Genomic DNA, 288,045 nt, shown 5'->3' on the forward strand with positions numbered 1-288,045 from the left:
GCTGTGCCTATCCCGGGCTGTGCCTATCCCAGGGCTGTGCCTATCCCAGGGCTGTGCCCATCCCGGTCTGTCCCCATCCCGGTCTGTGCCCATCCCGGTCTATGCCCATCCCGGGCTGTCCCCATCCCGGTCTGTGCCCATCCCGGTCTGTGCCTATCCCGGTCTGTGCCCATCCCGGTCTGTGCCCATCCTGGTCTATGCCCATCCTGGTCTGTGCCCATCCCGGTCTGTCCCCATCCCGGTCTATGCCCATCCCGGTCTGTGCCCATCCCAGTGTGTCCCCATCCCGGTCTGTGCCCATCCCGGTCTGTGCCCATCCCGGTCTATGCCTATCCCGGTCTATGCCCATCCCAGTCTGTCCCCATCCCGCTCTGTCCCCATCCCGCTCTGTCCCCATCCCGCTCTGTGCCCATCCCGGTCTGTGCCGTTCCCGGTCTGTCCCCATCCCAGTCTGTCCCCATCCCGCTCTGTCCCCATCCCGCTCTGTGCCGTTCCCGCCGCTCTCCTCCGTTCCCGCTCCCCTGGGGCAGCAGCGCCCCCTGGCGGCGAGGCGCGGAGGGTCCCTCGGGCCCTGTGCGGCCTCAGAGCCGAGGTGGGGACCTGGGTCGGGACCTGGGTCGGGACCTGGGTCGGGACCTGGGTCGGGGCCGGGGTCGGACCCACCTTTCCCCCTCTAAACCGCCCCGGTATAAGCGTAGCAAAATGGCACTGAGCAACCCCCGGATGGTGCACCCGGCCTGGCTCCGGAGACACCGGGATGGGAGAGGGGGCTGCAGCTGCCCCCTCGCAGGTGGGGTGGCTCCGGGGATGTGCCCGCTTTTGGGACGTGAGTCACACCGCGAGGGAAGATTTCCTCATCCCCTGTAAGGCGAGTCCAGCACAGGGAGCAGGCACTCCCGTGTCTTTTTCCCAAGGCTTGGAACTATCCAAACTAGTAGGGCAAATACTGGGTCAACTGCCCTAAAGACACTCTGCTTTGTCAAAAGATAAATACGTCCTTAAAATGTCAGACATATTCCATGCACACAAATAAATACAGCATTTACCTCGATGAAAACAAGCTAGACATCTCCTACCCTCCACCTGAGGGAAGACTGCAGATAAAATTGCCCTCAAATAGCTTCCAAATGCTGTTTTCTAGAAGGGGAAAATGGCATTGGGATGGGCTAGGAAGATCCTTAATTTCAAAATGGGAATCTAGTAGCATTTCTCCTGCCTTCATCCTAGGCAAGCTATTTCCAAATAGTCTGCATACTTTTCCTTATAAGGAATATCTCCCCTGGATCTATATGTGGTTCCTTTGAACAAGTTAAACAAACGTCCTGCTAGGGAGCTGCCTCCCCTCTATGGCAGCCGTGCACAGAACACAGACATCTGATCCACATTAGACAGAACCCCTCTCCCCCGTTCCTAGGCACGCTTCTGTTTGCTCAGCTCCTGAGTTCTCTTTCAAAGCTATACAACTTAATTGCCAATACTGAAGCTAAATTTTGTTTCTATCCTTTCCTCCTTTTAAAAGTAAAATGAGACAAAAGGATGCTGCCTTTCATGCCAAGTTGTTGCTTGCAACATTTCCCTTTCTGAAAGTATCCTTCCTCCCCCTGAAATACTTTGCTTGCTTCATCTGTGGCAATTCCTTTTTATTATGGCTTTGAGGTTGATTTTTAAAGCTGAGCTATAGGAGGAGAAGTGTCATTGCTTTGGATATACTGTAGTTTCACCTATTCCTGTAACTCAGACCTGAGATTTACTCTGACAGAATCAAGCTGTCCAACAGCAGCAACAGAGACCAGGACCTTAACTGCAGAGAAATATACTCTTGTGGCTCCATGCATGCACTACATTAAATGCATGTCAGGGGCAGACAGGTGGGTGGGATGAGGGCCTGGGAGAGGCACAAGCTCTTGCCTTATTACCATATAAAGTGCTGAGCTATATATATCTCCCAGCTTGCTCCTAGGATTGCTGTCCTCTGAACTGCAAAACTACCAAGTGTCATCTTCCAGACAATTTTCTGTCACACAAGACTGAACTTTTCTTTAACAAGTGAAACAGTTCCACTGATTTCCAGGAAAGAAAAACAACAAGGAAAGGACCTTTCATCTCAGGGATGAGTGAGCCAAACTAGTATCTAGCAGCAGTTCTAACACATGCATGCCTAGGAACAGCTCTCTTTAAGACAGAACTAGCAGTCCTTGCTCTTCTGGATCTCCCTCTCCTGAATCTACTTGCTATTAACTCTCTGATTCTGTTTCACTATCAAGACAGTGTCATTCCAGCCTGAGCCATTTTCCCATCACCTGAACAGATAAACCACCCTTTCTTTACTTTCACGTCTACAGCAGCAAGAACACATGAAAAGCACATGTCAAGTGAGCAGTAACCCAATCAAATGCCTCTGATAGTGTGCAAACCTCATGCAAGGAGGCAGTGCTGTGTTTCCCACCCCCCTGCCCAGGAGGTGCCCAGACCCTACCATCAGCAAAGCTTTGGAGTGCTGCAGGCAGGAGTCCTGGCTGTCCTGTGCAGAGGGAGTGTGTGGGTTCTCTGCTGGGCTTGTGGTGAAAGGGATGGGGGTAACTTACATCTGTGGCCTTTTTGTCAGCCAGTTCCAACTTTTCCTGGGCATCTTTAAGGGACTCGGAGTATTTGTCCAGCTCGTCCTCAGTGCCCTTCAGCTTCTTTTGTAGAGCCACCAGCTCGTCCTCCAGCTGTGATACGGGTGAAGGTGGTGCAGAGGGGAGGGCGGGCAGGAAAAGGTGCAGCAGGCAACGTGATCGTGCAAAGGGAGAAGTGAGGGTGCAGAAGGGACAGAAAAGGACAGACGGACAGAGAGAGAGAGAGAAGGAGAGACAGTTATTCTCTTTGCTTGTGGTAAGGGCACGATACCTTGGCAGCATTCTCCTCTGCGGAGAGGAGGCTGTCCTCAGACTTGTGCAGCTCTTCCAGCACTTGGTCCCTTGAATCCTCCGTCACACGCAATTGCTTTTCCAATTGCACAATGTCATCCTCTAACTAGGTGCACAAGAGGAAATACAACGCACAAATATGTTTCTCCCTGGGCTTAGGAAAGTGGGAAATTAATTTATAATCTCCGTCCCTTCCTCCCTCCTCCTTCAGGATCTTCCAAAAACGTGCAAACAACGTGTCTCCCTCCCCCAGTCGAATAAAGCCCCAGGTGTAAAGGAGGGGGGTTGGGGAAGGACAGGAAAATGGGACGTGCATCCGGAGGAGGGTGGGGGGCAGCTGGAATCGGACAAGTCTGCTGGGTGGTGCTGTAGTGGGTGAACACAACTTTAAACGTCCTTTGCCAAGTGGCAACCCGTCTGTCCGCTGCTAACGAGGTGCCCGAGGTAGCCTCTCCACACCGTGCCCCGGTGACAAAGGCACGGAGGCCACGCGGCTGCCCCAAGGCCCCGCTCCCCAGCGGGAATGGTGGGGACAGGGGGGACCAACTCCCACCGGGTACCCGGGGACCTCCAGCCAGGAGCTGCCAGGCTGAAGCTCTGCCTTAGGGAAAGTTCAACCAGTTCTGCAGGGGCGCGGGGGTGGAATACAATAAGGTACGGGGAGTGGGGGGGGAAGAGGAGGAGGGGAAAAAAAAAAGAGAGGAGTCCGGAAAAACTTGCGACCCGGCGCTGGCTGCACCCAGGCCCCCGGTGCAGACCTGCTTGCTTCTCTCCTCTGCTGCCTTCTTGTCCGCCTCGGCTTGCTCGGCTCTGTCCAAGGCGTTCTCCTTGTCCAGCTTCAGCATCTGCATCTTCTTCTTGATGGCATCCATGGTGGCGGTGGGTTAGGGCGCGAACACGCGCGAACTGCTCCCGAAAGTCAAACTTGTAAAGCTGCGGGACAGCCCCGATCCGGACGCGGGCGCGGCCCCCGGGGGAGCGGAGCGGAGCTGCGGGGCTGGTCCGTGCGGGACGGGGCGCCGGCCGAGTGCAAGCGGCGGGCACGGAGCGCCTCACAGATATGTACTTTCCCAGGGGGCTGACTGCATTCCTCAAGACATCCAATACTTTTTTGGAAAGGGCTTCTTTTTTTTTTTCTTCTTCCCTCCCTCCCTCCTCCGTTCGTCCCTACCCCTTTCCCTCTCTCACTGCCCCCCGGCTTTTTTTGGGAAGCGCAGCCCTCCCATTCGCTGCCGCCTGCCATTTGACCGTAGATATGACTATATATGGGATGCGATGGGCGAGGTGAGGCGGAGGAGCAATTTGTTCCCATTTCCAAATAGGCAGGACGGGACGCTTCGCTGCTACTCCTGGGAGAGAAAAAAAAAACAAGAAAGGCAGCAAGCGGGAGCGCGGGGAGCGGAGGAGACGGGCCGCAGGGTGGGGGACACCAGCCCCGTGCTGGAGCCGTCCCCACCCCTGAAAATCAATGTTTTACAGCACCAGGGTGGCGGAGCCGACGGGGGAACGCGCGGTGCTGCGGGGCAGGGGGGCAGCAGAAGGGCAGGAAGGGGTTAACCGCATGCACGTACGGAATGAACGCGTTCGGAGACCTTCCCCCGGCAGCTGGAGGAGGAGGAGGAGAGGAGGAGGAGGAGGGGGCACCTCAGCCGTCCGGCTGCGGCGGGTGCTGGGCCGGCCCCACCGCGCCGAGCACGGAGCCCAGACTTCGCGGCGAGACCCCGGCGGGGCTGGGCAGGGGTTCGGCCGGGACCCCCAGCGAGGGGAGGGTGCCGAGGTGCGATCCTGACCCCCGGGCCAGGTGACCATCGAGGGCACAGCAGCGCTCTCCACTCCTGCCCCGGGGAGGGCAGAGCTGCCAGCAGCTCCCAGTGCTTCCCCAGCGCACCGCTGGCTCTGCAGGGAGAGATGCCTCGGTGCTGCCCATGGAAGGGTCGCCATCAGCGGACCGAAAGGAAAAGGCAGAGAACTACTGCAAGGCTCAACCGGGCCAGCGGCGGGGCGGCCGCGCTCCCGGGGGTAGCCAGAGCTGCGAGGGATGGAGCCCAGGAACGGCTGGGGCACAGAAACTGGCTGCAGAGGTGACTTGCACCCTTCTGTAATGCCAGCGAGAGACAGGCAGCAGAGACAATTAACAAAATAACATATAATTAAGTAGAGACCTATTTAATTCACTTCTGGCGGGTCTCTCACAGGCTCATCAGCAGAGCGAGCAAGACACAACACGCTGTCCTCAGGACACACGCTCCCTTGTGTGGGGTGGGGAGTACATGGATGTGCACAAGTCCCACAGGATCTGGGTTGCACAAAGTGAAAATTAAGCAGCCTCTTTGTCTATGCTTGGTACTTGCAGCAGGGAATTCCTCCCTGGTGCTGTCACTGGATCAGCTGAACTGATGTTACTTTGCAGGAGGAGGGAATGTCCCGCAGCTTCTGGCCCATGGTACGTGCCAGGGCAGTAAGGGCTGGATTTGCAAAGCAGGCCTTGGAGACCAGCTCCTGGAGAGCTTAAACAAACTGCACCAGGAAGATTCAGCTCTACAAGATTGCAAAGCCCCCTGAACAGAGTTCAGACCTTCCCCTAAACTCCCGAGGAAGGTCATGCTCTGAATCCAGCTATGAACTATCCCAAGTCCAGAGAGGCTCACAACCAGGCTCGGGGATTCACGTGCTACCAGAGAGCACTGCTAACCTTATGCCTCCTTAAAGAAAAGATGCTTTCTCACTGCATTCCTTTCTCATTGCTTTGGTTTAATAACCAAACTACTATAACAATAATAGTAAAATAATAGAAAAAGTAGTCAAAGTTATTAAGTGGAACATGGCACTGTCACAGAATGTTTTAAAACACCAAAGAACAGAATACGGAAAGAGTCTGCAGATTTAGTCACAACCAACCCCAAAGTGTAGTTTTTCTCTTTGTACTTACCTTACTTTGACATTTTAGTCAATTAAAACAGATTAGGGCCTTCCTGAGGTTATAGTGAATATTTAAAAGATGCCTAGTTACATATTGTTCAACAACCCGACTGCACTGTTAAACATATCAGTAGGTTTTGTTCCTAGTTTAGGAGAACTTACTCCTCTCTCACAAAAAATTCCTTAAAAAGCATGGAGTATCATGGCTGGGATTTCACTGAGGTAGCTCTTCTCACTTTGGGGAAAGTAAAGACTTGCGAAATTAAACAAACAGTATCCTGTCTGGCTAATTTGGGAGTGGTGCTGATAGGCTCTTAAAATATTCCTGTGCAGCTCCATTTTTCTAAAAGAATGTTAGCCTTGACATGGGAGCCTCTGGGATACGTGAGAAAGTATGAGATACGGGCAGAAGGAAAGGAACTCCAAGTTTTTTATAAAAAATACCTGGAGGATGCAATCACCTCCACAGAAAAACAAAATCTTGAGGTTCTACTTCCATGAAAATGTCTAGTTAATAAGCTTTGTTTATAGCAAGATGACCCTGTACCCATGGGGCTGAGCTGGCTGATGGTGATTTAATTTTTCTTTTCCTCAGAGAGAGAATATGAAAAATACAGACACGTGTAAACATGCCTGCTATATGTTTCATTAACAATTTCAATTACTTGGAAACTTCTGTTCCAGCTGGCTAAGAAAGATAGGCTTGGAAATCTAATAGCTTGTGTAGTCTCTCCCTCTTTAATTGACATGTGAAGACAGACTATACAAATTATTTTTTGCATACTGAAAAATGAAGGTAGCACAAACTTTGTTTTTCTGACATAATATCAATTCTCTACTGGTACTTGTTACCTTTCGTTGTTTTTCACCACAATGGCTAATCTCATCTCATCTCCATCTCATATCATCTCAATCTCATCTCATCTCCATCTCATATCATCTCAATCTCATCTCATCTCAATCTCATCTCATCTCTCTCACTGAAAATGGTGCAGGAACTCCCTAACAGCAGATTCACTTGTTTCTGGGGAGTACCTACTGCACTCATCTTGAATTCTGTTAATTTAATCAGGCTCTTTAGAAAATCCAGACAGCCAACACAAAGAACTGGAGTGGGATATCTGGTTTTGAAGTTCACAGCTCCTCCTAAGAGTAGGTGATGTTGCCCTTCAGGCTTACTGACAACACAGCACATTTTCCCAGAGTAAGGCTGGAACCTGTTTATGTCATGGTGTTTCTGCCATGTCATGTATCCCTTGACAAAGGCAGAAATTTGCCTTAAGGAGGATCTGGTTTTGGGCACAGATTGGGCTGGTCAAAGGGGGTTCACACTGTTCATTCTTGGAACAGACAGAAGGGTAGGTGGACATCATCACTTGGAAAACTTCTAAGATGCACCTGGAGTTGCTTTTTCTTCTCCTTGGTCTCTTTTTTTCTTTTTTCTTTTTTTTTTTTTTAAGGAATATACAGGAAATGACACCTAACTTTATACTACAACTGGTTCTGCCAGTTCTATAAAAACCTGTCTCTTAAAAGATTATTAAGGATTCAAATTAGGTCAGTTAGAGTGAACTCGTAGGCCTGTATGTGCCATTTCAGAAGTGGAGTGTTCCCTCATAGGAAGGCAAATATAAATGAAAGACAAACTAAATTCTCAAAGGTCTCTCAGCTTCTGCAGCCTTTGTAAAACAGGAAGGTTCATTTTGGACAAAGGGAGCAGCAACAAGACTGTAGCATATCATCCAAAAATAGGAAATTGAAAACATCTGTATTCACCTAGAGAAAAACCAAAAAGCCCAATAGATACTGAGGAAATTAGGCAGCTTTTACTACTACAGTGAGTGTATTTTAGCCTGTAAGGCTCTCCAAGAACTTTGCACTAAAGAAATTGAGGGACAATATTTCTAAAAGAAGCATAAAAGTAGCAAAACTTGCCCTGAGGGAATGGGTCATGTATTCTCCAGCCATAAGGCAGGAGAAGGCCCTAAAATAGAAGGTAGGAATCCTGACAGTTCTCTGCACAGCTCAGGAGGCAGCAAACAAGTGCAGAAATACTCCTGAACATGCCAGTCATGCTCAACACATGCTGTAACTCTATAAAGGGTTTGCTGTAACGTTTCCTAGGTAATGTGAAGAGCAGTTCAGCTTTTGCAATTAAGAACTATGGGATGATTTATTGGAAAATAAAGATTTAACTTCTTTTTAAATTATTTTGATAGTTTTCCTCTTCAGAACTTATGTTTCTGTCTGGTTTGTCATTCAAGAAATTAGCGAACTCCTTAAGGATAAAAGTATTTTTAGCACAGTCTTCTGCACCTGCCCTGATCTATAATCCAAGGGTCTACTCGGATACCACACCAAATGCTAAGAAGCTCATGACCTAACTCATGACCTAAGATCTTAAAATAGCTCTGAGGTATTTTTTTGTCCTAAGACTCCTTTCACTCTAATTGCACTACTGTTATTCACTAGTTTTCAGCTGAGCAAACATGTCTCCCAAGGTTTTACACTATGCTTCCTTTTAAAATCAGATTTGCTTCAGCTCGTAGTTATGAATTACTAATGTAATTCTCTGAAAAAAATAAATAAACCCCAAAGATCACTCTTGGTAAGATACTTTCCTACATCCTTCTCTTTATAGCTTTGGAGAGTTTTAGACCAAAAAAGATTAATAGATCATTTAAAACTGTTTGCCTGTATTGATGGATTTACGTTCCACTCAGTGAAGTCTCTATTCAAGTCACTTACTTAAATTTAACTTAAATCTAGTGTTTTAAAAAGCAGTGTTTAAAAAAATCAGTCTTGAAAAAAAATACCCAGTTCCCTTTGATTCAAAGTATGGCATTGTGCAAGAGAAAAGAAGAACCATGAAGAGGACAAGTAACAGAAAAGGGCAAGTAGTATGTAATGAGGGGGAAAGAAAAAAGACTAAAATCAACTGTACCCAAACACCAAACTAAAGGAACTGTGAATCAACAAATCCAAAAAGAAGTGACTCTCTCCTGGTGAGAGTCCAGTAACCTTACACTGGTGCAGAAATTTCATTAAATTTTGTGATCTCCTCCTATGCCAAATGATATCAGACCCAGTTCTACTGAAAACAAGTTGAGAAAATGTTGTAGAAAGACCCCCTGTCCTGTACAGGACCTTCAGAAAACAGAGTTCCATCCTTGTGAAGCAGCTCCTTTGCCAGTGCTTTGAGTTGTATATAGATAAACACTTTGTCACTGTAACATCTCCTGCCACATCTGCAAGACCAGGAGGTGTCCTGCAGTTTAACTCTGCGGTGTTGTTGGGGATTTTTTCCCCTGGCAGAACAAAGAACAATTACCATTACAAACCCCTAACAGATTTGTGTCACTGATCCTATTGGTACAGCAAGGTATGATGACAGTAAATAGTGGAACAGAGCAGGAATGGAAAACAGGAGATGAGAAACCCAATGGTATTTCTGAAGTCCACTCCTTCATCCAGCAGCAGAGAGGGAGATGCTATAGAGAAATATCAGGGCAGACAGCTATTTCCCTTCTCTTGGCTGCAGCTGGGAAACATTCAAGTGTTTCAGGAATGTCCTGAAATCATATCTCAGAGTTCAGAGCAGTTCATCCAGCAGCAGCACCTCCTGCAGCACACGGGGCCAGGAAAAACCAAAGCTGCTCCAGTAAGTGAATCAGCAGAAGCTGCTGGGCTGTGCATGTGAGGGCTCCTCTCCTGACAGGACTTAGTTTGTGTCTTGGGGAGGTTCTCAACTGTCACACACCCATCTGAATTTAGACAGGATGTAGGAAAATACATCCACATTCATGCAACCTTAATATAACCTTTCTGCCTGTGACTGATGACCCAGGAATCTGGGCAGAAGTCTTAAGAGATTCCTAACCAAGAAGAAATAGCAGCATGGGGATTTTCTGCTGTGTGAATCTGGCTCTCGGAAAAGCAAATTTTCTGATAGCAAATAGATCCCACATTACACTTTATCTCCTGCAATTACTCCACTTCAATCAAACTGGGGGTAGACCTCAAGAAAATAAGCAAGTAATTAATTTGTGAAGATGTAAGACTAGAAGATAAAGAGATTACTTTTGGAAGACAGAAAACTTCTTACTTCATCTGAATATTTACCTTTCTGGTGGGAAGATCCTGAGAACCTAACTGACAGCGTAAATTTTTGTCAACAGCCAACCCTGCCAGGTCTGGCCAAAGTTTTCCTATTGGCATAAAAAATACACCCACTGGGGAACAACAAAAAACCCCTAAACAAACAACAACCTAAAAAGAACAGAAAAAATTATCTACTGAAACCCAGATAAGTTTTTTTCCTCTGATCTGAGTCTTTTTTTTTGAGAGGGGAGAAAGGGAAGAAAGATGTGTGCAGCTGTATTTTATAAACAATCATTAATCATGCATCAGAACAAATAATACTTCATCCCCTTCACTTCAGACCTTATATTTGTACAGCCTGAAACCTGCTGCCACAGCAAGAGAACTGTGTAAGTGTTTAGTCTCAGTTCCTGAAATAAGAGTGTAGCCCAGGTGCTGATTCTGTCCTTCTGACCTCTCTCTCTCCACGTATCCCACAACCTTATCTTGGTCTTTCCTACCCTCCCTGACAGCAAACATGCATTTCATATCACTGACATCTTTGCAACTTGGCATGTTATTAGCATGATGGATGAGATGCAGCAATGGTAAACACAGTAAATCCAATCCACTGGAATAACAAATACATATTCATCTGTCCTCTCACTAGTTCCTTTTCCTGTCTCTGAAACATTTCACTAATTACTTGGCAGTTAATGTTTTTTATTGTTAAAGAAATTGGTGTTCCCACTAGTCTGCATGCTATTTTTGCTATGGAAAGCTGCTTGGACCAAACTCATGGGTCTGTACAATTTATGTTTATATACTGCTCCCTGCCCCAATGAAACGGAAAAAATAAATTCCCAGATTGTTCTGCTGGAATTAATCCTGATTTGAATGTAACTTCTTCAAAACACATATCTTTTATGTTCCAATGTAAGAACCAAATTGCCAGATGCAAGGGAGGATAGGAAGCTGACAAACTTGATGAAGAATACTATTTTTCTTTAGAGAAAATGATCTTTGAGTTAGTTAAAATTATCTCACATACCACGATGCCAAAATTAATGGTTTTCCATTTGCTTGGGAAGATACTCAAGAAGATGCAAGACTGCCAAGGGATTGCCCTACACCAGCCCTTGGGTGAGAGCAGAGACAAGAGCACATCCATCACAAATGTCCCATAATGGTTAATCAGTGTATCACAACATACGTATTTCAGCATGCAGATGGCAGTTTCAAGCACTAAGATAATTTCAGATAATTAGAGCTCACAGCTCCTTTTCATTCTGAAGGTAAAATGGCCTCTGTACTCCGAATTTCCTGATCAGTTTTTCTGAGCAGCATATGGGCCTGAAATCTGTGCAGAACCTGCTGTCCTGGCTCTCCCAGCCCATCACCGGCACAGGAACAGTGGGAGCAAAGCAGCAGTTTGCAAGTGTCAGCAATGAAATTCCCCCTTGGAAGTGGTAATCCTCTGTGTGTCAGTGTGTTTAGCATCCATCTCAGCCCTGCCGTGGGCTGCAGGAATTGTTAATCAACCACAATTGAGAGCTGGCACTGGAGTGGCCCGGCTGCTACAGCTGGATGGCAGGCTGGGAGCCAGCCAGGAGCTAAAGTTTCATTAGGAGCTATTCTAACATTCATTTGTCTACAGGAACAACAAGCTTAGCAAACAATTGTCTGTAACTGGAGCCCTCTGCCAGAGGGACTGGAGAGCTCGTGGAGAGGTTCCCGTGTTACAGAGAACCAACAGCACACTGCCCAGGGCAGCCAGCAGGGACCTTGGCCAGAGGCACAACTCCCCAGTGGCCTTTCTGCAAAGGTTTTACTTTGCTGATTACAATTTCAGTTCAGCAGTTTATGAGAGAGGATGATGATTTCTAACAGAGGCTTCACGTTCTGCCTCTGACACCGGCACATGACACACAGATCCTGAGGAAACTGCTCACAACGTTTCTCCTTCAGCACACAGCTCTAGAGTAAGGGCTTGGAAAAGACAACTGCTGAGAGTTAGTGAGGTTTAGCTCTTCTGGACTTGTTTATCCAGGCTCCAGAGGTGAGTGGGTCTGCACATTCTGACTCATTTCATCACCGACAGGACAAGGTTCTGCCAACAGCTACTCCTGCTGCAGACCTTGTTAAAGCTGACAACTACTGCAAGTCCAGGCTGTGTAAAACAGAGGCAGTCTTTGCATCCCTGACAAGTTGCCAGTTCAACTTTTGCACAGGCAGCTTTTAGTTCTTGTTATTACCCCTGATGATAGACTGAAAGATTTTCAGGGCAAGATCCGGCAGCGTTCGCTGATTTTTTCCTGCTTTGATTACTAAAGCCAGTCCCATTCAGCACACATGGAACGTGCACACTGAGGACAAGGGAACTCTGAGGAAAACAGGGTGACTTTTTAACCATTTTGCCAACGTATTTGAACCTGAGTGTCTAACAGGCAAGTTGCATTTTAAGATCTGTTGGTTTTCTGAAATAAATCCTGAGTCAGAAGGTGGGGTTGGTGTAGCACTTAAACCTGAAGCAGAATTAGAAAAGCAATACACAGGTTTTTGTCAGGGCTATTCTTTTGTGTCTTATTTTCCTTGCAAAAGCAGAGCACTGGTTTCATTCTGCTGTCCACAACTACTCAAATCAGCAAAGTATATTGTACACTTCACACTTGAGCCCTTCTTGTTCACACCAAGTACTTCCCAAATCACTTTGATGTAAAGCAAGATACAGATGCCTGTTTCTGTAATACTCCAGGGTATAATTGCATTTCCTGCCCTCAAGACAATGATCTATTTAAAACTTCCTGGTATGGTTATTATTTATTTTTTCTCCTTCCCACAGCATCAGTTATTCCCAGGTTCACTTCACAGATCCTTTGGGCATTTATGTATCATAGAATGAGCACCATGTAAAAATCCCCAAGGAGTGTCAGACAAGTCAGTGCCAGAACTGAAGCAAGTTCTGCTGCCTCAGTACACAAAGGTAGAAACTCTAATTAGCACTGCCAGGACCAAATTCTGCTCAGGGTGTATAGACAAAATACCTGTTGAGTGCTCAGCATACAGGGAGGATGATATACTCCTGCACCAAAAGTTAAAAAAGAAATAATAAAAGATAACTTGGTCTGAAATGTTAAGTTTTTATGGGCTTTTTAGTGAAAAATCAATTTTAAAACAAAAAGAATGGGATTTTTTCTTCCTCCTATCTTAGGTGAATCAACTCTCAGTATTAGTGTAGGGGCTTGGTGTTGAGAATAAGTTCTTTACATTTCTTTTTATCCTTTTTGAATGTTGTCTGACATAAAATTTCACTCCTTCCTGCATGCAATTTATCATAACAACTGGTTTTCCAAGCATGAAGACCTTAAGCTCTCAAGAATTCTGAAAAAAAATGGTTGGGGGAGAATGTTTTTGGTTTTTTTTCACCTAAATAAATAATTTGTTCAATAAATGACAATGCCAACCTTCATAAGATCTCTGAAACATATTCTTTAAATTTAAATACAGTAAACAAAGGACAAATTGAACTATTTCAATGGATTGGACACTAAAAATATTCCATGATTTTTTTAATTTAAAGAGAAGTTTTATAAAAACTCCTGTAACATTGTAGGGATCAGATGAAAGGAAGGAAGCCTGTTCTAAATGAGGGCTTATCACTGATTGCCAGTTAATGCCTTTGCCACAAGCTGCTTTGTGCCCTGGTTCTGTGGACTGTGAAAAACATTAAAACAGGGATTACAGCACCACTCTTCTTCCCCTTTTGTGTTTCAGATACGAGCACTCAACCCTCTTTTCTCAGATTTTGTCCCATTTTACACAGACAGCATCAAGTAATAAGTAATACTCAAAGTTCATAGGCAAGGTATGAAGCAAAACTCAGATGCAGAACAGTGGATGCTTTGTTACCTCATGGCATATTTCTTGGTTGAACTTAGAAAAAACCCCTCAGGGTTTGTGTTACTCAGCACTGGAATTCAGCATAGAACCCACACTGCTTATTTTTAAAGCAAAACTAGACACTCAAGATAAAAAGAAAAATGAACAAGTCACTGAGGGATTTTCCCTGCCAGCTGAGCATTGAGCAATTCACAGTCTTGAGTGAACCCTGCATTCAGGAGTTCTTAATTGATAAGCAAGAAAATGTCCTAATTTTCTTTTTCTTAATCTCTCTCTGAATTAAAAAGATGGTTTTTAACATTCTAAACGTTCTTCCTCTTCTGAGTTCCTTTATTATTTTAAATTAAGATGAAGTATTTGCTATGTTAAAGCTAAATTTTTCTCCCCAGAACAGCAGAAATTTGGCAGTAGAAATGTGATACAAGAGAGCTGGGACTAGAGCAATTTCTGCTCTATTGTCCTCACAATAAGTCATTTACTCCAGAAACAGCTGAAAACCTTTCTGTTGGGAGACAATTATGATGACTGAGGAAAGATGACAACTTTCAGGACATTATGGGGTGCTTAATTTATTTATATTACATGTGGGCATATGAAACAGTCACTGAGTACAGAATATATAACCAAGATGTAATTTTCCAGAAGCTCCCAAAGAAGCCCTCAGCTGCTGTCAAGAGTCAATAGGTGTAACCAGTCACAGGTTTTTACTGAATGAAAGAGAAAAATGAGGAGAATAAAACTAAAACTGCGCTTTTATCTGTCCCTGTCACAGGCTGTGATAAAGTGGAGAAGCATAAAACAAAATAGGTTTGCTGAAGAGAGGTAGAATTGGGGCAAGAGAGAAAGCAGAGTCCCATGGCCCCTGTTAGTTCCCTAAATATTCCCTGTGAAACCAGAACTATGCCAGGAATCTCTACTTTCAAAAACATAAAGAATTTTCTTACTTAAAAATGGCCCAACTCAAATTTAAGGGGAAAAAAAAAAAGTCCTGGACTGCATCTTTTTAATGCCAAGTGTCTGCCTGGAATAAATTTTTGTGGTTGCATATTAATCCCCTAAGAACAGCATAGAAATGTTGACAGCTGTAACAGTTATTCATACTGGTCCTTTACTTCTACAAAGTTGCTGAAATCTTGTATTTAATTATCCATGCCTAATTATCATTTAAAAAAAAAACCACAAAAAAACCCGAAAATAAAATAAAAAACCAACCAACCAACCAACCAACCAACAAACCCCCAGTCCATTAATTTTCCAGAAAAAGGTGCAGTTTGTGTCTGTAACACAACTGGGGGGATCTGTGGCCACAGAGCCCAGAGCTCTTCATAAGGAAAAGTGCAGGACTGGGTGAAAACCTTTTGGGTTCAGGGACACTGGTGGCACAGAGACATCAGGTTTTCCTGGGAGTCAGCTGCTCCCAGGGCAGAGGGGGTCTCACTGCTCTGTTTGTGCCTTTGAAATCCTGCACCTGACCTAATCCATGTCTTTCCAGGTGGTGCCTCAATCTCCCACAGAAGGTCGTGATGTGTGAACCAGCCAAAAATGCTGCTGAGAAAACAGGTTTAGCAGAATAAAGGATTCAAAGACACTGCAGGCTTTTAGTTTGAAAAACCCAATGTAAGTCAATTTGAGTCTTTACCTGGTGGGGTCAGATGGCATTTGATTATCAGCAGGGAATTCTCCAAGGTTGGGAACAGTTTCCTTAAGAACAGCTGACTAGGAGTCCCTTTTGAGATGAGGTTCTGGTGTACAACACTTGAACTACTTTGATAAATACAATTTATCTACTATGTTTTAACTACACTTACTGGTAAAATAAGGTATTTCTTTACTTATATGTGGCCTAAGGTTGAAAACAGGAGCAGTGCTAAAGCTGTCACACCAGCAAGGTTAATAAAATGATCTGGAGGGCCAGGAGTGTTTGGTTCCTTATTTTTGCCTACTTTCTAAGCCCATCCAAAGGAGCAGGGGATGCAAAGCTGGCAGGGAGGAGCTGCATCAGTGTCCATTAGTCATGGGACAGGAATTTCCAGGTTTCAGGTTGAGCTGATACGAGAAAGCAGGAGAAGGATGGAGTAGGGATACACCAAAGGCAGCTTGTAGCTGAGATGCTAAGGGAGGGTTTCACAAAAGCAAATTAAATTAAACAGCTTCCAGCACAAACCCAATAAGGGCAAGCTAATTTTTTTCTGAACACAAGCTGCAGGTTATGTCCTGAGGGTTAAAGATTCAATATTTGAGATGTTGTAATTCCTAATTGTAGAGTACAATAGAACACACACTATTTGAACTTGTCTTGGGTAACACAGAGCACTTTGGGGAAAGCAAAACCACACCAAAAATTTAGCAGCTGTCTCTTGGTGAAATGGGCACTAAACTTTTTACAGAAGAATTTACCTCAGGGTAATGCAATTGAAATCTGAAACATCTGCAGTAATATACATGTTATCACAATGTAAAACTGTTTTCTTCTTCTTTTCCATTGTTATTTTAATACCATCAATATTCTACAATATCATGAAAGATACTTGATATTTTTTTCATTATGCTGAAAATTTCAAAATCTGTATTTGTTTTTTTTCTCATTTGATTTTTTTTTTTTTTTTTTGCTCTGAAACATTTCTATTGAACCAAAACTTCTGTAACAGTGTTTCTGTTGGCAAACAGGCTAAGAATGATGACATGCTCTGGGAAGAGAGAAATCGTATCAACACAGAATGTTAGGAAACCAATTAAAAATTAGGAAGCTCACCAAAGAATACTGATTCTAGAAAAACATGACATTATTCTGATTCATAATCCTAAATTCAGAATTAAAAGCCCACAGATCAAAAGCCCTTAGATTCAGCTATTTCAACAGTCACAACTTATTCACAGGAATCATCTGAAAGTGTTAAAGATTTCACAGTTAAATGTTCTCTCCTGTAATTTTAACTGGGTAGAAATGAAAAAAAGTAGACAAACATCAGCCAAGTTCTTTACTTTACACAGAGAATTAATGTATTTTGGAAAAAATGTTCTGCATTTCACCTACTAATAACTGAGCAAAACTGCTCAGGGGCTACTTGGTGACAGTTCTGTTGAAATCTCTGTTCATTGGGCTGGTGAGGTTAGAAAGGTTAATATTCAAATGGAAAAGAAAATAATTACAATATTAAAAAGCTATTTGAAAGTGAAAGGGATACTTCCCCTGTATTAGTGGCTTCAGTTCAGGTGAACAACTGGCAAAAGCAAAGCTGAGGAGAAGGGCTGGTGAGGGAATTAGATGAAGGAAAGACTTCTCTGAAAAAAAAATGGAAGAAAGGAACTTAAGTGTTTATTTTACAAAGAAGACTAACAACAATTAGGCTGTATAAAAATAATCAATGGTGCAGGGAAAGATAATCAGGAATTTCTTTTTGGCTACGCTCACATTAGAAATAAAACGAGATAGTAAGGAGCTGGAGGACAAAACATTTAAAATGGATGAAAACTTGGATAAAATGTGGTTAATCCGTGCAAATTCCTGCTGCAGATAAAACTGAGGTTGATAGTTCAGCAGATAAAACTTAGGACCAGTTAGGAGATGATCAGGAATCCAAACACCATGGGAATTCTGCACAGCAGTTTTTTAGCCTTTCATGCCACCCCTTGTCCCCCTCCAGAGAAACAAAATCCAACCAAAGACACAAAGAGAATATAAAGGGCCACGTTTCAGAGAGGCAAATCAAGAAAGAAAAAGAAATCTAAACCAAGGCAGGTTATGTGAGAATTGTACTTTACAGATTTGGGGTGTTCCCTTTGGAACATCTGGCCCTGGCCACAGAGACAAATGTGTGGACCACATTCCTCTGAGCTACCACAGCAGGTTTGGCTTTGGCCTTTATATTGTGTGTATTTTACTTTTCTGTCTCCCTATCTGTTAGAGACACAGTCAAAGCTTCCTGTGTTTATGGAATGTCTGCAAAAACCACTAGTTTTTTGGGCAGGGAAAACTGACCACAAGTGCTGAATGTTCAGAGGTTTTCTCAAAATTCATCTGATGATTGAAAACAGGCTTTGGGAATAGAAATCTCTCTTCCTTCTCCAAAATCAGTGTGCTGATTTAAACACATGCATTTTAAAAGGAAGATGAGGGATGGTGGTGGTGTTTGTAGGGGTTTCTGTTGTTTGGTTTTGGGGAGGGGGGTTCTTTTTTTTTTAATAAAGGAAAAATGGAGGAGCCTTTCCCCCCCAGGAGCAAGAACTTGGATTGTGTCAACTTTGAACTTTGTGAGTTCTGTTTCATTTGTGTTTGGATCTCAGCTGGGCACCTTCCCCCACTGTGCACACACATGCAAAGAATCTTCAGCATTTTCTGTGGAGAAGGAGAAATAGCAAGCAAAAAAGCCCACTTTGCCCAAAGTACAGACTCTTGCACCAGTCCTTTGAAAAACAGGCACCACGCTGGCCTGGGTCTCTCCCTTTCTTATCCTCTCTGACTAGAGAAGTGAGAATTGAGTAAAGTCTGGGATAGCATTTTCCTAGAACCACAGGCAAACATTCTCAGCAAAAAGAGAGAAGGTGCAGAAAGTGAGACCATTTATGTGCTCTAGAAACACTGCAGAGAGAGGGTACTTACACTCAGCTCTCCTAAACAGGAAAGTAGTGAAGCAGTTGCTGGAAATCTCTTCTGGAAGTTCTATTCACTCCCTACACTTTGCTTTCATGACTTCTTTATTTAGTTGAAGGCTTCACTCAGATATAGAAAAACATAATGTAATATTGAAAAAATAACCATTCCTTTTTTTTCTTTGTACCTCTTTTGGATGTAGCTGAAAGAAAAAAAAACCCAAAGAATGAAAAAGGAGAGAGGCCATTTTTCTTTATAAGGGCTTACAAACAGAAATAGGGACAATACAAAGCTCAGCACAGAAAAAGGACAAATTCTGATGAGACTGTGAGTCCACCAGCTTTCTTTCCTCATGACAACTGATCACATACTCAACCTCAACTGGATGCTTCCCACTGGATTCCTTTCTCATTGCAATGAAGTTGTGTGCTGGGCTTTATGAAGGGCCATAGGGAACAGTACCACCAACTAAATTTACAGGGACAAATTTCCTCTTTCTCAGGGAGTTTCCTCATCTAAAACAGAGCTGAGAGTTGGCACTTCCCACTTGGCAGTTCAACTCAGGAAGTTGAGAACATATTCAAATGAATCTGTAGAGCAATTTTAGGTACAAAGAATCTGGTTACACAAACTGGACTAGAAAGCAGGATTTATCAGCATCAGCAAGAAGTAGTAGTTACCTTATATTATAAGAGATATTGGGCAAGACATGAAACATAAGTCTCTCAGAGCCTTCAGCAAGGATATGCCAAGGAAGGAAGACATGGGACTTTCTGCTTCATATTTGCTGTTGGTTCCATTTTCAGACCATTGTTATTACTGTCTTTGTTTCTAAAAGAACAGAAAAACATTAAAGGTGGAACTGGGGGAGCAAAGCAGTCCAGTGCTGCTTCAATTGCTCAAAATCAGAAGAGGACTTTAGCACACAGGTCATACCCTGAGGATAAAGTCACTTGTATAGGGCCCTTCTGCTACAATGGTCCCATATCCCTTTAACAGTCTTGCAAAAAAAGGCTGCAGAAGCCAAAAGTATAATTTGTTGGAGGCTTGGGTGAAAGCAAACTTGACTGTAAAGGGGGAGGAGATTAGAATAAAATAACAATCTGTCCTGTTTTTCATGTAGTGCTTTTTAAAAAGTCAGTTTTCCTACACTCCAGCTATTGCTCCCTCAGCAGCCTGCCTGTGGAGACACTCACTGACCAAGGGTATTTTGGAGCAGTTGGTTTCCTTTAATACTTGCATATAAGAAATTGGTGTTGCTCCCTCCCTTTCTCACTGTGACTCGCCTTCGAGTTGGTCTCAAGTGCCTTGGCCAACTTAATTAGTCCAGTCATGGCCAGACTCATTTCTCTGGCACCAGGATTTACCAGCTCTGGTCAGCAGGCAGATATTTGGGGGTAGGTTTCATGTGGTTTAATTCTGAAATAATGAGACAGCAGGAAATTTAAAAATGAAGGGAATAGAAAACAGGAAGGCAGGCCTGTGGAGGTGGTGCCATCCACCCATCCATCCATCCATCCACCCATCCATCCATCCATCCATCCATCCATCCATCCATCCATCCACCCATCCATCCATGATATAGTAGGGTGCAGGTTGACTTGATCCCACACTTCACACTTTCACTTCTGCAGTGCCAGAGCTCCTGTGGCAGCTCCCAGCAGGGAGGGCTGTGTTTTCTGCAATAACAACCTGCAGAGCAGCAATTTCATTGGAGATGTGGAAAGAAACAACATTTATGGTATGTATCCTTGGACCAAGTCATGCCAGGAGATGCAGTGCTTTTCTTTTAAAAGGCAAGAGCCCAACACAATAATTCTAAAACTGCAGAAGCTGTTACATTAATTTTATTTCCCATTTATAATTATGTGAAAGGATGAGACAGAACACACCCTGAAGATCACAGATACTCCACAATGGCCTTGCTATTTTCCATGGAATATGTTCACATTCTGCAGGGATGGGGAGCAGCACAGGCCTCTAATAACTGAATCTGTTTTAACACCTTTCAGCCCTCATTCTTACTACCTTTTTTTTTTTAAATATGGGTATTCTTTCAAATACTTGTGTTTCTGGAAAGCATAAGACAAGAATAAGAGAATTATATCTTTAAAGTAATAGGCCTTCACAATAGGAAGACAAAAATAATGAAAGATTTTTCTTCTGGAACAATCATCAGGGGTAAGAGAGAGAAACTCATAAAAGAAGTACTAATGGAGAAGGGCCAGAAGACCAACTATAGGATGCATTCCAGATGATGAATTTTTGAGAGACTTCAATTAGATTATTCCCAAAGAAAAACTGTCTGCTAAAAAAAAATCATAATTAGATTATCTCATGATAAGTTCCTGTGGAAAGAAACCAGTTCTGTAACACAATCAACAATGAAAAGACAAGAAAGACCCTCCCACCTGTGAACTTCACAGGTTCCACTCTGTGTGTCTTCTGAACACACACCTGTTTCCTTTGGGTTGTTCTGAGGGTGATACCATGTTTTCAAGCAGTACAATTAATTTCTTGGAATATCAATGGGATTTTGTGCCGAACAGTTTTTAGGAACTTATGGCTTGAGCAATACAAGATGCAAAATCATGAAGTCACAATATGCTGAAGGCCAAATCAGAACCTTTCTCTTCACCAAATATTCAAGTGCAAAGTTCTCTTTGGGGATTCAGGGATTTTTGTGCCGTACTGTTGTTGTTCCTAGTGACAGAATTTAGTAGGCAGAATGAATTCAGAGGGTTTCTGGTTATACTGAGGGTGTGTTAGTACAGTGCAGAGCAAGCACAAGGAAGAGCTCTTTGCTGTGACACTGACTGCAGAACTGCCAGTGACTGGAGACATTCCAGGTAAGTCAAGCACAAGGGAGATGACAAAGGAGACAACAATGGGGAATCTCACTAATAATCTCAAAGCACTTGGAGACCTTCAGGCACAGAGGCCTCTGTAAAATAACAGGGGGTTGTATTCAAAGCAGAAGCTACAAAAATGTATGTGTTTAAAATGCTGATAGAATTGTTCAAAGGTTTAACCTCTAGTGTCTCTTGGCTGTGGACTGTGCAATACAGGGTTTTATCAAAACAAAAGCCAGTTCAGATCTTGGAAGTGGAAAAACTTGCATTGTCCTGAACCACACCAGCTCATAAACTCAGCACCTCTAACGCCCCGGGAGGAGTGCAGCCTTCCCGGGCCACATTGCATCACTGCGTGGGTGCATCCCCTGCCTGGGACAGGCTGGAATTATGAAAGAGGGATCGGGAGGTTTCCACCCAGATGACAATGCAAAGCCAGCAGTGCCAGAGCTGGGACTCTGAGCTTGCCAGAAGAGAATCTCCCGTTTCCGCTGCTCTGATTTCCCTCAAGCCAAACCCGCACTTTGACACCACTTTTTAACACCAGGCTGAGTAGGTGATAAGTAGGTGTAGGTTGAGTAAAGTGACTTTTAAGCATATGAATGCATGAGCTAGTCAATTAAGGTGGGTTTGGAGACAAATAAGCAAATTCTAAGGCAAACTACTTTTCCTCTAAGTATTGTGATGCAAATAGCTATAAGTTAAATTTCACAAGAGCAAAAACAACAAGAGAAAGACTCTGGACAAAATGCTTAACTTTTTTCCTCGACCCTTAAACTAAATTAAAGATTATAGGGGAAATCAAAAAGCTGTAAAACAGCATCTCCTGCAGAAATGTCACAGCTAGATAAGAAAGATATATCTTGCCTTAGGCTCTTTATTGCTTAAGACTCTCTAGAAATCCCAGCACTTGCTGCAGTGATCCCATGAATTTCCCACAGCAGGCAGCGGGAATGACAAACATTCTTTTCAAGGCTATCCCCAGCAGTGGACCCCTCACACAGACTGCTAAGAATCCCTTAATCCCCTGCACTCAGTGCTGACCTAAAGGAACAGAGGATCAAAACACAACCTCTAGAGTGACCTCTGCAACACCTCACAGAGGGTCAGGGCTGTCAAACAGCTCCCGATGGGCCCGTGTTGCTCCCTAAGGAATGTGCTATTTATCACATCAACAAGAAAGCTCCCTTGGAAATATGCAACACATACATGAGGACTGCTGGCCATCTTCCTCATGAGATCTGCATGCAAAGCAGAAGGCCAAACTCTTATGTGCACAATCAAGACACCAAAACAAAACCTGCCCAAATCCAGAGCTGAAAAAATAAAACCTCTCAAGACTGCAGCATCAACAGACTGATTCCATGTACTGTTCTCCATTTCTAAGTCCTAGAGACGTCGAGTGAGGCCTAGGGCAGAGGACTCAAGACCACTGCCCTGGCACATCCTGCTCTATTCCAAGTATGGATACATTTGCACAACAAGAAGTCAAGGAATGCTAACCCAGATTCTGGAAAACTTTCAAGGCTAACAGAGTAGCTGATTTTTTAATCAGTTTGGTGTCAGGAGGAATTTAAAAACAGATCACCATGCCCACTGGACTTGGGGTTTCCATTGGCAGAGTAGCAAACAGCATAGTCTACCTCCAAAAATCAGCTTCTGGATAAGCTGACAGAATGCCAAAGGGAGCTGCTGCTTTGGACACTGTTGCTTCTGGAGATGCTGCAAGGTCCTGCAAGCAGGCCAGACCTGCATACCTGAAGTGCTTGGTAAGATCAAAGTCCAGAAGAGTAAGGTAAAGGAAGTTCTAAGTGCAGTATCAACTAATCACAGAACTCAGCAATCTGAGATGAATTCTGACTGCTGATCACGAGCCACTGGAATAAAGATTTTTATGTTTCTCTTTCCTACCTGGTTATATGCTTGTCTAAATTTACTGGAAGTCCTAAATTAAGATCATATTTGCATCCCAGCATTTATCACAAGTCACATTACTGGTTTCCCAAAGAGGCAGATGCCACTAGATTGAGCTTTCTGCACTGAGTCACCCTGACTCTCAACAAACAGAAATTAAAATCTAGATCTTCCTCAACAGCTCCCACATGCCAAACCTTTCTGATGTTCATCTGAGTTCAAAACCAGATGGTTTATCCCCTCACCAACTGTGTTTTAAGGTGCTGAGGAACCTCAGAAATTATCTGGCCATTTCCTGGGATGTCTTGTTTGAGGCACAGAAAGAACACTCCCTCTCTGGCAGAGAGGAAGACTCTGGGCTGTGCTGCCATCATCCCTATGGCATCAGTTCCCACAAACATCTGAGCTGGCTTGGCAGCACTGCTGCCACAGTGGTACAAAGATAGCTCAAGACCACAGCTTAGGTATTTAGGCAGCTTCTTAAATGGATTTTACAGCCTATTTTGCCTTAGCTATACCACTCCCAGTGCTAAAATAGCCTGTTTAAGGACAGATGTATTCAACCTTCAGTCAGTGCCTTCCATTCTAATTATATTTTCTCTAGTACAGTCTCTGAAGGCAAATGTCTCCAGGAAATCCATTTTCTTGCGATTTTCTTTCTAAAATACAAAAAGCAGAGATGGAGAAGCAGAATCATGTTTAAAGCAGCTTAAAAGGAAATGCTGGGATCCCCAGAGGGGCTGGGAAACATGTGGGTTTGGGATGAAAAGAACCAAGCCAAGAGCTAGCTGGCTACTTCCAGCTTTCACACCGTAAATCCTTATATTCCTTAATGTCCAGTCGTGTTTCACATGTAGAAAGAAATGAATACAGAAGGATGTAGCAGATAAGACAGAGCTTAGGCAAGGGCACACAGTGTCAGGGACCTTTAGGACTCTGCTGGCAATGCAAAGGAAAAGCTGGCCCAAGGCCCAGCATCTGTGTAAATCAATACAGCTGTTTATTTAAACCAAATGGCTGGCAACCACAGCAAGCTTTGATTGTTGGAGACATTTCCAAGAGGAAATTAATAACATTTCAGGAGATGACAGCAAACCCATGTAAGAACAAAAGAATTCTTTCCAACTAAGCTTTTATTCATTATAGGGCATGCTTTCAGTTCACTGCTTGAAGCCAAATAATAGGCAGTACCCAGCAGAATTACCATAAACCCACCAGACAACCAGACAGATATTTCTCCCCAAGTGCTCCTGACTGCAGAAAGTTCCTAAATATACTTGTAGTCATGAATGGTATGGGCTTAAGCTCCTTGGTAATGTGTGAGAATCCAATCCCTAGATTTAACTGCCAAGTGTTAAAGACTGGCATGGCCATGTGCAGTGACACAGAATCCATGGGGTGAGAAGCCAGACCTGGCATGACTCTGGCCCCAGGTTCTGTCTGTGCACAGGGGCAACTGCAACAGGAACGCTCATTTTCTGCAATGTGATATCTTCCTCTAATCCATTTTTTCCCTTTGTGGCCACGGCAGCAGATACATAAATCTCTCTGTCACAAAAAGGTAGGAAAAAACCAAGAGAGAAGGAGAATTTGCACCTTTTTTACTTCCCTTCCCACCCTATCCTAAATCACACAAATGCCAGTGGGTTTTGTTTGTTTATGGTTTTGCAGAGATTGCTTTTGTACAGGTGCTCCCTTTCTATCTGTTTTCAAGGTTATTATCTATCTTTTTAATAACCTCCTAAGAGATGAAAACAGATACTCTTGAAAAAAGCTACAACCTTTGACATTTTTAAGCTATGCTGTCACACCTCATTGGAAAGAATTTAAGATGACAGGGCAGGATAAATTTGACAACTTCAAGTGAGCTCTGGGAACATGAGACCGAAGTCTCTTCTTTTTACACTGGGTAAGAAAACTGCCTGACTGTGGGTCAGACTCACAGCTGGTGCAAGAGCATAACACAGACATCACTTTGGCCCACTGTCAGTAAAATAACATGAACCTCTCCTTGAGCATTCATAATTGGGTGCTGGGGGACTTCTGGTTTGAGCAGCACAGATCAACAGTGAGAAAGTGGTAGGTTGAGCAAGTGTAAATTATTCTGTAGCCTGCATTTTGTCATAGGTGCTGCAGAAGTCAAAGATTCCAAAACATTCATATATTTTTTAAAAAATCTGTGATTCCTGACACAGAGCAGGCTTTGCCTATGAATAAGGTAGCAGAATTGACATATTTTCACAAGAGGCCTCCTGAGTTGAAAGCAGGCAATGTTAGGAAGATAAGAACAATTACTAAGATAGCAAGGGCCAATAACCTGCACTACAGAGACAGGACTCCTTTCATGCAGTGTCAACCCATTTGATTAAGAAGCATCTTGCTATTTTTAAGTCTAGTTTTTCAAAGAAATAAAGCCTATGTGGCTGAGGATTGCTGACTGCTAAAAGGTGGAAGAAAAGGTCTTTGTCACTGTGTAGTGGAGACCTGTAGGGCACAACAGCCAACAGGCAGAAGTGTTTGGTACTTCTGTCATTCACTCCTGCACTTTCACATGTGGTTGGAGCCTCTAGCACACAGTGATGATGCTAAAATTGGTCCTTTGATTCTCAGTAAAAGATGCCTACACTTCAGGTACAACTCAGAGGCTCACAGTGAGAGGTGCCACAGAAACAGCAATCTGTCCTGCATTCTTTTCTGTTACTGTAATGCCACGGGTAGAAATTGTGGACAATTAGTACAAACATTTTTCTTTGGCACTTTAAGCCTGATTATAGCCATGGTAACACAGAAGAGAAGGAGCAGTGCAGACTTGCCCACAGGTAAGGGCTGCAGGACTCTCTGTAACCCATCCCTGTCCTGAGCAGGAGCTCCTGCACCCATGGTGATGGGTGTGCACCCTATTGCACCTGAGCACAGCCAAGAACCTGGAACCATCAACCTCTGCCTCACACAGGCAGAACTGAGGGCTGAATTCCATCAGCAACTGATTGTTCTGCCCTACATAACACAGAGTTGGCAAACAAATGCACTCCATACCACAAACAATCTCATGTTACCTTTTGTCTTCTCTTCTAATGCTTCAGTCGTGGATGGGTCTTTGTTTCAAGAAAAGAAGATGGAACAGGAAATCAGTCCTATATTGTTTCAAGCACTACCTGAGCTTGGGCTCAAAATCATAGCACTTAAGTAAAGCCAAAGCTGTATCAACAAACAGAAAAGGGATTAGAACATGAAGCGATTAAGAACAGAGATTCAGAATCTGATTTCAGATACCACCACATCAATCTGGAAAGGAATGAGATTACTCCCTTCCTTGGGTCAAAATAATTGTAATGTTAGTCCACATAAACCTTGTCAAGCTCCATGACAGAGAATGTAATATCTTCCCTGCCCAATACAGTAATGCATAATTAAGTACAGTAATGCATAATTAGGTCTGGTATTAGAGGCAGGAAAGCAGTCTGTACCTCTTCTGGGATAGAAGTTATGTCCTGAAGAATCTAACTGCTGCTTTCAGAAGTCTACTCCCTCAGGAAAAATGTGCTTGTTCTGGTCTTTGGTGAGGCTGTTGCAATATTCCTAACCCTGTAATCAGCCATGAAGTACAGCTGTAACCTTACTGCTGCTCTGGAGATATGGACTTCATCATATTGCACATATGATCAAGCACATGCAAAAATCTGCTTCCCAATAGCCTGAAAAGTATTTAAAATCAACAGGAGCAGAAAATATGTAAATGGTATCAAGGAAGACTGAGTGATCTTAGCCACTAAACCACAGAGTAGGTCCTCACATTTAAATTTTCAGCTCCTCTCCTGACACTGATTTTCAGAATACACGCAGCTCCTACCACAGAAGGTACTCAGGGAAAAATCACATCACTCCAACCACTGCAGTCTCTGAAGCACAAAGCTCAGGATCCCACTATCGTGGTCAAAACCAGAGTGTGATCACAAAGAACAGCACAGGGGTAATTCACAGACCAAGGACATTTCTATTTCAGTGTTTAGACTGTGCAGGGGGACACATGGCAGGAAATGTGTTACCTGCTCACCTGCACATCAAAGCAAGCACGTTGCTTCCATTTAAACAAACAGGAGAGAAAGAAACCTGGCACATTTTAAACACACATTCTTTAATCAAAGGACCACAGGAAATTTTAGCCTGACTCTTCAGAAATGCAGTTCTAGAAGTAGCACAGGTACATCCACCTTGCTCTACATGTGTGTCCTACACTCAGATTTCTCTTGATGTTCATGCTGAGAATATGCTACAATCCCTGCAAGACATGTAAGGACTGTCACAAAAATAAGAGCAGAGTTCAATTCTAACATGTTTTCAATGGAAACAAGCTCATTCTCACATCAGTTGGGCAGCTGAAGTTAAGCACAGGAGCCAAGAGCAAAAGGACACTATTGGCTTTCCAACTGTGCAAAATGCTGCAGGGTTTGGCAAGGGTTTGGCAAGCTCTCTGTTCCCATTTCTGTCACACCTCTGAGTGCTTTCTCAGCCTTTCATCACTTCAAAGCTGGATGCCAACAGTTACAACGTGAAATTCAAAAGTCAACAAACATGGGAGTTCTGAGGACTAGCTGTGCACACTATTTCCCTAAGATTACAAATTACTATTTCCCTAAGAACCATCAGGTAGGGCCCCTGCCTCCTTTCCCAGGCAAAACCAAAAGGGCATTTTAAAAGGCAACAGGTGGAAACCTGTTTTTTGACAGCACAACTTTTCCACGTTGTGGAAAAGTAATGGAACATGTGGAAGACTTGCAATGGGCTATAATGCTGCTGTGCCTTCAGGAAATCCCACCAGTGCTGAAGGGCACATTGATTCGAGGAGAGGAGGGGAGGAGTTAAAAAAGAACAGAGAGAGAGAGAGAGAAAAAATAAAAGACCAGGAGTTGGCTTAACAAAATATTATTTCTGGATTCTATGCTAACAGATACATTAGAACTGCACAGCTTGCAGAGCAGAAGTACTGGAAACATGAACATCCAGATACTCTCCAGCTTGAGAGACAATCCATGGGAATTGTACAGAAGTTGGAAAGATTGATTTTGAAAAAAATCAAAAACCAGCTCCCATCACATTTACATAGTGTACAAAATAATAATGTCTGATATCACCATTTATGTAGAAGGTTGCTAAATTTTCTAAACTTTAATAAGAAATGACAAAGTGGAAGACCGGTTGTAATTATGAAGAGCACACTTCCATGCTTATGAAACCAGTATTTCTCAACAGGAAGACTTTCAAATCTGGAGTTAGTTCTTGCACTGGCAACTGTGCTTTCTTTTTATATTTCCTGTAGCTGAAAAAAGAAAGCAGACTTCTGTGGCCCAGGGCACTTCTACTCCCAATTGTCACACACTATTGTGTTAGGGCAACGTTTCTTGCAAAACGTTGATTTTATTTTGTTCAAATTATTAAACATTTTCATGGTTCTTTTTTTTAAAAAACCCTGTTGATAAAAAACCCAACCAAACAAAACCCAAACCACCCCAAAACTACCCCAAACCCACCACTATGTATAATCTACTACCCCTTTATCTCCTCCCCAGCCCCTTTTACAAAGGGCTACTTCCTGGGCCATTTACTCGTAGTTCCCTTCATAAACCAAGGAAAAAGAATCACGTTGAGCTAATGATCAACTAAAACTACTCCTTGTCCCCCAGACTGCCTAGAATTGGATCAATGATCAATACAAATTGTTGTATGGTTGCCCAGTTGGTAATAATAGTAATTAGTAATAACCCTACACTTACTTTATTAGTAATAACACTGCAGTGTCTGGCTGTACATCCATCTGGTCACTGTTGGAGAGCAGTAAAGACAGATACCAGCAAAGGGCAAGGGGAATGACAGGAGTTGGTCAATTTATTTTGCATCAATACATTTTAGAATCTGTGGACACAGCAGCAGTAGAGGTGATGATGGTGAAAGGTTTTTCCTACCACTTCATAAGAATTCTGAGCCCTTATTGCAGATCTAAAGTCCAATACCTACACAGAGGAGAGATCCCTTACATGGAATGACATTCTGCCTCTTCCACTCCTCTGACTGGATATAATACTATCATCTTTCCAGCCTTTGCAAAATTGTAACCAAATACCTGTAAAGAAGCCTTTTGTGTAAAAAAAACCTGCTCAATTTATCATATTGATCATTCCAGAAAGTGGATTCGATTCCTTAGGGACATGCCAGCACAGGAAGGACATGGACTTGTTGGAGCCAGTCCAGAGGAGGCCACAAAAACGACCAGAGGACTGAAACACCTCTCCTGTGAGGAAGGGCTGAGAGAGTGGAGGTTGCTCAGCCTGGAGAAGAGAAGGCTCCAGGAAGGCCTTATTGATGCTTTTCAATACTTAAAGGGGCTGATTTTTAGCAGGGCCTGTTAGGACAGGACAAGGGGGAATGGTTTTAAATGAAAAGATTTAGACCAGACATAAGGAAGAAGGTTTTTACAACAAGGGTGATGAAACACTGGAACAGGTTGCCCAGAGAGGTGGTAGATGCTCCATCCCTGGGAACATTCAAGGTCAGGTTGGACAGGGCTCTGAGCAAACTGGACCTAATTGAAGATGTCCCTGCTCATTGCAGGAGGGTTGGACTAGATGACCTTTAAAGGTCCCTTCCAACTCAAACCAGTCAATGATTCTACACTGAAATATGGAGCTTAAAATGTTGATATATAATGTATTATTTTATAATATCATATAAATATAAAGAATTAAAGACAGGTTCTTTGCTGAGGTGGTATCCAAATTATCTTGATAAAAACTGGAGGGAAGACACAATGGGTAAAAGACAGGTACTTAAGTCTGTTGTGTCCTTCTTTCCCTGGACACACCCACCCTTCCTTCAGAGGTAGGGGGTGACCCCGGACCAGCCTTTTGTTTCTGACAGAACAGTCATATTGGCTGGCACTCTGCATATGGAACTTGGAGTCTCCCAAGTGAACACAGGAGCTACCACAAGCCAAACTCAGGAGCTGACACTTTCTGGCTGGGGCAACAGCTGACTGATAACATTTTGTGGGTTGGGCACAGAGGGAGGCTCACACCACAGTCCCACTGACAAGTTTCATTTGGGCCACTTTTGAGTTTACTGTTGGTGAATATACATGAAAAGAATGTGCTGTGGAAGATTTCTGCCAAGTTGCTGCCCACTTGGGTAAAACCAGAGGCCTTGCAATAAAACCTGGAGCTGGAGCAGGCAATGCATGTTCCAGTTTGAAAGCCCAGTGAATCTTCTCTTCTATCCTTCCAGCCCAGTCATACCACAGGCATTTACTTTAACAAGCAGTTTGAGATATGCATTTAAAGCACTGATTTGCCTCAATCAAAATTTGGGGATCGAGGCTTCTCATTTAATGTTGAGAATGACTCATTGTACCTTAAATGTTTGACCTGTCGAGGCATTATTTACTATAGATTTGTAACTAGTAAAACTACATAAGTACATATATCAATTATAAAAAGATGTTTGCTCTGTAAATGCAGGGAGGGGTCTCAGATTTCCAGTAATTCCCCTTTACCCAGTTTTTCATGTTCACCAGGTCTTTATTATTACAGCTCCAGGGATTCCACACATCCAGGCCCTGATAGCAAGAGGATGGGTTAGAGAAAAGACCAAAGGGAAGTGGAGGCCAGTGTTCCAACATGCTTCTCTGCTTGGGGCTAATTTAATTCTAAAGACTTGGTATCAGTTCAATCATGTCTTTAAACAGCATGGTTTTCAGCTAACTGTGCACCAGCATGCTCATGATTCCCCTCCAGAAAGCTCTTCTACAATGTGCCTGCTGGTCACAAAGGCATTTTGATCTCCTCTGGTGCTCCTTTCCTATGCTACTGGAGAACTCTAGGTCTAGGTGTAGGAATGGTGCACTGTGTGTGCATCAGCTGGAAGCTGCTCTCTTCTAATGGTTTGCTACATCTTCAGCTTAGTTCTAAATACCATCATTTTCGAGGGTTGAATCCACTGCTCAGGATTTGCCATGGGCTCTGTCAAAGCAGCATGGCAGGGATCCTGCTCTGGAAGCAGTCATGCCTTTTACTCTTTGGGAAGATCTCCAGCTGTCAGGGCTGTAGATAACAGCAGTGAGCTTTGAGACAGAGGCCTTCCCCTGGCTTATCAATCTGTGCTTACAGAAGGCCAGGATCAACCCGAAATAATTTACCTTGGTAGTCTGGCTATGTTTGCACAATGCCTGTTGACATTACACCTGCCTCATACCAGCACAATGAGCTACTCACTTTCATTATCACTAAATACATCACCAAGCTTGAAGGAATGTGGCTGTTAGAGATCTAGGAGGATCCCGTAGCACTCCTTTGTGGAGAGCAATAAATTTTCCTCTGCAAAGCACCTGTACTTTTCTAAACCTCAAAACCCAGAGCCAGACTGAGCAGAGATAGGAAAAAGGGGGTGTGCAACCTGAAACCACTCCACTTAGGTAAGAGCAAACACCACTCACACAGGCCTGAGGACTGGAAGACTGACACTCATTTTACCTGCCAACTCAGCTTCTTAGCTTGCTCTCACAAAACCTAAAACTCCTCTGCCAAAACCTACTGTGAGGGTTGTGTCACCTCCACCCCAATATCATCTGTTTCCCATAATAAGCTTGCAAAATACCACGAATATCTGAAAAGAAAAGTACTTATTTAAATGCAAGCAATTGATGAAAATACAGGTGCTAGACAAGTAATTTGTGAGCTAGGCATGCAATCTGCTTTGTGGTGTCTCCCCACCAACAAGTGTCCTAGAGTCGACTTGGCCTTCAATATATTTAAAGGTTTGTCACCCAAAAATCTTGAGTGAAGGCCAACATAACAGTGTGTGATGTGTTTTTAACAGATAGTTGTTTGTGATGAAGTCAGAAGGCATAGTTAACTCCTGAGCCTTTCTGTACAAGAGAAAAGACTATAGATGATACAGCATCTCTTGGATCTGGCACTGACCTGGGCTGCTGAAGATCTGGACTCCTTTCTTTACTTGACTGCATCACCTCAGTTCTTTTGACTATTAAATAAGTTAAGTTTACTGGTGTTTGCATAAACCCCTTGAAGCAAACCCTCTCTACTCAGTGCTTCTATAGCTCTGAAGGAAAGAAAGGGTTCTCTCCTTTGTACTGACTCCTCTGCAACCAAAGCAACAGATGACTAGAGATCTTGCAAAACCAAACCAAGGCAAGACTTGCAGGGTGTGGTTCTTTCTCTCACCTGTTTTTTGAATGACTTCACCCACCTGAAGGACAGATTCAGCGACAGACGGACATTCCAAGGCTTTCCAAAGAATGGAAGAAAGTGAACTCAGTTCTGATTTTCTAGATTTTGGACTAGCTAAGCACATGCACCCCTCCCTTCTACATTAGTCTCATGACAGACTTGTTTAGCTTAAAAAAAACCCAGATAATGCAAACCATAGAACCCATTTATGTGAACCTGTGCTATGTGCATACTAAATAAGAGTTGGCTGGATATATGGAGAAGTTATTGCATGAGATTGTAGGGATGTTGCTGATCTCCTACATCCTAAGTCAAACTCTCTCACAGAGGTGAACAGTCTAATATCCTAATTTCTACAACTTCATAGAAATAATAAATTGAAGTTGTTTTTCTTTCCAGATTTTGAATCTCCATGACCCTTCCAAGTTTTTTGCCACACACAGTAATTTAAACAAGCAACCTTCCCCTGCCAAATGTGAGATTCTGACACACTGGGGTTACCCCGGGAGCCAGGCCTTACACTGCTCTAGAGGCTGGATCTCACTGAAAATCCCCTGGAATGCACGAGCCAAGCTCACACTGAGCAGGCTGGCAGAGCTGGTACAATGGGGGGAAATGGGCTGTGTTTCAGCTGCACTTTTTATTGCTCACCAGGCACAGCAGACTATGAATCTCTCAATATTTATTTTATTACACACTGAAGAAACAGGAATGCTGCTGTTTCCACTGACTGTGGAACCTGGATGCCAAACTGGCCTCCCAGAAACAAGCAGATTGTACATTCCCACGTCAGAGAGGGGACAAATTCACAGCAGGCAGTGACAACTCTGCTTATTTCCTGCACTGTAATTGTTTGGGAGTTTTCAGTCATGGGAATTCTGCTGTCTGTCATTGCAGGCATGAAAGATATTAAACCAATCAACTGAAGGAGCTCAGGAATACAGGTTGCTTTATCATATGACAACCACGTCCTGCAGTTCTTCCCTCTCCCAGAAATAACAAATGTTTATCTGTGAACACTGCAGGTGAAACTGGTGGGGATTACCTTCCAGACATTCTTGGACAGTGATCTGAAACACTTATTGTTCATTTATTGTTTTCATTTGTTATTCAATCATTTTTGGGTTTTGGTTTATTTAAATAGAAGGTGCTATGAGGTGAGAAGGAAAATTTAAGCTCCCTAAATTCTTTCTGGATCTGGCTTCCAGCCTGAAAAGAACATCTAATATGGCTTTATTTTGCCTGTTTTCAAAGCTCTTTAAGCAGTGTTTCCATCACAATAGACCAAATAGATAGAAATTTCACAGCCCCAGCTCATCTTCTGTCAGGAAAGAAAGTCTCAAGACTATCTCTGATATTGTAGGACCATCAAATTTACCGTAACTGGCTCCCACCTTTGACCTCACCAACCACTCAGAAATTCCTGTCTGGACACTTTCTGTCTGGTTTCCACACGTACAACTCCATTTCCTGTCAGGTACAACTCAGAGTGCAACCCTCCCATTTCTGATTAGTCAGAGAGCTGCACACATGTTCACAAAATAAAACCCCCAAGCACAAGTGATGCTATTTAGTCTTGAACATGGTCTGTTCATTACTCCTAACCTGCAGCTGTGCTACTGTGTTTAGTTCCCTCCACTGTGAGATCTGGAAATATTTCTTTCCTTTGTCATTGTTTGTTTAAGGTTTGTCACTCTCTTCAATTCATAAATGCCATGTCAGGGGCCTCTTGCTTCTAACTTGCCCCTAGGCATTGAAATTTGCTCCTGAAACTTTTGGAGAGGGAAGTTCCCAAGAAGTCATTTAAGCCCAGGAAGGGTCTAATTTACCCCCTCCCTGTTCCCCATCTCAGAGAGCTGGTTCACGTGGCACTGCTCTGAGGGACGTGAGGAACCTGCTCCACCTGGTAGAGGGCCCTGTGGAGGCTTCTGCTCCCACTGACTTTCACACTCTTCTGGAACAGGCACTGAGAAGAATTGATTCTCTCCCTCTGTGCCTTGTTCCATCAGCCCTGGAACTGCCTCTTCTGCAGATCTTTAAAAAGCTGAGGTGTTGCTTTTGCACCACACTCCAGTGCAGAGTCACTGCGAGTCACGCTTCAGCACAGTGAAAAATTCTGTCCAAATTCAGTGCACACAGCAAAATAAAGAGCCCTGCACTGACTTCTTTTGGATGAAATGTTAATAATATTGAACTATTGAAATGAACTGCTTTGATATTTCTTGTTTCAGAACCAGCATTCTGCACCAGAGGTCAATGAAACTCACAACCTAAGAAAATCGAGACTGAACAAAGCGTAGCAATACACCAGAATCATCCTCCATCCTCTTCTCTCTCTGGCCCAGACACCTAGATATAAATGCATCTTCTTACTTCAAATGGTAAATAGACGGTCACAAACATATGAAAAAAAAAATCCTTGCCACTTCAACTACCTGTCAGCAGATGCAGGAATACATTGCCCATTTTCCATCCAGCAGTGTTTCAAGCATCCTCCAATAACATCACATTTGTTTTCTAACTCCTCCACGAGTTTGTTCTTTGCTTCATAATGCTCTGACTTCTAAATTGTGAACTATTCTGAAGCACAAATTACTCTCTGAGTTACTCCATCCTGATCAGGTTTTCTTAGCATGATTACAACAACAGTTCAGGAACCAAAATGTCAAAGCATATGGAAGATTTACTTCTAGAGAAGGAAGTGGCTACACCACAGTGATAAATGTTTCTTGTTGCATTCCTGGACATGAAGCTAATCTGCTGCTGAGCACTGGGGATACATTAAACACAACATGACTTGAAAAAATCCTGCCTTCAAAGCTGAAAAAAATGCAGGGACAAATTCTGGTAGATTGTATAAGACCATAAAATCTATCACAACATGGAACTTCCTGCATCTTCTTCAGGGGAAAGACAAGAATGCAGATCACTTCAAACTTTGAGTTACCTCTGTGTTTTGAGCCTGCCTAACTGCACTGATGCAGGAGCTGTAAAAAGGCATGATTTCTTCTGGGCACACGACATGTTGACACGAGCAGCTATAAATAGCTGTGAGCTGTATCAATAGCTATTTTCAGAATGGACAGAATCAGGCACAGTGGTGAGAGCAGGAAAGGGAGGCAGCATAAAGAGCTTAAAGGAAACATGAGAAACACGTAAGAAAGACTGGCCAATGTCTTGTAAGGAAGAGCTAAAAACCCCTGCAGCTTCTCCAAGTGAGGTAAGATCAACAACTGTCTGGAATCCCAGCTCTCTGACATCACCAGCTCTTCAAGTCACAGTGAGTTGAGGGAAAGGAAATGCTGGCAATGCTTTGATGCCATCACTGATGGCCTCCTCTTGTGATTTGCCTTCCTTAGAAGGTACAGAGGGTTCATTCCCTTTTAAAAGGAAGAATGGTACCTTACTACTCATGCTCTACATTTCTGTTTTGTCCCTTGAGAGCTGGCATATACAACTCCTCCTGCTTGAGGTGATACTGAAACAAACTCCCAAGCAGAGGTGCAGAAGCAGTTGGTATAAAGGCTGAAACTTAAGAGGAGGCCTTGAGCTTTTTCCTCACATTTCCTCTGCTTCCTGTTTTCCTTTAGGCTAGCAATACCTGATTATGGCTCTGTATCTCTTGGGCAGAACTTGGGAGCACAGAAGTGAAGGGTCCTGGAAGATGGAAGTTAACTGACTGTGACCAACTTGAGATTTAGCTGAAGAGTTTTTATTTCTGAAGAGTTTTTCTTTCGTAATTATACTCCAGTGTTTGTTGCACGGTGATGCCCTACACATGCCAGTTCAGAAATCAAAATCCTGCATTATAGTTGATACTGCCTCAGCATACGAAAGTGAGTTCCTGCTCCAAATACTGTTTTAGCTACAAATAAGAGGATCAAGTAGAGGTTTAGTGGCAGCAGTATGCAAACAGAAGCATTCTCATGCTGTTCTTCATATCTGCAGCAGCTGCAGCAAGACTGAAGGAGGTAATTAGGGAAGGTGAATCCAAAGGGCAAAGCACATCTGACATCCCACTGCTTCTGAAGCCTGAGAAACGTAAAACTAGTTTGGCACAACTGATGTGAAACCAACAGGCTGATGTTCTACCTCCCCCTTCTTTATTGGGAAGGACAATAGGATGGAGGTGGCAGGGGGCCAAGAGCACAGTCCCACTCCTAAAGCCAGATTTCCACCAGGCTCAGCAGCCCTGGGAGCAGCCTGGTGGTGCAAACTGCCCGAGGACTGCAGAGGCAGGGCAGTCAGGAGGGAGGGACTGTCTGCAGCCCTCTGCCTTTCTCCCCAGACAGGGCCAACTGTGCTGACACTACATCCACTAAACATCTCTGGCACGTGGTAAGTTTGTGCTTTCTGATGTTTCCAAAACAACACAGTGGAAACAGAGATGTGGTTTGCGTATTGCTGAAAGTGGTCTGTGTACCTTTTCTGCTGACAGATATTGGGCAGGAGGAATTCAAACTTGTTTACCCATCTACTTTAATAAATTTCCTACATTTTCTATAGATATATCTGTTTTTATATCCACCTTTCACGTTCTGCTTTACTCCAAGGTTGAACACTGAAAAAACTGTCCTGGAGCTCCCTGTGTATTCCAGCATTTAGCACTGTACAGAGGTTCTCTCTAACCCCCTCCATGCAAATCAATGAGCTGTAGGAGAGCTAAAAAATATGTAGGAGACTGCATTCTGTGCAATCTCTAGGCAGAAGGCAGATATAGTATTAATGAAATTTTCTGCACCTACCCAGCAAATCTACCAGAAGGTCACAACACAGTTGAAGGTTTCTACAAGGTATGACTTTTTCTGTGCATCTGTGACTATGTCCTGCTTTGGCAGTATTACTGTCAATGAACTCCTCAAAAGATAGGGACAGACAGAGCAAAAAAGCAGTGTAACAGATGGAAAAATCACCCCAGTAGCTCCTTTCATCATACTTTCAGGGATACTGTGAAAAATCAGCATTTCATAGCATCATCTAACATCAGCCTAAAAAGGAATCCCCGAACAAGTTGGCTGAGAGCAAAATGACAAGGGGCTCTGCAATTCAGACCTTTCAAACATCTTAGAGAACTATTTGACAGAAAACTGTTACCAGTGTCATTGCCACTGAGCTTGTCCACTCTTATGGTTATCACTGCAGTAAAGTGGAACTCCCAGTGAGTTCCTGAAGATTTGTGCTCTTCCTGGGATGATGTAGGCTACTTGCTGGAACTACTGAACTCAAATCCAAAAGCATCTTGTGCACTCCAGAAATGGCCAGGAAACAGGTGTGAACTGGGAATATCTGTGATGGTCCAGAGAAAATGGTTCAGTTTGTACCCCCAGTGGAGAACCAGAAAAAATCATACAAGACACTGAAAATTATTATTCTAATACCATTCACAGTCAATCTTACAGGACATTGTCTTTAGTCAAGTAACATGTCCTGTTTCCTATGTTTCCTTCCCTATTATTGCTTACTGTCTACATCTTATAGAAGTCAATGTCTTGATGCTGTTTGTGCTGATGAATAAATTCCAGGAGGTTCCTCTCTGCTGACCAATGTGTACACAGCAACAACATTTTGCCACATTTCAGAGACACAGAGTCACTGAAAAAAACTGTTAAGAGTCAAAACTGACTGTGAGGATGGAAGTCAATCCATATTATCCCTTGGATTTCATGTTATCCTTACCTACTTAGCTGTACCAAGGGCTCCTTTCACAGAAGTAAAGGAAAGGCAGAATAGCACTTACTATCTGGCTGAATTTACAGCTTAGTCACAGAAATCAGAAGCTTTATTCTATTCTAATACTCAGCACAGAAGATTCTATTCTCTACCATATTTTATGGCAGTGGTCTGGTGAAGCTCAGCTCTCTTCTCTTATGGTCATACAGCTGAAGGGAACCCTCCCTCATTTGCACATTCAGCCATGACTTTGAAAGATATACCAAGGAGGCCACTCAAAATGTTCACCACCCAGGGCAGGAAGGAGAAAAGTCCTAACTACAGACCACTGCCCAACCCTTTCCTCGGGTTCTGCTTCCAAACCCCATATTCAAATCTAAGACAAGCCAACTCAGAGGGCAGATCAACAAATTCCCTCGTCTGCCCTTCCTGCCTAGGGAGCAGGAAGGGAAGGGGAACACCCTTCTCCTGATAACCTCAGCCCCAGCTTCCCCTCTGGGCTCCAGCTGAGCCCACAGCAGCCAGGCCCTCAGCAGGACTGGTGGCTGCTTGCTTGGAGAACACCTCTAACTGGGCTGTAACAGGACACAGACCCTGCTGACTGTTCACTGGAAAGTCACTGAAAAGCAACACATAAATACCTCCTAGGATTTTTTGCTTAATCATCCAGCTATGCAGACACAGGATCCTCACAAGCAAACCATTCTGGACAGAGAAGAAAGAGAAGACTTCATAATGTTTTCTGAAAACACAACTAGAGATGTTTCCTCTAGAAAAACGAACAGTCTTGCCTCAAACTGGAAATTAATATAGTAGTTTTTATTTTTGAAATGAATCCATGTGGTCAATCTATAGCTTTGAAAGGAAACTTAATCTGTATAAAGCTAGGAAAAATGTGAAATATAATCTAAGACCTTCTTCCAAAGCAAAAGGTAGATCAAAAGAGAGATCCTCAAGGACAGAAAGGGCCTGTAAGGAATCAGTGGTAATCCATGAAGCAGCTCAATTTGCTTAATTATTCACAAACTAAACAAGAAATCCCTGGAAGGGGACTTGAGAGAGCTGCTTTGCTGGCCCCAGTGTCACATGGCTACCATGGGCTCTGCTTTGTTGACATTTCATATCAAATAATGCATTTGAGAAGAAAATGAAACTGTACCTGATGAAAAAAGGGAAGAAATGAGAGAACTGCTTAGTGAAAACAGAGGATGAAAAGAGTTCATTTTTCCTCTTACATGGCCATGAAGAAATTCCAGTATCATTGCTAGCTTATTTTACAGACAATGTCAGTATATGACCCCAAACTAACCATGAATAAGCAAACAAAACGTATTCCAAGCAAAAGACCTCGAAAACAACTCAAATTCTTACAGTCAAGGTACAGAAGTGTCTCTGGAATCTGAGCTTTAATTTATGAGTCTATTACCATGCTAAGAATTATTACTCATGTCTCCTGAAAAGAGGACAGACCTGTTACACCCCTAGTGACAGGATTTAGAGTTAGAGCAGATTAGTAATCATTCAAATAGAGACTTGTCATGAACTGCACAAACAGAGGCAGCTCATCCAACACTGACACACCTTAAGAAAAATCTGTTCTGTGATTCCCAGATGGGCTCTGATGCAACCTCTGCTGCCCTGCCCCCAGCTCACAGTGAGTGTCTCAGGTGCACCACACAAACAGAAAGTCTCATATCTTGTTCCACTGTTACTTTTTTCATTCACCAGGGTTAATAATGGTACTTCTGGAACAGCCTCAGGGCCCAAGAACAGGCTCTTACAGACGATGCTCTGTCAGTGACAGGCTTTCTAAGGGTTACCAGAATTTTGTCGTGTTTATCTGAGGAAATCAATTGGAATAGATATTTGGAGAGAGTAGTATCCTACACAGACATTAAAATAGTTCAATTTTCTTCTCCTAGGACCTGAAAGAAGAGTATCAGTCCAAGGAAGACCCTGGGGAGGCTGAGCAGGCATGAAGAATTGGCAGCACGAGGGCTAATAACTTGTCCCTGTGTAGTTTCATCCAACAATTTTCACTTAAGATTCTTTTTCCCAGGAAATCTGAATACACATACCATACCTCCTCTATAAGTGTCAGCAATTCCAGTTGCATGCATGATTTCTGAAAACCTGCCCATTTATCCTTGTCAAATTCCCCAATACAGAATTGATGTGGTTTGAACCTGACTTTCCTGATAGCATTTAAAATTCTCTTTGATGCAGTGCATGTCTTGCTGATTATACCTGAAAGACATCTTGTAATTTCTCTAAGTCAACATAATTGCATTTTTTATTCATCCATTTGTTTATTGGAGTTTTGATCTCTGCATGGAGTAATTGAACTAGTGAAGAGAGGAAACAAAAGAACATGCCTGTGAGGATTTAAAGGCACTGCCTTTCTTCACCTGTTTAACATTGTAATAAACTGTTAAGAACTGGTCTTCTACCTGTAAGCTAAATCAAGGCTCTGAAAAGAAATATTTGGGAGATCTGGAACCATTTCAGGCCCATGTCTGTCCATGTCTTGCTTTTCAGATGTGTCACAGATGTTAAGGTGTGATATTCTGGGTTCCCCTCCTTCCTCAGTGAGAGCCCTGTGAAGCTGCTGATGGACAAGTCCAGCAGCCAGGTCACCACCCTGAGCCAGGTCACCACCCTGAGCCAGGTCACCACCCTGAGCCAGGTCACCACCCAGTGCAGAGCTGTGTCCTCTCAACCAGCCCACCTGCTTTTATCAGGCTGGCTCAATTCCTGGGCAGGCAACAGTGCTGTTTACCCTGGAGATTTTTCTGCCTCAGTAAGACCTGCCTCCAGCTGGTAACCTTGTGCCAACACTATCCACCCTTCTTTCCTTGGGATATTTATCCTCTGCCATTGCTTGGAGAAGTAAATCACACTGCCCATAGGCTGAGGAAAACAGGCCCTAAATCACTACTCCCTGCTGGCAATTTTTGAAGGTGTTGCTCACCATAAAACAATCTGTACTAGTGACCTGTGCACAGTACCAAATCTCAACAACTGGCAATGGAGAAAAATTAATAGCTCATTATCTTATCATTTTCTTTGAATTTGAGCTATGTCAGAACTCAAAAAAAGAAAAAAGGGGGCTTCCTTCCTTGGAGAATAATCAAGTGACCTGCCTGACAGCAGATCCTGATTCTCCTCATTCCTATCTTGCTTGGGACAATACATTGGGAAGGACTTTATGGGGCTGAGCTAACACACAGCCACCAGTGTAGTGTTCTCAGGAGCACACACTTCAAGCTGTCATCCAGATCCTCACCTCCCAGGATGAGGGAAAAGTGCCTGGTCAAACTGTCGCTTGCTAAGGACAGTAATATAAAGTATTCAACAGCAATGAGGATCCACTTCCCTGCCACAGCTCTGGGAGTTTTTGGTGTGGTTTGGTTTTTAATAAGGGCTAAAGGAAGACCTACAACTGGGCACAGTCTCTCTGAATAGAGAGCAAATATCTGTGACAATGATACAGAGGAAGGTGATGAGTAGGATGGGTTTCTGTTCGGGTGATCAGACCTTTGCTTTTCAATTAATCATTTCTTAAGAAAGCTATTTTGTGCTATGACTCCACACACCTTCCATCAGTAATAAAATCTTTCACTTGCCCTCAGCAAACTGACTTAGAGGTTATAAGGAATTTAAACAACTCACAAAGAATGCAGTAAATCTCTTGTCCCTTCTCTGTTTGAGGCAACTGTTCTTTAATTGCTTAGCAGAACGATGCTAAATATCCTTTAAAAAATGCAGGAATTTCAGGCTCAAGCTACAACCTCATGTGTAACTAAGAATGGAAAATTCAGTTCCACTGTCTAGGAATTTTTCCAAAGTGTAATTTTTACAATGGTAAATAAAACTTTGCTTTGAAATAACAAAAGGACATGACAATTTTAATCAGGGATCCAGTAAAATGAAGTTACACAGCCTAAGTTTTGGCAGCACAGAGATGATCTTGAACATCACTGGGTTAATCTGTTTCTGGGAAATAGTAGGCTCAGAACAGCAAGATCAGGGGCTGCTCACTCCAGGGACTCTCCCAGGAAATCCCTGACCATGGGATAAATTTCTGCTAACAAATAGGGTCATCAGCAGACTAGATTTTTTAGTGTTTACCTTTGGCAATGGTGGGGCTATCCAGGAAACAAGCAGTCAAAGTGCAGGAGCTGGCTGGAGGCTGGTCGAACCCAGCAGAGGGACTTGGCAGAGGCACGTCCTGTCTGTTGCCAGGAAAGGGGATCCCATTTCACAGGTCTTTGCAGCAACACCCGTGACAGCCCAGTTGTATGAGCACACTCTGAAAAAAATTTGGGGCAGTCAACTTTACCCAGACATTGAAAGAAGAGTTTTGACTGCAAAAAGCCAAACCAAACAACTTTTTTTTTTTTTTTTTTTTTTTTTTTTTTTTTTTTTTTTAACTTTTTTCCCCCCTCCTCTCTATCAGGGAGAGCTTTTGCAATAGAGTGACCTTTAGGAGCTAAATTCATCAATGTCTCAGTAATCCTATACTCACCCAGAACAACTTCTGCCCCTCCTTCACTGATAAGAAGCACGTGGGGTAAACAAGGCTGATTTAAACTAAATACTAGGTCTTTTAGAAGGGCGTCTCACAGCACAGTTTGGACTGCACATTCATAAACAAACTAAAGATATAATCACACAAACCTTAGCTACCAGATTAAAACTTCCATATCAAAATAGGATGAAGCTGGAAGGAAAAAACCCCATGCATTTATGTTCCAGGATAAGAGATGCACTGTCTTGTACGACTGTGTTAAAGGGTATGACTGCTTGATCTGTAGATACAAAATTCCTAAAAATAACACCAGGCATAGGAGGAGTCTTTACAAACTCGTGAGAAAAACATCTGGCTAAGCCCTCCCCTTCCCAGCCCCTCCTCACAATTAGTCTTTCAAACTGAAGCTCACCTTTACACTTGGACCTGTCTATGAGACACTGCCCTGCTTTTCCCTGCCCTGCTGGGATGGGTATGTAGGATAATGCATCCTGCTTGGCAGGTCTGTGGGAGAGGGAGCTTGTTTTCCTCAGGAGACTGGACACACTTATTTCACACACAGCGTTCTCTGCAGCTCCAAGTTGTTCTGGAGAGGGGAGAAAATACTTCACCTCTTTGTGCAACTGTTTGCCCTCCAGGTAGATACCTGATAGGGGAAAACTGCTCAAACAGTGGATTGAAGGAATAAAGTCCAGGTTTTCTGGCGCTGCAGACCAGTTCTTTGGTTCTGCCTCTTGTTAAACAGGCACAGGATTTCAGTGCTCTGGCTTATACTTAAGGGACTACTCATACAGGAAAGGAAAGTTGAAGCTTGACAGAATTTGATTTCAAGACTCTCCCAAAGGAAACAGTTTATAAAGGATAAGACCCAGTGTAGAAAGATACTTAGTATTGACTCAGGAACAGTTTTCCTCTCCCCTCATCACATTCCAAGGAAATTGAAGGCACCCTGAGCAAGAGGGGGTGATGCAAACTAGAGATCTCAATCAGTCCAAATCATTTGGAGAGAGTTCAGGAACAGAGGCTGTGCAGTGAAGCTCTGCTGTGAGCTCTGTGTAATGTTAAATTTTTAACCTGCCAAAGCCCACCACTCACAGAAGCCCCAAAGCAATAAAACAGCTTAAACTACCACAGCAGCAGCAGGCAGAGCTCCAGAACACCACGACACAAGAAGGAAGCAGACAAACCAGCAAAGTACACTGAATATAGGGTAGAGATGGGCCAAAAAAATATAATTAAAAAATGGAACCTTCCAAAGATTTAAAAAGCTACTACAATAGCACAGATTTTTAGATTTCTAGATCCTTGGGCAAAAAGATCAATGTGGTTTGGGGGGCACTGTTCAGAGGTCAGCTCACATGCCTGTGTTGTCCAGCCAGTCTGATCTCACGAGGGCAGTTTGCAATCCTGTCCTTCAGAACTGTGCTTGCAAAGCAGAGGACGTGGAGCTGCAGCTCCCATTTCCCCAGCTCTCTGCAGGATGGGATCTCCAGGCCCAAGAACATCTCTGGCACGGCAAAGTGCCTGAGCACAGAAAGCCTTGCCTGGCTGGGCAGAGGGGGACACAGTGAGCCTCCAGACTCCTGGATACCACAGCTCTAACGGGAGGCTGGCTGGCCTCAGCTCTAATGTCACAGGCAGAACACCACCATGACAGCAGCAATGTTTTCTTCTCATGATTCTGAAACTGTAATTTTGAATTTGCTACTACACACGTTCAGAATCACAGTATTGAGAGGTGTTTGCACCACCACTGTTAAGCCAAGTAGAATCATGAGGAAGATCTCCAGCCTGAAATTTGCTCCACCCAATGGAATTACCCCTCACCTCCTCCTTAAAAAAGCCTGTTCCAAGGCCTGCTGAAATCTGCCAGTTTTTCCTGTGGCTTCCAAGGTTTCTTCAGCATTTCAAAGCCTCCCAGGAAACCCATATTAGAAATTTCTTAGCAGAAACGGAAGCTGAGGGTAAGCTCCAAAAGTTAAATCCAATTTTCAGAAAAAACTCTGCTGGGGAACATTAAGAACTGAAGGAATTGGTTGGGGTCTATTTGCATCAGAACACATGGCAAAGTAGAAAAGAGGTGAAGAAAAAGTAGTGGTATTCAGCTGAGATTTGGGGTTGGTTTAGGTGTACACCTGGTTTTCAGCACTTTTCTATTCCCCCCCTCAAAAAAGGAAATTAATGTATCAATCACAGGTCAGCACTCTGACAGAAATCACAGTTGAAGTATAGTACTGGTGGTGCTGCCACTGAACAATACATAACAAAAATGCCATTTCCACACACAAAGGCTGCCAGTGCAAGCTGCTGCTCTGAATTCAAACCAGAGACACTGTTTATTTGGCATGACATCACTGCTGAGGTTGTTTTCATTCCTTCATATGACTTCATTTTACTTGGAGTATGACAATTGGTGAATCACATGATTTTAATGGCATGAACTCTTTAATGGGGAGATGTCAGATCCACACTGAAACTGCACTCCAAAACCAGCCCTTACTGGATGGAAAGGCCACACATTTCAATGCTATTTACTAAAATGCTCTAAGTTAAGCAATGTGTATTTTCCTCAGTTTAGACTCCTCTCTTCCCACAGGTTTGGTACAACAACAAAGGAAGGTAATAAGAGAAAGAAAAATATCTTGAGTTTTTCTCTCCTAGGCTACTTATTTTCTGTGTTCAGAATGCCACTCATTTTTAACTTACATTACTGATGTGTACTAATTAAGGAGACACCTTCCTTGGTAGGAACCTGCCAAATGAATTGAACTATTCCTTTCTTAACTAGATCAACAACTTTTAAGAGAGTGGAGAATTTTGGGGAGCCATAGCCAGCCAGTTATAGCTTGTTATAGGTTGCTACGGGGACCATAATTGAAGAGCAATGAGTTTGTTTCTGTGAGAATTTCTGCTATGGTACAAGTCCTGCACTGCTCACTCCTGAATAATGCTTCTACTCTGGAAGTCTGAGGACAGTGCAGGTCAGTGCCCCTCCAGCACTTGCAGTGAGTGTGCCAAGAAACTGCTGTGGCATAGAAGTCAAAGAACAAGTCAGCACAAGGGAAAAAGTCTTCCACACAGCAATTCCAAGCAGAGACCAGAAGCTGGTGCACTGGGTAAGGATTTGTGGCAGAAAAGAACAATAGATATCTCATTTTCTCATGATAAACTAGGCAGCAGGATACAGCTCTGCATCTGAGAGATGATCTCACATTTTCCTTTTATTCTTACCTTCTGTGTTTTGCCAGTTCAGTGTCTGCTGTGCTCCTTCCTTAGGGGCCTATGTCTGCTCTACTGGGAGATCCAGCCAGACAGGAGAGCAGCAGCTTTTCCCTCTTGCAGCAGGCTCCTGAAGTAGCTTTTCTGAACACTGTGCTGCTCTTTCTTCATGCTCTTTGCTCTGTTAAACGACATAAAAAATAAAGGAAATCATGTATGAGTTACCTTCACAATAGTTCATCATGTGCCCAGCTTGTAGAATAAGGATCTGCCTACAGGTGGGCCTGGGCTTGGGAAAAACTCCAGCATGCTTTTAGTAAGTCAGCTCTGCCCCGGCAGCCCAGGACAGTGTTAACAGCACTTGCCACCGTGTACAAAAATCCCCGTATAGCATTTTATAACCCTAAGCCTACCCTGGTCCTGTCAGGCTGATGCATGTGAGCTGCTGGGCCAAACCCAGCTCTGTTCAGTGGTGGCCATGGCAGCTGTACAGCCTCCATGCAGCCAGCTGGTAGGACTTCCCCCATTTCTTCACAGGGACACCCCAAATGCCAGGGATGAAGAAGGAGGAGACAGGTCTGCCAGCTCGAAGGGCTCCCTCATGAACCGGAAAGCACCTTCTCCTCTTACTGCTGGGCAGCCACGCTGCAGCACTGAGGGGTCACCCTTGGTGAGGAGTGACCCACATGTGGTGAGGGGTGACCCACATGTGGTGAGGGGTGACCCACATGTGGTGAGGGGTGACCTACCCACACTGGGCACCTGTCCCTGGTGATGCGGCCCTGGGTCCCCGTGTGGTGCACTCACCTTTTTCTCCTGTGGTTTCTGCTTTGTCCCCCCCAAAAGGGAGGGAAAAGCCCCAAACCCCCTCATGCAGGGCTGCAAAGGGCAGGAGGAAATCACGGCCTAGAGAAGACTGCTTTCCACCTCAAAGAAGGGAGAAAAAGTCTGTGTGGAGAAAAGGCATTAGACTTGTTTTGACTGGAGCTTGAAAAGAGGTCAGAGGAAGGGAATACTGCTGCCAGAGCCCCTTCCTCACTCTTGCAGAGATGACCACTGTCTGCCTGAGGAGCTGGGAGGCTGAGGGTGCCCAGAGACTGAGAGTGAGTTGAGGCTGAGGGTGCCCAGATATTGAGGGTGCCCAGAGACTGGGGGTGCCCAGAGACTGAGGGTGCACAGAGACTGAGGGTGCCCCGAGGCTGAGGGTGCCCCAAGGCTGAGGGTGCCCTGAGGCTGAGGGTACCCAGATATTGAGGGTGCCCAGAGACTGAGGGTGTCCGGAGACTGAGAGTGCCCCAAGGCTGAGAGTGCCCGGATATTAAGGGTGCCCAGATATTAAGGGTACCTCGAGGCTGAGGGCTCCCTGCCTGTGGGCAGCCAGTCCTCACTGCCCAGAGCCCGCCAGAGCCAACCCTGGGCACACCTTGGGCTGCACGGGCTGCGAGCACCCACCAGGGTGTTCACACACCAGTCTGACAGTGGGGGTACAACAACATCGACACAGAGAGACCCATGTGCTGACACCCACCAAGGAAAGGGCAGTGAAAGCACCATTTTGCTCAGCAGCATGTGGGCTGAGTTACACAGCATCAGCCACAGAACCTTTATAATGTGTGTAGATAAAGCAGACTACTGCGCTGTTGGTAAAGAGAGCTCAGTGGCACAGGGAGGTTGTGAAATGGTCCCCAAACTCTGATTACACTCCAGTGTAATCCTCACCACAGTGGTTTGAAACAATATCAGTGTTATCCAAGGGCCCTGCCTCCATGCCAGTGCCAGCATTCCCCACAGCACAGAGACCAGGAGAGGTGTCCTTGCACTTTTCAGCAGCTCCAGGATGTAATCCAACATGGTTTACCACAAAAAAGAAAGTTGATGGAGCAAAGATACCAACCTGTGAAAACAACAGGCTGAAGCACAGCCTGTTCTTTCCTGTCATCTGTCACAAGGGCAGTAAGCTTTGGCAGACGGTCAGAGACGGCAGGACAAACAGAATTATGAGGCTTTAGTGAGGTGTGTCCTCACCTTGCTTTAGTGGGATGAATCAATGCTGGCCTGTCCAGGTCCCCAGTCAAGTAAAATACGCCAAGCATATTTAGGTGAGAGGTAATTATTATTCAGGCACAAATGTGCCAGAACCCTGCTCACCTGAAGTCACCTATGAGACACCTTCCCCCAGGGAAAGAGCAGGTGAGGTAGGATGTTGAATACTAGACACAGAATTCCCATTATTTGTTCTATATCAACTTGAGGCAGTGTCTATCAGTCCATCTTCTTTCTCTGCTCTGGTGTAACTTGATTTTTTCTGTTTCCTGTGAGGTAGGATAAATATCACTTAAAGGGTCCCAACCTTTCAGAGAGTTTTGATCAGGTATGGCAGCTCAAAAAGTTGTACTGAAATCACCTGCTCATATCAGAATGATATGACCCACAAGTTGATATTCACTCAGCTGGCTAGCTCAGGAAGAACAGCAACAGCTCCTCAGAATTGGTAGAATAGTCACTGAAACAGTATCAGGTATTTATAAAGCCTAATATTATCACCAACAAAACATAAAGCTTTTCTATATTATATTACGGTTACTAAAAGCAGTATTTGTGCAGAAAATCACTTTATGGTACCTGTAGAATTATGTAATACAAACCCCCCCTGCAAATGCAGGGTAGGCTAGAGTTTTGAAATGAAAATACAGAGATTTTTTTCATTATTAAGTACAATTTTACAGTCAAGCAGGGATGACAGACCAGGTGCCAGCAGGCAGCACTGGAATGTGTGAGGCACTGCCAAACACTTCCATGCAGGCTCCAACAAAACCAGTATGTTTCTAGACTGAACTCGTGCAAAGTGAAAAACAAGTGCTTTCAGTGTTTCACATCTTTCATCAGAGATCTAATTCCTGTCTCCAGTTCAGGAAATCTTTGTACGTGTGCTGCATGTGACAGAAGCACCACATAAAACAGTTATGCTTATCAGTAATGCAGAAAAAAACCTCAGCCCTGATCTAAATCCAGAAAGAGACTATGTCTTGTCTTTTTTTCTTTCCCCTTGCCTTGTCCTTGGCTCCTGGCAACTGAGTTAAGGAAATGGAACTGGAATGTTTATGGGTTAGGAGCTCTTTTTAAAGGAAAGCTTTGGCCTCCAGCCCCCTATTTTTTACTGAGATCATTGCAGTAGGTTACTCCTGCTGGTCTTAGGAAATGAGTCAATCATCTTCTACAGCTTGATTTTAATTAACAAGATAGATTGCTTCTGTCCCCTAGAATATTACTACTGGAGTCTAGGAAATGCTTGGAAGGAAAAATCAAGCTCTGCCTATTTATGTGGCTGAGATTAACCTTCCTCAGCTCTACCAGCTAACCTGCTTGCATGAGCTAGAGACTTTGGTTGATGTGAAGGATATAGTTATGTCTTAGAACAGAGACTTGAAGTAAGGAAGGGAGCCTTGTTGCTCCATAATTCATGGAGTTAGCCTCTCAGCTTGCTGACAAGAACTTTCTTCTATGATTTATACCTGGACTCTGGGGAATTTATTTTTTCCTACCTTCTTTTTCACACCAAAATTGAGTTGATTATATCCAACATTCTTATACTCTGGAGTTTTCAGAGTGCCTGAGTCATACTGGTCTAATATGGGCAGGTAAGAAAGAAGTCTGTCAATGCCAGCAGCATTTTCCAGAACTCTCCCTGTAAGGCTTCAGACTGAATATTAAAGTCTGGGCTAAAGTCCAGCATACTGAATCCACAGAGGATTCATAAGCTAAATGGAAGAATTAAACATTTCTGCAGTTTCAAGTGTATCCATAGCACTGGGGCTGAGTGTGGCATGTGAAGCTCTTTGAAAGGGTCATATTTATTTTCCAGTATAAATACAGTTGTAGGGTGGTTAATGACTTAGCATTTAAATTGTGTCTGCTGAAACCTTGGTATACAAGTTAACATGAGAGTCTCTCTTCTCTTTTGGTCTCAAAAAATGGTTTAAATTGGTAAAACCATTTCAAAATATTTTTGAGGTTTATTTTGTGGGGTTTTGTTTGTTTAATAGCCCATGAAAATAGGACTCAAATAGGAAGCTGTCACTTGCATACTGATCCATTTCTCTGTAAGAACGTCACAGAAGTGAGCTCTCCACACACACACAAACACAGCAGCTCTCACTTCCAGCCCACTGTGACATGAGCCTGCACAAAAAAATTTACTGCCTGTTTCCAGAGATTTCACATGCCACTCATGAATGTCTTAATTATTTGGATTTAATTACCACAGTTCTAGCTGGGATACACTTGTGGGTGGCTTTTCATCCAAACTGTGCAGCTGTCCTGACTGAGGGAACAGTTGTTCAAAAAAAAGGGACTGAACTAATTAAAATAAAAACACACAGTTGACAATGGCACATCTATGGTTATAGTGGCCTGGGAACACGTGCACTGAGATTCAACTCCAAATCCAGCTTTCTGCTCACCTTCCAACTTCTAGCAAGTCCTGGTGTTCTGAGTTTTCCCCATCTCAAGGTTTGGTGCTTCCTTCCCCTTAAGGGTGGGTCATCACAGCTGGAAATTCTAGTTAAACCAAACAGATTCACTAAAGGTATTCAAAAAGCTTTTAAGCTCTTGGCACTAGTTTGTGCAGTCAATAAGGTTGTACGGTGTGGCTCTAAAGCCCTCACAGTCAGACTGGGAGGTAACACATCCTGTGGCCTGAAGAGCTGCCCTCTCTTGGAGACAGCTGATCCCTGTGGAGCCTCTAGGACCCCTGGAATGCTAACACCAGTTTTGACTGTGTTTAGCAGAGTCATTCAGAAGGAAGTTTGAGGCCTCTGTTCATTTTTGTCTCCAGTACTTTTGAAGTCCTGACCTAATTTTTCTCTTAAAATTAAGGGCCTGGTTGAAGCAAAAGCAGTAGGTGAAACAGGAAATGGAGTGGGAAAGTAAAGAGAAAGCTAAGAAAGAGTGGAATCCCACTGGGCAGATGAAGACTGAAGAAATACTGGATAGACATTGAAACATAGATATACTCTGTAGCCATAAGAATGAAGTTCTAGGCCAGCAGTGAGCATGTACAGGACTCAAGTGGAGAATGGATCTATTCTGAAAATCAGAAGCATGTTAGGTTAGGATTGAAGGTAAGCTCTTCAGGCCTGTCATGTAGTCTGAGAAAAGATCAGACAAAAGAGGGGATGGTGTGAGATACAACCAGCACAACCAGAGACGCCAACTGGGCCAATTAAGAAGTATGGAGGATAAAGCTGAAGCAATAGAAAGCAAGCAGAGGGGACTGGGTACTGCACCTGAGAGGGAGACCATCTCTCAGAATGTAGAACAACCACAGTTGTTGCTACTGAAGGAATAAAAGCACCATTCTGAGAAAGAGTATAGAAGTTCAGCAAAAGCTCGGTGAAAAAAAGAATAAAAGGTTTTATAAGTCAGATTGGATTTTGTAGAAGAGTAACTATACATAGAAATGGAATGCAAGTTCTGTGCTGCGGAAGAGGAGACCTGCAAGAAAACTGTGCACGTTTTCCCAGATGCAAATGCCTTGCACAGTCAATAATCACGTTGGGCTATAGGGTGATCTTCAAGCATTCAGCCAAAAGGTCACGTGAGGCAAACGATCACTTGACTGGAACTCCTGGTGGAGAGGAGGGGTCCAACACTTGCATCAGAAGCTGACTCTCCCTCGTCTGCATTTGAAATAAGCTCATTCTTTCCTAAGGTAGAAAGAGAAATCCAAGCCTTTCAGACTGTTTGCTTGAGGCAGAGCTTTGCCCTTGTTTTTATTTCACTTCCCTTCTGATGAGAGGTAGCTCCAGTTAAAATGCCTTAATGACAGGGTGAAAGTCTTGGTTCTGATCTCGGGAGCCATTTCGTGCCAGGATGACTTATGCTGGAGACTTTAGAATTAGGCCCAGGCTGCCCATGACTCCACACTTCTCCAGGATCCTGAAGATGCACGTTTTTATAATTGACACAGGCATGTGCAGCAGTCGGAGCATTTCTGGAGATCACTCAAAACAATTGCTCTGGTGGAAAACTAGTTTACAAACAGCCACAGTTTATTGCACGGGTGGGTTCTCCCCTCTGTGAATGCTAAAAGTGTGCCTGCCCATATTAAAGCTGCTGCTGGCTGCATACATAATTCAGTGTTTACTTTAACACAAGTGAAACAGCTGCCACAAATGGCAACACACACGATCATCAAAGCCAGCGAACGGCAAACACGCACAGAAGGGAGAGAATCCTCTCATGGAATTCAGCCTTAAGGACACGGCCAAGAGTCTCACAGCCTGTAGGATACCAGAGTGAGCCATAGGTCTTGGCAGGCAGCTTCTGAAGAGAGGCAAAAGCATCAGAGTGAGCTCACAGCTGCAGCCAGCCCTGGCAGATAGGATTTCATAGCCATACTTGGGATTTCTCACTAGGTCGAACTTCTGGCTGCTGTTCTCACGCTGAATAAGGAAGTGTGAGTGAGCACTGGCTCACGTTGGCCTTCTCGTGCTGGAAGGATCTCATCCTGGACAATGACAGGACAAGTCAAAACTAGCAAAATACTGTGATAGCAATTTTCATGTTGACCACTTTCTGTCTCTTCCTGTCTGAAATGACTTTTTTGAAGGTATTTTTCCATAGTAGTCTGAGTGAAAAAAATGTAAGTCACTACATCTGAAATGAAACAGCTATCCTCAAAACCTGCTGTTGGGGAAAACTTCAGGGAAAGTAAGACTGTGGTCTTTTGTCATTAACCCTTTTTATAAATTGACTCTCACACCTTCCCACATTTCCTTATCCAATGTTAACTTGCCTTTTAAAGGACAGTGAAAATTCTCTTGTTCATTGTCACTAATGACAAATATTACCTCATCCATTTCCAACATCCCTATTTGTAAGCTTGATTTTTAACATGTCCCTTAATATGGAAATATTTTTATTCCTTCTGAAGGTTTATCTGGTATTCCTGTGACCAGGTTTAATCCTGACACTCATTTTTGCACTCAATTAATCCACTTAATGGGAGACTGAAGAAACATTATATCGAACTACTCAACTCAGTCCACACGAAGAGGTGGACATCTACACAATCTGCTGGTCATGTCAAGCTGGACTGCACAGAAGCAACCAGAACACACATTTCTCTGCCAACTATGTTATTTGAATTTAGGTTTCCTCAGCTTTGGGCTTGTGAATCCCACAGGTCCAGCTCTCTAACCCTGGGCTTGCTGCAACTCATATTTTAAAGAACATGGGACAGTAGCTGGTAAACTCACCTGACTATAAGGATACTGTTTAATATTTAGGAAACACTTTTTGCTGATATTGGCAGTTTTCAATAAAAGGGCACTGACTTGTGTTTGCTAGATATCAACCCAATAAATCTAAAAGCATGACTGAGGGAAGCTATTTATATACTTACATATTCATAAATGTGTGTGTAATGACAGTCCAGTACAATTGTATCTACAGTAGCAAGTAGAGTGCTGTAAAACCAACAGTTTGGGGCAACTAATCTGGTACTAAGCACCACAGCTGGCCCTATATACACTTCAAGCAGTTTTCTTTCAGATTTTCTCTGGTCTTGTGTGGACTGAAAGTTTCTCTGTGGTCTGATTGCACCTTCTGGTTTCATCTAGAAGGTACCCAGTTTGTGTGCCTCAAGGCACCCAGCTATACAAACAGAAGCACAGGAAGTGAGTGGGACAGAGAGAGCCACGTCAAAGCTACAGCCCTGATCTAAATTCAAATGCCCATGAAGACTGATGTTATGTCCCACTGGCAGTGCACAGTGCAAATGGGTGATGCAGTGCCATTCTTCCCATAACCACCTGCAGAGGAACCCTCAGGACCATCAGGCACCCATCACAGCTTGTCTACATCAGCCATTTCTCTTCCATACGTACAGCCTGACTTTTCCCTGCCATTCCAAATTTATTGCTTGCTAGCAGAGTTTTAAATTATGTTTAGCTTTCTTGTGGCACCTGAAGCTTGTCATGCCACACCATAAACACACTGTGCTGCCCATTGTCTGTAGAGCTGAGAAACTCTTTGCTTCCCAGTATTTTTCATGAGCAGTCTCTAAGTCATTAGTGAACTTGGCCAATCTCTATTTTCCACTGGCCTATAAACTAGAAGAGGAAAAATAAAATATGCTAAGTTGATGCTAAAATACCATGACATACTTCACTGATTTAGTAGGGAATAAACAAAGGGCAGATCTTGCCTTTTATAGATGCAAGCTTCTCTGTGCCAAAGTCATATAATCTGCCTTTGCCAAAGTTTAATTACACACAGTGTTTGTGGGCCTTTGGAATCACAACCTCAGTTAACTCCCATCAAAAAAATAAATCTGTGTCCAAATACCTCACCAGGAGAATTTTTTCATCATGGACAGGCTGTCATAAGGGAATGAACTGTAAAATGACATATGAATGTTGTTGCTCTGCCTCTTTCCGAGAGACAGTGTATGTATGTGGACATTCCTGATCCACCATGGCAACTGCCTTTTTCCATCAGTGCCAAGGACAGGAGGATAAATTCTGATGCCCAGGACTTGCCTGGATATTTAGAAAAGATCAGTGAAGTCCCAGATCTCAAAACTGCCTGAATGCTGGAGCAGCCAGGATCCACAGCAGTCAGGAGTGGGAAGAGAGGGATCACCTGAAGACACTACAAATGCAATGGCTTACTCTTGTCAGTGTTACTACCAAGCATCCTAATGCCACGTACTCAGGTAAAATTCACATTCCAGGATGTTTGGTGTATGTCAGAACACTGTAAACCCTATTTATTATTGCAGTAGTTCCTTGGAATAATTAAAAAAAAAAAAAGAAGGAAAAAAAAGGTGAAAAAACCCCAACTGATTCAATTACCTTTTGGCCAAAGTATGCAACGAAGAACAGATTAATCCTGCTGTCCATAGCCACTCAGAATTAAGGAGTTTTTGTTCCATTTGCCAAATACTTTACTTCAGATGCAGATAAACAGATGCTGTGTTTTAAATTCAACTATCCAAGCTTCTCAAGCACAACACAAGCATTGACAAAATCTTCAGCTGACAGAGTTTTCCAGGTCAGGCAGAGAATTTTTGGGCAATCTGAGTAGCTGTTTTTTCCAAATGCTTCCTTCCCAGCTCCCCATATGTTCATTTGGTGGCTCCCACCAGTTACTCCAGAGGACTGAGGTTTGGCTGTCCAAGAGGTAAGTGGCAACAGTAAGCAGGATCTGGCAGACAGCAAGATGATGTAAATCTTGTAGTGCTTCTTCCTGGCCCCTGGAATGAGCTAGAGAATGGAGCTTTAACCAAAATCCACTATTTTAAAGCTGCCTTGGCAGGTCACCTGGCAACAGCCTTACACATGTGCCTTATTATGGCAGAACATGTTATCCCACCGTGCACTGGTTGTACCCACAAAATTATGGTGTTAACTATCACTGCTGAGACAAGAACACAGCTGGAATGTTAGCTATGGAGGAGGTATTAATGAAAGCCAATCCATGGGTGTATGCTGTCTGAGCTATCAAAAGAGGATTATATGGTTTATAGAATTCCAAGATGCTCCCGCTTCTGGAACAATTAGTTCTGCAAACTATGGTTTTAAGATATATAGGCCCTGTTACTGAGCATGAAAATCCTGGCTGCATTGCTAGGAAAGCTGAACAGTAGTTTTTAACACATAGTTAACTTTCCACATCAGTCATGTGATTTCACCAACCTTGTGCTTACTGGTTATAGGAATTATACCCACTAAGAAGTTGCCTCCTGCCTTTGCTCACATCAATTCCAGTGGAGTTTAAGGTATTGGATTCCCACACTTGATAGAAGCCAAATTTTACAGGAACTTGTATAGCAGGAGAGGGTGGTACATGTTGGATGATTACAGACTCTGTCTGGCCCGTGGACACAGGCAAGGAAAAAGATGGTTTTGCCATTTATTTGACATTTCTTGCAAGATAACTCTGTGTTGCTGAGCTCATGGTTTATATTTACAGGCTTGTTCCTGAGATCAGACATCCCTACTTACCCAGGGCTAGCCACTGACCTCTGACACTGGAAACTCAAGTCCCTGCACTACTGGAATCAGCCAGGAATTTGAAACAATCCCATATCTGACCCAACTGCTCAAAATGCAGCACTGTTGACTGTAATATTTAATTGTAATTGCAATGTCAAAGTCGTTGCTAACCACAAAGAAAGAGTCCCAGCCTGGAAAACGAGGGGGAGCAGGGAAACTGGAGGAAGATGGCAATAAGCATAACTGTTATTACACAGTGTCAGAGCAAACCAGCTGCTCTCAGTAGCTCTCAATGCATTTCTGAAGGCACTGGCCAAGGGAGGGGTACATTTGAGCAGTGCATGAGGGCCCAAAGTGTGAATGTTGTGCTGTACCATGAGTTTGCATGGCTGTATTTTCTCTGTTGTTGAAACTGCTTCTGCCGGTCAAAGCAGGAGTTACCAAATCTGGCCAGTGGCCCTGCACTTTTCCTCTGAACCACAGTAATGACATGGGGGCTTGAGCAGAGCTCATCTTTAGGTTCTCCAAAATCTGCTTTGCATTTTCCTTTTGTCTTTCAAGAACAGGTACAGAGGGATTGATCCAGTGTGTCAGATCTCCAGGGTTGCATAAACCAGCATGACCTGTGTTAAGGTGATTCTAATGAAGCCAGTTCAGTTTACACCAAAAATCTGCCACCAAAATGGCCATTATTCCATTTTGGCACATTTGCACTCCTGTGCTCCACCAGATGACTAGTTTTGGTGTGAGGAGACAGGGAAAGGAAGAAAACCCATCTGACTATTTGCATTAAAAACCAGACATTACTGACTTACTTATGTTCTCAAACTATCCACTCTTGCAGGGGCAGGGAATTTTCCTCGCTTTAGATTCTTACCCTTGTGGTCCAGAACATACAATCTGAAAATCAAAAAGCAGGGAGCCAGGGGCTGACATGGTTTGTTCCATGTTGGTATTGGGCTACTTACACTCCCCAGTCCTGGCAGAAACACGTGTATCTCACCAGAGGAAAACATTTCCAAGCTGAAGCACTTGACACCAGTGAGTGCCAGACAAAGTGTGTTCCTGAGCTGTGTGTGATAAGTGTAACTCCAACAGCAACAACTGCTGTAACTTACCCAACACATTCCCATACCAATTAACATTTAACTGCACACGCACTGCCTAAAGGATCCAGGGAATTTGACAAGGGATTAGTTTGGATAACTTGGCATTATTTTTATCTCCGTCCTACCACTGTTGTGTCTTCCCTCTACAAAGATATGTTTAATGGCATTGTCTGGTAAGGAGCAAGCTTCAGTTTGGTACTGTTGCCTTCAGGCTGAGTTTTTAAATCTTGGTAAGTAGAAATAGGGACACTCCCGAGTAACAATAATGCAGCACTGACCTGGTAGACATCTAGTGTGCTGTAGAAATGCTTCCAGGATAGTTGCCTAGATAAGATGGCACTGGGTTGGGATGTCCTTTCTTAATCCTGTTTACCTGCAATAACCTGTAGTGATAAAAACATTAATATAAATTAGAGATTGCTTTGGCTCCTTCAGAAAATACAGACAAACATTAAACAGAAAGGCAAGTCAGCTGTCCAGCACTGGAATTCCTCTTCTGCAGGAAAACTGGTTGGTGTCATTCCAGGTTCGATGCATATTCACATCCCTGCAAAGCTCTCTAGGAACTAGAGTAGTGCAAGATCAAAGCACCTCTCAGCCTGTAGTGCATTTAATCTTGCCAAATATCTCTGTGAGGTTTGTGTGCAATTATCCGATTTTGCAGGTGGGGCAGAGGCTAAAAGACACGACTGAGGTCACCCAGGAAGCCCGCGGGAGGGTGAGGTGTGGCACTGGCTAAATCACCTCCTGGGTGAGGCACCAGCTCCAGTGGCACTGGAGGTTTGCCTTTATCACTGCAGCAGACTCTGAAAGGAGACAAGGAGAGCCCCTGCCAACAGTGAATGCAGGGAAAGAATGAAGGGAATTGTATGTGAGGGTTTACAGCTCTGATCCATTTGTTTATGGGGCTGGGATGTTAGTGTAGAAAAGCAGGTCTCCTTGGGAAACCTACAAAGAATACAGCTCCTCTCCCTGCCACGGTAGGCTCTGAAAGCCCTTGGAAGGAAAATTTTGGGTCAAGCTGCAGGATATTTATTAATTAAAAATATTATGATACTTTTTCAATGCCTTTGATTTTAACACACTTTGCACACTTAGAATTGTTGTGCTCAACGTGGCACTTCTGCCCTGCTGCCACTGGAAGAGCTCGGTGTAGGGCAGCAGTGTCACACCACTGGAGCTGAGGGGAAGAAATGTGGCGAGAGGGAAGAATGCAATTATTCAGTCTGGAATTTCACCAGAATACAAAGAACTACACCCAGCTTCTTACAACGAAAAGAAACTCATTAGATCTTTAGCTATGAAATATGGAAAGATTAAAAAACCTTAACACCACGAGCTTTTCACATGCTTCAAGGCAAGGACTGGGAATTCTCTCAGAATGCAGTAGCTGTTACCAAGACTCATTGGAATTATCACTGTAGTTTCAGAAGTGCTACCCTATGACACCCCTAGGCCAAGATACAGCACCTCCCTCAGTCGGAGGCACCATCCCTTTTTCCTTGCAAAGGCAGAGGAATAGCCAAGTCCTACACTCTGCTTCTCTTCTGCTCCCCTCCAAAGCCTGTAGGCACATCAGAGAGTCTCTTTGCAGAGCTACAGGGAGCTGTAGCCCACATCCCGGAGCGTCTGTATCAGACTGGGCACGGCCAGACCAGGCTGCTCACAGCTCTCACCAGCTCCACCTTCAGCCTGGGAAGTGTTTGGAATTGAGGACTTGTGCACTCGTGTACCATGGTACTGCAAATTTCCCAGCTCTGCTGGCATTTCTATGCAAAGAAGCATAACCTGCTTTCAGATCTATCCAGGTATCTAGCTAAATAATAAGGCAATCTTACAAATGGCTGTCTCACTGGAGTGGCAGGATAAAACCCACAGATGGCCACAAAACTGAACATTGCTCTGGGATGACAGGATAACTTGCATCACCTTTTCTATGGTGGAAAAACAATTCCTGTGTCTGCACTCAGCCTTTCGCTATGCCTGGAGAGACCACTCTGTAGTTTTTGTTTAGTTTGAAGAAAACCAAACTAACCAAATGATAAACCTCAGCCCTTCAGTGCTTTTGTAGCCCAGTGCATCTTTTTATCTGGTCTCTGAGGGTGCAGAATCTGGCACCCAAGCATCACACTGTATCATCTGCTCCTAGAACCAGGAGGCTTTCAGAACTGCTCTGGGGTAGAAAGGCAAAGACAGTCATTAGCCTTTCCAACTTCATGGTTCTCCTGAGGGTCAAAACTCTTCAGGTGTAATGCTGAAGCACCAGTGCCACTCTGTAGTTTTAACTCAGCCAAGGGAACTCCTTTTGCAGAAGATCAGCAGCGCAGATGTGAACAACGTTACATTGCTGTTCTCCTTCCTTGTGAATCACAGATGACAGCACAGAACCCACCCCAAAAGAAGGAAGGGCTCAAGTGTGCTTGACCATGTTTCAAGTGTGCTAAACATGTTTCGTCGTGTCCAGCTCATGGTGAAATCACCAAAGCATTCCTTTGTCCTTCCTGTGAAACATGGAATGGGCTGCTGGCTGAGGCAGGACATGGCCTGCATTGAGGAGACACCAGGCCTGACTGAGGTGGGCATTCCAGAGGACTGAGGAGGGTTTGCATCCTAATGGGGGCACAGTCACACACAGGGACTCCTTTCCCACCATCTGAAGCAAGTGAGTTGAGACACAACTTCACAGTCAAAGTCTCTCCCATTCTTTCAGGGAAATACTATCCTTGAAAAGCCAGCTGGGACCCCTGGGAACTACAGCAACCAGTAAATAGCAAACAGGCACTGGCAATGTGGCTGGGGTGAATATTGGCAAAGAGGTACTTATTTCCAAAGCTGAATGTGACTTTTTAAAAGAGACATCTCATAAAATTACTGAGGGAAATTACTTGGTCTGTTAAGCACAAAAAGTCTCTGAGGATTTTTTGGTCTCCACCTTTGTTTTCCATTAGATTTTAGAGGCAGATGAAAAGATTTATATACACTTGCTACTTACTTTTCTCTGCTCTTTCTCAGTCACTTGCCCTTCTCAGCAAGAAGAGCTTTAAGACTGCTGTGGTTAAATTCTGAATTTTCTCCTCTCTTTACTGAGCCTTTTATGCCCAAATATGATGCTCTGTTTCCCAGCACACATCCTAATTTCCTCAGGGATGTGGTGATCCCAGTGAGTTGCTAAAAATGTTTCCTCAAAACCATTCAACATGATGTACTGCTGCTCCAGGCCTTCCTGCATGAAAAGATGCTCTTCTTGACTGACTCCCTCTTTACCCACCAAATTTACTTGAGAAGGAAGTTTAAACACTCAAATCAATGATGGAAAAATCTACAACACTTAAGACGAGTTTAGCTGCACAAACTGCAAAGTATCTCGAGGCTCAGATAACTCAGAGATTACGAGGCACTACAGTCACTGGGAGCAGCCCCTGGAAATGTTATGTGTGGAATCAAATCTGATACAATCAAGCACAAAGCTGAAAACTGAGAGAACATATCTCTGACCTGAGCGGGAGGGAAGGGCACAGAGACTGACTTGGATTGTTTTGAAAGTCTGATTTTCTGTTTCTTTTTCAAAATGGTCAGCATCTCTTTAAAGCTGCTTTGACAAGGCTGAAGATGGAAAGCAGAGCTTTCTGATGCACATTTAGCAGCAGTCTGGGAATGCTACCAGGATGCAAAAGCCTTCTCTACAACCAGACAGGGCCTATGAAGAGAAGTGGCCAAATATGGTCCTGCTTCAGCATTCCAAAATGCTGATACCAAAATGCCTTTGCAGATGCACGTGCCTGAGGAGCAGCAAGTGTTCATCTCCATGCAGAAGAACAGCATTGCAACAGAGAACATCTGCAATGCTGCATTTTACTGCAAAAACCTACAGGTAGACACACACAACCCCCCTTTTTATAATTTTTTTTTTTTTTTTTACTTAAGGTAGTGGCTTGGAAAGTCCCAGTGTGGTGGCTGGAGGAGGCTTCTTCAGCACCAGTGCAACTGAGCCCTTGCCAGGGGCTCTGCGTGTTGGCACACAGAGCAGGAGCCAGCCTACACAGCCCTGCCTCTGGAAGGGTTTCACAGCTTGTGCAGAGCTCCCTGGGGACAACTGCTGGCACCCAATTTAGTGTTAAAGGCCATTTGGAATGGTCAGTGCTCCCTGTGGGCTCAGCAGGTAAGTTAGATAAGGACAGAGGAGGTGCATTGGGTGGAACTGCAGCGCTGGTGATTCTGACAACTGAGGAAAGAGTTAACAATTCTGTTAACAACTCCATTTTCGTGTACAAAGCAGATCTGTGCCTGCCTTATCACAGCAGTGATTTGTACCTCAAAGAAGAATTACCCTGACAACAGGGAATACATAGGCTTGGTGTTAGCTTCTTCCATTTGTAGGATTGGATTTCTCACAGAAACGCAGCATAGAGATACTCAAATCAGTCCTAAATGAGAGACTGGACACTGGAAGCAGTTATACGAACAAATATAATACTTCTGAGGAAGTCCTCCCCCTCCCTTTACAGTTAATGCTGCAGGTACCACAACTGAGAAATGTCTCCCATTTTATTTCCTTTTCCTGTTCAGAGAAGTTGATTCTGAGCCAAACATAGCAAGAATGAGAAAAACAGTAACAGTTTTGTTTGAATTTTGGGGAGGAGAAAAGGGAAGAACCTTTCTATGGCTTCACTTCCTGGGTCTCATACCTCTGTTCTGATTAGATTTGATTTCTTAAATAGGTCAAATAGAGCTGTCTACAACAATCTGAGAACTAAGTGAAGGGAAAATATTTTGTTGAAATCATTATTATTATTATTATTATTATGTAGTTCAGTGTTTTGTGCCAAAAGGAGTGGTTTTCCTTCCAAATCCTATTTCCTTTAGAAGAAGGATGCTTCTCTAACTTAAAACAACAAAAAAAATCCCAACTGTACAAACCTTTTCCCAGGTTTTTAGTTAAAAACAGTTTAGAAGTGATGCCAAATTAACTCTTTGCCCAAGTTAACCCTAAATACCTCTCTCTACTGGGAAAAATTAATGCCATTATCTCTGTTCACTAAGAGAACAGAGAGAAAACTGCCAAGAGCCATAAAACTCAATGGCAGAAGAAATTCAGCTCTCAGGCTTGAGGGTTGTAGATCACTAATGGAAGTTTTGCAGGGTGAAATAGTTAAAGTACAGTTTCTGCTTAGCAGTAGAGACAACAAGTATGGGGGAAACCTTGGCATATTAAAGCAGACACATAAATTCCACCCAGCTCTTTGTTCTTTTGTTTCCCAACATTGGTTGAATTCTTCCCACTTTCCACGGTTTATTTAGGAGCTCTTGCAGATGTTTTAGATTTCATCTAATCACAGCTAGGCACTGCTTACATTGTTTTTTTAAAAACAATATGAAATATATAATTTAGCATTAAGGTCCATTTTCCAAAGCCTCTGTTCCCCTGTGCCTTTCATTCTCATATGGTACCCATTATAAAAACGGACTTGCTAACTAGAGATTACTCCACTAATATACTCAAGCTTTGACCATTCTGTCTGTTTACAGACATTTCCCCTGTCCCTGCAGTACAGGAATGCTGGGTGGAACTGTGGTCACTGGTGTAGCTGCAGTTCCACACTTGGCCTGAGGAAAACCTGTGACACAGCTCAGCACTGGCTGCTGAAGAAGAGCTTGAACTGGAGTCGTGGGGTGGCATCAGGTGATGGAGCACAAGCAGCAGCTTTTCCAGGCATGGAACCAGTCAACATTGCCAGACACCAATGGGAGAAATCAGAGAGCTGTTCCTGGGGAATAACACCCTTCCTGCTTTCCCTGCACAGCTGGGCAGCACCAGCAGCGCCCGTGGCTGCGTTAGCTCTGCAGGAGCATCACACACCTCTGTGATCCCTGTCCAGCATGGAGCTCCCACTCTGTGCTCTGCTGCAGCCCAGCCCCTGCCTCGGAGACTCTGCCTTCGTGCCAGAGAGGTGCTAACAAATCAAACAGCTTGGAGAGGAGACAAGAAGCCTGGAGCAACATTAACGAAGCTAATTTTGATTGGGAGAATGAGTTTGACTGTGAGCAGCAGCTGAGGCAAAAATCCTTCAGATAGTCCACTGTAGGATGATGAAGTTTTCCTTCCTTCTTCCCTTCAGTCTCTCAGCTACTCCCAAGTAAACCCAAGTTAGGTGGTCCCAAACAGCTGGATACCAGGAACACCAGATAGGACTGATAGAGCTTTTCTCTTATGTTCAGTCCACAGGCAAGGAACAGATGGAAAAAGTGAAACTTCACCCAAAATCACTTCCTGAAACAATCACTTCCTCATTAACTCACCTCTCTCTGGTGTCCAAAGAGAGAGAGAGAAGAGAGCAATGTGAGCAGGAAATGCTTTCCAGTCCCAGACTGCAGTGCAGTGCAGCAGAAGTGGGTCACTCACTCGGGCACATGGGAAGTGTCGGCACCAGCAGCTGTGGCTGAGTGAGGAGGAGCCTGGGGAAAGCTCCAAGCTCTCAGTCAAATTATCACCAGAGCAAGTGGAGAGAGAGGCTGAGATTGCAGGGCACAGTGTATTTGAGTTCCCACAGGGACAACACTTCCTGCTGTCAGTAAGTTGACTCTTGTCTGTCATGGCATTTGTCCAATAGGTGGGAAGTTTCTTTAAATCCCAGGATCCCTGGGGAAATCCAACTGAAGAACAAAGCCATGGCATTGTCCTTTATGGTCTGGTACACAGTCCAGGTGCTGTTCTGTCCCTTAAAAGAAAAGAGTTACAGCCAGCACATACAGAGGATACATAGCACTGCATTTGCAGTCCTGTTTTGCACGAAGCTTCAGCTTTATCTGCACTCCAGGCTGGAGTTTGCCTGACATTCTGGAGGCAAGTAGGAGCAAAAAAATCCTGATACTGACCCTTCTCCATTTAGCTCAGGCCTATATGTTAAGAACTGTACCAAGCTCCAAGCAAAGTCATCTGGGCTCTCTCAGCTCTTCCCCTCCTTGGCTCCTGGAAGCAGCTGTTTGATGGTTACAGAGGGGCTGTGCTGCTAACTCATCCAAACAGTAGGCCTCCTGCAAACATCCCTAAGGCCTCTGCTTGCAGCAGGCATCATTTTCCAGATCTTATTAAATATTATTCTGGGCACCGGTCTGTACCCTTGAGGAGTTCCTTATGGAGCAGATTATAAGGGCAGGCAGCGACCCAATAACCTCCATTTTCCTGGGATGATGCAATGGGTGATTCAGGCTCAGGAAGCGCAGTGGGCTGAGCACAACGTGCAATGAGCTGCTGAAATTCCCAAGTCAGCGTTTTGTTTCCATGCCATTGAGAGTAGGATTTCAAAGAACGGTCCTTTAAGTTCTCTGTTTTATGAGGTCAGGCTTAATGCTTCCCTTTATATATGAAGAGAGGGTGATCTTTGCCAGAGTCTGCACTGGGTTTGCTCTTGTTTTGATTTTCTGCTTTGGTTGAGAGCTCAAAATGCATTTTCAACAGCAGTTCAGGTTCTGCTGGGAAGTGCCCCCTGCAAGAAACAGGGGGCTGCAGAAGCATCAAAGTAATTCAGCAGCAGAGACTCTCTCTGTCACTCAAATGCCCTTCCTTTCCACTCAGTCCCCAACTTCCAAGACTGTATTTGATCTGGGGCAGCAAATAACATGAATGAAGGAACAAAAGAATAAAGCTCTGAAGAGTTGGCCAGGCTGTGAGGGAAGCGTAAAGATTTCAACATAAAGCTGACTGGTGAAGGGCAGGTTATAAACAGCCAGGATTGCTGAGAGGAATGCTGTAACATTTCCATTCTTGTTTGTTTTTATCAATTACAGTTGTCTTGACAAGAAAAAAACCACTCAGCACAGGCTACAGGGATCTCCAGGAAAGCATTAGAGAGTATATTAAAACTGGTAGAATGGGTGAAAGCACCAGAAAACCTTCTCTACTGTAGCATTTGCAATAGCAGAGGAACTGCCTGGATGCAGTGACACACTTGCACATGGCTGGCCTGCACTGCAGTACTCTGGGCAATTGTTTACTTTAAACCCTTCAGCCTGATTAACCTGTAACCTTAGCACTGGGTTCCCACCACAAATTTCAGTAATGCTTTGTAAGGGACAGAGACAGAAAGGCCCTGAGGCCAAACACTTCCTGTGACTGTTTAAACCCATTTCTCATTCTTGAGGTCAAAAGCAGATCGATGTCTACTCTTAAAGGCTAGTACAGAATTTCCTTCCTACCTATCATATAGGACCAATACATATCAATTTTTCTTATGCCAGCAGTGTTGTGAATTGAAATAGTACCCTAGCTCCCAAACCTGCACTTACCTTCTCGCTGGTTTTATGCAGAGGAGCTGCATCTGCTCAGCCTCTTATGCTTAAAGATAACACTTCTCCCTGTGGTTCCCAGGACAGACTCTTGTTTCATTTTGATTTCAGAATTTCTGGCCTTTGAAATGCTTTGCTTCGACAGCTCAAGATTTCTGATCACGGAAGCTTCTGCAGGGGGAAAAAAAAGTCATCAGAGCATTCAAAACTGGTGCCTAGAATTGGTCCTGCAGGAACTGGCTTCTTCACAGAGCTCCTGGGGCTCCCTGGGAGCAGCTGGGCTGCAGAGCTGCCACGTGGGTTTTGTGCAAAGAGATGCATTTTTCTTCGAAAATCTGAATGAAACAACAGGAACTCACTGCTGGTGGAAGGAGCTGGACATGAGACTGGACAAATACTGCTAATACAGTAGAATTTCCCAGGGGCCATGTGTGGAAATAAAGCTGCAATGGGATGCAAGATTTCTCCTCAGGGCTGCAACATTAAGAAGAGTCTGTTCTTAGTCCAGAAAGAAACTAAATCAGATGAATTTGATCCCAAGTAGTGAACAAAAAAAACGCCAGGCATTTTCTGGATGTCTGTGTTATTACAGGGACCAGCCAGGGATGAGCTATTTGTCTTTGAGCAATACAGCTGTTAAAGTTCTAAGAAGTGAAGTCATGGCTTTCAACAAGCCCCAGTTATTGCATGGATTTCTGTTTGAACTCTACGGTGGCTTGGACTCTCAGAAATGCACAGATGTCTCAAAAGCCACCACCTGCTTCTCTGTAAGATCAAAAGGGACTAAAACAGCATCTGAGTTCACCTGATTTTAAACATCATTCTGTAATTCACCATCAGCAGTGTCACTGCAGGTCTGACTTACCCTTTCAACACTGATTTTTACTGGCAGGGAGCAACTACAGATGGTATAATCCTTGCTTGGAAGCAAGTACCTGAAACAAACCTCAAATGGTCTGTTTGCTGTCTCAATTTACGTATTTTTAGAGTTTTGCCAAACCATTCTACAAATTCAAAAGTAACACCTGTTACAAGAAAATCCAAGTATAGCCCCCTCAACCCTTATCCTGTTTCCCTTTTGCAACAGCGTAGATGCAGCAACATCTTCCATTATTCTATAAAAGGGTGGCTGTTACCTCACGTTTTGTCCCCCTGCCTTTGCTCACAGTGATTATTTTTTGTCTCCAGCACAGGATTTAGACTTGCCTGGGCTGTGGTGTTTGGGCAGCCCCATTTCCAGTCCATATTCCCTCATCTCCATCAACTGATATTATGAATCCACCCATCATGAATCTACGTGGGGATCAAACAGCACAAACTCTGCTGCAAGCAAATACTTTTGAAAAATGCCTAATTGGAAGGTTCTTGTTTAATGGGTGTTATCCTTAAGATAGGGAAGAAGATCTGAACAGGCTCTGACCTCTTCTGAGTGCACTGGGTTCACTGGCACCCTGTTCTGTTCTACAAAACATTTATTCTAGAGGATACTCAGCATATTTAGTTTTTCCAGTTCTAGGAGAGAAACAGGACACCCTTTGAAGAGAAATTTTTGCATCTAGCCTGTTTTCAAATGAGGACAAACCAAAATATGAGTGATCTGGTCATGTAATAAAGAGCCACTCCCATGATTTGGAAGAGATCTGGGATGAATCCTGAACAGTCAAAACTAACCAGATTTTCTCTGTGGCTTGAACTGCTGAGCTGCAGGAGCTGGAAGCATCACAGGCATGTCATAGAAGTGGTTTGGCTTGAGAATTACCCTAAATAGCCTTATTATCACCACCAAATGATAGAGTATTGCGACTGGAATGCAAACCAAACAATGGAATGACCGATGGAGCTGTTTTTCTGAGGTCATCTGTTTGAACTCAATATTTTTCCCCACAGTTTTCACATGTGAAATCCCAGTAACACAAGGTCCCAGATCAGAAGAGATCAGCAATATATATGAGACATCAGCAAAACCAGCAATGTGTTCTTACTAAAGTTCTCACTCACTTTCATTTTTCTAAAGCAAAGAGAAACATCCTCGAGGTTATGCTCGCACACAAATGTTTAGCTAAAATCACTACTGATTTCATAAAGCAAAAGTTCAGTCTGAAAAAACAATTAGGTGTTTAAACACCATCATCAGACTGGATCTTCAGAAACTGCCTCAGCCTTTTAGGTCTGCAGTGTCATCTCAACTCATTTATCATCAAAAAATGCAAACAAAAGATGATTATTTAGAAGAGAGAAAAGGCTCATGCTGGTGTAGCTGAAGGCAAAGAGTAAGTAACTGCAGCCAGACTGGAATCATCAGTGTGGTGTCTCTAATGGCCGAGTCTCCTGTAACTGCAGCTGACTAAAGGCACCTCTGAGTAAACTTCCAAACAGGTTCTGTGGCTAAAAGTGTCACACTAAAGGCTCCAGAGCCCCAGGAGTTTTGTGTTTTCCGGGAAGCTTTGGTGAAGCAGGAGGCTGATTTAAATAAGCTGCAGAGCTTTTGTCCAAAGGATTAAAGCTGCCACTTTGTAGAAAAAGTCAGAGCAAAAGGCTGCAGTAAGTCCCTACTTACTGGAAGGGAACTGAGGCTGGTGCCTTAACAGAAGCAGTTACAATATAAGGCAGAGCCAAGGCACTGAGTAGAGATTCTTGCAGATTAAATTCAGCTCTGGAAGACAGGATGTTTGTCTAAAACCTTGGCAGTGAAAGATGGTTGTTCTTGGCACCAAATCACAATCACTGTGTAAGTCCCTCTGCTATACAGTTACTAATAAAGAATGCATGTGATTGCTCTGGAACTGAGTGCACAAACAGTAATGCAAAAAATAATGTAGACCAGTCATGAACTAGATGGGAATATAAACATTAACCCTTTCCTAGACATGGCTACTACTCCTCTGTCTAATTCCATCTAGACCACAGCAATGGGATTGGCCATTGCATTCAGGGCAACCTCTCTATGGGTTTGAACAAATTCTCTCCCTTCCTGTAACATAATTTTGCCACCTGTAAAATAGGAGGGACTCATCTGTACTGCTTTATGAAGGACAAATAAGAAATGGTCTCTAAGAGCAGATTATTCTTGTTAATGCTTGAAATCCACTCTGGTGATCGTGGAATGGGTATGATGGGGAAAGTGGTTCTACCAGGATGCAGTGAAGCACAGGGGCCACGCACTGCCTGAGCATCTGAAACACTCTCATCTGGAAATCTCTTCAGCAGGGGCTCAATCCCATTTAGGCCAAGTTGAGGTAACTATTGCAGACAGAGTGTAAAGGATTTGGGTTTTTTAATGCTATAAGTAAGTACTTAAAGCATTTGGTGAACTGGGACATAAATACCTTGTCTGTTTTGGAAGCAAGGCTGATACACTATTATCTGGCAGTGCATCCTTCATACCTGGAATGTACTTACTGGCAAACTGGGAAATGTACAATACAATACAAACAGATCTTTATAATATATACCCACTGACCCAGAATCTGGCCACTCTTTCCAAGGCTTAGGTCAACGGTTCAGTGACTTACGTTCAATTAAATATCTCAATCAATAACCTGCAGCACAATGCAATTTGAATGCAAAGATCATCGACTACAGTGCTGGAAGAAACCTCTATATTAACCTTTTCAGTTGCACCTCACCAACTAGAAACAGCCACAAAGAGCACTGATTCTGAACCATATTGAGAGAAGATGGAGCATAGTACAGGCATTTATTCTCTAACAAAAGCATTCTACTGACACCCTCACAGTGGACATTTTAGGATGCTATGAAGTCTTCAGCCCTATTATTAATTTTTAAAATAAAGAAATATACTTCAGGAAAATAACTAGTAGGGAAATAAAATCATGGTAGATAAGCTTTACATCACCCAAATAAGGTTATATGTGATAAACCCCACATATTAGGACTTCTCCTGCTGCACTCAGCACAAGTGACTTGCACAGGTGGAAAACTGAGGTGTGTATACTGATAAAAGATGGTCCAGGAGGAAAGAATGCAGCTCTCAGAAATGCTCAGAACAAAAGAGAGAGAGGCAAAGTCAAACAAACCTGTACAGAAAGATAAAGTCAAAAGGGACCCAAGCACATCAAACACTGGGGTTCAGTTTTCAGTTCTTCAGGCACTACTGTGCAAGCAGAAAGCGTTAATTTTCCCAGTTTCTAAAGCAGTGCCTAGAATGTTTTAACACCAATTAAAGTGGTGCTGCACAGAAAATAAGACAGCAAACCTGCCAAATGCTTTTTTTTCCTAGTAGTTTAAAATATCTCTTTTCACAGACATTTTAAAACATTTTAGCCTAAAACATGCCTAGGGCCTCGATTGCCCCCAGTGAATTATTCAGCTAAGCGTCACTAAGAGAGGAGCTTCTTCAATTTTGTTTCTGTCAAAGAGAATAAGTGGAGTAAATCTACCACATCATCAGAGACATAATAACCCATCTGGGGAAGCACCTGATGAACACACAGGATATCCAGAAGCTCCCACTTGGACATGGATGTAGTTATGGCAGAAACAGCCCCTTCCGGTGGCAACACCACAGTCCTTATAATGCAGTGGCAAGGCTTCTGGCAGAGCTTTCATGTGGAGAACTGCAGTACCTACACACACAGTTATATCTGACACGGGAAAATGTTGAATGAAATGGAAATCAACAAATATAAAAGAAAAACTTGCCTCCCCCACAACAAACCTCAGCAACACGGAGTGTCCAACACCCTCAAATAACTGGTGTTTGATTTCCCTGTATAGTTATGTGTGGCTCACATGGACTTTATTTTAAGGATATTGAATGGTCACTGACAGATATCACAGAGTAAGCATTCACAGTTTTGTCTACACAGCAGAACTTTAAATAGAACATTTTCCTCTGTCACCTGGGAATTCTGACTTTCCTGGGGCTAAAACTTGAACAGGAAGGGAAAACAGTGAAGTGACAGCTCAAGCCCCTGAAACTGCAGCACATAAACTTCAAAATTGCCTCGAACAGAAGGTTCTTCCACTGTAACAAAGTGCATTGATTTGAGAAAAAACAGGACCCTTCACCGCTTTCTTAATTTCCAAAATGTTGGGTTTTTTTTAAAGTGACAAAAAGGCACTTATTTGTATCTCAGTAAATGACAGCAGTTGGACCTGTAACTCATGTGACCCAACAGTTTCTGCATTTGGCATCATAAACTTTGTGCCACAGAAATGTGTTGTTCCATCAACGTGACCAACCACAATATGATAATGTAAATAGTGGGAATATGGAAAAGCAGGTTGCAGGAATCATGACAATTATGGGCAGACAACTCTCTCCTTGTTGATCATGATGCAGTTACATAAGGACAAAACTTTTACAGTACAAGGCACCCCCCAAAAAAAAAATCCAAACCCCTCACCACAACCCCCAGAGAAAAATAAAACCCCCTAGAGGTTTAAAAATATGTAGGGAATACAAATGCCATTCTGCTGGGGTGAAAATCTTATCAGTTTGGACTGAGGGAAAGCAAAAATGTGCTCATGATCGAAATATATTTAGGTTGAGGAGGTTTCTAGATTATATATTCCTCCTTTCATTAGGAATTGAGTAATGAAGATGCAGAAAATCCAAGGGAAAGGCAGAGATGAAACAAGAGTCTAGAATTCAATTTTTGTTTCAAAACTTTTCTAACTTTGAGGCTTCTAATGTATAAAAGTTCAGACAAATGATAAAATGTTCAAACCATTTTCTGAATAGCTGTGGAAATGACATTGGACCATTTGTACACAAACAGCTTTGAGGCATTTTGTTTTTAATTTGCATACAATTCTTAAAGTGAATTCCACATGAAGAAGGGTGAGATACAACAGAGCTCATTTACCATTTCACAAGTTAACAGAACAAAGTAAACATCTGTCATTCTTATTAATTAGCATCGACCCCTTACTCCAGCTTGTCACTTCCTGCTGCAAGTCCCCATGCCAAAGAAATGCATGGACCAGTCCCAAACTCCACAGACATTCACACGTGGACTTCAATGATACTGAAAATCATAACAGCAAGAAAATAATTGAAATGGAAAGACTTTAGGTGACCTTATATTCTCTTTGTGGTTCACAAGTGAAGACCCAAAACTCTGAGTACAAAAATACTTCAGTTGTCCAGCTCAGTTACTCATCTGACTGTGGTTCCTTCGTGGAGCCCCAGCTAAGGAGAAAATACTTTCTGTCAAATAAGAGGGGGCATTAAATCAGACACAGAGAAGTCTCAAAAGAACTGTGCTAAAATGGACTTCCTGAACAATTTTCTCTGGAACACAATTCCAACATGCTCTTTCCTTCCACATACTGATAAAGTTTTCTAGCTATATAATTTCCATTCATAGTTGCATTTGACCAGGTTTTTGGCTTGTATCAAACTGGCAAATACCATCCTGACCAAAATATATTACAACAGTATTATAGTTACAATAAAACAGTGGCATGGTGCTATAAAGACAGCATCATCTTTCTTCATGCTTTGAGAAGATCAAAGAATAGTTAAACACAGGTTGAAAGGGAAGCAGTAACAAATCTGTCTGGCGGACCTTTCAGAAAAAGAGACGGGAATGTGAGGCCATCCAGGTAAAAAAAGAGAAAGGCATAAGCTGCAAAGCAGTTGAACCTACCAACAGCAGCAGAAAATCCCCATCACTAGAGCTGTCTTTATTTAGGTCTTACAGCAATAAATACCAGTTTAGCCTTCTGCCTAAAACTTTACAGGAAGCCTTTTTCTTGGTGTGGGAGTTGAGATCCTGTGACACTGTTCACAGTGAGATGAATGAAAACCAACCCAATTGATTGTGCTGAAGTGGCAAATCACAGAACTGGGAATTGCACGTGGTCTCTGATAGCTCAGGGTTTGATGTGCACACAACCCACATGTCACAGCACGTCTGGCAAGGCCTGGGATTCCAGTTGGGAAATGCCAATTTATTTCCTCTCATGATTGTGGATTCTCCAGCAACTCTACTGAGTCTGAAATACATCAGTACCAGAGAAGAGACTCTAACAATAAAAAACTTCGTACACTTGAATATTTATTAATGCTTTAGCAGTTTTTTCTATATATTTAACACTAGTGTGACAAAATTCCTGATAATTCTATCTCATGCAGGTAACTTAAATGAGGAGTTAGCACTACCTAAACTGATAAATCTACCACTACAGGGTTACTTGGAGTCTACAGGACAAGTGTTTTCTGCAACAATGACAACTAGGCAGGTGTGTCTCTAACAAACAGGCTCAGCTGAATGTTCCTGGCAGGGATCTAAAGGACAGCACAGCCTTCAGAAGGACTGGAGTGGCAACATCCTTTGACCCAAACAGACTTGCCATTATTGTTTGAAAGGGCTCGAGTGGAGTTGGAGACATGTTGGCCATTATTGTTGGTGTTTCTGCAGTCAGTCAAATAGTTCAGCTTTTCTAGTTGAAGTTGCTGTGATTTGTGTTCTCTCTTTGACAGAATAAGATGGGTTATTCTAGCCAAATTGCTATTGTTTAGGTCACAAAAGAGGTGTTGAGAGCATACTGTACCTTTCTGCAGCTGAAGACAAAGATTGCTGATAGATTGCTGCTGTTCCTTCTCTGCAATTCCTTGGTGAATGCATTTTCATCAATAGCAACTATGAAAACAAACTCCCTAGAGTCCAAATTTTTAAAAAATATATTACAGGAAAAGTCTACTTGTAATTCACTTATCCTTTTCTCCTACAATTCCCACAGGTTTCAAAACATAATAATTATAAATGTAATTATTAGAAGAATAACAAGAGTTGTGATAGTCTTCTGTTGTACTGGGCATTTTCCTTTTTTAACTGACATACATTCTAACAGAAATACCACAGTACGAACCAGATAATTTCAATTAAAAAACAAAATGCAAACTATTCAGTCCAATGTTTAGAGCATGTGTATGTGTGTATAATACTGTAAAAGTAGTCACACATCAGAGGTATATAATTGAAACAGCATTTTCTTTCATGAACCTGCTATTATTGAGGCAGTGACAAGGTTTCCATATCTTTGTTTTCTGAGCTCTTTAAAGAATGGCTATTGCCACGTTTTGTAAACCTAAATACTGTACAAGCAGAAGCTTGCTGGTATCAGGTGAGGAGCAATACTACTAGTGCAAACAGGTGCAGAGACAATCCCTCCAGTTTTGGGGTGAACCAGCTGTGTAACACTGACAGAGGACAGGCATCTTCTTCAAAGCCACCCCCGAGCGTGCTGCTCCACTCAGCCACACATCCTTCTCCATCCTGGGCTTCTTTTGACAGGGGGAGTTGGGGGAGAACCACCAGCTCACATGAGATTTGTCATATGAAAGGTTTCTTGACTGGTATCCCACTACTAGAGTGGATGTTTGACAAGTCAAGGAGCGAAAAATACCTCAAGCATCAGGCAAGTGACAATAATACTGACTTAGTATCTTTAGTAAAAAGCGAAACATTCTCTCCTGAGATATAAGTCAAGGAAGGAACAGGAATGATGAACCTAACACTGTACCATTATTTGATCATCATGCACCTCAGCTGAGCAGATGGGAAAGAACAAGTGTTTATTGCCCTCTGCTCCTCCAAAGCTATGACAGGCAGTTGTTTAGCTAAGTGCTTGGCATACCAGTATGCTGTCAGAGCAGTTCTCAATGTGCTGTCCCCCCTTTAGCTTATTTCTTTAAAAGAAAAAAAAAAAACAAAACAAAAAAAAAGGAAAAAAAAAAAGACAAAAAAAAGGAAGAAAATCTCAGCAGGTTAACCCTCATCTTCCCTCAGCTCTGTGGGCAGGAATTTGTATTGCTGTTGGCGGATCTGGGCCAGCTTTTTCCTCGCTTCTTCCAGCTCTCTCTCCTTCTTCAGCATTTCTTCTTGGGCTGCAATGATCTAGAAAACAGAGGCAGGAATTATGACAGCAAGGAATACTGTCTGTAAAATCAGATTTCTTCCTCCATGACACCAGTCTCAGGAAGCCCATGAGCATCCACCAGAGAAGCACCAAATTTCAATGACTTCATCGGGAATCCCTCAAGTTTTTCCAGGTCCCTGGACTGTGCCATCAAGAACAGTTTTGTATTCCCATGTGTTTCTTAGAGAGGACTTAAAAAAAAAAAAAAAAGAGAAAGAGAATCTACCAGCACAGTTTTCCCATGGATCCATGATGGATTTTATAGCTCTGTGCTCTCCCAGCATTCATCAGGGGGAGGGTTTAGCACATGTAGAATAAGCACCATGACTTAATGTTTGAGTGGCAGTAAAACTGAACACTCACCACTGTGGGTATCCACAGTATCTTCCTGCATCTCAGAATGCCAAACAAAAAATGACAGTAGTACAGATATGCAGAAATAATAAAAGTCCAATATCTTTTAAGCAACAACTATGGGATGTAGTGTACCCCCTTCATTTCAGGAAATCTAGAAGTTGGCACAATCTCCAAGCCTTGCAATCTATTTTTAAATATTATTATTATTTCCCAGTAATGATTATGCTTACAGTAAGCAAAGTTATTGTTTTTTATCTCTCACTCTCTCTTTCTTTGCTTATATACCTGCATAACTATTGTTCCATTAAGATCTGGGAACATTTAAAGTACCTAAGAGAAGTCTGAAACAAGCCATTTACTTAATCAGGAAAAAAAGTACAATACACTGGACAATGGTAACTGCTGTTACAGTAAATGCTCTGTGGAGAAGTGCAGACACCACCCAGCAAATCACTGCTGTTATGTCAGTGGTGACCCCACACTGAGGCATCAAGTGATTTATCAGAGGTCTCTAAACAGCTCTGAGCAGCCTGCAGGGCAGCAGATGGACACTGGAACACTGCTCACTTCTGGGCTGGTTTTTCTCTGCTTTATTTTTTGTACCAACCTGAGCAATGCCACCCACAAACTTGGTTTTGACCACGACGTCGTCATCCTCTGCTTTCCCAAAGGCTGCTTTTTGGGCTGCCCTCACGAGATTGTCTGATGCACGTTTGACAGCATTGCCTGCAGCCTTGGAACAAGACAGACCAGATTCAGTAACAGTGAAAATGCAGAACTAACATGGATTCATCTGAGCATCAGAATTAAAACATCTCTGCTTGACTGCACTGGAAAGATGTGCTTTGTTTTTCCCAGCGAAAAGCAAATTAATCTTTGAAAATTAATGGTACAGAAAGGAACACAATTCTTTTATTTAACAAGCTGGAAGTTGGAGAAGTCACAAATGGGATTTCCCCCCCCCCCCCCTTACAGCTTGAAATAAAACAGTGGATGAAATCACAAGTTACGTTATGCACAACACTGATCAGATTTTAATTTTTTTTTTTTTGAGAAAGAACAGAAACTGAAAACTAGTGTATAAACACATTTTATAAGACAATTAAGTTTTTAAATTAATGGACTCTCATCAGGGCAAGTTAGTAACTTACACAGCCATGGTTATCTTACATTTAAACCTATAAATTATGACTTAAAAATGTTCAGATTTCTAAAGAGAGACAGGCAAACATTTGTAATACATCTCTTGCAGTCTAAAGTGGGTGCTGCCAGCAGGCCAGGCCAGCCTGCTCCACATGCTGGAGACACAGCACTAGGAGGGGAAACACATGGCCCAGCTCTGAACCTTCCCCAGCCCTATCCCACATTTCCAGCTTCATCTCCCCTTCAACTCCTCCCCGCTGCAGTGACCCAAGGACAAATCATTGGAAATTTTCCCTGGAGTTCATCCAAACCGAATGGAAACATTTCCAATTGTCTCATTAGGTTTTGGAGGGCTCTGGAACAGTGCATTCCACACTTGCATTCATGGGAAAGGCAGTTCCAGCCGGGGTAGGAAGGAGAAAACTGATACACTCAGAGTCCTGAACCCCACCTATCCATCAAAGCCGTGTGAAAACATCTGTGCTGGGGGCAAGGCCAGCTCCAAAGGCTCAGTGGCTTTGGCAAGTCCACCAGTAAAAATACTTGAGAGACATCAACTCAAGGGTTTTGCTAAGATGAAGTACATGATTTCCAAAGTGCAAACTGCTTTTGCCTTCATTATTCATTTTGGGACTAAGATGCAGCTCGGTAAAATGGCAAAGTTCAATTGCAGTCCATGCTTGGGCTTGTTTCCTTTTCACATTCCCTTCCAATTCTCACATTCAATGTCTATTTAATAATATAAATTTATCAATAAAATGAATGAGAACCCTGAATTTCCTGTCAGAGCTGAGGAAACAACCCAGTCTCTAGTACTTAATTTTATTGGTGTTTTTATTGTTTGTTCTGCATTTAAAACTCCTTCAGACCCATCCTGACATTTGGATATTAAAGTGCAGGTGGCTTTGCAGACAGAACTATCCTCTAGTTACTAACACCTCCCCCACAGCCCTTTGACAATGGCAATCTATATAAATCCTGACAACATTAACATGCCACTGTTTTCTATAGAAACAAGTGGATTTTTCACACATTCGTACATTTATTTTGTCCTCCTAAATATTTAAGCCATTTTTCTACTTTAAAAAAAATGATGACATCGGTTCCTCTTGCTTGGACAGATACTTAATCTAATAATATTGCACCTAAACCAGGGCTTGGCATGGGGCAGTCACCATTTACATCTGTCAACACCTTTTAAAATGAAGAATAAAGCAAGCAGTGAAATGAGCTGTAGCTACTGGTGAATAACAACAAATGCACAGTCACTTCATCCAGGATTAATAAAACGTCCTGGAATTCTACAAGGAGGGAAAACAGAACCAAAATCCGAAAGTCCAAGAATCTATTCCTAAATTTAGGGGTTTGCTCATGCACTAAATACTGTGTAAACACTAAACCTGTGTTTACACAGCACCACTCTGGGTCTTCAGTAATGAAGAACACAAGTACCTGCAGCCTCCTCATGGCTTCAGAGTCATGATCAGCCTTTACTTTGCAAGCCACAAGCAGCTGTGCTGTAGAAGCTGCCACTTGTTTGGCAGAGGAGATGAGCTTCTCCTCGCTGGCGTGGCCCTGCACCGAGGCATTGGCTGCCTCACAGAGGTTGCTGGTTGCAGCTGCCACCATCCGGGCCTAGGAGACAGCAAAGAACAAATCACTGTGTATTCTCATCATTTCCCCAGAGAAGGTGCCAGTTTTGTCAAGAGAAGCAGTTACTCACAGCGGAAATAAGTCCCTGAGACCACTGTCCATCATCAGCTGCGTTGGCAGGGATTGCTCCAACCTGAAAAAACAGTTCAGAGGTGGCTTACAAGGAAACAGAAAATACAATTGCTGTGTCTCAGATTTAGGCAAGCAGTGACCCATGGAAAAAGGAAACACCTGTACCTGTGGCTGTGCCCAGCACATTGAGGAGCACAAGATCCAACTGGAAGTTACTTGTCAGAGTAAGTGTGTTTTGGCAGAGTGTGTTTCCAGCACACATCTGGCTGCTCATGTAGTGTCCAACTTGTTGCACTGCTTCAACTGACCCGTTCTTGGAACATGCAGAAGTAATTACCAGAGTAACCAGTAATTACCACAGTAACCAGTAATTCCCAGAGTACTGAAGGCTGAAGCCACAGCTTTGGCCCAAGAAACAGCTGAAGCAGTAGTTCCTAATGTCCTGGGCTTTGAAATAACTTATTTCTGCCTCCATAACACATTTGAATTTGCATCATTCTTGAATCTCTTCTGACTCTGGCACTATGGGAAGGTACAAATCAGAAAGCTTCCCATGGAAGATCCCTAATTGCCTTTGTGCTTAACAACAGCACTTGGGGAGAGCAGCCCACTTTTCTGCATGGCTTATCCACTGAAGAGCTCATGGATCAGCAGTGCCAGCAACAATCAGGAGACAGTTTTCTTCCCACGTTAGAGGAATTAATGAAACTAAATTCCACAGCTGGTTATCAGCCCTCACCCCCAGCTGCCTGGGTCTGGGTGTTTTTGGGAGAGAAACTGAAAGATGTGAAATGGAAACATGGTCCAGAAACTTGTTTTTTTGAAAGAAATGGAAGCAGGGATTCGTGCATAATGAGAATCTCAGGGAATGAAATTGAATCCTTATGCGTAGCATCAACATAAACAGAAGATGTGTTCTCTTATGGTGACACCTTTGCATAACTAAAAAATCAGTTATACAGAAGAAAACACTAAGTCCCAAATTATTTAGGTTTCAGGGTTTTCCTGCCTCATGATCCAGTGAAAACTTTGACCACGGATGAAGTGCTCTGTGCTCCTGCTAGAACTAAAAGCACAAGCTTCCCAGAATCCCTGCTGTAGTAGAGAGCACAACACTGTGGGGGGATTCATGACACAGTCTGCTCTGACTTTGGAATCGGATGAAAATGGAAACCATGATTATACAAAACCAGTGATCCCATAACAAATCGTTCTCAATGTATCTGGTTGATGTTCAGACTTTAATTTTCAAAGTACACTGACTGTGAAAAAAAGTGATGGATGTGGAATGGTTTAACAGACCTCAGTTCTGACCACACCAAAAGGGTGACACGTGTTCCAAGCCCCGTTCTATCAGTCCTAATAATAATTACAAGCACAGCCTCTTAAATACACTGAATTTGCAAGCAGGCCTGTGTCCCATTGAGTCAGACAAAACACTGAGGGCACAATTAGTGAGGCCTTTTACTCTTCTGGTCCAGAGGGAACTTGTACACTGTGACATTTGTTTTTGGATGCTGTCTTGTGGGACTGTACATTACCAGCTTGATCACAGACCTTCATGAAATGAAAAACCCTCCACAAACAGTAAAACCCCCCACGAATGAAACATTTGAAGAGCTAAACACTTGATTACACTTGTGAGGTTTAAATAAACAGAACTGTGGGGTTTTTTTAAACAGAACCAGGTCTGAGCCATGTATTGTGATGAGCAATGAAAAGATTTACATTTTCATCAGTCGTTCCCAAGCTTCTTTCCTACTGTTTTAATGGAGAGCAGTTAGGAGACCAGATTCCATTTCAATTTCCCCCACCACTGTTGCTACTTGTCCTGTTTACCCACCTTTCCCTGTGCCACCAGTTCCCTCTGGGCTGCTGAAGCTGACTTCACCAGGGCACTGGTAGCAGCTGCAATGGATTTAGCTGCTTCCAGGATCTGTTCTTCAAAATCCAGAGTCTCATCTGCTTGCTATAACCAAGAGAAAACACTGTTACACATTCACCCAGTTATTCTCAAGACTGAGGACATATACAAAGTAAGACAAGATGACTTTGGAACACATCAGTGAAATCTGTGAAGGAGCTTCATGTCGACTAAAGCTGTAAGTGAATTTAAATATTAGGTTGGCCTCGTGGCTGCTCACACTGAAATAAAGTACCACATGAGACAGTTAAAAGAATTGCCACCCACATTCTAATATATTATTCACACTAAGGCTGCTCTAAACTACATCCAGGAAAGTGCAGGTCTGAAAAGAAATTCTTGCTTTTCCTATCAAGGTTATCTCTGTAGTGCCACAATTCTGGCTTCCAGCACTGCTAAACCAGGCAAAGCATTTTCTAAATATTTAAAGACTTACAGCACTGAAAGAGAACAGTGCTACATGTGCATTGTCTCATTCACCTGCACTCAGAAATGTAAAGTAGGTGCCAAGCAAGAGCACGATTTAACAGCTTCTGGTAAGAGCTGTCATTTCCCAGAAAGCAGCTTTGTGAAGCAGTCCAGCTTAGTGATCCTGGAGATAGGAAGTTCCAGTGGTCTGCCCGGAACACTTCAGTCATCCAAACATGGCTTTCAACAAGCAAACAGAGAAATCAGCTGTTCCTAGTGAGCTTTCTTACTATTTAAAATGCAAAACTGTTGTTCCATAAAAACAACTTCCCTCAGTTTCTAATTATTTAAGCAAATACTGAAAACATTGATCTGTTTAAGCACATTTTTCTGGCTTCTGAACAGTTAACAAAATAGATAGAGATAAATGGTTATTGCTATTTTAAACAGAACCAGGCCTGGGCCATGTATTCTGATTGATTTTTATCCAAAATAATCCAACAGAATGTATTTTGTTTGTGATCCAATCACCAGCCTGCCAGAACCCAATGCAGGATCACAAGTAGGGCTGGTGGCTACAATATCAGAACAAGCCACCTTGTGAGATGAGCCAGTGGAAACTCTGTTTTATTCTAACTTAGGCAACCACAGCGTCCTTGTGTCAAATAACCAACTTCAGAAACACCAGCCAAGGGCACTGTGAGACAGAAAATTGGGCCCTTCATTTGCAAGTCTAAGGGCACCCATCTGCATTTAAGTCAGGTTTAGTGCCCCTCTTACTGCAGTCTGATGAAATAGTAGTCAACCATAAAATAATAAAAGATAACGAGTAATTACAAATAATTTCAAAATGGCCCATCCACCAGCACTTCACAAACTGCCCCGGGACTAAAAGTCCAGGAGATGAACCACAGGATCCACAGACACCAGAAAAACGGAGTGATCCCAAAATAAAATCTGATGTATAGATAAAGTTGTTGGCACTTTAAAGTTTTTCTTGTCCTTTAGGAAAAACCACTTAATCCATGGAAAGGTATTTATCTTGCCTTGCTATTGGGCTATTCCCATCAACTGAAGCACAGCTTTGCAATAAAGGAAATTGCTTTGCAAAGTGAGCAAGTCACAGGATGTTTTGGCAATGTAACATCATGACCCTTATTAATCCTAAGGGGTTCATCACATTGGTCCTGGCTTGATGCAAAGGCCTCAAGTCTTATTTATAAAACTCTTATTTCAATCACAACATAACCAAAGTGACTCAGTGGAATCCAGGAGAGCCACTATCAGAATTATACTCCTTATTAAAATAGATGCATTACTGATTTTGATTTGACTAAAGAGTCAAACTAAAATATCAGCAGAAGTACCACTGAATGTCAGTAAATGTAACAGACTGTCACTGCACTTTTAACAGACTGTTATTTCACTTTTCCTTTTGTCCAAGACTCTCTGTTATCACGAGGTTTTACGTTTTCATTTCCAACATAAAATATATTATGTGTATTATTCTTTATATGTCAGCATTGTCAGGAATTCAAACTGAAGTGAGAGAGCATTTCAGTATCAGCTTATTTATTATAAAGGAGGTGTCAATCCTTGTGGAAGTTTAATAAAACACTCATGGCCATGCTCTGATCTATTGGACAGCTGCATGTGCCCAGATGGAATTCAATTTGTGAAAAACACGCCACCAGAAAGAGGCTGAAGGAAAAGCAGTCGTTTGAACTCAGTTCAGGGTAGTGAGATGACTAAATATTGCACACAAGTGCTAAGGAAAAATTACTACTTTTCAAAGAGAATGCTGAGAAATCCAAGCTTGCATTACTGAGAATGCCACTGTACAATGGCTGGATTAACCTCCACCCTGGAGCAGCAGGTGAAGCTCAGCAGGAAAACAGGCACCTAAACCTTAGTATCTCATCAGGAAACAGATTTTTGCCCTGTGTACCAAATTAATTTCTTTCCAACTACATTGAAATTTGGGGGTTTGGAAGAACAAACCATAGGCCAAGTTTCTCAGGCTTCCAAACCTTGCATTCCCTGACATCTCCCAATTTCTTTCATTTTTGAAAAAAAAGAGAAAAAAAAAAAAAGGAAAACTAGTTGATCTCTCCTGTGGAGAAGTTATTTTAGAAGCAGCCTTACACAGCACTCGAACTGTTGAACTTCTGTTGGCTTTTCATCTTTTCTAACAAATCCTTCTTGTCTGGTCCTTCCCTGCAGTTTTCCCTGCAGCATTCCTGGATGTGACATCCAAGGGCTGGATACTCATGTTTGAAATGGGGAGAAGGCTCAGTCAGCACCTTCCCCTGCCTGGACTCTCCCAAGGCATTCCTTAGCAACAAGGACAGGGAGCAGCCCCAGACTGAACACAGCAAAACACCCTAAATGAGAAGTAATTATTCCCATTCCCATTATTAAAGAGTGTGTCCTGAGCTGTCTTAAGCTCACACTCATAAACAGCCCCCTCACAACACGTGTCAGTTCACAGCCTTCATGAAGAAAGAGCAGTGATGTGATACATGGCAGAAAATATCAACTTGTGAGATTTTAGAGAGGGCTTCTTGGGTTTCTTTAGAAAACCAGATGTCTGACACAAGTGATCAGCCTCTCCTTCCTCAAGTAGCCCCCTGAAGTTCAGCATCTCATCTTCCTGAAGCTTAAACTAATGTGCTGTTATTGACTATGGACAGGAATAAATGGATTGGGAAATGAAGTCACCAGAACAGACAAACCAAAACTATTAGGCTAGCTACAGAGTCTGTAACGTGAGATATCCTGAAAATGTTGATTATGCCATTAAAACAAAACAAACAAAAAAAGGAGATTTTTTTTTTTTGTGGTGTGTTTTAACCATTTTTCTATAGCATCTCCATTATTAGGGGTAGCATAAATAAAGTCAGGGTTGACAGGAAAACAAATGAGCCCCCAATCTCATTGTTAAAAAGTAGCAAAAATTACAAAAGACAAACCATTTTATTTTCAAGCAGCTCTCATCTTCTATTTCATGGAGAGGAGACCAATATGAGTAAGTCACTGCACTGAGCCATGGAAAACACAATAACCAGTGAAAGTCAGTTCTTGGCACAGCTGCTGCTCACTACCACTGAAAACCCTACACAACTTCCAAGTCCTTCCAAGAGAAGCTCTACTGCTAAAGGAGCCTTCCATGTATGGATTTTAAATCAGATTAGATTAGGAGTCTGCAGGAAGTCTTCTAAACCTGCTTGTGAGTGAATGTACTCCTCCTTATTGCCTTCTACTCTGTTACAACCCCCGGAGACAGGGCAGGACACTGTAGGAATATGTTTGATATATAGTTGGATTAAATAACAACCTAATATATCAAACATATCACACAGAGTCCTGCAGGAAAAGGCATCCAGGTTTGATTCATCTTGGGGGAAAAAAAAAAAAAAAAAAAAAAAGGACAAAATGCTGAAAGCTACCAGCAGGAAACTCCTGTGGACTTCTAAAGACACCTGTGCCTGAGGGCACAGGCCTGCACAGAAGCATGAAGAGCACCAACAGAACAGGGTAGGACAGCAATGCTCTCTGCTGTTGGACCTCACCTACCCTACCTTTTGCTTTTGAAGTATTTTTTCCCAGCATTAGCACAAAATATTTTCCTTCTTCTGAAAATTACTAGTTTTGGGAGTTACTAATTTACACCAGTAGCATGTTTGCACAGCAGGTGGAATATGTGTCTGCACTGCAAGACACCCAACCCTCCAAAATGAAAACAGAAAAACAGAGTCCGTACTCAGGAAAAATGTATTTAAAGGAAACCTGACAGGCAAATCCTGCTTGATAAATGATAAAGATCTCCTTGTTTCATAGATCATTTCCCACCTTGAACACTGCAAGAACTGAACAGGTCTGGTGTTACAGGGAGTAGTAACAACACCTGCTTGGGAGAGTCCTCCAAGTTCTTCCAAGAGTTAAGCTCAGAAGAAAGACAGGTATTAACAGGGACCAGTGGGGCAGTGGACTGAACATTGTGGGAGCACATTCACCTGCAGCCAAACAAGCAGGATTTAAAGCAAACAGAATAAGCATCACACAATAAAACATGGGCAGCACTTGGCAGGGCTGGGTGGGTCTTACTAGAAATTGTTCTCTGGGGTAAGATCACTCCCAGTAGTGGAAAATGGAGATGTCTCGTGCTACTGGTGTCAGTCTAAGACATAAAGGGGGGGTATGACAGGTTCAAAAATATGAAGAAACAAGGAAAGGAGAAATTAAAAAAATTAAATAGTGGAACAAATGAGAAAAAAACTCTACCTTTAACCACTGATTTGGGGTTTTTTTTAGAGGTAAAAGACAAACTGGAACACACTAAGATGAAAATTTCAAGCCTAAATCAAATTACTCCAATTCCATGCCCCAATAAAAAATAACTTTACCAAAAAAATAGAGGATCATCCACCAGCTAGTAATGATGATGATGATGATGGATTTCCTGCAGGCAGATATTCTAAAATTACCAACAAGGACTTTTCTGCAAGTTCATTGATGATAATTACTGACAACCAAAGCAGGATATTGATCTGGCTAGACCAGAGGTCTGTTCCATTGCAGAAGTTAACTATTATTCCTGCATTTCAGACTGAGCATAAAAGTTGTATCAACCCCTTCCCTACTCTAAGTGTTCCTGCTACAACCCTGTGTATGCTGTCAAAGATGAGCATCAGAAAGACAGAGCCTGTTCAACACAGAAAATCCTACTCTGGGAGGATACAAGCTACAAGTCTTCCTCAGAAAAAGTGGGTTTTGAGCCACTCTGTGATATTCCTAAGACCTTTTGATGTGTATTGCAATGTGAAAGAGCTTAAACGTCTGCAAAGGATGCAAAGGTGGCTGAAATCCCAAATCAAACAAACAGTTGGACACAAATTTTAGTTTCAGAACAGGACAAATAAACAGAGCAATAAATCACAGGCAGACTGGATACTCCAATTAACATGTTAAATGAGGAGCAGGTGTGAGCTCTGTATTCACTGGGAAATTACAATGCCCCTGGAGTGGCTGGGATGTTGGAAGGGAGCTGCTCCACAGTTACCAGGCAACACACATATGCCATTGTGCAGTGATTGTATAGAAAAGGTGGTGGAGGACTCTCCCATCCTCAGGCTCAGCCTGTGTCCTCTGCTCTGCAGAATCTCATTATAAAGGACCATTTTTCTTTGTAAACAAAATGGATGTACTTGTTAAAAAATGCAGGACAAAGAGCATTTCTTTTTCATGAGCTAATTTATTCCCATCATTAGATGGGGGGTGGGAAGTCCTCAAAGACTGAAGCTTCCAAGAACTATTTCCTCTGATGCTCCTGAATAACAAAATACCACCCTGCACCAAAACATCCAACACTGAATGTTCTTGAGGCCCTGCTTTTCAGGAAGACTTCTCATTAGCTTTACTCTGAAAACAGTTTTGCACCTACAAAGCAGCATGAACAGGAAAATAGAAGCACAGTCCTCTCCTGAAGTCAATTCCACAGCCAAGGCACGAATTTTCATTTTAAAGAGATGCAACATGGCAATTTCTTCTAAAACCTGCCTGTTATTCAACACCAGGCAAAAGGCAACAACTCTCCCAGTCCTGTGAGCTCTGCACACAGCCATTAGGAACAGCAGTTCCATACAGTCCCTCTGTACTGCACATGAAAATAGTTGGCTTAATTTTATAATATGTTCAGAGACACATTTGAAATGACCTGGCAACATGCAACACTACTTGCTGTCATGATGAGCTGTAATTTCATTTCCCTCAGGAAAATTAAATAGAAATAGTCATACCACAGATCTGATTTGACACTGTAGCAGCTACTCCTAGCATGGCATAAAATCCTATGGTTTTAGTCTTAGAAAATCCAGTAGGTCTTTTGCATTCTGTTGAATCCCTTCTGTGTTGCTGCTGCTTTCTCCTGCTATACTACACAAATTCAGATGAGAACAAAGGGCCTTCAAAGGAAAGCAAGTGAGAACAACTTTCCACATCAGTAAAATGCATTTGGAAACAGAAACGTAAATAATCAACAGTAATTTCTGCCATAACCCTTACAAGCATTTCTAACATTTGGCTTTTCTTCCTTTGCTTGCTCTTGACTGGTGCTTGACTCACTCCCTGAAAAGCATCTTTTTTACCCTGTGCCTTCAGGGTAAGAGCCCTCCAGGGCAGTGCCACTGAGGCTCAGGCAAGGTTGGATGGTTTATACCCTTGCTGTGGACAGAGCACAGCCCAACACATGGGCTCTGTGCACCCTCTGCTTTATTCACCTCAAAGGAACAAGGGGGAGGGACACTCACCTTGGGCTTGGCTCTTGGTTTCAGCTGCTCCAACTTCTTTGCTGCAGCCTCAATGGATGCTGCAGCCCCCAAGAGCTCTGTCTCTGCAATGACTGTGGGGTCTTCTGGATCCACCCACTCTGTCCCTGAAATTAATGGAGAGGAGACAATAAGTGCAGTGGCACTGGGAGCTGCCATTCAAACAGGGCACTAACAATCACTTGTCAGGTGTCAAACAGAATGTACATCACAGAAAGCTGATTTTATTACCACAATGGCCTAAAACCACTGCAGTTTATGCCACAGAGCGTGTAAAGCAGAGGGGGGAAAAGTATTTAGCAGGATTATTCTGACATGAAAGCAACTTCTTGAAGAATTGTTTAAGCAAAAAAGCTTCAAAAAGATAGACTGTCCATACTGAAAACAAAACTTGTGTGTATCAGGGTTCCTCCTAAGATGGTTCCTAACGTGAGCAAGTCCTTGGGTACTCAGAGGTCTGACAGGATGGTGGAGAGAACAGGACACAGATAACACAACCCCAGCCCACGTGCACAGTCTCTGTTTGGGAGTGGGTAGAGATGAATCAGGTTCTGGCTGAGGCAGTGAGAGCCTGAAGAATCCAAAGCACTTTCTGCAACATATCCAAAGGGCAATTTTTGGTTTTTTTTGTTGTTGTTGTTGTTGAATTTTTGGCATTTCCCTTGGCTCAATGAAATTTTATAGGCCCACAAAAGAAATGCTTGGCTGGAGGTGATCTCAGATTTTTGGAAGTTGTCAGTGCATTGTAGTTTTTGATTTCCTAACACCACTCTCTGAATTACAAGATTCAGAAAGCACCCACATTCTGAATGGAGGGAAACAATGAAACAGCCAAAAGAAGTTCATAACCTCTAAGGGCATGGTCTAGAGACCATTTCTCAGCTCAAATGGTGCACAGGATGAAGACATTGTATATTAAGCCCTAATATTGGCAGATACAAAGGGGAAAAAAGAAAAAAAAAGCTTCCAGAATGAATAAAAAAAAATGCTCTACAGGCAATAAATAATAATAATAAAAAAGAAATAAACCCTGATCTTTTTATTTTAATGAAATGAATTAAAATGCAAAAATTGTTGGAAATTAATGAATGTCTCCAAAGCTGAGGAGACAATATAAAGAATTTTAAAAAGCACTTAGGGAATAGAAAAATTCTGATATTGGCTTGGCTTGTTAAAGGAAGGAAGGCAGGAAGGTAATAACACATTCCCATATAGGAAAAGCACTTAGTTAAGGTTTATTTCCAAGGAACGTGTACTGATAATAGCAGGAAATAACTGAGGAAAACATGCACCAGAATATCAGAAAAATGAGTGTAGTGTTCTCTGGACTAGCTTAGGAAAGAATGATTGAACAAATATGGATTTCCTAGAAGCCTTTATGGGGGGGGGGGGGGGGACAATTTAAAAGAAAAAAAGAAAGTTTTAAAATAAAAATTTCTAATATAAAATGTAAAATATTTTCAAAATAAAACCCCAATGCTTTATTTAAAATATTCTATTACCTATGAGATTAAAATGCTCATACACCATTCTGATGGCTGTGAGATTTCTTTAGACTACAGTTCCCAGGAAATCTGTAGTGGATGTGCTTCAACAGCAGTGGTCTAATACTTAACACCACACCCTTAAACGTATTTATCTCATTTCAAATGCGTAATGTTAGAACTGTTATTATAAGAGTTCACATGCATTACTGGATAAAAATTTCACTAAGACAGTAACTCAGAAAAATATCATATATTATAAGAACAGTGAACTTGAAACAGTGTTATAAGAACAGTGGAATTCATTGCTTATTGGAGTGCTGGATCTATCTTTGTCCACAAGTTGTTCAATTGTAAGAGTTCAGGAAATCATCTAGACCACACTTTTCTGAAGTCTCCTTGTTTCATTAACATACTCTGCCAGGGCAGGACCCAGACACAGCACCTAAAACTGACAGCATTGCTAAAGGCTGAGTGGATCAAAAATCAAAGTGTGTAAGGTGAGGGTATCCCCTGTTACCTGAAGTTGGAAAGCAATTATCACTGCAAAGCAAAGGACTTATTTTGACTCAACAAATGGGAGCGTAAGGAAAAGAACCAGACATCCAACAGTTCAGCCACCAGCTCAAGAGGAGTGATAATATATTTTGTTTCCTGCAACTGTGCTCTGCTCCACGGCTCCACCTTGCAAGGCCCCATGACTGAGCCATGACCTCTGACGCGGCATATGAGAGGGTCAAACAGACCTGTTTGCCAACACTGAGCAAGTGAATGCCAGCAGAGAGACTCAAAGAATGGAAGGAGGTTGGTACCAGGACTCCTAGAACGTACTGGAAGGGGTTTTGTTGGGTTTGGGGTTTGTTTCAAATACAAAAGTGACAGATCATCCTCTCACTGCAGTGGGAGCCAGGCCTCCCAACTCACCCTTCATTGCCTCTGCTGACTGGATGAGCTCTGTCACGGCCCCGGCAACGCGCTTGGAGAAAGAGGCCAACTGGTGCTTCAGTTCTGGGGTTGGCTTCTGAAGGATCTACAGGGACAGATAAAATGTAATACTGCACATTAGTGAGGATTCCAGAGAATGCTGGAGGATTCCCAAGGCACACTAATGAAGGATTTATTTTATACAGAAATCATTGGAGAGAAAACACGAGCCCAAGTGAGAGAACTACAACTGTCAGTGGAGCTCCAGGAGCAAAGGCTGCAGTGTGGATGCACACCAGGCAAGTGGCACTGCCTGGCACTGCTGCAGGGACTGACAGCATTGCCTGGAAGTTCCCAATCCTAAACCTAGGGCAGAAGTATCCCAAACAGAGGCACACGTGTGAGTATGTGGGAGAAATATGCAACTTTAGCACTCCATGCTCAGGTATTACAGTCACTACACTTATGGATCATCCTTTCTAGACTGCTGGAGAGGAGCTGATTTTCTACTATTAACATACTGGTTGGTCACTATTTCTACAAGACAGAATTACAGAGTTCTGGAAGCCTGTTCTGGAAACAATTGCAGACTGTGAACACAATGGAAATGCCAATTCTGGGCAAGACCCTCAAACAGAAGGGAAAGACAGACATTTCTGAACTTAATTTGAATCAAATATTAAACTGGGTTTCTTCAAATGAAAAACAGTCAGACACTCAGTGAAGCTGAATTCTTCCCCTGAACAGGAACATTTTCATCTTTCATTATCTTATTTTTTTTGTAAGAAAAAATATTAAGTTCTGGAAATTCATGTATATTCAGAAGCTCCTTCTAAAAGAAGAGTGACAGATACACAGAGAGCTCCAAGAGCAAAACAAGAGGTTGAGTCTTGAAAAGTCACATTCAGGTGTGCATTTTCTTACTGTTTTCAAAAACTCCCCCACAAAGCCACTCCAGATGCACATGAAAAGAGATTGTATCCTTCTGCCAGCTTTCCCATTCTGCACTCAAATGCCTAACTCCTTTACTTTGACAGAATAAACTCAACTAAATTGTTTTCCTAGCTCTGCCTGCTGAAAACTCTGCCACGTGAGGAATCCTGTCTCTCTGGAAAGGCCGTGTCAATGTATGTGTGCACTGGTCTCCTGCTCCTTAAGGATGATCCTCAGCCAGATCATTTCCACAGGAATCAGAAGGACACGAATCCTTGGTGGATAAACAATCTGCAATGCTGACAAAACATAACACAGTTATAACTGAAGTTTATACACTGCATAAACCCTTATTATGGCAGAAACTGAGCACTGAGCATTGCAAGGGTTATCTTCTCACAAATGTTCAAAAATTACACAATTGTGGTCAGGACTATAAGAAAAAATGACATTGTGCCACTAGTACTACCTATGGGAGTAGGCTGGACAATGTTGGAATCGAAAAAACTGAGCAAATTTTAACACTAGGTGAGGTGGTTTATGAACTGCAATTTTAAAGCCAATTTAGAACTCTCAGCAGATTCTCATCCCCTGCAGAGTCTTGTACAACAACAAAGGCTCCAGACTTCCCCTCCACTCAGCATGATCAATGCTGACCAAGATGGAGCATATGAATATGCAGAAGGACAGGTCAGTCTTCAGCCTTGCTAATACAACTTACAAGATGTTTTACAAAGATGTACCAGTGCTACAGCTTGAATTAGTGTGTTTCTGCACCCAGGCCCTAGCCAGGGGGAATATTTGTGGAGCAAACAAGTCAGTTTTGTGCCTTTTTCCTGATGCAACCTCTGCACAAGTGAAGACAGTGGCTTAAAAAATTTTAGACATTGCATCTGACAACTCTTGCACCTAAAAATTATCATTTCCAAAGAAAGATGGCTGCTGGATTGTTCTTGGCACCCCTGTGTTGAGACACACAAGCTACTGAGGGAATAACCGAATTTACCAACAACTGTATCACAAGGTGCAGAGGGACTAATTTGAGATTTCTAATCTCCCATGGTCTGTGTTATGGAGGTTATAAATTAAATGAGATTGCAGATTTAGGGGTTGCTAAAGTACTAGTGCTTTCTAAGGCAGCAAACACTGGTGGAGGGAAAGCAAGGAGACAGAACTTTCTCAATGCTTTAGGGCCTGAAAGGAAAGAGGCATTTTACTGGAGGAGCAGGCCCTTCTTACCTTAAGCCTCTTCACTTAAGCAGAGAGAGAAAGAAATAAAACAAGGAAAAGTTGACTCCAGTCTTTGATCTGTTCTGGCGCAGAGTCTGACACAGGTACTGTGACAGAGTTCTACAGATCAAATCTGAAAAATTCCTCTAAGTATTGCTAAACTAAAAACAAATCAGAGATCTAATGCTGAATTACTTACTGCCATAGAGCTCTAGGAATTACATAACAAGTTCCAACTTTATTGAACTGTTTTCCATGATAGAGGCAAGCAGAACTGTGGCTGTACTGCTATGTTATACATACTACAACCAGCTGATGTAAATAATTAGACATGCCACGTTCTCAGCAGCAAAACTGCCTTGAATTTGCTAATCTGCAGTAAGTGGCTGCAAATTTCAGTTTCACAGACGTTCATATGTCAGCTGAAAGCCACCTAAAAGAAATCACTAATTTAAGTCTTCTCCAGAAACTTCAGTATCTCACAACTGTCGATTCAAACATGTTATTGCTTCCTACAAATGTAATAGCAACAGAAGAGCAAAATACTATGGGATAATTAATATATTATGTGATAATTCTGTAGGGTCAAGAAAAGCCAACTGACAGTAGGATTCATGAGCTTGGATTTGAGTGTAGGGGTTTTATGCCGAGCTTTGGGGGTGTCACGTCTGATGTGCTGGAGAGCTCTTTGTGAGGCAGTGCTGGCTGGGGATTTTGGGACGGCATTGAGCAAGTGTGACTGCAAAAGGCCTGGAACAGTGTCTTCATATATATTACATAACCCCTTTGGTCTGGGGGACAGGCCTGGGGCTAATATGTCCAGTGTTTATTGTGGTCTTAAAAGAATACTGAAATGTCTTAATTTATTTGTCAGGGACCTTTCTTAGGTCCAGATCTGATCCAAAATGCAGTTCCATTCAAGCACTCCAGTCTTCCTTCTGTCCCTCAGTTTGAGCTGCAGTACTGGGTTTCCTTGAGGTTGCTTTTCCTGAACAGCAAAACTGATCCTAATCTTACTACAAACTGACAAAAATGTGTCATTAGCATCACTGTAGAAAGAGGGCAGGGAGATTGCTCTCCTTGGGATTGATCCAGTACATGCATGCAGAGGACTCCTTACCAGGAGCACGTGTTCCAGGAGTTCCAAGTACCCCAGGGTACATTCTGTTCCAAAGCGCAGGGCTCTCTCCCGAACTTCTTCGCTCACGTCTGGGTGATATGATGCTTGCTGAGGAGGCAAAACAACATTAGTACCCAAAGCTGCTCCCACAAGAGGAGAGACAGGGGAAAGAGAAGGGAAGAGATTTTTTTATAGTCATTTGAGCTTGAGGGCCACCCGTTCCCGTTGTAAATTTGTAAGCAAACTGTGCTCGAGGAGCAGCAGAGTCCAGTTCTGATATAGCACTGGGAACACTTTTCCTTTTATCAGCACATTCTCCTGTCTGGGTGAGCATCTGCAACCTTTCTTAGTGTCCTTCCTTAGGCCTTGTCAGCAGTAGTCCTGCTTCTTGCTGCCAGTTCAGAACAAAGAGAGAAACTCTTGAAGAACCACCGGAAAATAGAGTTTTCTTCTCTATTATGATTTCTTCTCATGCAAATACTGAAAAGCATCTTGGGGCTCATTGGGCTCTTGCATTGTGTATACACACTGTTTGTTCTACACTGCAACGGTTTTATTATTGTGACTCTTCTTTTTTACTACTATCAACAAAAATAAAAATTGTAAGCACAGTTTTGCCACCCACAAAAGGCCATTTACATCACACAGGTTAGAAATATGCTAAACCCAGGTTTTTATTGTAAGTCTGGACAGCCCACCATCAAGGCATGGATGAAGAAATGGCCACCTTTGACAGCAAAGCTCTGGGCTGGCCTCAGAAGACCTTGGGCCAGTCACAGGTCAACCACCAGCCTTGTGCACGAGTCAAACGTGGGTGTCCCACTCTCCCTTCTCCATCCCACAAGATAAAGAGTTTGTTCCTTATAGAAACATTTGCAAATGGCAGATGAAAAGTGCTGTGGAAGTTCCAGGATATTGTTACTCTACGTGAGAGGGACAAAAACCAAACCAATCCATCCACCCAACCACCAAAAGAATCATTAGCTGCTTCTCATTGCCTGGTACCACTCTGTAAATAAAAGCTTATTAATGGCTTTAGCTTGACACAGCGATTTAACAAAGCAATAGCAGTGCTGGAGTATCTGTCTAAATACAGAGAGAAGCAGAGTCAGAGCTCTGACTTTGTAAGGACTTCCACTAATTATAATGTCTGACATCTGACAGAAGCCTGACTGACTTACCCAATTTATTTTTAATAAAAAGTGAAAACTGTGGCCTCTTTGAGCCTTGTATTTTCTACAGTAAACTTCTAGGGAATTCTTTTATTGAACAGAAGGACCAACTGTTGACAGGTGAAACTTCCCAAAAATTAAAAAATTTAGCGTTTCCTCCCACAGAGCAGCTCCTTCCACTCCTGCAGTCTCTTATCTTCCCTTAGGCCGGGGATTATATCATTGCTTGCTTATTTTAGGCCCTTTCCTGCAACCCCCAACATCCCAACCAGGGCTAGCAGCAGCTGAGCCCGGCGCTGGTCTCTGGGCTCCCTCTGCAGGGAAACTCAGGATCAGCAGAGCAGGAAAAGGGCTTTGCGAGCCTCCCTCATCTCCTCATCCTGCCAGCAAATAACATAAAGGGTGAGAAGATGGAAGGAGACAGCACAGGACTCTCCTTGTCTTCAGCCCACTTCAAATGAGCTCCAGAAGCCCAAAAAATACAGAACATTTTTTTAAATTTCTCAAATAGGGCAAAGGATCTCCCAGTATTTCTTATGAATATATTGTAAACCATCCTATAATGTCCCTTCACTTAATATTACTGTAATACAGGCAATTAGAGCAAGCACCTGTGGGAGAGAAATATCAAGTTCCTTCCATGTTTTGCATACATAACCAAGAGTGATACCTGAATATTTTGGCAGCATTTTTAAGACTTAATGAACCTTAAAAAAACCCCCATATACTTCACAGCAGCCTACAGAGGTGACAAAAGTCATTTCAGGAAGTCATTTTGCAACCCAGAAACATCCCGACAGACATCCCACTACTGCAGCTGGGACTTGGAACAGAAGTGCTTTCTCTTCCAGATTCAGGCAGAAAGTCTGAAGAAACATCTCAAGATGAACCAGAACACAGATTTGTTTCCTCATTCTGAGGCTTCTCTCCACTCCCAGCCCTCATTTTCTCTTCATGTGCTCTCAGAACACGAAGGCAGCAAACACTGCTTGGCTCTGGCAGCTCTTGTAGCCCTGAGGGATCACTGGTGCAGGAAGGTGTCTGAGGGCTGCTGAGGTCCCTCCAAAGCATTTCTTCTCCAGCTCATCAGTGTCTCCTCACAGGCCCTGTGCTCCAGCCCCACTGAGCTCACTCCAGTGCCGTCAGTGCCTTTACCTTGCAGGGAGCCCAAGTCTAGACTCAGCCTAACTAGTGCAGAGAAAACGTGAATAATTGCTTCCCTCAATCTCCTGGCTATGGAATGATCTAAATGAGTACTCACTGCAATTGTTTTCTATGGTTTTGATGGACCTTCTGTATCTGTTTCCTTTCCAACAGCAATCATTACAAGTACTGATATTACGCACAGGTTACTTACTGCATAGCCATTATTTTATACAAATAGGTAATAAAGAAAGTAATTGTTGTTATCTTGGGGCCTGCTCTACTCTTCAATAAATGTAATTACAGTGTTTCCACTGACTTTAATGAGAGTTGTCTTGGTTCATTACATCCCCCAGTAAGCAACCTCATTGTCTTTTGAAATAACATCTACTTATAAATACAGAATTAGTAATGAGCACTGTAAATTCATGTATAGCAGAAAAAGCACAAGCATTTATATAGCTGCTAATAATTCAAATCCCTAATACTTCTTGCCTAAGGCAACTGGCAGTGAAAGAGAACTTACATTTAAATTCCCGACACCAGGGAAGTCAGAGCTACGTTCTGTACAATTCTACCACGGATCATACAAACACTCTTTTGTCTTAGCCTAAAGGACATAAAAATCTGATGATTTATCAAGTGCTTATTCTACAGATTAGCTTAATAACACTAGAAATCTCTCCAGTATTTGTCAAACCTCACGAAACCCCAGTGGCACTGCATCACACAGCTCTGACAGCACAGTGGGGTGACTGCTGGTTCGTACTCCTAAAGTCAAGCAATGTGGCTTACCATGGAAATGCCACGTACAGTAATCCATTTGGAGAATTAATGGCATAAGATTTCTAAGTCTCTGAGCAGAATTTTCTAAATCAAGACCTAAACCAAGATTTTCTGAATCAAGTGTGGTTCAGACTGTGTATTTAAAAGCTTTTTTAAGTGACACGACTATTTTTCCTGCATTTTAGATAATGCATAAAATTAGTATTCCTGAAGACTTTTATTCCTGTTTGCCCAATAAATGCTCTTGACCTTAAGAAAGCTAGACAAGACAAAACTAGATCTGATGCCTTGGCACTGTATCATTACAGGTAATAAAATGATTCCCAGCCATTTTCCTTTGTCAAAGCAACTCCCTGGGAGATCAGAAATGCTTTTCCAGCATCCCAGACCTCCACTGTTCACTCTGCAGGAAGTTCCATCCTGCTGGACGCTTGCAAAGCATGAACCACTCAGAAGCCATTCACATTAACTGGGAGCAAACACAAATATAAAATATGAATGTGCATAAATCGACGTTCAAAAGCGAGCGTTGGGCTGTGTGTGCCTGTGAGTGTGTTTGTAATGTTATTAGAAGGAGAGGATTCTCTTCCTGAGAATTTGCTGCCTGTTTGGAGAGATGGAAAGCTAAAATGTGCCTGCACTGGTCACTTCAAAATGCCAGAGGATCTGTATTGATGTGCATCTGGATTGATGCCTGAATTGATCTGTCAGAATGTTGCACAATTATAAACTGTTCTGAGCTTCCCTTACTAGTTTCAATTAACTGGATTGTCTCTAACACTAATTAGGCTATGGTAGTTCTCATGTAAGTAGTACAGTTTAATTTTCCCATGCAAATTGGAGCTGCTTTGTTTTGCTGACCTTCTGAGGTTGTGGAGAGGACAGAATCAAAATTTGGGGAATGAAAAGTGGTCAAGAACTGTGAGATGCTAAAAAACCTGTTAGAAAACTAAGTCAAGATAAAAAGCTTTATTCGATGGTTTTGTAAAAATCCAGTTCTAAGTTATACTAGAACTTGCACTTTTGCACGAGGATCATTTTAAAAGCAAAATTAACCCTTCTGTTTGGGCAGTATTGGGCTAAAAATTAACCTGAGACTGACGTAGGCAGTTAGGATTTGACCAAATACTGAAGACAGACAGCACACAGAGAGCACCATTATTTCACTGTCACCTTCCACACATGGAAATGCAGAAGTAAATAACTATGATTTACAGGTAAAGGCACTTTACTACTACAGCTACTACTGAAGACCAAAAGGAATGAGATCTTTAGAATCCCGTTTTTTAATTCCTTATGCCTAGGTCTTTTTTGTCATCAGAACAAAGCCAAAAGGCTTCATACCCTTTATATGGCACACAGTTGCCCCCAGGTTTTGCGGGGCAGTTTTTCAAAGTTCTCTAGCTCAAGCAAGTGTAGAAAACAGGGCACCACTATTTTTAGTGCAAATGCAAAACATTTTGAAAAAGCACAGAAGAAATGGAGCAAACAGACAGGTTTGGTTAGGGGGGAAAGGAATAATAAAAACAGACCAGAGTGATTCCTTTCACCATTCCTTTCACTGTTCCTAGGAATACTGAAATGATATTTGTGACCATGAGATTACTTGTATATTCTACCACTTGCACAGATTATTTGTCTTCTGACTGGGAACGAGGAAATTTCAGCTCAAATAAAATTTCTCATTTTCACAAAAAGAAAACAGTCAATATTAATGCTGCTTTTTGTGTGTGCACAGCACACAAAATCCTTCTGAGGGACACGTGCCCTTAAAATTCTCTTAACTGTCAACTTCCCTCACGTGAAAAGCAGAGTATTAACACAAAGAAACCGAACAAAAAAATACAATGTTCCACGGATTTAGAGGCACAGACACGGACAAAAAGCTCAGTGTTAGGCAAGGAAGTGCATCTTTACCTTACAAGCTGTCAGCATGTCAGCGACTGCTTTGCGGCTCAGGTTCGCTGTAGCGATCACATCCTCCTGCCTGCATGAGTTCCCAGCTGCAACAGCTTTGGCAGTTGCCATGGTGATTCCCTTCGTCATCCGGATGGACTCTTCAGGTGATGAGGTCTTTTCTGGAACCTCGCTCGACTGGAACACCTAAAAGTGAAAGCAGAAGGAAAAGTCTGAGACCACTCACGTCGCGGCAGAACGACCGCGAGAAGGAGGCGGCAAAGGGAAGCAGCCCTTGAACACCAGGAAATTAGAAACATATTTGGAGTACTTGGATATCATTCTTGCTTGTCATAAGCCTGGATCAGATAAGCCTGCTCACCTCCAGAGGGAAACAATAAGCTGAGGGAAGGATAGCAATAAAAAGGGTTAACCCCTTCATCTCATCTGCCATGTAACCGCCTGGATCACAGTTGTTCCAGACAGCTCTTCAGAGCTTTACAGGATGATAAGAATTACAATTCCTTTAATTAAACTCTTTTTTCATCCTGTCTGCTGTTTAGGCTGGTCTGCTCACCTGAGGAGATCCTTCCCCTTGCAAAGGCTGGGCCCTCCCAAGCCCTCGTTGACAGCACAGAGCAGTACAGACCGAGAGCATCACTAAAACATTCAAATGTGTCTTAAAACAGCAGAGGTGGAACGTTGTCTCTTCGACTATATTTAGTTCCCCCTCAGAAACCTAAAGATATAATTTTGCAGGGTGAATTGTGTGAAAATAGTTCCAATTATCTGGCAGTGCACAGCACTCATGAATATTGGAACACAGGAACTGCAGTAACACGAACGTAAGAAGAGCTGGGTAACCTCACTTTGATCTTGTATTTTCTGTTCCCAAGCTTTAGGCTCTATTTACTTTCTTATGAAGTGCAGGGACAATTTGGAGAGCACAATTAATCAAGAGAGGTTTCTTGACTCCACACAGTGCAACCTAAGCAGGTTAGTGCCTTCAGAACACAAATGTCTGGACAAAAGTGAGCCAGGTCTATCCTGTGCTCTCAGTTCATCAGTTTTTCAGTTTCTCTTCAGAAATGGAAGTAATGTCCAAAAAATGAATTCTGGTTAAATATGTGAAGGATATTTGACGTTGTTCAGATTCAGTCCCTGGAATTTCAAATCAAACCTGATGCATTTTCTTGAGCACACACTTGAGCCATCCCCTGTTCCTCCTGACCCTTCCCTAGTACTCCACCTTTCCCCCCATGGAAGAGGTGGCAACACCACCAGAGATCCATTCCTTAGCAATGCTGGCAAAAGCAAAAGGAGGAACACTTCAAAGAGATACCAACCTAACTAAGAAAGCAGAAGTAACAGTGCACAATCCTCCAGTGACAGATCTGGACAGGCTTTAGCTCAGTTACAGGAAGGGATGTAAAGCCAGGCTTTCACGAGGATACATGACAATAACATGCACCAGACATTGTACAGAACATTCCTGCTCAGGTACCAAGTCAGGAGGTTTTACCACTGCCATAGGAATTCCCAATGACTATATACAGGTATTTGAAAGAAAATAATTTAAAATTAATTTCTCCATTACAACTGCTCACACAATGAAAACTGGTTGTTCTATGGAGGGCACTTGACAAGACAAAGCTGTGCCAGTGCCGTTACAGTCAAGAATTGCTAATCCACAGACTACACATCAAAGAATTTTCTGCTGAAGATTGTATCTATAGGGGTTTTTTAATAAAAATGACTGCAAGTAAAAGAAGGAAAAAAAAAATCAGGCTCCTCTGCAAATATGCAGGTATTATTTATGGCACTGACTACTGTGCTAGTTAAAAAAAATAACTGAAAGCTGCAGCTGGAGGCTGTATTTTTATATCTTAAAGAGGAAGGAAAACAATTGTCATGGTCTAACACCTTATTTGAGAGAGAATTCCATGCTATCATTAATTCCTGCTCACCCAGAATATCAGATAGCAGGCTGTGTATCCCTGGTAATATCACTTCATAATAAAGGAAAAATAGAAACAAGATTAAACTGCAGATGCAGTAGGGCAGTGATCCTGAGGAGACTCTCCCAAAGCCAGGATCAAAAAATAAAAGGAACAGCATTAGACTCAGAAAATAATATCTGTAGGGAAAGCTTAAGGTCTAGAGAAGAAGGAAGCAGTTGCTTCCAGTACTTGACAGGAGCATCTTCAGTCTCAAAGTGGGGAATGGAAATATGTGAAAGTCGAGAGGCTGAAGTGGACTGTAATTGTACTTTCAGAGATGATTTGCAGCAGGCAGAGAGACCCAAATTGCACCCAGTGCAGTGCAAGGCAGTAAAGCACAGCTTGAGGAGAAGCTGTGGGCAGGCCTGGTTTAGTGCAAGGACATACTCCCAAAAACCACTTCAAAGGGCTGTTCTGTTCTCACCGTGAGCTCCTGCTTGATGTACTCAATTGTGGCCTCGAGAGCTCTCGTCCCTCGAGTGGCTTCATCTTCCACTGCTTTAACAGTCTTCAAAAGGGATGTGACATTTGTTACCATCACCTGAAGAAGAGAAAAGGGAGGACAAAAATCCATGAATCCTCCCTCCCATTTTTTCAGAAACAGCAGGGTGTGAAGCAAGGCAAATTAAAGTAGGCAGCATTGTTACTTCAAATTCGACCTAAGAGACTTCTTGAACTGTACTTGTTTTACAGCACTAGATACCAACTCTTGTGCTGGCCACATTCTGAAAGCTCCTCATAAGCTGCAGAAACGTTGCACAATTAACTGCACAGAGATACTATCTTAAGTGTGAGTGTTCTGGCAAAAACATTACCAAAAAATGGAAAAATCACAGCTTATTCTAGAGCATGTTACTGTCTTTTCCTCCTGCACATCTTACACTGCCAGTTGAAGGGGACATGAATCGAGGGATGGTTTTGCTTTTTGAAATGTGTCCAGTACATTCTCTGCAATCAGATAAAACCCCAGATGAGCAAGGAGTCAAACACCAGCCTCAAGCCCAAATGGAGATACAGGATCACTGTTACTGTTCCTGTTACAAACTCAATAGTTCTGATGCAGAATAACCTAATTGTCACTGCAGTAGTTACATCCTTCCTCCACCCCAGTATATTGAGATACAAACAACAGCTGCAATGAAAAAAGGAGAGACAGAAAAGCCAACTCCTTGTCAAAGACACCTCTTCACAGTGGGAAGAGCCAAAAAGCCATTTTTCTTGACTAGTTATTTTTCAAGTAGTGCCTCAACAGTACACTGTAAGCATGTGCTCTGAAAGGCAGAGAAGCACAAAGGAATAACACCACCGAAGTCTCCACCCCTGGAAATATTTTGTAGACACAAATCCACATGATCTCTGTGAGGCAAATGCAATAACACAGCTCAGGTTCAGGGAAAATAAAGCTAAAGGTATCACAGGTATGGCATAATCTCTGCAAGTTTTGAGCTTTGATACCTATGTGCTTCGTGGAGAGACCCAGGAGAGAGGAGTTGGAAATGCACAATATCCTGACACAGAGTTATAGGAGGTTGTTTTTCCTCCCCCCTTCCCTCACCAGGCTGCAAGGTGTAAATAAAGAGAGCCCCTGCTTGTCCTGAACATTCGTTATTTAGAATGTAGTATCTAGATACCATTTTATACTGGATAAATTTTAGTCTATATCATTATGAAAGGAAAACCTGCCCTCAGATATCGGCCTGTAAAAGAGAGAAATTTCTCTTCAGGAGGATTACAGTTCTGTCACCAAAACCACAAAAGTCATCTGACAGCCTAGAAAAACTGGAGCTTCATCAAAACTCAACAGCATCTTGTTTTTCTTTATCATCCCAGGATGATGATGAAACAAAGGGAGATGAGTTTTCAGGCAATCAGGAACTGCCTGGTTCAAGCTTCACATGTCTATCCAATGGGGTTGCACAGGCACTTCAAACACAAGGCAAGGGTAAGGTGTTACCTTGGCAGCACCTTTCAGCTGGTACATGGAGGGATCATCTGCTGGTTTGCTGGCAGCTCCTTTGGTAGCACCAATGAGATCAGAGAGGGCCTTTGCAACATCCTTGATAGCATTGATGAGGACAACCTGCAGGAATGAGAAAGAGCTGCAAGGCTCAGGCACAAAAGGGGTAAGTCTGCACGGGGGTGTGATTTTTAGAACACAGCAAAAAAAATACCTACTAAATAGTACCACCCTCCTACTACCCCAGTCAAACACTGAATATTCTGGAAGAGGAAAAGCTGTGCTGAGAGCTGCAGTGTTTCATACACCAGTCAGAGTCTATAAAATTGACTATTTCCTGCCACAGGAAGAAGTTGAAATGCTGATTCCAGGTGGGATTTCCTTCTGCTCTGCACTGGTGCAGCCTCACCTCAAGGACTGTGTGCAGCTCTGGGTGCCACAAGACAACAAAGACATTAAGCTGTCAGAGAAGCTCTTAGGTGAAGGGTCTGGAGGAGAAGTTGAACTCTTTAAGAGCTTATGTGGAATTAAATGCTGAAAAGTGAGGAAAAGTCAAATCTGGAGATACTGTCTCCTCAACCTGAGCTCAAAGACAAGAGTCCTAGACAAGGACTTGTTAATTATTTCAGGATATTATTGGAATAATTCTCTCCTCCCAATCCTTCTCCTTTGCCCTTTCCTCTAGTAGAAAATTAGATGTTTTGAGTATTTTGATGGAATTCAGAGGAGTTAATTCTAAGGAAAATGTGGAAGAATGCATGAAAAATGAGAAAGCTCAGCGCAAAAAAACCCCCAGGTAATCACTAGGAACAATCACTTGTCAATAACTGCATTTCTGCAGCATTATAAATAACCCTAAATCGGCCTCACCCCTTCGTGTTTGCAATTCACTGCAAGAACAAGAGAAGTCTTTGCTTTTTGTGAGAGGTTTAATTAACTTTTTGTAGCTCAGAAGCTCTTTGACCACACAAATAAGACAAAAACCTGAGAAATAGGACAGAGTGATGAGATTCTCTGTTGTCCAGCTGCCAATGTCATGGGGCAACTTACAGCATGAGCCATTTGAAACTATCATACCAGGTAAAATAAATGTTACTGCTATGAAAAAAATTGTGAGAGTATCATGTGCTCCATTTAGGACACACGATGCACCTACAATGTCAAACTGGCAATAGAAAACTGCTTCAGATAAATAATTACTTGTGCACAACAGCTTTTAAGTACTGTATTCTCAGCTTTTACAAATAGAGAAAAGCAATGTGTGATAAATGTTCTGCAGATGTTGCTGAATTATGGAAAACCTCCCATTTAAAAAAAGGAAAAAAAAGAAAGAAAAAGTGCTTCCAGCAGGATATTCCTAGAGAGGAACATGTCAGAAGTTTAGTTCATCACACAGGTCAAGTTAAACAGAGCACACATCTGTTTCAGAGCATTATCCAAATGAGCAGGGGGTTTCAGGCTATTTTGGTCCCACCACAGGCACATCTGCAATATGTTGGCAACCTCCATTTCACTGAGATCTAAACAAACAGCTGAAGAAATATTAGAGATGATCCACATTGAAAAGTGACCAAGTCAATTGAAAAAGCAGTCAGATATGGAGGGAGAATGGCAGGAGCCTGCCAGCCCACACCAGTAACAGTGCACAGTCCAGCTGCAAGCTTTAAAGCAGCTTTAAGGATATGCAGGCTCTTTAGAACAAAAATGGATGAGCCAGGGGTCCAATCACAAGTTAGTAAAACTAAGCCAAATCCTTTGCCAAAAGCATCCCAGCTGGAACACAGCAGTGAAATAAAAGCAGAAGTGTTATACAAAGGCACAACTAGTTCCACTCAATGCTTTAACCTCTTGATTGTATTCTAAAAAACCAGTGACATCTGAGCAAACCCAGAAAAGTCCCACAGGAGAGGAATCCTACTATGTTGTTTAAAAGCAGAAGTCCCACACAGTTCTCCCAATTGAAAACTGTCTCTGTTCTCCCTCAGAGTAGCAGAAATATCTTAAAACATCTCACCTGTGTTTCAGGATCATCGGATCCTAAGCTTGCTGCTCCCAATTTTACTACCTCAGCAAGCTGAGTGATGGTGTTGGCTGATGACTGAGCTGCTTGGGCCAGTTTGTCCTGACTTGAGGCAGCACCAGAAACCAACAATTTTGTGTCTTCAACTAAAGCTTTTGCTGTTTTCAGGATATTTTCCCTGTAGAAAAAAAAAAAAAAAAAAAAAGAGGAAGCAGGAAAGGAAGTGGAAAAAGAGAAGAGGAAAAAAATGTGTTTTCCAGTGTTATGGTGACTAACAGCTACATAAAGGAGCTGATCTAAGCCATCATGCCAGTGTCTGCTCATAATATACCAGAGGCTGGGGTGTAAGTTTGAAAAAAAAAAAAAGATAACTATTAAAACAGTAGCGGAACATTCTGGGCAGATGCAGGGCAGTTATTAAAATGACCCCATCTTGAAAGGAAATTAGATAGGGCAGTAGCAGCAGACAGCTTTGGATATGAACACCAAAAAAAAATCTGGCCATGCTGTGATAAAAGTACCAGGTGTTGAATGTCTATATTAATCAGCATATTGTAAGGAAACTAAAATAATAATAATTTGCAAGGAAGGTAATAGCAAGAATGGCAACAGGAACAGGGAACATGTCCTAGTCAGGATTCCCTCCCCACTTCCCCCTATATACATGTTTTGACCTGTCAGCAAACAAATCCAAAGCAATATCTGGATAAAAGAAGAAATCATTTTGATTATGCAGTTCACAAACAAGTGAAATGAACTGAAACTAGGACCCTATTCATGTAAAATGTCAGCCTGGAAATGAATGACACCTGTATGAAAAGCCCTGACTTTCAGTCTGCAGAACAGCAGCAGCTCAGACACCTCTGCATCTTTCCTCTTCCTTCAGCAACTGGGGAGGAGGGAAATAAATGCTGGCCATGCAATAGTTGTGTTGGCCACCTAGGCTGTGGAGCAGTAAGGCAGTGCCTTGGCTGTGAAGCCTGGGCTTTACTGTAAAAGAAGAAACAGTCAGATGCTGTAAATCTGTTACTGTGATGGCAAATATGTGGGATTATTTTGCTGCAGGTGCCACTTGAAAGGAACGCTGGGCTTATCTCTGCCAAAGTGGAAAATGCTGTTCCCACCACTGCTGTCCACAGCAGCATCAACCATAAGCATGATTTAGCAAGACAAACACAGCCAGACAGTCAAGAACAGCTGTTGGAAAAAGTATATAGAAGATTCCTCTTCAACATCATGGACAGCTCATTTTCACTACTGGAATAACAATGCATGGTAGTCCATGCAATCAGACAGCTTGAATGAAAAAAAAAACAAAAACAAAAAACCACAAAAAAGCCAAAATAGTGCTATAGTTGCAGTCTTCTGTTGAAAGCTCTGTCACCAGATGTTCCTTAGCTTTTTAAAATTCTTTCATCACAGAAAGCACCAAACTCAAGTTTGCTGTACTCTATTGACATCCCCATTTTCCTATTTCTCCTCTCACTCCACTGCCTCATCCAATTTCATTCACATGGCTCTAGACAGGTAAAAATGTACCCCCGTGTGCCAGTCTCTGCTGCCAGTTCCACTCTCCCCTGTGCCCCTCCATCCCCTTCAGTCCCACTGACCTGTGATCTGCAAAGGACTCGTTGTTCTCAGCATTGAGGGTCCCAGCAGTAGCAAACATGATGGTGGTGTCCAGGTCTGCAATGATCCCTGACACGGCACTGGCAGCAGTGATACAGGCTTGGGTGCCTTTGTTCCCTGCCTGGAGGGCAGACAGAACCAAGGAGACCTGGAAACCACATAAAGCAACAAGGCAGTCATCAAAAGAAAGTTGGTGCTGAGAATCATTATGACTCTCTTTATCAGCTTTACCTTTACTCACAAGACACTGTCTACCCCTGCCTAAATTTGGGGTTGTCGCTACTCCTGGGGCACAACACAGTGACAAACTGGCACAGCTGAGAGCACACCAGCACAGGCTGGGCCAAAGTGTTTGGTGAGATCCAAAAGCAACTGGCACTCACTCTCAATGTTCATGTCCAAAAAAAGGTTCAGCCCATCCAAGCTCCCCAGGCCATCTGTTTGAAGGGGATGTTTCCAAGGGACAAGAAGCCTCAAGAGTTTGAAGATGGAGTTCTAGGCAGCGACCTTGGTCTGGTCTTAAAAGGGAAGGATGTTGCTACAGGAAACCAGGTGTCATGGACCAACCTCATCTCAGTGACTGTGGCCAGGGGGAGCCTCAGAAGGCTCAAGTGCCATCTCATGTCTTAGGATTTAGTTTTGGACCAATCTCCCTCTCATATGAGGCAAGGCATGAGCAAGGGCTATTCATGTGCTAATCTAGCATGTGAACTGCACTGAGCACTTGAGAGAAAAGTAAGAACTTTGGGTAATTCAGACACTGTTGGACTAGAATGTGAAGTTTAAAGAAGCAATTTCCCAAATCCCACTTGCCTGGTTTCCTCCATGGAAGCTCAGTACACAAACACAGTGGGGCTGTCCTACCTTTTCTGTGACAGCACGAGCACATTCTATCAGCTCCCTCTTGGTGTAACTGTCTGTAGGGCAAATCTGCAGAGCTCCAGCTTTCTGCACAAGGAAGATACATCCATGGCCAAGCTCCTGCACCCGAGTCCTGATCTGGAACCCGATCTAGATGGTAAAGGAGGTACAGGGAGAAAGGAATCAAGGGCAAAGCAAATAAACAGATGTCATGCTGGTACACTGTGTCAATAGAAACGGAAACACAGTCGCTCTGGTGAATCTTTGTTACCAATATTTGCCCACCATTACACACTCTGCAGAGATCAGAAAGAGAGGACAAATGTAACTCCAGCTGTGCACGAAGCACAACCCCACAGAAGGCTCACTGATGAAACAGGAGCACTAGAGAACCAGAGCCCGGGAAAGAGAAGGGATAAGGTGTGTATGTGAGTCAGTGTGAGCTCTATTCAAGGGACCTGTGATGGGTAAAAACTATATATTTTACTACAATCTACACTGATTAAACTGGATCAAAAAGTGTGTGACTCTGTTTGGTTTTGAACCTCACACAGTCTCCAGAACCAACCACGTACATGCAGAGCACTGAAACATGGACAATCCTGCTGTTGCTGCTTCTAATTTATAATAATCCTACATCATAAGATGCATGGTCCCTGTTTAGAAATGTGATAGTTTCAGTACCTGCATGTACTTAGGCATACAGGTGTGACTGGGGATTAATAAATGAGCAGGGATCGCAGCCATTAGTATCACAAACGGAATTATTTCAACCTCAGGCAGAAAGTAACGTGCAGAAGGGGCGATTCAATGTAATATCAAGCCAAGTGCAAGCCATTGCTTCTCACATAGCACGAAACACTCAGGTAGAGTATCAGCAGGATACGTAAGTACAAAGCCGAAAACTCTTTGAAGGTCTTTTATCTAAATAATCTGATACATCTGGAGAAAGTGAGATATCCTCTTATCCCATCTCGACAAAGTCTGTCTGTGCGCCATAACCAAGGGCACAGAGAAAAGAGGGGTAAAAGGGTTCCTGTAGTTGGGATCAGAGAAAATGCAGCAACTGCCATAACAGGTTAATGAACTGAGGTGAACAGTCTGTTTTCTTCATTCAGCACAAGGCACATGAGACACTTCTCACACATCACATTCTGACTCTGAGGTACAGAACATGTCCTGTCAGCAAAAGAAACTTGTGCTCCTACCACTTGCCTGACTCTCACTTTCAGGACAGGAAGTTATGCTTGAAATCACTTAGAGGCAAGATGAAAAAGCATATGTAAATTTGTAACTTGTCAAAACATGTGAGATCGAAGGAAAGCCATATAGTAACAAATCAAGAGCTTTGTCTGTATTTGCAAGTTGCCTGGAAGCAAAAGCCTCAAAGTAATTCAGGAGGTTCTGTCACAGCCTATGGAATTGCCCACTATTATCCAAGCTGTTCCTTTCTGAAGCCAGACAGAGGTTTCACCAGAGGGTTTCTGCTCTTTGAGTGGGTAATTCTTACAACAAGGCTTGTTGCCTTTGCTGTATTCTCCACAGTAAAAGAACACTGTGGTAATTTTAGTCTGGGCCTTCCTTGGTGACCAGTTTGTAACCAAGGAAGTGGCCAGATTACCCGGTATTCCCTACAACTCCTAAACCAGGAGTATAAGAAGAAAGGAGGAGAGGCCTTCGCTCTCTTTCCTTCCCTTGGCTCTGAGGGTGTGGGTTTCCCTGCTGTCGGTGTAGGGGAGTGAGGCCTGGTGAGGCCTTGCCGACTTTGGCAGACGGAGGTTGCCGGCGGTTGTTCCAGCGTGACTTTCTGTTGTCCCAAGGAGAGTAGTAAGATATTCTTTTGCTAATTCTTTAGTTTGCTAGATCCTGAGTTTCTGATCGTGTGTATATCTATTTTGGGTTTTTTATTTGTTTGTTTGTTTTTTTTTCCTTCCCCCTTCCCTTTCCCTTTTGGAATCGTACATGTATTTCAAGTGTATATAAATGTAATATAAGTGTAAATATATTTATATATATTGCTTTAGCTGCCTCTCTCTCATTTCGGTTTTCTTGGTTTTTTTTTTCTTTTCCCTTGTTTTTTTTTTTGGTGGGGGGGAGCTCTTGTGGTGAGGTTTGGAGACTTGGCAGGGAGCCAGCTTCAAACCACCTCAAACACCCATGTGAACACCACCATGTGCAGAGGATAAAGAGGCCCAAGAAGTGCAGACCTCCTCTGGTTCTGCCGTAGCCGCGGCCATCCGGCCCTGCAGAGCCAGATGCCCATAGTCATTGGTCATTTGCGATGCCAGTCCTCCCAACTCCTCCGGGTTAGTAACCGACTTAGTCATCTGGGGAGAGAACACAGGCGAGAGAGAAACGACAGGCATGAGATAACCGGTTAATACGCTCCAGATTAGAGGCACACTCATTGTTTGGCCACGTGGGTGACACGGGTGAAACCCTTGCCATGGAAAGGACCTGTCCTCCAGCAGGAGCTCCAAGAAAACCCAAGCAAACATGCTTTATTAGAGTCACGGTAACCAGGCACTCGCTGAACACACAGGTCACCAAAGAGCAGCAGTTAGAGCCGGTAATTCACTCTTTGACACAAGGGGCTGGGTACACAGTTATTTGGACAGGGAAGAGAAGAGGGTTTTGTGTGTCACAGCCACCTTATTTTGTCAAAGGGGAGCTAACCTCCAGCAGTCTCAGCTGTCATGGCACAGGAGCATGGAAATGGAAAAAATCTGAGGACTGATGCAAAGCACCTCTCAGATGTGGGAACGGGATGGAGAAGCAACAGGCAGGACTACGCAGAACATATCAGTAGAACTTGAGGATATAAATCAGTGTAAATACTATAGATCATTATAAATACTATATATCAGTATAAATACTTGATATCAGTATAAATACCCTCCCAGGTGGGGGTCAGTCTCTGCTCCCAGACAACCAGCAGTAGGGCAAGAGGACAACAGCCTCAAGCTGTGCCAGGGAAGGTTTAGGTTGGACATTAGGAAGAATTTCTTCACAGAAGGGGTGACTGCACATTGGAATGGGCTGCCCACAGAGGCGGTGGAGTCACCATCCCTGGAGGTGTTTAAGAAAAGGCTGGATGTGGCACTGAGTGCCATGGTCTGGGTGACAAGTTGGTGTTCAGCCATAGGTTGGACTCGATGATCTCAGAGGTCTTTTCCAACCTTGCTGATTCTGTGAAATAACTGAATCTCTCTTTAGAAAAAGCCTACCATTTAACAGAGATATTTCTTCTGTCTCAATTAATCTTAGTAAAAGCCATGGAGTTTCACCCCTGGGACAAAACTAGTTTTAGACAAAAATATATTGTCATAGATAGAGGAATCATCAACCTGTCTTGACTGCAGGAGCAATGGACTGTAGCATAAATAAACATTCCTGTCAACTCTCTCAAAAACAAATGAGCAACCACAGCACTGTGCAAAAGGCAAACACATTAAGCCTTACTGTGAAACATGACTCAAGAGCAATCTCCATTCAACAGGTGTCACTTTTTTTTTTTGTTCAAACCAGTGAATCACAGAAAGGCAAGGACAATGTGAGATGTTGATCTGCATTCACTGAGTATCACAGGGCCCTGAAAACACTGATGTTATTTCTCAGGCTAAATGAGACAGTGAGTGTCAAAGGGTAACCTGAAGTCATCGATCAGCAAAAGGTGGTATTTCAGCCCAATTAAACAGGCTGATGAAAAAGCATGTTGGCGAAAAGTTTTCCTTTCACTTCTCCTCAAAAATGAGCCAAATAAGAAGGTTTTGAGCAGAAAAGCCACAATACAATCCAGCATTCCTCCCACAGAGGATCCCCTACAATCACATCACTAAGATACAAGAGTTAAATGGACAAAATCATCTCTTCTTTTCCTCCGTTACCCCTAAAGAGATAAGTTTATTGAAAATTTGATGATCAAGAGTGTCACAACACTGCAAATAATTCCATATTCCTTATTCACACAGAGTTTGCACCCTGTTGTAAGCTAATTTCTTACCATTTCCTGTGCTGTTACAGCAATGGCTTTAGAATATTTCACCACAGTTGTCTGATAATCAACAAAGGTTCCCTTGGGATCTGGAGGTGTACCTTCATCCAGCTGCAAGAAAGAGGGAAAAACACAGTATTAAAAAAATCACAACCGGCAGCTTTACACTCAACAGTCAAATTGTATTATATATCCAATTTTATAATCCTCTCTCTCTCAAGATACACAAGTGACAACAGTGCACCAGGATGCACAGAGAAGCTCAGCAAATACTTCAGCCCAGGTTATGAGCATGGAAGACATGGAGAATATACAGTGCAGAGTTTTTTGACCATGAGGTCCACTTCTCCCCCAAAGTCAAACCACCTGCACTTCTCAGATAATATAGAAAGGAAGGTGCAACAGTTACAAACCAAAATGTTTGTGCCAGAAGATAACGTAAGATATCTTTATGTGCTAAAGTCTTCATTTCTTAAGTCAGGATAGGAAAAGCCAATTATTTGGATTGAATTTATGTACATTTTGCAACTATACATCTTCAGTAGAACGCATTACAAAGCACAGCAAGGCATTTAAAGCTTTGACATCATCTTCTCTGAAAGTAACTTGCTTCAAGGTCGGCCTGCTGTTCATTTAAGAGACTGACATGAAAGCTAAGGAAAAAAGGAAGCAAAAATAAGAGGCTGCTTGACCTCAGATGGCAGTTAAGTGGCAGCATATTGCTCAACAAAAGTATTTTGTAGCAATTCTACTGACAGGTACTGTGTAGGCTGTAAACACAAGCCCCATGGCCCACATTGGTTTTATTTCACAATCTGCAAATAATCTTTAGGTTTCCTGTGACAGCATGTCATGACTGACCACTGCCAAAAGGAATCAGCACCGGCTCTTCCAGAGCCCTGCAGTGTGGATCAGCTGCCAAGCACAAAGTGAAGAAGAATTTCTATGCTCACCTTGCTCATTGCCTCTGCAATCGAGTCCACCATACCCCCAACCATGCCAACCTCACTTGCAGCTTCATTTAGGGTGACCATGATGTCATCCACAGCCTCCTTCATCAGCTGGGCAGCCTCAGTGATGGCATCGTGAGTGTGAGAGGCCTGAAGGGACAGAGTGACAAAACAGACAGTCAGAAACTGCTCTCTATGCCAAACAACGTGCGAATCAGAAATGTAAGAAATGAAAACAGCAGCACTGAAAACAACACTTCAGGGCAAAGATGACAAGTAAAACACTGCAGCAAAGTAGCCAGAACAACGTTTGTTAACTCCTGCAAAAAGCCATGGCACACAACACTTTAAGCCTCTTATATAAGCAGTCTTTTCAAATATTCTTTAAGGACCATGGTTCTTTATCAGAGCCAATCACACCTGAGTTATTAACTGTCATGTGCTGCTGCTCCTTCCATCTCTGCTGTGGTTGGGGAGGGTCCCATCCCATCGGGACACGGACCAGGCAGGCCCCGGTTTTTAACCATCTGCTTTCTGTATTAGAGCCTACAGAGCTGCTGTCATACCCTGACTTAGTGTCCCCTGAGATGTGTGAGGCAGACTGGAACCCTGGCTTGGAGAAATGTTCCCAGTCTGACAGGAGACACCAGGAGAGCCATCAGTGGCATTTCCACTGCAAACACATCCCTTGGCTCTACAGTGGGAAGGTGCTGGCTTTTCTGCCACACCTGCCTTTCTCTCTCACCCTTAATTCCACACAACCACCTTACCTTGGGGTTTCCTCCCCCTTCTTTGGCAGCATACAGCATCTGTAAGGCAGATTCTGCTAGTGTCTTGCTCTGGTCCAACACAGTCATCTGCTGCTGATGATTTAGTGTCTTGGATGCCACACCAACCGCAGCCAAAACCAGGGGTTCAAAGTAACTTGCCAGCTGTGTTACCTAAGAAAGCCAGAACAACCACAGAAAAACATTAACCACATTTCTCAGGTGTAACTGAGGGGAAACCCCATTCCCTGGTTACCATGGGCTCAAGGAGCACACCCTGTCTGCACTGTACAGTGCTGGGTTTGTATCTGTGCCCAGTGATTCTGTCTCCCCCCATCTTCCAGCTCCTTTGTAAAGCCATGTGCCTCCTCCCTTGGAAGCACATAGTCCCTTCAGGTCATATAGAACCGTGTTCAAGACTGTCACAGGAGCCACGTGACACTCAGAAGCATCCCTGAAAAGTGCCTCCTCCAAGCAAGGGAGGAATCCCTCAGTCTTTGTTGTGGATGACAGATGGGACTGTACTGGACTTGGATTGCTCTGTTCACCTCTGGGACTGCTCATATTCACAACCTCCACTCCCTCACCTCCCAAACCATTAAACTCATTCTAAGGAAACACCTGCTTTGGGCTGCACACATATTATAGGGAAATAAGCACATTTTACATGAGAATGAATATTTTTACAGTCTACCTGTCACCTGACACATCATCTACAAAGCCACAACATAAATCCATGAGACTTTCCTTCTACAGTTTTTACTGGATACAAAATCCCTGTAATATGTTGGGACAAATTATTTCACTGTACATGCACAAACAACCCACTGTGGCATCATCTGGTAGACCCAAGGCCCCAAAAATTCAAGAGTGCATATGTCTGTGCATAAGCAACTTTCTAGGAAAGGGGAAGGCTGGCACGGGGAAGAAATATGGCAGTACTTCATGTCTTCATGTGCTGGAAAACATATTGAAAGGTTTACTCCATCTAAAAGACTATGTGGACAGCCAAGAGTCATAAAATTGTAAGACTTCCGTCTTAAAGAAAAAAAAAGAAGAAAATAAAAAACTGAATCATGGGAATCATTTCACAAACATAAGGCCTTTTACACTGTGTCAAAGCAAACAGCATTCAGCAGGAAAACCTGGCTCCAAGAAAGCACTGCCGACTCAGGTCAACATTCACCTCACAAGCAGGAAGAGGAATGTGACTCCCTAACTACCTACATCTTAGCAATCCCAATTTGTTGCACACCTCAAAGGTGTGCAAACCAAGAATCAAAACTGCCAGTAGTTGAGACACTATGAAATATTTGAAGGTTTTCCAAAGTTAAACAGTCAGGTACAACTCTAGAAGAGCTCTCATGCTAACAGAGTGATTCCTTTCCAGTATTAAATACACTGACACAGAAAACTTGTCATTTATTTTTCTCTCAGGAGTATATTGTGATATTTTGGACAGACATCTGAGTTTGACCATACTTACACTCTGTACAGCAGAGGGGCACATTTACACAAAGCCCCTCATCAAAAACCTCAGCGAAAATATCTTCCCTCTGGACCCAAATGTAAACAGGTTTATTTGGTCTCAGCTCCAAGTGTATGAAAATTCCAGATCTTTCCTCCTTATACATGCTTTCTTCTGCTCTCCCACAGGAAGAGAAGCTGCTATGACATGAGGGTATCCCCTAACATGCAGCTCTCAGAGATCTCCAGTGCCCCTGGCACAGGACAGTACCTTGTGGCCCAGCTGAGCCGCCTCTCCGCGGGCTGCGGTGGCTATGGGGTCAATGAGGTGGCCAATCTCCTGCACCACTGATGTCAGCTGCTCCTGGAGGGCCTAACAGAGAGAGAAAGGGTCAGTGACACCCACAGCTGTTCCCTTCTCCAGCTGCACACACTGTGACAGCCACCCTCGATCAGCCAACACTGTCCCACTGCCCCGCTCTGGCAGGATGCAGAAATCCACTGCCAGCTTGCTTTATGGACTTGCTTCTTTCTTCTTTTCCCTCTTTCAACCCTCTTCTCCTTTACCCTCTTTCAGATAGACCTGCCCCTCTTCAGGTTTATATGACAAGTGTGGGGAAGGTGGCTCCTTCCCACTCCAGTACATTTGGGGGTAGGTGTCCCTTCTCACTGTAATGTGACCAACATCCTCCCAGTCTCCCAAACTATTCTTGCCCTGACAAAGGTCAAGCAGTGCTGTTCCAACCAGAAAACCAGCAAAGCTCTACTGTAGACTTTGAGGCTCATAGGAGAAATCCACTAAGGAAAGCCAAAGGAAAAATGTGCCATCTCTGAGGGACAGAAATGAGCACTGACATCCTGAGCACTGTCTGTGGGACAGGAGCAAATAAAAAGCATATTAAAGGCCTGGGCAAGACATAAATACTGGCTTTTAATTCAGAGGCACTTGATGTCTTGGCAGCCACCAGGATTTAGCTCACTCTCAAAAGGCAAGAGAAAATAAATACTACTTTTGCTCTTTGTAATACTCCTGTACTGCTTTATAAATAAATGCCATTTTTGGTAACGTTTATTTCAGTTCCACATGGTGTCCAAGATAACTTCATCATTCCAATAAAACAGAATTACAATGTATTTCCTGCAATAGCCTCTTTTGCTCAGCTTAATTTGGTCTCATGTGTTTCTAGTGCCCAGCATTACAGCCCCAAGAAACCACTGGAATAAACATGTAATTTCAAGAAGCAACAGTATGAAAAGACCAAGCTGAGAATCATAAGGTGAGCTGCTGGGGGAGGAGGGGGGGAAAGAGGGCAGAGAAGGGGGCTGGGGGAGAAAAGGAAGCTTTTTTTATGTGAACATATCAATATCAACTTCAAATTTTGCTTTTTTGAGGAGAAAATAGGCAATAAGAAAGAGGACATCAACAATTACATCACTGGACTTCTAGTAACAGATTAGTTTCAGGAACATCCTGGCTTCCAAATGGCACAGCAGCACAGGAACCCTCAGTCTGTCAAGTCAACACAGGAAATCAGAGAAACATGTGGCTGGCAGTAAAAAATAACTACTTTCACCTCTACTTTTGCCTGGTGATACCAATATCTTTCCATAATCTCTACACTCGGGGCAGTGCGTGCTTTTGCCTACAATGGTTCCAGTAAGGACACTTCTCCCCTCAGTGGCAGTAGATCGTGCCGAGGGCTGAGCTCCAAATCTTCCAATGCCCAGAAAAGCAGCAGGGTGAGGGAGGCTTCCCAGCACTGCTGTGTCTGTGCCCGTGCTCTGTCCCTCACCTCCACGGAGATGTCATCCCTGGTGGCCAGGCTCTGGCTGACGGCGGCCAGGGACGCCTGCTCGATGTCCCTGATGCATCTGTTGATCCCATCGATGGAGAAATCACATTCTCGCTGCCCCGGGGCCTTGTCCCTGCCACACAGAGACACAGAACTGAGCCTGGGGGGAAGGAGGTGTCAGAGACTGAAATAGTTAATGATTTATGCATTCTAAGATTGCCAAGGGACTTTTGCAGGCTTCTGCAGGACTTTTGCATTATACCTCTGGTGGCCCATCAAAGCCCATCCCTCCCCCTCTGCCAATCTTGAAAGGCGGGAAAAACCCTTTGGCCAGAGCCCTCACGGGAACTCAGCACAGACCCAGGAGATGTTGGGGGCTCATGGCATGGCCTGTGACACCAACCATGGATACAGTAACTCATAACTTCTAGGAGTGTGGGGGCTTCCCTCCCACACCCCCAGTAGATCAAGGCCACCACTTCAACTGACAGACGTGGAAGCTGCAACTCCCAAGTCCCATCGCTGGGCCCCGTGGGCGGTGACTATAGACAGCTTTCCACTCTCAGCTTTGCTTTCCCTTACTCTCCCTTACCCTTATCCTGTCTTTCCTTTCTCTCCCTCATGCATTTTCCCCCCAGGGGTTATCCCTATGATAGATGATATAGATGACAACAGCCAAAATGCTGACATACCTGTTCAAACAAAATTGTTAAAATGAACCCTACCTAGATATGTTTTCAGACACCGATTATTCAGTGTCATTTCACTCTAACCCACCCCAAGGGAATTATTGATAAGAACCTGGGTTACCCCCTCCCCTTTTTCTGGAGCGGGTTGTATCAGGAGGCAGCTCCTTCCTGGATCACACAGGGGTGTTGGGTGACCTGACAGTACATAAAACATGTGGGAGGAGAGCAACGAGGACCAAGGTCAGCTCTGTTCTACCTACAGCATTTTGGTATCTGTGAACAGTACACTTTCACACACACACACACACAGACACCCCACTCCTTTCTTAATGGTTACACAGACAAAAATGGTTGCCTCAGAAGAAAAGCTGAAATTCAATCTCCTCAGGGAGGCCAGACTGGCCCAATAATAAAGGTTTCAATGAAAATTGCAACAGACACCAGGAAAAAACATTCACATTCTGAGACAACTGTCTCAGAAAACAATTGCTCAGGTGTTACATTCAGTTCAGGTATTTTTGACCAAAGATTAGTTTCTGAGTACTTTGCCCTGACATGCAGTTTGCTATTTCAGTACAATCATTATCAAAGATCAATAAAACTGTGAACACTGCTTGGTTCGCTGTTTTCATGCCATTTTGAGTTAATCTATACAAAGAAGCTAAATATAGATCTATGCTTTAAAATTTTCCTTGAGAAATGGACAGAGAGGTTCAGTCCAAAAATAAAGAATATTCACTTCTTGCTACACAGAGAACACTATAGCAAAGAACAGACAGCAAAGGTAATTTATACACTGTCTGACCTTAAAAAAAAAGAAAAGCTGTTTCCCATGTATTACAGGTTGGTACAGGATCTGCATGGAGGTAATATTAGCTACAGTTTCCATTTTGTACAGCATTCTCTGTTACATTTACCTCAGGAGAACAGAACACAAACCCAGACCAGCCCTGTGCTGCAGGGTGCTGCAGTCATCAATTCTGATTAAACACCCAGTGTAACTGGGGGGATATTGTGCATCACAGAGTCATTTCCATCCGTGGAAAAATAACACAGTGCTAATGGCCATATGGTATTTTTCTTGAAGAGCAGCTGCTCAGTTATTGCCACCACACTGCTCCTCCAAAAGTCATACCTGATGGAGGTGATGAGGCTCTTGATGGAGTCTGACACCGTGTGGGAATGCCCAGCCAGCACAGACCATGTAGGAGGGTCTTTTGGATTGATGGCCAGAGAACGGGCAGTTTTGATCAATAAAGAGGAGCTCTCCAACATTGTCTTAGCAGAAACCAGAATGGGCTCCTGTGCTCGTGACCCCTGTGGTCAGAAAGGCACATGAAAAGAGAGAGAGAACATTTAAATGATTATTTGAGTTTGTCCACACTTCCTGCTCCTAGAAGTCTGTTTAATTAACAGCATGAAAATGGCATTATAATTTCCTCTATTGTACTACTCACAGAGAGTCAACTCAGAAATAGAAATAAAAAAATCACAGGCCAACAGATTTCTCTAAAACATACTAAAGCAACACATCTGAGGTTTACAAAGGCACCTTCCAGCTGAGAAACAGGAGAAAACAATTACACTTGTCTAATCATAGGCTACAGAAATATCATTGAAAATATACTTTATTTGTCACAAAGTTTGTAATCTTTAACAGGTGTGTTCTTTTCCCAGGAATTAGTTGGTTGGACTACTAACTCTGAGTGATGGCTGATGACTCTAACTGGGTCATCATCTCTGTATCCATTTTATTGCTGGTACTTGTGGTAAACTCAGGTCCTGGAGGACACACCTACATTTCAATTATAGCCCCAAAGCTTTAAGACTGCAACAGTTCCTGCATCATCTGATATTGCCATTGGGAACAGAGCGTGACAAAAGCAGGGAGCAGCACTTGGAGAGTCAGTAACAATACATGACCTCCAGCTTTTAAGAAGCTTGAAGGATTTATTTTTTTATCTCTTTTCCTCACAGAAAAAGAACCTCAAAACCAACAAATCCTTTATTAGCCTCTTCAAATTCTACTATGCTGTAGTTACAGGGTTGAAGGATGGAGAACCTGTGGGTGAAAGCGGAAAAAAACCCAGCAATGTCCCTTCAATCCTTTTCAGAACCAATTAGGTCTCATTTGCTAAAGCTCCTACTGAGGGAAAAAGGATAATTTATTACTTCAATTTATTACTTTATCACATGAAGAATCCAGCTACCAAGGCATGCAAGTCACCTGTGCTGTATTGCTTTGCTAAGAGGAGACTTGTTCATCCTATTGGTGGAAAATTCAAGGTCAGACATTAAAAAAAGACAGCAGAATGCCCTGAGAACACCCAGGAGCACAAGGAAACATTTTGGGGTCAGTCTTTACACTCACTCTCTCCCAGCACGGGATTAATTGAACATTTTCAGCTTTTGGAGGGTGGAAGTGCAGCATCCTGCCTTACCTCAGTGCTGATCTGTGCTGGTATGCTGACAAATTCTGGATTGGAGGCAAATGCTGTCAGGTTTTCCACAGCCTCTATCAGAGGGGCAGTGGCAATTCTGCACTTGTTACGGTTCTCTTCAGAGAAATCTCCATCCAGTGCCTGCAAAGGAAACCACAACTGAGCTCTGTCTGAAAGGGCTTCTCAGCAAAACTGAAGAAAGTTGGTCTAATTCTTTCCAGTTTTAAACTGCTGTGTGTTTATGACATTTGAAAGCTCCTCCACAAGCAGGGCTGATGCAAAGAATGTGATTGTTTAGGTGTGTGTTTCTTTTCTTAGCTGGTTATCGACCCTAAACTTTAAAATGCTGCTTTGCTTCATGAGACTGAATAAAGGTCTTTCTATCATTGCACTCCCACGACTCTCTCAAGTGGTGTCTCAGCACCTCATGCTCCAAAGGGGGGAAGGGCTAAATTTCTACCTTTTTGTGGCTTGTGAAGGTGGTTGTTTCCTACAGACCTATTTTTAAATTTTTCAGTGTTTTTTTTCTTTAAGCAAACCAGTAATTTATTGCTCTCATTTCCACACAAGTCACCCAATCTCTTTCACAATCTCATAGCAAACATTTCAGCTAATGAAATCAGATTAGATCTGCTAATGGCTTCCAGAAGAGTTTAGAATCTCAAGTCCTCTATGGCTTCACAACTGTTATTTCTGCTTCCATGAAGAAAAAGTACCTCCTGCCAAATTGCTGGCAGGTATCTGGGAAATAAAAGATTACTATTAACAGGAGACTATTAGCAACATAAATGGCTTCTGTTTGGTTCTCAGTATTAATTATTTCCTTCTTTTTCCTCTTATATTTATGGTAATCTCCAGATATTAAGCAACTTAACACCATTAAAATCCTTCACATTCAGTTGTTTGTAGACTATTCTTATGGTGCAAGCTTATTAAACACATCATGCTGAAGGGTTTCATACTGGATAGGCCAGCTGCCTCTCCTAATATTAATATTGCCCATTTTTTCCATCTGGACTTCAGCAGTTTAGCACTGAATGTGTTTTCCAGTTCAGGTCTTCAAAACTGTAATTAGTGATTTTTTAAACCACACATATCCAAGAAAGTGAGAAGATATTTCCCTCTGTTCTCATTCTGCCTCAACAGGAATTAAAAAAAAAATCCCCAAAACCTAAGACCACAAAGGAAGAAGGAAGCACAATCAAGCAGGATGTGTACCTTGATGGTTTTGACCAGGTTAGCAGTGCTGTTGGCAACCTCCTTGGCAGACTGCACGAAGTGTCTCTTGGCAACAGGGTTGGCAGTTTTGGAGGAGGCAATGCGGCAGGCGTTGCACAGGGCAGAGGTGTGCTTGGCCACGATGGTGGCAGCTGATAACACCTGCAAAAACAGATGGCACAAAACAGGCAGAACGTCAGAGGGGTGTCACAGTTGCCACGCTCCAGCTCTGCGGCGGTTTCAAACCAAAACCCCTTTGCTTGGACAAATAAAGCAAAGTCAGGTGTCCTAACGGTGATGGTCTCGCTGCCATCCTCTGGAATCACCTGGGATGGGCTGCTTGCTGGATCTACCAAATTCTGGCAAGCCATCTGGATCGCTTGATTGGCTCTGGCAAATTGGATTGGGTCAACAAGACCCTGCTGACCAGCCTGACTGTTTGGATCCGAGATACCAACCAGGTAAGCAGCCTAGAAATGGAGAAAAGAAGAAAACAATCCTAAGAAATTATGCTAAATCCATCTTGGATCTTTGATAAGTTTGATATGTGTCATAGCATGTGGTGGTCAGAGGTTATTCAGAAATCATACTGTGAAGTACAATTACCATTTCTTTTTAGCAATAAATCCACTGAAACCAAGCAAACTTACTCTTACCCTTGAAAAATTCATTTAGGCAAAACAAAACTGCCCACTGTTTAGACAGCTGGTATCCCTGGAAACATTTTTTCACTGGCATAGCCAATGGAGAGAGCCTTAAGGGTCACAAGTATGGGCAAATGATTTCCTGTATTAGCCAGAATTAGAGGTGATGAGGGTTTTTGTCAGACCATACCTGCAGATTTCTTGTATCCCTTACAGATACAATTACCTGTCACCTCAATATGGCAGTTAGGCAGAGCAGGGTCAGATGTGGAGGAGATTAAGTCCACACTGAGACATTCCATATTTGGGAAAATTAAGAAGAAGTTTTCAGCTGAAGAACATGATCCCCCCCAGCCAAATCCTTCCCTGAGGAGGCTGTACCAGCTCTCTACAGTTCAGTTATCAGATCAGTGAAATCACAGCAACCAGACCCTAATTCATTGCAGCAGCTGAAGAATTTTGGTTATTCCAGAAGTATTTAAAGAGTTGAAACAGGTTCCCTCTTAGTCCTAATGTCTGAAATCAGCAGTGCTCCTTAAGAGGTTTTACAAACTTGATTCATTAATTGTACCTGCAGCTGCTTTTTGTGCACTTCTCTATGATGCAACAGCTCTGAGCTTGAGCTGCAAACATAAATTCCATATGCTGCAGCTTGGCTTTATCCACAGCAGTTTCCTTCTTGATGTCATTTCCCTTCCTTATTGAATATGCACGTTATTGCACCTGCTCCTTCTGCAGAGTGCAGCAGTGTGTGCACAGTGTCTGTGGATCCACACAAGCACACCAGGCAGTACAAGGTCATCATTTATTGACCACAAGGAAGTGAATCTCAGATTTACAAACCCAAAACATGAGCTTGCTAAAAAATGAAAACATATTTGCTTTACACAGCTCAGTAGCTTACCTGAGCTGCTGCCTCTGTGAGGCCACAAAGAGCCTTGGATGCAACTCCAACACATTCTCCGAAGACTAAAAGATCCCCAGTTTTTGCATTCTGGGAAATGCCCGCCATTGATTCTCCAAGGACCTCGGAAATGAAGAAACAAAGATGATTCTCCAAGGACTTCAGAAATTAAAAAACAAAGTTATCTTCCAGATCTACCACTCAACAGCAAGTGAGCCAGTTCTGGCCCACAAACCTCTTGGACTTGGCTTCCTGAATTTTGAGCTAGTTAATGACTTCCCTGCACTGAGCACATTCCTCTGTGTGGTGTAAGGGATCAGACATGCAGACATGAGCACTATTACAGCTCCAGTGACTAGGAGGACACAGAATTAAGCCTCATTATTTTTGCTGCCATCCTCCAGTCACCCCAGCCCCCCTGGCAGTCGGGTGCACTTCACAGACTGCAGCCAGTCCTGCAGATGCTGTCAACACATCCAGCATCATCTTTGTCCCTGAATTCAGAAACTCTGTGTAAATGAAACTGCACCTGGACTGCTGGCACCATCTGACTGTCAGAATACACGTTAATTCCCACAGTGTGTCCCACTGAATTCAGTTCACTTTGTTTTAAAATTCCAAGTCTGGTTTTCTGACTGCAGAGCATTAGACAGAAGATATCATGCACACCTGTCAGGCACTTCTTTTTTTTTCTTTCAGAGAAGGAAGGATAGAGACAATTCCAGCACATCAAATTAAAAGGACACCAAAAGCAGGCTTCAAAGGAAGATGTAAAGCACGGTAAAATTAAAAATAACTTCAGAGACCTCACACAGATTTTCGGATGTGCTGGAGTGTCTGGGCTGCTCAGACATTCCTCTGAGCTGTTGTGCACAGAATGATACAATGGTATTTCATTGCCAAGCCTCCCATTCATGCTTTGGGCCATTCTCACATAGCTGCAGCCAAAATATGTTACCAAAGTATGATGTGCTGCCTAATGCACAGGAGAGGAAGGGAGAGAGGAGAAACTTGAACAGCACTGCACAACAGTCACTTAATTAAAAATGTCTTACTGAGGTGACATGCCTTCTAAGTGACCAAAAACTGAAATTACCTCTCAGAGACCTATCTCAGGCTGAGGTTTATCAAGGAATGCAGCACTGACTGCATCTCCAACATATTTGATATGCATGTGGAAACTTCTGTAAATTCAAACAGGCTTTACAATTGGCACAGAAGTGGGGAAAAAAGAACTTACCTTTGAGTTTTCCATGACACCCTCAATACAATCAAAATAGGAGAGATCACTCACAGGCTCATTGGGGTTGTCCAGCATCCCCTTAACTGTCTGAAGTAACAGAAAAACCTCTGATTATTGACAGGGCCTGAAATACTGAGCTGGGAAGAACACAGACCACCACACCTGTCCTGCTTATAGCAGTGTAGTCTCACACATCTGTACAATCCTACCCTTCCACAGTGTCACTACACGTTGGTGCACCAATGGATCTGCTGGTAACACAGGCTACTGTGGTGAGTGACTTATGGTCAGCCAGAGATGCTCAGCTGACACAAGGCAATCTGGTTTTCTGTCAGTTGGCACCAGTCTAATGCATGTTTTCAGCACTATTTTAAATGTCATAAATGGAATTAAAATAGTGGTAGGAAAAATAGCTACCATTTGTTGAGCACTGTCTAGAAACACAAAGGGCTACCAAACCAAGTGCACATCCCCCAGAATGGCTCCTCCCTCTGTCAGAAAACTACATTGACTAGTTGGGTTTAATTCCTTTTCCTGAGGTGACTCTGAGTCCTGGAAATAACAATGTGACCCGAGTCATATATTCACTGAATGAAAGTAGTTAGGTAACAAAGCTTGTAAAAAGCTGAAAAAATGCAGGAGACTAATTCTTTTATTCATAAAAATACCTGCAGTAGGCCTTTTTTCAAGTTTGGAGGAACACTGTTTTTCTGCAAAATATCAGGCAGAAAAGACTTTTAATCTTGCCAGTAAAAGTAAAATCAGTTAAGTATAGAAAGATCCTAACAGCTGTAGCTGACATTTGCTTTCCACCTAAAGGAAATCAAGGTATGATTTGAAACACTTGGGCTCTTCTTGTAACACATTAAGATACACCTGCAGTGTTTTTAACAGCTCTGCTATTGCTTTATAAAAGTCTTACAGCAATTAAAATAGAGAAAAATGTGATGTGAAGAAGTGGTATCCAGAAAACCATTTCCAGGGGCCTCTCCTGTCTCTCAGGTCTCACAGACATTGCAGCAACTCTTCACTGTTGTGGTCTATTAAATAACAATTAGAAAAGTAAACAAGGTCTCTGAGACAGAGGCCCAGAGCAGCAAAATACAAGCCAGCACAAACTTCCCACTGACACACATTTGTGTTACTCTTTTCAGCTGAAATTTGGGGCAAGTTTAATCACCTCACTGGAGGTCAGACAGTAAGGTCCTCTCTAAACACAGTTTTCCGGAGTCTCCAGAGAAGACTACAGAGCATTCCAACAGTATCAAATCCAAGCTGAGACACACTCTTTCTACAGAAACAATGATTTGCAGTACTTAAGAAGCCTTGGGAAGACTAGGAATAGTAGGCAATGAAGTGGGGAAATGAAGGGAAGAGGTAAGAGTCTAATCATTGCAAAGAGAAATTGAAAGTTAAGACTTCTCCTAAAATTTGATAGGTTCCTCAGGTCACTTTGATGTGAGTCTCCAGTCAGATTTCAGGACTGTGTGATTTTGCTTGGGTTTCTCCTTTTCCAGAAATTAATCTAATTCCATACACATAGGATTTTTCACTAACTGTCCCTCTCTGGCTACAGTTTCCTGAAGTTCAAGATGCTACAGATCTTCCTTCTGCCCTTTGCAGGCTCTGCTCCCAATCCATGCCAGCACATGCAATTGTGTCCTGTTGGCACAGAACCCTCTGCAAGGGCTTTTTGAGCCTGTTCTGCCCTGCATTTCTCCTCTAAGCTCTCAGTTTTCTGTGGTCATTAGCTGGAAATCCTCACCTGTCACATCCCTGCTGTTTTGCAGATCTCTCCCCATTAGTCTTTCAGGAAGTCCTGAGAAACTTCATTCCCTCTGCTTGCTCCTTTACATTATGGCCCAATTTCCTGTTTCCTATTTCTATGTTTTGGACTCTCCTTCTCACCAAGGAGAGAACACTTCCAAGCATAAGAAGCTGAGAATTCAGAAGTACAAAGAAGCTCCTAGGGGAACTCTACCAACATTTTGGGATGATAACCATGGACTCAGATATTAAGAAAATTCACAATATCCTGGAATGCATTGCAATGACCTTTGCATCCTTTTGACACTAAGGGCTAGAAGCAAAAAGCTTAATGGTGTTTTATGCTCTCTACACAGGCCAGTCATCTCTTGATGTTCTGACCTTGACAGTACATATCAAACATTTAATTTAAATAAAAAGATGTTATTTTCTACTACTGTAAACAGCTGTGTCTGGGATCAGTGCAAAACCTTGGAATTAGGTCTTTCAGCTGACCCACTATTTAGCCAGTGAAACCTTTCAGTCATGAACAAGAACATCCCTTGTGAGAGCCTGTATTGACATACACGTGGCATCAGTTTGGCTGTGACAAGGCAGAAACGAGGCACCAAAAATCTACACTAAGAAATGTCAAGGTAAAAGATGGTAAGAAAACATCAGCCTCAAGTGGGATGTCAGTACCAACATCCTGTAAGTGGGAAAATCGAGACACTGCAGCTCCTTCCAGTGCTCTGCTGGTGCTGGAAATGTCCATCTCATCATGATCCTTCCTTGAGTCACAGCAGGTGTGAATAATAAGGACTAAACTGTGCCTTTGGAGGGCAGGAAAGAGGAGATGGGGACAGAGCAGCAAATTCCATTCTGGCCAAAACTACAAGATGCTCACACAGGTTCTGCTCTTACCTCGTATGCAATTAAACCCCTGCCACAGACAGCAAGGGAAAAGACAGTGACAGCAGTGGATCAGACAAAGAACACAAGGGAAACAAACCCTTGGGGTCCACTTTTGTTCCCAAGAACTTTTGAAATATAGTAATACCTCCAGTTCTCTGAGTGCATTGTCACATTCCTTCTGCCCGGGAGCCTGCTGGGTGCACAGTGTGATGAGCTGGTTTATACTCTCAGTCACAGCTCTGGGGAGAGGAGAAGGGAAAAAAAAAGGTGTATTTTAAAGTTAACTGCATAAAGGTATAAAACTGGGGTCTTTTACTACATCTTTTCAGTGTTTGGGGCTTAAATGTATGTTATAGAGCTCAGCTAGAGACCTCTTCTTTAACAAGCTTCACAGGAACAAAAACATTATTTTTCTCTCACCACACCTTTTTACCAGACCATTAAATTAGCTGGTAACTAACAGCTTTAAAGAACTACTGCATCAAAAGTAGGATTTTCCTACTGCATAACTTCTCCTTCCTGAAGATCCCAAAGGCTGCAATACAGTGTTGTGGTTTTTCTCAGGTCTCCACGTGGATCTGCTGGATGTTTTTAGCCTGTTGTGCAGCTACACAGAACTTCAAGAATGAGCTATTTTTCATTTCTGTGCTGTTTCAGAAACTGCACCAAATCTGACAGCATTTTTCTACAGAAACAGGAAGCTACAGATGCTTTTTGTATTGTTTCCTTTTGTAGATAGTCTGGGTTTTGTCTCAAGTGTCTTGTGTCTTGTCTGGCACACTGTATTACATACACATAATCCTGTTATATATTTCTATGCTCTGTTACCAAATTGGGGTTTTTTTCTCTTTAACTAATAATTGACTTTCTCCCTTAGGTTTATATTCACAGAGAACAAGGTGTGCAAAAGAATTATGTTTCTATGGGAGTTCACACCTCTTGAACACAGGCTGACACACAAAACAGTCACTATTGGTCTTCCTGATGAATGCTCTGATAAGAAGCAAAATTCGTTATGACTCCATTCATTTTGGACTCACAACCAACAACCCAGGAAAGCAGCTTCTAGAAGAAGGGAAAATGAGTGAAATTGGAGTGCATGGAGAATATGTTTTCCTCTGGCCTTGAAAACTGAATGGCATTTGCATTATTTTCCCTTTCAGAAACAGGCACTTGATAAGATATTGATAACATGATTACCTAGATGGATGGTTACAGAAGGAAACAGGATGTGCTTATTTACATATATTATATTTATGTTAAATTCCAGGACAGTGAGACTGTGGGGAAAGCCAAGAAAAACTCCTTCACTAGGAAGACAAAGCTACAGAAAAAGTTTGAGTGTTTATTACAGCTGGAGCAAAGGGGGGAGGAAAAAAAACCCAAACCCCCAAAAACCCCAAGAAGATTAATCACAGTACCACAGATGATAAGAGAAAAATGAGAGGCCATCTTATAATAAGGAAGCTGAGCCTCTTTTTTCATTTTTCATGAGAAAAGAGAAAGCAAAAATATTTGACCCTGACAATATCATAGCAGGGAAAGAAAAAAGAGCCCTGGCAAGCTTGTCACAAGCTGCCCCAGAGGATCTGAGAGGGGAAATACAGTGTCTCCTTAGCATCCTAAACTGAGAATTGGTGCAATATTTACTCCACAGGGTTACCTGATGTATGAAAAGCCTTATGCACACAGGCACACGTGGAAACACAGAGCATTTACAGGCTCTGCATGGCTCATCTGCCTTGTTCTAGCACTTGCTTCCAGAGGGAATTCCAGCCTGGCAGGAACCAACAACCACCTGGGTTTCCCTTAACTTCCTCTACACTCCAAGCAGGAATGTTCCAGCCCAAGGCAGAAATCTGTGGCAGTAACAAGAGCTCATGCAGCTCCTTCCCTTTGAAGCAGCCTGTCTTTGATTATCTACAATTTTCCTAGATGTTATTTATTTCCAGGGAGACAAGATGGATGTCAGAATTTTTACTTAAAAAAACCCCAACAACCAACCAACCAACCAAAAAACTGACAAACAAATATGACAAACTAAAGTAGCATAAATTCTTTAGGACATCCTTTACCAAAAGAGTGGATTTATAATCCTTAAAGTAAGGGTATCCTGCACCAAATAAATCAAATAAATGTAGCATCTAACCCTTTCAAGCATTCCTGTTCATGCACATGTGCACACTGTTAGTGATAGGTAGCTTCAACATGATTTTTAAGCATGTTCTATAAAAGAATATTATTCAATTTCTTTTGTTTCAGGGATTGAGAGGCTTTCTGTTAGCTACTGCCTTATCAGAACACAGATGGGGAAAAAACAGTAGGGAAAATACACTGGTTGCTTTCAAAAACCAGGCCAAATCTTCAACTGCTGGTTCTTATTTCCACTGAGGGTAACAAGTTATGCCACTTAAGGAACTACTCCAACATAAGCAACTTTCATTTAAATAGAACTGCAGGTCCAGCCACTCAGTTAACTGTCAATAGCAGAAGAATATTTAAGCACAATATAAATATCACAGAGAAAAGCAAATATCTCAGGAAAATCTAAAGAAAGCAACACATCCTTACCTTGCTGCTGCTGCCAAGAGGTTCTTGGCATTAGGAGCTCCAGGATCAACAGAGAGAGACTTGGCAGCCAGTAACAGCTTGCTGGAAGCCATAGAGATGCTCTTGAGGTTACCTATGACTTGAATCTGGTCCTCTTTAGTCTGGAAAGCCACAGCAGCATAACATTAAGTGCAGAAATTGCAACAATGTGCTAAAACTATATTTGGAAACCCAGTTTGTTCATCCACCTGAAACCACTGGCACACATGAGTCCAGAGAAGGGGATGGACCAAAGCCCCTGTTCACCCCAACAGGTGCCTCCAGCTTCACTCACATCCCAGAGAAACAAACCCATATAACAAATAGCCTGTTTTCTAACAATGGCTGTATTCAAAAGGAGCAATGGAGAAACTTTACTACTTGTTGGACAATGCTTTTGTTGTCAAGACTCTCGTGTGTCTCTGCCTGGCACAACTGCTGCACATTATTCAGGCAGCGTACACTCTGTGTTCCAGCATCCTCTGTGTCCCCCACAGGCTCTCCAGCAACTAACTGGGATTACTCCCACAAAAATATCTCTCCAGAAAGTCCTCTATCCCAAGAAAACAAGTTTCTACAAGCCCACTTCGGTCAACATGCTGACTAGGACGTTCTATTAGTTATTTTAAGCTGTTGCTTGAAAAGGGAAACCTGCATATAAATATGCAGAGAAGTACTGCACTTTCACAGCAAACAGCTGTGACTAGACTCTTCTGTCAATAACCACTAGAAGTGAATCCATTCTTTCTAACAGTCTCTTCAGGGGTTTATGTAAAGATGTTGCATATTACTCAGCTGATGTGAATAGCTTTTACTTTATATTTACTACATTCTGCTTCCTCCCTAACCCTACATTTTGCTAGACATCCAAAATACTGCTATGGCATCTGTTCAGGCCAAATAACTAGACACAGGCACAAGGCATTCTCTTTTGAGAGATCACCCATTAATAACTAAGATGGTTATCATCCTCTATGGCAGCAGGATAAGCAAATTCCCAAGGGCCACAGCGTCACCAGCAGTTGGAATTCTCATTTCAAGCAGCCATTTAGAGCATCATTTCTACCTTTGCCATCATTGAATTGCCTCAGACAAAACATTCTGACAGTCAATGAGGTCCACAGCTAAAGGGACAGGCAGGTACCCGACTCCTGCTCAGTCTCAGAGCAGCAGCTGGATTTGGATCCTAACTCACTTCACAGATCTGGAACCCAAATGATTAAGTTCTGATGGAGAATAACCAGCAGTCAGTGTCTGACCTCTCTACTCAGCTCTGTCTACAAAGCATCTGCTCTCGAGACACTTCATAAATGACCTCAAAGGACCAACACACTCCAGACCTTCTGGCCAGTTTTCCTTTGGCAATCATTTCCTACTTTTGCAAGGTCCTTCTACTGACTCGGGCAAAACTGTCTGCACATCCTTTTTTCTGCACATCCTCCTATCTCTCCTGATACAGGATCCTTTTTTATTTGATGACATTTGTTATGCTAAACCATTGTCAAATGACCAGTCAGTGTAATTCAGCCCAACTATACCCAGTAAGATAAAATGAAGCACCCAGACTACCAGGAACAATCTGGGCAACATGGGACAACATTCCTGACTGTCACCGAGTTCATCAGAACAGAATCTGCCAGATTTTAAATCACTGAACACAAGACCAAGTGCTTGCTGTCAGAGCCATGGCCCTCTTCAAATGTTTGCTCCACTCTGTAGCAGGCCCACAGCACCACAGAGGGATATCAATGTATGTTTTCCTCCCCCTGCTTAAAGCATTTCAGAAGTAGCAAAGATTTTGAACAAATTTTGAACAGTGTTCACATAAATTATGTTCCAGAAAAGAAGCAACCCCTTCCATAAACTTGGAGAGGTTCAGCACACCTTTGTACCTTCAGATAGTACAGCTCAAATTAGTTACCTGCCCAAACTAGACAGGAGTACAAAGTCATATTTCTGACTGGACACAGGAACAAACACCAGTATCCTGGGGAAAATGCAAATGCTGAGTTCACTTCCCTCCAGATAACCAGTCAGGGATGACTGCTTCCTAACAAACATCTCCTGTCACATCAGGGCAGGCTCACACCAGCAGGCTGTGCTGCTACATGACCAATAAATACATTGCAGTGCAAGTTGCTGTGCCCAAGATAACCCTTGGTCTCCAGTAGCACAAGTAACATGGTCAAGAACTTACTTGTGCTTGGCCAGCCATTTCAATACCAGCATCAAGAAACTCATCAAAATCATCACTGAATTTTCCAGAGGCTGCAGCCAGCTCCCCACTTTGGCCCCGTGTGGCATGGACGACTTCTCCTGCTGACTGATTGAGGTCTGCTGCTGCCTGGTTCAGCTCACTCTGAGCTTCCTGAAATGACTTGGAACTTGGAGGGAGCTGTAAGAGACCGAGTTGTGTGGTTTAGTGTCTGTCACGTCTTCATGGCTGTAAAGTTCAACACAGATTAGGAACACAAAATGCAACGGAGAAGGGAGCTTTATATACAAGCTGGAACTGAACCCTGACACTGAACTGCTGCTGATTCAGTTCTGGATGCAGAGATGGGACTCTGGGACAGCTGTCAAACAGAAATCTGTCCAACAACTTCAGTCCTGGTGCTTCTCTCAAGGGACAGACAAGTCCGTAAAATTTTCAAGGGACAGAGATAACAATGGCTATGTTATAGTTCAACTACGAAATTCAAACTGATGAACTCAGTGGCTAAAATTGGAGAATTTTGGTCTCCAAGTCATCATTCACTTCCATCAACAAGATTTTCACAATACCACACAAGTATTGGCAGCTCTTCAGAATGACTCTGAACGCTCTTTAATAAACCAGGTTTGGTAAAATCCCCTGTTTTTACCAAAAGGCATTGTACAAATACATCAAAATACAATTCCTCCTTCATTCACAGGATTGCAAGGTCACTGTTAGGAGTAAAAAAAAAAAAAAAAGGCTGTTGAAATCATATAACCTTCTGGCAAATTACCAGTGCAAAAAGGGTTTTTTTGACACAGATGCAGTTAAACACAAATATAACAATTCTAGTCTTGCACAAAATGACCAAACACTTCTTGATAGATCACAATGCTCCTTCAACTGAACTGATCACTTCTAGGCAGGGGAGGGACTATCATTTTCTACTTTTCATATTCTTCAAAATGTTAAGTCATAATTGGCATTTTCAAAAAAACCCTAGTACAAACCTCTGGTAACAATTTCAATATTGCCTTCACAAGTCACAGACACATTTCACCTTTCCCATAAAACCAGAACAGCATTTCAGTCAAAGGAGCAGCTGCTTAAAGGTGCATAAACTTAAACAGAGCTTACATGAAGCACACTTAAGGCACATTTACTAAATAGTGATTTGACACATGAGGAACCCAGATCTGCTCTTTAGTTCTCTGAAATTCATTTCCATGTTAAAAGCATCTCACCGAATCTACAAGGAGCTTCTTGCTGGACTCCCCGATACTCTTTAAGGCCACATCCACATCCTTTTGTCCAGGCAGGCAGTTCACACAGTTATTCAAGGAGTGAGACACTGCTTTTGCCACCTACAACACACAAGTAAACACATTCACCATTAAGAGGTCACTGATAGGAGGCACAGCCTCTATTCCACAGCCAGCAATTCCTACGTTCAGACTCTCACAAGACCATTTTTGGGGCTTGTGACTTCCTTGGTTTGCTGACCTGTAGTCCTGCAGCAATTGTTATTTATGCTCACCCATTTGATAGGATAATGTTGGCAGGGCAGCTCCTCAACTGCTTCTGGTATCTGGGATAAAGGCAGGTAAGGGAATGCCCCTGAGGTTCCCTATAGGGAACTGCTAATTACAGAAATTCTCAGGCATGCTTCTTTTTACAAAGTCCCAATTAAAACAGAAGTCTCTTCATAAGAAATTATTTACAATGCAGGCCAACTATAGAACTTTTCAAATCAGTAAAAAAAGAACCTGGCACTCCCTAATGCCTTCAAAAGGAGTGGTGCCACATCTGTAGGAAACATGCACTCACTTTTTGAATGTAACATGAATATAGAACCTTTATTTCATAATGATCAGTTTAATGGTTGTTAATTTTTGCAGTCAAGCAGTCTGCTCACATATGTTGTGAGTAAAAGCATTTAGCTGCATCTTTGCTTATTTTTCTAAAAGACGACTAAAATACCACACTTCAGACCATCTGCATTGTTTAACACACACGCTGTCTGAGAGCTGAAAGGAACAGAAAGCTGACATTCCTTGCAGCCTGATTTTCTGTTGTTCTCTCCCTTATTTTATGCTGCATTCACAGAAAATTCACTGGGTGACAGTTCACGGAGCTGCTCCAGTTGGAACTCACCTGGGCTAATCTCTGCTGACTGTCTGCATCCCCCGGGGCAGCCAGGGCCTGCTTGGCCTCCTGGATCAGCATAGCAGAGCCTTCCATGACATCCCTTGCTGAATCCAACATTGCATGTGCTGCCACAGGGTCAGTAGTTGAAGCTGCAACCCCTCGTGCTGCCTGAGCCAAAGTCTTCAAAGCCTGAGCAGTTTCTCTGGCAGCAACTCCTGTGTTGAGATTTCACCAAGGATTCTATTAGTACCCTTAAAGACAACCCTTGTATTTTATGGCATGAATTTCCAGGCAGTGATCCCATTGCAAAATAACATTGCAAATGCAATTTGAAAGAAAATCTTCAAACATGAACACATTTGAAATACACAGCAGCATTTGCTTAGAGAAATGCCTGCAGCAAAGCCATAAAATAAATATCAAAGACCAAAGACCATGTTGTGGGCACAGCTCCATACCAGTGATTAAACCTTAGCAAAGCACTGAAAAAGAAGAAAATCTAAAACATGTAGGTGAGGAAAAACTCCCACTCTAAGCTGGGAGGGGGAGTGATTGTCTGTAAGAATGGTGCACACAAGTTCAGAGCCACAGCATCTCTGCCCCTTTTGAAAATCCAGCTTTGGATTTTTTAGAGAATAAACATGACAATAGTTTAAGTTCAAGCAATTAAAAAAGAGATTATTTGCAATGGTACAATTGATATAACTTTACATCACTGTGAATACAAGCATATAAAAATAACTGCATGGAGTCACAGAAAGGATGTCACGAAGTTAGTTTCTGTGGTGTGTTAGGCCAACATTGAAGAATATCCATCAACTCCAGCACTAATAATGGTCTCATTCTTCTATTTTTGAAATTTTTGAAAAGGAACTCATTGCTTTGTAGTGTTTCCTACAACTTGATGATAAGAGATCTACTAGAGTCAACTATTCATTATCAGCTGTACTGATACATCTGAACTCCTTTGCCAGATACCCTGTGCTAACTTCTACAGAACTGTGTGACAGAATCATGAGCCATCTTAATGCAATTACATCTGCTTCAGATGGAAGTAACTAGAAGTTATGGAGCCCTGATGTAATTATATCCAGTGAAGTGGTAATTGCCACAATGCATTTAATCAGTAATATTAGCAAAAAAAAATAAAACCTTACAGTAGCATTTGTATCAACAGCTTTCATTTCTTACAAATATAAGGACACAACATTTTAACATCTAAGAACAAACTTTTGTCCCTCCTGCAGGAGTGTTTTTCTTTTTAAGTGCTTTTGGTTTCTAAAAAGGACAGGTGAAAATCAAACTGCAGAATCCATGTGCCCACATTCCCTGTTGGCTTTACCTCAAACTATGCAAAAGTGATCCATGAATCAGAGACCAGCTACATTATACATGGAAACTGGGAACACCCAGTAAGAGGGGCAGTTCTGAACATCACCAAGCTATCCCAACTGTGTTTGGATCCTGTTGCTTCAAAACATATCCAAAGGACCCTTTAAACCTCCTGAAAGGACAGAGCAACATCTCCAGTGGCACTGACCTTTACACTGCAACACATGTGAGTTCTGCCCTTCACAGAGTTTCAGTGGCACATATTTACCAAAACAACAGATGTCCCAATCTGTGCTGATTAGAGACACAGAGCAGATTGCATCACTGTTCTTTTACAAAGCACATGAATCACACCAGCAATTCTTAGTAACTTGCCACAATTCACTACCAGCATTAAAAAAAAAAAAAAAAATTGAGTAATTTCTAGATTTAAGCAGCCTGTGATAAGAAAACCTTTTATCAAATATTTAATGGAAAGCAGAGGCATCATAGAGATATTATGAATAAAACACTACCTGTGTAGTGTTCATTGCCCTGAGCAGCACAGGTTAACAACTGGGCCATTGAGGATCCAACTGCCTTGGATGTGCTTCCCAAGTCCTGAGTGCATTTCTCAAGCTGTGAAAAATTGCAAAGGACAAAATTCTTTGAGTTTTAAGCTCAACACACTTGTTTTTTAAATAGTACTAAAAAATTCCTCATTCCCCAAAACCCTCAACTTCTACCTCAGCTACTGAACACATACATAGTTTCTCTGAAACTCAATTAGCATGTTTTCCCTGTCCAGGATATAATAAATTAATATATTAGGTAATATGAACAACAAAACTATTTTTTAATTAGCAGTGGAAGTAAATACCTTCATCTGAGGAGCAGGTTGGTTTTTTTTCCCCAAATAAACTACTTCACTTTCTAAGCCTACCAGGACTAGCTGTCCTAGAACTACTGAGTTCCCATCATTGTCACTATTGAAAAGAATTCTTTTTGACAAGACCGAAACATTACTGCTACTAAACTGTGATTTGTACAACAGAGAAGGAGGCCCTACAGTCCTACGAGTAATTCTACTACAGAACATGCATCTGGTGTAGTAGTAATAGTAAAATGTCCTCTTTTTAAAGAGAATTGGTGCAAAATCCTATCAGCATCATCACTATCCAAAGCCTCATGACTTGTTTTGACTCTAATATTTAAATTTTTTAACAGCTAACTTTGTTTGTTTGTTTTTAAATGAAGAACATCCTTCCTCAATTACAGTTTCTCCTGGGAGGGGTTTTAACTGTCCTTCCACAGCTGCCATCTTCGCATCCTGCAGCTCATTTTTGAGGGTCTGGACTGTGTTCAAGGCAGAATCGATCTCCATTGGGCCACAAGCTTCATGAGCCTGTTCACAGATCACATCAAGGGCACTGTTAGCAGCTGGAAGCAATGATCAGAAATAGTAAATGTCTCAGATATAACCTCCCCCTCCCACATTATTTCTCTCATTACTTTATAGGCCTCTGTGGGCACTCTAAGTGTTACACACCATGGACTGCAAACTCCTGCACAGTGTCCTTAGCCTGTGAAGAGAAGAACACGCTGGGAAGAGGTACCAGGGGAATGAGATGCCCTCAGGTTGTGTACACCTACCTTCACCCTGAGAAAACAACTGCTGCAGTCTGGCCTTCACCTCTGACCAAGATTCTAACTATAGATCACGCCTAACCCTGAACCCCCTGATGTGGCAGCCCACAGCCATCTGTATGAGCTGGACATTTTAACATGAGCTCAGGTGTAGTCACCTACGTGCTACAATCCTGCTTTTGGGCCTCAGGGTACACACACACACACACACACACACAAGGAGCAGACTTCCCACCGATTTTACTTTTTAAGCCCCTACATAGTTCAGCAATCTGTGTGTGAAACACAGAGAGCATCTGCTTCCCTGAGTTTTAGAGATGATGGCTGCAGTTCACAATTACAGCAGTGGCCACAGCAGTGCCACAGCTGGGTTCTCTCTGGTTTGGCTGCTGCACAAGATCTGCTCCCTGTCCCTGCTCTCCCTCAAATGTAAGAGCAGCTCAGAGCCTTAATGTGCTGCTCTGTCCTCCCTCCTCCTGTTTTTCTGGTATGGAAATGCTAGCACAAGCTTTTCAGTTTTCTTGTCACTTCTCCCTCCCCTTTTTTATGACTCAGGAGCCACCTGGGAGTCTGAGCAAACTGCACAAAAGTGAGAACAGTGCCTGAGCATGAGCTATTCCCTTGGGGGAGACACAAAACCATCCTGCTTTAGCTGGTTAAAATCAGTATTTACCTACCTTCTGGGAGGCTGTTCGTAGCTCAGCTAAGCTGGTGGCAAGGTTCTTGGCACACTGACTGAGCTGCATTGCTGCTGCCTGATCAGTCACTGTGGGGACTGCAGCTTTAGCAGAGGCCACCATCTTACTTCCAGGCTGTTCAAAGAGCAACAGTGAACACAATTGGTTTGACCAGCTCATTTTCCTTAAAAAAGGTTTAAGGTTCAATAAACAAACTGCTTCCTTCATCCACACACTCATGAGGTTTCTCAATTTTTCTTTAATGACCATGCACATCCCTCAAGCTGCAGCACCCTGTGGTAATTCCACATTGCTGAGTCCCCTGCAGCTTTACTGCTACAGTGACTGCTCCATTGGTACCGATGTCTGCCTGAGGCCTTTGGGTGCTCATGTAGACTGCTTAAAAATGCTTAAATGTGCTCTTTTGCCATCCAGCATCCATGTGGCACAAGCAGGTCCAGGTGGCACAGATGGCAAATATGTCTCTGTTTCTAAACATTAAACTCTGCCAAAATTCCATCAATAGAGAACTGTAATTCAAGCAATGACTTTTCACAGGGATTACTGCTAATGCAATTAAAATACTTTGCTGATTCTTATCATCACCACTGTACACACATACAGCCAGAGGGGAGATGGATGGATCATTTGAATGGCCCAGAGGGAATCATACAGTAAAATATTTAAAACAGAGCAAGGGCATGGTTTGTGATACCTCTGCCTACATGAGACCATAAAAAACCTGCTAACAGCAACCACATTTCAGGCAAGACTAACTGGTGCCAAGTAATGATCATCTCACATGGAGAATTGTTTTTTTCTGTTTGTTTCTTGTAATGTCAACAATAAACTCAATAGTTTTGTTATTGATGCTCAATATTCTGTCTTTCTATTCTATTTTTTAGATGTTTTGGAAAAAAAAGCACAGAGTCAAATTTTGTGTTTTGTCACACTTGAATCTAGCTCCATTATGCAGGTTAATATCTAAAAAAACATGGTAATAGTCCCTTTTATTTCTGAAGAATTCTGGAGTTTGTTGCTGCAACACATAATTTACCTTGCCTAAGCAGCATCTCACATATTCAGACCTCTACTTAGAAAGACGCTGAATTCTTCCATCTTGTTCTTTAAACTCTTTCCCAGAAGGCAAGTACTACAGCAACGAATGTTCCTTGTCCACAAACATTAGTTTTCTTGTTAAAAGTTAATAATTTACTGTTTATTTATCACTGCATCTACTGCAGTGATTGATTCACTTCACCTGGAGGAAATTCTGGCTGGAGTTTATCAAAGCAAGCTGGGCACTGAGGTCTTCTGCCTGAGCTTGACTTCCTCTCACACCCTGCACCAACTGAGGAATGTGGTCTGCAACATTCTAAAATAAACAAAGGGAAAAGATTTTAGTAAATAAATGAGAACTCAAAATGCTTTGACACTAAAACAAGCACTGTACTGACTCCCCTTAAAGACAACTGTAGCATTCACAGGTAAAATATTCTTGTGCCTTCACAGAATTCATTTAGGACTCCATCAAACCAAATTAGTATACAAAAGGATTTTCTTAGAGATGGTCTACTTAAGAAATCTTTATTCAAGCTACTTTTTAGTTTAAGGATCCTACAAGACAATCCAAGGTTTTTATGCAGAATTACATACACCAAGTATTTCTAATTCCTTCCTTTGCATGTTCAAATACCAGTAGTGGAGCCAACAGATTTTTTTAAAGAGAATGCCCTGCTTTCAGAAAAAACATTGTCTTTTATCCATAAGCACCTCAGCCTACTTTCTCATGACTTTCAACAACACAAACTTATAGTATGGCAAGTGTGTATTGCTAAAATTTTACTCCTGGATTGTCCACATTCATGGTCCTTGTCCATCCATTCCACAATAACACTTACTTCAGTAGTGCAGTACTACATTATCACCACCACAAAAAGTAAAGGAGTAGATACTGAATCTTCTCTGCTAATAAATGAGCACCAGGACAAAATTAGAATGAACTGCAAACAATAGAGTGAATCAGCTTGCTTTTTTTTTTTTTCTGATTCATACTGAAATAGCAGCTCTCTCCAACACAATTTTGAGATGTACTTGAGCTACCTTATTTAACTCCAACATTTCTTAGAAGACAATTGCTGAATGTTAATGTGGCTTTTAACAGTCTCTTCTTTAATTGTTTTGTTCTTGTTCCCCACATAACTGCTCTTTGATGCAGAAGAAAATCCTTCTGCATTCTATTGTCTTTTTAAATTTTTTTATTTAAATGTAATTTCTTTATTAATCAAAGCTAGAAGCTGATCTGCCAAATATAGCTTAAACACAAAAGAGAACAGCTTCTCACCAGACTCTGAATTCTAGCATTGAAACTACAGACATGTGCTTGACTTCAGGCCTACCTTGAAAACTGTGGTCCTGACAGCTTTAGCTTCAAGCTAGGAATCATGGTAACCCCACAGTAAAGTCTAAACCTTATTTTTTATGGTGACATTTAAGGTGCCAGTTTCTTGGAGGTGGAATATCAGAATAGCAGGATCAGTTGTTAGTTATATAACCAATTATATAACCAATATGTTAAATAAGAACTTCACTCCATGATAATATAAATCACTGTTGCTCTTCCATCCCTCACTGTGGAAAATTCAGGGGTTACTTTCTCTACACACAGAAAACACAACAAATACAGATTCACACGGGTAGTGCTGGGGGTTTTTTAAATCTCTTTTGGAGGTTGCAACAGTATTAGGGAGGGTGATTTTCAGCTCCCCACAAGGCAGAGTTCAAGGGTTATTATTTGTCAGTGGGTTGTGCTGTGTTTACCTTGCAGCTCTGCACAAGTTGCTGGTGGGCTGCTGTGTTCTTATTTGAAACAGCTGCATTCTGAGAGGCTGCAATAGTCTGGGTAGCAGCAGCTGCAGCTTGTTTAGCTGCAATCTTTGGAGAAAAAGAAACAGTTAAATCAGTGGTAAAAGCCTGAGTAATTCAGAGGATGAAATACACGTTACAGGTAGCTCTGAGAGTAACAACTTTGACAGATTAATACACTATATCCCTTGATTTGATTTGCCTTAAGGAAACTCAGGATTGCTCTTCTCTCAAGGTGAAAATGATTTGAACACTTATCCATCTCTAACTTGCCAACAAAGAAAAAGGTAGAATTAGAAGGATTCTACACTCCCACTCTTCCACAGCTTAGTGGCAGTCTGAGCAAAAGAAGTCAAATACAAACAGCAGAGATGGGCCAAACAATTGGCTCCTTACAAAGGCCAGAGGAAACAGGCAAAGCAGATGCAGTACTTCACCTGCTACATTAATACCTCTGAGCAAGGGCTCAAGGGAGCCAGTTCTTACTGAGATTGCTCTGTGGCAAAAGCAAAGTTACAAAAATGACACAGAGATCCAAAATACTGGTATTCCTGGGTCTAAAAGCACTGAGAAGACCTTCTTCAAATATCTAGGAGTGTTACTATCAACATCTCCCTACTACAAAATGAAAAATTCAACAATTTATCCAAAGTATTTCAACACACCAACACCAACTGGCCCACTAAATACAACCAAGCATGAAGTTCACTACACACTTCACTCCTTTGTGAGGCCATATATATTATAACAGCAAAGCAAATCAAATGTTATTTTTATAAAACTTTCTTGCATGCAGTTAGAAAATGGCAGCCTTTATTTCCTGAAATACTCTTGATTTTTAGTTCTAGGCAGACACAGCAACTTGGTTACCTACTTAGATGAGCTTGTTTGTCTCATCTCATTGAATTTAATCAGACTACTGTAAAATCACAGTTGCAAACAAGGAATTTAAAAATGCTTCTTTTTTAATCTATCTTTTCTTCATTTTGTCTGAGAACAGGAAGATCAAACCTTGCCCACAAGACAAGCCTCCAAGATATTTTATCCTCAGTGCTCAGTAAATGGCCCTTCTCCCCCTCGGCTGTGCTACCAGATAGGATCTTTTTACTTTCATTCCTGCTTCTTTGATTCTGAGTACTTTACCAGATTAATTGGATATGCTGAGATTGAATATAACTTTGTACAGAAATTTGTATGACACTCTGGCAAATGTACTAGTAAAGCCACCCAAAGGTGTTGTGTGTAAATGACAGATCACACGGATAAATTAAAGCAGTAATGGAGCAGTTTCAGCTCAGCTGTTCTAATTTTCTGCCTAATGCCTTCTGAGTCAAATCCTTACACCACTTTACTACATCAGTGAAACAAAGTGCTCCATTTTCTGAGCACTGTGGTATCATACCCTACCATGTCTAACCCCCAGCCTTGTACTCTGAACTGAGTTTACAGTGCTATCATTCTGTGCTTAGCACTTTTACTGAAACAGCCATTTCCACTTTCTCAAAATTATCTGCAGATATTAGTTATCAAAAGGGAGCAAACTGAAAATTCAACAATATCTAGTTTCCAACCTCTAATCTGTTGACAATCTTCTTCTTGATGGCGTTCTGTGCAGCAGCATTGGTGGCCACCCGCAGTCCCTCTGCTGCTTCTCTCAGACGCTGTTGCTGATCCTCATTTTCAGGGTTGGCTGCAGCTCCCTGCACAAGATTTCAGAGCAAAAACCACCGCAGTCTCAGTAAAAGTTACTGAAGAAAACACAGATGAATATCAAGGCTTTAGTTCCAGACAGTGTCTGCTACATCAGCCTTCATTTTCCTTGTATTGTCTTAACCAAAGTTAAAGGAACACTAAAATACTGCAAGCCTTCAACACAGAAATTGCCAGTGGAAGGTTGTTACTGTGTGTGTTTGATACTTGGAGAAAGGGAGTTGAACATTTGCTTCATGCACCACTTTGGGTGCTTGGGAAAAAAGCCTTTGTAAACTGCTTCCCCTGTGATCTGTAATAATGGACTTGGAGAAAAGCAGGGTTTGGAAAAAAAACATGCAGTTTTTAAAATTCCCAATTCAATATGCCTTGTAGTACCTGCAGTCCAAAAATTAAGATTTAACACAGCAGGTTTTCTCCATTTGAAGTCTGAGAAGTTACTGGGAAGTCAAGGAAATGCTCTGCAGCCAGGCATATGGACTGGAGTCCCAGCAGAGCACTGGCCCTGCTCCTGTAAAAATCATTCCAGTGCAGGATCTGGGAAACAATTCAAAGGGAGATATATTTCTCCCTAGTGGATTTAAATAGGTTTCCAGCACAGAAAGGAAAGAAAAAGTTAAATCAGCTGGAGGAAACTGTTCCTAAGACAGAGGAGAGTTGCTCTGTGAATGGTTTCAGCAGGAGACTGCTGTGGTTCTGCTGTTCCATCTGGAACTGGTACAAGGCTTTGCATCCCAGTGGTCATGGCTGGTGGTACTGCCCTGGATGGCCCGAGCCACGACCACCCTGCACACAGGAAAGCAAAGCAGTGCAAGAATGGGTTTTTAAAACCAAAAAACTCCAGGTAACTAATAACTTGGTTTTTTGGAACGTACCTAGGATAAGTCATTAAATGCTGAACATTTACAGGATAAGAGAAACCATCTCTCCCACAGCCAGATCCCACCTATAACATCCCACATCCCGCTCCTCTTTGGGCACAACCCCACAAGCTGAAGTGACAGTGCCTTTCCCTGGTACCTTTGCAGCTTCCACCATGCGGGCTGTAGAGTCTGCCAGGAGCTTTGCAGCAGCCAGAAGCTTCTTGGAGTTCTCCATATCTATTTCTGCCTCAGCATCCGACCTCATGGCGTTGACGAGGTCGGAGGTGGCCTGTGCCAGCACCCGGGCCTGCCGCACCATCTCACCTGGGGACACAACTGCAGTTGGACCTCCTGCTCTCCACAGGGCAGCTTGGCTTTCAAAATCCAGCATCATTTCACCAGACAAAACCGAAGTCACGTTTGCTGAAGTATTTTTTTTTACTTGAAAGTGATACACATGTAGTTCATAACTTGGGAGTTCTATAAATGAAATCTTTGATCACAGTGTAAATGGTGGAAACCACTGCAGTGGAGATTAAGAACAAAACTGTAGTATTTGCATTCTAGATAGCAGGATAAAACCCCCAAATCAATATTTCCACGTAATTTTGAATATACAGTTCGAGGACACTCCTGTCCCAAGGAAGACTAAAAATTTTGCTTTTTCAAATCACAGCCAAGATTTCACTCCTTCAATAAAAATTACCCATCTTGCACCTGTTCTTTTGGGGAATTATCTTCTGTTTAATATAAACTAAATTAAGAACCTTGTCAGAAGAGACTTAGCAGCATTAAGAGAGGGTTTTGGCCAAAAATAAGATATATTTATGATACTGGAGTCATGTTCTGGTCATGGTGAAGCACAGAGATGAAACAACAGTGTTTCTGAAGTGGATTCATACCCTTTCTAGAACAAATTCATTTGGTCACTAAAACATACACTTGGACTCCTTCATAAATAGACTGGAATCAATAAAGCCTTTGCCTTTCCATAGGTTATCAAATCATGTTAGATGTATTTGGGTTTAAGGCCTCATTCTTTTCCAATGCTCTTAAGAAATCATGGGAACAAAGACAATAACAGCTGTTTTCTCACGTGTAAAGGTGAATTGTGGGCACCAGAATTAAAAGACCAGACTCCTCTGGTCAGGCATAGGCCAAAAAAATTACATTTTTCTAGCTGTTATCAACTGTTATCATTCCCAGTATGAAATTTTGCAATTAAAACTTTCACCAGTATTTGCTAACTCAGCTCTCAGTCCAAATATCCCACTTGAAAAAAAAATCCCTTTAAATGCTCTTTCCTACAGCATTAAGTCAGTAAATCAAAGAGATTACAAACAATAATTCAGCAGTGACAGGCTGGAGTCTCTTTGCTGTTAAAATTGCAACCACAGTAGTGCAATGATAAATTGGAAACACAGACTGGAATCTAAATAACTTCTACTAAAAATTAGGTATTGCAAAACAAGATATTTGACTGGTTTTGACTTGACAGACAATAAATGTTATTCAAGATCACCTCTTTCACTGCGTCTTTCTGTACAGGAGCTGAATCATGAATGACAGCAAAACACAAAACCTGACATGGTTTCCTGTGCACTTCTACGTTAATTAAAATTCCTTAGGATACCCACAGAGCATTAGAAAACCTTTTCCAGAGCCTTCAATTTGAAGATTAAAAGTGGTTTAGCAACCATTCCTGTGCATTTTTTAAAAATCTTAATTGCTCATGTTTCTCATAAAGATTCTAGGGTCAAAATACAGTGAGATTTCACTAATTAATTCCTTGCATAATCCTCTAGAAGTGTCTGTATGGCTGAAATCACATTTCCTGAAAAAACAAACATCTGAAAGTTTTGCCTCTTAAATGTAACAACCAAGACAACTCTACAATAAAAGATTCATTTGTTCACATTGACTGTAACATGAACACAGTTGTGACTGAAATTCTTTCTTTCCTGGCCTTGCACTGATACAACATGAAAGAAAATACCAAAACTATACTATTCACCATAACTGGTGAGTAAAGTGATCCCATTTTAAACTTTCTATGAATTGTCTTGATTTCTAGTTGATACTGCCCCTCCATATTGCTGCTACTTCACAACACTTAGAACTATTGAAATTTCACTGTTCTAAGTAATTTACTGGTTCTTTACTAAAAATTCACACTGGTTTGGTTAAACAGTAGGGATCTCAAGTTTGAGTTGATTCTAGAAGCTACACCCATTTTAGAAGCATCACAGAAAAAAAAAAAAGCAGAAATAAGTTTCAAAACCTCAAAAAAAATCTATGCATAGTAAAATCCACCACTGTGAAGTATTTGCCCAGGTGCCTGTCTTCATATCTGGAGCTGAGACATTGCTACACAATCCTGTGAAGTGGTAGAGAACAGACAAATACTACAGCAATCCTTTATCATGATAGGGATTGTTTTCCCAGAACGTTCACTCCACCCAGCACACAGCTATGGGCATTTTGCTGATTTAATATTATGGGTTGGATGAGCACCTCCCAGGTAACCAGCAGTAGAGTGCTCGGTCTTAAGCTGGGCCAGGGGAAATTTAGGTTGGATATTGGGAAGAAATTTTTTATGGAGAGAGTAATCAGCCATTGGAATGGGCTGCTCAAGGAGGGGGTGGATTCACTGGAAGTGTTTAAGGTGAGACTGGATGTGGCATCAGTGCCATGGTCTGGGAAACACGGCGGGGTTGGATCAAGGGTTGGACTTGATGATCTCTGAGGTCTTTTCCAACCCGGCTGATTCTGTGATTCTGTGACAGCACTAGTACACATCAGAGAAGGATTTTTACCTTCTTCCTTTGCAAGGTGCACATCCCTGAGCAATGGGGAGCTGCTGTTCCTTAGGGGCACTTACCAGCATCCCCCATGGAGCTGAAGATGCTCTCTGTGACACACATGATGGTGTCTGTGGCCTGGTCGTAGCGCCCGATGGGCTCCCCCCTGCTCGCAAACTGCCGCACGTGCTGCAGGAGGTCGTTCAGGGCCTGGCTCACGATGCTGGCAGCTGCACTGACCTGCTTCAGCAGCTCGGTGTCGTCTGTGGCAGCCTGGCAGGCCCTCACACAGTTCTCCACCGAGCGGTCCACCAGCTTCCCAGCCTCAATCAGCTGCTCCTGGCACACCGGAGAGCTGATGGTGGGACTCACAACCTGCACGGGGAGAGGGCACGGAGCATTCAGAACAGGCTGGCTTGATACTAACACAGTTTTTGGGAATCCACGGCAGCATCCAGATGCCTTGGCACCCCAGGAACACCAGCAGCCTCACCTTGGCACAAGCCACGAGCTGGGAAGTAGAGAGTGCACACTGTGTGGCAGCAGCAATGACCCTGTTCTGCAGGACTGTGTCCTCAGCCACCTGTGCCACGTTCTTGGCCTTCAGCACCAACATGGCAGCAGCGTTGGCAACAGCTTTGGCCAAACTCATCAGGACATCCTGGCAAAACAAAGGGAAAGTTCAGTCTTAATCTAACAAAGTATATACTTTGTTGTTCATAAGATCAGATCTCCTGAAGGTAAGAAGTTCTTTTATATGAAAACTTCAACATGTTTGGTGTAAAGCAGCAGCCATAGCTATTGCTCAGAAACCCAATGGTCTTCTGTCCTCAGTATAACCATTTCTGCATCTACATTATGAAGTTACTCCACTGAAGGAATATGGACTATCAAGTTTTCAATTGGCTCAGTGTCCATAAGAAGAAACCTTTGTCCCAATTTGAAATGTGCTTATCTTCACTTCCTGAGAACACACTATTAATACAAAACCATCTGGAGTTCACCACTAAACATGTGATAAATATCTGCAATAAGAGTGATAACCTCAAGGACGAAACTGCTGAGGAGAGACAGGACTCGAGTTGATAACAAAATTGTGCTTAACAGTAGAAACGACTGCAATTACATTTTTGAAAATGCCCTTTCCAACCACAATTTTTCGTTGTCCATGATGTAAATATAGTCCTACAAATTATTGCTCCTAATCAAAACAGGTCTTAATTCCAGCACATTTTTCCCTTGTACCAAAATAATTTAGTTCACTCTGAAGCTGCAACATTAAAACACGCTCAGGTGTTAATTCCTGCAATGAATAAGTTCAAATAATTTCTTCCCATTTCCCCACTTAAAATCCCACATTCCATATACTTGAGAGTTTTTTAGTGTGATGGAATCTTCCTAATGTCTGTACTGTTAAAATAACCATTGAGTGAAAAAACCCAGACATGTTTTTAACAGAGCATTTAAGAACAATGGTCTTAAACTGCTAATAGCAAACACTGTTAAGTCATGAGGCATTATGATTTTATAATTGCTAATACTACTAATCTTAAAGAGATTTTGTTTGTAATACAGTAATTTTCTTTTACTCAGTTCACTAGAAGGTTTTATTAACTTTTGGTTTGCACTCCTACATACAGACACAGCAAACATGTACGGGAAAACTACTCCATGTAATGAGGAGAAATCCAGTGCAAACAGCTCTCCATGAAGCATGAAAGCATCTGGATGATTCACAGAACCAAGAAGGGTTCTTATGAAATCAGCACTCTGTGACTGTGTAATTAAAAACAACTTCAAAATGGATTAACCTCAATTAGTGCAGAGAAACTCCAGCATTTTCTAAGCACACTTTGGGAAGCCTGGCTTTATGCAGAGACCTCCTCATTAGAAAGCTGCCCAGCTCTGGCAGTGACAAACAATCCCCCCTCGTTACCTGGAACCTTTCATCTGTTTCATTCTCTCCAATCTGCCTCAGGAGCTCCCCACTTGCTTGTCCAATGCTTCCAGCTGCAGTCAAAACTGTCTGTCGAGGCTGCCAAAAGGTGACAGTGAAACACATTAATTCAGAGAAAATGAGCTTTACTTGAAGTTTAGATTTCCTCCAAGAAATGCTGCACAGCTGTGCAATCAATACAGCCCCCAAAAAATTCACAACAGGAATACTTTGGAGAAATCTTTACTTTTCCACATGCACAACTGCACATCCATATTTCAGGGGTTTCATCTGATGTGTTCCCAGACAATATGCAAAGAATTTTGGAGAACTTTAATAAACTTTGCTGTCATAACTGCAAAAATAATTAAGGATGGAGAGTCAATATGATCTGAAACATCAGGAGATTTCATGTTCTTCGAAACATGAATACCTGAAGAGATCTAAGACAAACTGTCTATAGACTCCAAATCATAACAAACCAATCAAGAGATTTTATCCTGGTCAGTTCTGCTCTCACTTCTGGAAAACTATAATATATGAATTAACTTCACATTTATATATCAAAGCAGACAAAAAGAGTAAGGAAAAGAGCCATGAATGAGTCTCTCTCCACTTCCTATTGAGTCACAGTACTATTTGAAATTTCTAAAAGAGGACACAGTACCCAGATTAATCAACTATTTATTACATAAATCAACCTCTGTACACAACACAGACCATTCTAATATCAAGGTGCAAGACTTAAAGGCACAGAGACAGATGAAGGATTAAGAAGTAGTCACAAGGGCTGCTTGCACAGGGCACTGAACAGGTGAGGGTAGAACCTAACCAGTCTCAAAAAAACCAAAGCCATGCACTTCAGAGAAGGAACCTGAGGAGTTTCCATCTACTCACCTCTCCTGAAGTAGGTTGCACAGCCTTCAGCAGGTCTGAGACAGCACTGGCCAGTGTCCGAGCAGCTTTCAGGAGGTCTTCTCCACTTCCGACCTCATCATCCATGAGAGCAGCAAGCAGCTTCACACCTTTGGACATCTCAGTGAGGTTGGAAGAGATGGTTGTGATGGCACATCCCACAGCAGTGTAATCAGTGTCAACTGGGTCCCCTGTAGAGCAAATGTTTTCTATGATCAGAATGCTTTAGTGGTTAAAGGGGAAACAGGGGCAGCTGCCACAAGCTACACTCTTGAGAGACGTTTCAAGGCAGCCAAGCAGTGCCTACTAAGTAATTTGTCACTTTAAAAGAATTAGATTGCTCTAAATTGTCTGATTTCTATGTTTCTTCTATCTTCTAACAGAATTTCTCCTCATTCAATGCAATTGCTGAGAAGCCCACAGTGTCAGCTATCTTTCCATGCTGAAAGAACCTAAAGCACTACAGTCCTGTGCTGTTTAAGCCACTCGCAGCTCCTTCAACTTACAATTTGCTGAAGAAAAACCATCACCAATAAACATATAATAATCCAACAACTGTCAATAATGCTTTCTTGTGGTAAGCTTGCAAACACTCTCTACTTTATTGAATAAGCAAGTCAACTGTACCTTCAGTGCGAGAGAGAAACTGAAGATACAAAAGCCATGTTGGGAGGGACACAAAGTGTGTTCCACACATCAGTGTCCTACCAGAGTGTTTTATTGACACTTTTTCTGCAGCTACCTCATCCTCAGTTCCTGTGTTACTTGATTTAGACTGACAAATGTCATGAGACTGCAAGGAAACCCCTCCCATTGAAGTTTACCTGCCGTGAGGTTCACGACAGACGCAGTTCCTGCAGTGATTGCATCAACCTGAGAGTGTATTTCATGTTTGGATTCATCAACCTTGTTCTGAACCCATACTCTGGATGCCTGAAGAGCAATAAGAAAAAAGAAGAATTAAGGATTGCAGTGAGGCTCTACAAGAAGTGATACCATGTAAATCTCCCATGCCTTCATGGACTTTTAGAAGTGAAACAGAGGACAGTCAGCAAGCCCTTAAAGTGAAATGTTAAAGCAAACATTTTCTTCTGCTGATTCCTTCACTACAGATTTGCTACCACACTTCAACAGCTGCACTTTTAAGGTAAATGCCATAAAGTGCATGCATGAAGGCTAAACACTCTTGACTGACAGTCCCTCACAAGCAATAACCCTTTTTCTCTGTCCTCATGCCCTAACCTGGATCAGGAGCAACAGAATCAGATTTTGTCCTTATTTTTCACATGTGTGGGAGGCAGTCACTCCCATCATAAATAAGGCCCATAGATTGTGTTTAATTGTACACGTGCCCACAAAACAATAGCATTCCAGACATGTTTGTGCAAGGAACTCTGCTGCATCTGATCTCAGGAGACTGATAAGAGTGAGGTGGAACACTGAACACAATTCCTTAAAGAGAGAACAGCATTTTATCCCATTTTAAAAGTGACATCACTTTAGATCTGGGGACAATGATCTGTAAACACCCCAGAGCGTCAAGACTCATTTCTCTGAGGGCTGAGGAGAACTCACCATGTCCTGCCCCAGAGGAGGCAGGTTGTCCACCTCGCTGAGGTCGGCCTGTGCCTGCTGCACCGCGTGCATGCTGGTGTTGATGGTGCCCATCAGGGCCTGCTGGGCTGAGGTCTGCAAGGCAAAACAGGGCTGGTGCTGTGTCCCAAAGAGCACTCCAGGCACATGTGACACGTGCACCAAGAGACAGCGAGTGCCAACAGTCCGACACTCACACCAGGCCGTTTCAGATCTGGCCTTCTCCTGGTGCAGTGGAGAGAGCAAATCGCTCTCACAGTCTTTCACCTGTGTCATTTTATACTGCTCTGTGCTTCCACACCTTTCAGCTTTCTCAGATCAAACAGGCACACACAGAACACCACTGAGCTGTCTTACTGACCTGCATTCAAGGAACATGAAAACTCAACTTGCCTCTAGGATATCCTTATTGATTTCCTGGCTACCAATGTCATCAAGGACGACTCTAAAACTAAACTGTCAGCACTGTGCACAGGTTAACAGAGAACTGCAGGGTTTAGGCAGAGCAGGATGGAGATCTGTGTTGGGTGTCTGTGGCACAGTTTTGGCTGCAGGGGTGAGAAGGGGCCAGGGGCTGCCCCACGCTGGGCACACCAACAGAGCCAGGGCAGGACACAGCTGAGCCCAGCAGCTGTGGCACCTCTGGGAAAGCATCTGTCAGAAAGGGCAAACCATCACATGGCAGAGAGGGGAAAAAAAGAGTTCATGAAACACCCTTGCAAATGCAGTGCCTGAGGGGGATGTGGAGGAGGTGCTGGGCAGCAGAGCACAGGGGTGACCAGAGTGGAGCAGGGGAGAGCCCTGTTGGAGCAGATATCCTCATATCCACCCTGCAGAGCAGAGGGCCCCATGCTGCAGCACATGGGGATTTCCTGGGAAGAAACTCCAGCCTATGGAGAGCCTGTGCTGGAGCAGGGTCTGACAGGAACTGCAGCCTGTGGAGGACCAGCACTGGAGTGGGATCTCCAAAGGGAACTGCAGCTCATAGGGACCCACGCCAAAGGCAGTTTATCCTGAATGACTGCAGGGATAAAATGCAGGACACACACTGGGTCTGGGGAAAAGCATGAGAAGGAAGGAGCAGCAGAGAGGGGCTGTTACAAGTTGACCACTTGTGAGCAGGGAGTAGAACAGTCAGAAGTGAAGGACTGAAGTTTGAGTCTGTGTGGAAAAGAAAAAAGGGGGGTGGATGGGAAGGTGTTTTAATTTTCATGTTTCTCATCATCCACTGTATTTTAATTGGCAATAAATTAAATTCCTTTTCCCCAAGCCAATTCTGTTTTGCCCATGAAGGTAATTGGTGATCTCCATGTCTTTATCTTGACCTATGCCAGATAAAGCTTTTTTATCTTATATATCCCACACACACACACTTCTCACTGAGGAGTAGGAGTGAAAAAGCAGCTGGGCAGGTATTTGGCAAACAGCCAAGGGTAATCCACTACACATGTTACACTTCTAGTAGTATATCATGATCTTAAGCATTGATTATATTCTCAAAGACTTTTTAGGGCTTTTAAAGCCTTTTAATTTAACTGAGAAAACGCACTACCTGCCTTAAGCCTACTAAGAAATTTCTAAATTGGTTGGCTAGTGATAAGCTAAAAGTAAGCCTTTTCTTTAAAATTGCTTACTTTTGCCACTCTTTAAACCATCTTTTTTTACCCTTAAATACTGGTTTAACTACTTAGAAGCAAAGAGAAGGCTGGAAGAGCCTGCTTTAAAGAAAACAAAGATATAAATCAAAATGTGATACCCTAAATACACCAGGGACACTCCAAACTTATGTTTGGTAGGACAGCCAGGAAGTTCCAGCCAGGACTCCTGCTCTTAGAAATAGGTAAAAAACTCTATCTCTGACTCCTCGCAGCGCAGACAAGTTTCAAAGACAGAAAAGAGTTCCAAACACAAAACCAGGAGGCTGCTCACAAGAGGGGGCATGTGTCCTCTGTGCATCTGCCCGATGGTGACCTGCTGCTGGGGGGAGGGCATGATGCCAACGTTGAAGGTCTCGGGGCCGCTGGAGCCCGAGCGCATGACGGCGGGCAGTGCCACGGAGCCGTGCTCCACCTTCCCCGTCCTGTTGAACTGCTGCTGCAGAATGGTAGATCTGCAAAAAAAAAAGCAAACAACCCATCCAACAGAGAATTAGTGAGCTCCTGCAAATCAGGTTCTGCCAGGTGATCTTCCTTTAGGATTTTAAAGTGCATTTTACGACGTCTGGAGAAGCCGTTTTTCCTTTCTAACCATTTTCTAACATATTGGAAAAACAATCTGGGGCTTTGGGTAGATTTATTAATCTGCCTATTATTATTATTATTAATAATAATATATTAATTTTATAATAAAACCAAAACTATTATTAATAAAATATAATTATTAGTAGCACTAATGAGCAGGCACCAAGGAAAAGGTAATGTGCAGATTTGGTACACATGGTACAAGAGCTTTACCCCTTTTAGATGCATGACAGACAGAACCAGAACAGGGTTTATGGCATAACAACTGCTTTGTTTCAGTTGTATCATTGACTGATCAATAGAAAATAGAAGCATGAACCTTGTGGAGATGTTTTTTGCAAGCACTTCCTAGAAATGGGATAAAAACTAACATTCTTTCCTTCACCTTTATACACATAAGCACAACAGTACCTGTCAGTGATCTGGCAGTCTATCAGATAATGGGGTAGGGAGCAGGATACTTTCAAGAATAATAAATAAAGTTACTGCCATCCATGGTCATGAGCTGCTTTGCCAGATCTACTGCTCATATTTAAATATGATTCAAGCTTTAATAGATAGAAACGTTGACAGGAATTCAGGCTTTAAGAATAACACTCTTCTGGGGGGAAAATAGTGATTTCAACTGTGAAAAAATCTTGTATTTATCTATTACAAGTTTTGGGCTACTCTGCACAGCACTTAGCTGTATATTCTGCAAGTGCTTTGGAAAGGGCCATGTCAAAATAAAGCACATCTGAACACGTGTGACCCATCAAAAGTTGAAATTACACATAAGGCCATATTAACTACCTAACAAGTCTATCTCATATAAACCCCATGCTCAACAATAAATCAAATGGACTTTTCACATACACACTGCTGACACTGCCATCCTTAGAGTTCCAAGAGGAGACTTGAGTGGCTTATTACAGCTCATAATGTCAAAAATCTGTTTCTATTCTTTCACTGCATGGAAAGTGCAGTGATTTAACATTCCTTTTCATGAGCATGGCCAGCTCACAGTTCTGCTTTTTGCTGTATTCAGTTACTTTCCCATCAAAACCATTGCCTGACCTACCAAATATTCTCCTATCAAACCAAACCCTGACCCTTCCCCACATCAAATATCTGTTAGGTTTGTCTGGTGAATAAGCCAGCTCTGTCATAACACAGTGTACAACTAAACTACCAGGAGGCACATTTACTGGAAAAAATGGGACCAGCAGACATAAGCAACTAAACCCTCTTAAATCCTACATTTTTGCACAAAGATCAAAAAACTAATACAGCAATTTCAGCTCTGCTTCATTATCCCTCTCTCCACCCCAGCATTTTACTGAATTACAGCCTGAGTTCCTTTGTTCAAGGGTCAAGTTAGCACAAACTGCTGGTTTCCTTAACCACCAATTTTGTGACAAATACCTGCTCTTCAATCCTTGAAGGAATCTAGGAGCCTGATTGCCTGGGGGTAGTACTTCCTTCTATTGAAATATTGTGTAGAAAACCATTCTTTAACAGCAGTAACTGTCCTACTTCATTTGAAAAGAGCTGCTGCAGCTAAATGTGGCACTCAAAGAAAGAGCATTTCCTCCTGTTGTTTACACTCACTTCTTAGGCGAAACAGATTCTTCCAACATGGTTGATTCTTCATCACCTTCAAGCCCAAATCTATCTTTACTTTGTTTCTGGAGGAGGGGAAGAAAAAAATTCAGTTAAACAGTGTGCTGATTTTTGCTTTATCTCCACCACTCCCCTGCCATTTATCACAAGCCTAATCAAAGAATGTGCAGAGCCTTGCCTGGTGCCGAACACCAGGCTTTGGGCAGTGAGGGACAACAGAACCTCCACTTCAGAACAACAGTCCAGGTTCCAAACCCTGGTAGACAAAGCACATAAAGCCAAAAAGCCTGTTGGTGCTTTTGGAACAAAGGGATAAGGAAAGTGCTGAGATATTGTCTTTCCTCACAGGGGAAAAAATGTTCTGAGGACCAAGTGATGTGCAACAGCAGCAAATGCCAGCACAGACAGGACATGTACCTTCTCCTTTTCCCATTCTCTTCTAACTCAGCAACCTCAGGCTGACTCAGGTGCTCCAAGTTGTATTTAGCATCTGAAATGTTACTACAGGGTGTAAGCTACCAGCAGAAAATACATATCCATAGGAAAGGCAATACATCTAATACTGTCTCCAAGTTGTTTTATCACAGGTAGTTTGAAGTTCTGGGCAGTCTGCACATCTCAGTGTTTGAGGCAGGTTTTTTTTAGTGGTATAAGGGAGGTAAATATACACAAGGGCAGTAAATCTAAACCTCCAGAAACAACAGGAAGTGACCATAAATCCTAGAGGGAGTGTCTTATAAAAACAGTCCGTTTCTACTCGTGACCTGGTGAAAAGAAACTGCTTTCCACCTTGTTTTGTGATTTGTAGTCTGAATACATATATTTTATGTAATATTTAGATGGATATAAATAGAGGAGCACCCACTATGACCTTGGGTACATTTAATGGGAACTCCTTGTGCACAACTATACACACACACACAACTTTGGAGAGAGAAGCTCCTACTATTATAGTTTGACCACATGCATGAACTGAAACTCCCTCTCTCTAGTCAAAATTGTGCCTTACTTCCATATTAATGTGAAGTCAATAATTATATCTAAACTAAAAATTGTAGAAGTTACTCAAGTTCAAGGTTCCCTGTCAACTGATCAATGACCTGCCACTAATCAGGACATGAGGGGTTGGAGAACACTGCACCAGCAACACTTTAGCAGGAAAAAATGTACCTACCAATCCACACCAGAGAAAATGAGTTGGAACAGTCCAAAACACAGCAAGAATTAACATTATGCCACTGAGAGCAATAAACCATCCTTTGAGGCACTGCATCACTGAGATAACGTGGGCTCAACAATTGTGAACCGCAGCTTCTCACGTTCACCACGGGTGTTTATTGTTTAACCTGCTCCTCATTCATTCATTTTAAACTGGATGTGTCAGCAGATGGGAGAGAAAAAAAATCAAAGCCCTGGGAATGGCAATTCACACATCTGCATTGTATTCTAGGAAGACAGAAGGCTGCTTTCATTTGGCATTAGAGAGCAAAGCTACTTTTGAATCAAGTTTTAAACCATCTATAGAAACCTGCAATTTATTTGACATTTATTAAACCTGAGACTGACAGCCCAGAGGAAAAGGCATGTACTGGGATGAGTTCTGGCAATCCTGCTCAACCTCTTCTTGCACAACACTTGATGTTGCATCCTCCACTGTGAACAAAGGCAATAAATTCTCTTGGGGTACTTGACTTTCTCATTTCTTCACTATTAAAATCTACTACAGTAAATAATGATGTAGGTTGGTTGAACCTGAATAAAGTAAAAATTTGACAAGAAGCAACCAGTGCCATTTGAAGCACCTCAATTTTCTATACAACATGTTTAGAACATGACCATTCAGTTCCATGTTTGTTGGCAAACTTGTTCTTTTTTGCTGTTGCACTTCTTTACTTGTGAATATTTTGAATGCTGGGGATGTGTATCAGCCTTTCCTCCCTCCTCCCAGGCACAATCCATAAAACCAAATTTCCAGGCAGTCTAGCCTCTTCACCAACACTGATTTTATCCCTCTGCACAAATGAGGTATAATCTTTGCTTTACTAATCACAGTATTTTTAAAGCAATATAATGTTGAGGTTTTTCTGTTTGTTTCTCTGGCAAAAAAACTTTCTCAGCTTTGCTGCCTTCAACAGTTGTACAATTATTTTGCAGTCCTTGCTGGAGTTTTAAACACTGCTTCTAGGGGATGATTTCTTCCCACTTGATCCATCAGCTTGGACCATAGTTTAAAATCCATGGTTGAAGCTTTGGACTCTTCTGTGGATACACAGTGTAACCAGTTCACCTTCCAGACAGGAAAGCAAAGCCCAGGAGTGCTGTACTGAGCCCAACCCATGCTACTGAGACAGTTAATAACCCTGACTTTTCCAGAAGCAGTGACTGACTTACAGGTAAAAACAAATAACATCAAAACATAAGATACAACACTGACTTTATGCAGCTTGCACATAATCGAGTTTTTGCATTGCTGTACAGTGATTTTTACAGCTTTTTTGCTACATATCAAGATGTTAATACTGTACCTTCTTTAGGATGATATCAATGTAACCTGCAATTAATTGAGAGATCTGTTCTCCTTCAGTCGTCTGTACTGAGTAATAGCTTTCCTGATATTCACCAAAATCCTGAAGAAAAAGAGGAAAAAAACCCCAAAACCTCTTTGAAAATGCTAAGTAAAGTGAGAAACAGTACTAAGTAAGAAAGCATTCAAATTTTAAAATTGTTTGTAGAGTCACTTTATTATATCCAACAGTAAATGAAACTGCTCCAAGCTTCTAAACCAGGGGGTGAGGGAGGAGACAAGAATGCTTTTTTTTCAGCTTAATCACACATGTTTCATTAACTGAAATGCCCAAGAGACACTTTGTCTAATTTTATCAGACTTGGTCACTTAAGAATGGAGGAAAGTCCTTAGAATTTAATCCTAGAGCATAATCATCCATGCAATCAGAAATTAGATGCACGTGAATCAAGTGAATGTAATTTTCCAGCCTCTGCCTCTTGCTCTCCCACTTTAAACAACCTTTTCATATCCAAAATGAACGTTGCAGCAGCCTCCTATGGACCCAATAATTAACAAAATATCACATTCATGAAATTTCTTTCATAACTATTAACTGTCTGAATGAACCATCTGACCTTGTTTATGTTCACATAAGCCACAAAGCACATTGTGAACGACAAGCACCATAACAGTTTACACGGGTGAGAATAAAAGTGATTTCTTAAATGTTTCCGTAATTAGGCACAAACCAGATGTAAACTGTGTTTTCTGAAAAGATTTAAACAGTACTTCTGAGGAACTGGTCTGTCCAGAAGCATCAAACTACAGTTTGACCCTAGATGCAAATATGGGCCAACTTATTACTTGAGGACTCAGTGACTACATAATGCTAGAAAATTAGAGAGAGAACCAGTTACATGACAGAAACTGTTCTAAGTCCACCTTTTCCCTTCTCATTGCCACACAAATCCCTGTTCCTCTGAATACACACAGAAGGATTACCAGAGTGAAGCTCTTAGGGGAGGCAGCCCAGCGTTTCACCGTGGTCAGCGGCCACTCCTGCAGCACCTCCTTGGTCTTCTCATCCACCCGCATCACAGAGTCCTTGGTGACACCCAGCAAACGAGGAACCAGCTTGTTCTTGCCTTTCATTTTTTCCTGTAACGAGGTGAGAAAGGTTTGTTTTCCATTCAAATGGAAAAAGCAACCTGGAATATACTGACAAAGGGAAGCAACGGGCACTCAGAGGACGACAATTTAAAACTCTTCTCGCTCCCCCAGGCAACTGAAATATTTTGGAGATTGAAGCAACAAACCTTTGCTTAGGGTGGAATCAGAGGTAATCCATAACCAAGGGTACAATGGTCACAGGAAGACCCACACTACCTTAACCAGGAAAAATGACACCCCGTAGGTGCGCAGGGAGCGGGCGAGCTTCACGTACTTCACTTTGGCCTCTATCTCAGTCATCTCACCACAGTTCTTGTGCTCCTGCAATGAGAGGGCAGCATCAATGAGGCAGAATCAAGGCTTTCTGGAAACAACAACAACAACAAAAAAATGGCACAGCTTTTATCTGTTTCAGGAAGGTTAGTTGATAATCATTACAATTAGAATGGGTAGAAATGTTAGCAAGACTCTAACTCCTCACAGCAGAGACCATAAACAACCTGTGCAAACAGAACACTCCTCTTTGACCATCATCCAGTCAATGTGTGCCTCACAACAAGTGCATTTAAACCACTTATGACAGAGTTTTAAATTCTGGTTGTTCCTGCTATTTGACACTATTAGGTTTCATATCATTCATGCCTCCACTCAGTTCTTAAAAATAATTTAAATGTCCCAGCACCCACATTTTTTTCCAAAAAGAGACTATTTGCTCCTGCCTTGTGCCCAAAAATTTTGACTCATGAAAGCCTCACACTTTGTGCTTGACTATTTCTCATCTCTTGGAGGTCCTTCCAACGGGCTCTTTTTTGGGCCAGTTGCAACATTATCCACAATCTTTTTCCAGCACATGAAAAGAATTCTACAGCTGAGGAAGAAACAAGGATTTTTCTAAATAGTTCATCTAGGTGTGTCTTGTAACTTGGTCTCTATTTATTATTTAAACATTTATTCATTAGTAAACTTGAATACTTGTATGTAATGGCAGCTACTCATCTTATGAATTCAAACTTCACCTCAGCACCTGCTCTCCTACCCCAGACTATTCTGCTGCAAATCATATCCCAATGTCTTCTTTAAATACAGTTTGTGAGGTTCCCTATCCCACCCCATCTTCCCCTCCCAAGTTTCTGAACTGCTGTTGCCACCTCTTCCCTGGTGACTGATGGCAGCAGGGGGAGCACCAGGAACGTGGGAAGTGCCTTCCTGCTCCACTTGTTACCACCCCGTCAGCCTTCCAAGGAGGAGCAGCTGCAGCTCCCGAACCCCTGCGCATCCCAGGGACACGGGCTGATCATACCTGCCAAGTTCAGCACAGAGAACACAACCAGGAACCCAAGGAGCACCAGTACAGTCACTGCACATGGAATATTTGGTGAAAACCACCTGCCAAACTCCAGAGTTTTGTAATTTGGGAAACAGTTTGGTTTTGGTTTTTTTTTTTTCAAAAAGGCAGTCACTTATTCCACCTTCCTGTTGTATCTTTGCCCACCATCAGTGCCCTCACTTGTCCATGCACTGGAGCAGGGAGTGATGGAAACTCCTCATGAGTCATATCTGATATGGGCAAAGATCCCATGCTCTGAATAGCAGGACAGGGACACTCAGAAGTGAAAGAATCTGGTTTTAGCTTAAACTGCCACCAGCCAAAGGTGTTCAGAACAGCATCAGCCACACTCACCTACAAGGAAGTATTGAAGCTGCAGGCAGAACAGCCTGAGTGAGTGACACGATTCTCAGACTGGGAGGGTGACAGACACAGCAAAGCACAGGACCTGCTCCTGCTCTTCAATCTGTCTCCCAACTGAGGTCACAGATCACTAGTGGATCCTTCTAGAAATCATGACTTGATTTCACCCGTTGACCTCAGAATTTTCCAACTTACTTTTGGGAAGTTATTGCCAAAGTTATTGTTACAAGTTATTGCCAAACTTGCATTTCAGTGGGCAGATCCTTGGTGCACTTCCAGCACTCAAACTCTGAGATCACTTGAACAGTATCAGCTCCTTGTACCATTTATACTCAATTTATGTTGTATGTACCATCTATATATATGTACCATTTATACTCAATACCATTTATACTTTGTACCTTTTGTACCCAACTACTCCAGCCTTTAACAAGTGTGTGATTCCCACCATGGAATTCAAGCATTAAGTAGCACAACTTGAGGCTCAGGTCTGAAGGAGACATGAAATTAAAACTGGCTTTCCTAAATGTGAGCCTATTTTAGCACAAATACACATCTTTACATTTCAATACAACTGACAAAAAGATCTTTAAAAACTGAATATTGACTCGTATCTTTTTAACAATGGATATTGGATAATCATCAGTGAAGAAAAAAGGTTCAGGATCAGGTATTTTATTTCTTCAGGATCTGCTAAAGAAATAAAATAGAAGCTGTCAGCTCCTTTGCACTTGATTTTCTGATAGCTATATAATCCAAGTATACAGAGCATACATCTGGGAAAGCTCATGTTTTTCTTATAAAGGTTGTAAAACTGAAGTAGGCTTTTCAGCCTCACAATTACCTGAAATATTCGCTTTTCAGCCCCTCTTTGTTTGGTATATTCTTTAGGCAGGAATTCTTTTAGGCTAGGGGAAAAAAAAAAAAAAAAGAAAGAAATTCCATAGTTAATGGTTCCTTCTTGAGGAGGGATGCTTTCCATGCTTCTTTACTGGCAATAAGTCCCCCAAGCTTCCTAAAATGGGTGCAAAATACATAGACAATGAAACAAAACTGTAAAGCAGAGTGAGAGCAAGAGGCTACCTCATATAATGAAGAAAACCACTTTAGTTACATCACCATGTAATACCCTTTCATGTTTTTAAAAGTTATCAGAAGTAAACAATAGCTGGGACACTTTCCATTTTTAAACTGAGGTGTCTCAGCAGCTCAGAGGGGTTCACATCTCAATCCAAATACACTTATTGTGATCTGGGAGAAGGAGACATGGGAGCTGGAGCCAGCTCTGGAATTCAGACACTGCTTTTGCTTTCCAGGAGCACCTGGATTTGCTGTTGTGTGGGAGGGACCAAGCTCTGCCTCTGCATCTTCCAAGAAATGTTAGAACACCAATATTGTACCAAAAAACTGAAAAGCCATTTAGGTGGACACTTAAAACCAGTGTGCTATCTCAAAAACAAAGTCAAAAAGAACCAGTTTTATTTCCTGTAGCACTCAGACAATAAAGGTGCTCAGAACACAAATTAAACTAAACAAGTTTGTCCTCCATGACAGAGTTCAGTCAGAAAGAATCTTTAAACACCTCACCTGTACCTCCTTGCTGTGTAATAAAATAAACTCTTTCTCTCAGCCAAATGTCACCCTAACTTGAGGACACACCAACATCATGCTTTAACAAACTACAGTTCTTTCCTGGATTGCACCTTCCCACCTGGAATAGTCTGCTCTGGTGAAGCTGTGTCTTATACTCAGCAGGTCATTTTCCACCTAAAGAAACTTCCCCAGTTAAAGTAATTAGTTTCTAAGGATTCCCCCTGCTTTGGACCATTAACAATCACAAATAAAGTCTGACTGGAGAATCCCCTCCTCACTTTGATTTATTCAGTAAGCAAACACACTATTAATGATGAAAGGCAGAACTACCTCCTGTGATACAAAGTTTGAAGTTCTGAGAAAGGTGGATTGTTTTAAACAAGACTGGCAAAAAGTTTGCTCAACTGTTCTGTGGGAGTTGCTTTGCTTTTATATTTGGAGGGGGTGAACACCGGATTATTTGTTTTGTTTAGTGTGCTTTTATCACCTGTGTTTTTAAACACAAAACCCTGCCACTGCAGACAACCAACAAAAAGACTAAACGAGGATTTTGTGCTTTCTTCAAAAATACTAGTCAATACTGAGATCACTCATTTTGTTCTTTCCATAAAGCTCTAGCATTATAAAACAAAGTGAGAACAACTCTCCTAGCTACTCTTTCTTCTGATGCTCTAATAGTTACATCTCACTAATACATGATAATGAAATCTCATTTCCACAGACACATCACAGGGCAGGGAAGGCTGAAGAGCTCTGGCTTTTACTTGCCCATGTGCCTGCAGACAAAAAGCCAAGGTGTGCAGTTCCAGGTGCCCCTTTCCCACCTGCACATGAACAGGGCAGGCTCTTGATTAGATATTCCCAGCACATTTCATCCCTGTACCTCTGCAGGTGCCACACAAAACTTCCTCTGCAGAAGGAAGGGCATGAGGAAGGACTATTTGCAATCTGATAGTTTGAAAGCTTTCACAATTTACTTTGGCAGGAGCTTCAAGGAAATTCCAACCACTGATACCGAAGTCTTAGCAAGGTGCAGGCAATAACCTTCCTCTGTGCCAAGAATAATTCATCAGGGACAAAAAAGGACACAAAAGGACTCTCTGCATAAATGTATTGCAGACATGGCAAACTAAGCTAAGCTGTTTCAAACCAATTTTATGAAATACTGGTGCAACTCTGTTATGTGCTGTTTTCAGCAGGAGCTGACAGGTTCTCATCAAGGGAATCTGCAGCATCTTGAGGTTTCAGCAGTGAGTGACTGATACCTCTCCAAGGTATTTCACATACTGAGCTGCAGCAGAGAGTTTTATAAAATGTAACTACTTCCATACTTGGAAAGAATCAATGTTTATGCACCAAAGAGTAGAAAATAGTCGGATGAAACTTTAAAAAAAAGCTCACCATTTTTCAAGGGGAAAAAAAAACCAAAATGAACAAATTTAGAAGTTTTTTTCTGAAAGGATGAGATGCATTTTCAGAAAAAAATAATCAGTATTTATCTACACTATTTATATACATTGTTCATAATAAGCAAGGATCACCTGGCTTGCTTAAAGTCAAAAAATAAAAATGTGACATCTCACAAAAAGGCTGCCATGAAGGCTACTAAAGCCAAATGCACAAATACTAAATCATAAACACTAAATCATAAACATGGACACTTCAAATTAGAAGACAATGAACGGGGACTTACAGTTCTGCAAGAGTTTCCTCTAGAGGACAAAATCTGAATTACTTCTAAATCAGAAATCCTTAATTTTATGAAGCTGATTATACACCAGGACAGTGAGCAGTTACACCTGGTGACCTGCAAAGCTTGATTCTAATACAGTCAAGGCCCTTAATGAAAATAAAACAATAGCAGAGAACATAACAAGGTTCTAAATTTTGGAATTCTGGTTCAAAATGATTTCCATAGGAGAAACATTCTCTTTCTAGAATACAGTTCAGCTATTAACACCTTTAATTTCTATTGGGATAAAAAAAAGATAATGAACACTATATGTGTGATGACTTCACCCTGTGATGGACTTCAAACTCTTCAGCATTGCCTACAGAGCAGAAATATCATCCAGCAGCAGTTCCAGTCCACCATAAAACACAGTTACTACATGGGAACTTAGAGAGAAAAAAAGAATCTTCACACTGAAAGGACCAAGGAGAACACTAGAAAATCCCAGAAAAATGGAAGCAACTGAATGCTGTGTAGCAGTTTGCAATTGCTGTTTTCAAAATTAAAAGCAGCTATTGCTGGGAACAGCTAACTCTTGAAATAATTCCCATGCCACAACATCAGCTTATCCTGAGATAATATCCTAATGGTTTGCTGCAGGAATACTCAAGTGAGTGGAGGGACAGTGGATAAATCCCAGAGAAAGACTGTTGTGTAACTGCTTCCAGTTCTAGGAAATAAACCCCAGGAGCACAGGGAAGCTTTTCCACTGGCTCCCCATAATTCTTAAGAGACATCAGTAGTTCCAGCAGGAAAGATTCATGGGCCAGTCAGCAGTAAACAGTACAAAGAAGAGCTGATTATCAATTGGAACTGGAAGATGTCTGTTCACAGAACTGAGTGGCTACTTCAAGAATATTTCTTAAAAGTGAAGAGTCTCAAACAGCCAGTGTCACAGCTCTGCACATTCCAAAGCATTCACCATTTTAAAGTGATTCCCTAAGGTGCAGCAAACCCCAGTTCCCAAAGGCAGCCTGAGTCAGCAGTGAGCACTGCCAGTGGAACAGGACAGGAACCAAACACACACCCACTGGTTTGTGCTTCCAATCAAGGTATTTATGAGCCTCCTATGTGGGCAAGGCTGGATGGACTGTGCAGTAAAAGGCTTTCTTTGACCTTCCCACATTCCTTCACTCAGACTTTGGCCCTCAGTTAATTCTACTGCAGGTCAATCAGTCAGAAAATCAAAATCAGTAGAAAAATGGGACATCTAAATGTCAGTCAAACTAAACTTGCCCTGCTGAGAGCAGGGAAGTATCACAAAGATTAAAGGATGAGCCACCTATAAGCAGGACTTCAGTCTGTGTCTGAAACAAGGAGCACAGTTCCAGAATTCCATTCATGCAACACCAGGAGAGGGTGATTCTGAATCACTGATTAATGCCACTAAACAGTTGGGAAAATTTAACCTCTAAACACAGTAATATTCACTTTATTCAAATGACAAGGTATCTTTCCATTCTTGTACTTTTCCAGCAGATCAAACAGTGATACACACTGATGGACACTGAATTCACACATGGCATTACTAAAGGCAGGCAGAAGCAAACTTCTAAGGAAGATCAAACCCTCAGTTCTCCCAGATCACCAGGCAGCTGGAGAATCCAGCTGTGTACTTCACTGGCACCCTGGCAGGAGCTGGTGCCCTGTGCTGCCTAATAAAGCCACTGCCAAAGGTGCCCTCAGCAGCTGATCTGTGCAATGGGGGCTCCTTTCACAGGGAGATTTGCTACAGAAACACTGAATCTGATTACCTCTGCTTGGAGCAATAAAACGTGTTTAATCTGTGACAACTCAACATTAGTTACACTTGAGGTCACCCAAATTTAGAAGTTAGAAGTGTTTACTCTAAAAATCCAGGTTTGTGTTTGTGTTCTACATGAGGTCCAAACTGGATCTGTGCTTGAAAGCCTCCAAACTCACAGGCCTTCTCAAAGGAGACAGGGTGGGAACCATTCAGAATGTCATCACGAGCCTAGAGGAGACAAGCAAAGACAAGTCAGGGACACCCAAAGTGACCATTCCCCCCCTGAAATTCCTGGAAAGCTTGAACACAGCCAGCAACACAAACACACTTTGCTGTCTGAACGTGTTTATTATTCTACTCTGGATGTGTTTATGACTAACAAAATGCACAAAGGGCTAAGTTATTTCAGGGTGAATATCTCTGGAAACTTTTTGAAACTGTGATTGGAATACCTTTGACGAAAAAGAGAACCTGGCAACCATTTCCTGACGTGCAAATAAAATAGAACAGATGCACAGACACCTCTGTGTGTGCCCACACGTGTACAGATACATGTGTGTGTATATACAAGCACTGGGAAGCTCTGATCTTACTGCCTCATAACAGCAGGGAAAATGACCTCCTTAACTAGGACATAAAAACTAAACTACTGTTAGAGATATGGCAACAGCAGAAGGCACACAGCTTTTTTCTTCCTTTTGTGTGAATTTGGTGGTCATAGAAGATGGCAGATTTTATAGTTCTGGCTATAGAAGGCTCACCTATCCACAGACAGAACAAGGACAAGGCAGTATCAACACAGTGTGTCATAACAGTAGCCTGAAAGAAATATAAATATCTAAGTGGCAGGAGAACAGTTCAGTGTGACAGTCTTCTAAAATAATTGGAAAATCTACTGCTCTTTTACAAGCCATGGCAGCTTTATCTTTTGCCTCAGAGTTTTAAAATGTAATTTAGAGCAACTCCAAGTACAATATCAGAGCATTCCATTAAACTTTCAATTATATTTTTTTACTTAAAAAAACCCCCAAACAAACCAAAACCTTTAATAAAGAGTTTTAAAGCCTGCTTTTTGTTCAGACTGCATTACAGGCAACCACAATGGCACCTTCAGTTAAATGATATCTTCTGCATGAAGTTCTTGCCTTTGTTAAGGTATATATAGGTGTACATATATATATATGTGTGTGTGTGTGTGTGTGTGTGTGCTGTCTGGGTGGAAGGTGGGAAAGGATAATAAGCCTCTCTCTGATCAGGCAAAAGAAAAAAGAGAGGAGAAACAAAGTTGTTTACAAGACTGACCTGGGATTCCACATCACACAGAAAGCGTAGAAGAGAATGGGGAGAAGAACTACAAAGAGCAACTTGAGACTAAAAACATGCACGAATTTTAAGGAAACAGGACAGGAAAGCCAGTGGATTTTTGGCTGAGTGTCCATTATTGGGTTGAAAGTACTTGATTGAAAAGGATCAGTAAAGCCTCTGTGCTATCATGTTTTTGGAGGGACAGACAAAAAAGTAAAATCAAAGTACATCCACATTCGGAATTCTAGAAGATGGGAGTATTTCAGCAACAAAATTTTCCTAATTAACCTCTGCAGGTTTCCTCAGAGAAGGCAGCAGGTGCCATACCTGAACATAAAGCAGATTAAGCTGAACTGGATCTCTTGAATCCACATTCTGGTCTGAATAAAAGAACTTCCTTCTCAACAGCAGCGTCTCGTTTTCATCGACCCCCTGCTCTCTGAAGGTCCTGCTGTGATCCAGCCAGTTCACTGCAAGAGAGCACACACAGCCCTCTGCTAAACACACGTATTTGGCACTTCCACTGGGGGGCAAACTCCACAAAACACCCTGCTTTTGTTTCTGTTCCTAAATCAGCACTGCTGAAGGTCTGCTAGAAATGTGGTTTGACAACAGCACTGCTGGGAAACAAGAATCTACTCCAGCACAAAACACCATTAATATTGCTGAAGAAACAAGAATATATTCCAGCATAAAACACCATTAATATTGCTGAAGAAACAAGAATATAATCCAGCATAAAAAACCATTAATATTGCTGGGAAACAAGAATCTACTACAGCATAAAACACTGTTAGTATTGCTGGGAAATAAGAATATACTCCAGCATAATACACTGTTAATACTTTTGAAGAAACAAGAATCTACTCCAGCATAAAACAGCATTAATATTGCTGAAGGAACAACTATAGTAATGTTTTAATGGTAAATTTAGACCTTTAAAGTTTCACTGCCAAATAAGTTTACCTCTTTTTACCTCTAAAACGATTTTTTCTGTTTATTTCCTGAACACAATTTTAACCCATCTTCCTGCAGGTACAGTTAATGTTAGTGTCTTAAGGTGGAACTAAAAAAAAAACTACAGTTCTCATGACTTAAAAACAAATCTAATACTGTCTTAGTTCTTTGGCAAACTCTGTTTACAGTTAAAATTTATACCTTAAAAGACAAAACTACCTTTTGATGGCTTTCAGTAGGCATCAATATTTAAATATCCAAATTTAATGAAGGGACAAAAATGACCCTTTCAGACTTAAACTGGAATACCCCTACCAAAAAGGTAACAAAATCCCACTTCAAAACACCCACTAACTCTCACAGAGGCAATAACTTGCCCATTTACCCAATTCTAAAAATACTCAGTCGCAGACAACACTTTATATAAAAAGGATGCAAAACACAGCTTGGAATCAACTGAGACACACTGAATAATTTAAAATGTCTAGTTTTCTTGCATTATGCTGTGGAAAGATATTAATCAAAGAATGAGCCTGGAATGCATTACTACTCACAGTCATCATCTGTGTGAAGCTTTGCCTTCAGTTTTTCCATTTTCCTTTCATCCCGTAGCAGTGTCCTGTCTTTCTTAAGTGTCCCTGTACTCTCCTCTTTCTTCTCTTCGATGCTTTCCTGGATTAAGGAATATTCCTCATAATTTGTTATTCCTGGAATTATAAATAAATCCAGTGCTTGTAAAAATAAAAATTTAATATATTTTAGGATGGGTGAAACACTCTTTTTTGAGATTAAAACACCAGTGGTTAATTCCAAATACACTAAAGGGGCCATGAAATGCTAAAACAGTGAATGGGCAATGAGAGGAATACTTTACAACCTCTGCCAATATCTGGCCTTGTCCTTTCAACGCATCATTCCTTTGCCATGTGCTGCATTTGCCACTTTCAGAAAGGTATTTAGGGCTTTTATTGTTGTCTACCAGGAGAAGCTGCCGGTTTAAAAACATGCTGGAATTTCAAATAGCAGTAAATTGCAAAATGGAGACACACTATAATAAATTCCCATTCCTGGGTGCCTCCCATTGCTCCCTGAGGACTGAGCAATCCCAGCTTGCTCACTGGCTTCCTTGCAAAGGAACAGAAACCACGTGAAATATAAGATTTTGGCTTTTAAACTGTTAAAACTCAACTCTTCCTGTGAATTTTGCGTGAAAGCGAATCAAAAATCAGTCCACAACATTCAGCACATGTGCCAAGTTCTTCTCATTTCTTTGTTCTGCTTGGGTTTTTCTGCTGTTTGGTAAAGCATGTTTGTGTTACACCAGCCAGCAAAGTAAATGCTCACCTGCATGACCACATGCACAAAAATAAGGCAGACTAATTTTTGAGGTAAATCAGTTACAGCACATTAGAATCCAACACAGAAACACTCAAAATTGAAATAGATGACTCACTGTCCAAATAAAGTAATCTAAATCAAATTAAGGCCACTTGAAGTCTAAATGCAATTTAAGCCAGGGTTTGAGATTTAAATTAATCCATGTTGGATACATGCTTAGAGTTAAATATGAATTGGTTTTCAAACATGTCTCCAGTTGGCTAAATACTGAGACAGACTATAAGTGATATGAATTTTGACCAGCTGCTCAGGATGGCTTTTATATGTTGTTTCACAAATTATATGGTTCTGTGATCAACTCCGAAAACAACACAGAGCCCTAAGTTTAGGTATATTTCAAGATCAGCAGTATTTACCTTTTATCCAATTAAAACTGAGTATAAATTTAGTTCTAATTGTCTATTACATAGCAGGAGAGCATATGTAAATGTAACATATGATAAAAAATTGGCAACTGCACTGTCAGTTTGTGTCAACTTTGTGCCTTCAGCTGCTCAGTACTGAAGTTTCAGGATGCATCTAACTCTCTGTGGGCTTTGATAAAACCTGGGCAACAGATTTAAAAAATGTGTTTGTTAAATAGTAACTTACAATGAATTTAAATTTATAACACGTGTGCCAATTGCTAGCCAATATTACACATAACATCCTAACAATCAAAATATGGAAGAAAACAAATTCTTAAGCATGTGGGTCCCAAAATCTTACCTATCCTGCTGCAAATGGTAACCAGCAGTTCACCAACTGTTTTAGAATCATCCACCATGACTGTTTTCACTGAACCATCCAACATACGTATTTTCTGAGGTCTCTGTTTCTTTTTGTACTCTAATATATCCTAGGAAGTAAACACAACTGTTTCTAAATGCTTCTGGAGGCCACCACAAGCCAACCCACTACCCCAGATGCCTAAACCAGGATTCCCTTCCCACCCTCCGAGCTGGATTTTCCCTTTGTTACAGCACAGGCAAACTCGCTCATGGAACAAACTGGACAAGTGACTGCTTTTAGTTCTGCCAATGTCACCTGTCAGGAACTCGTCCTAACTGGCAAGACCAAAACTCAGTGAGGGCAGGACAGCCCAAAGTGCCTTTGTGCTGCAGAACCTGGTTCAGCATTAACCCAGGACTGCAGTGCCTTTGGGCTGGAATCCAGCTGGTCACAGCTGAGTGAGTGTGACCTCAGCACCTCAGTGCACAAAAACCAACTCTGTGGCACAAGGTCACCTCAAATGGAAAGCTTATTACACAGGTTATTTTTCAACTTTCTGTTAATCATTCTCTGAAGACACCACTGACCACAGGAGCTCACAGTCACAACCTATTGCAGGAAAAACCCCAACATCAAAGGCACAGCAAGGAAGAGGAGTGGGCCAGTCTCAGGAACAGACTCAAGACCCTCCTACCCCTCTAAACGCTAAATATTCTTGTTGCTACTTAGGAAACAAGTTTTCTAAGAACATGGTGATGAAAGAGGCCACAGCCTTGCACCATACCCCATTCCTCAGCATGTAATAATCCAGTGTTCTTCCAGCCTCCAGCCATATACCTTTTCGAGGATCGTCGTCTGACAAGAACAATCCATAGTCAGAGGCTGTGGAACAGAAGAGACAGAGACCCACTGAAAAATATCAGACCTAATAAAGCCAACATGGTTTTATTCAAGGCTATTCAGCTTCAGGGTTAAGCCTCCATTACACTTACCTTCCATTCTTAATGAACTTGGACAGAAATCTGTTTCTGTGCTTCATGAAACATTTAGTTCAGCAGCAGATGGGAGGGGAGACCAGGCTTTACACGAGACTTGAGCAAGAGCTTCACCAAGCAAGAACGTGTCACATCTACTGTGTGTTACATCTGTAAATACTTCCCTTTGAGACAACCTTTCTAAATGCTCACAGGTCCTGCTTTAGAATTGACTGCCCAAAAATACCCCAGCAGTTTGGCCGTGATCATAGGGTACTATTTCAAGCAGCTTTTCTATTTTCAAAACACAGTTTGCTTTCAACCTTCCACATAAAAGAGTTTGTTATAAACTTGGGAATCTTTTTGGTAGATGGTTCGGGTTTAGGTTTAAAAAAAAAAAACAAAAAACAACAAGGTTTCTAGAATTATATCCATAACAAACTCAGGAACAATTTGCATCTATTGCAGGCTAAACACTTGTCAATTGGCTCATTCAGAATCACGAGTAGATGATAAAACTTTCACTGCCACGGAAAAACAAAGCCAGGCTTAGGCTTCAAAGAATAAACTTCAGGTACATACAATAAAGGATCATGACTGTCAACTGAAAGCCTATCCATATGCATGAAGAATTGATACACATTATACTTCACAATCACAAACAACAAATTACTGTTCATTTTTCTATTCATTTTTTCTCTTTGCAGTTCTACAGTTTAAGCCAATGACCAGCAGCTCTGCACCCAACCCTACCTCGTTTACCTTCAGCCACGAGTTTGGACCCTCTGATCATAAAGTCAGGTAAAAATACTTACAGTTTTTGGAGAGTATTTCATCCTTAAATGCCTGGCATAGCAACAGCTTACATTTAACAGCAATTACCTCAAACACACTACTTATGCAACTGCATGAAAGACCTTACTTAATAAAAGTGTAACCGACTTACAGATACACAATTTCAAAGGAAGAATCCTTCCAAAAACACCTGAATAAGAAGAAAAACTTTCCCTGCTGACCTTGATTAAAAATTCCCCTGAAAAGTCAAGTGGTCTGTACACACAGAGATGATTATGATACAAATTCAATACAGAATCATTCATGTAGCATTTCAGAATCTGTGCCCAGAAGTAGGCTGTGAGCTTTAGAAGGGCACACAGGGCCTTGCACAGAGCACAGACTGCTCTGATAATTGTGGCTGGGGGTGCACCCAAGGGATGGAACAGCAGGAGCTGGGCAACTTGGACTTTAATATCACTGGCAGGCAGAATATCACTGTGCTGGAGAAAGGAAATGGGCACAGGTGAAGCCACAATGCAGGACAAAGCCATTTTCTGTTGTGCAGGACCCAGTTTGATCAGCTGCACTGCACCACTGGGAGTCTTCTGAACTAACAGGCAAACACCTACATTTTAACAGCCCCCAAGAAGGGGAAAGGATGTGTTAGAAACACTTCTGTTCATCACTCAACTTCATAAAGCTGTTTGAAGTTTGCAACTGCACTGTAATCACACATAAAGGGAAAGCCCTACTGTAAAATCTGAGGAGAGCTCCCAGGCTTTTCTTTGAGGTTCATGATGTTCAGGGGTATTTGTTACTTGGCTTCTCTGAATTCCACAGCTGTTCACCATCACTGCCTTGAGGGATCAGCAAGGTGAAAATGCACAGCTTTTATCTGAAAGCTGGAGCTCTGTAACTACACTTCTGCAAAGGAGAAGCAATGGTAATATTGTCCACTACTGGTAAGTTTTTCTAACAATTCAGACAAGATTTTTGGAACAGCAGTGAAGCTTGAGAGCTGTGCATAAAACTCAGTAAACAACCTGCTTTAAGAATTACATTCCAGTAGCATTAAGTACAGTGCAGCACCAAAGGGCTCTGAAGAATCTTAATTTTTTGACAACTTCAACTACATTTAAACCAGACCTTTTGTCTGTACTTCAGTCTGTATTTATCTAATTTGCTCTAGAGGTGGAGACAGTTCCATAGATTAACATGTGGCAGCATGGTGACTGTGGCATGCACAGCACGGTGAGGCTTTTAGTTATTAACCAGTTTCAAACGTTTCTCTTTGCACAATTTGGAGATATCCAGCCATTCTTTTGCAATTCCCGCTGTCACTTCCTTTGCTGAGGCACAAAGTCAGTCTGCCCAGATTTTCTTAGGAAGCATTGCCATGAACACTGCTTTAAAAGGATGGGACCGAAAAAATTGCTCTCCAAGCAGGGGGAAAATCATCTTCCAGGCAAACAAGATATTTATTTAAGAAGACAAAGTTCCACCCAAAAAAAGGAAAAAAAATCTTCTGTGGGAAAGCCATTGTCGGGGCAGGAGGGGGAACTCAGCTACCTTCTGTCACTTAAAAATCTGTTTCTACCAAACCCACCAACCTGAGAGACAAACAGAAGAACAGGACAGTGTAAAAACCCCCGTGGGCCTATGTTTATTTTAAATTTAAATTTATTTTAAATTTATTTTAAATTTATTTTAAATTTATTTTAAATGAGGTGACTGAGGCCAAAGCCAGGAACTCACCTTGCCCAGTCTGAGCCTCTGGCACTCGCTCCCTGATGACCCTGCAGGCATCATACACTGCAGTGGAGGGTTCAAACTGCATCGTCTTCACCACGTTGCACTGACGGACACAGATCTTCAGGGAAAGAGCCACCATGGTGCCAAAGCACCCACAGGTTCCTACCAAAGCACCTGAAAAAGCAGCAAAGGCATCGTTGCTTGGAGTTTTCCATTTAGTGCTTTAATATACTCAACGTTCCATTAAGCAAATTAAATTAGTTCAGTATAATTGTATTTATTCAAACACAGTTCTGTGTAAAGTCTCATTAGTGCTGTGGAGGTAGAAAGTCTCCAAAGGATGTGTTTTTCTGGGTATACTGGAAATTCTTCTTCCAATAACTTGTGTGCACCTACTTAAATGTTGATACTTTGTCTGATGTAGGCCAAAATGGTGCATAGGAGAATAATATACTTATTTGGTATATTGCCAACATATTTACTGCTGACAGAAAATTCTTTTTCTCTCACCACACGTTTTTACCAGACCATTAAATTAGCTGGTAACTAACAGCTTTAAAGAACTACTGCATCAAAAGTAGGATTTTCCTACTGCATAACTTCTCCTTCCTGAAGATCCCAAAGGCTGCAATACAGTGTTGTGGTTTTTCTCAGGTCTCCACATGGATCTGCTGGATGTTTTTAGCCTGTTGTGCAGCTACACAGAGCTTCAAGAACGAGCTATTTTTCATTTCAGTTCTATTTTAGAAACTACACCAAATTTGACAGCATTTTTCTACAGAAACAGGAAGCTGCAGATGCTTTTTGTATTGTTTCATTTTGTAGATAGTCTGGGTTTTGTCTCAAGTGTCTTCCCTTGCTGTCCTAACAGTCCAAACCACTCTTCCATAATTAGACTTTCCACAATGATCTCCAAGAACCCTTCAGAACCTAAGTCGTTTCTCCATAATCAATTAGAATCCCCCAATAATTTCTTCATAAATTTACATATGTGTTTTTAAAAAGGAGTTTCCCAGGGGATCCTATTGACTGTCTCAAAGAGAGGGAAGTGAGATTCCCTCAAGTTCAGGGCCCTGACTTTCCTGTTCACCTGCCCCACGTCCCTCCCAGCTGCACATTCCAGCAGTGCATGATCACTGCAGTCCAGACTGGTCCAGTTTTGGCATTCCCAGTTGGCTCAGGTTGGTAACCATCAGGTCCAGCTCTGCACCCCTCAGGAAGGGCTGTCACCCGGCTTAGGAGGTTATCCTGCACACACTCCAGAGTCTCCTGGATTGCCTGCAGCTCTCTGTGTCACTCTCCCAGCTGGTGGGGTGGCTGAAGTCCCCCAGCAGGATGACAGTCTGTCAAGCCTCCTGGAGCTGGAGCAACAACTTCAACAGGCTCCCCTTGGTGAACACCAACCACGAGGTTCCCTTGGTTGCCTTGGACTCTGATCCTTATCCACAGGCTTTGGACCTGCTCATTCTTCAGAGATAGCTCTTTGCAATGAATCCATCTCTTGAGGTAGAGGGAAATGCCTCCCCCTCTCCTCCCCTGCCCCTCCTGAACAGCCACTGATCACCCCAGTCATGGGATTCCTCCCACCCTGATTCAGGAATGACAACTGGGCCACAGCTTTCCAGCAGCACAGATACTCCTGTCAGGTGTGTGACACCATTCTGTAATGGCCCATTTAAAAATAAGCAGAGGTCCCATTTCTTAAAATTTGGAGCGAGTTCTTTTAAAAGCACATTGAGAAGTTTCTCAGCTTGTTAATATTTTCGCTTTCTGTTCGTGCACCTCATAAACCATAAAAAATGTGTGTCAGAAGGAACCTCAAAAGGAAGCCTGGTCTGGTCCCTTGCATTGCAAAATGATGCATCCCTAGGCTGTCCCTGCCAGATGCTCATTTAATCCATTGTGAAAAGCTCCATCAAACTGGAGTCCACAACATCCACAGGTAAGCTGCTCCATTTTTATTTTTATTTTTACTACTTCCAAATTTCTCCCTTACTCACACAAGTTTTCAATCGAGTTTTTCCACTCTGCAAGAAAATCTTTTTTCCCTGCCCTACATATGCAAATTTCTCCCTGACAGCTTTAATGCAATTTTACAAGTTGGTAACCTGCTACTGTGTCCTCCCAATGACTCTCCTTCTTTTTTTCCAGGGTCAAATTCAACTCCCTAAAAAAAGGACCTAAATACATCAGTGGTCTGGTCTCCTTCAACTCAGTGCTCTTGGTTTCAGAGACACCAGGGGATGCTTTATTTGAAAAAAAGTTTATGAAAAGAGCTCATGACTTATCAGCTTCCTCCACCACTGTGTTCTCAAACTCAAGAGAAGGGTTTTCTTTTGCCTCCTCCAGATCCCCCTCTGGCTCTGAATCTCCCCACTTGGCTTTCAGTAATGAACGGGCCAGGCAGCTTCCATCTCCTGGGTAACAGCCAGAACAGGACAGCTGTTTCTTCTCAAAAGAGCTAAGAACTTGGTCAAGAAAAAGGGCTGAGATCACAGAGAAAAACAAAGGGAAAATATCTTCCACATTTCCTTTATCTTCTATACACTGATTCACACCACATTTAAATATTTCTCTGTGCAAGTAATGGATGCTTTCTGCTCCCCAAAATCACTCAGTCTCTGGACCGGCTGACCAAAAGCCAGAAGGATCCTGCAAATTAAGAGCATTTCACACAAAATGGTTTGTCTGGTGCTGTCTGATTCTCTGCAAGGAACGAAGGAGGAAATTTGTAAATCAGACTGTGACTGATCTGTGCTTGTAAGGCAGGAGACTGGAGTAATAAATTATGGATCTGACAGGTTTGGGAGAGAGAGCAGCAGCTCTTAAAAGAGCCAGAGATCCTAAGTGAGAGGACCCAGTGCCCGCAGGGAGTGTGGATGTCACGGCTGAACCACCACAGTGCCCACGTTCTGGGAAACCTGGACAGAACTAAATTATAAACAGTGCTTGGACTAAAATGAACAGGCCCCTGTGTGCCCACAGAGATACCCGGCCAACAAAGCAAACAAGCACAAGTATTTCAAACATATGAGATAATGTCCAAGATAATAAGATATAAGGCAAGGTAATAAGATACTATCCCAAGATAAGGGCTGAAAAGTAAAACCTAAGAATGAGGCAATTTTAAAGTTCTTTAAAGTAAGTTCAGGCTGGAGGAATATCTGCCCTTTCCCCTGCAGGTCAGCAGGGGTGTAACCACAGCACAACCACAGCCTTTCTTCAATTCTCAGCTGAAATTATTGTATCCTTCCCCAAAGCTCCCTGCAGAGACCCGTTCCCACAGCTAGAATTAGGATGCTGTTACTGTTAAATTACAATAGGTGTGGGCTTAGAACCACACACATACTCCCTGAACAGTTAAAATATTTTTCTTTAACAATTTATCTTTATTAAAAAGAGTTTTATGAAATTCTAAGGGCTAATGTTTACAACACTAAACATGTCTTCATAGGTATTTTCAGTGAAACAATCTGAAGATTAAACACAAAAAATGCTTTTTGATAAAACAGTAATAAATATTATATCTGAATATATAGATCCGAACAGTCTATTTTCCCTGAAATGAAATAAATCTGCAAAATGCCTTTCTATTAATTTAATTGTTTGGTACAAAATAAGCCAGAAAACAAAAAGTAACTATGGAAAGCAAGCCACAACTAAGAAATCAAACAAAAGCTTAAATATATTTGCTTGAGAAATGTCCCCAAAGTAACAGGAAGAAAGCTGATGCTGAAACACATTCACCCTTAATTTCCACTGGAAATTCATTTAAAATTGCTTTTTCCTCCTGGTGTCACTCAAGTGGAGGAAACCAGAACTACCCAACACCTGTCAGGGCTGCCAGAGCTGAGGAACAGACTGATTTTTTCACATCCTACTGTGCTCTTCCTTTGTCAGTCCCAGAAGTAATTCCTACACCCTGCCTGTGCTACCACAGTGAGTGATTAGCGTTTGCATGGATTTACTCTCCAGCTTCCTTCTTCCACCTAGTTTGGCTGTTGAGGAACATCAACATAACCACACAGTCAGTAGGAAATCTCATTTTCAGACAAGCTACAGTGTAACAGGATTAAGGGGCCCTCAACTGTAAGTCCACACAAATTCTGCAAGGTCCCAGTTGCTCTTTACTCAGGCCCCTGGTGTGAACCCCCCACTGATACAACAATCAACAGGGAACCAAACCAGTGGGACAAGAAATTTATTTCTTCCAAGTTCCCTCCAGGTCTTCTATGTCAACCCTCCCAGTACATGACTGGCACCATCTCCTAAAATTTTTCCTGGATGTGGAAAAAGCAGCACACAAAGGATTGGCACATCCTGACAAATGCTTAGGTCCTTTGTACTTACTGGAATAAGTGTATGAAAATAAGTATGAAAACACTATAAAAAGCAGTTTAGTACAGAATAAGCATGGAAATGACTAAAAAGCAATTTACAGACAGTTAATTTACACCCAACTCTATCTAGCACATTACATTGATATGTAGCTAAAATATGTACAGATCTATGTTTTACAACACTTACTGCTGGGGTCAGTCTGCCTAACTGATACTAACTGAGTCTCACAGCATCAAAACACAATTAAAAAAAATACAGACTTCCTAGAAACATCAGCTACAGTCAGTTGCTGTATGAGGTAATATTAAAATAATCTGTGTAGTTGGCTTTTAACAGTGATGAACTTGGTGAATTTTTACAGTCACGATGACACACCAAAGGTTTCCCAGATGACTTTCACCACAGTGGTAGATGTGCACTGCTGATGTATCTTTATTAATTTGTTTGTGCTACTCCAGGGCCAAAGAATTCTCTGTTAACAATAACAAAAAAAGTGAAACAGGTATCTGTAGTCCCTTTCCTCCATAATTTTTTCCTTCTTTGTCCAACATGCACATTTTCTCCTCAGGTTGCCCACAGAGCCCATGGAAATGCCCTCGGCAGCCCTTTGTCCAGTCATTCTTGAGAAAATTCAAGGAAAAACTCCACGCAATTTCTCTCTTGGGGAAAACATTTCTAGAGCAAAGGAAGTTTTAACATATCCAGATTTCTCTGGACAAAGTTTCATTCCAAGAGGCAAGGTCAGCCTGCTTTGTTCCACGCTCCAGAGAGGAGCTTCCCTGGGTTTCATTCAGGAGGGTGGGTTTTTTGGTCCAGGATGTACCTCACAAGGCATTGCAAAGAGGGACACTAGTGACCCCAGCTGCAATTTTCTGCTCTGGTGGTAAACTTTTCAGTCTTTCTGACCAGGAAAAGAATTTATAGAAGACCAAGCAGAACCACCAAGGAATTTGAGGATCCCTCGGTTGCTTCACCAACAAATGGCTTTCTCAGCCAGCTCCTTAAAAAATCTGCTACAACAGTAAGAGAAATGAGTTGTCTGCTGTTTGTGAACTTGTCTATGTTAAATTTGTCTATGTTAAAACGTTCAAAGCATTGAGATGGATGACACACATAAGTTCTGACTTGTCCTAGTTAGAAAGCTTCCACGATTTTTTGTCAGGCTCATTAAGCGAGTACTAAATCAGTGTAGGATCCAACTCTACACTACCTGAAAAGTTTCTGGGTCAAATCAGTACTGTGAATGTGAGTCTCAGGTAATATACAAAACATGTCTCTATCCCACAATATCTTCCTCAGATAAACTGGCATAATAAAACAACCATTACAGAAATTCCGGAAAATATTCCCCAAGAAACTAAATTGTACTTGAGAGCCCAGCTCTGCCAGACTGGGAAGATGGCACTGGTGTTACAACCACCTCACCAGCTGCCAGCCAGCACAGGTGTGAGGGTAGGAATGGCAGCAATTAAGGCAGGTGTGTGTGTAAATGAGTAGGGAGGTCAGTGCTCACTGACTGGTCTCCCCTCTAAATCCATACAGACTTTATCTGTGTATTTTGAACAGAGAATTCAAACTCTCATTTCAGCATTTTGACAGTCTTGCCAACAGAGTGTTTGAAGTAACACATAGCCCAAAAATACCTGCATTCCAAAATTAGGCAACTGTGGCTCAGCTCCCACTGCCAAACCCGGAGGGTGCCCGCCCAGCTCCAGGAGTGTTGTCACCACCAGTGCTGTGGTTCAGAGCAAAGCTCTGCTGTGATTCAGGAGGGCTCTGTCTCCCTGGAGATATTCCTTAACTGCTTCGTTCAGGCTTGAGCAAACACAAATCTAGGTCATGAGACTGTCACAGCCTAAAAGCCTACATGTGTACATGCTGGTTTAGGTAAAGCCATGTATTTTTAATCTAGACTAACTCTGCGACAAAAACCAATGGAACAGAAGTGCTCTGTTCTTCTCAGTACTCCCACCAACTCCCCGCTGGCGCTGGGCACCAGCAAAGCAGGACACCTGACACTGTCATTGATGGAGGTGGAACATCTGATTCTATCTCAACATATGAAATACTCATGTAGTGGATGGGGCCTGTAAGACCTCCTTAAGCAAAAGGCACTTCAGAGGACAAACCCAGCTGGACTGACAGCTATATATACTTCCAAAATTGTGAACACAAATGCAAGTGTCATCCTTCAAAATCCAGGATAATGGAGTCACAAGACAGGCAAGCAGGCAGCTGATTGTACAGAGGGTAACAGCACACATATTACTACAAACTCCCAGTGGCACTTACATTGGCATCTTATTGCAGAAGAGGTGACACTGCTTCTTCCCAAGGAAGCCCTCTCTTTAGTGCTCCACTGCTGTCAATTTGTAACTCATTTATAGCACAGTGCTCTTAAAGGTGCTTAAGGGCTGCTATTATTATGGTTTCTTAGAAGAGCAGGCTGATTCTTCTCCAGAACACTGTACAGAGCCAAATAATCATGTGTGGGTTGTGTGCCTGAAACATGTCCACATGTCCAAGCAAGGCCTTCAGCATTGACTCCGTGATGGACAAGACACTGTGAAGGGTCACCACTGAGAGCAGGGCACTGAGGGGCTGCAGGGACACCCCTGAGGCACAAATATCACACTTGGGAACACTGGGCTGGAAGTTGTGTCTCCTCAGTAAGTACAGCATGGAGCAGAGTGCACCCTTCTGTGGGTCAGGAGGGAAAGAAATAATCCCTCAATTCCCCTTCAACAAGCTCAGAGATGAAGGCAAGACAAAAAACAGTAGAGTAAAAGTTGATGTTCTAAATGGGCAATAAGTAAGCAGATATCAACTTGGAGGGTCCAGAAGTAGCCTGACAAGCTCAGACACCACATACTGTCTGGGGTAGCAAAATCAGAGCTCTTGAAGCTTAAACGAGCAGCCAGAAAAGTATAATCCTTCCTTTCATCAGTTAGAACACAAGGAACTTAACACTGCACAGCACAAAACACTGTTTATTCTGTTTGCAAGCATGCACAGACAATTAAAATGCAAGAACATGGCATGTCCCAAGAATAGCCCTGCTCAACCACAGTGGCTGAATACACACACCACATGTGCTGATAAGCAAGTTTATGTTAAAAACCCTCAAGAATTTCAGCAAAAACTCACAGCATTTATCTGTGGCATGCAGTACTGAATTTTACAAACAAACTACTTAAAAAAACCCACAACAAAACGAAGATGAACTAGGGCAAGCTTTGAAAGGCTACTCTGAAAGCAGGCTGTAATCATCAGCAAGCATTAATAGACACCAGTTCACCCATTATAATTGTACAGGAACAGCATCTATTTTGCTAAGAACCCAGCAAGGAAGTTCCCTCAAGCAGAATTATGTAAGAGACCAAAATGTTTGGGTCTAATTAAGAGCTGTTTATAGGACAGTCAGCTTATTAGCAATTCAACTACAGTTTGCCTTTTAAGTCCAAAGGAATATTTGCAAACTAACTCGCTGGAATGTATCTTCAAAAGGAAGTGTGAATTACAAAGGACTATAGGAGGAATGTCATTGTTCCAAACAGAGCTGGAGCAGCTTTTAGATAAGATAAGCCAAGAGCCTGACTGGAACTAGTTTTAACACAGAAATCAGGAGCCTCAGGAGTAAGAGCCTCCACTGTGGCAGTCAGTGACAAGGGTCTTTGAAGAGCCTTCCAGGCTTCTGCTCTTACTTTGCAGGAACACTGCAAAGGGAAGCCCAAAACCTTAAACATGAGTTTCTGTAGAAATCAGAAATGAATTAACAACCTTTGTCCAGGTTCCTCTCCAAATGAAGTGCTTCCATTGCAGACATGAGCCCTTTTCAGAGAGTCCTTAGGAGGACAGTAGCAAAGATGTTCACAGACTCCATGAGTAGAATTAAAATAGTACCTGAGACAGAGAAGACACTTCGGTTTGCTGTGGGTTTGTCTGTGGTTTTGGGTTTTTAAGGGGTTTGTTATTGGGTTTTGGGGAGGTGCTTTATTTTTTAAACCAGAGAACTTTTCTAAGGTTTATCTGGGTCCATGACAAGCACTGCAACTTGCTTACAGTGGGATATATATCTATATAGCTTCAAATGTATTTTCTGATCTCTGGTAATTGAAGGACACTTAGGAAAATTATAGGATAGGAAGAATAAATGAAGATTAAAACCACTTTCTATCCTGTGGAAGAGTTCAGCTGATAGAAAACTCATTTTCCAACGCAGCCAATGTGACCATTTGAAGCATTTCACCCACAGATTCCAAATCACACTAATTATAGTAGTAGGTTAAAGTACAAAGTGGGCTCTTAAACCCAGGCTTGCATAGCTCTGTATATTCACACCATAAAGTCTGGAAGGACAATTTTAAAGCTTTTATGTCTAGGTTTCCAACCTTTGAGGACACTCACTTCAATGCTTTTTTTGCATTGAATTAATTGAAGCCACCACTCAAAGCTCTGAGCTACACCTGCCACTCTTGGAACCACCACAAAGTGGGAGGCAATAAACCACTTGGAGTTGTTACCTGAGTCACTCCATGACACAGACAGAACATGACCTCTTGGGTTCACCTACTGTGGTCTAAATATTACTCTGAATTTCCTATTCTACTTCTTTTTTTTAAGTGTGAATTTCCTATTTTACTTCTTTTTTTTAAGTGTGAATTTCCTATTTTACTTCTTTTTTTTAAGTGACACCTGTTGGCAGAGAAACAGTATTGCTTAGTTCCAGATAAGCTGTCATGGTAAATCATATAAGGACTCTTCTCTGGCTCTCCTTCCACCCTCCTGAACATCACCTGATGCTGCCCAGAAACTTCTGGATCATTTTCTTTAAGGAGAACAGCACTCAACAGTTATTTCATACCACTCTACTTGATTATCTACCTCAGAGAACATGAAGGCAATTAATGGGCTGCTTGAGTTTCTTACAGGCTTTATAAACAACCTTCTTTATTTGTTACAGAAGCTCAACTATCTAATACCATAATATCCACTTAGCTAGTGAAATCACTGCAGTAAATCCATATTGATCATTTTGATCAGCATCACCATCCAGAATTAGATGGAGCAGACAAGTCTTCAGAAACAGCTTTGCTACACACAAGAAGAAAATTAGTGAGGTTCAAGTAAAACCAATTTTTGCCAGTCCTGTGATGGGGTTTGTGTGGAATAGTTCTCTGCTCTCATTGATTCCACCTGAAATGGTGGACTTAACAGGCACTGAAATTGTTTTCAGTGGGTTTGATCCACTTGTCCCAACAACCAGTTAATGTAATTATTTAAAACAGATCACTAACACAGGAAATGAGGCAGAAAAAAATGAGCATTTACAGAATGTTCTTTGAATGAATGTAACAGTAGTGCAGCAAGTCAGCATTCACCTATCTAAGTAAGCCCAGAAGAAGTGGCAGGAGGAATTCACACAACTGGTTGTCACACTGGCACCCAAACCATCCCCTACACCATGAGCCTCATCTGCTCATCTAAAATCTTCACAAACTGAGGATGAAGGCAAAGGGATTTCTGACTTGGAAAAGGTGTTTCTTGCAGGCCCATTTGAAAAGCAGGAGCCTTGGCAAAGAGCTCAGTCATTTAGTGAAAATTCAGGTTGGCAGCTTAGAGACTGACTGTCATTCATATCAAGCAAAGCATGGCAAAGTGGGTCCCAGAAAAAGTTCCAGCTACTCTTCAGGCAAGGTAACCCAATTTTCCTCTGTTCAAGTGCACAGAATGCACTAAAATTCATTCTGTGTTAAAACAGCCACATACAGAAACATGGAGTACACTTTAAAATGGTTCAAGGCAAATCCAAGTGCTGGAGCTCCCATTTTTATTTAAACCTTCAGGAGCTACTGAGTTTGTTAGGACTGCAAATGATAGCAAAAATCATTCATCCTTTATCAATTTTCATGTCATGGAGGTATAAGGGCTTACAGAAAAACACTAAAAATAATTTAAAAAATTGCAAGACAGCACTACTAATTCAACATACATCTTAGAAATCCAACATACACATTAGAAAGGTGGTCACACAAAGTGCCATCATAGCCCAGCAAATGCTGGGGAAGTAGATGCAGCAGTTTCACACAGCCTACAACTCAAGTGATGCATCCACAAAACACCCCAAATGGAAAAACAGCAGATCATCAACCCAAACTCAGATTTTCAAAAGAAGAATTTTCAGTTTTCAGAATTCCAGATTTTCAATAGGATCATCAAAGAACAGCAGATCAACAATCTCCTCCCAAAGCATTTCAGCAGCTCCCAGAGAAAGCTTTTCCTGCTCTTCCAACCTCCATCCCCAGATACCAACCAGTTTACAACACCTAAAATACCAGTTCTCTGGCAGGTGGTATTGCACCAAGGCTGAATGAGCTCAGTGCTCCTTCATTTCCTGAGGCCAGCAACTGAGCAGAGGAGGAAGGGAAGGAACAACAGGGACTCAATACTTAAACATTCCACGCCATCTCAAAGGGTGAGTGTCAGTTTTTTAGGACATCAGGTTCCTGGTAGAGACATCAGGCTCTGTGCTTTTGGTAACTACATTATTTTTTATTAAATAAGAACACTTTTTTCAACAGAAGAAACAAACAGGGTTAGTCAAAAGAACTTGGAGTAAAACATACTGAAGGGTAAAGAGGAAAAAAAAGAGTAGCTGAGGGAGGGAACAAGACCTACAGCAAAGGACTGCAGAGGACCAGAATCACCAGCACCAGTGAAAACAGAAAGGTTGAGCAAGAACACCTTGTACCCATCAAATCAACATCTCTGTCACAGCCACAGAACAGGACAACACAGTCATGAGACACAAGGGAAAGCTCAGGTACATCAGAGTGAATGTTCCAAGTAAGCACCACGGCATTCCTTCTGCTCCAGCTTTAAGAGCACTCCATGCCCCCAAGGGAAAAAGCTCACAGCTACTGGATATGGAAGGATGGAAATCAGAAGTCTGTGTAATCCTTATAAAAATTTCTGAACAGCTTTAAGCCTGAGGAAAACCTAAATCTCTGAAGAGAACAGGATGGAGCCCCAAAACAGCTGCTACTCCTTCCACAGAGAGAGAAACAAGAAACCCCGAAACCCCGCTGAACTTGTGTCAGAGTGTAACAGTGTGTGCAAACACTACAAGGCAATCAGATTATCCTTAGCCTAGCACACTGCCAACTGTGTGCTAATCTAAGGTCAACCCTCCTCCTCCACCCACCGTGCTCAGAAAGGGCACATCTTCCCCAAAAGCTCTAAGTCAGCTTGGCAGACTTCAAACGGTTCAGGCGGAATTCAGATATTCTGTTATTGCTCTTAGCAAAGCCTGTTTCAATCTGTACCTAAAACACCTTCACTTAACCTTGTCCTGAGACATATCTGATACAAACTGACATGCTGCTTTAATTATAGGCTGCCTTGAAAGTTCACTAAAGACATTTTTCAAACACGGAGAATAGCGGGACAAAATTCCATTAGCGACCTTTTAGTATTTCAAGCACCATTTCCAGATGAGCAGTCAAAGCCAGAGACACATTTAGAACAGTAATTGTGTACAAGGTCAAAGCAACTCCAACAGATTAAGAATATGGAGACAGATTTATCAACATTTTGCCCAGAGCCAGTTTTACTGCTTTGTGACATTCTGAGAGCAATACACTATGGAAATGGTAATGTAGCTGTGAAATTATCCTGGTAATGATTTTTCCTTGTTCTTTTTGCCACCTCTTACATGTGCTAAGATGAAACAGTTAAGTCATCTTCTCAGCTATTTGTTCTCATACCAGTGAAAGGCACGGCCCTTTTTCCTAAGGCTTAGAGAACTCATTTATTACATGATCATATTCCCCAGTCTCCCTGGAAACTGTTTAAAAACAGTCCCTGTCTGTGATGGTCACGTTAATCTCCAGCCTGTTAATTGCAATATTTACTTGGCACCTCAATATTCATGAATCACATTTATTTTTCAGTTTGATTTCTCACCTCATAACCACAGCCACACATTCTCTAAAGAAAGTTTTACACTAATATACATATATATATATATATATATATATATATACAAGCAGCAGATAAAAGTTTTTAAATGACTGTAGTGGGTTTTATGTCATTATAGGCATAACAAAGAAAATTAAACAGAACCTTACCTCAAAATTAAACTTCATTTAATAGAAAATAAGGTTGTCTGAAAGTACTATTTGACCACGTGGGAAGCTTCCAGTAACCAGGTCTGTAACACAAGATACAAACAAGTTACTTTCTTATTCCCAGTCCACTCATTTCTATCGTGAAGTACCTTCGCTGTCAACACACTGGAAAGGAAGCAACTCAGGAAGTTATAAGTCTCCTTTTCTCTTTGGGAGTCAGAATGTGCACTGCCAAAATGAACAGCTTTGTGTTCAAGAAAACAAAATTCAATCTAGGCTTCCAAATTACACACAGAAAAAAGTTCATAACAAATGAATGCTGAGTTTTTACAGGTAAGTACTTTGCCTGGTCAATGATGAAAACACAGCACAAGGTTGGGTGTTAACATGAATTAAACAATCACACTCTCAAAGCATATATTTGGCATTAACTCTGCTTTTCCATGGTTTATTGTGTGGAATAACAGTCTAGAGCACCACAGCACGAGCCTCTCTGTCCAATTAATTCCCCCTCACAGTGAGCCCCCTTCTGAAAGTGGGACTGCAGAAAAAGTAAAAACAGAACTGGAGTCCTGTTTTGTGTTTAAAATATGACAAACTCTGTTTCAAGGCTTTGGCTGTTTTGAGGAGAAGAGTTTGCTTCTTTGGATGTTTTCAGGCTTTGTTTTGCAAGACTTTGAAGTCATTTCCCCCCCCCACCTCAGGATTTTTAGAATCATTTGTTAGTTCTCACTCGAAACAAAAGCTAATACAGCATACTGGTTTAATAACCAGGAGGATGGGCAAAGCAGTTTGCACACCAACATAAACTGCAATTTAGCAATTCCAGACCCCACAGTGCTATGAATCAAACACCACCTTCTCTCTAAGTACCTCAAAACACTTTTCCGGGTCCAGCCTTATGTCTGGCCTAGATCTTGCTGCTCACCAAGGCTTATGTTCCAGACTGCAGTTATGGAAGGTTCCCCACTTTTAGATCTCTCAGAGCACTCTCTTACCACAACCTAAAAATTCAGATGATCCACAACAGCTCTCCAAATTTCAAACTACTTTACGGATCAATTTAGAAAGATCAACTCAGAAAGAATAAAGCTGCACATGTATACAGCTACCCAGCAGGGAATGCCTTTCAGCTGAGCAAAACCTACAGCAACAAAAGAATCCCTGCAAATAATCACCAACCAAAGCTGGCAAAAACATTTCTGATAGAACAAATTCATCATAGGATGTTTTTCTTGTCTTGCTTGGCTGGATAAGGGATTTTTTTCCCTTTCAGTGGACTTTTTAGTAACATCAGCTCTATGCCAACACAACCACAAAGTGCAGGTTAATACATTTACTGCAGGTCAGAGTAAATGCAGTCTACTTTTCCACACTTGCATATATCTTACATTTCTAAAATTTGTTTCAAATGCAGTTGTGAAGTGTTTAAGTCACTGGTACCGAATACTTTTCATTTTCAGTCCTTTGTTGACAAAGGCATGAGAAGCCCTTACAAGTCCCCAGGTTCTGTGAGCACCGAGCACTGCCTGGAAGCATCTCCTCCTCTACTCAAACCATCAGCAATTAATGGTCACATGGGCTTGTATCCAAACCTGAATGCCTGAAGAACCCAGCACATCCAGGAGACAACAAAGCTGAGAGTGAAGTGACCATCCCAGTACAGCTCCTTTCTAGTCACACCTCACAAAGGCACCCAAATAAACTTTCCAACTCTAAACATGCTGTAAAATTTACCATCGTGGTGATTTAAACAGCCTGGAAACTGCTTTGAAATTTCTCTTTTCAAAAGCAGTTCTAAGAACAGAACTGTTGCTTAAAAAAACCCAAACAAACACAAAAAGAACTCCCAGGTTTTGTTTCCAAGCTGTAAACCAATCATGGGGAACTAGAAATTTATTTTTCAGTAGTTTATCAGGAGGGTCTATCTACTCATTTGTGTCAATCACACTGGGAAGGAAGGAGGTGAAGGAACTGCTCTCTTAACATTTTACACCAAGGGAAGAAACAAAACAATTAATTTGCACCTCCTACCAGAGTAACTCAATGAGTAGAATACCATGTTTCAAAATGAAAATTTTATTTTTAAACAGAAGATTTTAAGTTATCAGAATATCTAACCGTAGAAAAAGGAATATATCTTGGGGAGTCTGAGGAAAACAAAAGTTGTTGTACTATGATATATCTTAAGACCAGTTTGAACAAATGGCACTGTGGAAACAACATTCATTTTTCAAGTAGGTTAATTACTGCTGAAGCAGCCATTTTTTTTTTTTTTTAACTTATCAATAGGGAGATAAAGACAGCCTAAAAAAAAAACTATTAATCACTGTTTGTTTATTCTATTGTCCTCACTTCCTGGAATGTGGGCAGAGCTGGAAGCAGACTGCCCAAAAATCCCAGTCAGCAAATGGGCTGCCCTGAGCCCCGGGATTGTTTCCTGCCACTCCTAAACCCATGGCAGGGGGAGCAGGGACTGCAGAAAGCACCTGGTTCTGGCAGCTCACACACAATTCCACAGGGCTTTCTGGATATTTGGGGTATTTCTTAGCATAAGCTCCTGACTCCTCCCCTTCTCTTTTCTCCTAAGCTGCAGCTCCATTTCTATGAAATGCTTTGGGTTCAAACGTTAGAGATATTATTTATAGAATGAGAAAACCGAATAAACTGAATAAAGAAAAGCAATTCCACTGCAGATTCCTACACTATGAATTAGAGGTAAATTTGCCCTTTAGAAAGATTTCCTAGGTATTCTGCATTCTCAAAATTCTTGGTGATAACACAGTTTAATTCAGTAGCATTTGGATTACAGGCTCACTGAGACCAAAAGGATAAATTCCAGCACCCTCTCATCCTACGTTTCCTGAATGTGGAAGATATTCCTCTCCACATATTTCCTTTGGGTTTATCATGTGTTTTGCCCATGCTGTGTTTTGTGGGGTGGGTTTGTTTGTTTGTTTATGCTTTTTGGATTGTGTGGTTTGTTTTTGTTGCTGTTTCCCAAGCACTGCTGTCAAAACCAGAACCAAATCCAAATATATAGTGCATTACAGAGTATGGATTCCTAGGTTTTAATCCTCTTGGCATTCATCACCACATTGCTGTATCACCCCTGCTAAATGAATCTGCCAATTGCTTGATATTTTAAAGCTATAAACAGGGGGATTGTTCCTCCCCCACCCAAGACATCAGGAAATTTAGTTCTGTGATGTAGTTCCATGCACATAATAAAGGTATTGAATGGCCATTTCAGGTGCTAATTTAGATGTCCTGTGCTGTGTGACTTCTGTCAAATCCTGCTTCCTCCTTATCTGTCTCTATTACTTTCCTCAAGACTACTTCATAAATGAGCAGAATTCACCTACTGGCACGAGTTATTCAGCATTTAGCCAAATTTGACTATCCCTCAGGTGAAACTATGCTCTCAAATGCAATTCTTCCCTCACAGTTGGAACAAAACTGGGAGGTTTATCAAAGTGGTGTTCAGGCCAGACCCCCTTTGTACCTCACAGATGGTGGGAGCTCATCCCTGCACTGAGCTGCCAAGACTCAGCTTCCAGCCCCCAGGGATCCACTCCTGCTCACTCTCATCAGATCTGAACTACTGCTTTGCAGCTTCTATTTGCCAGTCCTCACAACCACCTGCACATCTGGGATAACGGTTTTGGGGAGATCTGAAAAGGCACAACAAGTAAATTCTGCAACACGAGAGCAAAGTCTGGCATCAAGTTCTTCTCCAGGCTTCATGTTTGTGTAGAGCAGGAATAAAGTGCCCGTTGTGATCATTTAAAGTCAACTACACTCTGCTGAAATTTCACAGTTATGTAAATCTCATCTCTTACATTGTGCTGCTGAGCCAACTTTCTGTGAATAATATTCATCTGTTTCCTTGAACATGAACTTTTTGTCAGGCAAATACTCCTTGCCTCCTGTTTGGGGCTCTCCAAGAGCAGTTAGATAGTTTTCCATAAAGGAGCAGTTATTACTCAAACTTTACTCTGAACCCCAGCTTCCTCTTAGGAAGTTTAAAAAAAAGGTTCCTATTTTGTTGTCTAGTAGAGAGACAGAATGTTGTTTAATGTAAATTGTACTCCTTTCAAGGTGGGCAAAGACGGTTAAATAGTAACTTGCTTCAATTTTATTACTATTATTGCTATTACTGATACTACTACAGAAAAAGCTCCAGCAAATATTCACATTCAGCCACCCTTGGTAAGTTCTTTAAAACATGTTTGCCCAGAACAGTTTGTGTTCTTGGTACCAAATTGCAAAGCCTTTCCTCTGATGAGAGAAAGCAAGTTTGGGGCTTCATGTATTACAAAAATCTCTGGCTCTGGATTTGAGCAGAGAGTAAGTCCTTTAGAAACAGAGCTAAATAAATCAGATACAATCATGGAATACAACACACAGTAATTGAAAAATGGCAGGTAAAGATGTGAAACAACAGGTCCCTAAAAATAAGGACATGGTACTTTCCTCACTGGGGTACCATTCACACTTCTGACCTTTCAGAATTTGGAATCCACATTAACATTATCCCTTATTTCCAAGCAGACAATCTGCAAGCAGCTTAACCAATGTAAACAAGGCAATAAACTGTTTTTCATGGGAACAACCTTAGGACAGTTGCAGTTCTCTGCTGAGCCATGAACACAACTCCACAGCATCACAAATTCCCCAGCACAGGGCCTATTTTCTGAGGATGCTGTGATCCTGTACACTCAGAATATACAAATATGACCTTGCACTCGGGCCAAAATTAATCAGATTTCTCATCCATTTACGCTGACACACATTACAGCATCACTTATTCAGCAATCTATTGCAAAGATTCCCTGGTTCAGTGGCAACTATTGAGCGTCTGCCCTCCTAGGGCAATATAAATAAACCCAGTAAATTTTGCATCATATTTACGAGAAAGTGTGAATTCAGCTGTCATAAGCAACTACCATAAAAACAGTAATATGAGAACTTGCACTTTGTTTTTAAGTCATGAATCACTGAGGCCTCAAACATTTCTCCTCAATAAGCATCTTCTAGAGTGGATTCACCTTTCCCTTCAAACTACTTCTCCAAAAAGGCATATCAATCCATGACAGAACACTGGCCCTGCTCCCAATCCTCAGTCAAGCTTCACTCTTCAGGAAAGTATATCCAACCTTCATTTTCACCAAAAAAAAAAAAAAAAAATAGGCTAGGCTTATAGTTAGACCAAAAAGGAATTTACAGCACAAGGCATTTTAGAAAAAACCCGAAGTCTTAGCAATTAAAATGACTGCCTATTACAATGGCTACCATTTCCATGTAATAAAATACATTAACAAGAACATTTTAAATAGTTTGACTATCTACTTGGGAGATTTTAACCCCATATAAAATAAAATTATAACCAGATCCAGGTCTTACATTAAAATCCTTGCAGGAAGGGTAACAAAGGCACCTGATTACAAGTACTAACAGTTAAGCTACCTGAAACAAAAAACTTATTGCAATGTCAATTCTAATTTAAGTATGCCACTTGAAAGAGATCCCACAAGGTTCCAATCAAATTATGAGGCTGTCTGCAATGTAAATACTTCTACTTCCAATGCTGACATGCAATTCCTCATCCAATCCTGGCTAAATACCTGCTGATAAAGTCATCAGCAGTGTGGGTGTTGGGAGTTGAGATTTCCTGTCCAGGGTTGCTGCATGAGCTGAACAGGCAATTAAATAATAATAAAAATCTTTTAATGGACAGGTGAAAGAGAGAGAATAAAAGAAAAGGAAAAAAAACCCACAACAAAACAGCACAAGGCTTTGCTGTTGGTCCAATTTCTTCAGAGTGTGTTACCAGGACAGGACACCTGCCACTCTAACGGGGTAATTCTCAAGCTGTTTATAGTTAAAATGAAGTTTGCCAGCTAAATCTGTTCCCAGCAGACCTCCAGCCCCTTCACACTGCAGCAGACAAAGCACACAATTTACTTCCCTGGCATGACTCACAGGAAGTTTGCCAACTTTCCACACACATTCCTCGAAAGCTGGGCTGCTCCTATTTGCATCCAAAGGGTTGGTATAGTAATGGTCCAGAGACTCCAGATACACGGTGTTGGAAACCCAGCTTCAACAGACATAAAACCTGGATTTTCCACTTTTATATTATCCTCACTGCTTCACTGGACCGAAGAGATTCTTTTTAAAGAGCATTGGTTTGTAAAACCTCCTTATCTTCTGATAAGGAAAGTTATTAAACACTTAAGTTATTAAACACTTAAGTTAGGCAACACTTTAACTATCGTGCCAGTGAGAAACACACTGAATCACAAATATACTAAATAGCCAAAGTTCATGTTAGCATATAAATTTCTGATATGTGGAGTGAGAAAGTATTTAGAACTCAAACCAGAATTCCCCAAAACAAACTTAAAGTCCTTTCTGTTATCATGCCAACAAACCCTCGATGGAGCAGGCTTTGTGCATTCCAGGGAATCTCCAAACAAACAGCACCAGCCCCAGACCTCCTCGGAACCAAAGCTGGTCACCAAAGAAAATGCAGCTACACTGAGACATGGAGGGAAGTGATTCTGGACCAACTCCACACACACACAGGTGTGCAGGGGTGTCATTGTCACTTCAGACATGCCAACACACACGGCCTCCTTGCAGAGCTTCTGGTGAGTTCAGGTGTTCCCACACTCCATCCCCTCAGGGCAGCACCCTCAGCGTGCTCAACACAGGCAAGGCTGCAAGATCCCAATGGCAGGAAATCTCTTACACCCAAACACACCCCAACTTGAAAAATCCCACCAGCAGTAAGGAAAAGACAACTTCAGAATAACTTCAGAAAATGTGGAGAACATCCAGTGAATCATTCCTGGGGCAGGCAAGGCCAAGGCATTACTTGGTGATTTTCTTGTAAGCCTGAAGCTCATGTTCCCAGCACAGAGACTTGGTATCGAGCCTCATACACAGCATTTCAACCTTAACAAACCATGATTTTTAAATTACTTTCAGTACACTTCCCTCTCCAAATGACAGCCATTTCTGCAAGTGAGTGAAGACACATTAAACGGATTAAGGAGCTGAGTGTCTGCCTCCTGTGCTTGTTTTCTTGTAGGAGGTAAAAGTCTTTCGATGCAACTGTGGGAGGGGGAATTTAAAAGGCAGCTTTAATCACTGCTACTTATTAGAGTTCCTCAGTGACTGAGAATTTAGTATATCTTCAGAGTGTACACATCACTGCTATACACTCTACCAGATCTGCACAAAGCAGTTCTCCTTCTCCCTGATCTGTCTTGGAGGACGTTAATTTAACGTTTCGGAAAGAAACAGCACATCTTTAACTATGCAGCTGCCAAATCAATTCTTTCTCATTAAAATATGCTTTGAATTTCATAAGATCTTCCCACAGACATAAATCTTTCAGTTCCAAGCACTTCCTGTCATTTTAATTGCTTCCCTTCAAGTCCCCCAAAGAACAGAAATGATGCTTTGCAGTGTTCACAGACAGGTTGAACAGCACTTATTGTGTCCTGGGGGAGAACACTGCCTGGAATGGCTATTTAAAAGGGGGAAGAAGGAGAGGCAGTGCTGAAAAACACAGACCTAAGATATACATGCTGTTAGTTCTCTGAATGGAAATCAGAAATACGAGAAGCTCAATGTCATTCTCGTTCCCCCCTCCCAGTAAATGCAAGAGAGATGAGAGATGTCTTCTCTTGACAGATCAAGCTTTCCCAGCACATGTTTCTGGGCTCAGACAGGGCCTGAGTTACGGTGGAGAACACAAAATAACCCTTTTTAAGATGCTTTCACTACTTCTAGATATGTGGTGATCTTAGATCAAGTTTTTTTATATAAATATTATATATTTATTTGATAGGCTGAGGAGAAGGCAAAACTCCATCACACTTCTGCACTGAAATGGTCTTGAACCAACTCAGACCTCCAAGTGTGTACACAGATGGTTTAACCCCAAACAATGTCCTTTCCATTCACCCTCCACACTGGAGGTATTTTGGTTTCCAATCTCCTGCCTCGCCAGGGTTCACCTTGAAGTTCACTCCTGTGAGTCTCCTCCACACACCAGCCCTGACTTCCAGAACCTTTCTGTGAAGAAAGGTAAATCAGGTGTCCTGAAAGTGCTGTCAACTGAGCTACTTAAATACTGCAAAAAGCTTGAAGTGCTCAACAATCCCAGTCACTCAGAGCTGGTTTCAGGTGTTGAAGGTGAATGCAGAGCTGCCACCCTGCTGCTGCAGATGGAGAAATGCAGTTGAAGTTGTTACCACTCTACAGCTGGAGGGTTTCATTGTTAAAAAAAAAAAAAAACCTCAAACAAAAAAAAACCAAAACCAAACAACCTCCCCTCAAAAAACCAAACAAAAACCCAAACAAAAAAAAAAAAACTCAAACAAAAAAAAAAACCTCAACAACACCGAAACACACTCCCCAAACACAGCCCCTCCACACTGTCAGCAACAAGTCAAACTGTTGGTAGGGAAAAAATGGACTGACTTCTAACACTTTCAATAACTGAGACCCAAGAAAGATATATTTGCACTGATTTTCCATTCACTGTCCCGGAGTTGAAGCCAAAAAACTCAAGTAAATCAAGCAATTTTCCTATCTGGTCTTTTTGAAACAGGTCACTGTGACACCAGTGTGCAGGGAATGAAGCCTTTAAAAGGAAGAGGTAAAACACTGCATTCTTAGCTCCAGCCTGCAGATCACATTTCAGTATTTTCACAGTCTCACAGAGTTGATACCTAAAGTTAATTCCAGAATTTTTTTCTTACAATGCCTGCCCAAGGGATTGATTCCACTGCATTCAGAAAGCACATCTCAAGTGTTTATTGCTTCCAGATTTTGAAAGGAGAAATTACTGTTGTAACTCAGCTGAGTTGTCTTAACAGCTCTGCTAAAACCTCTCTGGTTTTCATCCCAAAGTCTCACTTCAGAATAAACATGTTTCCTGTGTATTAATTCTTCAAGTGTACAGAGCCCAAATTCAACTTTTAGGCAGAAAAATACATTTATCAAGGCAGATGAACACAACCCAAATCTTAGAGCAGGCTTCTTGAAACACGTGCAACGTATTTGGGACCCTGAGTTACTGCATGTAACACTCCATAACCTTTTTCCCCACTCTCTGCCAAAAAATCCAAAGCACCACATTCAGAATTTGCACTAAAAGCACAATTTGATAATCATGACCTATGTCAATTCTGCACTTCTGGTTTTATTGGCTCAAGTTAGCACGGAGGTGACAAGTGACCTCACCGTCCCGGATATGTGAATTATGTCACAGGAGAGGAGCAGCAGCTCACCCAGGTCTGCTCAGTTTAATGAGCAGTGAAGCTGCTGTGGAACACTCAGATCTGAAGGTCTGCACTGCACCAGCCCAGCCTGGACCCAGGGATCAGAGACACAGAGGTCTGAGACTTTTGCCCAGACAGCTTTTGCTCTCAGAAGGCACAGAACTCGAAATTTAAATATAAGAGTCTACAAGAATACAACTGACTGTGGAATGCAACAAGTAAAACACCTGCTTGGGAATGCTGGTTTGGGTCCCAGATCACAGGAATGTGTGAAGGAAATGATCAGCACAGTGTTGTGCCCAAGCCATATGGGGTGAGCAGGGTGACAGAACACAGCTGTATTTTGGGAGGGAGCATTCAGCAGGTCAACAGGCCAAGTGACACTGTCTGCATTCAACTCACATCTTCACTGCCATGTTTCTAAATCTGTGGTTTAGGTATTACATGGATTTTTATCATAACCACTTCCAAGTGCTCCTCGTTATGTTTTTAAGTGACAGATTCCACTTGTGTCACACCACACTGGAGCAGCAACGCTCCTGACTCGGCTGGAAATTCAGAGCAGCCCAACTCAGAGCTGTTTTCTGGATTGACTTTCACTCCAGCTGCTCTCATGAATGATTAACACTCAAGGCTCCCACAACTGTGTGTTGCTGGCTCCTTGGACAGTACTCAGCTGGAGGGACAGATGGACAGCAAGCTTTTGGAAGTAATTCTGGCCAAGAACATCCATGCCAAACCCTCTTTCTGGACTGGCATGAGGAGCAGCATGTGGGAAGAACCTCACTTCTGGTTGACATATTCACCACTTGGCAGGGTGCCCTGAACTTGCAATTGGCAAATATTTGGGAGGGGAAACTTGTCCTGGTGAGAAAGCAACAGGGGACACATCAGTCTGAGGGTGTGAAGATGACAATCAAGACTTGTGTTCAGAATTACAACTCTAGGATTAAATAGAAGATTAAATGCAGCATGGTATTAGTGTAGCTTCCAGAAACACAGACAATAGGCTGAGGAACAAAGTTTTAGCCACGTAAAATAATCCCTTCCAGAATATCCAATTCTTCTGAAATATTTCTGAGTTGCTGGAGGGGGAGGTGTCTCTCCCAGGGAAAAAAACCCAAGGATACAGTATCTTAAACCTGAAGAAACCTCCAAAACTGCCCAGAATTTCCCCAGTGCAACTGAGAAAGGCTCATCTCTTCTGGCACTGTGTTCTACCTCCTCCTATCTTTGCCAGTGCACAATGATCTGTGCAGATGGAGAGTATTCTCTCATTGCAAAAGCCCCTGAGGACATGGACCCAGAAATGAAGGCTCAAGAACTCCAGGTGGCAGAAAAGATTTTTTTTTTTCACAACAACCATAGTTGGGGAAGTAAAAAAGCCTTGTGATGGACAGCCTCTGTCTGAGCTTTTATGCCTTCTGTCCAAAGGACACACATGCTTGAAGTGACTGAATTACTTCAATTAAATGATGATACTGAAATTCTAGTCACAGGGAAAGCAGTAAAAAAAAAAAAAGAGAGAGCATGGGAAACCAGAAGTGAAGGTTTCATTTCTTTCTTCAGTGACTTTCAGCAGACATACTGGTGTAATGTGCATAATGTGTATAATCTTTACAATCCTAACCTGTTTGTAACACAGGCAGCAGGGAGGACATTCAGCAAACGGGAAAACAAAAGAAGTCATCTGATAAGTAACTGGCACATTAAACAAAAGAGCTGAGAGGAAATTCCTCTGCACAAAGAAGTGTGTTTAAGGTTGCTGTTCAACTGTTACCAAGTGGACCTGTAAAACAAATGGGATGCAATTTGCAACAAAATCAAGACAACATAAAATGCATAACAATAATAATTATATCTGCAGGGAAATATATCTGAGGAACCTTCCAACCCTGACAGCTGTGGTTCAGTTGAACTGAGAGGTCACTTGCTGCACAAAATCCTCACACAAATCAGGCTCCAGGGAAGAAAGGGACACCCAGCCATGCTCACCTGCCCAAAAATTACAATTCTGAGACAATAAAAGAGATATTCTTAGGAGTTTCAGAGATGGAGGGAGTTGCAAAGAAGGCCAGTGTAAAAAAAAAAACAAAACCAAAAACAAACCAAACCAAACAAACAAAAACACACAAAAACAAACAAACAAAAAAACCCCAGGACCTTGGCAATTTGGGGGGTTTTCACTACCAGAGAGCCAAATATACCCTCACAAAAACACAGGAGCTTTCTACAAGGTCAAGAGGCACTGTGCAAGTGGTGAGCTGTGCTTGTTAGTAATTAATGGCAGGAGTGTCTTACGGTAACAAGTAAAGTAAGTTAACATTTCAGTAATGAAAATAGTTTTGCTTTAAATAGCAGTAAATGCACTGAAAATGCAGCAGGTTTGAAGTGGAGAGACTGAAGATTCACGGGCACCTTCAGTTGATCTGAGTTTCTTCCTGTAACTCATGAAGACACAGTCGACGATGATGATGATATGGTAATGACAACAACAGCCATCAATATTGCCCACATCTTATCATTCTCCCAGAGACTTCTGTGCTCTCTACTCAAAGCCCAATTTCCCTGAAGTTTTCCTCTTCAGGTTGCAAAGGAGTTTTTTTCCCCTTAACTTCCATTTCCAGCAGCAACTGCTCCACAACAGCTTTCCAATCCCGCCCACCAGGTACTCCTTTGAAACAACCAAGTTTCAGGACACTTTCCAGGGAGCCTCCCATTCTCCACAGGGATTTACAAGCACTCCCAGCTTTGCCACTGGTCCCAAAACCGAGCCGTGGTTTCTGCCCCGTGGTCCATTTTCCCTGTTCCCTGAACACAGTCACCCCCCTGAGCAGCACAGCTGGGAAACCTCTAAAATGACAATTCCAGCAGAGATGCCAAGGCCCCAAACTGCCCTGTGAGGGACAGCAATTCCACCTAGTGCAGGAAAAGGCTGAGCACTCCCAGCGAGTGACACCAGCACACAAATCCTGAGGTTACATTTCACCTCCACGGCTTCCTTCGTGGTTGTGAAAGCCCTGCTTTAATCCAGCCCTCCTGAACAAACCTGAACTGTAATTCCAGGGCTTTATTCCACCAGGGCTTTGTGCACAGCAATATGATCTTGAGAGTGAGGAGACATTGTCAACAACCAGAGCACGTTCCAGCCACACAAATTCCAGCTGTGACCTTGTCCCAGCATACTGCAGGGGTGACACTGCCAACACAGGACCTGAATTTAGCCCAGAGAACACAAATCCACGTTTCTGTGGTTAGGAACTCTGAAACCTACATTTTCAAAAGGTCCCTGCTCCAAACTGAATATTCATACAACGAGAAATCTCCAGTAACGAGACAGTTTGCAGAGAAGGTCAGTGGACCACATAACTCAGTCTCCCGTGGAATTCACCTTCCCACACAAGCTGCAAATGTGAATTATACTCAAAACAGTTGCTGTTCTATGCAACAGTTGTTATTCTATGTTATTCTATGACTTCTGCAACTAAAACTAAGATTTTAGACAATACTTAAGTCAGAATGTTACCAACAAGCAATCAGATTTTAAAAACAGAAGTAGCAAATCCAAGATAATTACTGACTTGATACCTGCTAACTATAACTAGAAATTTGATTTCTTCTACTAAAAAACCAGGCATCCTGATATCTCTCTCAAATTTATTTCTAAGAAATTTATGATGTTAGATTGGAATAAAGACTGACTTAACCCTTGCAAATAGTTTTTCAAGTAAGAACTTTTTTTTTTGCTGTTACTTTGGGGGAGGGTGTTCCTTTTTCTTAAATCAAACTGTGGCGAAAGTTATTTTTCTGACAAAAGTACTTCTAAAAAACAGGGTATTTTCAACCAGTATATATGGTGTCTCTCACTTATCAGCTTAAGTCTGGATGCACCACACAAATGTTTCTGGTCAAACAATGTTTTCTTAGAGATGGGGGGAAAAACCCCCAGGGTTTTCTGACCCAGAGGGTCATTCTGGACAGGGAGCAGGCCAGAATTTTCCTCTGCCTTAGGAACACAATGATTTTAGGTCATACTTTGCAGTTACTTCCTATTTTTGTTGATCATCATCACTGATAAGCAAACAAGTCACTGCTGAAAACATTCAATATTTTAGGACTGCTAATTATTCTCTGCATCACACCCCATTTTGAAACCTTTCCAACAGCTGCACAGATTCCTTCACATATACTCTGGCACCCAGTGTTTGACCTTGCCACTCTTTCAGTCCTATGTGCCCAGGGTAGGTTTGTTACAGGGATTTCTGTTGCCTTGCTTGATCCAGCCTAAGCCAAGCCTATAAAAATGGAATTTCCAAAACGAACAGGAGAAAGGTGAATATGCACATTTTTTAGCACTACTATCCAAGAGAGCACTTCAGGCATGTTTCCTTTCTGTCTAAATGACAGCCCAGCCAGGTGGAAGGAAAGGTAAACCAGGATCCAAACCAGGACAGCACTGACACAGTTGTTAAACCACGAAAAGGCAGAAAACCACTAAAATCTAGGCCATGAAATACCAGCTCAGCTACAGGCACAGAGTTTCTGGAAAGGCAAAAACTCTTGGAAAGTGCAGGAGCTTACAGGTAATGAACCAAACCTCGCTGATTCTTCCCTAGCATTCCCCAAGAGAAATCACAGTACTTTCAAATCACAGGAACAACCAGGAAGCAGAAGAGTCATCCAACATGGCTTTACATCAGCTCTCCATACGGTGAGCTTTCCAAATCTGACACCTGTTTACCACTTCTAGTTGTCCCCAGTGAGTGAAACTTAACTTTCAAAATGTTCTTCACAACATTCAACTGTTTATCTGCATCATTTCCAGCCTACCTGACAAATGACCTTGACTACAAACAGCTTTATTTCCTTATTGAATGGAAAATCAAAAACAAACTTACACATGCCATAAGAGGAAGCTGGCACCCTATTCCCTTCCTATGTGCTGCCCCACAGAGATGACACCATTTCTTATGTCAGACCAGTATTTCTTATAGACATCTGTAACTTGGCCAGAACCATCTGGAAAAGCTTCACATCCAAGTCCACTCTTGGAACATTAGTTTTCAACCAACATATCCAAGTGCATTTGCAGAGCAGAAAAATCCAGTCAAGTGTAAAAGCTTTGCTGTCCAACCACCTAAAGCCATTTATGCTCTGGATACACTCATCCAGCCCCACCTGCAAAATGCAGTTTGCAAAACTGCTTCTTGTTTCCCAGCTGTGGATCTCTCACTGCCTGTAACACGTTCAGAGTCAGGAGAATCCTACATGGAAAGTGCTGTGGTTTAAAAATCAAGTAAAATCCAGCTAAGTCAGGTAATTTTCTGACTTCTGGAACACACCACCAGTTCAAATAGAACTTTCAAATAGTAGAACGTTAATAGTTAAAATTCAACCAAGAGCAGAGGCCAAACACCAGTGTCTCTCATTTCAGCACTTATGTAGTATAAAAATGCATGAAATTCAACTGCAGCCACTTAGGTGTTCTTATGCCATTACTTCTACCCCATTCCACATTTCTTATGACTGGACAAAACTGAACTGCTTCATCAGCATGTAACATTCCATGCAATAATTGTACAGAAATCCTCACTAACCATGCATTTCTACATTAACATTCAATTAACACTGTGGAAACTTCAGAGCAATTTCAACCATTTTTGCCATCAAATGGAATAGATTTTTTTCCATCTTATGGTAGCCTACAACTTCAACTCTGACACCCTGTTCCTTAAGCAAATCCAGTCTCCACAAACTAAACATCACCATTTAGCCTAAACTGATTTGCTCCACATTAACTTCATTATACCAACTCCTATGCCCCTAACAGTATCTCTGGAGAGCACGTGAATAAATTAAAATTAAATTACACTACCACATGAAAAATAACTGTTTACATGGTGTGGTTATAAAAAAAAAATATCAAAGCCCTCCTTATTTTCAAAAACTCATTTCTGAATGCTGGCCCCGTGTGCTATGCTGTGGGGATATATTTAGCTGCTGCACTACAGCTCCCATCTCAGGTTACACTGTTTAAGTCTAAAAGGCAATGCATGTGTTCAAAGAGCTGTTAAGAGTAAACATGCAAGTCCTAATGGAAAGTTCACGTGGACTAGGGTAAGCTTTATAGAGATATAAAATTCAGACATCACATGGGAGGACTTGGACATCTTGTTTGTCACACTTTTCAGCTCTCAAAGGTGCCTGCAGTAATTCCTCAGTTTAAGATGGGAAGAAATTAATTGCTGCCCCTGTTAGTGAAGAGCCTTTGCACAGCAGGCTGAGACAGAAACAGGGACACCACACTCTCAGTGACTCCCAGGTCACAGCTAAGTCCTGTGGTTTCCAAACCCTTCACCCTTGAAAGGGCAACAACCCACACAAACCACAAAAGGAAGAGGATCAGAACTGAGCACTTCTTTTGTGTAGCCAGGCTATGAAATCTTTGCCAGCCTTACACAGACCTCGGTAGTTTCAGATTGGTTCAGCTGCCTCCATTCCACGGATATGGAGAGGCACAACAGTGCCCTTTCCAAAGCAAATACACAGCATTTAAAAGGACCAGGAATGAATGTGCAACCTGGGGGCCAAAGGGTAGAAAACAGCAGGCTGAAGGGGAAAGATACCGAGAAGAATTTGGCAGCAATCCCTCCTTCCATACAGCGCTCATGAAAAGACTGTCTGTGGCTTTCACATTTGATGATAAGAAGCTTGAGAACGGGCAGAACAACCACAGGAGGCTGAACAACCAGGAAACCACCGTTTGTGGCTCTCAAAAACAACTTATGCAAGTGAATTCCCCCCAGAGCTACAGCTTTACCTGCCTCCTCACCAGACCCCTGCCCAGCTCTCTAACACTCAAGTCACCCATTTGCTGAGCCCTGCTCAGAGCTCAGACTCCCAGCTGAACCAACCTCCCCTGGATGCAGTGGGAAGGAACACAGCCTCTCACTTGCAGCTAAATGAATGTTAGCAGTGTTAAGCAAATCCTAACAATGTTTAGGTCCCCAGAGAAGAACTGATCTAAACCACGTGCAGGACACCTTTAATTACTACCAAATCCAACGACAGAAAAATCACACCGGGCACAGAGAAGAGTTTACAATATTTGAAAATGGAAAAGAGAAAAAAAAAAAATCACTGAAAGTAACAAAAAATGTCAGTTGTCATACTAAGGAAACTTGACCTTTCTGAAGCTGTTCCCTCAGAAGCCTTCTGCAGCAATCAGGCAAGAAGCCAAGCCAGGACATTGAGGCTGCAAAAAAGAGAAAGCTGAGAGCACACAGATGATGAACAAGCTGAGTGTGCTGCATGTGGATGCAATAGGGGACACTGAAGGCAACAGCCAGGACCACAACAGTTGCAGGGGTCTGTAGAGGAAGAGGTTGCACAGGCACCTGCAGCATTAACAGAGTGAAAGCATCCAGTCAAGACTGAGACACCTCAGCATCTCTCCTTCCACTTAATTCACCTCAAACAAAATTCTTGTTCGAAGACAATCCAAGTAACTTCAGCAGTTAAAGGTTTTACATCAGAGCAACAATAGCAAGGAAAATGCAGGTGGTTTTTTTTCCCTCTGCATAAATGGAAACGTGGCTGAACTCCTGCTAAAATAAACAGAAGCTCACAGTAATGAGATCAAGATTCAGATGGAGCCTGACAGTGACAAATCTGTACTGGCAAGTTTGCAGACACCTTTCTTTTAACCACATTCCCTGGAGGAAGAGAGACTGAGTAAGATCCCCAAATGGTTTGCAAGAGTCAAAGTGAACAGTTAAAAACTAAGGGAAGCACCTCTCACTGAATGTAAACTGAATAAATGTAAATCCCAAAAGGTTTTCCATCTGAAGACTGGCTTAGATCCCTCAGTACTTCTAATAAGGAAGAAAGGCTGCAGACACCTGTTTCTTCCTCCTTTTCCTCAGTCAGCTCAACCACTGACAGCCATGTACCTTCAGTCCAACAGACCTTCACACTTCTATCTTCATACACTGCACATCACCACATTAGTCACTTTGAAAGTGTAGCATCAAAGCTCAAGCAGTAGCAACATTGGGAGAAGTGCAAAAATGTCAGTGAAATTTGACTACACAATTTTTACACAACCAATGGAAAACTCTCTTGTCAGAAATCGTATATATTGGTTTTCCACAGCACTAATACAGCTTTGGGAGGTTTTTTTTCTATTTACTTTTCTGACCACCTCTTAAGAGAGCATGTTACCTTGCTGACACCACTCATGAACTCTAAGTATTTGACCAAGCTTAAAGCAAAAGCAGCGTGATTGGAAGTATTTTACTTCACAGAAAAAAAAACCAACTAAATGCTCAAGAGAGTATCCTAGCCTGTGCTCCCATTTCCTATGGAATGCACAGATAATTTCACTCAGCCTGATCCCTTGCTCGAACTCTAAGGTGCCTTCATCTTATCCCATGGTTGGATGTGTGTGAACAGCCATGCAACAAAAGCATGAAGAGAGTGTCTGGCACATGGAGCAAGGAAATGTTGTGGCCACAGGGAAGTCACAGTGCTGGGTAACCCAGGGAGTTGGAACTGCAACAGGCAGAGCAAGAGAGAAGCAGGGCTGGGCAGGAGATGGAGCTTTCAGCTGCTTCCCAGAGTGCCCTTTCTGGGCACTGATCACACGGTCACAGATTTGCAGAAGCCAAAAGCAACAACTCGCTCACCTTTGAAGAAAAATCAAGAAGATCAATCTTAAGCAATGTGAGCTTAAGAAAAGCAAGCACTTTTAAGCTTCCTGGCTGCAACAAGCTCTCAGTACACCCAGGCAACACCAGCTGAAGTTACACTGCTGGATGCGTGTTCATCTGCTGCTCAGCAACATTTTTCTTCAACTCAGAGACTTACACCTCCTTGATTTTTACTGTACACAGGCCACCTCATGCCAGGGCTTTAACACATCACTGCTGAGCACTTGGCAGCCAGTTTTCTGGTTTGACATTGCCACCAGGACTCCAGGAATGCAGGGAAGGTCAAGAGGAGTGACACACCTCTGGAATGCCAGGAAGGCTCCCGTGGGCACTGGGGCTGCAGGACCAGTGCAGAGCAGTGTGCCAGGTCCTCCACACCTTGGCACTCACTACACTTCCAAGATACTGCACGTGCAAATGCATTAAAAACAAGAACTCAGCTACTGAAGGCAACAGGCTGCCCATGACACAGCATTCATAGTCAGCAAGCTCTTCCCTGTGTCCTATACTGGAGGATATTTTCCAGTTTACTGTAGTGATCATTTCCTCCTCCCCAAGCTGTAATCCAACAGGCTTTGTTGCTTATTCTTCCCCAAATCTTTTGGTCCCAAAGTCCAAGAGAGTCATGTCATCATCACTGTATTATCTATCTACCTTTCCCTAGTAAACCAACACTTCTTTTACTCTTCTTGTCACCTCAGTTCCCAAGCAAAAGAAGGGGGGGAGGGGGAAGGAATTTTGTTTCAGATATTCTGGCAACAGGGAATAGTAACAGTATCACAGGAGAAAGACAAACAGGATGCCAATGTACATCCCAGTGATGAGAGCACCTTCTGGAACCAGCTCTTCTGAAGTCCACATAAGCAATTAAAATTCAGTCTGGTATTTAATAATCCAGTTCAAAATCAGAGACATCTAATCACTTAGTGAAAGACAAAATTATTCAAACAGCAAACTCATCACACAACACCTGCACACATAACTGCTTAACAGGAAGTTTTCTTTGTTTTGCATAATTGCTTATTAAACTGCATACTGGATTTCTGAGGTGGTAGCATTTTTAAATGCCCAACTGCAAAATAAAACTAAGATCCCAAGCAAACAAAAGCCATCTCTCCCTCAATTTACACTGAGCTTATAAAGAACCTTGTAAAAGCCTATACTTGTTTGTTTATCCAGGCAGGGAATGCATGTTTTGATGACCAACAACACCCATGGCTGCAATGCAGGGTCTGTCCTAGGTTTAGAGTTTCCTCAGAGTTTCCCAAGACCTTTTAAGGATCTGCTCACAGCAGCTGTTTGTGAAGTTCCCACCCACCAAAAGAACAGTTGCTGAAATATGGAAAAAATCCTGAGCTGCAGAGGGAGTTTGCAGAGCTGTGCCCTCCTCAGCTGGCTGCTCACACACAGAGACAGCAGGCACAGAACCCAGGCCCTGGACAGCAACCAAAGCCCAGTGGGAAAGGGGCACAACAGCCCCTGCCACAGAGCTCTGGGCCACATGGAAAGGTTTGCTCTGCAAGGCCCCAAGGGAGCATGCCTGGGGCACTCCCACGGTTTGGAAATCTCAGAGGTCCTGAGCATTAAACTCCACTAATTCTTCTTTACCTCACGTAATTTCAGGCAGAAGCTTTTCAACATAATGGTGAACACTCCAGGCCAAGAAAGAACAACTTCAACTCTGTTCCCATCTCTTATCTAAATAAGATCTTTCTTTAAAGGACCCTCGATGGAAGGACCCTACAAATCACAGTGTCATGTAACTCCTTTCAACTGTTTCAAATATCACACTCAACAACCTTCTGAACACTGGAAGTTGTTCTACATTTCCTTCTGGTGGCTGCATTTCTAGTTCCTATAAACATCAGGTTCCAGGAAAAGAGCTTTGTTGCCATGATAATATAAGCAGTGATGATATAAAACCAATATTTTCATTATACATTATGTGTAATAACTTGGTACTATAATTCCAGCATTACTTGTTGGCTCCTTATACCTTTGGATTCTATTATTTCATTACCACTAAAATGTTTAAGCTTTCCATCTGTCTCCCCTTATCTATAAAATGCATCTTGTTCATTTATTTAGTTTGTCAAAGCAGGTGTTTTGAGCTCAGTATTTCTTTATACATTTTCAAAAGACAACTAACTTCTCATCCGTTGGTGCACCAAGATAACAGCTTTTGACACATTCTAAAATGAACCAGCCAGGAATGCTCATCTATTTATTTGAAGTATGGAAAGCACACACAAGAAAAAAATCTTCAGTAGAAAAGAATATTTAAACTGAAGCTCTCTCACAATTCTTTCCTACTTCTCAGGAAACAGGTTTTCTCCAGAAGCCAGAGCTCAGAGATGTAAGAAAAATCAGAAAATTCTCCAGATAATAGAGTTGACTGAAAAGACATGTCCTGATTACCAATATAATTTCCAAAATCATATAAACTGGATTGTTTTTCTTTGAGAACACTACACAGAAATCTAAGGGAAAAAAAGCAGAGAGGTAGACAACTCTGGAATAACAGAGCAACAGGAATAGGAAGAAGAATTCTGCTAAAATGTGGACGGAAGCAAAAGAAGTGCTAGGCCCTCCTACTTCCTAAGAGGTTCAGAGAATGTGAACCAGTGTGCACACAGTTTAATTAAAATGCTTAATACCTGATTTAACTGTGCATTTTTTTAATACTAAAACAAGAACCAATGCCTTGGCTTTAACTTCAGGAGAAATAATTCAAGACCCTATTCTGAGGGGTCTTTCCCCACTGCCAGTAAAGGCAAAGGAACACCCAGTCTGCACAATTTCTTACAAGCTTTACATTTCCTGAAACATGAATTGACACAACTTTCCAAAACTCATAATACTGAAGTTTCCTTATCATGCTGCCTAAGCCAGCTCTGCACCTCAGAGTACAAGTTATTACAGCAACCCTGAGCAGCTCTCACCAAGCTTCCATTTGCCTCAGAAAAAAAAAGAACCTTTAGAATAGTTTTTGAACCACGAGCCCCTTTTAACGCCCTTCACTAGGACAGCCATGAAAATACTAAACCAAAAGTTGCACATTTTGTAGCCACGACAGCCAGTCATCCCCCCTCCTGTCAGCCACACACAGGCCCAGAGCCCAGGGCTGGAGGGAGGGTTGGAAGGAGCTGAATGACACTGGGGACATTCCTGGAGCTCCACGTGAACACCAGTCAAGGACACTCGGGCAGCACTGGGGGCTGAAAGCACCAGCCCTACCTGTGAAAAGAATGTTTCAACTGCAACTTTAATGCTGCTCATGAACACCCTTTGCAAGCCAAAAAGCCCAAAAGTGACTTGGGAAGCTCTGCCTGAGCAGCAGCTTTATTGTTGGACTGACATCACAGTGGAGGTTGGCTGACTTTGGGTCTGGCAGGGTGAACATTCCTCCTCTGCAGCAGAGGCCAGTTTATTATCTTTTCCTCCTCCCTGAAAGCAGTTTCCTTTTCCTTAAAAAAGAAAACAAAACAAAAGGAAAAAAAAAACTCCAAAGCCAACAACCCAAAAAGATCCCCACCAAAAAAAAAAAAAAAATCCAAACAAACAAACAGAAAAACCCCAAACTCAAAACAAACCAATAAAAAAACAAGCCCACAATACCACATAAAATTAGCATATAATTAAGACTTGTTACAGCCTATTTAAAAATAAAAAAATCAAACCAGGGGCTTGTAAGAGTTAATCAACAAATATACACAGTGAGGGAAGGAAAGAAAGCAAAGAGAGAAAGTAAAAAAATATTTTAATTTTTTTCCTACTATTTTCCCAGTTTTCCAGTGTGTAACAGAAGAGCCCAACCTCCCTGGGAATAGCTGTGACCACTGATGTATATACACATAGTAACAGCCCCCAACCTGAGCCATAAGGATCTGCAGGGAGCAGCTGAAACAATCCTTAAGGGCGAAAATTCCAGATAAGTCTGAGTGTTTGCACTTCAACATCAAGTCAGTATGAACCTCAAGTTAGTACTCAAACAATTAAATGTAACTGATACTAAGAATCAACTGTGTTGGCACAAGAAAGCCACGCCAGTGGAGACAGGAATGTCAGTGGGAGAAGAAAATGAATTCTATTTACATTTAAACGCTCTTGTGCCTGAAAACAGCCTCAAACAAAATATTGGGGAAGCTAAGGTACCATGCCAATCTGCATTAAAAAAAAGGAAAAAAATAAGCTAAAGAAAAAAAATAAAGTCAAAACTCTTGTCATGATGAAGAAACCCTGGTTTTCAGAGCAGGACAGCTGAGGAAGACACCAAGAGATTCTCTCCAAAGGGGGTGTGCAGTTCCCCATCACATTTGAACCACATTTTGACTGAAGTGTTTTCATGCTTCTGCCTCCAGTCATAGTAAATTGAAGTGATGATAAAAAAAAAACATTCTAGCATTTCCCATTTCTCAGTTGTGACAGCACGAAATCCTTGCAACAAAACCAGTTTTTGCTGTTCAGGTGTTTCTCTACAACCTCACTGCAGCAAGACAGGGGTTTGCAATACTGTGGAGTGGCACTCCCAGGAAGGAGCACCTAAGGAATTGCTCAAAACAAACACTTCTTTTTTCAGTGCTCTTGCCAGAACATTTATTTCAGCAACCATTCTCTTCTTTCCATTCCTCTGCAGATAACACCATTTCCTCCAGGGTAGTTGTTCAAATAGGATATTCCCAGTCTTCTCCACTATTTGGAACAACACCACAACACAAAGCAGCAAAGGAACTCAACTAGTCCCCAGGAGCTGCTCTGATCAGGGACCTCAGTGGGCTGAAATAAGAGAGATGAAACAATACATTCAGAAAACACACACTGGGGATGACACACTCTGCATTTGCCCAAATCTTTTCACTGTCTGCCAAAGCTCCAGCTCCAGAGGTGGCCAGAGGGGAACCAGCAAAGAACAAAGGGAACAGAACTTTGAGCATGAAATCAGTGAGGAAATCAGCTGCTCCAGCACTGCAGTTCCTGCAGCCAGCTCAGGCATCTGGGCAGAAATGCCACCCAACAGGACACTCCCTGGGCATTTAGAAAGAATTCTGCTTGGACAACGTGTTTCCAAACTAAGCAACAAAATATACTACAAGCCAAATCTCTCTGTGTATTTGTCATGTACCAGCACTAACAAAACAACTCATGGGAATAATTCACATGCCAAGAACACTGACACGAGGGGAACACCACAGATACATGGTGTCCTGTCAGAGAGCAAAGCTCCCAGCAGCAAACTCCAGACTGTCAAGTTAAATCTAATCACAGTTAGTTACTTTGACTGCTTTACATTCTCCCTCCTCCTGTTGATATAACTTCATAGGTTATGCAGTCAAATATTTTCCCTAAGGCTGTAGGACTGTAAAAAAACTGATACAAACATTTTATTAACAATATTTTCTCCTCCTTTTTACGTTTAATATGCTAAGGGATGCAGGTGAACAATGCAGTTTTAAGGCAGCAGGGCCTAAACTTTGATTACTGATCAGCTACACATACTAAACACTACAGGCTAAGTGCTACAAAATAAATGCCACTTGCTTTGCAAGGCTTCTTAAAGCTCACACAACACCACACTGAGCAGTACCATCTGTCTGTGAGGTGTGGAGAACTTGAAATGACAGTAAAATATTCCCCCATATTGTACCTACTGTTTCCTTCCTGCCAACCCAGGATCTTAGAACGCTGAACAGGTCAACAGGACAGTCTGGCAGCAGCAAGATGAGATGCCAAGTCACATCAGAGGATTGTTTGGGGGGGAGCTAGAAGGAGAAAAACACTTCAAACCTTCTATCTAAACAAAGGGGGAGTGAAAGCAACAGCATGTTGTGACACTGCTCTTGAGAACAATAGACACCAAGGGGAAGGACAGAAAAACTCCAACAACTGGAGGTGTGGCAGCAAAGCCAGCCCTGCTGCAGGGCTGCACAGGGAGGTTCACAACAAACCAGGGCAGCTCAGATTGCAGAGCTGAGCTGCACTGACCTGACAGCAGCAACTGCTCTCCAAACACACAGGAGCTACAGCAAACTCCAGTGTTTGATCAGTGCTCCCACGAGAGCTTGTGCTGGAGGAAAAGGAAACTGTTGAGAGATTTGCAGCATCACTATTTCTATCACCCAGCACTTGTTGGTTAAATTGGATAGACAAGCTATCTTAATTTAAGATATCTGTGATAAAATACCACGGCAAACCAGTGACTCTTCAAGCATCTAGTTGTCCGTGAATCCAGTTTCTCTTTAAATGCCAAAGTCATTTGCCCAAACTGACATCTGTGAACCTGAAGGGCACAGTCTGAGGCTGTCAAAAATTACAGTATTTTGGTCAAATCCTAACAGAGTACCTTTAGTACCATGTTTTACATATTTCTGAAAATCCCACATTTTATTCTCATGCAACTCATCCATTCAACATTGGCATATTTGGGGTAAAACATCTCATAGCAAACTAAGCAAAAAAAAAATTACACTAGAGCCAGTAAAGGAGTGAATATTGCAACCCAAAACAAAGATTTTCAGTCTACATGAATGTTAGAACACTGGTGCTAAAATGTTAATCTGGGAAGAAATGCACCATCTACAACTGAAGTGCTTCTTCATGAGCCTCCTCTCCCTTTCAAATCACTAAAATTCACATTACATGAGTCTAACAAATAAGTTCTCCTATTTTAATACTTGCCCTTGGAATGTTCAACGTGCTCACAAAACTAATTACAATGTTTAAACAGAACTTAGAAGCTGCTGATGGTGTTATCCAGTGATGCAAACACACAACATAGACACACAAATACACAGTGTACCTTTTACTTCTGACTGGTTTCATTACTCCCAACCTCCGTAATGAACATGCTACTCCATTATGCTCTTAGAGGTTCCAAGGATTAGTTTACAAGTGGTTAGCTTTCCACAAAAAAAAAAAAAATATATATCCAGGAAATGAAGTCATTTGTTGTTCTTGAAACTACAGCAGCCTTCATTGCCATTCACTGGAGCACTGCTGCTCATCTGTGCAGTAACACTGCATTAAAAATACAACATTTTCAAGAGACATCAGAAATTCAGGGCATGAGCACCTGCCTTCTTGCCCTCCAATGGAGAAGGGGATCAGTGTTTGCTATTCTACACCTACTCAGGGTAACGTACAAAACTTATCAAAAGTAATGCACAATATTAGATTTTTTTCCCTTTGATTAAAAAAACCCACTGAAACAGTTTTTCTTCAGTTTTAGGGCTCAGTAGAAGGAGGTACTTCATAAACATGTACAGGCATGTTTTAAGTCATTTCATCTCAAGGGTTTACAGATAAGGGCAATGATAATTTTATTGAAGAAAACTGAAGGCATGCCAGAAATGATTGGGGATCCAATCCAAACCTGTACTGTAATCTATTCTTAGGTAACTTCCTTACCTAAAGTCCTTACTGGAATCACCAGACAGAACCTTACTTCATTTCTACAGCCCAGTTACACGCTGTTGGCCTGTCAGAGTCATCAGTGAAACAGGACTTCAGGACATCAAATGTTGAATTCTGAGGCCTCAGCAGTACAAGTGTAACACTTCAGCAATTCAGAGGATGAGAACTTTGGAGAACACAGCACAGCCAGCACTGCTGGAGCACTGGGTGAACTCTCTGCACTCTTGGGGATTATTTACAAGACCATCCCTAAATGATCTCTGTATTCCATGATCTCAGTATTTTTAAGATACAGAATGCAGTATTATGCTACAAAACTCCACAATGAATATTTAGAGATGCCTTCTGTGTTCGTAGTGCCCACCACAGATCTGGGAACAGCAAGGACTTGCAGTCTTTCTGCACTTAAATATTAGCAGCAGGCTCTGAACTGTGCTGAAAGATTATTCAGATGCTTTTCTATGGCATTTGGGTTGATGTCCAAGTTCTTACAGTCCTACTGCTCAGACCCAGCTTTCGAATGGTTACATATTCAGAGCAAGAAAACATTGCCAAGGTACTGAATGTCCATAAGCCAGTCACTCAAAAATCCTTAGATCAGTCTCACTGAAGTACATACAGATGGAGAGCACAAAACTGATTTCATTTACATGCAGCTGAGTTAATTACACTCCACATGTCTTCCCAGACTGATACTTATACAAATAGTCTGACCCGTTGCTGTTTTCTTCAATAATAAAAATAAAAAAAAAATAGCTGATGGTGGTTAATACCTCTAAATTTTATGACATAAATTAATGCCAAATTCTCCTTGTCTCAAGAGCTGAGCATTGAAAAAACCACAACTGTCTCTGAATCTCAACAACTGAAAGTACAACCACCACTCATAACCTACTTGTGTCAATCACAGAGAGGCTGAACCAGGGAAATGTGGTTTGTCTGACATGGAAAGGATTGACATGAGCCTATGCCCAACTCATGTTTTTCACACAAATTCGACCTTCTCCCCCAGTTTTGTTGTCTTGACTTGGGAAATGACATAAATCTACTGCCAAAGTCAAATCGATTTAATCAGTGCTTTAATTAAGTCAGAAGCCAAGCTTAGCTTCCTTTTCCTTTCAAAACTAAGTTATAGTGATGTACAAAATAATAGTGCATCACTAATTCTGCTCTTCCTTACACATAACAGATATTTTTACACTGTTAAAGGAGCTGGTTTTTCATCCAATCCATGAGAAACCACTGAATTAGGAACCACACTGTCCCAGTGGCACTACTTTCAAGATCAAGGATCAACCATATGATGGCATTTTAAATGATCAAGGGCTTCCTCCCAACACACCAGCATCCCCTGCACTGCAAAGCTGGAGATAAAACCAGTCTGACTTACAGGTGGAGCTGCAAACTGGACATCAGGATAAACCTGCATTTGACCAAAGATGTATTTTTAATAAGAAAACTGATCAGCTAGTGAGCTCACAATATAGGTTATTAAATGGTTGAGAAGACTCAGCACTTCTAATATTAAATTAGGGTGTATTTTTACTAACACTTTATATAAAAGATCTTTAAAAAACTGTTGAAATGCTGCCTTAAAGAAAGAACACACACCAAAACATTACTAAGTTACTTTACCATGTATTTCGAGTGCTGTGCTTCCATAATAGCTACAGTACAAGAACCAGAGCCTTAAAAGAGAAAACCTTGTGAACAAAGAAATTATGTCATCCTTTCAAGCCATCATATGCACAAGTTTTATTTTCTTCACATATTTCAGTAGTGTTTCACCATTAGCAGCTTCTCATGATTCAACAGAGCCCAAAATGATGCATGAGGGACACAAAATAGCACATGGGTACTGCTTCAGTACATGTTATGGCATCTCTAATTGCACTAATTAAAAAAAAAAAATTAAAAAGAAAAAAAAAGCATTTGTATCCCAGCAACTTTCCCTGCTCCTGAGCTCAAGTGCACAGTTTTTGGCACGTGACTGGATTTGTTGCAGCAAGTCAAAGTGCACTGTAAGACGTGGCTTCAACCAAAATAGCCAGCCATGAATGGGGCCTGGCAGCAGGGGAATCCCCTTCCTTTGCACTGCTATTTATAACTGAAGGCAAGTAAGGTCATTTCCAACTCAACACGTGGCTCTTAAAGCAACTTTTTGTGCAGGGAAGGGGGAAAAAATGAAAGGTACAAGTATTCCAAACACAGCACTCTAAGGAAGGCACTGGAAAGCTTCATCAGCCAGCAAGACACGTTTTGACCATTTCTACAACACAAAATAATCAAAGTCAACGTCTAGTGTCCTGTGTGTAACTTATTTTAATGCCAAACACAGCAAACTTGGAACTATCTGGCAGTGAAATGAGCAGTAAACAAGGAAAACTAATATTAGCTTTTCCACAGCTCTCAGCTGAGGGAAAGGATAGATTTTGCATCGGTTGGACTCATCTGAAAATCTGTTTTGTCTGCAAGTGTGCTCCATGAAACAGAGTTCAACCTTTGGAAACAACTTCTTTCAAATGGAATCTCCATCTTCTAGCTCAACCCAAAAAGAGTGTGCAAGATGAAGTACACTGTTATTTGCTTCCCCACAACAAACATACCAAAGCACACAGTTGATTGAGACTCTTGTCTCACCGTCAGGCAGAATCCATCCTAACATTGTCCAACTGATTTAAATTTAAAATAATGACCATAAGAATGCTTTTCATTTTGAAGGCTGAGGAGAGCAACACTGGAAGTCAACTAAGTCTTCTGTCAATACACTGCCCAACTGTTTTTCTGCCCCATCTCCATCAAGCAGATGGATATTGTACCACAGTCCATTTATGCTCCTATTTGGCAGAAAAACTGCTGGGTGGTCAGCACTGCAGTCAATCACATCAGGAAGCTGGTTTGTAGATGGTTCTGCACACAGGAGACTGGTCAGGAATTCTTCCCAACCACAACAACCAGCAGAGTTCTGCACTGTCTTTGATCACCTGGAGCAGGAAGCAGTCTCTGGAACCCTGTTTACCACAGTCCTTCCCACAGAGCACTGAGCAGAACTCTGTTCTTGAAAGTTGGCACAAAAAGTTTCACTCCCTCTGGTAAGAGGTTATCACAAACTGTTACCAACAACAAATCAATACAACTTCCTTTGAAATGAAACAGAAGAAAAAAACCCTGAAATTATACTGCTCATGAGATTGCCTTTAAAACATAGCTCAAAAAGTGGAGCTCAGGTTAAGGGACCATGAAGATTTACTAGTTGAACTGACATTCTCTTGGGGAGGAGCTAATATTCCCCAACTCTTTCAAAAACTGCATTTGAGAAAAAGATGCCAAGTCAGAGCCATTCACCCAACATCAGCAACTCCAGCTTCCCCACCCTTCCTGTGTGCCCCCCACACTCCAGGGGTTACATCCACAGCAAGGTCACATCCCTCACTAGTCTGAAAACCCTAAAACCCTCCCCTTAATGTGATGGTGTGACAGCAGCATTTATGCAAGATTCAATAAACCTCAACCCCTGAGTAAAACCCTTCCCACAGAATATACAATCTGAGAAGAAAACACTATTATTAATTGTTCCATGTGGATGATGCACTTGGTGATGCTGGAATAACTTGGTAATGAGCATTTCTTACAGAGATTTGGAATGAGATATTTGTGGCCAAACACATCCCACATTTAAAAACAAGGGCTGTATTTAGTGTCAGCACCAGGCAACTGGAAAAGGTGTTCCCTCTGAAGAGCAGCTAAGGAGGCACCAAAGAAAAGCAAGTGTCTGTCCTGTGATCTGACAACCCTTCAAACAAACAACTGCTTCTTACAGAGGCCAAGGGGTAACTGGGCACAGGAAATTTTCATGGTATTCATCCAAAGTATTGAAACCCAAACCTCATTAGAGAGACAGGCTTTTCCAAAGTCTTAATTTTAATAAAATAGGATTGGCTCTTACAAGATAGAAACACAGGACACTAATTGCAGCAGTGCACAGAACAATGGGGGATTGCTATGAAGGTATTCACCTTCCAAGGAATGACCCCTTTACTGTCACAGGCTGTACTCCAACATGCAGCTATCAAGGATTTCAGGAGTTCTTAACACAGCAGAAGTTTGGGGGGAAAATGGCACAAATTTAACAAATACAACAACCAAAACTGAAGCAGCTTCTTTGTGAATTTTGGGATAAACAGTAACAGGGCATAACTGACGGGGTCAGTCACAACACTTTGAGTACAAAAAGAGAAATATATCCACAGGTAAAACAGAACATTTTTAACCTTTCCTGAATTGCTGACTCTCCCAAGACAAGGTATCATCAGGTGTGTAACCTAGTTCAGAAACATGGGGTTTGCTTTTTAATATTTACTGTTACAGACACCACCTCACTCATCAAGGAAAAACGTGTTCTTTCATTATCAAAAATAACTAAATTTGTCACTGGAAATTCATTCACTGAAACAATGATTTCCACATTATTATACCAGTACCTTGGACAGCCAGTTTATGAAGAACAGGCATAATAGGTTCCTATTCTAAAATACAGTATTAAATACAACAAATTGTTCACCTACACTGTTTGTCTACTTTTACCATGCTAAATAATAATTTTAGAAAAAAAAATGTGGCTACATTTTAATCATTATTTTGATTAATTTCTGTTCAGTGATACTATAAACACCACTGGATTCTGATTATCAGCTGTACAGGAAACAAAATCTCTACAACAGTAAGGTTGGGCATGTCCTTGGTTGACTGTGCACAAGCAACATCTATCAGTCAGCCAGACCTGCAATTGGCCACGTCTGGCAGCTGATAGCTTTTTAAATAATGTAAAAATTGGAATATATTAGGTTTCCTGAAAAAAATACGTACATTTTCAGATTAAGAAAAGACTTTTCCCACTGTTAACACTGGTGTGCAAAATCTGCTCTCCGAGTTTCTCAAGTAGCATCAGAATACAGCAGCTGAGATTTGTTACTGCCATCCTGTTCAGTGAGGATATGAAGGATTGCTGGAGAATGGGATGAGAAAGAAGGGATGGAGGGATGCAAGGCTTAATAAAGCTTCCAACTCGAGCTGTAGGTCAAAATATGCCTTCAAAGTCTGTGTTTCAAATTAAATTTTCAACTCCAAACACATCTGGGCTCAGGAACCTGATTTGCTGTGACACACACAGAGTAACATTCCCCTGCCCATGAAGGTCTGTGCCTCCACCTTTGGCAGAGCAATTCCAGGCCTGCAGTGCTGCTGAGAAGGGTGAAATCCTAAAGCCCTGATGGCTCAGCCAACCCCACAGATGCAGTGTAAGGATAAAATCGTTCCCCCGGGCTCTCCCTGGACACTGCACTGTTTGTGGCTGAGGAATCACACCAGCCCTGCCCACGTGGCCACCCAGCTCTGACCCCCAAAATGCCAGAGCCCACAGATGGGCCATGTGCTGTGTGAGGATGAAGCACCAGGGGATGGGAGAACTCAGCCTTGAACCATCAAACCCGCTTTTCTCCAGGGGAGGATGCAGAAATGAACAGTGGATGCCAATAATTCACTGATACTGGGTATGTTACATCATCATTCCATGTCAGAGAATGCTACAAAAATAGTTCAGATTCCAATTCAGGGTCTGACACTTCATCAGCTTCAGCAAAAGACTGGTCCTTGTCTCTGACTTACAGAAACCATGTTAAAGCATTCAAAACCAACACCATGTACTCCTGAATCCTTTATGTATCCTTACAAAGTCAAACAAACCACCTTGAAGTCAGATTACTTCCATTCTTCAAAACAAATGTGTATTTATTCTTTCTGACGGTCAGCACTAAATAAGTGGATTTATTTTGATGTGAGAGCTGAATTAGAGTAAGCAATCATCTGCCAAGGCCACAGGCTGTGTTGGTACCCATTTAGGCAGATTGGACACATCATATATGTGTTTATTTTACACACACATCCCCCTGAACCATTACTCTCATGCCCACAGATCTCAGCAGTGCTCCAGTGACTCTGACTCTGAGAATAACTAACTGAAGATCTGTGTTCAGCAGAAGATACCAGAAAGCATAATTTCACCATCTCATTAATAACTTACATTGTCTGCAAGTGTAGTAACTGTCAGGCAGCAAGGTTATTCTTCTGACACTTTCTGGAGGCAGCCCAAAGTACTATTTACAAATTGCTTTTGAAGTAATTTCATAAGTGTAATTCCTATCCATGAACCTCCTCAAAAAACAACAGAAAACCCTTCTTTACTTGAATACTATCGTAGTGTCTCTCTGTTATAATTACCAAACCACATTTTATGTTCTATATTGTATGCAGATTTCCACACTGCCTGAAGAAACACTTCCTTAAGCTGTGAGCTTAAACCACAGAGCCTGGAGGTAACCAAGGGCCCCGGGGAGCCAAATACATTTTCCTTCATTTTCAGGACCCCACAGTCACCATGGAGACCTAAACAATCTCTCTCTATTTTGCATTTCCAGCTCATGGATTTGTTAACAGCACCTTAACCTTAAAAAACACTAAGTGCAGCCAAAGCAGTTACACAGGTATCTCAGTGGGGCAAGAACCTGAAACAACAGCTCACAAAATGTAACCACCCGGTTCAATGAGAGGTTTTCAACAGTAACACACACCCCACACAGAGCTAGAAGTGGGCAAATCTCTTCCTGCCTCCAGTTTGTTTTATTTAGGACTAACCTCAGTTCCTGTGTATTTGGAATCTTTAAAGAGCAGACACTAAAGCAGGACAACACAATCTGCCTGGGAAAAGGAGAGCATCTGGGAAAACAAGATTTTTTTTCCGATTCAAGGATTTCAAAGCTGAGCTACTGGGAAGCTCATTTTCTCCACTACCTGGTAAGCACTGCCTTTTGCCTATACATTATGCTCCTTTGCTCAGTTGCAGGAAACAATATTGCAAGACTTGCCCCCAAACAAGCCATTTGGAAACCACAACTACCTGTGCAAACAAACTGAAATTAAGCTGCAGCACCCTGCAGACTTTTCCATAAAATCTCAGAACTGTTTAACACATCAGCTTATTTCTTCCAGCTCAAAAAAAAAAAAAAAAAAAAAAAAAAAAAAAATCAAACTCTTCTAACATAAATACTGGTTTCAAGGGCTTCAGTTGCTTATTCATTCCACTGGTAAGACACAGCACTGTACCACTCATTTGCAGGGTAACACTGAGAGAACCTTTAGCACTCTCAGTCTTTATCCCCCTTGAGTGAGGCAGCAGCCACTGTATATTGGACAGGTCATTTAAAGCTTTGCATGACAGAGAAGTATTCTTTGACAAAGCAGGTATTATTCTCCAAACCCTCCTGAGGGTTTATACAAAGGATCTTGATAGGGAGCTTTAGAAGGACCGTCCTGGTTCATGTATCCCACTGCAAGAGGGATGGGCAGCTTTTCCCTTCCGTGTGCAAAAAAAGCCTTTTCAAGAGGTGTGTCCAAATATGCCACAACCCCAACACACCCAGCCACACAAACTGCAGTCTGGAGCCATCCATGTGCTCCCACACCAGGCTTCAATCTGAGAGCAGTGCTTGTTGATGGTGTCTTTGATCCCTACTTTGTTTCTTGAACAAGCAAACAAGCCTTCAATAGAAACAAAGGGATGCTGGAACTGCACAAGTTCTTCAAATCCCCTCTTCAGTTAACTATCAGTCAGGATTTGTCTTCCACATGTCCCTGGAGCTCTTGTGCTGAACAGTTTCCTTGCTAACAACCCCTTGCATTTCTAGACTATGGGACTGGCACCAGCACTCGAGTTTGATTGCATTGTTCCCAGGACACCCACTATGGAACCAGGGTATGCCCAAAATAACCCAGATCCACCTGTTCACCTTCTTCACCGAGACTCATCATTTTCATTTTTTTCCTGCAAATACTTCAGTTTGGGCTCTTTTTGCAGCAGGTGCTTTGTGAAGAAGGAGCTGGTTCCATGCAAGCAGTTCCCTGCACGGAACAAAAACTGCCAGAGAGAAGCCCAGACCCCTGGGTCTGTCCTACTTGCTGCAGCTCCTCTGCCCCACGTGCAGCTGCTTCGCTACCAAATAGTCACCAATACACTCACACTGACCAAAATATAATTGCCAACCAACCCTGTCCAAACCCTGCATTCCACTACCTACTAACAGACACTCATAACCTCAGGCAAGCCTGATTATACAAATACTAGGCTTTCATTAGCTTATCACTTATAAAGGAGCATTTTCCTATTGCTTAGTTGAATATCCCCTGTATGTTGTCAGAAGAAAGCTTTTCTAATTCTAAGCTACTTGGAGATATGTTAAGTATGAGTTGCTCAGATCTCAACTCCCAACAAGCACAAGTATTTCAAGCATCTGTAGACTGACCAGGAAGAAAGAAAATCAACTTCTACTAAACACTAGAGGCCCAAAAGGAAGATAAATCTCACTTGCACAAGTCTCCAGAATCCTGATTCACTTGTCACCTGTCACGGGAGAGTTACGTGCCACAGAATACATAAGAAAAATATTCCAAATAAAAGAAAGATAAATTTGAGAGTTCTTACAGGACAACTCCACTTCAGAAGGGAAAAAAAAAAAAATCTATTTAAGATACTGGACACAAGTGCTGGTCCAAGATACAACTGTTCTGTAAGGTCTGTTTCCGTGATGAGATGGCTGCTTTCTGTATCTGGTCATAGTAATACAAAGACTATTTCACAGGCAGTAACATAGTTTTAGTTTAAATAATTAAAGGTAAACATTAAACAAGAAATTTGACATGCATATCATCCAGAAAAAAACAAGCAGTCAATACACACTACTGGAAATCTTCAGTCTTTACAAAGTTGTAACTACAGTTTGTTTGTTTGGGGTTTTTTAATGCTTTGTTCATTTTTCCTCTTATTCTATTGTTTTCTGTCTTCATTTTATATTTCCTCCTTTGGTTTTAAGTGCCTTGCAAACAAATTTCAAAAACCAACTCCCAGCTTTATCCTTTTTACCCCGAGGACCATTATCTGCAATCCCACCTTGCTTTTGCATCTTCTTCAGGGGCTAAAATTTGGACTTCAGTCCTTCCAACTCACAGGGCAGCCACAGAGAGATGAGCTGTACATGAACAGATACCCTTTTTGGGTGGGTACCAAGGCAGAACTGGTGCCTGATAGCAGATGTTTAGCAGGTACATGGAATTTATCTGCTGTAGCCTGAGGCAGGATGAGAACTACACTGTGCTGGCTGCTAAACAAACTGCAAGAATTGCTGTCCCTTCTTACAAGCTCCAGATGGAAAAAAACCAAACCAAACCAAAAACCAAACAAAACTCCAATTATTTAGGAATGCTTATTTCTAAAAGTTTAATTGGTAGGACCCAAGGCCACACTGCACAAAGACATGCCTCTAAAAATTTGCATGCTGTCACAATACCCTATTTTAAAGTACCATAACATGAGGCAAGGGAAGACAAGGAATTTTAACCAGGGAAATGCACCAATGTTTTAGGGTTCTCTAGAATTGCAATCCTGCTAAAATCACCTCTGATTCTACAGACTCTGAAGTGTTATTATGGGAGATACACAGATGCCATGACAGATCTTGCTTTTGCTTCAAAATCCATGTGCAACAACTCACTTCCTATTCCCAGTACAAGCTCCCTGTCACACACATTATGAGGCAAAATCAACAATCTAATCAGATCTGACAAAAAGTCGGTCAAAGAAAAAATAAAGTGAAATTATGAAGATGACTATTTGAAATATGGATTTATATCTGTCACCATTAATGATGAGCCTCCCCCTAAGTGCACACTGTACCTTGACATATTAGATAATGATAACATGAAGCTGTCATGATTAGCAAGACATTTAAAAATTAGGCACCCAGAAGGTGAGGAAAAATCTCTACAATTTCTTCACCACTGGTTTTAAGCCATGGCAAATAAAAGTCTCTTTTAAGGTTCCTTACTTTATAGCAAAAGACACAAAGGCATAAACCATCAGAGAAGGGTTTGGGCTTCCTGCAGCAGTAAAATATGGCTGAAATAACACATGGAAAACAATATGCCATTCCTCTGTCAGCAAATCCTGCTGGAAGACTCATAGAAAACAGCTGAAGATTTGAAGAAATGAGTATTAGAACAGCTTATGGACCGTGGGAGGTTTGCTGTGCTGCTGGCTGCATGTACAGATGTTTCTAACAAGTCTCAGCTTCCAGTAAATGCTGCATTGTTTCAGTGATGAACTGGGAACTCCTCTGAATAGCTACAGGAAAGATGTATCTGAGTAGACTCCACATATTCTCCACAGTAAATTACTTCTTTGATAGAAACAGTGTTTTATGGGGAAACTCTGCAAGTGTACACTCCTGTGGTTCTATCTGGAAACTCCACCCTGCAATCCTTTTATTTTTCTATTCCAGTTAAAGCAGCCCCTCCATCACCACAGGAAATTCTTCCACTGTATCATTCACAGGCAAACTGATGCAGCAACACTGGAGCCCAAAGCGCTGCAGGATGTCATTGATTATATAAGTTTATAAAAATAAGATCTTTAAATAGTAGCACCTTTACAATACCTTGTAACGAGATGGGGAGTGACCATGAAATTCATATTCTCACACTGAGTTTTGCTAGTTACCTTGTGGCAAAGTGCTTAAAAGAGTCATCAGATTTAACCCATGATGTGTTTTTTCCACTAACACAACTGTTGCAAATTTGCTGATCTTTTCTGTGATGACAGCTGGCTGTCAGTAGTATACTGTCTATCAAATATTTTCAAATAAATACACAAGGTGAAGCTGATGTTTTAACAGTGAAGAACAAAAGTAATTGTTTTTCAAAAGAAACTCGTTCTACAGAGACTGTTTCGAAAACTGATACTTGGAAATGTTTCCACTGCTGGGTGATCTTGGTGAAAATTAAAACTTCACCTATAAAAACCTCTGAAAGCTGTACATAATTTCCTAACCTTTAAAATATATATATTTTTAAAAAATCTTCCAAAAGAAGAGTTTCAGGAGAAGAAAAGAAAGCAACATCTTCCCTTTAGCCTGTAAGAACAACTGATTGACATTAGGGAAGATGGAAATTTATTAGATGAATTCCAAGAAAAGCCTTTTCATAGTTAGTGCATGAGAGTGGAAAATTAGTCTCATGATTTAGTAAGCACAACCAACAATGCACTTCTCTCCCTTGGATCTGTGGTCATTAAAACAAAGTATTGAAATAAACTGAACTTAGAACCAGCTACTCAGTGGCTGTATCCAAGTGATAAACCAACATTTAAAAAAATAGTGAGGCATATTCAATCACAGAGCTCTCACTGAATGATTCCTTAATGAGAGAGAAGAAGGGGTTTGTTAAAAAATAAAACAAATTTTCTGAAGTCCTTTCTTAATTTCTATTTCTTGTGTATGCCCTATATTTATGCAGTAGTATATGTGTATAATTTATAAACAATATACATAGTTTGGGAGTGTGTGCTCACAAAGCTTTTACTGATAAAGGTGTGAGATAAGAAAAATCTTCAGAAATCACTGCCTTAAATGAAAACCTGGCAGGCTGGCAACACTATCCCAGAGAAATTAATGCAATGGCTGATTGTGTGAAGATCCACACGGAACACAGTGTTTTGGTTTTAGTTTTCAACAAAAAATAACAGGGGTTTTTTTTTGCCCTCATAGGCAGATGGCATTTGTAACGCTTCAAACTGCAATTCATGTTTGAAAAGGAATGATAATGGCATTAGGCAGGAACACACTGTTCCTGCACAGACATTCACAGTCATTACCCAGTCACTCTCACAGCCTGGCCTTACAGTGGCCTGCTTGGATCCCCAGGGCACCTCTACTCTTCTAACTCCCTTGGCACACTCCCTTTATCTGCGTTAAACAATCTCCAGCAACTGCTGCATAAGCAGTTTACCTTAACCACACACTTGTACCACAATCAAGGTATTTTTCTGCCTCCTGTCTTTGCCACCAAAACCCTGCCATTCCCTTGGGAGTGCTCTTATAAAGTCAGCTGAAGTTCTGTCACGAAAACTTTTAGAACACATTCTCTGCCCAGGCCCCTCCCAATATTTGAATGCTTTGTCTTGTGGGATTTCTTACAGAAAAGCAAGTGCCTTGTGAAACTTAAATCCCATTGTTTCTTATTTACTATTACTTGCTTTTTTTGTTAGGCAGAATGGATTAAAATCTGGTTGGCACCTGGACCACCACAGCAATTAATACAAACAGGCTGCTGAAAGCCTTTGCTTTCACGAAGTATGCAAGAAGTAAAGAAGTAGAACTTCAAGAGCACTTTTCAACGAGAAGTCACCTGAGAACAAGAAACACTTCCTTAAATCTTCTCATAGAGTAATTTCAACCAATAAATATTTGCAGTAGAGCTCAGGCTTCCATCAGCTGTTGGGATGGATGGGCCTTGCTGCAAACCAGGCAGCAGCAAAGCAGTTGTTAGGACAGCAAAAGTGATACTCTCTCCTTCCCCCCTCAAAAATAGTACCAAGAAATTTGCACACTTGAGCTTTCTAAATGTACTTGCAACTAGGTGGTCACCTACTGACTACAACTGGTCTCTTCCTCAAGCTCACCAAGTTTCCATTTATTATTTCCCATGGTACTGGAAGGGTTTGTGTTGGTGTTGGATGGTTTGCTGCGACCGCTACAAGAGGGTTTTTCAAGACTGGACTGTTTTCTTCCAGGAACAGTTCCACAGCAGTGGGACAGCTCCCTGTAAGAGTTAAGGATCTGCTTGTTCTGGTGGCCATTCTAAGCAAAACAATAGGCAGGGTACAAAAGGAGAGGGGAAAAGCTTTAAGTGTCCCACAGCCATGGGATGCAGGTAGCACCACTAACAGACTGTCCTCCTGCTCCAGGAAAGGTTTGGCTTTTTCAGCCTGGCCTTTGCTTTCTTGGCTCTCCAAGGACAGAGAGAGAACCAAATTCCCCTCACTCATACAGCACCTGTGAACTCTCTGAACTACCCCTTACACATCCATGTCCTCCACACACAGAGGCCTCAGACAAGACTCGTCAGATCCACTGGAACCCCCCTTGGCTCCATGTCTGGATTTGTTCGGTGTTTAATCCAGTCTGGTCTGTCCAACCTCACCAGGTAAAGTTAACTATCCCTTCTTCAGAGGTTTCAGTCTTCTGTACATTCAGTAACACCTCTCAGAGTGCAGTGAACAGCCTAACCCAGCACCAACCAGGCTGATCCAGATCTCACTCACAACTGCAAACGCAGTCACAGAATTTTCTATAAATTAAAAACCCCAAGTATTTTCCAGGTTTGGTACACACTACAGGATCTTGGGTTCTTGCTTGGGGTCTGTACATCCTCAGCTCTCAAACAAAACATTTCCAAGGAGTACTTTAAACATCACAAGAGACTGACCTCAGTTCCCACAGCCTTTGCTTTTTTAAACTGAAGCTGGACATTTACCTGTTCCTCCCTGTATCAGGGCCTTGAGTGATACCCTGACCCAGGAGATGTGCCACTGGTTCCTTCTGCTTGCCCCTGATTCTGGCTGTGCAGTAGTGGCTCCTGCTTGATCCTTTCCCCAGGGAGTTCAGACAATCCCTTGTCAAAAGATGTTTCCTTACACCACAACAAAAATTCATCTAAGAAAATCTTTCAGTCAAAAATGAGAGGGAACTACAAGAATTACAAAAAACAAGAAATAACAGGAGTTACAGAACTTGCAAGCTACAGGAATTCAGTTTGGGCTTCCTGATTTCATTTATAGGTTCATTGCTAAATTTTGATTCTGTCCTGGTATCTAAACATTTTTATCATGTCTAAGGATTACGTCCCTCAGTTACCATCACATTCCTGACACAATCCCTCCCTCTAGGTTACCACAGGTCTTGTCTTCAACAGGCACCATCACTTCTGTCAGACACTGCTGACCTGCCTTCCCTGCTTCCATTTTTTCTGCCAAGTCCCACCTCACAGTTTGTTACACAGCACTTGGCACATGTAAATTCAACAAAGGTAAAAGGTACTTGCCATAAATTACTTTAAGACCAATTAATGTTTCCAGATGCACAAATTCAAGCCAGCAAGTTTTGGAACTGTTTTATGCTTATATTTATGGCATCTAAACACAAACTTTAAATCTCACATTCCAGAAAAATCAGTACTTTCCTCCTAGTACATAGCACCACTATAACCAAACTATAGTACAAGCTGGACTTGAGGTAGCTGAGACAAAGGGTTATTTGCCACATTACAGATACCAACTCCCAAGAAAGGTAGAGAGAGATCATTATAAGAAAACAAACAAGAATATGTAATAAGAAAGGCATTACAAAACTCTGAAGACCTGAAGACAATACCACTGTTAAAGAGGTTCTCACACCACACCAAATACTTCAGCAAAGCACTAAACACTTTGATACACTAGAGCAACAAATCTCTACCACAGCTGACAAATGTAAATTGTTATTCAACTCGAAAAAGTCATCAGTCCATGTAGTACCATTGATTCTTTATCACCTCAATTGTTATTTGCTGTGATTTAGAAGACTGAGAGCCTCCTGCTTACTCCTGGGTTATATGTCACTTTTTCACAGAAATAAGAAATCTCAGCCTTACCAAAGTTGCCAGAAAGGCACAAGGATCATTTCAAATTCACTTCAGCTCACACTTTCTCCCTGCTGCCCAAACACAGAAAGATGAGCTACCTACTGAGAATGAAAGGAAGGCAGCTTCAAGTGCCAGCCCGGCCCAGCTTGGCAGAAATTCAACTGGTTGCTGCCAAGTCAAGGGACTACAAGTCAGTCAGCACTGCAATACTGTAAAGATATTTTAAGACAAGACTTACTGTTGTGCAGTCACCCTCACCTTGTGGAGTCAGTCAGTGCATTTTCCAGCCTTTTGGAGACGCTTGAGAGTAAAAAGGCGCCGGAGCTTTGAGAATCGAGGGGGTGGATCTCTGGGGATGAAATCCCAGCTTGCAACTGGAAGTGGAAAATATCAAAATGTTATCACAATTGCCTCAAGTATGCAGGCTAATTCAAACTCAACTCCAAGATAAGCACATGTGCACACAGCACAGCCGGGAAAATGGTTCTCTGACGCTGCTGTGAAATGGGTTTTCAGCAGCATTAGCAGGGACAGAAACCTTGAAAATTCATTGTGCACACTCACAGGTCTGGTGTCAGAACTACCCACAGGCTCCTCACCACCTTCTCATCCCCAAACCCATCAGTCTCACTCCAAAGGCACAACTTCCCTGTGCCCAGAGACAAAAGGCCCCGATTCTCCAAACTCTGATCAGACACAGGGTTCCACAGCACCCTGTGGGTCAGCCTGACACATCTAAGGAGCTTGGGCTATTTTCAAGGCATTCTGCTTGGAAAAGGAATGGATTGTTTAATCACAATAAAAATAAAGCACACAAGAGCTTAAGGCACGACATGATGTCCATAATCATAATCTCATCCACGGAGTTGCAAAAGCCTAGATTATTCTGCTTAATATAGCCTCTGGAACTTGGAAGCCAAACTGCTCTGAAAAAAACCCTCTGCTTTATCATTTGTACCTCCCTTGTCCCCAAAAATTCTTCAGTTCAATATAATTTATATTCTTAGAATCATATGTGGTCAAAAGCAGAAGCGCAGAGGTAAAAATCTGCATTTTCCTTCAGGTACCAACAGACAGGACAATCTGAAACTGCAATTTCCAGCTCCGTCCCAGTAACATTTGTCCCAACTCACACTACAATCCAAATGCAAACAAATGAAACGCAATAATCCCTTATTAAGACATCCTCCCCCCATTTGCAACAACACCCAACCATTCTGCTTGCTGTTCTCAATTTGCATCAGCATTCTATTGTCTGCAGAAACATGCATAAGCAGACTTGCCAAACCTCTTAAAGATTCAAAGGCTGGGAAAAGAAAAGAATTTCTGAAAGCTGGATACAGTGGTCTGTAAACACATTCACACTTCTTTCCTAATTACAGCCTGGTGCAAAGGCAGCATCTGAGAAAGGCTTCTTAGCAAGAAACTCCGCATATTAAAAAAAAAACAATCAAGATGTCCACACATCTGGCAGTTTACCAACTACCTCTGAGGGTCAGATAGGACTGGGAGCTGAGAATTACCTCAAAATGGTGTTTTCGGAACTAAAATGCTAAAATTATGGACTGGAAGGATGCTTGAGCTCACATTTCAGGAACATAAAACACTGATATCCCAGTTATCTGACACTGCAGTGCCACAAGAAGGAATGGAGGTGGATGTTTGTACTACTGTCTAAATGTGGGGACTAATTAGGCACTGTCATTTTTGCAAGCCACCTAGACTTTGCATGTGCACAAATTTAGTAGATATACATTATACAGGTAAACACATAGAGTGACACCATCTAAACACTAATGCCTCAGAACACCCCTGCTATGTGGAGTCAAATCTTTGTAGAAACAATACCAAATAAGAGAAGGTTTTCACAGCAGAAATTCTAAATCATCATGAAGACTGTGCAGCTCAAGCTATGCCAGACAGCTCTTTCGAGCCTGCTCCTCCCACTCCAAAATAAGACTTGAATCTACTGTAGTGGTGTTTTGTACTATTCAGTTATATTTATAACCATAGATGCATTTCCTAATGTAAGTAGAATTCAGTGATTAGATTAGCTGGCAAATGATGAAAGGAGTCTGAGCAAAACTGTACAACAAACCAAGCTCAGAGTAAAATTACTTAATCCTTTGCAGTTCAAATGCAAGTTCATCTTTCCCAACATCATGTACTCGTAACCAATCTATTCATCACACGAGCACACCATAAACCCTCTCGCCCTCTCAGGCACTACTACAGTGCAATGGCAACGTTTCAAATCAACTTAAATTAGGCTGTACTACATTCCATTACATGATATCATGCAACAGATGTTACTCGAAGAACACACAGGACAATTATTCAGGATAAACTGCTGTAATTTGAATGGTGAAATTAATGGGTATCCTATATGAAATTGTTGTAGTCTTCATCTAGTTTTGTGCTGAGATTCAGAACTTGAACATTGCCTGAGTTTGCAGTAGTTAATCCAGACACTTAGATTGGCAGCCAGAAACAAGAACTATTCTTATCTTACTTAAGCTCAATAATTTTGTTATCAATAGATAAGCCAGAATTCCAGTTAACCCTTTAGTTCTGCAGTGACCAGTGAGTCAGGTGAAGCATTATGAAGCTCAAATGAAATGCACTTCCAAGAGGCAAGAGACACCCCCATCCCTCCTCAGCTGTTTGGTAACCCTCATTCTCCCTTGAAAATGTCATGTTTTGAAAATTAAAGCAGAAAAGGCAGTTCATCCAACTTAACTCTCAGCAAACTTAGCTAACAGCTGTTCTCTTGGAAGAATGGCTGACCATTACCTCAAACAGATATGAAAACTTCTCAAAGACCACAATTTGTAAGGTATTTGTAACTAACACTGGCAGCCTGCACTCATACTTGCAACACACATATAAATAAGTGTTGTTTTACATAAGCAAGAGCAACCTCAGAAATGCATTCTTTGTTTTTATGTCATAAGGACATTGTTCCATAGCTACTGGGCTCTTCTGATGATGCAGAACTCCCCAGCACCTTCAAGTAATGTGCTTCCAAACTCAGGAGTGGCTTTCTGGCTTGAAATTTAATATGGCTCAAACTTGGCTCTAAAATACAGGTCTGCAAAAAAACTTTAAAAATATTTGGAGGGAAGTGGTCAACTGTTTAATCCAACAAGAGGTTTTTTTCAATCAATGAACATTCCCACAATCTTTCTGACCAGGCATCGAAGCAGCATTTTAACACACAAGAAGTAAAGCCTAAAAAAACCCCTGAAATGGCAGGTCAGCAGAACAAAAGCGCCACACAAGGTGAGCACAAAGCCAGCAGAGGCCCCCGTTCCCACCAGGTGTTCCCACGCAGCGGCACCGCACCGGGGCCCCACAGACACCCCAAAGCAAGGCTGTCCCGCACCCCAGCCAGCTGCGGGGGGTACGGGGGAAAGAGGGGTCAGGACACGGCACGGACAGACCCTCTGCAAGCACCGGGCAGGCTGTGCTTTGCTCAGCCCTGGGCACGGAGCCCCGGCGGGCCCTGGACCGGGGCAGGCTCCGGAGCAGCTCGGCCGCCCACCCACCCCCGTGTTTGCTGCGCAGGGGCCGCGTCCTGCCCTCCCTCCCTCCCCTCCCTCCGGGGTGACCCCGCGGGACCGCCCCGCGACCCGCTCCCGGCCCGGGGGGGAGATGCGGACACGGGGAGATGGGTAATACGGATCCACGCGAATGCAGACGCGTCGCGATCGTCCTTGGGAGGTCGTCGCTTCACAGCGTATTGCGAAAAGGGTTCTTTATGCATCGCGGTCGCCAGCAGAGCCCGACAGCGAACAGCCCCGGCAAACCCACCCCGGCCCGGCCACGCGAAGGGAGCGGCCACCCCAGCACCTCCCTCCATCCATCCCAGCCCTGCACGGCACGGGGGAAACGCCGGGGGACCGCGGGATCCCTCGCATCCCAACCCGGCCCCGCTCCCGGCGAAGGGTCGGTGAGCCGGGGCCGCTCCCCGCACGGCTCCCGCACAGCCCCGGGCCGGGCTGCGCTCCCTGGCACCGGCAACTTGTTGGTCGGGCAGCGCTGCCCCGGGCGAGGCTGCGCGGGAGCACCGGGGCTGCAGCTCCCGGAGGCGCGCTGTGCCCGCACCCCGAGCCCCGGACCCCGAGCGCTGCCCGCACCCTCCGAGCGGTGCCCGAGCCCCGCAGCACCGAGCGCTGAAGCTCCGCGGCTCCGAGCGCTGCCCGCACCCTCCGAGCGGTGCCCGCATCCCCCGAGCCCCGCAGCACCGAGCGGTGCCCGCATCCCCCGAGCCCCGCAGCAGCCGCCGCTCAGCCCGCGCCGAGTGTTCCCCCTCCCGGTGCCGGGCAGGGACCGCACGCTCCGTGCGCTGTGCACCGGCGGGGCAGGGCGAGGGTCCCCGCGGGCTCCTACCGGGCACTGCGGCACCGCGGGGCGCCCCAGCCCCGCCGCTCTCCCGCCTCCTCCCCTCCTTCGCCCCGCTCGCCCGTCGCCGCCGCGGCCCCGCCGCTCCCGCAGCCGCCGCGGAGCGGGCTCGGCGCAGACCCCCGCGGGGAGGGCAGGAAGCGCGTCATCACTGCGGGCCGATCGCGCCCTCCGCCCGCCCGCCCGGCGCTGAGGGACCGCGGGACGGAGCCGGGACCGACGGGGGGCTGAGCCCGGCCCCGGCGGGGGGCTGAGCCCGCCTCAGCGGGTACCTGTGCGTGAGGGACGGGCACCTCCGCCGGCCGCCACCCGCACCCGGCCGGGGAGGCAGCGCCGCTCCCGCTCCGCCCGCCCGGCACTGCGGGCACCGGGGGACGGCGGCTCCTCGGGGAGGAGGAGGAGGAGGAGGATGAGCCCGCCCGGCCCCTCGGGCAGCGCTGAGCCCCCCGCGTCCTGCCCCCCGGGCACAGGCTGACACACAGACAGGCACAGCACCGCAGCGCCCGCGGGTTGTGCCGTACGAGGCGTTTACGAGTAACGGGATCAGTCAGGTTGGAAAAGACCTCTGGGATCATCGAGTCCAACCTGTGACCAAACACCACCTTGTCACCCGGATCAGCGCTTCATTAAGCACCTCCAGGGTCGGTGACTCCACCACCCCCCCGGGCAGCCCCTTCCAATATCTACTCACCCTTTCTGTGAAGAAATTCTTCCTCATGTCCAATGTGAACCTTCTCTGGCACAAACTGAGGCCGTTTCCTCTCATCCTGTCGCTGGTTGCCTTGGAAAAGAGACCCCCACCTGGCTCCCCCCTCCTGGCAGGGAGTTGCAGAGAGTGAGGAGGTCTCCCCTGAGCCTCCTCTTCTCCAGGCTGAACAGCCCCAGCTCCCTCATCTGCTCCTCACAGCACTTGTGCTCCAGACCCTTCCCCAGCTCTGTTCCCTTCTCTGGACCTGCTCCAGCCCCTCCATGGCCTTCCTGAGCTGAGGGGCCCAGAGCTGGACACAGCACTGAGGTGTGGCCTCACCAGTGCCCAGCACAGGGGAAGGATCCCCTCCCTGGTCCTGCTGCCACACTGTTCCTGACACAGCCAGGACACAACACCAGCAACAAATGGGCTGCAAAGCAAAGGAGACCCAGGGCTTTCCTTACACCTCTCTGAACTGTTCTACCACTGTTAGATTATGTAAGTGGTTTCCATACCAATATATTGATACCAGCATGAGAAATAGTTACACCTACAGAAATCCCTTACATGAATTAGTGTCATACATACTGAGGCCTCTATCCGTAAAACTGCAGCAGTTAAAAATCATGCAATTAAAGTAATTTAATCTGATTTAGCTGAAGTACTGCCATTAGTATATTTTTTTACTTGTAACCAGCTTAAAGATCTGCCTCAGTCTACAGCTGGTTTTGCTTTCCAGAGTAATTTTGCTGCAACAAATTAACCTTAAGTCTGTAGTTACAAAAACTAACTAGGTTACCTTGTACACCCACCCTACAGCCTTCAAAGCACCACAATGTTAACATCATTATAGTGATAGTCACTCAAAGCTGCACCAACTTTAGCAAAGGAACAAGTGTCTGTTAATTAAAACAGAGACTATACAGGGTTTGCTTTGTAACTTGCCAACACTTGCCAATATAACAGTTTAACAAACGAGTCACTGTTATCATATTGTTACTAAAGAGATACGATCCTGACTCCTATAAAAAGAAGAGATAACTGAAGTATTTCTTGTGCTTTAGAGATAGTTTTGCAGATAAAAGTTACCTATGAACAGCCATAACACTTTGCACAAAGAGCAGTTTGGGGCTTGTTTTGGTTTTTGGGGTTTTTCCCTGGCCTTTTACTACCATGATAATAAGCTTCCAACAATGTGGTTTTCCCTATTTGGCATACAACTTTAACTTCCTTCTTAAAAATATCCATAAATTTCATTCTTCCTTTGTGCTGTATTATCCTATTTTCTGGCTGCAATATTGCTTCAAAAGAAACTTCCTCTACTCCATGGCTATCCTTGATTGCCTTAGCTTTTCCTGCCTTCCCTTTTAAACCTTCTGTGTTCTCTCACACAGAAAAGTGCAAGGCCACAATTCCATTCTCTCCTGCCCTTGTCATTCCTCTGTTCTCCTGTTTCCTCTCAGTTCACAGGAAGGCTGGTTCAACCTCTGTGCTGCAAACAGCTACTTTGACATCTCTGCAAAGAGATTTAGCAAAATGCCCGCAGAAATACCTCCCAAATCAAACAGAACCAAATTTTACTCCAGTATGGATGCAATGGCAAGACCAGGATCCCCTGTACCATTTTTATGTCTTGCTACTCCCAACACAACTGTGTGTCTGGACAGATTTACTGTGTCCCTTTGTACCCAGCCAGTGACTTGCTTTGGGGCACAAACCAGCTCTCCTTTCCCCTACAACGTGGTCTGAGCACTTACCTGCAATCCACAGTAAGAATCCATGATAAAACTATCACAATAATTAACAAGGTATTCTGTCAATCTGTCGTGTGAGGATCCAGCTTTTGTTATTTCAGTAATGAGAAATATCCATATTTTTGCTTCAGCACAGTGGATATAGAGAACAGAAGTATAACTTCCTGGTTCCTTTACAGTATTTCAGCTTATACAAATTTGCAGATAGGTGCACTTCCCTTGAAAAAAAAATTATAGTAACATTATAGCTGAATCTGAAAGCATTTACATCAGTGTATTCATACGACCCAAAGCTTCTTTAGCATTTCTGCAGAAGCTTTGGTCTTTCTTTTCTTTTCAGTCTTCCACTGGTTTCCTGGAGTATAATTAGACTGATTTTAGCAGTTTGGAGTTTGAGATATTAGTATCTGTGTGGCATAATAATCTCCTGAGAGTAAATCAGACTCCAGTTGCAGTTACCAGCTGTGACAGGTGATGTTTATGATTCACTCTGATTGAGTGGAAAATAACATTAAACCCACACACACACATTTCTAAGCTTTATTTGTATTCAGGGAACATTTTAAAATTGAGACATTCAATTGGACACCTGACTTCCTTCCATCCCATCTATTCTAACACTTTATCTTTACATCTTCTAATTACTAAACCCCAGAGTTTTAGGGAGATCAGGGATGTTCTCTGGTGGTTTGCCAGTGATGTTGGAGGTGGTTTTTTCCCCCCAGCACAGCAGGCAGATGTTAATCTCCAAAAATTGTCATGAAGCATCCACACAAACTATCCATAAATGATGTCATACTTGTTCATAGCCCTCTGTTAATCCTTGTATTGAAATTACTTTAGCATTCTGGTACTTAAAATATCCTGTGGATGAGAGCAACACTGGCATATTTGCTGATGCTTTGGGTGAACTAGAGCTTAGCCAAGTGTGTGGGGGGTGCCTTCAGTGAAGTATGTTATAAACAGTTCTCTCATCAATCCTTTCAAATGCATTTGAAATCACTGTCTCAGAACAGGCACATTAAAATGCAGCACAAGTCATACCCAAGCACATAAACTAGATGCTGTGTGTGTGACAGGACTATGCTAATAATTAAATTAGAGAGTTTCGAAAGTTGTGTTTAAGACACATATTTATAAAATGACATTTAGAATGAGTCAAAGTTACCCTTGGTGAATAACATTAAGCAAAACTCAGCACTGCCATTATTACTTCAGCATTAGCAGGCTGTGATGGTTCTGAGTGCTCTGACAGCCCTTTATGGCCCTGACCAGCCTCACCAGGGGCCTTCACCCACACCCTCTGCCCACGTGGCCCAGGAGCTCCATGTAAGCTCAGCCTGGGCCTTTAGCCCCTGTGTAAGCTGGCCTGGGGACTGTCACTGAAGCTGTGGGCTCTGTGAGTGACACTATAATTTGCAGCCCAAATTCCTGTTCAGACTTTGAACCTTCTTTGTACATGGACCTGCTGTGGACACCACTAGACTGTGTCTGACCCTTCACTGGGCGTCATCCTGACCTGTGGATTGGTTTCCTGGCTGCATCTTGGATCTGCTTCATTGATGCAAACCTCTCTAGAGCTTTGGGCTCTTGACTGAACCTGTCTTGTTACTCTCACTGGGTACTGTAGGGTGGCTCCTGGTTTTCTTTGCTCTGTTAAAATGTCCAGGCCAAGAGATCCTGCAGCATCTTTGTGTAGCTGGTTCTGGTGTTCTACCAGCCCTAATAGGAGGTGTCTTGGAGGAGCTAGTCCAGGCTTGTGGTGTTAATTCAGACAGGCTCTTATTGTTCTGCTCCCTTTGGTCATAATAAAAAAGTGGATTGTAATTCTGACTTTATATTTACAGCAATTTTAACTTTATAGTTGGAGAACTTTTCTTTCCTCTGCTTGACAAACACCTATTTAGGTGTTCCTGAAAAGATTGATAATTTCTTTGGGGTTCTTGTATTCTCCTCTGTATCATTATAACTTTATGTTTTTCAAAATCTAGTGCAGCCCTCTCTCTTTAGCTTTAATTTGTGAATCCTGTTAGCTCTCTAGATCACTTCTGCTGTTCTGATACTGAGCTGATTAACTTATGGTTTGTACTTGTACTCAGGTTTTTCTTTTCTCTTTGAACTTCTCTTTACCAACTGAGTTTAACAACTCTGGGACATACCTTCAGTTGGTTCCAATCATTTGGATTCTTAAGTCTCTCCTTTAGTACTCACAGGTATTTCAAACTGCAGAGTTTAGTTTGTTAACTTGGATCTGCACAAAGGGTAGCTTTTGGGTACCATGGAGCCTGGGGTTGTGGGCAGTTCATGGGCTTCATGAAGACTGAATTATCTCTGCTACCTTGAGTCATATTGCTGTCATTTGACTTTACCAGAGTCACCACCACTCCCTCCCTCCCTTCCTTGGACAGTATCTCAAGACCTCACTGGGCTGAGAGGCAGCAAAAGGCCCTTGTGCTACAGGTGGACAAGGCACAGAGGAAGGGGGAATGGTTCTGATTTTCTTCCCCATTGCTCACCCCCACTTGTAGTTCCCAGGTATCCACCAGTGGGTGGAAAACATCCTGTGCCACATCTTGTGCTCGACATATTCAGTGAAGGTCTTGAGCATGTGAGAGGAAAGTGGAGTTCTGGGTACCAATTTTACTGCTTGCCTGGTGTAAACACTACTCCTGTTTTCCTTTTAGGTTTCATCCACCTTCCTTATCCATTCCATACCAGTGCACCATACAAACCCCACAGCATCACTGTGCTACAACAACCAAGCTCTTAACTTACATCAGCTTTTTAGTTCTTGTAGAAATTGGACCTTCCAGTGAACTTTTCCCTGCTCCTGCTTAAGACTGAGTTCTGTAAGGGAGTAGGTTATTATTAAGAGACATTACAGCATTGCTGAATCTTCCTCTTTCAGGAATTATTTTATTACAAAAAAATTCTCTTTGGCTGGCTGCCCTTAACAAAGACATTGGGTAACTGGAGGGTTCATATCTGTCTCATCTCATGTAGGCAGGCTTACAGTGTTCTAGGTCATGCACAAAGCTGTAGCAATCTTGTCATGACCTAACCAATTTTTCCTAGCTCTGCTAATTCTAGTTATGATGAAAAGACAATGCACTGTCTCTCAATGCAGGATCAGCTGATCTTATCAAACTAATTTTTAGCCCTGTGGTTACAAAATACAATACGAAAGAGAAATTGAATTTCTCTCTTCCAGTAGTTGTTATATCTGCAGAAAATCAGTCAGCCATTTCTGAATGAGAAAAAGAGTTTACAGGGTTAACAGCATTGCTAAGGAATACTCAAGACCAAGACTGCAGAAAACAAAGGGGATGTTTTGGTACCTAAACTTCAAGGGAACAGCAGTTTCAAGAGCTCCAAGAGAATGAGGGGTAGGATTGTAATTCAGATTTGGTTCCCACAGAAAATGTCAGTCCCAGCCAAGTTAATGGGACACAGATTTGACAATGTGGGAGGTTAGGAGACTAAGAACATCCCTCACAAATGTATCCCACATAGTACCAGAGTGGCAGGGTCATAAATTGATCCCTAGTCAATCAGTCTGCTGCTCTCAAGTGTGGCATTTGTATCATCAGAAAAATTCTGGCTCCCAAACACTGTTTTCTGTGGTGCTGCCCCTTGGAAGGTAACTCAAGTTGCCTTTTGATTAGAAGTCCCCTATGGCTTCTGATAAACATATTAACATTTATGTTTGCAGCTGAACTATGTTCCAGTCTGATGAGCACTTTCAGGCCTCCAGAACTGCTACAAGAAGGATCAGAAAATAAACATGAGGACAGTTGTCCAGACCCCTGCATGTATCTGAGTGATAATTCTCAATGTGAACAGTAAGTAATAGAGAATCTCTGAGTTCCAGATATTCCTGAGTATAAATGGAGATGCTTTTCCAGGTTGTTTTTAAAAACACCTGCCAAATTACTGTTTATTTTTAAAAGTTTGCCCATCTTATTTTTTCTTGTCAATTATCCAGAGACAGAACACAGTTTGCTGCACAAATTGCACATGCAAATATTGTATTAGTTTTGAAAATAGAATTTAGCCTTCTAAACTGCTTGGCCATTATATGGAGTGATCCAAATTGGATGTGACTTGTATGGAATTATGTCAAACTTTTTGCTTTGTCTGAAACTCATATCATGCAGCAATAATGGTGTTTTTTCAATTGCCTGTGTTTTCAGGATGCTGATAAAGCACTGGAGCAGTGCCAGGTATTTTAGGAAATACATTGCTGTTTCCCTGGCTCCCCAGATGTTACAGTACATTAACTTTGTTTCTGGAATAAAGAGTAATTTTTTACTGTGTTTCTTTAACTATTGTGATTTGACGTTAGAGAAAAATCTTTGCCATTAAAATGAGATGTTGTTAGCACCTTGTCTGTAAACAAATAATTTAGATGACGTGCACTGTAAGGTATGTAACTCTGGTTCCTTTATCTTTCACCATCTCCTTCAATGGCTGGCAAGAGCTGCACCTCATTTTTATCATATGGCTTTATTGTTCAGAATTATTGATTATTTGTTGTGATTTATAACAGAAACAGTCTTTGATGCTTGAAAACAATGAAACACAGACTTGGACATATTTAAATGGATCCAACAGATGCATTGTCTGAGCCTGTGTGGTACCAGAGGACAGAGCTATAGTTGACACAGGATTATTTCCTGCTGGAGGTTTGCCAAAGAAAAATTGGCATCAGTGGAACTATTCTTTATTGGGAGCCTCCTCTACTGTGTGTTTAATGAAATGCTCACATCTGGGCCCACAGGGTGGACTCCGTGTGTACAGGCAGTGAAACTCTTCCAAATCAATTTTTATTTGCAAACTTTTCACTCAAGGAAAAAACCCCCCCGAGGCTCTGCTCCGGGGCCCTGTGGCTACTTTAGTGCTACTTGAGCACGGCCCGGGCTTCGTGGGGCTGAGCTGTTAGATGAGCTCTGTTCCTTCCTCTGCTTCCCCTTCCAGTGCTGGGCTCCCTTTATGGCCACCCAGGGATTTCCATGGCACGGCCCCAGGCTCCTCAGGCAGCCAGCACTGCTGCAGCTACTGAGCTGTGCTGGGGAGCCAGGGAGTGCAGTCACAGGAAAGCAGCCGTGTTTTGGGACGGTGGCTCCGGAGCTAAGGCCTGTGGTGGGCCAGAGTGCAGGAAGAGATCCATCATCTCAGCTGACGGGGAGCTGCTGCATGGATTCCTCAGTCCAGTTCTTCCTGAGATGTTCCTGTTGCTTCCCTGTCCTTGTACCCCGATCTCAACGACTGCAGTGGGTGCTGTGCCCAGGTGGAACTCAGCACCGAGCTGTGGGCAGGGCTTTGGGTGCCTTTCTGCACAGCCAGAGGGAAGTGCTGCTGAGTCCTTACTGTTGCTATACCAGGTTGCTGGGCTTACTTTAAACTAACTTCTCACATACCTGGGAATCTGGTTGAATATCTACCTAGGCATTTGGATTCCTGTTGGATATCTTGTTGCCTTTTTTTTTTTTTTTTTGTGTGTTTTTTTTTTTTGGTTGCTTTTTGGTTGTTTTTTTCAGTATGTGAACCAACTCCTCAGGCCTGCTCAAACAGGAGGAGTAGAAGAATTCCTTTTTGTTAAGCAGCAAGTGTACGTACAAACATAGGTTATTGTGTGTTAAGCTCATGCTCTTACTTAACAGTATTTTACTGCATTGCTGACAAATACTCACCTAAACTCTGAGGAGGAAAAAGTGGGGGTGGAAGATAAGGGAACTTCTTCCTCATGGCTGGTGGCAATGCTTTGAATAGTCCCAAGAGCTCTGAAGGAATTGCAATATGTGGCTGGAATTTTCCTCCATAAACCAAGAGTGTGCATAGAACTAGACAGTAAGTTGGGGTCCAAAAGGAATTCTTGTGAAGAGGGCAGGAGGTTCTTTATAGCCTGTCTTCTACAATAAAGTCTTCAGTCAGTTTATCCAATGCCATCCAAAAGGGGGAAGAATGCAACATTAAAAAAACCTGATGAAGTAGATCAGCTTTTACGAGGTCTGTGTGGGAAGAAAAGAGCCACTCCTGCCATTAAGTGGGAGACTATAATTATACATAATTCATAACTTCTGCATAATGTATCTTAAGGGTAAATGTGCAAGTGGAGCCCTTGTCTGTGAGTGCTGAGCCAGCAGCCTCTACCTGTGTGTTCTGTGCATATCAGGGTGGCCAGGATGTCACTGATGTCTGGGTCTTGTGGCATTCCTGTTTGCAGAGGCATTTGAGAGACATTTGTGCTAGTGCTGCTATTTCTGCTTTCTGCTCTAATCAGAGCACATCTTGTTTGTGCATATCAAACCAGGTCTGTAAGAATAACAGTCTCAGCCAAGTAATTAATCATTTCTGTTCATGATTATCAAACTCATATATAATCAGCTTTTTAGCCCTGGGAATAGCAAATTAGATTTTCCCCTCAGTAAAATGAAAAATTCATCCTCTTCATATGAAATCACGGACAGCACATGATTAACATAATATTCTGTGTAATTTATATTTTTATAAAAAAATAGATCAGTGCATCACTTTTGTTTCCTGTGAATCCCTATCTTAGACTGCTTCAAAAGTAAGCTGCCTCTTCTGTGACTTCATTGATGAATCTCTTCACTGTTGTGGTCTCTTGTTGAAGTCAATAATGATTTAACAGCCTTTCTTAAATTATACCAGCAGTTACTAATGAGAGCTGTACTTCTGGCCTGCCTGAGGTCTGGAGGGAACAGAAGCAGAACGCACCTCCATTAATTTTATGCTCAGCCGTGAGTCACCTTTGTAACTTTTTGGGCACATTTTGGCCTCATTGGGTTGCCCCATCTTCTGCTGGGTGGTGGCAAACCAAGGATGGCTGGCATTGCTCCTTCTCCCACTCTGCTCCAAGCAGTCCCTTGTATTTCTCTGGAAAGCCACACTCCCAGCCCTGTGCTGCCACCAACCCCCTTCTGGGGATGTGAATCCCTGGAAGGGGCCATTCCCATGGCTTCCCTGCAGCCTGTGTGATGCAGATGAGGTGGGTGCCCTGGGGCAGTGAATGTACAGGACACATTGGAACAGGGCAAAATGTTCTCCAATCTTTTCTTTTCCATTTTAAAGATCTTATAACAGAAGAGTCTTTAAATCTGTGAATTGTAATGAGGACTTGTGTATTTGGCAATTTTCCCTTACTCCCTAACCAGCTTTACTAATTCTGCCAAGCCACCCCTTCCTTCCCAGAGCTGACCCAGTGCTTTGCAAGGTTGGCCCTGAGACAGCTTGTCCCAGCTCTGGAAAACAGGCCCATGGATTTCTTCCCACAGATGCAGTGAATTATGCAAGATGGTTTGCTCTTCTTTGATTGCATTCATCACCTCAAGAGTGAAATTCTCTGTTTCAGCACAGACTTGCATTCCTTCCAGACTGGGTTAGTCTTCCTTGTGTTATGTGCTCTCCCTGCTCATCTTGTAGGAAAGGGGAATGAGAGATCTGCAACTTTTCCATGGATAAATCCCTGATGCTTTACTTGCTGGAATATATTGTGTATGAACATGATCTATGACACATTCTGTGGTCAGTTGCTAAGAAAAAAAAAATATCACAAGGCAAGTGAACAGCACAATTTCTCTTATATGACTCCAGCTTTGTGCTCAGGGAATGCGTTGTGGGGATTTTAAAGTGTAGTAAAGCTTTTTTTATTCATGAATCATGAGCTGAGATTTCGCTGGGGCAGTATCCTAATGGGAAATCGGTGCATACTTAGGCCTTCCATGCCATTCTACACCTTACATCGTGCATATCTGGCTTTAGAGTTTGTACTTTTTTAAGTACCCTTGCAACAATTTGATCATTCAAATAAAGCACAAAAGTTCTTTGCCTTCGGTATGCAGTAGGTGTGTGTGCACATGTGGGGACATGCACATGCCCACCTCATTTATTTACCAGAGAGGACCAATTAGTGGTAGTGACCTTGGCAATTTGGGCAGAGGTGTTTGAGTTTGGGTTTTTTCTTTTCTTTTCCCATAATGCTGCAGGTTTCACTCAGAGTTCAAATGCAGACAAGGTGGAAACTGGCACACTCTGTATAGAAAGGTGCACATAATTCTCTATGGCAACCTTGCAGGCAAGATTATTGATGTAGGAATGGTTTCTAGGGAGGTGAATGTATATGCACAGGTAGAAAGCATGGGCAGAGCTGAGGGGGGATTTTCTTTTCCTTTTGGGTGACGGTGAGCTCTTGGTGCTTGGCAGAGGCAGATTTAGGCACAGGCAAAGGAGGCAGTGATAGGGATGGAAGAATGGGCCCTGGCAGAGCCCTGAAAACCAGACTGGCAGCTCCTGCTGCCAGGAGAGGGGATAAGAATGCATGAAACGGCAACTACTGCAGGAAAAATGGGTCATGTGAGCCTTTGCTGGATCCTGTTCCCTTTCCTGTGGCAGAAAAAGGCAGCTCTGGGTGTAACCAGGCACTTCATCCTCAGGGCAGCACAGCTCAGTTTGCTGCTGCTGATCAGAAGCCTGGAGCCAGCTCTGGAGGTTAGTTTGCATGAACTGTGCCCTCCAAACAGAACATGTGCAACTGCTCACAAACCAAACAGATACTGCTTTGAAAAAACAACCATCGGGTAAAAGTGCTGATGAATGGTGGCACATCCAGGGGTGTTTATGGACAAGGAGCTCAGGCCCACATGAAATGCAGCCTGAAAGATCAGCAGAACCATGGAGGAGGATCAGCTGCTCCAGCAGAGCAGCAGGATGGGGGCTCTTACAGGGTCTGCAGGCAGGGATGGCAACAGGGAGAAATACAGGGGAGTTGTCCCAGGAGTCAGAGCTGGGGGAATGCTCTGGTGCTGCTGTGAGCCTTTGTGGAGGGACCTACAGCCTGTTCTGAACTGGTGGAGGAAGTGAGGGACAGAGGCAGTCTGTGAATAATCAGTCATTAATAAGTGTTGCTTTTACTTTTCGGCAATTCTCTCCAGAAGGAACTGTAACAATGTCTCCAATTGTTGCTGAGTCCAATGAGTAAGCTTCTCCATGGCACACATCCAACCACTTCTGTCCTCTGGGCTTTATGGGGTGGAATAATCTTCCCTTGCCCAGAATTCTTTTGTGGCCACTGAACTAGATTTCCATGTAGGAGTCCAGACTGTAGCTCCTTCTAGATTAGCTAGATGAACACAACAGAGGTTTATTTACACCATGTTAGGTGCAGCCCCCTCTGTGAGACAAACATGGATGGATTTAGCAGGAATGTTGCCATGTCAGGGGCAAAAATAAATTGTCCCTCACTATTGCACTTTGAGGAATTGCACTGAAGTGTCACCATGTACAGCACTCAGTATCTGGGATAGCTCATCCACACAATTAGATGTGGAGTCAATTGACCTGTGTTACAATGCTCAAAAAGAATCCACTTTGTTAAATGTATTTCTGACAGAGCAAATAACTATTGACACCTTTAGATCCCTTTGCTGTTTGTCAGGATTTCTTTGCTTTGCCTCTCTGTGCCACTCTGGCAAAGCCCTGTGTGCCACAGGCTCTTTTCCTACACCCAGGTTCAGCTGGCAGCAGGATTGAATGTCTCAGAACAGCAGCAGAGTTGAGAGCTGTGACTGTGGCAAGTAAGGAAAAGGTAAAACAAGCAAGGTCTACAGTGACATCCTTTTTCTTGGGGGAAAACACTTCGGGCGAGGACCAGCTTTCTGAAGGAATCCACCACCTAAAAAGGCCAGGAGACCCTTGTTGCAGTTTTGGAATAGCTCAGGTCCTGTGCCCCTCTGTGGCAAATCTGTCCTTTGCTGATCCATCCTGCACCTCTCGGAGCTGATGGGGTGGGACTGGGCATTCCCAGTTTGCTATGAGCACTGGAACACTGCTGTGCTCCCAGGAATCCCGTGGAGTGAGGAGGCAGAGCCCTGCTCTGTGGCTGAGCAGGCACTCGAGGTGCTGCTGAGTTAAGGCCAGTGAGATGTGATAGTATCTGAACCCCGGCCTGCCAGACATCAGCTCTCTCTCTGTGCAAGTATTTAGGGAATCTTAGAAATGGCTGGCATGGTGCTGCAGCAACAGCTCCATCAAGGATTAATTGTCCTGTTTTATCAGGCGGGTTGTGGAGAGCTGGGAACTGCAACCCTCATGACACAACGAGCTGGGCTTTTCCTTTCCTGCTGCTGAGGCTGCCAGGAGAACTTCATGGAGTTAGACACTGTAGTATTACAGCAAGCAGTACTAGACAGCACTGCTAATTGTAACCATCCTGCCTTAGGGATGATTTTGGCATTCCTTCAATAATATGTAACAGTGCTGAACTAAGAGATACAGCACAAATTAGAAACACAGCTTGCCCAGAAGTGTTTTGTAGCCCTTAAGTGTTTAATTCAATCGTATCTTAACATAAATTTGCCCCAGCAGTTCTACTTGAGTTTTACTTAGTGTTATTTTAAACCATTTCCATTTTATGAGCATGAATATTTCTTAACCACCTGGGGAGGAAGAAGTGTCTCTCCTGCAGCAACAGGACAAGTTCTGGAGTGTGCTTTGACTGGCAGTGCCAGCCTTTGCCCTCAGAATTTGGCATGCAAGCTTTGCAGATAGCTCAAGCTTTCCTTGGCAAACATGAGTGTAGTTTCTTGTGTATCAGGCATGTTTGGGGGTAGGGAGGAAGGAGAAAGGGAAAACAGATGTTTTTCCTAAGTGTCTTTATGAAGTTAGTGATTTATTAAAAATGTGAGAAATTTCTCTACTTGTTACCTGTCTGAACTGAACTTTTTCATCTTTGCCTACTGCAGCCCAGGAATAACAGACGTGAGGAAAGCACTTGTACCTGCATTTCATTTACAGGCTTAGGAACCTGGAACCCACTCTGTGAATATTATGACACTCTGGTTGCCTTCCACTCAGTTTGCTGAGTTCATGTAGCCTTGTGCACTTGTGTTACACAGACCCAGGGAGGTGAACAGGGAGGGAGGAGGAGGGGAAGGCTGTGCAGGGCAATGCTGTAGCTCCTCTGTGGAGTCATCTGTGCCACCCTGGTAGCCACAGGTATTTGTACCCTAACACACAAGAGGGACATCTGTCCCTCTGCTGGGAAGGGGGTAAAAGGGACATCACTGACACCCTGTGAGCTGGACATGGCTGAGCAGCATCTGTTGCATGTTTGCAATGGTTATATCTCCCTTCTGTGAGGCAGATACTTGTAGGCCTTGTAGGATTTGCCAAAAGCCAGAAAATAGAGGTTTGTATTTGCTTTACCAGTTTACAGCCTCAGGAGTAAGTAATCTGGTGTGGTTTTCCTTCTAGAAGCCAGTCTCTCCAGGTAATTGGGCATGTTAGCTGTAAGCAGCTTTTCTGTGTTAAGATTTACAACATGAAATCATCTGACACTTGATGTTCACCCCTGTTTTCCTCTCTTTTCATGATTTGCACTTGGGTAAGGCAGATTTCCCTCTGGCCAGCTGAAAGCTCTCCCAGGCTGAGCCTGCAATCTGTTGGGAGCTAATAAGAGCAACCAGGGCCTTGCCTGAGCACAGTGGTGAGGCACTGCTGGGGCCAGGGAAAACAATTACCAAGGGCTGAGATAATGCCACCCTCAGACAGGAGGGGCAGATGCCAGGTCTTAACTGGCTGTTTTAATGAGTGTCAGGAAATTAAGAATGACAGCAAGGGGTCAATCCAGGGTACAGCTGCCTTGTGGCTGGGGTCACTCTCGCTTTCCTGGTTGTAAGATGGATGGTGTGTCCTCCATACAGCATCTTAAATGGTGCATTGCTTCATTCCCCATCCTACAGACCCAGGGTGCACATCAGGCCTCCAAGGAGACTTGCTTCTCAGTTATCTGAGAAAGCAAAAATACAGTGTTGACAAACTGTAAGTCAGATTTCAAGTTCAACCCAGACGGGGAAAAAATGCTTCTTCTGGTGAAAAGCAGGAAATGGGGACCAAATGAAAATGAAACAGTGGCTTTGTAAGTGCTTGAATAAAATGAAGGTGCCTCTGAATATATGAAGGACTGGCCTTAGTGAGGAAACTGGATTCCAATTTGCCAATCCTGTACTGCACCAGAACTATGGAAATGGCAACTGAAGTGACAAACATGAATTGTTTCATCTTGATCAATAAAATAATTGGTAACTTCACCCTGAAGTTTAATTTTAGCTGTGGGGTGTTCCATGTTAGTAACTTGTTTTCTTACTGGAGCACAAATTAAAAACTAACCCTGTAACACTTGTCATCTCAGTGGTCAAGCACAAGGCTTTGACAGGGGCAGTCCCTTTCAATCCCCAGTTCCCAGAGCCCGTGGCTGTGGACACCCAGCTGGATTGTGGAGTCTCAAAGGCTGTGCTGCTCAGGCAGCAAGGGGCTGGAGGCCTCAGGGCTGAGGATTTTGTGGTTCTCTGCACCCCCTGATCAGTGGCTGGCATTGACCCAAGCTTGTGAGGGACATTGTGGTGTCCTTTCAGTAAGTCCTGATGTTCCCATTCCAGTACTGGGGTGGAGGAGGGTGGGTGAGGTGAGTCACTGACTGGAAGTTGGGAAGGGGTTGGAGGCAGCTGGTTGTTTGACTGGATGGTGTCCTGAAATCAGTGTGTTCTGCTGGAGACTTCAGTGAGAGCTCAGCTGCAATGAGCCCTTGCAGGAAGGCAGGTAACTCCCTGTGGAGACAGAGTGAGGCAGTGCAGGCTGGAAAAGCTCCTGAGCTATGAGTGCAAGCCACAGAATTCAGGTGCTGCTTAAAATCTCATTTCATGTGACCCTCTTGAGTGTCTGTTCACCTCACTGAGTGCGTAAATACATTTGCAGCTCCATCAACACACACTTTGATCCTTTGTGTTTGCCCTTTTAAAACAACCATAAGCACTTTTCCCTGAGCTCCATTGCTCAGACTTTACTGAGGCAGAGCAGAAACCCCCACCAGAGTCCCTGGGTGTCAAAACCTCCCCCTGTGCCAGCCAGGCTGTGCCACTGCAGGGAAAGGGCCCAGCCCTGCAGTACAGGCACAGCCCAGCCCAGCACAAGGTGTTCTCCCTTTGGATGAGACTGGAGATGTGCAGCAGCAGGGAGAGCTGGGAAAGCAGCTCCCAACTGGTTCCAGTTTGGAACAGCAAACACACGAGACAAGGAGGGGGCGAAGGAAAGGGAGAGCATGACATTAGATTTGCTGTGCATTAGTGACTGTGGAGAGAGTGTTACAGCTTTATACCTCTGCAGGGAAATATATGTTGCTTCAGAAAAACTTGGCCACAGGGCAAGTGTGTCTACCAGTCCCACAGCTCAGAATCCCTTTCTGGCCCTTGGACAGGTTTTGCAGATGTTTCTCGCGTGCTCAGACACTGCTTCTGCCAAGCAGTTCAGTGAGGGAATGGTGAGTATCCTCCTGCCCAATGCTAAAGTACAGCCCTTCCAACAGGGGAGCTTTGCTTATCACCAGTTCTGAGGTTTTTCTTCATGCAGAATGTTTGAGGGGAAAACCAGCCCAAAATAATCCCAAACAAAAGCCATAAAATAAGGTGCTTTTTGTTCCTACTTCCTAGTGGGAACCACGTCCACAGTGAACAGCTCTCAGGTTTTTGTAGAGTTTTTGTGCTGGAGCCCAGCTCATACACCTCAAGCAAACCTGTGTATTGGGAAATGTCTCCCCATCACTCCAGTGAGCATGGCCAGCTCTGCTTTCGCAACAGCAGGATTCATTTCCCTGCAGTAACTCAGAACTGGCTTTGTCACAACATCCAGAAGAAGGAAGCTGTGATTTTTATCTGCTTCTCTATATCTGACTTGACAAAAGATGTTAAAATTAAGCTGGAATATATCATTACTTTGGAGAAAGTTGTGCCCTATCCTTGATTTATCAAGGAGTGACTTGGAGTAGTGAGTTGAAAAACATGTAAATTATGCATTGTGTATCTTTGCCTCCCTCACTTTTTAATTGAGGTATTCAAGACAGAGCAGTGAGATTTTATCATCTTACCTTTTGGCAGATTTTTGATGCGTTGGTTGCTTTATAATTTCTTATCCCGTTTTTTGGTTTGTAAAACTTGCAGTTGTTTGGCTTGCTTTGTGCATATTGTTAAAATCAGAAGAAGGTTCAAAAAACCCCTAGAGACAAATAGATGTGGTCATGGGCCTCTGTAATTTTTGGGACTCTGTAATAAACTCATTACATGTTTATTGTTTCTCTGACAAAATTTAAGTAAAATATTATGATTACCTATGCTCTTAAATTTTCTTCTGAGTTTGTTACATGCTCTAATATCCTGCAGAAGAATTAAAAACATCTGGCAAAAAAACAAAATCCCTCTTCTCCTTCACTCTGAATTTGCAAAAATTGAAACCAACAGCTGTTTCAGAGCCCCAAAAACCCTGAAAAGCATGTAGCAGGTGGTACCATGTATGTGTGTCTAATTGCAGTCCAACAATCCAAGAGCCAGCTACCAAACAGTGAGGAGTGAGATCATGACTCAAGCAGAGAAGGGGGGCAAACAGAATGGGAAAACAAGAGAAATAGTTTTGGCCCAGGAAATTAGTATTTTTATAGAGGAGAGAAGTGACTGCAAATAGGAGTAGTGAATTATGATATCTTTTTGGTTTGGAAATGTTCTCCTATTGACTGGTCTGTCTGGAGACAGTGGCTGTGGATGCCAAGAATAGTGGGGAGGTGATGGCACATCTGGGCCATGGCTCAGGGTCAGTAACCTCATGGATTTTGTCAGGTGAGCTGCAGCTCCAGGCTCAGAGACTCCTGCAAAGCAGTTGAGTCTCCTTTCATGTGCTCTCTCAGCATCTCCAGGTGCATCTCCTTGGCTCTGCTCACAGCTGCCCTTTGAAGGATCAGGTATGTGAACATCCCAGATATGTGAACACCCCTCTTAACTTGCCAAGTCCTGATGGCAGCTCATTCCAAGTGTATGAATGGACTGTTTCCATGGGGCTTTCTCCAGCCTCACTCCAGAAAATACTGTTTATTTGGGTTTCTGTTAATGTCCAAAATAAATGTTCTGCCTCTCCCTTCTAATGTAAAGAAAACCTTTGCTTTGACCACACTGTGAGAGAGAATTTGGGTGAAAGCTTGAAAGACGAGAAAAAGAACTGTTCTCATATAAGTCTGAAGTAAAACAAACCAGAAGAAATTCAGAGGTGCAAAATGTATGGTCTTGGTCTGATTAGGAGCAAGAACAAAACCCTCTGCACAAAAACGTGAGCCATTGTGGGGAGAGGCTTGGGTGTAAAGTCCATGGTGGGATCACCATAAACAATTCTGCAAAAGACATGTATTGGGAGATCTCCTTCCCTCAGATCCAAGGAATATTCCTGCTTCTATAAAGGCACCACTGAGGTCTCTGTCACTGGATAGGACTATTATCAGAAAGAGGAGAAGAAAAGACCATGATGTGTCTGCAGAGAGGCTGAGAACTGCCTGCTGGAGGGCATTGGAGTGGACACCTGTGGGAGGGAAGAAAGGACAGAATTGTGTGAGGTTCAGGAAAATGCCTGTGCAAGGACAGATGAGCCTGGAGTGACTGTGAGTGAATTTAGCCTGGAGGGGTCACAGCAGTGAGTGGGATCCAGCAAAGCTGTGCTCTGGGAGAAGCAGAGCTGAAACACAACCTCCTTTTGGGGTGCAGCAGGAAAAGGTGATGCAATGTTTGCAGTGGGATCATCTCAGAGGCTGAGGAAGCCCATGTACCTCCCCCAAAACTGGTGTAAGCTCAGCCTTGCCCTGCATAAACAGCTGGGCTGCTGTTGGAACTGGAGGTTCTCTCTGTGTTGCTGGTAGTGGGAGAGGGGTCTCTGGGTCAGTCACACACAGCCAAGGCCTGACCTTCACTTGGCTGCTGCTTCTGCTTCAAACACCTGCGAGAATGGTTCAGAAAATGGATTGATATGTTAAGACAAGCAGAATTTGGAGATGGCAGAAACCTTATGGGTGCTTGAGTTCTAGGAGAGGAGAAAAATCAGATCCTGAAGTTGTGTAACCTACAGGGGGACAAAAGGTTAAAAAAATTGGGGTGAGTCAATGCTATCTACTAAATGTTTTAATAGGATATTATGAGATGCAGTGTTCCAGGTCTGCTAAATGAATATTCTTTGGCCAACATTTGATGGAGTTTCAGTTGCATAGAAAAGGGAGCGAGAAGGATTGTGATAAGTGGATTTATATTGTGACTAGCACCAGTATAGATGGAAGAATAAAAGGGTGCCATGGGAATTGAGTTCAATAAAAGGGTCAGTGTGGAAAAAAAACTGAGAAAAAAATGAAAAAGAAATTAAATCTGATTTGGGAGCTCTGAGAAGGAATTTACTGCTGTTCTTGATATTGTAGATTTTAAGTGAGAGGTTGATTTAAAAGAAACACAAAACAAATCAACAAGAATATATCAGCAACTCCCTCATAAAGGAACTTTCCTAAAGTCCTGTATTTTAATGCTGAGTTTTCAGCAACACACTCTTCCCCCCCCAAAATGTATAATTTCTTTACATTTTCTGTGATCAAATCAATCTTCCATCTTCCTGTGAGTCATTCACTGACAGCAATCCTTGGTTAATTCTGTCTTTTCATGCTCTCTTACAGTACAGATAAACCATGCTGGATTTTTGCCTGGAGGACAGGAGTTGCTGTTAACTTAAGCTGATTTATGAAATGCCATCCCAGAGTTTCACTGGGCAGCACACTGAAGACACTTTGCAAAAATATTTAAAATTAAAGCATTCAGTATAACAGCACAAGCCCAAGATGCTTTTCCCCCTTGTTTGACACTCCTTTCACTGAGGGAAATGTACTTCTGCACAGTCCCAACGTCACTGCCACAACAGCTCCTCATACCAGGGCACTACTTCACAAACAAGAAAAAAAATCGGCAAAATTTTAATTTATTTTGCAGCTTTCCTTTAGAAGACTGACTCGAGCCCAGGGTCCCCATGATCTCTAAAGAGCTTTGACTTAACAACAAGCAGAGCATAACTGAATTATATTCTTACAGGAGAGCAAATTGTTGACAGGTGAAGTTGGGCAATTGTTGATGACTTTGTCTGCCTAAAACAGCTGATCTTTGAATGGATGATATGGGTTAAATATTTGGGGGCTGAAGCTCCTCTGGCCTTATTGCCACTTCAGCTGCTCTTGGACTCACTGATCTTCAAGGTCTTTTCCCATCTAAATGATTTGTGGGTCTATGAATCACACTCCTCATGCTTGAGGAAAGTTGCTGAGCCCTAAAGTGCTAAGCATAATATTTTAATTAGTTAAGATCAGTTGTTCTTCCCAACTTGTGCTGCTCACAGTAAATAATAATTAAGAGCAAAGAGCCCAGGGAGTGAGGGTGCTGCTGCTTTGTAGCTCAATATCAGGAATAATCAAAGCCAGAGGACTGGGCTTATTAGTGCCTGGGCCATTTGCTGGCCTTCAGTTTGCTGATGAGTTCTGCTTAATTAAAAGCAGCAGGAGCAAGCTGATGGCTTTCTGATCCTGGCCCTACTGTCTGGAGTGCTGATGAGGTAGACACTGCTCTGGGCACAGACAAGAGATGGAGGCCAGAGATGGGATTTTCTGTCCCACAGCAGCTTTCAGGTGTGTTTTACCTCAGAGACACTGGGGAGGGGCTGTGCCCTGCCCTCCACTGATCATCTGCATATCAATTCATGGGAGGGACAGCACAAGACTGCTGCCCAGGAACTCTCCTTTATCCTTTATTCAGGTGGGAGGGAATCACAGACCTTGCTGGATCACCTGCCTGGTTTCACACTCAGCCCTGAGGATGGAGCTGCTGGTCATGAAGGAAGAGCTGGGCTGGAATGGCCTGGAAAAGGCATCCCCTCATGTCCCTTCTTTCTTCTCAATCACCTGTCCATGCAGCTCCTTGTAAGGCTGGTGCCAAAAGAAGCGTTTTCTAGAGCTTTTATTGTATTTGTTATTTTAACTGGGACAAATTAAGTGGCAAAAGATACTTGTCAATGCTAGAAAACAGAGAAAAACATCTTTTACTTGACATGCTTGGGTAGCAAAAGAGTGTGTCACCAGCTCAAGTATTTGGTTCTGCCTGGGTTTTGGGTAGTGTGAAGCATCCAGTGAAATATGTGCTGCAAGTAAACTGCAGCCTGTTTTCTCTGAAGTGTTTGGGGTGGAGGAGGTTCCCAGAACTCCCAGAACACAAGTGCCATGTGTTCCACATTGTGGCTCCAGCAGGAGCCTGTTGGCCCTGGGGGGTGAAGGAGGGAGGCTGGGGCTGGATGCAAACTCCAGGCTCCCCTCAGGGAATGACAGGATGAGATGGAGAAACAATGAAGGGCTTAATTTTGTCCTTCCCACTGAAGCAAAGCTCCTCACCATGAAACAAGTTTTACAAAGTGCCAGAGAATCTGTTATGGTCACATGAGCCTGTCTCCACTTTTCCAGTGGGAATATGTGTGTGACAGCAATAACTTCAGATTATCTTCCTTTATGTAGTAATATCTGGCCATATGTTGAAACTCTTTGTGTTTGGGAGCAGTAGTTAAACTGCTGGTTTTCTCATGCCTATGGATTCCTGACTTGGAAGGAATTTTGTCAAAGAAAATCCTTGTCTTTCTCACACTCTTCCTGCAGGCTGCTGAGAGCCAGGGTTGTTCTCCAAGTACTTTTAACCTAATTTGCTATACATTTCTGGTTGTAAACCATTAATGGCAGATATGTAACAGTGGGGGGCAGAGTGTGTGATCCACAAAATCCTCCAGAGCTACTTCTGGATATATACTACAGGATATATACTATATACTGCAGGATATAACTACAGTATCCTGTGACTTCTCTTCTAATTTTCCTTTAAGTGAAATTTCAGACAACTCATTTCCTCATAATAACAAAACTGTCATTGCCTATTTTCATCCTTTCTGCTCCCAAAGACCAAAACCAGCATCTCCACAAAATCCTGAGCCTTTTCCCAAAGTTCCCCGAGGTCTGCAGGACTCTTTACACTGATTCCTGGAATCAGGTTCTTCCTACTGGCATCAGTTTCACTGATGGATTTTTTTCTCCCCCCACTGACAGTTCAAATGACTTTAGTTCTGCAAATATTATTTGGGCATTAGGAGCTCTGAGATAAGGGAGGTAATGATAGATCACCTGTATGAGGCTTTGCAGGGTCAGGGCCACAGCAGGCCCTGCTTTTTAAATGGAAAGTACAAGTGGAACTCTTTTTCATTCCAGAAAACACTCCTGCAGAAACACAACATCTTAGTGGTCAAAAAGCTACAGCCTAGCTGCTGAAATGCTGGAATTTTAGAAAAAGACCTGTCTACCTGTACACAGAAATGCTGAGGACAGTCTAAAGATGAAGAGTCCAGCTTTGAGCTTTGCTTCAAATGTTGAACCTCAGTGCATCAAAAGCAACATCTGTTTCTTAATTAGGTGCTTAGTGGTTAGTGATTCCACTGAAAGATGGAACTCTTCCTGACTGCATGTCCTGCCTGTCAAGATATTGAGACCAACAAACCCATCAGTGTGCCTGTGCCACCTTCAGGTAGAAGAAAAGTTCCACTCAATTTTATTACTCTGAGGATATTATTCAGTTATCCATGAATTTTCTTTTTTAATATTTAATTTGCAAGGACCGGGTGAGGCTGCCTGGACTGGCTTGTGGTCTTAACTTGCTGCTAAGCAGGAATATTTCCCACTCAAATCTTAAGCCAAAGAAAATCTCGGTGAAAGCTGATATAAACAACTAGAGATTCAGTGTGTATCACCAGCAGAGGAGAAAGTCAGGGAGGCTGCTGTTCTTTGTGAGAGGAGAAAGTCAGGGAGGCTGCTGTTCTTTGTGCTTCACACACCCTTCCACGTGCAGCATCAGGAGCTTCCTACCTGGCAACTCCTGCAGCAGAATTCCCCACCTACCTTCCCCTGCCTGGGAATGGAGCTGGGCCAAGGGAGGAGCACCCAGGAGCCTCCAGGCAGGACCCCTTGGAGCTGGGCCGTGCTCCTGGGCTCTCCCAGCCCATCCCAGGAGCAGAGTGTGCCCTGCAGGCCCCTGCAGTTGTTGTTATTAGGGCTGAACTCAGGGACTCCTCCTGCAGTGACACCTCGGTCTTTGTAGCTCATGGCATGGGAAATGCAGGGCAGTGTGTCTGCCAACACACCCCTTTCCCAAGTGCTGAACACTCCCCATCAAGATGCAGCATGTTTGGACAAGGTGAATCACCCTCTTGGAGATGTCCTTGGCTTCTGCCTGGCTCACCCTGGGGAGCCTTGTCTGTACCAGTGTGTTGGTGCTTCCCCACAGCCACATCATCTGGTGCCTCAGCTTCTCACAAACTGTACCTGCAGGAGGGGCTGCAGCCAGTCAGGAACTCCTGGGGACACGTGTTTTGGGAGCATTACAGAGAGATCCTGCCTCTCTGCTGGGTTTGAGGTTGCTCTGGCTCTGTGCTCTTCGGGGGAGGACTCTGTGGGTGTGCCTGGGCAGGAGGAAGGGCACTAAGAACTGCTTGGTCAATAAAACCTGCCAGTAAGGGTTAGCAGTGCATGGATCAACCCTGCTGTCCTTCTGGAAATCAAAATCACCTTTTCCAAGTTTCTACACGACCAGAGGAGCATGGTAAAGCACAGTTGGAGAGGAAACTTTCAGTGTTGCTGTTTGTAACTGGACAGGTTTAGCCTTGTGTCTCCAAAGAACACAGCAAGGAGGGAAGTTCTAGTGAATCCTCTTCCAAAGAACAACTAGTGACATTGTAATGACTGATTAAAGTGCTAGTAGTAGATAATTATCCATTTGCTGACTCATATAATCATATTTTGAGACATAAAATTATGTATAAAATGATGAAACAAATCAGCATGTAGATCCAAAGCTTTTCTCAAATTTGACTTTTTGAGATGGATGTAAGTGTATTTTATCAATGGTTGAAACACGTTCCTTCCATGGACATAGTGCCAGGACTGTGTACTAGGAAACTAAATCTGTTTCCTTCTTTTTATCTTTCTTTTTAACCTTGATAGAAGTAATCCTTACTGATTTGAAGTTTGTGGACACTTGGGGGTTTTTTACCCCAAGCCTTACTTTATTTAGCTTTCCTCTTTCGTATTTAAATTTACCCTGAGTAAAAAGAAGACTGAATAATAGGTTTTCTCAGCAGGTGTGATTCACCTTGCAGGTGTCAATACAAATTTATATACAACAAATTCTTTTGGGGTACACGAGAACTACCACCAAATGAGACTCCATGAGTGCAGAAAGAGTCCTTCTGTCAGGGCTCCCAGCACAGAGACACTTGCATGAAGTGTTGATTTGTGCCTTTGTTTCTGAGCAGGGAATCTGCAATGAATGCAGGTGAGCAGCTGAGGACACTGTGTTTGTTGAGCTCCAAGAAAAGGAGGCTGAGGGGTGACCTGGATGTTCTCTGCAGCTTCCTGAGGAGGGGAAGGGGAGTGTCCAGTGACAGGGTGTGGGAATGGCTCAAAGCTGTGTAGGAGGGGTTCAGACTGGACATTGGGAAGCATTTCTTTACCAGGAGGGTGGTCAGACACTGGAAGAGACTTCCTAGAGAGGTGGCCAGCACCAGAAACCTGTCAGTGTTTCAAGAGGCATTTGGACAAGACCCTTAAAAACACGTGTTTAACTTCTGGGCAGCCCTAAATTGGTCTGGCAGTTGGACTGGGTGATCCCTTCCAGCTGAAATATTCTGGTCTATAAGTTATTAGGTTGTACTGCCTGATTTTATTTTTAGTTTTACCCTGAGGGAAATATCAGTGATAATTTCGTATTTCATTAACCCTACTACAAGCCACAGCACAGTAACTCTGCAAAGCCATGAGATGCTCATTACTGCCCTAACACAGCACATCCCTGTGGAAAGACATGAGCAGTTTGCTGGACTTTTCTTCAGAAAATCCTCAGAAGTATTTGTGGGGCCTAATGGGAGAGGCCTGTCCTAAAATGGGGCTGTTTGCCCAAATAACAAGTAAATCTTCCACACCAGAAGAGTGACCTGAACACCACACTCTGGGGGCAGTTCTGGGTCTGCTTTCACCATATCCCAGAATCTTGAAAGAAACACAGAGTCTGCAATACAGAGCTGCAATTCCTGGGAAAAGGCACAGGAATTTTTAGGCTTCCACCAGGGTCAGGCCTGTAAAATTTTAGTGAAACATCCACTAACAAGGCAGTTTATACCCAGTCCCTTGGACATGTGTTCTTTCTGTCCAGCTGCAAGGTTTGCTCCCACCCAGCCTGCACACTCTGCCACTGCCAGGGCTTCAAGAATGGAAATAAAGGCACTTGCAGAGCATGCTATGGAATGTAAATCTTTGTTCAGAGGAAATGCAACTTCTATTCCTTGTGTCTGCACCTGCATAACCTGGCTGTGATCTCGTGGCTGGCCTGTCAGAGCGAGCAGATGTCCAGCAAGAAACTGTCAAATTACCTTCCTGGGCAGACACCCTTGAACTGCAGGATAATATTAGTTCAGTGGAGGAAGATCAGATGCTTTCCTGTCACCCTTCAGAGCAGTGGCCTTGCACATCCAGGGCCACCAGCAGTGTCCTTTTGAGCACCTCAGTCCTTTTCCCCTTTGAGGTTTAACCACCCCTGTAAGTCCCTGCTGGGGCAGAAGTTTGCCAAGCCCTGAGTCACTCGTGCCTTCCGAGCTGGAGCTGTGCAAGGCAGCTCAACATCCCCCTTTTTTCAGAAGCAAGCAGAACAAGCAGAGTCTTTCTGCCCCTCATATTTTTTTTTCAATTAAATAATCTCCGTTTCTTCTGTTTTCCTTTCTCAAGCCAGTTCCAACCTTCTTTAGGATCCTTTTACCAGCTTTCCTAAACTGTCCAGGCCGTGTGCTAAACCCTCTGATGGTGCCAGGAGATCCCCTCTGCTGTTGAGTTTTTATCCTGGTTGTCCATGTGTAGAACTTTGCCTTTTCAGGAAATTGCCTGAACAGAGCAGTGGAGCTTGTTTTGCCCCAGTCATAGGAAATGTGGATAATTAATTATCTGTTCTGTGATGTGATTCATGATCCTGATAGCCTTTAAAATATTTTTCCAGTTCCATTCTTTCCTACCCTGTTACATGAAAGCATCAGGGAAAAGAAATATAACATCATGCAGACAATAGCGAAGGTTTTCAGATTTGAGTAGACATGAAGTAGGTACTGCCTGGAACTGGGTGTATTTCCATAAAACATGGAAAGGCATTTAAAGCCAGATGTCGTTAGATTCAGGTGTAGACCTAGACTTCAGCCCAGGAGACTGTTTTGCTGACTTCAGCAGCAGTGGAAGCAGGGACAGCAAACCTTTCTTGGATTTTGCGTGGCAATTCTCAGCTTCTCACCACAGGACCATGTATAATGTGCTGGCAGGAATGAGCTCTTTAGTTCATAGCTTTACATTTGTACAGTTCACACTGCTGTAACATGAGGTACTTGAGACACTTTGCCTGAAGTGCCCAAGTGCCTGAAGGGCCCCACAGCTCCTGTGCCCTTCTGCCAAGCAGCTCTTGGGCGCTTGTTCTTTCATGTGTTCGTTTAAAGGAGCAGGGACACTTGCAAAGCTGTGCAGAAACCTGCCTTTGCTGGTGAGGTAAAATATAAGCTACTATAATGTACTAAATAAGAGGAGAAAGATCAGGTTGTCAGATGAGTTTTGCTGAACCTCTGTTACCATTTTGTATTACTAAAGAAGAAATGCAGAATGACTTGATTCAGGCCAGAAGTGGAGAGCAGACTCCTAAGAGATACCTTTGACATTTGTCACAGTGACAGGAAGGCACCAATGTGCTGTACATTTGCAATTATATCAGTCTGGAATGAAAAAAGTCAGTGCCTCTCAGTTGATTGAGGTTTTCTTTCAAGAAGCTGCAGCTGAATTACTGCTTTCTTTAGGAAAATAAAACTGAACCAGGTTATTTGTTCTCACAGAGGCCTGTGGAAATGTTGCATATTTTAGGTAATATGATGCACTGAGCCATGGCTGTTGCTTTAAACTCTTCTGTGCTGCCTCATCCATGCCTGTCTTTGATGCCTCCTCCTTTCACAGCAGGGCAGGAAGTTTTTCTTTATCTCTTCACTCATCTTGGCTGGATAGGGAGGGTTTCACCTCCCCTGGTGCTCATCACCAAAAGGCTGCCAGCTCTTAAAGCCCTCCTGCCTCTCTACCCTCTACAAACCATTGGAAGCGTTCTCCTGGCACTTCCAGGCCCTCGAACCAACGAGTTTCAAACAGATTTGGGACCTTTCCTGAGTGGGGCCACTGTGCCCAGTGAAGGCAGGAGAGAAATAATATCAGTGTAACACGCCAAGGAAAACTCCTGACTTTGTTCTGTGTTGCTCTGGGAGGAGATTCCATTCAGTGTCAGGTTTTCCAGCCCCTGGCGAGATCCCAGGCTCTCACCAGTTATTGGTACTGGGGTGGTAATAAAGCCTTGCCACAAATTATATCTTTTCCGGTTTAAAAGTGGATTATTGCAGACACATTTTTTATAGCAACAGGAAGCCTTGTTGGCAGCACATTTTAATTATGCTCTGAAGCTAATCAAGGAAAGAGAAACAGCTTTGAACACAGGAAGCTACACTCGCAGATCTGAGTGCCTGTTTCCAGGGGGGATGTATCAAGTGCTTAAGTGTTGCTGCACTCCCGGCACTCAGCGATCTGTTAAAGGCTGGGAAGGGCCGGCTCAGGCAGGGCAGGACACACCACCCCGTGTAAGGAACCTGCTCGCTCTGCAGGCACTGGAGGGAGACAGGCAACTGCGAGCAGGAGACTGATCGCCCGCTGGAAGAGCCCTCGCTCTTTTCCTTGGAAGCCTAAAGAGACTAAAAAGAAATCAAGTACCTCTGACAGAGTGTTTCACCACTGCCCGATGCCAGCTGGGCACTCAGCATACCTGAGCCTAGTTGCCATGATTGCTGTATCTGAACTACTTCTGTCATCTGTTAACTGGAGGCAATGAAGTTCCCACTAAAAAGGTCAATTTCCTTAATTTTTCTCCATGTTTAGAGTCAAATATTTCTTTGGTATTCAAAGCAGAGGTGTTTAAATTGGAACAAGCTCACTTTCTCTTTGGAAGCTGCAGGATGTATAGTGCTCTATTGCCTGGTCTGAATGGACAACAGCTCTGTGGTGCTTCCCAAAGGAGAGCATCCCAGGGTCTCCAATAACTCCTCTTACCATGCTGCTGAAAAGTCTCATTAGCTGGAGAAAGCATAAACCCTCTCCAGAAGCCTCTAAATTAGTTTAGAGATTATTTGAACCATGCTCACATCAAGCAAGTCCATTTAAGTAAACTACAAGAGCACCAGCAACTGCAGCGTTACTGGGACCCCTGGGGTGTCCTGAACCCTTCTACAAATCATGGCAGAAAGAATTTCCTCTGATTTTAATCACTAGAGGATTATTGTGCAAGTGAAGCTTAACTGGTGTAAAACAAGCAGGAGAGAGGCAGAGCTCAAACCCAGAACATGTGTGTTCCCTGCTAAACCTTTCAGTGGGTTCAAAATGTTCCCTGCTCCTGTAACCCCCCGGATTTGTTTTCTCTGAGCACATCTCATCTATTTTGAGCACTCAGTAAACATGAACTTTAGCTCTTCACCTGCAAAAGGAAAGCAGAATATTATTTGCCTGTTATCCCTGTGTTACAACCTTCAGCTGAGCGCTCGGCCAACCAGTTAGTCAGGCCTTCCTGGCTTTGCAGTTCAGGTTGCTATTTGCAGCTCGCAGGATAATTACAGAGTTTGCAGAGGTCCGTCCAGGCGGTGCTGCATTGCAGAACTGCGCCGAGAAAGTTGCTGGATCCCCCTGGCTCTGTGCGGTGCCCGTTCAGTGTCACACGAGTCTGTGTTTGTGACACGCCAAAGCATTTTCGGCCGTGTTTCCCCTGCATCTTCATTGCTGGGTTTGCCGTGGCTCAGTACCGCTCATAAGGACACGGGGTCAAGGCTCCGTTGTCTCGTGTTCTTAGTGGGTAATGAGGAGGGGGCGACACACATTCACATGCAGAAAGGCAGCGAAGTTCTTTACAAAGGAGCCTGAAAACCGCAATCCCCGCTTCCTACCGCTCCAGTGCTGGAGAGCCGCCAGCAGCTCCAGAGGAACAGAAGCACCAAACAACGCTGCTTTTGTCCCGGGTTTGTTAGTTGATCTCGGGACGCCTCTGTAAATAGCCATTAATCAGAGAGGGAGCAGGGGGTGATGTGCTGCCCGGGCAGCCCCTTCCTCTCCCGCAGGCGGCTCCCGGGGCCGTGGGGCGGCCCTAAAGGCACTTTCCCGAGACAGGCCCTTGTCCGAGTCCCTCCCCCCTGCCCTGGGCACGACTCCGGCGCCCACGCGGTGTCCAGCGGGGCAGCAGCGGTGCTTTCCCTCTTCTTCCTCCTCCTTCCTCCTCCTCTCCCCGCGTGAGAGCAGCAGGCGCGGCCGCTGGCCCGGCACCCCCTTCTCTCCTGCCCTCCCTCGGGCAGCCCCCTCCGTTCCCTGTCCCTCCCTCCGCCGGGTGGGAGGTGCCCGGTGCCTGTAGAAAAGGGCCGGCTCGGGGCGGGCGGTCGGGAGGTGTCGGCGGCTGCCGGAGGTGTCTGAGCCCGGCGAGTCGGGGGTGGTGCCCAGAGCGGGGGGCTCGCACTGCACAAGGTACGTGTTCTGCTCGGGGAGAGGCGCGGGGGGCATTGCAGGGGAGGGGCGTTTGCCCCGGTAGAGAGTCGGTGCTGTTTTCTCTCTTTAGCGGTTTAGTTCTGTCCTTGTGCCGTTTGACTTGGCCAGGAGTGGTGCGCTGGGCAGGGGCTGCTTGGAACCCGTGGGTTGAATAGGCTTGTGCCAGTCCTGCCTCGAATGGCGCCCTCGGTGCCTTCCTCGGCTGTCCGTGCCCTGGAGTCTGTCCAACAAGAATGTTCACGTACTTTTTCGCCTCTGTGTGTCTGCAGGTGGATTTGTCCGTCGGGCTTTTCCCCTTTGAGGACCTCCTGCTCAGCTACAGCAATGTGGTTCCTGGAAAAGATCAGAGCATCACATGAAGGTGGAAGTCTCCCTAGCTCTCCCTTCCTGGGACTGCCACATGGTCAAAACCTGGCAGAAAAACCCCGACTGGGGGCTGCTGCTTTTCCAAACGTGCTCACCCCCGATAAAATCCCTGAATTCTGCATTCCCCCCAGGCTGACCGGCTCTGGCTCCATTAAGGGCAGTGGCTCCCACCAGAATCACAGTTCAGTGGATGCAGCTTTTACCTCTGCCAATAGCCCCGGCTCTTTGCCACACCTCATCCAGGTGGAAAGTGTTGAAGAGGAAATGACAGCCCTAGAGGACGAAAGCACCAACTCGGACCCCCAGTCCCAAGCAGCGCTTTCCCTGCCCCACTTTCCCAGAGCCCCCACTTCCTATGGCTTCTACACTTTGCTGGAGAGCCCCCACACCAGGAGGAAGGAGTCCATCTTCCACGGTGACCCCCGCGGTGCCCTGCCCAGCCTGGTGCTGCCTCGGTCCAGAGCCAACACCTTCAGTGGCAAGGGCAGTACCTCTAATCCCATTGCCATCAGCTTTTCCTCGGTGAGGCTGCCTCCCAAGCAGCTCTCTCTGCACAGGCAGGGTGCCTGTGACAGCGACACTGCCTCCTCCAGCGAATCCTCTCCTTTCAGCTCTCCTCTTCTGAGCAGGTCCCCTCCCAGACCCTGCTCCCTGACCAAAGCACAGAGTCAGGAGGGGTTGCTCTGCCGAGCACTGAAAGCCAAGAGCAAATCCAGCGTGGCCAGGAACAATTCCCTCTCTACGGAGGAGAGCAGCTCCACCGATAACAGCCCCAGCGCCATCAGGAGGGCCTCGGAGGGGCTGCTGGCCACGCGGACCTTCAGCACGTCCTGCTCTCCCCTCTTTCCTCTGGACCTGCCCCGCAGTCGGGAGAGGCTGGTGGGAGAGAGCACGGTGGTGATGGACAAGGGGGGGCTGCTGAGGCTGTCGGCCGAGTACTGCTCCGAGAACGAGCGGCTGCGCATCCGCCTCATCAGCGCCGAGGGCCTGTACGAGGACTCCGTGGAGCCCAAACACATCAACTGCTGCATCTCCTTCTCCCTGGTGCCAGGGAAAACACAGAAGCAGAGAAGCACTGTTATAAAGAGGAGCAGAAATCCCATCTTCAACGAGGACTTCTTTTTTGATGGCATTGCAGAGGAAGAGCTGCACAGCCTCTCTGTGAGGATGAAAGCCACGAATAAAGGGTGCAGTATGAGACGGGACTACACCTTGGGAGAACGGCAGCTGCCTTTGATGAGTATGTTGTCAGTGTAAGGCTTCAAATATTGAAACAGAAATTGTCTTCTGAAACTTTTCTACTAAATAAAGTTTTGGGTTGAGTTTACGTTGGGTTTTTTCCTAAGTAAAAAGCACTGCCTTGCTTGGTGTTACCATCATGCTCTTGTGCCTTGTTTCACTGCTTAAACACTTCAAACTCTGTCAGGTATTTGGCATTGAAAGGTGGCTGTGGAGCAGACCTGCCTGGAGAGTAGGACAGGAGGGCAGGGCCTTTAGGATCAAGGATTAGGCAGTTATCAAGCCAAGGCTGTTCTTGTTTATGGCTTTCAGGCTGTGGAAGTGTTTTTCACCCATCCTGGTCCCTAAGCAGGTATGAAGTGTGTGCACACAACATCTGTTCAATGGACCTTCTGTCAGCACTCACATTTACACAAACTAATGTTGTAATGAGCCCTGTATTTGTGGAGGGGGAGAGAGAGTTTGGGAATCAGCTCTTCTACAGCAGGGGTGGAGGATTTGGATTCCCAAACCTATGTAAGTTTGTGTTGAGGATAACAAGCTCAGCTTCTGAGCAGCAGTTAGAAGCCACTGCAGGCAGGGCTCTTTCTTTATACAGACCTACACTATCAACACTGAACAGGCTCCTGTCAGGTGATTGCTACAGCAGCTTGACATCTTCATTTACCTTGGCTTTCCATGGTTGATTTCCCAGCCCTCAGAATGAAGTTGCCAGGTAATTTTGGTCAGGAATGTACCCTAGAGCTATAACCCTCAGCAATTCAGCTATTGAATCCTTTCTGAAGCTGGAGCAGATAAGATATCAGTAGGCAAGGGCAAAGGACACTTTGGGATCTCTGCACTGAATTCCTGCTGCAGCTGATGACTTGATGCCTACCTTGCCTAAGTCATTGTCATACAGTTGGCACAGCACCAGCAGAAGCACAAAGGAGAGACCACCTTCCTTTTCTTTTTCCTCTTTTTTTTTTAAAATATTTTTTTTGTCCCTCTTGAGGTGGACTGAAGGCAGGGTAAAACAGATAAACCAGTAGAAAAAATGAGAGGAGACAGAAACTCTGTCTTGAAAGCCCAGGCCTGTTGCTGCCTCCCTCGATTAAGTTGCAGGTTCATTATGTGGAGGTAGATAAGCCTTAATGGAGGAGCAATCCACACAGGCACAGGGCACAGAAAAGAAAGGCTTTCTTTTGTGCTCCCTGTGAGGCTGTAGAAAAAAACCCTTGCTTGTGCCCAAACATACAGCTTGAGAGCTCTTTCCCAAGGATTCTAGCAGAATCTCCCCCTGGCCTACTCTGGTAAGAGTCTAATTGCCTGCCATCATGGGGAGATTCTGGTGTTCCTTGCCCAAGGGATCACTTGATTCTGCTTCAGACCAAAGAACCTCAGGAAGGATATTTTCACTCTGATAGCAGAAAAAGCCCAAAGAGTGTTAACTGTGACTGTGAGTGCTCAGAAATGCCACTGCTAATCCTTGATCCAGCTCATGTGAGGTGCTTCTAAAAACAGAATCCTGGTGCTGGCACACTGAGCAGATGGAGATGCTCCACTGTCACCTGTATTTCTGAGTCCAGGCAAACTGACTGTAAGGGATAAACTACAGGAAGTGGGGGAAGTGAAATTAAAAAGCGTGACTTCAAGGGAGAATCAGTAATGCTGCACCAAATGAAGCCCATTCAGCTGGTCGTTGCATGGGGTCTGCCAAAGGAAGGCAGAGGCTCCCTCTTCAGGCTTGTCCCTCATCCACCAGCACATTTTTAGTTTTGGGGTTTAGGGTCTCCACAGAGAAGGGAGGGGGGGCTGAGATGATCCAGAAGGGAACAGGGACATGCATCAGAGGATCACAAGCAGTCACAGTGTGGTGGGTGTCTCTCTGCCCTGCGCTGTGTGCCGTGCCAGTGCACTGCAGGGGCACAGGGTGAGGGAACGTTCAGCTGGGAAGGGGCCTCTGGATGTTGTAAATGGAATTAATTTGTTCTCGATGCCTCTTGTCCTGTCACTGGACACTGCAGAGTAGAGCCTGGCCTCTTCACTCCCTCCCAGCACATATTCATACATGTCAATGAGACCTCCTCTGAGCCTTCTCTTCTGCAGGGCAGTGGCCGTGCTGGAGTCACTGCCATCAGAGAAATGTGCTTCTGAAGCCTCATCCTGCAGCAGGCAGGGAAGGAGGTAAGTCCTCAAAGAAAGTCCTCCCTTCCTGTCATAGGAAAGTAAGTTTCCAGCTGGGCTTATCTATCAGGCACTTAAAGAGGTGAAGGCTATATCTTAGGTTGGTTGAAAGGAAACTGAGCTGGTTTTAAGGCTCTTTAAGCAATGACTTATTTCTGAGAGGTTTGATGACAGGCCTGCAAGTTAGAGGGTGACAGAAAGCAAAGCAGTAGAAGACTTGCAGACCCAATTCAAAGGCAGAGTTTAAGCCTGGGAAGGACTGATAGACTTTGACTATGTTTCTCTGTTGAATAATTTAAATTCAGGTTTTTCTTGATAATTTTCTTCTTTCACGTAAGAACTTTGAATGAAGTACCTGTTTAGTACATTAGTCAGACTCAGGACTAGGTCTGTCTGTACTACTAGATGAAAAACAGTTTTGGTGGGGTCCCACCCCACTTTAGTGTGTCTTTTTACACGTTGGGTTATTTGATCCCGTTTGAGCTTTGGGTTGCTGCTTATCAGGTGTCATTCTCATTAACAGTGCAAAGCCATAATGCAGTTTGAACACTTCCATTTGGTTGCCTGTTGGAGGGCACAGGGCTTGTTTTGCTGAGCTCTGAGAGGTGAGCTGAGCTGTAAGTGGGGAACTCCTGCAGTGCTGCCTGTGCTGCAGCTGCTCCCGTGAGCGTCAGCCTCGCTGGGGCAATTACGTAAAACACCTGCATAAGCAAACACAACAGCAACTGGATACTCCAGCCTGGAAAAACTCATGATGCCTCAATGCTTTCAGATTAGAGTCAACAGCAAGAAGAAAATCCACCCCCTGGCATTAGCAAACAGCTCCTCAGAGTTAAGAAATACCATCTGCAGAAGTTTTCTCAACTTCTAAAATACCATGAAAATGTGGGAGCGTAAATGACTCTCTCAAGCCAAACTCCTGTTTTGGGGCAGCGATCAGCTGCGTTCAGTGGTGCTCACAGGTTGGAAGATCACATCTTAATTTAAATTTAAAAAAAACCCCAGACAGTTTGAGGAAAATAAGGTCTTTGTGCCAAGATCCCGGACTCACATTTTGCTAAGCAAATATTATTTGTTTCAGCTGCTCTGGAAGTACTACTTGTGCTGGCCTTTTCAAACCCAGCTATTTTGACCATGCCTCTTCCATTCTGGAAAAGAAATGTTACTGCAAATCAAGTATTGTGTTTTCCTTTCCAGAAATCCCCTCAGGTTGTCTCCAGTACAATTCGTGTTGCGATACGCTGAGGTACGGGAGGGGCAGATGCAATTCCTGTAACTGTGCTGCTTTTCAGGTGAGGGTCAGAAATAATACCATGAGAAGCAAATAGCTGTGACCTAAAAAGCCTGACAGGACAGACCTGTAGACTGGGGATTAGGCAGCATAGTGTCTGCAGTATTGAATTCTATTGATTGCACCACTTTTTCTGAGCTGCTCCCATTTCTCAGGCTGGCTCTGGAGAGGCACTGCTGGACACAGCACATGCTGCTTCCAAGTGCTTCCTCTGAGGGGGCTTTTTGGGAAGGGAACTTCTGCTCCTGGGGCTTGGCTTTTCAGTCAGCCACGGTGACTGTGGTGAAAGACTGAACATATGAGGGGGCCTCATGGGCAAAAATGCTTCTAGTTTTTCAGTCTAGCCAGTGATTGCTGTGGGCAACTCTGAGTTTCCTCAGAGAACTGAGGAAAGAACGATTAGATGAATGTATAAATCTGCAAAAAAAGCCTGTCTGTGGGTTGCCAAGCTGGGGAAGTTGTCCTGGAGAAGTCTGTGTAAATTGGATTGTGTAGAAGGACCTCTTGCAGGACCCTGGGGAGGCCGTGCCACAGAGCCTGTGCTTGCCAGGCCATCCCATCTCTCCAGCAGCTTCAGGGATGGGCACTTGTCCTGTGTCCACCTGAGGGATCCAGAGCTTGCAGAGGTGGCTGAACTCTGGGGCCACGATCTTTGGCCAGGGTAGGAGAGGAAATGAGTCACATCTATTGATAGCTTTTGGCAGCAGGATGTTTGATTAAAACAAACAGTGGCCCTACGCTCCCCAAAGGAATGGTGTAATTAGGGCCTATCAATTACTGTGTGCCCCAACAGAACAATGCAGGGGAGATTGCTCTGCATATTGAAATGAGGTGGCATTTCAGTATAGACCTAATGCTGCTGACTGAAATGTACTCTAATATCATTATTAGTAGTCTTAGAAGAAAAGATAAAATGATGCCGAACAATGCGTCCTCACAGCAGAGATAAAACAAAGTTTATTGTTGCAGAACGTCTGTGAAAGAAACTACTTTGCATCAAGGTGATGGATGTAAAACAGAGGTGCAGATGCCCCAGAGCAGGCCCAGCCTGGGCTGGGCTGGGCACAGTGTTAATGCTGCCTGCAGGGTGGGCACACTCTTCTCTGGGTAACAGCCCATCCTGCCTCCACTGGGATTGGTAAGCGAGTTGTGTTTTGTGCTGCTGGTTCTTTGCATTTGAGGAGTCCTTATGAGAGGAAGAGAGCTTCCAGTAGTTCTTTGTTCCTGTCAGGAACAGAAATGGCTACAGCCCAGGTTCCTGGTGGTATATGGCAACTGAGGGGAGGTACCGGGAACTGAGCACAGTCAGAGAGGAGAGGATGGGTCCAACAAACAGGAGTGAAGAGAATTAACAGCCAAAGGTGACCCCACAGCTCTGTCTTCTGATTTTGTTATTCCTTCTGCTGTTACTCTTCTATTTCTGGCTACAAATGTTCTGATGATGCAAAATTAGCTACCCTGAGTGGTACAGTGAGACCCTGACCTTGTCAAGCATTGCTTGTACCAGACAGGAGAGCACTGAACACGTTTTTCCAGCTTGCTCTGTTCTGTTCAATCTTAATGATTTTTCTACTTGCATTGCTCAGCCTCTCCAGTGGCTTCATGTAGGAAGCATTTAAAGTAGCACAAGGTGAAAGAAAGTGTCTGAAAAACCTTAGGGTTGCTTGTTTTTAGTGGGAGGACCAGCCAAAGTCCTGGGTGTTCATGACTTGCTGTGGTGAAGAAGGACACACATAGAAGCAAGTCACAGCCTGTTCAAACTGCTGCTGTGAATTACAGGCGGTCACACAGGTTTAATTTTCCAAGGCTTGCTTCCCTCCATGCTGTGGGTTTCCTGTGGCTGTGTCTCACCATGTTCCTCAGCTGCCTGTAGGGAAGAGCTCTTCCCTGTCTGGACATCACAGCTGAGAAAGACACTGGGAGAAGCTCTCAGGGAAGAGGCCTGTATTAAAGGTGCTCATTTGCTCATGTGCAGAGGCAAAGGATGAGATGACATAGCTTAAATCAGAATTGCATGAATATTCATGACTATTTCTATCACCCCTTTACAAAAGTGCACAGGTACAGAAGGTGAAACCACTTAACTCCAGTCTTTGTCCTGTTTTTGGTGGAGTGTTTTTTTTTTTTTTTTTGTCAAATCTTCCTGTGCTAACCATTGGCTGTTTCCAGTGAGCAATAAACATGAACTTACCATACCAACAAATATCACAGCAGTAACAGATGTCAGCAGGAGCAGATTATCCTGTGTGAAATCACACAGCAGCTACAGGATGGACAAGGGATCAGACCCAGCCAACATGGGTTTAGGAAGGGCAGATCCTGTTTGACCAACCTGATCTCCTTTTACGATCAGGTGACCCACCTGGTGGATGAGGGAAAGGCTGTGGATGTGTCTATCTGGACTTCAGCAAAGCCTTTGACACTGTCTCCCATAGCATACTCCTGGAAAAGCTGGCAGCCCACGGCTTGGACAGGGGCACTCTGTGCTGGGTCAGGAACTGGCTCAAGGGCCGGGCCCAGAGAGTGCTGGTGAATGGAGCTGCATCCAATTGGCGACCGGTCACCAGTGGTGTTCCCCAGGGGTCAGTGCTGGGCCCAGTCCTTTTTAACATCTTTATCGATGATTTAGATGAGGGGATTGAGTCCATCATCAGCAAATTTGCTGATGACACCAAATTGGGAGGGAGTGTCGACCTGCCGGAAGGCAGGAGGGCTCTGCAGAGGGATCTGGATAGACTGGAGAGATGGGCTGACTCCAATGGAATGAAGTTCAACAAGGCCAAGTGCCGGGTCCTGCATTGGCCACAACAACCCCCTGCAGCGCTACAGGCTGGGCACAGAGTGGCTGGAGAGCAGACAGGCGGAGAGGGACCTAGGGGTGCTGATCGACAGGAGGCTGAACATGAGCCAGCAGTGTGCCCAGGTGGCCAAGAAGGCCAATGGCATCCTGGCCTGCATCAAGAACAGTGTGGCCAGCAGGAGCAGGGAAGTGATCCTTCCCCTGTACTCTGCATTGGTGAGGCCACACTTTGAGTACTGTGTTCAGCTCTGGGCCCCTCAGTTCAGGAAGGATATTGAGGTGCTGGAGCGGGTCCAAAGAAGAGCAACGAGGCTGGTGAAGGGACTGGAGCACAAGTCCTATGAGGAGAGGCTGAGAGAGCTGGGGTTGTTCAGTCTGGAGAAGAGAAGGCTTAGAGGCGACCTCATCACTCTCTTCAGCTACCTGAAGGGAGGTTATAGCCAGGTGGGGGTTGGTCTCTTCTCCCAGGCAACCAACAATAGGACAAGGGGACATGGGCTCAAGCTCTGCCAGGGGAGGTTTAGGTTAGATGTTAGGAAGAAATTCTTTACAGAGAGGGTTATCAGGCATTGGAACGGCCCTACCCAGAGAGGTGGTGGATTCACCATCCCCGGAGGTTTTTAAAAAGAGATTGGACATGGCCCTTAGTGCCATGATATAGTAATTGGAGTTGGATCAGGGGTTGGACTTGATGATCTTGGAGGTCTTTTCCAACCCAATCTATTCTATGATTCTATGATTTATGAAATGCCAGAGCCAACCTAAGTTTGTCTTTGAGGTTTCTGTGGTTTCACCAGATTATTTAATTTAGGTAATTGTTACTCTAGGAAACACCCTGGTTGTGAGATATGTTGCTTGATCCCCTCTGGCAGCCCAGTGCCCACCTGCCAGAATTGCTTCCTGCTGAGATCCCAACCTTCAGATTGTGCAGGAGTTGGGCACTGGGCCCAGCTGCTCTTGCAGTGCTGGGTGCCAGAACTGCAGCTGGGCCGAGGCCCCAGCACTGCCCCTGCCTGCCCTGGAACAGCAGGACAGAGCTCTGGTGTTATCAGGCTCAGCAGGACCTGCTCCCTGGAGCTGAAGGGGAGGAGAAGGGGAGATCACCCAGTGAAGCTTGGTAAGGGCAAACAGCTCATGCTGGGTGTTGGCAAAAGCAACGTCACAAATGGTGGAGAAGTGACTGTGGTAAATTCAGACTGTCACATCCCTAATTAGCTGCTGTTAAAGCTGCTCCAAGCCAGTAACTCAGCTGTGCAGCCTTGGATCAGTTGGGCTGTGGGGGAAGGAGGAGAGCCAAGCCTCCTCAGGTGATTTCTCATGGGTAGGAAAAGTTGTGTCAAGCACTGAGTGGTGTTTGCCTGCCTTGTGTGTCCACCAGGGATGGAGGATGGCTGGGCTGGAAGTGCAGGCATTGCCAAAGGGGGTTCTGTAACCCCACTTAACTCTGTCCCCCTGACAGAGGATTCTGTGCGCCTGAGAAATCATTTTGTATTTTTATTTTTAAGATAAAATTTCTGACTTCTGTTCAGAAAAGTTACAAAACTATTGTACAGCCTTGTTGCTTATTAACCCAGCTGTCTTCGTAGCAGGATGCTTTGCTGGAGTATGTATCCAACCCAGAGGAACTGGAAACAAAACCATTGTTTGTACGAAAAGTTCATGAAACAGAGAGTTGTTCTTAACCCACGGGGAGAGCTGGACATTGTCCAAGTCTGCATAAAGCTTAAGCACAAATCCAATTCAATATGAGTTTCCTAAGACTTGTCCTAAATGCATTTATTGGAAGGGAACAGACACATCTAGTAAAAGTAGACCAGGAGGTGCAGGAAGCAGCTGGAATATTTCTGTCTTGTGGCCTTCTTTAGCCATCTGCTGTGAAGGTATCCTGCTAGGAATGAATGACTTAATGTTGCTTCAGGAATGGGACTGTGTGGAAGTTATGGGACAACTGACATGTCCAGCTGACAGGAACAACTTGTCACTCTTGGAAGTTACTACGTGGGCACAGCAGAAGACGAGGTTTTAATGTGGAGAGGCCCACAGGAGCAGAATACTCAAGAATTGCACAAATATGAACTGAAACGATGGGAGATTTAATCTGTGGGACCTTCTAAAAGGTCAAAATGCAGCATACTCCCAGGGAAGTTACTGAAAGAAAAACTGATAAAGTAGAAAACCAAAATGCAGAACTAGGGCTACCAGCATGGAGCTAATCTGCTCCACTTATTTATGTTTCCACTCAGTGCTTGTGTTGTAAAGAAACACTCTTTGAAGACTGGGTACCACTCATTTCACTTTTTCTTGATAAGAACTACTTTCTCCTAAAGAAAAACAGTCCTTGTTATGGCATTGGCCTGTGACTTTTGTCCACTTCAGAGTCACTGAATAAATAGTTGGTGCTGGCAGGGACCCAGGATCACCTTGTCTGACCTCTTCCCAAAGCAGGAGCAGCTCCAGCTGCTCAGGACCATGGTCAGCTCGACTTCCAGTATCTTCAAAGGGCAGAATTTCCCCCATCTTTGCTTCCTCAGATCACACTTCCCTTTTCCTTTGCTTCACTTTCACCTTCCAAACACAGATGATTTTTCTCTGCTTTGCCTGTATGTTTTGCTAATACCAGAAATGTATATAGGATAAGATGTCTCACCCATTTTGGCTTTTTTTTAGAAGTACCACAAATATCTGTAGTCTGATCCTCCATGGAAAGGGAATCTCAGAAGAATGTCATGACTGCCACATTAAAAACTTGTAATGCCCATGTGAGGTGTAATGTCATCAGTACAAAATGCAAGTGTTGGAAAACTAAGCAAGACTTAAAACCTGAAAAGCCTTACATATTTAGTGGTAAGAAAAACTGCAATATTGTGAGAAAGATCTTGAGCCAGCACCACCCTTAGCCCCCAGAAAGGAACAGTGTAGTATATTTATTACTAGATACTCAAATACTCTTGCTTATCTCTTAGGAAACTAAGGCCCTGATCATAAAGATACATTCCTAGAAGGATTGGAATATTTGGGGCTTTTGTGTCTAAGCTTAAAACAGTGTCTGAAAACTAACTGAATGATAACTGGTGTGCTGAGTATCTGCAGCTGGGCTTGGGATGGTTTCATGGGTTTGACAACTGAACTGGTGGACATGAGTAGCAATTCCTCTGGTACCTGAACTGAGTAGGTTTTATTATTCCAACTACTGAAGCTGAGTAGGGAATGTATTTGTAGGAGTAGTTTCTGACAATTCCCCTGTTTAGAACTCATGTCACCTGTAACCTACCCAGGAGCAGAGCTTTGGGCAGCACAGAGCACTGACCTGCACAGAACTGAGCAGGCCATGCAGACCACTCCAGGGGACTGTTTTCCACGGTGTGTTATCTCTGGGATTGGGAGTTCTCACATGCAGACCCTGAATAAAATCTGAGGGCCTGGTTGATGTACCACAGCCTTTGGTACTGCAGCTGTCCCCCCTGGGCTCTCCAGCCCTCCCTGGGAGGGCCACAGCACCCAATGTCTGGTGCTTTGGGGTTCCTTTTGGTTTGGTTTTTTCCCCTCCTGAGCCACTTGCTGCCCGAGCAGGGAGCTGCTCCTGCCATAGGCACGTGTCTGCCTGGGCTCTGCCTGCAGGAGCTCTGAGCTGTGAACTGTTCCCAGATCCAGAGCCTGAGCATTCATCTTTGATGCTACAGCTTCTTTTGTGTTTTAGTTGCACAGATAAAAGAGGTGGATTGTTCCTGCTGGATCCTCTGAACCCCAGCAGCTCCAAGGCTGGCAGCTCCTGCTTGAAGTCTGCTGATGAACATAATTTGGCAGAGCTGAAGGGCTGCCTTTTGATAACTTACCAGTGCTCAACATGGGAATCAGGTAGGATCCCTTTCTCTGCTCATTACACTTGCATTAACAAGAGTTTTGACTGCACAGGCTGCAAGACTAAAGGATGTCGAGTCAAAGGATGAAAAGATTTGCAGCATGTGATAAAAACATACCATAGTTAACACGGGATATATAAAAAATAATTAAGCCATGTCTCATCTGCATTTGGAAAACAGTGCTGTCTGAATAGAATATAACCAGTTCCAAAGCAAGAAAGAATATAAAAATGCTGATGTATAAAAATAATGGAATGAGGAGTTGGATTTTTTTTTTAATATAAAGCAGCCAAAACTGACTGTCCTTTGAAAGGCTGAGGGGTGTAAATCCCATTTTTTTCATCTCTTTTCCTTATTTTCCTTATTCCATTATAGCAGAGAACGAAGAGTTCTCCTTGTAACCATGATGCTGTTTATGGTTCTTGTTATTGAATTTAATTTGCACTAAGGCCTTAAGAAACAAGTTAGAGAAAAGTCTTGTCTTAATTTTGAGCTCTTCTGTAGCTGGAGCCTGTTAAATAGGTCAGTATGTTTTATGTTTCATTTGAGGGTTCTGTAATCAGGTTCTTGCCTGTCAGATGCAAGAACAGAAAAGTCATTGCTGGTTTTTGGCTGTTTGGTTTATTTTCTTCAGCACTTTCTCAGTTCAGTTTCTTTCTTAAGGTAATTGCAGATGCACAGCCCTGACTGACAGCAGTTTAGAAGTGAAGACAGGAGTTGTTTAATGTTTTTCTGAAGAGTGACCCTGAACCCTCCTTACAAAGCAATTTACTAAATAAACATATATTATTTCACACATGTGATACAATGAAGTCTGAAGAGGAGCTTTTGCCCAGGATACAACAGAAGAGAAAATTCTTACTTACCATGGTCTGGAATACACCAAGCCTAGAGCCATCACCACGGTCACCTCAAGTTGACATCTCTGTATCTAGACTTAAGTGGATAAATCCAGGTGAGTAACCTCAAAATGATCCTATTTTCGTCTATCATCTTGCACAGATTATGAGGAATAAGAAAAAGTGAAAGTAGCAAGTGTGTGCCATAGTTGTCCCCCCAAAAATGTGGGTATAATAACAGCAACAACAGAAATCTGGGTGTATTACTGAAGAGAGAGTTGGACCCTGAAACAAAACATGGAATATCTCCAAGTAAAATAGTGAGAATTTTATAAAACAGCTGACAAGAAAAAGATCATATTCTAGTGAATACATCACAAGGAAAACTGGGGATCAACTCCAGTTTAATTAATATTTAATGACAGGAACGTTTTGGGCTCTACAAAGCTACTGAATTGTCGCCTACATGTCTCACACTGACTGATGTTGAAAATGTGGTAATAATTCTCTGATTTGGGAAGAGCTGGCAACACTTGGCTTGTTAGTGGTGCTCTTATACACTGAGTAGTGGTAGGTGCTTGTCATTGTCCTCTCTCTCTCTCTCTCTCTCTCTCTCTCTCTATATATATATATATATATATCTATCTATCTTGTTAGCTGTATATTTGTGGTTAAACTAACACAGGCCTGTGCTGTGCTGTCAGAATGTCTGTAAACTACAAAAGAAGGAGAGGTAATAGGATGTCAAAGGAAAGGAATGATCCAGCACATCACACAGAACTTTAGTTCTACAGGTTTCTTCTACACCACCTTCACTTCAACGTCACAGAAATACAAATATTAACAAAACCCACTGACTGAGCAGCACTAGCTCAGGTACATGAAGCAGAAAACTGCTTCCACTTAATGAGGAAACTGCTGATATTAAAGAGTTTCTTAAAATACAATTATTGACCTCCTAATTTAATGAAGCATCACACCTCATGGGAACAATAGAAAAGTTTAGGGTATAAAAGAGACCTCCTTATATTTCCCATGAGTTTAAAATGGTTCTAGGGGAAAGGAAAACCAAAAGACAAGGCCATGGTGATGTCAGGCTCACTGTCCAGGAGAGGAAAGTTGCTGGAGCTGCTGATTCACGATGTGCCTTGACCATATGAGGTTTTTTTCCTCCCTCTCCCCTCTTCCTTCACTACCCCTCCAGTTCCTGAGCCTCTCTCTACAGGCACTAATAAATGTTGTGCATATTAATGGCTGATAAATGCAACAGGATTCTCCCCTGTACACGTGAGAGGGAAGCACAGGGCCAGACTCTGCATCCCTGCTCAGTGTGGATGAAAGCAGATCCCTAATTTATGCTGCTGCTGAGTAAGTCCAGGCACCAGTGCATTGCAATGATTGATGTGACAAAGCTTACTCAGAAATGGCAGCACCAGTGATAGCTGATGGCAGGTTGTTCTCTCTTGTAAGTGCATATTAGCTGTTATTTTTAAGGAAGAACAAAGGAAGGAAAGCCTGTTTTTTGCCTCAGTCTGACAGATAACACAGGAGGTTACACACTTCTGGCTTTCCCCTTGTTGGTACATGACTGCTCAGGTGTGTGCCAGCCACTTGAAGTGGCTTTGGCCTGCACAGGAGAGGGTAACAGCTCTCCCTTGTGCAAGATCAGGGCTTGAAGATCAGATGAATGTATAACCAAGATGAATGTTTACCCCATTCCTGAGCCAACAGTGGTTACAGCTATTACCTAAATCCAGACTGCTGGTACCCCCAGGCTCCCTTGGTTTGTTTTGGAATTACCTGTGGCCTCTCACCTGGGATTCAGTATCTGCTCTCCATGTGCACCCTGGACAAATGTTTTGAAGGACACTTTGCAACTGTACCTATGTGCTGTCAGCCCCTTCATCCCCTGAGCTGCTGCTCTTCCTTGGTGCAGCTCTGAGTTACCAAACAGGTTCCTGAGGGAAGGTTGGCCAGTGTGGTTCATCAGCTCTGTGGTGAACAAACTTGCCAAGCTGCCTCAAAGCTGTCAGATCGGTCAACCTGCCACGGAAACAAATTAACTTGATATAAAACTGCTTTTAACCTGTAATGTAGTGTTTTTGTGAGGGAAATTGTTGAATCCTCGTTTCACATAAACAGATATGTGAGTCATTACAGTTGAGCATGTTTATTGTACATGGCAGTCCTTTTCAAAACACACATGTTTAAACAGATGGCTTATGTTGACTATTAAAGCAGTTCCTGCAATTAAGTTCAGTCGACAGAGACTGACACTCTATTGACATCAAAGCTGGGCTGTTGCATCTTCCCCTCATGAATGTTCAAACTGGGATCTGCCACTACAGCCCTGCTGAAATGTCAACTGTGATAAGTCACAATGGGACTGAGGAGCACAGATAAGGGACTTGGCTCTTGCTAAATTACTTTTTGACGGGGATTTACTATTTGCATATTCATGCTGTTACATTTCAGTGGGGAAAGTCCACGTTTGAGCAAGTTACTGCAAATAAACAGCAGCAGGGAGAAGCTTGTCTCTCTGTCCCCATAGACATGGTGGGCTCAACCCACAGGCAAGGCAAGCTCTGCAGTGCAGGGAACCCAAGGGCACTGTGGGGCCATGCTCTGCTCCCAGCACTGCCCCCTGCACAGCCCACAGGTGCTGCTGGCAGCTTTATGGCCCTGCAGGAAAACACCAGGAAACAGGGATGGTCACAGAGCTGGGGAAACACAAAGCTCCTCCAGTGCAGTGCTGTCTTGAGGCAGGATATTGCAATAGGGGCTGGCAAAGGAGCAGTGTGGGAGCAGCTCAGGTGGCACAGCCCAGACTGCAGAGCTGAGGCTGATTTAGGGCTTTCTGCTCTGCAGCCCGTGTCTCTGTGTTTAACAGGGACTGACAGGTTTCTCCTCCAAGAATTTGTTGCAGAGTTTTGGAATTGATGTAAACATTCACTCCTGTAGCAAAGTGTTTCATACTTGAGCTGTGCATTATGAGAAAAGAAGTGTCTCTCCTTCCTTTGAACTTGCTGATATTGTCATTTAATAATCTGCAGGTCTTGCATTGGAAGAAACACTGAACAGTTGTTCTCTATTCACTGTCTTTGTGTCACCCACAATTTTATAAGTCTGTTCTATTATCTGATGTGTTTTCCAGCCTGAGGAGTTCTGTGCTATTTCTGATAAGGAAGAGGTTTTTGTACCTATTTTATCACTTTTTGTTGTATTAAACCATCAGTATTTTAGTTGCCTATCTCAGTCATTTCCAGGTATGTATCTGCAGCAGGTGATGTGTTGGCCATGAAGTTGGACTCCTATGGCTGCAATTTATCAAAGAGGGTCTTCAGCCCCCTGTGATCCATTTAGGGGTGGTTGCCTGTAGCTTCTGGAGTGACATGGAGGAACAGCTGCAGTCAGGCAGGCTTAGTGAAGTAGGGTAACTAAAACAGCTTAGCAAGTGTGTTGTGTCTCTTGGATACTGCTTACATTCCCCTCCTTCCTTGGTGCTCTCCTAAAGCCAATTTCATCTTTAGGACTTCTATTACATTCTTCACTTTAATTTACTGGTGGAAAAAAATGACCACAACATACATTTCACCTGTATCTTTAGAAAGAGATGTTTTCAAATGTCCTTTCACTAGTCAGTGATAACTTTCTGAACGTGCCTGCATGGGACTGGATTTCTTACAGCCCAGAGCTGTGTAGTTGTTAAACTGTTTTCCGTATCTGCTCTAGCAGGGCCTGTGACACACATTCTTGAAAGACCTCCAAGTGTCACTGCACGATGCTGGACAAGGTTGAGGTTGAAGCAGAACAAGGTTCCTTTTATTTCCAAGGCTGGCACATCTTCAGGCTCACAGGGCTGGCACTGCACAGCAGTGAAACGCTGCCCTAAGGCTGAAATACCACTCCTGGAGGAGGGAGCTCATTCTCTGTCACACTAATTTAACAATTAATCAAGCCTGAACAAGAGGAGAAACTTGACATGTACAACCTAAAACATAACTTAATGACTGTTCTTTGAGTGGTCACTGCTGGAATTAAAAAAACCCACCGTATTTGTGGGAAAGCCTCTTTGAGGAGCAACATGCAGGGCTTAAATCTCTTCTGATTTGTTTTTTATTAGCAGAATTTATGGGTTTTTATTTAACAAAATTTACACCACATGAGTAAAAGGGATAGCTCTATGTCTCGCTACATAAACTCTGTGACCTTTCATTTCAGTGAATATTCTACAATAAACATGGACTTTGCAGAGTTATTATTTCAGTACTCTCAGATAGTGTTCTGCAAAAAACAAGAACACCGTAATCAAAACACCAACTCCAAAAAACCCCCACTCAAATTCCCCAAAAACCTAATGCAAACACTTCACCTCAAATCCATCAAAACCCAAATCCACCTTTCCCAAAGGCAGTGAATAGTCTGGCTAGAGCAGATTTACTCTCTGAACAGCTCTAGTTAGCATTTTAGTTGACCCAGAGCTCTGGGAAGGAGGTCTTAAAGCCAAAGGGACAAGAGCCTGGATGCTTTTTCAGTAAGGTGTAACTACAGTAACCAGGAGGAACAGCTATTAGCTCTGTCCAGAAAGACAGGAGAAAAGTTGTGTTGCAGCTTGATTAAATATTTGTGAAGCTAATTTAACATCCTTTCACCAAAGTGAACCTATAATGCTTTAAAGAGCTAGGTAAAAATAACCTACAAAACCAGATTATTTTTATAACTTTTCTTGAAAAATGGCTCTAGAGAAGTACAGGTAATGCAGAGGTACCACAAACAGTAGGAAGCTGATTACAGTTGGAGCTCATAAAGCTGGTTATTTAGGTTGCTTGACACTTCTTGTCACTGGAGCTGGATTTCAGTCATATCTGTAACTTTGCCAAATTACAAGTGTTTGGTCTCATGTTTCCCAGCCTGAATGTTAACCACAGACTGTATTTTAGGGAGTAAATTAAAAATTTGTCTTGTTTCTGATCAAGCTGTGTGTGCATGAACCCTAAAGAGCAATTAAGGCTGATTAGCTCAGGCATGCAAGTGGAGTCAGACTTTGCCCATCGAGGCTGCTCTGGCCCCAGCACGGAGCTGGTACTTTTTGTGCTTTCATTGATCCTCCTGCTAGAGCTCAATGGAGGGATCAGAAGGAGGAGTGAAGGCCTGGAGGAGGGAGGGGTCACCTCGGGGAGCTGGCAGGACATGGCAGCCTCTGCAGGGATGGGTAAGGACAGTGGTGGCTGGGGGGGAGCAGCCCAGCTGGCCAAGGAGTCAGCAGGAAAACAGCCCACAGAGCTGGGCTCTGAGAAGACAAAAGAGGGAAGAGAGTAGAGGAGAAGAGGTAAAGCACTGGAGATTTGGGAGGGACTGTAGCTGCACTGGTCAAGGTAAGAAAACAAACAATAGCAGCAGTTTCTCAAGCAGCAAAACCAGTTTATTGGTTTTGAGGATAAAATATCCCAGGTGAATAGAATTTGTCTTTGTATTGTGTGTTTTCTGAAAGCTATGTTTTGAAAAAAGCAATTTCAAAAAAATAACATTAACCGTACCATGATTGCTACCATCACAGGAAGCATCCAGAACTTTCCTGGAGCAGAAGTTTCCCTAGTTGTTTTTGAAGGGTCTTGAGACAGGGAAATGGTTGTGAAGGCGATGGTGGGAGGCAGCCCAGGTAGTCACTTAGAGTCAGAGGAAACCTGATGAACACTGTTGGTTAGCAATGAATGTCTGCAGATAACATTCATTAATTAAGAGTTTCTCAAATCTAAATTGTGGAAGAAAGTGAAGGAAAAATCATCATCTTATGGCTGCCAGTATTTCTTTAATCTTACTCCTTACTACGTTAAACAAATGATATATTTGTGTTGTTGCCTTATTTTTGGCTTCCTGTTTCTAAGCTTACTGGCATTTCCTCGTGCCACAAAAAGGCAAAACTAATTTACTGAGAGATTATAGGGCAGTTAGTTTGTGTTGGTTTAGGTGGGGATTCAGACTCTGTCTGACATTCAAGATTAATCCCTACTTCCTTTTGGCTCGTGGATAAATGCAACAAACTTTCCACAGTCACACAGGTAAATAAAGGAGTTTCACAGGCAAAGCAAGAAAATCAGAATGCTCCTCTTTGAAAAGTTGTAAAATGCTTCAAAACCAGCAGCTCTCAGTCTACCCTGTGGCTGCTGAGCACCAGTGGGATTCCTGGGCTGTGCTTCCACGTGCTCTGAGGATGGGGGACCTTCCTGGCAGTGGCCCTGATGAACTGGGAGGCCCCAAAGCTTGATACTCAGACAGAGTAGATGGGAATGGTGATCAGATGTTTGCTTTGTGGTTTGTTTTGGTTTTGTAGGTTTTGTTTTGGTTTTTTACCCCTCAACATTTGCTACAAGTGAAGAGATCTTGCTTTTCCCATCTGGAGGCAATCTGTCTGCAGGGAACAAAGCACCAACAGGGTTTTTTCCCTTGCTTGGATGTGGAGTATGAACCATCATTCAGGGAAAGACTTCTTGTCAGGCAGCCTGGCCATGCTGGGAGGTTTGGAATGCTGGAGGTGCCCTCATTCTTCCCTGTCATTTTTGGCAACTGAGTGCACACCCATGAAACTGGTTATTAGGTTGCTGGATGCTTCTTATCACTGGAGCTGGATGTCAGTAATTTGTAACTTTGAGGTGGATATCAGTAATTTGTAGGGCAAGCAGGGCATCCACACCCTCAAGGGACAGAGCAGGTGTTTGTTGCCTTCTGCACACAGTTGAGAGCAACTCGTTCCCAGGCCAAGGAGAGCTGGCAGGGCCCTGACAGGAACAGGGGGATGACCATGTGTCTCCCCTATTCCCTGGCACAGGCTCACCCTCAGAGCTGCTGAGTTGCCATCCCTGATTACCTGTTTTTAACTTAGGGATTTATGCCTTTGCAGGAAGTGATGTTCCCCATCTCAACAATCTTGCCTCTGTCTGAAACTTTGATCTTCCTTATTTTGTCCAGCCAAGAACCCAGAGCTTGGACTGCACAGGAACCACTTTGGAGCATCATTAGTGAAGAGAAGAATTAATTCTCTCAGTTGTCTAATATTGAGAGAGCCCTATTTATCAGGACCTAAAAAACACTCACCTTGGTGCTGGAGGGTTTCTGTTTGCATTAGAAAAGGTGTTATTTATAGGTGTCTTCCAGGAAAGTGCACATCCAGCATTCCTCATGGAGCAGAGAACAGGAAGTTTTCATGGTTAAGGACTGCAATTTAGGGGCAAATCTGAGCTCCCAGTGTAGGAGAGGCAACCACAGGATATCACAAACTTGTTCAGGATTGATGAGTATGTAAGAAGAGTCTATGCCAAATATTTCAAACTCTAGTTTTACGTTATAAAAATTGCTAAGTCTTGTGGTTTGGTTTTTTTTAAGATGAACTAATATCCTCCAAAATAATCACATCTAAATTACAAAAATGGAGATGAGTATAAGCTCTGGTTTTGGAATTAACTGCCCCAAAAAAGGAGCTGTAAGAACTAACCTGTATCCTAACATCCTTCAGTTTGCTAGCCAAGCTCTTCTATTGTTCTCCTGTAAAATATGCTCACCTGTCCTCTGATCATGTTAGTGGATACATTTTAATTCATCTTTCTTGACAAGGGGTGACCTATTCTCATCATGGCCTTTGTTTTTAGAAGTCCTAACTTGTATTACATGAGAGACTTGCAAGGGGCTGTTAAATATGAAGGCACAATCTAGTTCTGTGTGCTTTTCCATATTTTATTATTTTAAATGATAAAGGTAAATATTAGCATCACAGAGGCATATCACATGGGTTCAACTGCTGTAAACTTAACATGAACAATATTATAATCAAACCAAAATGACAGTTGAGATTAGATGGTGTGCTACCAATATATTGACTTAGTTCACTAGTTTATGAAGTCATAAAGTTCTGCAGTGTGTAATCCATGTGTGTGCCCAGCAGGGAAGGATTGCTATTTGTTAATTTTGCATCAGGTGGTTGGTAGAGGGGTTGTTTCCTTCTGGTAAAGGCCTCTCTGGAACAGGACTTCAGCCCCCTGGGATTGCCAGTGCCAGGGTTCCCTGAACACGGGGGATTGCCTGGAAGGGAGGATAAAGCCTCTTCAGCTGTTCTTAAGGAACCACAAAGATCTAAACAGGCCCTTTGCCATTTCCTGCTTCCTGAAAATCTCAGTGCATTTGCAGAGCCATTGTTTCCCCTCCTTAGTTATTCCTTGCCTCTACATGAGCACAAAGCTTGCCAAGGGTTTGCAGCAATGTCCATTTGTGGGCCAGCATTAGGACTGTAGGGCAATATGGCCAACTTCCAGATCACTCCTCTCTGGTCTCCATTTAAACAGCAGGATTATGAGTTGAGGTTTGCTTTTCAGCTTATTGTGGACTGTCCCTACAAACCAGGAGTGTCTGATCTGGTGCACTGGCTGACAGTCAAGTTAATTGTGCACAATCTTTGTGATCCAGTCCTCCTGAAGTGGGAAATCTTAAAACTTAAGTCCTGTTCAGAGCTGGTCTTCATCACTCTATGCTGCAAAACCTCAGAAAGGACCCATCTATCTATTTCAGGTTAGGGAACTGGAAAGAATCTTTCTTTTTTTTTTTTTTTTTTTAGTTCATCTGAGAGCATATAATAACTTATGTGCCAAATGTATTTTTCAAGATGACTCTTCTGTGTTCACTGATGTTTTCTAGTTTCTGAGTAATCTGAACACTCATTTTCTTTCATAAACAGAAAAATCTAATATTTTGTAAATGTGTCTTTCTAAGTTGCCATCTCTTGTCTTTACTTATATAACTGGGTTGTATTTTGGAGTTTGATCTCTTTAAATCTTGGTCTAACATTCTATGGTTACATATTCTTAGTGTTTTTCACATATTCAGTAAAAACTACAGCTTTTCAAAATACTTTGTAAGTCAAGAAATTTTTATACAGCTTCTTGGCATTGGCTATGGAAGACAAAAATTGGGAAAAAAAATTCCAATCACAGCCTGAAAAACTCATATATGATTGACCTGCCTGATGTCATTATTAATTCTAATATGCTTTTATCCTTTCCTGACTACACTGCTTCCCAGAAATATTGTAAGTGGTGCTTCTGCACACACAGTTTAACTGCTGTGTAAACACACCCATCTGCTCAGTGTTTTCCTTCCTGCATAACTTTTACCTCAGTGGTAAAAGCAGCTGACTGAGGGCATTGGGCAAGAAGTGCATCTGATCCTGCAGATTGTCTCGTTGTAATGAGATCGGAAATCGGGTGATGTTAATCCTGTCAGACCATGCCCACGTTGACAAATGCCAGGCAGAGTTGAAGGATTTGGGTGGCAGGACACTTCAGTGTCTGCTGCCTTAAATTCTTGACTGTCAAGGAACAGCTCTGTTTACTTCTGGACAGCTCTGCCTTGGAGAGTGTTATAATTTAAAACGGCTTTTCTCAAAACTGTATGTTGTCAAAGCCGATAACATTTGATGTGCTTATGGGCCAGATTGCTGTGTCATGGAAATCAGTATTATTCCACTGACTTCAAATATTTTTCTTGATCTCAAAAGAAGTAGCATTGCCTTCAGATTTGACCATTTTAATGTCAGAAGTGTATGTAGAGTGTTCATATGAAGTTTAGAGTAGTGGAAGTATCTTTCTAAACTCTGTTAGAGAGAGACTGGAGGCGGGCTCCTCTTGTGCTGGTGACAAGTTTCAGAAGCAGGGTGCCATCAAAATTCAGCTCAGCAAAGCTACATTCAGCTCACTGGCTCCGTATTTTGTACATAAAAAGCTCCCAGTTTTACCCCATGGAATTTTCCCACAGCAACTAACTCTGAGATTCACAGGCCCCACAGGGCAGAAATCACTCTGCATCTCCATGCTGACTCAGCTTCTTCCAGAGGATCAGGAGATATCTTCCATGTTTGGCAGTCCTTGATGTTAAAGTGAGGACTGGCTGCTCCACTCTTACTAATTGCTTCTCAGTTAATGGGGAATATACTTTTGAAACAAGTGAGTGTCTAATTTTAATTCCACGTAGATCTTATCCTGTGCATTTTAGAGGAATAAAATAAAAATTGAAATGAGACAGCCTGTCTGCAGGAGAAGTGTTTAATGTTGGCACAAAACAACTGGGTATCTAACCAGGGCAGAATTTAGGATTATATAAAGGTGAGTAAGTTGAATAAGGGCAGCATGGACAGGCAGGCTCCAAGATGTGCTGGAGGTTGCTGTTTAGAGGTTTCAGCTGGATTGAAAACATTTAGTTTGGTATTTTAAAGGATTTTAAAACTGAGATAAAAATAAAGAAAGGTTTGAAGTGAGAGGTTTCTGATCTGGCAGTGGAATTCAGATGGATCCCTGTGCCCACGCAGGGAAGCCAGTTATGTGACTAGGATTTGGTGTAATGTGTAAGGTAACACATCTGATGTGTGTCTGTACTTCAGGATTGCTACTCTGAATTCTGAAAATGCATAAACCAAGCGATTTGTCGTTCAGATAATCTGATTTGCACAGACTCCTGCAGCACAGCATGTGAGTGCCTAATTCATGGACAGTCTGTTATTTAACAGAGTGCCTCTGTTACAGTAACAGCAGACAAAAAGCACATGTGGCTCACTGCTGTCAAAAATGCAGATGCAGAAGCATGGTAAGCAGGGCCTCTTAATTTCTTTCTTATCTGTCAAGTACAACCTTTCACCTAAAAAACCCAATGACATGTAAAAGGTGGTTGCTATGCTATTATTTTTATTAGGTATTATTAAATGGCTTCCTCCTGATAAGAGACATCTTACAATATGTACAGCAACTTAAAATGCAATTGGTATCCAGAAGCTTCAGCACTCCCAAGTCATGTATGCTGACTGTTCAGAGGGTAATGTTTCCTGGGAAAGGCAAGCTTCTGGGACCAGGCTAAATCTGTGAATAGCTTCAGTATTGAATGCTGGTGTTTAGGGTCATGGAAGATGCTGCAAATGAAGGGTTTGTGTTTCCCAATATATTCTACAAGTAGTTAACACACAGTCTAGGCCAGGTTGCTCTTCCTGCTTCCCAAGCAGCATGGAAGAGGCTGTGGGGACAATTCCCTTTCTACCTATGAGGTTGGGAAGCCTAGAATACAGCTAGAACTGTCAAAAATCAGCCTGAATTGGACATTGCCAAAGAACTCGATTCTTCTCCCTGTTTTGATGGAAAGCATTTTACTCACACCATAATGAAGAATGAGGAAAAGGAAGTGGCACAGGAGAGCTGTGACAAACAAGGAGTCCCTCTGCTGGAAAGGTGACCAGGACACTCTAGCACAGCTTTCTGACCTGGCACAGTTGTACTACAGCCCTGAAAAACCGGGGGTTTAGCACAATCTGAGTGTCAAACTCGACATGTACAACAATGTTATGAACTATCACTGTTAAGGTTTCCAAGGGGAATGAAGTCAGGGTTTCACTAAAGCAGCATAAACATTCTCATGATTCTTCTCTCTGGGTGGTGGCAGTGCTGGAGTGTTGCACTACCTGTGGGAAAAAGGGGTGCAATTCTTGGCTACAACTCAGATGCAACTTGAGTATCAGTGTTAGAAAAAGCCAAGGAATACCAAGTTTTAGAGAAAAGGAGAAGGCCAAATATAAGAGTGAAAGTTGAGGTGGACTTTGCTCTTAAAATCAGGCTTGAGCTGCTCAGTATCTCTTATCAGTTGAGAAGAACTACAAAATGCAGAATTTAAGGGTAGATATGGAGTATTTGAGTTCAAGTACAATATTGAAATATATGTTGTGACTTAACCTTCAAGTGCCTTGCTTGTGGAATAACTGATAACTTGCTACTCACACCCAGCTGTGTACATACTTCTTGTGTGAGAATCCTGGTATAATGAACACCCAGATTAAACACAGAAAACAATAAAGTTGGAATGGCGAGAGTACTTACCTTCAATTGAAATATGATTAACTCTGGAATTAGATAAAGTTGAAAAACTACTCGAAAGTTTGTCCTCATGTGAATAGTTTCAACAATTAAGTGGGAATATAAAAATATTTTTCTGTAATGAGAGGTTACAGGAACCCTCAGGCTGTCTTGGCACTCTTGCTGAGGTGTGTAGAAAGATGTGTCTCCAGAAGTAGCAGCTTACCTGCTCTTAAGTATGGCCTTGCAGGGTCTGGAGAATGGTGACCCTCTGGGGACACTCACAGGCTGCACGAGTTCAGCTTTGAATTGTGCATTTTGTGTCTCTTGAAGAACTCCAGCAGTGTGCAAGAGGAACCCTGGGTCAGCTTCAGTGCTAAGGGTAAAGAAAAAAAACATATTAGCATTAAAAAGCATGAATTTGCCATAACAGAAGAAACACAAAAATAAACCTGTCAAATACACTATTGGTACTAATAGTGTTATAATTTATTTTAGGATTCCTCCTGTGTTGCACCTGTGTCCCAACTTGTTGAAATGGCTGATGTAACAAGCTGCTACAATCTAGACTGAGGTTGGCATTTTCTGCAGGCTTCTAACTCTGTCTTGCTTTTACTGACAAAGGTTCAACCACCAGGAACAACTGATAGGGAAACCTTCCTTTTCCTTGCATGGAAATCTCTCCTTTTTCCTTTTTTTCCCTACCCCACTCTTTCCCTCTTGCTGACCCGTCCTTTCTTGCCCTTTAGAACCAGATCAACACACAGAAATATGGGCTATCAGGTCACATCCCTCCCCTTTTCATGCAGAATGACCTGAGAATTTATTATGTTGTGTAACTTGTGCAACTAACACTTTGGGTTGGTTTTTTTTTTTATTTTTTGGTGTTGGCTTCTGCTTGCAGATTTTTGAAGACATTTGGGTGAAATTGTGCCCCTTTATACACTGAAAAATATCAAATGCAGAATCTTCTTGATATGTCTACAAATCCCCTCTGCCTTCAAGAACAGACAAGCTTTCAATTAAACAGTCTTTTTTAAAGCCTGTCATAATGGCTAGGCTCAGATTATTTTCAGGAACAAGTCATAACAAACTACGTTTTTGAAATTTTTTGGGAACTTCTAACAAACAGGTACCTCAGTTTCAATTTCTATTTGATTAGTGAACATAATAATAGGATTAAAGAAGTTCTTTGCATCGTTACAAAAAGGGATACAATCAATATATTGTATTACAAACAGCTTTGCTGAACTGAACTGTGTGTGGAAAAGCAAAATCCTCCAGTAACCTCTTTAACCACTCAGCAGTCTGACTATGAACTGTATTATCACATCTGACTCTTTGCTGTTGCTCCCAGTGTTTAATAGCAGCTCTTCCCTTAGGGTGACTATAATGTTCACCAATTAGGAATCGTTGCTCTTTTCCTGCTCCATTCCTGTGGGAAAAACCTTCCTTTAGCAAATCCAGCAGCCTTCTCACCTCTCTTGAACTGCACAGAGGTGATGTCAGCACACTCCTGGGTGCAAGGAGAAAAACTCTCCCTCAGGGAAAGGTGGGTCCTTGCAGCCTGGGACAGAGGGAAAGGAACTGTTACAAATCTAATTACAATGGTGGGTGTGGAAGGAAGAGCAGTTCAGTATTGCATTCATCTCTAAGGCTTTTTTGTGAAGGTAATTGGATTATTGCTGACAAAGAACCGTAGCAATCACTTCTTTTCTGCTGATTTTTGAAAAGCCTTTTAGAATGTTAACTATACACTGCACATAAATTTCTGTGTGATAAGTGTAATTCCTACTGTGCAACAAATTAAGAAAAAGTCAGAATTTCCAAAATTTGATGTTTTCCTACATTACATGTGATGAAATACGCACAGAAGGTAAATGTGGGGTTTCCAGTGGAAGCAGCAGAGCCACACAAGGCAATCATTTCAGGCTGTACTATAGTTTATGACAAATTGAGATCCCTTGAATATTATTTTAGGTATTTCCCTATTGTACCTTTAGCTCTGATAATATTGTGACCGTGGCTATCAAGTTCATGCCATCCAGATATAAACAGTCCTACTTTACAGGACTCATTAGCTCTCCAGACATTATACTACAGACAATTTTATGTGTCCTAAAAGCTGTTTTGTGAAGTGTTGCAAATGCTGCAAAGCTCAGCTGCCACTGACAATTCAGAACCATACAAGAAACGGGCTTTTCTTGGCTTTGTTTGTTTATTTGGATAATGGGAAAGTATAAAAGTTTATACATTGTGTTTGGTTTCTCCCCTTCTCACGATTCCAATTAATGGTTGGGGTTTTTTTCCTCTTGTGCTTTTTGATAAGCACCAAGAGGTTTGAGCCAAAAAATTGCTGACAAGAATACTGTTTCTCAGGAAGTGCTGGGAGTAATTTTTAACACACGTTAACTTTGTAACAGAGTTTATAATTTTAGACTTACAGAGGAGACCAAAGAGTCCCACCTGGTGGTGGTTTTGTTCTGTAATGTACATACATTGCCATGAGAGTATGAACCTGAAGACAACACCTGAAGACAACAGCTCTTTGGAATAATACCTGCTGTTTACCATTTATCTTTGGAGCAGGTAGCCCTCCTTTATTCAGAGATCTTTTTTTTCAGAGATTTTCCTGTGACGTTTTGCACCTCCTGTTCCATTTTTCATTATTATTTTAACTACAAGCAGCACTGTGTAGTTCAGTGAGGTCTGGAGTGAGGGATTGCCATGAGAAGGAAGAAACTCTTTTTTTTTTTTTTTTTTAAGCTCACAGTAAGTAGGACATTTGGAATTTTTCCTTACTGTGCTAAAGACTGACCTCCACATCTGGGAATTCACTCCATCTGTTAGTAAACAGGAACTGTGCAACCTCCTGCTGTTCTTAACTATTTCCAAATCAAACTGTGGCTGGCAATAAATAAGTGATTGTGCTACCTTTCAGCATCCCATTTCTTCAATATCAGTCATCACTTTTCCAGAAAAGCCCCTCAGAAAACGTATCTCTAACAGTTCTATCATTTATGTCTCAGTGGGTTTTGCTGGAGGACTGTTCCAATGTCCAAGTGCAAAGAAATGAAATTTTTAGGAAATGAAATGGCTTGGCTTTGGATTAATAGATGTTTATGAATGCTTTCACAATTACTAAGTTCCAGTTCTTATCCAGTGAATGAAATTACACTTGTAATTTAAAATCACATGTGTTTGCTCCAGACTAGACTTTTATTGCTTCCTTCCCCAATTAAAGGCAACGCATTCATTAAAATAAGCACATTTTTATTTCAACTAATTTTCTTATGTAGTTAGTGGCTCTTTCATCTTCACAGTACATCACTGAATCAGAAAGCTGTGATTCTCAGAAACACTGTCAAATAAAGCCCTCATGAAAAATCAAGTTAGATTCTACTTAGGATAGAACTGAGATGTTTTTCAAAGATTCTTTTACTGAGGATAAAATACAGCAATGTAATTTATATTCCAAATCTCAGCTGGTATGAGATGGATGTGATCAATCCTGATAAGACAGACTAAGCCTCCTGGCATAGAGATTTCATGCAGAAATGCAGATTCTAATTAATAAATCTCTTAGGTGCAGATAAGGTGCAGTACTCCCTTGAAAACCAGCTGGCATAGTCCAATTGTCTATGGAGTTATCCTCATCCATGGATACAGCATTATTTCTCACCATGTGGTATCTACACTGTGCTGTCCTTGTTTTTTCTAATCACATGAAAGCTATAAAAAGCTTTGGGTCTAGGCTTTTAACAAAGAACAGTCAGTGGGAATTTGTGTGGGTTTGTTTTTTTTTTCCATGTAGATTTCTCTAAGAAATTGTTCATAGTAGCCAGAGAGGATAATTTCATGCAGGGTTGGAGGATAATGGGAAAGGTTGCACATTTATTTATTTATTTAGAAACAGATGTGGCATTTTTACAGGGGGAAAAATGTAATCATTGTGTCAGGATTTAGACAACATATTTGGCTTAAAATTACCCTGAGAAACAAAACTGGGGTTTCTGTAGATGATTGAGGTTATTTTGATGAAGAAGAGGGGCTTCCATTTGCACGTCACTTAGTTCTTACATATTTGTAGATGGCAAGTCTTTTCTGCTTTATTGTTAAATCAGAGAGAGGACACACAGTGAAAGAGTGTCAGAGCTTTTTGCAGATGTCACTTCTTCTCCTCTGGGAGCTGAGACTCTCCAGCTGCCAGCAGGGAAAAGGGAAAGCAGATTGCTGTGTATTGGCATTTTTTGTGTGTGTCAGACATCTTAATATATCTTAATCTGTTGGTTTTACTGCTAATGTTATTGTGTTGCAAAACTTTCTGAGAATTATCTTATTGTTACTTAGCAGTTTTCTAAGTAATAGCAGTTATTTAAACTATTGTTCTAGTAATGTAATGTGGGAGTTTATTTGAGTATTTGACATAACTGCTTAAACTCCTTTTGGTTTTGCTTATTTTCTACAAGTGCATTCAGCACTGAAATCTCCTATGTATTACTTAGGAACAAGCTTAAAAACAGTGAAAAATGAAGTTACTATAAAATTTTTAAATCAGATTAAACCCCATATAAAATACTATTATTTCTGCAAATACTAAACTTTGCTTTAGGAAAGGCAAAATCATGCATACTGATCTCTTCCATCTGTCAGGTCCAAAAATATGTGCCTTAAATATATAGTTACCTCCAAGACTGTAGCAATCAAAAGTTGCAGGAAGGGAAATCCTTGATAGCTGGAGACAACAAAATACCCCCCCTAATCAGAGTCAATAAGGAACTGGCTGCTCAGAGAGGCTGTGGCACAACCACATTTTGGAGGTTTTCAGAAGTTGTCCAAACGTGGCCCTTGGCCTGATGGAACTCATCCCAAAGTCCTCTCCCCTCTGTAGACTTGGTGATGAGAGTTGATGCAACATTACCTGGCTGATTTCCCCCTTCTGTTGAGGGAGGCACAGTGGGTAAAACTTGCCATCTGTTCCCTTGGCAGTACTCAGGTGGCTGGAGAGTTTATAATGTTAAAGCAGTCAAACAGGAGAAGAAAGCTTGGCTACTGAGCCACCAGCCCATGTCCCCACCCCAGACTGGCACTAGGACTGCTGTGACTGGGATTTATTTATGCATCTAAGATGGTGCAACAGGCAACACTAAACAAGTATTTGCTGTTGCAGTCTGGAATTCTGTTCATACAACTGAAGCTTTAACTGATACTTCCAGTGCAGATTTCCTGTCTTTTTTTAGGTTTCAGTTTTTGGCAGAGGTTTCCCCTAAGAGGTGTGATCAAATCTTGCCACATAAATAGCAAACCCACAGTGTTATAGTGTTGTACCTATGATTTCTATTTAGTAAATTAGTATCCAGTGATGGAATCATCGAATCCTCTTATTCAACCAAGTGCTACAATAATATACAAGGAGCCTCCACACATCAACCAGAACAAGTTTTTGATGACTTTCAGCTGAGTAAAACTAAGGATTCTATTCAAATTTATCAAACCAGTCATGTCTATTCAATGCTGGTATTTAGAAAAAATGAGTAGAATGCAGGGGGTTTTTCCCTAGGGAGAATGAACCTTATCTGTGTATTCGATGAAATGTAAGCAAACACCAATATTTCTGTTTGTCCTGTGTCTGTTCTCCTGGATACAGAACTCCTACGTCATGTAACTGTGTATGAGGGTTTTTTGGGGTGGTTTCCTTCCCCCCCCCCCCCCCACATTTTGGACTGTTTACCTTTTCCACTGAGAACACACAAGGAATGGTATCTGCCAACAGACAGAGCATTACTGTCATTTCTAAGGAGCAAGGAGGCTCAGGCAGACTGTTAACAGAGGTGCAAAAATACGTATCTTTATTTTCAAGAAATATATATTAAAGCTGCCACCTTCACAGGTTTTCCACTCTTAGTTCCATTCCATTTTCCTTTTGTTTTCTGAAATGTATGTAGGATTTACTGAAACTGGGTATCTGACACAAATGTGGCTAGCTGGGGTTCTTTTGCAGGTCAAACCCCATTACTTCAGGAGCAATTTTTGATCCCCTGTGTTTGCTAGGAAAGCACAGAATCATTTAGGTTGGAAAGGACCTTTAAGATCATGGAGTCCAACCTTTCACCCTGCTCAGGCCACCACTAAACCATGTCCCAAGAGCCACATCTACAGGTCTTTTGAGTGCCTCCAGGGATGGGGACTCTGCCACTGCCCTGGGCAGCCTCTTCCAAGGCTTGATAACCCTTTGGTGAAGAAATTTTTCCTAATATCCAACCTAACCCTCCCCTGGCACAGCCTGAGGCCATTTCCTCAAATTTTAAGACAATTTTAAAAATTCACAGAGTTCTTTAAGTTCTTCAGGTAAACACTTTAGTCAACCAGGATATTATTTAACCACACACAAGCTATTTTCTTGTGGTTTTCAACACCCTTTATAGTTGTGATTAACTTTTCTTTGGTTTTTTAGCTGTGCAGAAATTATGACCATCATGAAAAGTGAAGTAGAAAATGGATATATCATCCTGGCTGTATTGTATAATTGTTACAGAGAAAATGTAATACCATTGATTTGCACAATTGTTCTTAAACTTACATGCCCTAAGAGCATGAACTGCCACTGGTCAGCCAGTACTTTTGCTCAAACTGTAGTGGTTCAGCTGCACTTTGCATATACAGAAGATAAAGTCTTTTGAAACTTCACTTTAAAAAAAACCACAAATGAAAATTTATTACCTAATAGAATGGCAGCAGGAGCTCTATTCACAATTTTCTGACATGTCACTTCCTTAGGACGGGAATGGCTTTGAACAGCCAACACTGCACAAAACAAGGGAACAAATAAATTGAATATAAAATGTAATTTATGTGGTTTCTATAGTTTACCTAAAGAGCAATTAGCTTGTCTGAGGCTAAATAGACACAAAATGAGAATCCAGTAATATTTTATTAAAACTCTCTCCTCTACTTCAAATATTAGAACATGCAGAAATCAATTAATTGGTGAAGAACTTTTATGCTCAGATATGTTGGGACAATACTGCAACTATTAACAAGGTATTTAACAGCCCTTGTGCAAGAACTGCCACTGCTCCCAGTGTGCACTGATCCATCATGGCAATTACTGGGTCTGCTTATGGAAGAGCACAAGGAGAGACCTTCCACTGCTGAACCTCCCGAGCATTTCTGAGCTGCTTTTCCAGCACTGTCACCTTCCCCAGTCAAACCTGATCCAGACCATTGTGTTTAACAGCTGCTGCAGGCCTGAGCTTTGGCCTTTGTGGCATAAGGGTCTGACTCATCCTTTGAATCTTTGGTGTTAAAAACTGCTTGCAAGAAAGGTAGGCATGTACATAATGGGGTCCAGGTGTGCCATTTGTCTCTTACAGTGTGAGAAAAGGTGAGAAATCCTCTTGTGCTGCTTGGACTGGACTCTGTGGTTTATCACATACAGTGTAACAAGCCAAAAATGCATTTGACACTTCATTATTTGGGTGAGGTGATCTCCACTATAAAGTCAAAGGAGATCCTAGCAAAGCTCTGTGAATTGACCTCAACTGCAGCAAGAGGGAGCTTGCAAGCCTGGCTGTAACAGAACCAGAGGAACAGTGACGGACCTGTCCTTTGTCAGCTTACTTACTTTTTTTCCCTCAAGTATTTGTGGTTCTGTAACACCCTCTTGCACCAAGCTCCACAGTATATTTGTGCACTGTTTAAAGCAGTATATGTCTTACCCTGATCATATTCATGTGGTCTTGATGTATTTTCTTATACTTTTGAGGTTGAATCCTATTGCTAATAATCGATTTCCTTTCTCTGGAACATATTTTTAGACAGAATGTGCCATTTTGAGCTGCAAAGTGCTGTGCCTAGGAGTTCAGAATGACTTTACAGAACCAGTTTGAGATTAGTTCCCTGAGATTGAAAACCTTGTTCCTTGAACCTTGACCTGCAGGTTCATGACACAGAGTAGTTCTTACCCGTTTTGTCTAAAGTGCTATTAACTCTCAAAAAATCTGGGGTTTGTGATTTTTTTCTCACTTGCATTCCCTTCCTCTGAGTTTCTGTGTCATCTGAACTGCTAAATTAGCAGTTTTAATAGCTTAATTAATAGTTTTAAAACAAGAAATATGTTTTTTTTTAGGAGCCTTAGTCACAAGCCACATCCCGCCAATCCCAGGGGAACAGAGGGTTCACCCTGGGGTGGCATCGGCCCCGCACAGGCGGTACCTGAGGGGGCCTGGGGGGCTGAGGGGGCCCGGGTACAGCCCAGGGCTGCTGAGGAGCCGGGGACGGGACGGTGCCCGCGGGCGAGGGGCCGGGAACGGGGACAGGACGGTGTCGGTGCCACAGGACGGTGTCGGTGCCTCAGGACGGTGTCGGTGCCACAGGACGGTGTCGGTGCCTCAGGACGGTGTCGGTGCCACAGGACGGTG

The 288,045-nt window shown here is 42.9% G+C and overlaps 3 protein-coding genes and 1 long non-coding RNA gene across 12 annotated transcripts in view; 1 reads left to right on the top strand and 3 right to left on the bottom strand.

Annotated features, from left to right (window-relative positions):
- TPM1 (tropomyosin 1) overlaps positions 1-3,991 on the bottom strand; it is a 20,450-nt gene extending 16,459 nt beyond the window's left edge. For 6 of the 8 annotated variants that reach the window (XM_027657688.1, XM_027657693.1, XM_027657694.1 and 3 more), the window contains exons 1-2: positions 3,668-3,991; positions 2,586-2,711 (exon numbers count right to left, since the gene is read on the bottom strand). In XM_027657688.1, coding sequence (XP_027513489.1) covers positions 2,586-2,711; positions 3,668-3,781 — 240 coding nt within the window. In that variant the 5' untranslated portion in view covers positions 3,782-3,991. The remainder of the gene's footprint in view (positions 1-2,585; positions 2,712-3,667) is intronic. The other 2 variants (XM_027657692.1, XM_027657690.1) reach the window with 2 other exon arrangements.
- A 66,968-nt stretch (positions 3,992-70,959) lies between these two features.
- TLN2 (talin 2) lies at positions 70,960-226,250 on the bottom strand. 2 transcript variants are annotated; one of them, XM_027657565.1, is made up of 59 exons: positions 226,169-226,250; positions 222,035-222,150; positions 181,792-181,874; positions 169,325-169,495; positions 166,603-166,700; positions 165,816-165,945; positions 164,264-164,416; positions 163,080-163,222; positions 161,548-161,675; positions 157,220-157,283; positions 154,902-155,006; positions 154,518-154,673; positions 153,535-153,636; positions 150,998-151,074; positions 149,097-149,277; positions 147,150-147,263; positions 146,399-146,507; positions 145,557-145,765; positions 144,660-144,758; positions 143,217-143,384; positions 142,804-143,098; positions 140,080-140,246; positions 138,921-139,049; positions 137,305-137,418; positions 135,746-135,859; positions 134,485-134,619; positions 133,437-133,565; positions 132,697-132,799; positions 130,856-131,064; positions 129,946-130,065; positions 128,702-128,899; positions 126,487-126,626; positions 124,061-124,154; positions 121,252-121,341; positions 120,012-120,134; positions 118,790-118,933; positions 118,464-118,625; positions 117,246-117,386; positions 115,940-116,121; positions 114,116-114,248; positions 112,594-112,695; positions 110,859-111,029; positions 110,092-110,238; positions 109,148-109,249; positions 107,352-107,471; positions 105,148-105,294; positions 104,265-104,431; positions 102,649-102,832; positions 100,632-100,757; positions 99,102-99,218; positions 96,699-96,884; positions 91,681-91,788; positions 88,398-88,503; positions 85,972-86,096; positions 79,175-79,300; positions 77,330-77,392; positions 77,059-77,241; positions 75,071-75,196; positions 70,960-74,084 (listed from the first exon to the last, which is right to left on the bottom strand). In XM_027657565.1, exons 4-59 carry the CDS (start codon positions 169,458-169,460, stop codon positions 73,956-73,958), a joined length of 7,629 nt encoding a protein of 2,542 aa, XP_027513366.1. In that variant the 5' UTR covers positions 169,461-169,495; positions 181,792-181,874; positions 222,035-222,150; positions 226,169-226,250; the 3' UTR covers positions 70,960-73,955. The 2 variants fall into 2 exon arrangements, with proteins under 2 accessions (XP_027513366.1, XP_027513367.1); XM_027657566.1 differs by lacking the exon at positions 181,792-181,874.
- Positions 226,251-254,840: 28,590 nt separating this feature from the next.
- Positions 254,841-256,884, top strand: LOC113954007 (C2 calcium-dependent domain-containing protein 4C-like). Its single transcript, XM_027657854.1, has 2 exons — positions 254,841-255,170; positions 255,461-256,884. The coding sequence occupies exon 2, from the start codon at positions 255,516-255,518 to the stop codon at positions 256,812-256,814; it is 1,299 nt and encodes a 432-aa protein (XP_027513655.1). The 5' UTR covers positions 254,841-255,170; positions 255,461-255,515; the 3' UTR covers positions 256,815-256,884.
- On the bottom strand, positions 255,474-287,691 carry LOC113954008. Its single transcript, XR_003530079.1, has 5 exons — positions 287,590-287,691; positions 286,346-286,429; positions 279,852-280,001; positions 269,636-269,795; positions 255,474-255,524 (listed from the first exon to the last, which is right to left on the bottom strand). It is a non-coding gene; the product is annotated as an uncharacterized LOC113954008 (long non-coding RNA).
- Between the last annotated feature and the right edge of the window lie 354 nt (positions 287,692-288,045).

The sequence above is a fragment of the Corapipo altera genome, unplaced genomic scaffold (genome assembly GCF_003945725.1).
Source record: "Corapipo altera isolate COAL_440 unplaced genomic scaffold, ASM394572v1 308, whole genome shotgun sequence".
NCBI lineage: Eukaryota > Metazoa > Chordata > Aves > Passeriformes > Pipridae > Corapipo > Corapipo altera.

What these genes read in the sequence shown, in the direction of transcription:
- LOC113954007 (XM_027657854.1), top strand. Translation starts at nt 255,516, where the DNA reads ATGTGGTTCCTGGAAAAGATCAGAGCATCACATGAAGGTGGAAGTCTC.
- TLN2 (XM_027657566.1), bottom strand. Translation starts at nt 169,460, where the DNA reads ATGGTGGCTCTTTCCCTGAAGATCTGTGTCCGTCAGTGCAACGTGGTG. An exon ending in AGATTGTCAACAGATTAGAG is followed by an intron (nt 137,419 to 138,920) that starts GTTGGAAACTAG and finishes TTTTCTCCAAAG; the next exon opens with ATTGCAGCTAAACAAGCTGC. An exon ending in AACCAAGAGCCAAGCCCAAG is followed by an intron (nt 79,301 to 85,971) that starts GTGAGTGTCCCT and finishes TCTTGGTTATAG; the next exon opens with CAAGCAGATGAGACTCTGGA.